The 288358-nt window shown below is 40.8% G+C and overlaps 5 protein-coding genes across 13 annotated transcripts; 1 reads left to right on the forward strand and 4 right to left on the reverse strand.

The window, feature by feature from the left end:
- Positions 1–15939: 15939 nt before the first annotated feature.
- Positions 15940–31841, reverse strand: HACD2 (3-hydroxyacyl-CoA dehydratase 2). The gene is made up of 7 exons (XM_033162786.1): positions 31666–31841; positions 29664–29781; positions 27176–27194; positions 23877–23965; positions 20489–20610; positions 17694–17872; positions 15940–16162 (listed from the first exon to the last, which is right to left on the reverse strand). Exons 1-7 carry the CDS (start codon positions 31824–31826, stop codon positions 16080–16082), a joined length of 771 nt encoding a protein of 256 aa, XP_033018677.1. The 5' UTR covers positions 31827–31841; the 3' UTR covers positions 15940–16079.
- Positions 31842–35384: 3543 nt separating this feature from the next.
- On the reverse strand, positions 35385–212610 carry MYLK (myosin light chain kinase). 8 transcript variants are annotated; one of them, XM_033162817.1, is made up of 32 exons: positions 212317–212610; positions 164928–165100; positions 149873–150080; positions 148074–148122; positions 144997–145162; positions 143095–143260; positions 138811–138847; positions 136258–136841; positions 134694–134897; positions 133250–133384; positions 127992–128144; positions 113104–113244; positions 111407–111604; positions 107623–107869; positions 103209–103283; positions 101750–102798; positions 89909–90025; positions 86565–86636; positions 73179–73229; positions 71294–71421; positions 66550–66703; positions 58590–58892; positions 56137–56175; positions 55957–56050; positions 53676–53879; positions 49965–50182; positions 47868–47991; positions 45326–45478; positions 42994–43117; positions 42102–42231; positions 40114–40245; positions 35385–37675 (listed from the first exon to the last, which is right to left on the reverse strand). In XM_033162817.1, exons 2-32 carry the CDS (start codon positions 165090–165092, stop codon positions 37425–37427), a joined length of 5871 nt encoding a protein of 1956 aa, XP_033018708.1. In that variant the 5' UTR covers positions 165093–165100; positions 212317–212610; the 3' UTR covers positions 35385–37424. The 8 variants fall into 8 exon arrangements, with proteins under 8 accessions (XP_033018708.1, XP_033018719.1, XP_033018729.1 ...); XM_033162828.1 differs by lacking the exon at positions 212317–212610 and adding an exon at positions 211477–211628; XM_033162838.1 differs by lacking the exon at positions 212317–212610 and adding an exon at positions 172266–172360.
- A 7999-nt stretch (positions 212611–220609) lies between these two features.
- LOC117061229 (tetraspanin-6-like) lies at positions 220610–229124 on the forward strand. Its single transcript, XM_033173935.1, has 7 exons — positions 220610–220746; positions 222206–222394; positions 223800–223874; positions 226063–226158; positions 226707–226856; positions 228486–228569; positions 228941–229124. The coding sequence occupies exons 1-7, from the start codon at positions 220672–220674 to the stop codon at positions 229007–229009; spliced, it is 738 nt and encodes a 245-aa protein (XP_033029826.1). The 5' UTR covers positions 220610–220671; the 3' UTR covers positions 229010–229124.
- A 3536-nt stretch (positions 229125–232660) lies between these two features.
- On the reverse strand, positions 232661–247000 carry CCDC14 (coiled-coil domain containing 14). Of its 2 annotated transcripts, none has more exons than XM_033162888.1 (13): positions 246859–247000; positions 245757–245812; positions 245324–245399; positions 243782–243854; positions 243552–243692; positions 242761–243003; positions 242565–242662; positions 240433–241006; positions 239245–239386; positions 238289–238368; positions 236766–236981; positions 236553–236682; positions 232661–233749 (listed from the first exon to the last, which is right to left on the reverse strand). In XM_033162888.1, the coding sequence occupies exons 1-13, from the start codon at positions 246886–246888 to the stop codon at positions 232774–232776; spliced, it is 2835 nt and encodes a 944-aa protein (XP_033018779.1). In that variant the 5' UTR covers positions 246889–247000; the 3' UTR covers positions 232661–232773. The 2 variants fall into 2 exon arrangements, with proteins under 2 accessions (XP_033018779.1, XP_033018768.1); XM_033162877.1 differs by having other exon boundaries at positions 236553–236685.
- A 4873-nt stretch (positions 247001–251873) lies between these two features.
- Positions 251874–272842, reverse strand: LOC117054362 (ropporin-1). Its single transcript, XM_033163107.1, has 6 exons — positions 272695–272842; positions 270943–271069; positions 269326–269443; positions 264194–264355; positions 253209–253384; positions 251874–252234 (listed from the first exon to the last, which is right to left on the reverse strand). Exons 2-6 carry the CDS (start codon positions 271056–271058, stop codon positions 252168–252170), a joined length of 639 nt encoding a protein of 212 aa, XP_033018998.1. The 5' UTR covers positions 271059–271069; positions 272695–272842; the 3' UTR covers positions 251874–252167.
- Positions 272843–288358: the final 15516 nt, after the last annotated feature.

A 288358-nucleotide genomic window follows, 5' to 3' on the forward strand; every position in this document is an offset into this window, starting at 1 on the left:
GGGTTCCATGATCACTGCAGATGGTGACAGCAGTCACGAAATTAGAAGACGCCTGCTTCTTGGGAGAAAAGCAATGACAAACCTAGACAGCATCTTAAAAAGCAGAGACATTACCTTGCCGACAAAGGTCCGTATAGTTAAAGCTATGGTTTTACCAGTAGTAATGTATGGAAGTGAGAGCTTGACCATAAAGAAGGCTGATCGCCGTAGAATTGATGCTTTTGAATTATGGTGCTGGAGGAGACTCTTGAGAGTCCCATGGACTGCAAGAAGATCAAACCTATCCATTCTTAAAGAAATCAGCCCTGAGTGCTCACTGGAAGGACAGATCCTGAAGTTGAGGCTCCAGTACTTTGGCCACCTCATGAGAAGAGAAGACTCCCTAGAAAAGACCCTGATGTTGGGAAAGATGGAGGGCACAAGGAGAAGGGGACGACAGAGGATGAGATGGTTGGACAGTGTTCTCAAAGCGACTAGCATGAGTTTGGCCAAACTGCAGGAGGCAGTGAAAGATAGGCGTGCCTGGCGTGCTCTGGTCCATGGGGTCACGAAGAGTTGTTCACAACTGAACAACAACAACGCACAATTCATAATAATAATAATAATAAGAGTTACAACATTTAGGGCATTTGGATAAATTATTTGGATAGGATTGTCTGCTTATGTTTTGTGCTTTGAAAAATATTTCAGTGAGCTCTGTTGATGTCAGAGTATAATGATCCAAGTTTGAGGCCTTGGGCTTATGCTCCATTTAAGGTCTGTTTAGCAGAACCTGCTTGGTGAAAGAAAAATACAACAATTGCTTTTAATATTTTTAGACAAGGCTTGGATAAGATAAATTAATTTTGATTTGTCTGGGAGACAACAGACTCTGAATGGTTGGAGGTTCTGGAAAGTTAACTGTCAATCTGATGATTTTCAGTGAGGAATGCCAATTGGGAAAGGCAGTGTGGGAAGACAGCTGAAGAGGGAAGTGAGAGGCAGAGAAAACTGAGGTGAACATGGATAATGGAGGCCTGAGTTTTAAGCTATTTATCACAAGTGTTTAGGCTAAAATGCTCCTTGTATAAAGGTCATATGTGAAGATGACTACACAAGTGCTGCTGTTTGTTAAAGTCAGCTTAACTGTCCAAGCTCCCAGAAGTAAAAATGGATGAGATTTTGGGTCAGTCAGAAGTGGATTATCCCGAGTAGCTGGACCAGAGTGTGGGGGAATTTAGCTTAGATAGATAGATACTTTATTGTCATTGTACATAGTACAATGAAATTGAATGCCATCCTGCATTTACAGCCACACATACATACACACACATACCATCCATCACGACTCCCCAAGATCATATCATTTGGTTACAGCATTTAAAATAGTTATAGTTCTTGGATAAAAACTGTTTTTTAGTCTATTTGTTCTTGATTTTATTGTTCTGTATCTCTTGCCTGAAGGCAACCGTGCAAACAGACTATGTCCAGGATGAGATGAATCCTGTAAAAGCCACTTAGATGGTGTAGTCAGCTACATTTAAAAACATTAAAGACTCCAATGTAAATATCAGTATTCTCTTATGTACATAATTTCCCTTAAATAACTATCCTTAATCTTTCATCCTTTCTCCAATGTTTGTGCCCATCACACATCTGGACCTATTATACCAAACTACAAGGCTTTAAAGGTATTCTAAGAGAATGGACGCGGGTGGCGCTGTGGGTTAAACCACAGAGCCTAGGGTTTGCTGATCAAAAGGTTGGCGGTTCAAATCCCTGTGACAGGGTGAGCTCCCATTGCTCGGTCCCAGCTCCTGCCCACCTAGCAGTTCAAAAGCATGTCAAAGTGCAAGTAGATAAATAGGTACCGCTCCAGTGCGAAGGTAAACAGCGTTTCCGTGCACTGCTCTGGTTCGCCAGAAGCGGCTTTGTCATGCTGGCCACATGACCCGGAAGCTGTATGCTGGCTTCCTCAGCCAGTAACACAAGATGAGCGCTGCAACCCCAGAGTCAGACACGACTGGACCTAATGGTCAGGGGTCCCTTTACCTTTAGAGAATGGTGGCAATGGAAATGGGTCACATTGTCACCGAGGAAGGCAGGGAGTTTCATAGCAATAAAACTGATACAGTAAACTGAGAAGTGTCAGCTAATAAGGAATGCCATCATCCTAATTAGTAGTATTGTCAGCATTCTGATAAATAGCATTTTCTTTTCTTGCCCCTTCCACAAAAGTTAACCAAACACCTGGAAGAGATAGAGTAGTGGTGTTAAGAGTGTCAGACCAGGAATGAGGAAATCCATGTTAAAATCCGGGCCAGTGTATGAATCTACCTGCCCACCCCTTTCCCACCCACCCAGCATGCTCTGCATGGCTGCAGATGTAGCAGAGGCTCCATCACTCCATTCCACATAGTGACCGTGGTTAGGATTACATCCTAAGACATTGCTGCAGCACCTAGAGGATATACCGGTACATTTTGCAAAGTAAAACCAAGTAAATGTGGCTTTAGCTATTTGTTTCTTTTATTTATACTAATTAAGTTCTTGCATCAGCTGTTTAAGCATACATGGAATGTTCTCATGTTTATATTAGTATCTTTAACATGCTGACCAATTAAAATATGACCAATTAATCAGGCAGCAATTTTATAATGTATTAGATTTTACTACTTTTAAAAATTACATTTCACAGAGGAAAATGACTTTTCCAAGACAATGCCTCCTACAACACATGCATGAATCACCTAAAAAGCAAAGAAAATGTACTTTCTGCTTCAGAACGGTTGTCTTATCTGCAAATTTAATTGACTAACAGAGTAGTGGGGGAACAGGACGGGCATGGGAAGAAACAAAAGTATAGGATCTGAAGATGTGCAGTGAGTCATGGGACAGAAAAAAGAGCAGTGATATTTTTCCTTTCTTCTTCCACCCCCTTCTTCAGGTCTTTCTTTTTACAATTTCCTATCATTGGAAATGAGTTGTTAGGTTTTTTTTTCATTTTTATATATAAAACAGATTATAAACTGCCCCTCACATAAATATCAGGGTGGTATATAACAAAATTTCCAGAAGCATAAAATCCCATAAAAAATACAGAATAATTGCAAGAATCACTGGCTTATCTTAAAAAGTTTAAACCACTGAATATGCCTGTTAACACAAACAAAAAGTCTTATAGAGATGTCTGAAAGTTGGCAGAGAGGATACCGGTACTTGCCAAATCTGTCAAGAAAGAGCATTTCACATCATGGGAAAATGGGCACACTTGGCCCGATCTGCCCCTGGCATGCCCCCTTTTTGTCTCTAGCCATGTTGCAGCAGTTGAGGGGAAGGAATAACTACAACATTTGGGAGTGAACAGTTAGTCAGGTGTAACTGAGTCTGCCTCGTCTGCATGAAAAATCGAAAATTCTTTCTAGTAGCACCTTAGAGACCAACTGAGTTTGTTCCTGGTATGAGCTTTCGTGTGCATGCACACTTCTTCAGATACACTGAAACAGAAGTCACCAGATCCTTAAATATAGTGGGGGAGTGGGGAGGGGTATTACTCAGAAGGGTGGTGGGAATGGGTGATAGGCTGATAAGTGTGGAAAACCTGTTGATGACTCTAAACGGCTGCAATTAGTCTTGCAGGGAAAGGCAAGGGGTGAGATGGTTAAAGATGGCTTTGTTATGTATAATGAGATAAGAATCCAATGTCTTTGTTCAAACCAGGTTTCTCCATGGTTTTAAGTTTGGTGATTAGTTGCAATTCAGCCACTTCTCTTTCCAGTCTATTTCTGAAATTTCTTTGTATTAAGACAGCTACTTTGAGATCTTTTATAGAATGTCCTGGGAGATTGAAGTGTTCTCCTACTGGTTTCTCTGTCTTGTGATTCCTGATATCAGATTTATGTCCATTTATCCTTTGGCGTAGGGTTTGGCCTGTTTGTCCAATATAGAGAGCTGAAGGGCACTGTTGGCATTTGATTGCATACATAATGTTGGAAGATGAGCAATTAAATAGTCCTGAGATGGTGTGTTTGATGTTGTTGGGACCAGTAATGGTGTTATCCGGGTTTATGTGGCAGCAAAGTTGGCATCTGGGTTTATTGCAGGCTCTGGTACCAGTGTCCATGTTGAGTCCTGTTTTTGTATTATTGTGGGTGAGGAGCTGTTTGAGATTGGGTGGCTGTTTGTATGCGATGAAGGGTCTTCCTCCCAGAGCTTGAGAAAGAGAACTGTCATTGTCTAGGAGAGGTTGTAGATCTCTGATGATGCGTTGTACTGTTTTAACTTGGGAGCTGTATGTGATGACTAGTGGTGTTCTGTTATTTTCTTTTTTGGGTCTGTCTTGCAGCAAGTTCTCTCTGGGTATCAGTCTGGCTCTGTCGATCTGTTGTTTAACTTCATCAGGTGGATATTTTAGTTCTAAAAAGGTTTGCTGTAGATCTCTTAGGTGAGAGTCTCTGTCTGTAGAGTTGGAACAGATGCGGCTGTAACGTAGGGCCTGGCTATATACAATGGATTGTTTGGTATGTTTGGGATGGTAGCTAGAAGCATGTAGATATGTTTGTCGGTCAGTTGGTTTACGGTATAAGGTGGTGTCTATGTGTCCATCCTGTATTTTTATAGTAGTGTCCAAAAAGTGTATTTCTTGCATAGATTGGTTCATAGTTAGGTTGATGGTGGGGTGAAAGTCATTGAATGTCTTGTGGAAGGTGTCCAGGGTCTGTTGACCATGTGTCCAGATAATAAAAATATCATCAATGTAACGCAGGTACAAGAGAGGTTTGAGTGGGTAGGAGTTTAGGAAACGTTGTTCTAAATCTGCCATGAAGATGTTGGCATACTGTGGGGCCATGCGGGTGCCCATTGCTGTGCCGTTGATCTGAAGGAACAGGTCCTCACCAAATTTGAAGTTGTTGTGGGTAAGGACAAAATGACAGAGTTTCGTAGCAAAGTCTGCTGTGGTTTTATCTGAAATGGTGTTCCTTATAGCTTGTAAACCATCGTTGTGTGGGATGTTGGTATACAGAGATTCCACATCCATAGTGACTAGAATAGTATTGTTAGGAAGGTTATTCAAAGATTGTATTTTTCTCAGAAAATCTGTGGTGTCACGTACGTAGCTGGGAGCACTGATGGCATATGGTTTCAGAACAGAGTCCATATAACCGGAAACCCCCACTGTAATGGTGCCAATACCTGAGATGATGGGGCGTCCTGGATTTCCTGGTTTGTGTATTTTGGGTAGAAGATAGAAAGTTCCTGGTCGAGGTTCTGCTGGTGTGTTCATGAGGATCTGTTCTTGGATGTGTGGGGGTAGCTCCTTAACAATCTTGTTCAGTTCTTTTTTGTATTCTTCCTCCTGATGGACGCAATACCACACTAGATCTGTACATCGATTGCTTCCGCCGCAGAATCCAAACAGATGTGACCAGAAAACACCATCGCTTACAACAAAATCTAAACCATGCTGAAAGGAGAGCCATAGATAATCTCAGGAACAACCCAGACATTATAATTAAAGAGGCGGACAAGGGTGGAGCTGTTGTCATCATGAACAAAACTGATTACATCCAGGAGGCTCACAGACAACTTTCCAATACCACCTTTTACATAAAATTGGACTCAGACCCCACGGAAGAATACAAAAAAGAACTGAACAAGATTGTTAAGGAGCTACCCCCACACATCCAAGAACAGATCCTCATGAACACACCAGCAGAACCTCGACCAGGAACTTTCTATCTTCTACCCAAAATACACAAACCAGGAAATCCAGGACGCCCCATCATCTCAGGTATTGGCACCATTACAGTGGGGGTTTCCGGTTATATGGACTCTGTTCTGAAACCATATGCCATCAGTGCTCCCAGCTACGTACGTGACACCACAGATTTTCTGAGAAAAATACAATCTTTGAATAACCTTCCTAACAATACTATTCTAGTCACTATGGATGTGGAATCTCTGTATACCAACATCCCACACAACGATGGTTTACAAGCTATAAGGAACACCATTTCAGATAAAACCACAGCAGACTTTGCTACGAAACTCTGTCATTTTGTCCTTACCCACAACAACTTCAAATTTGGTGAGGACCTGTTCCTTCAGATCAACGGCACAGCAATGGGCACCCGCATGGCCCCACAGTATGCCAACATCTTCATGGCAGATTTAGAACAACGTTTCCTAAACTCCTACCCACTCAAACCTCTCTTGTACCTGCGTTACATTGATGATATTTTTATTATCTGGACACATGGTCAACAGACCCTGGACACCTTCCACAAGACATTCAATGACTTTCACCCCACCATCAACCTAACTATGAACCAATCTATGCAAGAAATACACTTTTTGGACACTACTATAAAAATACAGGATGGACACATAGACACCACCTTATACCGTAAACCAACTGACCGACAAACATATCTACATGCTTCTAGCTACCATCCCAAACATACCAAACAATCCATTGTATATAGCCAGGCCCTACGTTACAGCCGCATCTGTTCCAACTCTACAGACAGAGACTCTCACCTAAGAGATCTACAGCAAACCTTTTTAGAACTAAAATATCCACCTGATGAAGTTAAACAACAGATCGACAGAGCCAGACTGATACCCAGAGAGAACTTGCTGCAAGACAGACCCAAAAAAGAAAATAACAGAACACCACTAGTCATCACATACAGCTCCCAAGTTAAAACAGTACAACGCATCATCAGAGATCTACAACCTCTCCTAGACAATGACAGTTCTCTTTCTCAAGCTCTGGGAGGAAGACCCTTCATCGCATACAAACAGCCACCCAATCTCAAACAGCTCCTCACCCACAATAATACAAAAACAGGACTCAACATGGACACTGGTACCAGAGCCTGCAATAAACCCAGATGCCAACTTTGCTGCCACATAAACCCGGATAACACCATTACTGGTCCCAACAACATCAAACACACCATCTCAGGACTATTTAATTGCTCATCTTCCAACATTATGTATGCAATCAAATGCCAACAGTGCCCTTCAGCTCTCTATATTGGACAAACAGGCCAAACCCTACGCCAAAGGATAAATGGACATAAATCTGATATCAGGAATCACAAGACAGAGAAACCAGTAGGAGAACACTTCAATCTCCCAGGACATTCTATAAAAGATCTCAAAGTAGCTGTCTTAATACAAAGAAATTTCAGAAATAGACTGGAAAGAGAAGTGGCTGAATTGCAACTAATCACCAAACTTAAAACCATGGAGAAACCTGGTTTGAACAAAGACATTGGATTCTTATCTCATTATACATAACAAAGCCATCTTTAACCATCTCACCCCTTGCCTTTCCCTGCAAGACTAATTGCAGCCGTTTAGAGTCATCAACAGGTTTTCCACACTTATCAGCCTATCACCCATTCCCACCACCCTTCTGAGTAATACCCCTCCCCACTCCCCCACTATATTTAAGGATCTGGTGACTTCTGTTTCAGTGTATCTGAAGAAGTGTGCATGCACACGAAAGCTCATACCAGGAACAAACTCAGTTGGTCTCTAAGGTGCTACTAGAAAGAATTTTCGATTTTGCATGAAAAATGTAAGAGTATCTGGGTAATATTTATGATGATTTTAGAAGATTATATTCATGGAAAATGCATGCAGCTTGTTGGTTGTTTTTTCTTGGCATCACAAAACCCAGCCTAGTGTACTTGTGGTTCTCAAGTGGCCTCCCATTCAGGCATGGATGAAAACCAGACCAGCTAGGCTTTGGCAACGTGGTAGCCTCATGCATGTGCAAAACATGTGCAAACCATACCAAGATTTTGCAGCTATTTCTGATTCCTTTTTGCTGCGTAAGAATCGGCAACCCTTCTTATATCATGGGAATAATCATTGTCAGAAAAGAGGAAGTGGCAACAGTTAGGGGTTGTGGAGATAGAGAACACTTAATAAAACATCACATGCAAGAAAAACCACCTCCCAAAAACCAAACAGACCCTAAGGAGCTTCCACACCAGCAGAGACTGCAAATGAATAAGTTTTTTATACCAAAAGATGGTAACATGGTAGGGTGAAAACTGGGTTAAATGGCAAAAAAGTATAAGCTGCTCATTTGATAATAGTAATCATGTGGATGTTGTACAAAACCTCCATTCATGAGTAGCACCAAGTCCCCAATAAAATGCTGTGTAGAAGTGCCCTTATTTTTATCTAAGCATTTTGACACATATAGCTTTTCTTTTATTTGGAGGCTAAAAGCCACTTCTACAAATAAGCGGAATCATCATCATTGTACACCAAGAAGAGCACATGGTAAACATCCTAGCTTCAGTTTGCTTACTAAGATGAATAATTTCTATTACAAATTATAAGGCCTTTGAAGTACTGGTTTCAACATTTCACATGAGGACTCCACCATTGACAAAATGACATAAATACTCTGCCTTTAATGGATGTAGAAAATTATTACCATACCACATTTTTACTCTGAGTATTCAGAATATTTTAGACCACAGTGCTTAAATATCAACTGTCAGTACTCCATGTGTAAGAAGACACAACTAATTTATTTCATAATACAATAGTTTGGGGTGGGGGGAGGTTGCACAAATACAATATGCATAGCAAACAATTTCTCTTCATATAAGGTAGGGATATCTTTTAAACATGCATAGAAAGTTCTCTGAGCCCCAGGTAATATTAAATTTCAAAACACCTGAAAACATGTACATTGTAAATTACTTATAAAATAACAATAGTATTTTTCACAACATAGAAAAAGTACAAAATATTACGTTTTATCAAATTCCATAAGATGACAATGCATAAAAACCCAATAATGTATCAGTGAATTATCTGAAACTTAACAATAACCTTTGTAAACTAACCCACACAAATGTCAACCTCTTTTGTGAAATGAAATTATTTAATAGAAGTATGTGCCATATGTGCAATTTATTTTGCAACAAGATTTCTCAAGAAATTTTTATCTTGTGGTAAGGAATAGTCTCTTCAAACATAATTCCAGATTTCGAAGGAACTAAAATTTAACACATAAAAGCTACTAGATCCCTTGTTAAAGTAGGTATTATGTAGATCACACAGACCACCATGGTGTGAGCAAATATGTTGTGGTTTTGCCATACATACATAAGAGAAATTTATAACCATAGTGTGAGGAATTTTCTATGCTATATAAAAAAGGCTGACACCCCCTCCACACACCGCTCCATGAACAACTTGGTCAACTACCGGTACATCTCAAAAGATATACTTCAAAGTTCATTTCTAATCAAAGCGGGGCAGGGAATCTTGAACTTGCATTATGAACAAAGTAATAAGTTTATTAAAATGTCAATACTTCTGTCCTAATTCACATTCTAAAGATTTGTCTTTACAGGAATTAAGAATAAGGCAAGTAATCTTAATAGTTACTTTGTCAACTCAAATAAACATTATGCAGACTTTAAAACTAGAGACAAAACTCACTTTCGGGACTGTTCACGTTATGTTTCCTTTCTTTTTTAAAAGGGAGCTTATTTACAGAAGTGGATCTATTACCAGTAATTACCATGGGTTTTTTATCTTCAGAGAAACATACAGTACATGGAATACAGATAACCTAAATAAGCCATTTGTAAGGTAGTCTCAGAACCACACTAATCATGCCCTAGGCACTCTACAACGATTTGACATGCCTATAGAGACCTAAGTCCACCAGCTTGCCTTTTCAATCAATGAGCTGGGGAACAATCCATGTGCACAAGAAAATCAGCAATGCACACACATGGCATTCACTGACCCAGGAGTTATCATTGTTTGCTCAGCCTGATTGAGAGGCTGTAGTGCAACAGCAGCAATTTCAGTCTTCTATTTTGTTTACTACATTGCTCTATCTTCTGTGATAGTCTAAGGCACTGGAAAACTATTTTTGACTTAGCATGTAAATAATTCAAGTCCTGGTTACAAGTCTGAGTTGGAAACCTAAGTACGCCTTGTAGTCATTTAACAAATGTTTTCCTCCTTAACCCTTTCACAAAAAGTTCATTAATTTTCTCCCCTTGCTGCTTCCCCCTGCCTCCTCATCCAGTCTGTGAAAAAACTGGTAACTGCATATTTTCATCCTAAAGGGGAAAGGGAAATTACTGGGAGCAATTCTTAGTCGCAAAATAGTCTGCAAGGCATGGGTTAAATGCTGTCTTCCCACTTGCGTGTAGAGGTCCTCAAGTCCACCCCCAAGTAATTCACACCAGACACAAAAATTTTGTTAAGGTTAATGGCATAAAAATTTGGCCACAACCGTTTTATTAAATTACAACATGTGAGTGGTTGCTTAGGCATTGGTTTGACTATGTCCCATCTAGGGGACAGGCTGACTTCCAACCGCTTGGTGGAAGACAGCAAGAGGGAAAACACTTTGGGGAGAGTATTTGGGGGACGGGGCGACCAAGACCCTCCCTCTCCCTTAATGCTCCCAGGGGCCTTTGCGTGGCCCTAACCCATGACCAGGGACGGACAAGCATGGAGAGCCCCTGGATTCCTTTAACGGAATTCCCTGCGCAGCAGCAGCAATGGAGGGGCAGGCACGGCCAACCACTTCCCCTCCCGCAATCCAATTAAATAACCAATGCCTAACCGCCAACCTTACAGTTGTGACTAATTGCTATGTAGTAGGCGAAAGCCCAATGGCCAAAACCAATCTGCCAATTGGGAAAATTCCTACTAGGCCCCTGTCAAAGCAGACGACCCCATGACAGGCAATAGCAAGGTCAAAGCGCACGCCTATACCAGGGGGGGGGATGGGAGATCCGATGCACGCAGCAAAGAGGGGCAGTTACTAAGAACGCCCAGTATATATAACCCCTGACCTGTCCATCAACATTTTGCAACATGCTAATCTCCCCAACAACTGCATCGGCCCCTATCAGTACCCTAGCTAACAGATTAGATCCCTCCCCACAACTTCATCAGGGTGTCTTGCTAGGCCCCAACCGCAACACGTGCTCTCTAGGAAGGAGAACACGCTATACCATTCCTCCTGTTACAATTGCCTCCTGAGGATGCTTTTAATTAAAAATACTCATCAAAACGTTACATGCACTTTGAGAAGGCAGCTTTAGAATAAAGCAGGAGTAATTTGCTGATTTTTCAGTAACATTTTGTAAAAACTCAGCTACAAACTGTATCAGCTGGCAGCATCTATCCATGAATTACTGGAACACATGTGCAACAACCCAGGCAGGTGGACCTGGTGCACAGAAACTGCAAATGCCACCTCATAAACAGTAGCGGTCTAATAATTCCACTCTCCAATTTATTGGTCTTATCTTAGAGATACCACTTCCTTTTTAGTACTGCTTCTAGTTAATTTTCATATTTGACTGCTGGTACAAGTTTTCCATTGATTAGTCATTTGTTTTCCATTAGTGACTGGCCTCTTTTTTCTATTCATCTATTTGTGCCAGGATTAATTTGAAAAGTATGTGAGAATAGTCCAGTGAGAAGCCCGACCAATAGATGTCAGAAAATGAGTGTTGCAATTCCTTCCCCTTATGCAGAGCAGCTTTCCACAGCAGTACCTTGAGGAAGTGAGTTTAGCTAACGGTAAGAACTGGAGGACTGTATAATATGTACTCCACAAATAAACTTTTAATTTGAAATTGATTATCCACAATTTTAGAGTGAGCCAGACACGACCAATTCTACCTCAGAACTCTCTCTGCCACAGTGCCAGTTCTGAATGTACCAGTATGGAAAGAGTATGGCTTAAATATCCCATCCTGAGTCAGTGAAGCAGTCGGCAGCAGTAACTGGGCTTCACCCACAACATAGTTTCAAAAGGGACATTGTTTTAGCAGCAACTAGTTGTCCTAGATAGAAGCTTAGTTTCCCACTATCTTTTACAAATAATCTTGGGCCATAGTATGTTGTGTAAATTAGTAAAGCTTACAGAAAACCTTAAATCTAATTTAAACATTATTTAAATGTCAGGTTATTTATCTATTAGATTTCTTACCCTGTTGCCACTTTCACTCCAAAGGGCCAATTCTATCTCAAATTCTCAGGATAAAGCTTGTTGAATTCTCTAGCTTCTCTACTACACCTGCAAGCTACCAAAAAGCTATATTGCCTCAAGCATTTCTCTCTCCCTACACCCAAGAATCAGAATCTACATCCAGCAGCATCAACTTTTTTGGCCTTCACAAATTGTCTGGAGGTTATGCTCAAACCCTTCCCAATTCACCGTGTTGCTAATGGGTGGCTTAAAAAGGTATCAGATTAACTCTTCTACCAGTAAGGTGTATCACAGAGGTCACGCTAAGGTTAGAAAACTGAAAAGACTGAGTGAAGTAGCCTACCAGTAAATACCAAGTGAGCAATCCATTTTCGGAGGGGAAGTAACTTAAGATCTAATATATATTAAATTACAAAACTGTTACAAGTACACATCAAGCTGACTAGCAAGGCCTTGGGTATAGCAACTGGTAAACCTAACAGCAAGCAATGTTTCACCTTCCCGTTTTACAGAAATATGATGACCAAAAGGTTACAGCAGAGAAAAGTTCTTTTTCCACGGCTTCATCACACAGCATTGCTGTAATATTTAAAGGCTTGGCACCATATAAATTGGGCTGACTGCACAGTTTCTTACTTTCTGATCTTCAGCCACAGATTGTGTCTAGGTAAATGACTGCACAGAAAGGATTATTGGGAACTAGGCCTTTAAATGCTACAATAGTACTGTAGGTGCAGGATGAAGCTGTGGTGATGTGGCAATATAGAAAATGTCTCATTCACACATTTAATAATAGCCAACATTTTATGGAAAGAGATATACTGAGAATCAGATTTATATCCCATTACAAAAATAGTTTTCACTGTCAAATTGTCTAAGGGTAAAAAGATGTGTAATTTGGGACTGGTCATGTGAACTGGATGGCAATTCTTGTGCTTTACTAGACATAGGTTGTTGTGTGTGATAATAACAATAAGCCTCAAAAGCAGAGTTTTACCAGTAGAAGATCAAATGGCCTTTGTATCTTGGGAAAGCACAGAAAAACTGGGACACAGCAGACTATTGATAGAATGAAGTGGAATGGAAAAGTAACGGCTACGAAGCCAAAAGTTTTAAGTGGCTCTGGTCAAGTGAGTGCTTGAAAAGGAACACGTGCCCAGAACCCTCCAAGAATATGGAATTTGGACCAGCATAAATTAATAACAAAGAGCTATGCAACTTGGGGCAGAACTTCACATAAATGTCAAAAAAGCATGTCCTATCAAGCTCTAGAGCCAGATTTATTTTAAAAATTATAACCTACTTTATAGTCCCCGAGAGGCTTTCAAAGCAGCTTACAAAACATGCTCACAACTGATTCTACACAAGTATTCACAAATATTTAACTGGACAAAGGACTACTGCAGCGACCTGAGAAACTGTTTCACCTGAAAGTTAGGATACAGTTAAATTTGTGCATGTAATAACAGTATGTGCATTTAGCCACATAACTGTGATAGTGAGTATATGTGCTTGGGAGGCAGGACAGGCTTCAGCTGTGAAACACAAGTAAAACAAATTTGCTGCCACAGACAATGTAAAGCAGCCCTTAAGTGCTGCAGCAAAGGTTAGAAGCTGATTTTGGCAGAACTGATTTGTACTGACAGACATTACTTGACCAGAAGCAGCATCTGGCTAGTGGTAAAGAACTCTGTAGTTTGTTTCGATTCCCTCCCTGTCAGGAAGATGAATGCTGAGCACAAGCAAGAGACAACCACTCTGTGTGTACCTAAAGCCCTTATAATTACAGGAGTGTTGCTGCTTGGTCCTGATGGGCTCCTATAATGCAGTTATATATCATAGCTTTTACCTTTACCTAATATACCATATGCAAAGTCACTTACATGGGGAACATTAAGATTCTTTGCCCGATTATACTGAAAGGCTCATACTCAACCTGCAACCATCATAGCCAAGAATGGTAGTGTTCTGTGGGAAAGTTCATATAAGGACATGTACAATAAATGGGTTAATGTGAAACCCTTGTTCTCCTTCAAAACTGTGTCATGGAGGTGTCCTCACACTTTCTCTACAAGCTCTAACCATTGAATATAAGCTGCTGCTTAATGCTAAGCAGTTATAGATGTTACAATGAGAAACCTCTTTTAACAACACAATGGCAGTGTATATCAGAATGGAAGGAAATAACATGAGCTGACTGCAAGAGGAGTGCATCTTAACTCAAGATGATCAACAGGAATGCCAAAGTAGTGAAATGAGTCAATTCTCTTTTTTGTCTTTCTAAAAGCAGCAGAACAAAAGCATGTGAGTGATAGTGTGATGTGAAATGAATTGGGCTTATTGAATGAATGTGAAAAATCCTGGATACCACTCCTAGTTATAGGATAGGAATAAAGTTAAATAGTGAACATCCAAGTTAGACCGTAACAGTTTTCTATGATTCACTCTGCAGGAAGCATGAAAAACTTTGGTGCACTGATATTCTTCAAAGGATCCAAAAGACACAATAATAAAATGACAAATCATTTATTTTCTTTTGGTACCAGCGGTTGGCGCTGTGGGTTAAACCACAGAGCCTAGGGCTTGCTGATCAGAAGGTTGACGGTTCGAATCCCCGTGACGGGGTGAGCTCCCGTTGCTCGGTCCCTGCTCCTGCCAACCTAGCAGTTCAAAAGCACATCAAAGTGCAAGTAGATAAATAGGTACCGCTCCGGCAGGAAGGTAAATGGCATCTTCCGTGTGCTGCTCTGGTTCACCAGAAGCGGCTTAATCATGCTGGCCACATGACCTGGAAGCTGTACGCCGGCTCCCTCAGCCAGTAATGCGGGATGAGCACCACAACCCCAGAGTCGGACACGACTGGACCTAATGGTCAGGGGTCCCTTTACCTTTACCTTTTACCAGCTGAGCTAAAGGTTAAAGTTTAGCTATCTTCAAAGAGAAGGAATCCTTGGTCATTTTAAGAACTGGTAATTTTTAAAATGTTTTTCCAGTATAACTAGGAAACAAGAAGTGCATAAAGAACAACCTGGATTTTGTCCCAGAGTGTCCAAGTAATTTAATAAAAAAATGTTCACCTGGTTCCATTATAAAAAAAGCCATTCTCTAAATAAGCTTTGAAGTAAGCTGAATTTACTAGCATTAATATCACTTTTTGGACACAAAATTAATTATGCTTTTAAAAACATTTAAAACTTTAAAAATAAGCTCATTTTAAGAAAAGGATTTTTAGATAACTTGTCTAGATGCTGAGAATATATCTGATTATGCTTGCAAAATACTACTAGATGTTTTTGGACAGCTAATTCAAAGCCATAAAAAAATTCTCAAGTAGCATCCAGGTCAATTACAAATTAGTTATATTTTGAGTATTTCAATAAAAGTGGGCCTTATTTTCAGGAAAATAAGTAAAAAGAGCATTCAAGAACAGCAGGAAAACATCCCAGCTTGAGGTAATAAGATTAAGTTGCACCTATAGAACACATGTTCTTGGGCAACACTGCATTATTTTTAAGGCCCCACTCTGGAGAAAAAAAATCAGTTGTGCAATTACAATGAGTTACTGCTGCAATCATTGTAATGCAGCTCTCTAAGTTTGTACCCTAAATTGCAGGATTATCTCCTCATCCAGACCCAGAGTCAGAAAAGTCTTTTGTGGGACTTCATTAGTCTGCCCATGGCAGTTCTAGACAAACTGTCAAAATCATTCTAAATATTATCTTTACAACAATACATGTAAGTATCTAGCATGCAAAAAAGTTTTTAAAGGAAAAAAGGAATCCTAATTCATAAACCACAATTATTGTTACCACTTATACCACCAATATAAGCACATTATAATGCAAGTTTTTTCATAAATAAAGGTAAAATAAATGAATGTGTGTCACTGTAATGAGACATGCCAAAAATGCAGTTTCACAGAGCAATGGTTAAAAAAAAAAAAAAAACCAGTGTGGAAAGATATCCTTAGTAGGTTACCAAACTTTTTTGTTTTGGAAACTCATTTTAATACTCTGTATTATTTATAAACATTTAAAACGTATGTACGTGTGTGTGTATCTATATGCACAGCTGTGAACAAAAGCTGTGATTACTCGGATTTCTTGTGTTCTTCAGGAAGGGAAAGTACTTTTCTTCTTTGATGTATCATATGAAAATACAGCTGAGGGAAGACTGAAAAATAGAAAATTATGTAAATAAAAGTTAGTATTTTTTTAACCTACACACAATTTAATATCATGTATTCAAGGTCTTTCACATGTATATCAGTGCCCCCAAAGCCATACATATACTTTCTGCTCTCTTTTAATGAAGTGGAGGGAAACCCACCCCCAAAATACAAGATTGTTTACTTGTAAACCAAGGAACCATGAAGCCATTTCCCTTCTGTCCATCTTTAATTGCAAGATATAATGTATGAAACATTGTACATGACAATGCTCAACTTAATGGCAAGGTGATTTCTGCTAAGTGCTTTGAAAGAGAACACACACAACTTTCCCCCCCAAAGCCTAGCATAGAACTATGACACATTTTATTTTACTATAAATGATAAGTATAATTACTGATGCACCAGTAATAATTAATAAGTATGTAAGTGGTTATTCAAGTAACACTCATTGCTCCACCTTTAGATGCAGTCATAGTGTGTCTGTTGCTCACCACTTAGCCAGCCAGTCAATTCTATAATATCCTATTCATTTGTATACCTCTCTATTCTATACCAGAACTTGGTTAAAACAAAAATGAATATTTTTTTTACACAAACACAGAAGCTGAGATAGCTCTGTGAAACAAACAGATGCATTAATTTTCTGCTCGAATGACATTGGATCTTGCTGTGAGAAAATATTGATTTGGTAAGATACATGCACAAATACAGCAATGTGTCTTTCAATATAATCTTTCATTGAAAGCCCAATAACATTTGCAACTTTCATTGGCCATTCTATGTACCCAATTATTTTTGCAGTTCTATTTCACAATGTGAAGCTTGTGTGCTCCAGCTGACCTTAGGAACCCGCTAGAATGAAATGCACGAAAGAGAGACTCATCTAAGTGCTTTTGTATATTTTGCAATGTGTACATTTGTCATGTGGTCATGACACTTTTTGAGTTTTAATATGTGATAACTATGATAAAAATATCTGCACAGGCATATATGCCAGCATGGGATTAAATGGATTTTTCATTTCTATCACAAAAGTTCAACTTAAAAGCTAGGCTTCAAAAACTTATTATGCTCTATTACATGAAAAAGAAAACAAAGCTAAAACCCAAAGTCTTATTTCAAAACATGAAAAAAAGATCAGTTGCAACTAGCACTCTTGAAACAAATATATATTCTCTTTTGCTTTCATCCCCTAATTTGGCTATAAGAAGAGGGAGAGAATAAATAGAAGAAGATGGCTATAGGTAAAATAAAGAGAAACAAGAATTCCACAAGTGCCAGAGGGAAATCAGCTGTAGAATTAAAAGATAGTTCAAAAACTTGTTTTTGTTCTATACCTCAGAGATGCAGGATCTGTGCATTTAAATTTACTGCTATTTTTCACTGTTGAAAACCCACCTTTTATAGTGCTTGCTCATTCTAGAACACTGAAACATGTACAGCTAAAATACGTTTACAGGCATTTTAAACTGCTTTTAGACTAACAGCTACAGATCTCAAGGGTGGAAGGATTTAACTAAGTGCTATACTTACGTGGAATATAAGATAGCATAATCAAGATCAGGAATGTATAGTAGTCAAAGGAGAAATTGTATTTGTTAGGTAAACTAATTGAAAACAAGTCAGACTGTCTGACATAGGGCAGAGCAGCATATATTGTGAGCAATTCTCCTAAAACTCCCATTGGATACAGTACGAGGAACAACGTGTACCTAAAACAAACAAACACAGATATGCAAAGTTATAGGTAGGCAGCTGTGTTGGTCTGCTGTAGTAAAAAAATAATTAAAAAAATCCTTCCAGTAGCATCTTAGAGACCAAGTTTGTTATTGGTTTGAGCTTTCGTGTGCATGCTTCCCATGTTCACTCAGAAGTAAGTTCCACTACTGTCAGGGAGCTGCCCTCCGCTACCAGGCAAGGTCGGGGGGGGGGTGTACAGGCAGCCCCAGCCACCCCTAGCTAGTGAGTCTTCCAGCACCTCCCCTGGGGAGGAGGAGTTATCCTCAGGCAGCCAGGTGGAGCGAGGGCTCCTGGATGTTGCTCAAGGACCCAGCACTGCCTGGCAGACACGCTCTGAAGGGGACCTGCCACTTCCGTCGCCCGAACTGCGCAGAGGGGTCAAAAGACCGGGAAGGCGGTACTTCAGGATGCCGGAATTCTTATGCTGGGGTCGCAGAACGGCACTTCCGGATTCGCCTAGAGACTAGGCAGTCATGTTTTTCTGTAGCTCTGCACTGTAAATAGCCTTGCACAATAAAAGGTTTAAAGACAAGACAGACTTTGTCTTTACTTGTGAGCAACCCCTTCGCAGACCTGACAACTACCTTCAATGGAAATTCAGAGTACATGAGACTAGGAGTATGAAAAGGTGGCTAATACAATGCAACGTAATATTTTCTATATGACATTATATATATTAGTGCAAATAACAGATGCTGGGGGTCATTCATCAAGAATGGGGCCACTGTGAACAGGGAAGGAAATTTAACTATTTCCTCCTGAACTGGAGCCCTGCTATTTTGCACCTGAAGGAAGATCCCACTTGTGCCCATGGAAGCTTGTCTCTTATGCCAAATAGTACCTTCAGAGAGAGTGATTTAGAAAAAAACAACTCCACTTTCTATCCCACCCATAGTTTGAAGTTAGTTTGTTTAGACAGGATTCTTTAAAAATTAAACTAAACTCCTCTAACTTCACTCAAGCTTATGCTAGCTGCTGCACATAGCAGAGATGCAGCACCTGTTCCTCAATATATATATCACAACTCCGATCAGCCCAACCAGTATACCCAGTGGTCAGAGATTATGAGACCTATAGCCCAACAACATCTGGAGGTTAGTTAGGACTTTTATTCAATAAAGATATATTTTCATTAATTCAACTATATTTCAAGTGTATTCCAAAGTACAAAATATTCTCTTTTATACAAGAGAATGTTAACAATGTGTAGAACATATGCAAATATTTCTGGTCCTGAACGCAAGTCACACCATTCAAGTTGAAGCTGACTCTTTATTACCAATAATGCAGCTGCAGAGACTCGGCAGAGTGTCAAGCCTAATGAGCACAGTTCATCCCTGAAAGGTCTTGCCCCATAGATCAGTTGTTGAGACTGAAAGTCCCCACCTCCCCACAGCCGTCTCAAGTTACCTCTTCTCCACAGCTTTCCCTAAGCAATTAAGAGACTGCACCTACGTGCAGCCAACCTCTCTTCCACCCTTTTCAAGACTCTTCTGGTTCTGGGAGAAAAAGGTAGAGGGGAACTTGTTGCAGCAGCAGGAGGAGACACCTATGCCTCTTCATCAGCCAGACTCATCTTTGCCTCTTGGCATCCCTCCTCCCCTGCTTCAGATTCTGCCTCTGATTCTGGACTTCTCTCTGACACAGACTCTCCCAGCTCACTATGCCCTGCTACCATTTAGCTTCCGACACCTCCTCCCAGTATTCTCCCTCTGACCACTCACTGTTGTCCCACCACCAATCCCTGGGCTCTGAGCCTTCTTCCCTTGGGACTTCTCCAGCTGGTTCATCCCACCATTCTCTGCATCCAACCAGTTCATGACACCAAGTTTGTGAAGTTGTATTGAAATGGTAACCTCGACTTAATTATTGTAATGCACTTTATTTGGTGCTGCCTTTGGATCTGGTCCAGAAGCTGCTACTAGTGCAGAATACAGTGGCCAGACTGTTCACAGAAGCAGAATACTAGGAACTTGTTACTCTGATGTTAAGACAGCTGCATTGACTGCTGATTTGCTAGTGGGCCAGGTTCAATGTTCTTGTGTTAATTCACAAAGCCCTCAATTACTTGATCCCAAAGTACCTTGAAGACCGTCTAATCATTTATACTCCACCTCTATCACTGGGATCTTTTGATGGGCCACTTCTGATGGTTCTTTATGCCCCTGAGGTTCAGTTGGCCTTCATAAAGGACCAAACCTTTAGTGCAACAGGTCCTGTCCTGTAGAACTCCATACCTGTAGAGGTTCAGTAGGAGCCACCCCTACCTTCTTTCAGATGTCTTCTGAAAATTGTACTGTTTAGACAGGCCTTCACAATATTAAATTTTGCTTTATTCAACCAGTATTTACAGATGTTTTACACTGTGTTTCATATATACTGATAGATTGGTTTTATTGTATTTTATATGCTGTAAGACTCCTTGATATATTTTATGAAAATGAAGATTAATTTTTGAATAAAATAAATATGTCAACATTCTCTTTATTTTCTAGGACTGATATTTCTGTCTTGCAACTATTATGGAAATATGCCCACTGATGTATAGTTTCTCAGGCTCATAATCATGAAGTGCTTAATGTCCTTACCTGGCCCATTTGATGAAGTATGGAAGGTGGTTCAATAAGCTGAATGTATAAAAGGAATAACGTACAATCTCTGTGATTGTCCAGGCAACAACAAAGAGGAGGATGCAGTCTTCATTTTGTACCTATTAAAGAAAAATACAGTTCTGTAAATTGAAAATAAATTATAAACTTTCTAAAATGACAAGCTTTTAAATCTACCTTTTCAAACTTTGTAATTCAGGTCCCTAGGAAAGCAGAAATATTTATCGGGGGTGGGTAGGTGGGATTATACTCTTCTTTGTAATTTGCCTTCTCCTTTGTAATTTCAAGATTAGAATGCCTGAGCATACACATAAATTAAGTGTTGCTCAGAAATGACACAACATAAAAATCTGAGAAAGTTACCTTAAGTTGCTTCATAGTATGATTACGGAGTATATTTTTAAAAACCATTTACCATTGGCTTGCTTTTTAAATGAAAAATAAACAAAGGCATAACAGCTGACCTAAGGTCTAATTTCACCAGAGTTCATGATGTATACCAGGGGTGGCCAACTTCCAAGAGACTGCGATCTACTCACAGAGTTAAAAACTGGCAGTGATCTACCCCCTTTTGGGGTGTTCAGGTCAAAGTTCTTGAGCTTTTTTTTTTTAAGGAAAGAAAGCACTGTTTTGGGGGGTTCACGTAAAAGTTGTTGAGCTTCTTTAGGGAGGAAGAAAGTGACACTGAGCTTTTTTTTTTAGGAAGGAAAGCCCTGTTTTTGGTGGTTCAGGTCATTTTAGGGGTGCAAGATGTTGAGTTTTTTTTAGGGCAGCCAAAGTTCGTTAGTTTCGTTGGGGGGAGCCACTGATCTGCCAGTGATCTACCACAGACGTCCAGTGATCTACCGGTAGATCACGATCTACCTGTTGGACATGCCTGATGTATACAATGTTTCTGTATGGCAGTATAAATATGACATCATTTGGTAATCGAAAGTAACTAAGCTTGATGCATCATCCCATGCAAACATGACATTACTCGGCACACAAAATCATTTCCTAGAAAATCCTATAGCCAACTATTTCCAACTTCAGAATTACACAGTACCCTGTGCTTCGCAAGCTTCCTATATAAGACTCAAGAGAAACAAGGAGGGGCTGGCTTTGCACCATCCTGGTACTTGCCTGGTCTGCTCTCCCAGCCAGCAAATGTGTGTGCTTTATTATTTATTAAATGACTGTGTTGGCTGTATTAGCATTCCATGAACAGAATACTTTTCACAGTTTATTCTTCTTGCCAATACAGATTTAGGCAAGAATAAAATAAAGTGCACAGGATATGGTATTATTTTGACAGTTTTCCTCACTAACTTGTTTTTGATTTCTCAACCATGCTCTAGATTATTTTCCACTTTTCTCTTAATAAACATGAGCAGCATTCAGATTGATGCTTAGTGAACTTGCCTGAGATTTCAGATATCAAGTAGCAGAAAGGCTACAACATGCAAATAAATAGCTAACAATTTGACCATTCCAGGAATAAGAGCAAGCACATTCTTCAAACATTACTGAACTGTCCCATGCAATTACTATTCAATATTAGGAACAAAGAATCCAGAAGGAATAACACGTAAACAGCAAAATTCATGTTTCAGATTCCAGAACACCACTTGATTAGGCTTGATCAGAAATAATGTACAACTTCTTCTTCAAGAAAGAGTTAGATATGTGAGAAAGCAAGCAAAACATTAAGAGTTTCTCATTCAAGAACCTAAGAAGCATATGGCAGATTTAACCAAAAAACAACACACATTATTCATGCATCCACATATCATCTTACAAAATCCGTAATAGCTGAACTTGTTCAGGGAGCTCAGGTATGTAGGTATTCCTTCAGGGGGAGGGGGGAAGCAAAAGATTTTTTTGTTTTTTGTTTAATAAGAATGTAGGTAACACTCATCTCACAAGGAAAGGAATGCTAATGTGAACCTGTCAACTAACTTTTCATCTGAGATACTCGGGTACCTGATAGGGTACAATACAGTTTTGACTATTTTTATTGCCAAATTACTCTAATTGTTTTCTAACACGTTAGAAATAATCTGGATTCTATTTGCACATATAAAATGCTGCATATTGGATGTTTGGAAAGTATGTTCACTTCCTCTGTCCTACAGTTACACTTCCTTTGAATCAAGTGGGGCTACAACATGCTGCTTGTACAACAGCAAAAAGCAAACGCCAATCAGGAAAGAGTGGCGTTCAAGTGAGCTGCTGCCACTTTAACAGTCAGATAGGGATTTGACTCTCAGTGGGAGAGGGAATGTCAGATGGTTCAAAACCTAAACTGTCCACACTGGGGTTAGCTACACAGGGCAACTCAGTTTTGATTTCCTGACGGGAAGTTAAATCCTAGAAGGGGCTGAGCGGGTGCTGCTGCTTAGAACCATTTTAGGTGAAAGTCTACCTGAGACTTGATTTGTAGGCGATTGCTGCTTAAAAAAATTCTCTGAAAGGAGTGTGTGTTTTAAACCAAGCTGTGTGGCTTATGAAACCACCAAGCATTAAACTTCCCTAAATTATAATTAAATAAACATGCAGTTTTGTTCCAGAAGTGCTGCCTCACTCTGAATCCTTGGTTGGGGAGAGTGGACACTGGGCAGCTGCCACAAAAATAAAACACCTCGCAGCTGTGAAATTTTAGAAAGCTACCATAAGCAGTGAATCATAGACCTCTACTGTGAAAAAGGGGGGAGTTTTATCTATTAATGCACCCATAATATTGGTCATGTTACCCAGCGCCCATATTCAGTGAAGGTGTCTCTCACAAATGGATACTTTTAATTTTTAATAGTGTTTCTATATTAGCCATGTAAATAAAATTACAGGAAGCAACAGCCCAGTTAACAAAAGTGTAGAGATTGACATGAAAGTGGGAACTTTTGATGCATTGTCCCTTTCCAAACAATGAATAGTTACCGTAAACCAGACCTACATATATGATTTCCAACTCTTAGAAAACTGTGAATCTTGTTTCACATATACTAAATAGCTATCTGAAAATGGCAAAGACAAGCAACTTAAACCAAGTTTTAACTCCAAAGTTTTGAAAAGAAGTTCACTAGTTAATTTGTTTTACATGATTTCCATTTCCATTCCCCACCCACCTGCATGCTTCTTCGCACACTACCTTATCTGCACGGTAGGTGGGAAGATATGACTACATCAGTGGGCAAGGAGCCAGCACAGATGTTACAGATTAAGAAGTTCTGGATACACATCTCAAAAAAAAAAACAGCTGATCCTGAGGTGTCCATCAAAAACACACACAGTGGACCCAGTAAAAGGAACAGGAAATATACCAAAGAGTACAAATATTTAGTTCTAGGGAAGAAATTGATCTTCTTCTTGCTCTCTTTTAACATACCTCTTTTACACTATGGATTATGGCCCATGTCATAAAAACTCTTGACATCACCTGGAAAGTAGTCAGCACAACAGAAGAGGGAACTATTCCTGAAAAGAAAGTTTATATAGGTCTATATCCTCAGTTTATTCAATTTATATAAATATTTATATACCATTATTTCATGAAATATATCAAAATGGTTTACAATGAAAGGACACAAAAACACACAGTAAAAACAATATAAAAGATTAAAATCAGGCGTCAAAGGACCATTGTGAAAAAAAGTATTCTCAACTGCCTACATAGAACTGGTAGAATATAATAGATTCAGCAGGTGTTTAAAAGTTGCAACAGAAGGCACCTGCTGAATCTATCTCTGGTATCCAAAATACCATACTGATGATGCTAAAGGCTCTTTTTCAAGTTGTTTTAAAATGAGCCTTACAAACACAGGGAATAACCAACAACACTCCTGCTGGTGATATCAGTGACTGAGCTGGGATATTAAGGTTCAGGTGATCCCCAGTGCTCTAGAAAATTTCATCTTAATCACATGATCCAAAAATGATTTTTACAATATTGCATTGTTAACATGCATTCCATAACTTTAGTGTGAAGAGGCACAGTTCACATATTTTCTTTAGACGTTTCAAGTGCCAGATCTTGTAAAACAATAATTGGGCCATTCCATTGTCACGGGTGGGACACTTTGACCATGTGTTTTGGTATTCACACATGTGTAACAATGTAAATATACATAAAAATTAACAACCAAAATTTAAACTATGTTCTTAATAAGATACTGAACATTTTACTAATTTTTTTTTATTTTTATGGATATTTTTTGACAATTTTATTAAATGTTAAAAGTGTTGTCATGGGTGGGACAAAAAAAGGACATGGAGCTTGAGATAAGTTTGATTTATGGAAAAACTCTGTGAGTTGTGAGGTGAATCAATGATAAACTCAGCATATCTGTTTAAATCAATGTTTATTGGTTACAACTATGCAATCAGGAATTAAGTTTAAGAAATTTAACGATACAAAATTAAGGAAAAAATGCTGTCACGGGTGGGACAATCATCAGAAAACTTTTAACTTGAACACTTCTGTGAAGACTATGTGGGTGGACTTTTGAAAAGAAGGTCCATAAAATAAACTTCTTTTGTCTTTAGCTTTTAAAAAAATGGTTAGACTGCACGTTTGGAATCTTCCTCACCAAAGTCCAGCACTCATCTAGCATCCTTATCAGGCTCATTTTTCATGGAATGGCCCAATTGGGGTATTATTATATGGTAGGTTCTGTAAGGTTCTCACTTTTAGCATTAGCTCATTATTTATTTTTTAGTACCTGACAAATGTCTCTTGGGAAAGATGTCAGATGTCAAAGAGATAAGCAATTACAGTCGTACCTCAGAAGTTGAACAGAATCTGTTCTGGAAGTCCGTTCTACTTTCAAAACGTTTGGAAACCAAGGAAGCTCCTGCAGCCAATCAGAAGCTGTGGAAGTCGCTTCGGACGTTCGGGTTCCAAAAAACATTCACAAACCGGAACACTCATTTCCAGGTTTGTGGCGTTCGGGAGCCAAAACGTTCAAGTCGCAAGGCATTCGTCAACCAAGGTATGATTGTATATGACTTTTTGCAGACATCTGAAGGCAGTCCTGTTTCAGGTAGCTCTTATAGTCAGATGGGTGGGGTACAAGAAACGTTGTTGTTGTTGCTACTACTACTACTACTACTACTATTATTATTATTATTATTATTATTATTATTATCAAGAGTCCTTGGGTCTCGGTCTGACAGCTCTGTGAGCTCGTTCCAGACACTTTCAAGTCAAGGGACATTATGTTAAACAAGTTAATAATGGAGGTTCTAATGTCCACCTATTTCCTCTATAATTCCATGTACATCCACATGTCTTGAATATTTCATCTTCTCCAGATGTTTCTTTAAACTCTGCAATGTCTTTTTAAAAATAGCTTTCTAATCATTTTGTTGTTGACTGACAAGTCTAAAAGCTTCAGAGGCTGTTGTTTATTCCAGTCAGTAGGTTTCTGTTCTGGCAGTTCTTCCCAGTCATTCATTAACTCATATTTCAGCCTTTTTCACTGTGTAGCAAGGTCTTTGTTTTTATTTTTTATCTCCTATGTTGGTGCCTAGTCTCAAAGGCTAGAAGGGAAACACAATTATAGAGGGGCCTGTTTGCTGTAAGGGGAGGAAAGCTATTGCTTTTTCTTTGGGCCTGAAATAATTCATAAGGCTTTCTGCATTACCTCATTGTGCTGATGCCAGCATACCCCCTCAGGGGACTTGGCTTGAAATCCTCATGGTGCTATTGGGGTCAGTGGTGAGCCAAATTTTGGAGCTGGGGTCTGAGAGACCCCAAACATTACGTTCATCTTGTGGGCACCCCTTTTTTCTTTTTTAAAAGAGTTAGAAAACCTGAAGGAGAGAGTCTGTTTCTTTTTAAACATCCAATATTGGGGACAAACAACAGGGATCAGGGATCTCCATCATGGCTTATTTGCGAGATTCCCAGATGTATCTGTCTGCCTACTGTTGGTGCCAAGAACAGAAAAAATAACCTATGGCTTGATCCTGCAATCCTTGTGTCCTTTCAAGAACAGCATTGTTACACATCATTTATTGCTCAACAACCAAGCCTTGTTTCACTAAGCAAAAATTTCAAAAGATAGTACAGGAATGACAAATATAGATGGGTGATATATAATAACAGCCTGTATTACATCCTGAATTTGCATGTTACTTCAGAGTCATATATTGACACACTCAATATGCAATTCAAACCTCCCTCACCCTACCCTGATGCTCTACAGAGTGGTCAGGCCATTGTCACATCATTCATCAGGGAGGAGATAGACTGTTGTGGCAGCATGGAACTGGTACCGTGATTGAGCCCAATGCTTTCATGTGATGGCATTGAAATAGCTCAGGCTCCAATGGCTCCTGGACTGGCTCATCCCTGCCACATATTCAGAACACCCCATTTAGGGTGCTTCTACTGGGTACTGCCAATGGGTATCCTGCCTTTTGCTCTCCCTCCTTCCGCATATTTTACAGGCAGAACAGGGAGGCTGGCAATGACAAGAGGCTGCCTTGACCAGAAAAGCTAAGCAGAGGTACAGCTCCACTCCCACCTGTACAGTAAAATGTGGGGTTTGGAATCCTCCTTAGAATAGGCATTAGGAAGAAGAAAAAGTGTGAAATTAGAAATGTATACCATGCTTTATATTTTTGCTATTCTTTTTTTAAAAAAAATTAAAGTGAATAAGCTACATGAATCCAGTAACTTACCTATTGCACAATGCAGAATCTAGAACAAAAAGAACATATAAAGTCAACAAAATCCAAGACTTTTAATCAGCCAAATATAAGGACTCAAGCATTACACAACTTAAATAGTTTTGAGCAACTAACTACTCAACTCAACCAACTGGGAAAGGGAATAATCTCCCAACTATATTAGATCCTCAAACAATTGGCTGCCCTTCCTCTCACTTCATTAAGACTAAAATGAGATTTTTTTTGGAGAACAATTAGAGGAACAACTCTAGGAACAAATTTGGAATAAACCACCATTTAGCTCCATCTCAGTTAGAACTCAAGAAAATGTTTTAATGGTAGCATATGCCCAGCCAGATTGTACAGAATTAATCATAACACATCCAACCTTTGCTGGTGGGAATACAATTTACCTGGTTCTCTAGTGGTCTGCTTTTCTTTTGGGACGTTTTTCAAACAATTAATCAAATTCCAATCTACACCCCCATCCCGAGGGACGAGGGTAGGGTGAGCAGTGATTACCCACCTCCGTCACTGGTGTTGTGCAATGCCAGGTCTATAGGCAATAAAACTGCCACCATGCAAGACTTTTTTTTTATCTCGCTGGGGGTTGACCTGGCTTGTGTGATGGAGACGTGGGTGCGTGAAGGCGAAGTAGTCACCCTGCAGGAGATAACACTCCCGGGTTTCTCTGTCCTCCACCAGTCGTGGACTATGGGTACTCTTAGAAGCCTCGTAGCCACGTACTCTTAGAAGCCTCATAGCCAGACACTAGAGAGACCTGTCAGGAGTAAACATGGACCAATGCAGGCTTCCTCAACCTCATCCCTCCAGATGTTTTTGGCCTACAACTCCCATGATTCCTAGCTAGCAGGACCAGTGGTCAGGGATGATGGGAATTGTAGTCTCAAAACATCTGGAGGGCCGAGGCTGAGGAAGCCTGGACCAATGGTATCAAATTGTATAGGAAATGGCCTTAACCAATAAACTGAAACTGATATGGGGACAAAGAGAAGAGGACGCCTTCATCCCAGTACGGCTGGCTCCCCTTTATCACATACACAGCCCAACAAGACAACAAGAATCCACCGACAGCAGAATACGAATCAATCTTACTTAACCCAACAAGCCTTCCCCCCTCACAAATGCAAGCAAATCCCACCGCAGCCAACCACAGATAACTAACCACACCCTGCCCCACACAATACCTCTCACTACTGAGCAAATGTAATAAACAAATAGAAAGAGAACCTACCCAGTTGACGCTGACACAGAACCCCACATGTACACTATACAAAAGAATATAAGCCTCACCACCCCTCCTCTCCCCCCTCTTCGTCCCCAACCTTATACTGTACTCAACACTAATATTTCACAACAAATGTAACTGATTTGTAAGAAAGACTGTACAACCTGAAAAAAAGAGACAAGGCATGTAATTTTGTAAATCAAGAAAATATTTAATAAAAATAAATTTAAAAAAGAAAAAAGAACATAAACCCATTTATTAACTGCAACTAGATTAGTGATTGCAGAAAGTGAAAAAAAAATTCAGAAATATGGGACATTGTGCTATAGACAAATTAACAATTTCACAAAAGGAATATTGATCTGGGGGCGGGGAGACTCACACATTCTGTACCATAAGGCAGGGGTAGGCAACCTAAGGCCCAATCATCTTCTCAATCCAGCCCACGGACGGTCCAGGAATCAGCGTGTTTTTACATGAGTAGAATGTGTCCTTTTATCTAAAATGCATCTCTGGATTATTTGTGGGGGCTGCTTGGTGTTTTTACATGAGCAGAATGTGTGCTTTTATTTAAAATGCATCTCTGGGTTATTTGTGTGGCATAGGAATTTGTTCATCCCCCCCCCCCCAAAAAAAAACATAATCCGGCCCACCACATGGTCTGAGGGACGGTGGACTGGCCCACAGCTGAAAAAGGTTGCTGACCCCTGCCATATAGCATCCTTTTATTGATTTTGGTTCTATCGACTCTTGGAACCTTATGGGGAAACATTTGTTTGCCTTTCTTGGAATGTCTAAAAAAACAACCATCAGACACTATTTTTCTTTCTTTTCTGTAAAACTAAAAAGCTCTCTTGGTTTTATAGTAAGAGGAACAAAGGCACTAGGCAATGGTGTCTAGTGTTGAAAATTTCACCATTTTACGTAAAGTAATTAAACCTATTTTTCAATTAAAATTATGCTATTTAAGAATGGTTTCAGAGGGGCAATCACCAGAGAGCAGAACTTCAGAAAATAAATTAACTTGAAAATAATAGTTTCACTGCATAATGTCAAATTCTCTTTGATGCTATTATTTTCATTTTTCAGATTTCACTTCTGATGTAATGAAGGAAACCAATACTTACCAGTGGTCTATCTATCAAATGGGACAGAATTCAATGCAGGAGCAAGTTAATGAATGAAATGTATAGGAAATACAAAACTTTTAATTCACCGCAATTAGAAGGACATGTTCCCTGGTATACATACCTCAACAAAAGCTCCAGTTTGGAAGAACTTCAAAGGTTTTTCTACTGAATAATATAGATTGTGGTAGCTACCCTTGGTGAAATATGCTCTGACTAAACCAACTGCTATAACAAGCCACCTAGAAGGAAAAAAAGGAGATTTCAAAATGCTTTGTTAATGCCTATTACACCTTCACTGGACGCCAATTCCACAGGGAGTCTATACCCCCTCACCATCACTGCTGAGGTTGCTCCTCTTCCTTAGCTTTGCTACATCTTGCAAAGAGACAGTGAACAATCAGGCAATGGCACTACCGGTAATTCATGTTCCACCTCTGCTGTTTTGTTTACTCATCCCCTCTTTTTAAATTATGGTATGCCCAGTGGCCTATAAAGCAAATGTTAACAGACTCTGGTTTTAAGAGCAAAAAGGCATTCAGTCAGGTTAGTGCTAAACCTTTGCTATGGCTGTACTTTGCCTCCCTGAAACCTAACCTGCATTGTCACTTTTTTCTCAGCTGGGCTGCTGTGGGCTGCAGGTAGTGGTGGGTGCCCACTTTATGTATGGTTGGGTAGACCCACATTTAATGAGTTGGCTGTGCTTTTCACATCTAGTTACATTCCAAGAACAGGAGATGAAATTCATACAATGTAGTAACATTGCATTATCAGAAAAATAAAGGCTCATAAAGCAATGGTTTTAAAGTTTTTACTCTCCTCTTTATCAGTACCAAGCAATGATTAAAAAGTAGTAGTTTATATCTGGTGTAATTAAGATGTAAGTGTAATGATTAAAAATGATACTGTTAGTTGCAAAATCAAATTAAGCAACCTTTTATGGTGGATGGATATTAGAGGATGCTATCTTCAGCATTACTACATGCTGTAAAACAACTGTAAAACATTTCTTTTCCAAACTGCATATGTAGTTTTATTATTTGATGTACACAGTAAATTTGAAGGTATGTTTTTCACTGCAGCTTTTAAACATACATTTGCACTAAACAAGGGCAAGATATAACCTTGTCTTTCCAGGAGATGGCTATAAATACATTTTGTTTGTACATGTACTCTGTTACTAAAGTACACAATCCCAAATAATTATTCTGAAAAGATGCCCAACACAGAAAAACAATGCATTTATGAGCAATATAAGTTTAACATTTTTTTTTACTATACATGTTACTATGAAGGTAATTGGTGAGTTTATTAGGAATTAGCAAAACTTTCATTCTCCTAGCATTACTGAAATGCTCAAATATCACTACCAATTTAAAATCACATATAGGCATAATGAAGACTAAGTTATGGGATGTGAACAAGGTTTCAGAAACTGACACAACCCAGGCCTACTTCATACATTACATTAAAATAAATGGGTACAAGGCGTAATTGTAACAAGCAAAACAGAACAGTGGCCAATTTTTTACTCCCTAGCCTAGAGCAAGTACTTTTTGTACCATGTGTTGCACTATGACTATCTGGATACGCCTTGCATTCCAGTGACCATTTCTAGTAATTTAGTATGGCAAACATTATTATTACTGTACTTTTTTTACCCTGCCCATCTGGCCGGGTTGCCTCAGCCACTTTATGACTGTATACATTTTTATTACAGTATTATTATACACCAACCCATTATTATGATAATCGTCTATTTTTGTTAAAAGTGTGTGGGGTGTGTGAACAGTACCGTTAACGAAATGTTCCTCCACTAAAACAGGGGATCAAAAGGGAAGAAGCTACTATTATTTCCAATACCAGCCAAGAACACTACAGAAGACCTGCCTTGCTATGTCAGAGGCCAAGGTCAGCATTAGGCCAGCCCCATCTTTCCAACTGTTTGCTGCAGACGAGGAAATGCTCCTGCTTCTCCTTGAAAGGGAACCCCATTATCTCCCACCCTCGTCACCGTAGGAGAGAGGAGGGCGGTGGGAAAGAAGGAAGCCTTCTCGGTTCCGTTCAGACGAAGGGGAAATATCCTCTCTCTCTCTCCCACAACCACCGCACCGGCGCTCGCTCACCCGGCTGTCATGACCACGTTGTAAATGACCAGGTAGGCCGTGGCCAAGGCTCCAGGGCCTTTCCGCCGCCGGGAGCCCGCCTGCTGCTGCTGTCCACTGACCCCGTGGCCATTATCCACTCTACGGCTGCCACCGCCGCTGCCGCTATCGGAGGCCGCCATTGCACTTTTTTCTCTCTTCGGCGGCGCTCTTCCTCCTCGAGCGACGCGGAGCGACTGCGGCTTTGCCTCCGCCCCCGCGTCTACTTAACCTGGCAGCCAAAAGAGGCGGCGCTGAGAAGAAAGCGCCGAAGAGAGCAGCGAGAAGCGGGGCTGGCCGGGCCTCTTCCTGCGGCTGACGCACCCCGCCTATTCCGGGACCGGTGTGCGGCTGCTGCCCCGCCTTCCACCTGCGCAGGGCGAAGCGACGCCATGGCCTGCCGGTCAGAGTCCAGAGCCGCGAGTGCCTGGGGACGGCATGTTTTTGTTTTGTCCCTGTGGCGGAGAGCGGGGCTGGGGGCGTGTAGGAAACCAGCAAGTGCAGCATAAACCGACCGTGGCATAAATGTACCGGTATACCTGCCACTACCAGGTAATTGTAATTGTATTGCAAAGGCGTGTACTGGTCAGGTTTGTATACCACTTGCGTTTGCTGTTGGGCCAGCTGTCTAAATCCCCAACGCAGTTCACAAAGTTAAGCCTATAAGCACCTATTTATCAGGATTTATGTGCTATTCTCCTCCTAAGGACGTTTACCGGTAAGTGGTCTGGATGGTGACCATCACCATCCAGTTTTAGATTCACAACCACCCTGTGAAGGTTGCTTCGTGGAGAAATGGAGCCTTCCACCACACCAGGGGCACCCAGCCAGCTTTGAGGCTGGCCAGGATATTCAGTGGCCAGGTTTCCTTACTCCTCAGTCTGCCACAATACCAGTGGCTTCAATTTACTGTGCCCCACAATTGGATTGTGGCCCAACCTGAGGTACAGCATAGTTGCCCTGTAACCTTGTCTCCCCGAGACAGACGGATGCCAATCAAATAAACATTGAGTTTGCATGTATGTGCTGGGTCTGAAGAGGTAAAGCCTTCTGAACTACAAAATCACCTTTCATAAGGGGACTTGGGTGTTGCTGTGGTCTGAGCTTCTTGGGCTTACTGAATGGTGTTCTGCTGCACCAGAAGCAGTTTAGTCACACGACCTGGAAAAGCTGTCTGTGGACAAATGCTTGGCATGAAAGCAGAGATGAACACCACATGCACCCCATAGTCAAATTCAACTGGACATAACCGTTCAGGGGTCCTTTACCTTTTTACCTTTCACACTCTTGTCCATTTACATGGATCTAACAGTGGTGCAGCTACAAACAACACATAAGTGGCTCTTACAATTACAGTGTATGGACTTGCATGGAGTATTCACTATGTGTACTCTAAAGACAACAGCATATTAAACAGCATTGTCACCTAGTTGAATGTTGCTTGATATTTTTTGTAAAATTGTAAAAATAAAATCAATAATAGTAGTTAGAGTCTGCAAGTGTTAACTGGTAAATCGATTAATTAAAACCTTTCGTTGTTTAATCATTCTAGTTATAATGGGTTACAAATTAAGGGCACAGGATTGTATTCAGCTAAACTGTCCAGGAACCATTTACCTTTACTCAGAGAAGACTAAACCAATGCTGTTAATGTCAATTACTTCAATGGGTCTACTCTGAGTAGCTCTGCTTTCTTTTTAAAACCATGTTTGGTTCTGGGTATTACAGTAAATAGGAAATAAAATACTAAATATGTCCTTTTTCTTACTATTAGTGGTAGTTTCTGCCCAGGGGAGCAGGAAGGGGTGTGTGGTAGGTGCAGTCCGCCCCGGGTGTCACCACTGCGGGGGGAAACAAAATGCCTGGTGGCACTCACTGTGGTGCCTGCAGTGTGCCCAAGCCACATGTCTCTCCTGGGAGATGCGGTGGCCTGCTGCCTCGCCCCAGCTGTAGGGCGGCTGAGTAGAAGGAGGCAAGCAGACTCTGGAGGCCCTGTGGTGTGCCCCGCCCCTTTGGGCAGAGCACGTCCTGCCCCTGGGTGCGCTGCCCCAGGCACCTGAGCGGCTTCCTTCGCCGCTGGTTCTGCCCCCACAAGGGTCAGTTATTAATCGTATATTAGTATTAAAGGTAAAGGGACCCCTGACCATTAGGTCCAGTCATGTCAGACTCTGGGGTTGCGGCGCTCATCTCGCGTTACTGGCCGAGGGAGCTGGCGTACAGCTTCCAGGTCATGTGGCCAGCATGACTAAGCCACTTCTGGTGAACCAGAGCAGCACATGGAAACCTTCCCGCTGGAGCGGTACCTATTTATCTACTTTTACTTTGACATGCTTTCAAACTGCTAGATGGGCAGGAGCTGGGACCGAGCAACGGGAGCTCACCCCGTTGCGGGGATTTGAACCGCCGACCTTCTGATCAGCAAGCCCTAGGCTCTGTGGTTTAACCCACAGAGCCACATGCGTCTCATTGTATTAGTATTAGGTAGTAGGAATAACAGCACTGCCCCTTGAAGAAAAGGTGGTGCCTCCCCCCCCTTTTTATACCTCAAGAGTCTTGGAAAATGTAGGCACAGCAATACTCTAGTTTCTATTGGCTCTCCCTCCCAGAGCAGAAAAATACCTTCCATTGGCTTTGCCCCCAGAGTGGGAAGAAACCTCCCTTCCTCCTAGAACTCCTTCCTTGTTACAATAACTCCATGAACTCCTTTTTGTTGTTGTTGTTCAGTCATGTCTGACTCTTTGTGACCCCATGGACCAGAGCACGCCAGGCACGCCTATCTTTCACTGCTTCCCGCAGTTTGGCCAAACTCATGCTAGTCACTTCGAGTACTTAAAGAACCCTATAAAGAACAGCCTATTGGAATGTAGTATTTCTACATGTGCCTGGATTCTCTTCAATAAATCTATGTATGAGAGGTTTGTGGAGTTTTGTTTGAGAGAGGTCTCAGGACAGAATAGGTAACATTAATTAAATTGCATGCTGTTTCACATTCTTTTTAGTATCTCAATAACCCTTTTGTGTTAAAGTTTTGGCCTTTGAGTAATATACAGAGTTTTGTATGTGTTTCTATTTAACTAAAACATAAATATTGTTTATTTGGTTAGCAGCCTTACTTGCAGTACATGTACTGCAAGTGAAAATTTTTGATATACAAATATAATACTGATATACAAATATAATATCTAAACCTTCCTACAACTTCCACACAAATTTCCAATACAAAAATAAATTTTGTAAAGTGTGAATAAGTCCTATGGGGAAATGGCATCATGTGCAACTTTATAGAAGCATGGAATTGTTGAGTTAGAAGGTACTCTTGAGGGTCATCTAGTCCAACCCCCTGCAATTAGGAATGTCAACTAAAGCATCCATGACTTCTGTTCATTAAAATTATTGTGACTATAAAAGTTGCTTCTATGGGAATTTCTTCTAGCATAGATAGATATTTTTAGTGCCCCTTATGGAGTTTCATATGAACTACCTCACCTACTGATGAAGGAGATGTGTTTGGACAGAAGAGGGTAGAGTGAGGGAAAAAAAAAACTTATTACACTTGCTTGACAAATGGGAAATATTGTTAGTAGGATTTATGAAAATTTGGCGATGTGTAATCAAGAGCAACGATCATAGAAGGTTGAGAACCATGTTGCAATGAAAGATCTAGGTATAGATAATTAAACAAAAGAGCTTATTACCATAGCATGCTTTGTGGTATTTCTTTATTGAGAAATTGTGAGTAACTACAGCTGTAGTGTTCTCATATCTTGCAACTCTTTTGGTTTAAGAAATCATTGGCATATTTTTAATTATGGTATACAAAAAAATACACCCCATTGTTTTCTTAACACATTGAAAATGTGACAAAATGCTCTGTATGCACTAAATAATACTAAAAACCTTATAAGAATGTGTGGCAAACTGGCAATTATTGTGTTTACTATAACAAAAGTTCTTTATCCATTCAAAAAGAAGACACTCTGGTAACCTCCTCCTAGCAAGAAACAGCAAAAGCAGTTATAAAAACCCACAGCAATAGTGAGTGAGCCTCATATATAGAATGTTGCATTCCAACAGGCAGATGAGCAAATAATATAGAACACATAACATTAGGCAATATCAAACAATCAAAAGATGATACCGAATACATCTGTATTAAAGTACACTTAATTTCTCCCCTCTGCCTTAATAAACTAAAGTAATCTTCAGTGTATACTTTTTTTTTATAGAAAAAAAGAAGTCACTGTTACACTTAAAATGTTTGCATCTTACAAATACAGTGAGGGAGGGAAAAGCAACACAACTGGAATGATGTGCTTACAGTGGCCATATTGATTAAATGTAACTTTTCATGGCCTCTGGATTGCAACTAACTGTGAAAGAAAAGCAATGTCAGTAAATCTAAATGTGTTAATCAGTTTGAGGAAGAATCACATTTTATTATTGATTGTGCTGATTTTCAATTTTAAGTCATTAGCCTCCCAGATACTGCTAAAACATGGCTTTAGAAGTTGGTTTCAAACCAGAGTTGCACCACACAGGTACACAATCACTGACTTTACACAATATATTGCTTTGCAGCAGCACATACTATATGCCTTTTCAATTCAATAAGCAAAGTTCTGTATTTATCTTGGTTGCCCACACAGTAATCTGTCATCAGGTAAGGTAACATAGGACTGCTTTTGGTTACCATTTCTGTTTGGCAGCTGTGGGGAGAAAGCCAGTCAATTACTATATAACCTACAGGTAAGGCAGTCAAGAGAAGCTGTCACACCAATGTTTACACAACATTTTGGATAGTTTGTGGTTGAGTACCAAATCTTGAGTGTACCAGCTGTTATGGTTGGAGATCACCATAAGCCAGCCTTTCCTTGCTCTTACTAATATGATGGTAACAACTGGCACGTCTGGAGAAAGAGTAACTGAGGAGAAGATCTACTGCTCAACTGGCAACAGCAAATTAATGGAAAAATGTGCATTTACTGTTCAGAGGAGGAAAACTACACTACATTTAAGCTGAAATGCTTAGATTTAAGCTTAATTCATTCTCTTTATTCCAATGATAATTATTTTGCATAATTTTAGTTATTCTGAATTACAGTTACAAATGATAACGTTCAGAGGAAGAACTAATGAAGATACAGAAACTGAAATGCTGCTGCGGGGGAGTCTTATAAATATGCTTCAAACATGCTATGGGATGATGGCAAATAACTGTGTTGCGTATATGCTTGACAAGTTCTTCTGTGCAGCTCTCATTCTTTTTGTGGCCCTTTGCAGATAAGCCTTCTGCTAGATTGTGCTCAGTGTTCTCAAAATACATTCATATAAGACCCACTGATGCTAGGAGACTTACGTGCAGACATGATTGGGAGGATTGGCTCTGAAGTATTCCAAGTTCTCCATAGCTGTTGTATTGGTTGTTGGAACAATTAGTGCAATTGTTCAGTCCCCCTCTCCTGATCAGCATGTTCAACAAATAAATTGCGGACTCTGGATAAAATTGCAGATTAGCTTTTCATATGGTGTGTTTTTCACATTGATTGTTTGGGCAATGCAACTGATGCCTTATAAACTAAATTGAAGCTTGCGAATTCAAGTTAATGCCCATAAATAAAACAAACAGGTTATCCGCTGACTGTGCTGAAGAAACAGGAAAAAACAACCTAATGTTACACTGTGTAAGCCTTAAAAACAGTCTTTTACTGGGTAATTTTCCATATCTCTACCCCATTCTGATTTTATTCTTCTTCTTCCTCCTCCTCCTCTTCTTCCCCTTCTTTTCCCATTGTTTCCACAATGAGTTCTGCAGTACAAGTTATTTCTCCAAGACTGTTAACTGCCTTGCAGGTGTATTTGGCATCATCGTCCCCACAGACTTCAGAAATAGTCAAAGAGCAATTGCCATCCTCATCATAGTCTATCTGGAAGTGCCTGGACTCCTTGATAGATTGGTCATCTTTGTACCAAATCACCTCTGGATCAGGGTAACCTGTAAAAACAGCAGGTGCCACGTCAAGCAACTTAAAACTTATTTTTGCATGCTTATCCTTAAAAGACTGATTCATGTTAAGGGGCTGATACACTGTAATATTGGGAAGGGATATATGTGCACATGTGTATCCGTTAACATAATTTTGGTTGACACTAGGAACTGCTGCTTCTAATCATGTTGCTCCCCTACCCCCCCTTGTCAACGGCCCATCCTGCCTCAGCTGTTCACCTACCTGGCTCTCTGCTTGCTCTCTGCGCTTTCTCAGCCAGTCTACCTGCTCAGACCGTGGGCTTCCCTTGCCATGTTGGTGCACATGTGAGCAAGCAAGAGGGTAGGCAGGTCATGGCGGTGGCAGCAACAATTATGGCTGGGGGAACTTGGAAAGGCCTGCCTTGGCTACCTGCCTGCCCATTCACTCCACCTGCTGTTGGCACCCTGCAGCTTGCACCTACTGGCAGTCACTCAAACTGCAGCACAACACACACATTACAATAAGACATGCCAAAGTGGTAGCTAGTTCTCTTTGCCTAGTCCATGTCTATGTTTATACTCACATTTTGCAAATCACTTGGAGATAACAGTGAATTTGCAGCATACACGTCTGTCATGTGAAGTGAGACTCAAACTTTACACATTCAGCTAATCTCTTAAAACTTAATCAGCATGGAGCAACATAGGGTTGTGTATTATGCCTCTGCACTTTGAAGCCATTTTTAGACACTCAAAAACTTGAGCATGATCAATCACAGCACATTCTGTGAGGGAGCTTGCCTTCTTTTCCACAATAGCTTTTCATTGCTGCTGCTGAGAGTGCTAGAAGGAAGACCACTCCCTACTGCAAGGCCCATTTTCACCTGGCTTAGGGGGTAGGGCCCAAACTCTTTTTTTTTTTAAATGATATTTATTAAAATTTTCCAAAAACCACAACAAATACATACAAAAAAGAAAAAAGAACAAAACTACAAAACAAAACATTCTACAAAAAATAAAACCAAAAATAAACTATTATTAAAGATCTCAACTTTCTTCACATCTTTGAGTGGACTTCCTCCTGTTTCCCCTTATTGCGTCCCTTACAAAATATTTTACGTAACTTCCCAATTTAAATCAATCACATATTTTAAAAATAATCATAAACAAAAAACATTTTCTAAATCTATTTCTAGATTCTATACTCTCCTAAAATTCACATTATTTAATTCAAATTATATAAATGACAGCCTATCCTTTTTCTTCAAATAAAAACCTAATTTTAAATCTTACAATACTTTTTAAAATACAATTTAAATTTTCCCCATTCTTTCTCCACCGCTTCGTCTCTCTGGTCACGGATTCTCCCGGTCATTTCTGCAGGCTCTATATACTCCAACATCTTCATCTGCCATTGTTCAATAGTAGGTAGTTCTTCCAACTTCCAGCTCTTGGCTATTAAAACTCTTGCTGCTGTTGTGGCATACAATACTAGATTTCTATCGCATTTCAAAATGTCTTTACCTAAAATGCCTAATAAAAAGGCCTCAGGTTTTTTCTTAAAGGTATATTTGAGAATTTTTTTCAATTCATTGTATACCTTTTCCCAAAAGTCTCTCACCTTGGGGCACAACCACCACATATGAAAAAAGTTCCTTCTGATTGCTTACATCTCCAACACTTATTACTTAAACCATGATAAATTTTTGCCAATTTAACAGGGGTTAAATACCACCTGTAAATCATCTTCAGAAAGTTCTCTCTTAGTAGGCTACACGCTGTGAATTTAATATTTTGATTCCACAGCCGCTCCCAATCCTCCATCATGATGTTGTGCCCTAGGTCTTTTGAGGGGGTAGGGCCCAAACTCACCCTGAACAGCTAAAAGAGGCTCCTGGGAGGCCAGAGGGATATTGCTAGAACAACTCTTGGGTTGGGGCAACTGGCAAAAATGGTTTAGAACGGTTTTAATTTTGGTTCCACTGTTTTGTTTTTGTTGGGTTGGGGTTAAATGTTTAGTTGGGGTTGGTGGTTATTTTAATTTGGGTATAAATTAAACTGATTGTTTTTATATTTATGTTTCTATTGATTTATTGGTTATTTATAGTCTGTATAAGATATTCTGTTTTTTAATGTTGGATGTTTTATTATGTTTTTATATATGCTGTAAGCCACTCAGAGTGGCTGGGGAAAGCCAGCCAGATGGGCAGGTTAGAAATAATAATAATGGGTCCAATTGAAACTCTCTCAAATACACACCCTGTGTCCTCTGTCTCTGGTAAGCTGGGCATAACTGTTTATTAATATGTGCTTCCATCTAGTGGAGTATCAGGATGTACTTGAAGAGTAAAATAAAGTGGCTTACGGGTAGATAAAATACTAGTGTGAAAAATACTGATGAAGCAACAAAGAAAAAGATGGTATGTGGATAGCAGAAAATAGTCATCCAAATTTATGATGAGTACCTTCAATTTTGCAGTCAAACCTAGCAGCACTGCCTTCCACAACTTCTATATCTTGAATTGTTTTAGAGAAATATGGCTTCACATGGGACCTTTCTTCATCAACTGCTTCCAGGAGAACACTAGCAGCTTCATCTAGACAAAGTAAACAAAGATCCATTAAACTTATATGGAAGTTTCTCTGGCAAAGGGTCTTTGTCTTAGTGGCCTAATCATCAGCATCAAAGTCTTCCTTCACTTTCAGCAACACTGCAGAAATTCATGGAAGTCTGCTTTGTGTGGATATCTTGGTAGTCTTTAATGGTGGAGCTATTTTTCAGTAGCATAAGGACATAATTTCATTTGAGCAGCATTCTCAGATCTTACAGCCTGGTCATAAACAAATTTACTTGTAAAAAAGTGTGAGCTCCTTGGGACACTTCCCAGTAAATATTACTCAGTGCTTGCGCAAACAAAAATATTTTATTAGCATTAATTATGATCCATCATAGCAACTATTCTGTTAACTGTGTACTGTAGTGATATCATGGTGTCATGTGGGGGATATCTTGAAAGACTCACTCTTAGCTTATGGCCTTTCAATGGCAATCACAGAATGCCTCACTACACACTCATCCTTCTCCAACCTGATGACCTTCATATCAACTCTAATCATCCTTGACCATTGGCTATGCTGGCTGTGGCTTAAGGTACCGGTAATTGCAATTTAAAACATGTACATCATATTACATTGTAAGTTGTTGAAACTATTTCAGTAAGTGTTTTCAGAACACTGATATTAATAATAAGACTGCTGTTTAAGATTGTATATTGTTGTTTATATGCCACATTTTTGTTGTTGTTTTTTTAAAGAAAGGAAGCATATGAGAGTTATTTTTAAAGGGCTCGCTATCCATCTATATGTTCATTAATGAATTGCTTACAATAAAACTACTTGAAACAATTTATCAATAAAAACAAAAACAATCAATTTCATATATAAATTCCAATTTAAAAGCTCATTGAAAAAGGAAGGTCTTCAATAGGCACAGAAAAGACAATAGAGCCAGTGTGTTTGATACGTATATGTGTCCCATCTGTACAGCACCTTGTCATGGCCTTAACAGTCTACTGATGATCTTCCCTGTTGATCTTCCCAGTTACATTGAGATCTTAAATACCAATAAAGCATACCTCCAGGAACATGTCCTAGTAATTTTTCATGTATTCAGGAGGATCTGCATGGCAAATTGTGCTGAACATACAGTACTGTATATGGTTACAAAAGTTGGGCTCCATGCCAACTCTCTGCCAAGCGGTAGCAAAATTCCAGGGGGTTCCAGGCACTCACCCAGGGTCTGTGCTCCTTTGAGAATCAAGATGCACCAGAGACTGTCGTAGCTTTATGATTTATTCACATATTTACACCTGAGTTTAGATGGAGTCCAGATCTTACAGCCTGGTCATTTCAAGGGGGGCTGTTTCCCATAGCAGTGCAGCACTTGAGTCCAAGGCACCTGTCCTAATTCTATTGTTCCTAAAACCTAAGCCTCCTTTATTCATTTGCCTTCTAATGCTCTTTTTTTGCTTAGAAGTACTAATGCTTATTCCCTCCCCTCACCTAATGAGTTCACCTGGCTTCATCAACACTTGTTGACTGATTAGGATTAAAGTACCGGTAAGTCTTCATGTACTATTTGCTGTTGCTCATTTCATTTCACACAGATCGTGATTATTTTCTCAGTGTCCCGCACACAGTCTTTACACAAACACTAATTTAAATATTTCAAATTTACAAACATTGTTCTTACATGCATTAATAATTAGTGTTGTAATATATTCCAGTTACTACTTACAAGTTCTAATTAAATCCTAAACAAAATATCAAACAATATCACATGCAATATCGGGCCGAAGTGCTGTACATATCGTTTACTAAAATGTCTGCTTGAATGTTGGAAGTCATATAGAACACATAAGTATGTGTTCAGACCATATCAACTTTTTTGTACCTTCAGCTTCTGTCTTTTCTGCATTAACAGGACTGGTTGGTGAGCTTGAAGATGACTTCCTCCCACTCAGGCCAGATATCATTGCCATTGAGGATAGTCTTCCTATTGCACGAACTGCATTCCCTGTTTTCTGAAATTTAACCCAGAAATGCTTAGCGAATCCATTCTTGTGATTACTGATCCCCAATATGTTTATAAACTACGTAGTGAAGAAACCACACAATTGTGTCAGGCCATTTGATATTGCAAAAACCGGTCCAGGAGATGGGGAACTATAAGTAGCAGGAACACAGATACCCAGCAAAGATTTCTACAGCCAATATTGGGCAGCTTGCAGAGTCAGGAAGCCAGAACATTTTTGAAGCAGCTGGAGTATTTAAAGTTTCCATTTCAGGAACGAGAACAGAAGGAGAAATAGAAATGAACAGGTATAGAGTCAACAGAAAAACCTCACAGAAAAACTTTTCACCCACATTTCTGAAGGGCATGAACATTGATCCCCACCTTCCCTGTCTTCTTTGCTGCTATTTCCAATAAAAGTATTGAGCAGTTTTCAGTCTTCTTCAATTGCCCCAAAATGATGACTCAGAGAGAATTTTCCCACTATTATCTCGGGAGAAGTTTCCCACAAGCTGCGCAGGATATGCATTTGAAACCAAAACAGAAAGAGTAATCATCTCCTTTACTTAACTCAGTGATTATGTGCTTTGCAGAACATGGGTTAGGAAAAGGGTAACTGAAAATCTACCTCTCCCATCTTCCAACATGTTTCCTTCAAAATATGTTCTTCATAACAAAAGGCCCTTTACTCCCACATCGCTCCCCACAGCATGAACTTTAGAAATGGAAGGTACGGGGGACCTGCAGCCCACTTTCCTGTCCACTATATTACCTGCCATTTCCTTCTAGCCATGTACTTTTTCATTCTATCTTTCGATAGTTTTTTGGCTTCCATGGTTTTGGTGTCTTTTTGCAGCCAAGGATGCTGAAGACATTGGGAGCAATCTAACCGGTCCCTGTGAGTTTAGAGAAAACAAAGTCAGGGTTGCAATGAACTTGCTATTGTATTAACATACAATTGAGCTCTCTATATTTTTTCCATGCACAGTGTGGATCATTCGATTATCTCCTATAAGTAGTTGCCTCTGAGTCCAAGCCCCTCCCTGCGGAAAAGGGTGTCTCACTGGCTGTGGAGAGGAGGAGGAAGAGGAGTGGCCACCACCACAATGCAGATGTGCGACATCACTTGTGCATGCCTGGATGTGGTGGATGTGACATCACATGCACCATGTGCAACGTCGCATCCATTTTGTGGAGGAGCCCACATTACGACGGCAGGCACCCACAATCCTGAGGGCGAGATGGTGCCCCTGCTAGGCATACCTCCATTGAAGAAAAAACACAATGCCTTGAACTAGCTTGGGTTGTTTGTTACTCATGTGAGTGCCTGATTGATTGCTCACTCTTTCCTACCCTAGCCTGGTAAGTCCTTAACCCAGGAGTTAAATCCCTGGATGAAGGAATTATTCTTGCTCAACTTTGTGACTCTATACATTTAGAACAAACGAACTCATCATTGAAGGACACTACCAGGTATTTCAGCCTTTCAGCACCCTTTTTTGTTGAGACTGACACATACTGTCAAGAGGATGAAGGCACACTTATCCAGAAGTACCAATTGCAGAAACATTTGGCATAAAAATCACATTTAACCTATGGATACCTATAGGCTAGATTGTTTTTTTTGGGGGGGGGGGGGACTACCAGCAGCATATAGCACTGCAAAATTCACACTGGCTGCCAATCTGCCACTGGGTACTTGCATATAAGGCCCTATACAGCTCAGAGCCAGGTTACTTGAAAGACCTTATACACACAGCAGATAGCTGCACTCTGCAGGTGAGTTTCTCCTGAAAGTTCCAAAGATCACAGAAGCCCACACTGCAGTCACTCAGAGCAGGGCTTTCAGTGTGGATGCCAGTTCTGTGGCACAGCATACCTGGCGAGATAAGACAGGCGCTCACTATCTGCACTTTCCAGAAACAGCTGAAAACGTTTATGTTCCACAGACTTTCCCAACTGGATAAACTGGCATTTACCATGAGTGTCTACTTTGTATGGTTTTAGTCTTTAAATGTATTTGGTAGTCTATTGTGTTTGCAACTGTTTTTAATCACCTTTAGTGTAAATTGCTGTGAGATGGTTGTTTAGAAGGCAATTAATAAATCAATAATAAAAGAAAGAAGATACTCCCACCACACACTGGGACCAGCATTTTCTCGACAGAGTGGGCACATCCATCTAACAGTGTAAGGAGTAAGTTGCACTAAAACCATCAAGAATAACTTAGGTATCATTCACACATGACCTAATGGTTGCCTTAAAATAGTATGCACATAAACAGTACGCTTATTGAAATAGAAATTCAGATGAATTAGCAACATGAACAGATGTACTGAATTACACACACCTACATGATGTTCTTTATTGACAGAGCGGCAGTGCTCATTATATTGTATATAACACATTCCTTCAGATAAACTTGATTATCTCTGTAAACTTTATATGCTAGTAAATTGGCAACATGGATTATTACTATTTATAGTCAAAACAAAATCGAAAATTCTTTCTAGTAGCACCTTAGAGACCAACTGAGTTTGTTCCTGGTATGAGCTTTCGTGTGCATGCACAAAATTTTCGATTTTGTTTTGACTATGGCAGACCAACACGGCTACCCACCTGTATTTTCGATTTTGTTTTGACTATGGCAGACCAACACGGCTACCCACCTGTAACTGGTACTATTTATAGATCATTTAAAGCCACTGTAACTATATTTTAAAATGTGGTTTCACAGTAGCCATTCATAGAGGATGAGTCATCTTCACCTATACTTTTGCAGGATTTGGGGCTTGAATTTGTTTAAATATGAAAATGGAATACAGTACCTTTCCCAAAAGTATATATAGTACATATTTTGCCTATTGGATTACTAGTATATCAACTCTGGCAGGGATAAAGAGAAAAGACTAGACAAGCACTCAAGGGTAGTTCTTCCACAAATTTTGTCAACATTGATTCAATGATGGTTCTCCAGCATAGGAACATACAGATAGCAGAACTGTTATAATATTGAGGCTTCTATGCAATTATCCCCACAAGATCATGAGAGGCAATCATGTCAACAAGCAACATGCAAGGCATTGCACATAAGGCATATTTACTTCATATCTTTCTTTAGAAGGCTGCTGATAAAGTCCTTGGCATCATCTGAGATCTCATCAAAAGCTTCGTCATCAAAATCCCAGGTGGCTGAGGTAACATTGGCTAAAGTTTCATTGTCATTGTCTCCCATGAAAGGGGAAAGTCCACTGACCCTGAGGTTTAAAAGAACAAGGGCAATTCAAAATTATCAAAGTTTTGAGTTTAAAACCTTATAAGGAACACACACACATTTATTATTTGCAAATTTATACAACCAACAATTGTATGTACACAGAGGTAAAGACAACACTGTAGCCAAACTGCAAGAAAATAATAATAATGTGATGTGTCCCGTTAGTCAGTGTTGGGTTTGAAATCTGTCAACTGCTGAACAAAAATAATTCTATTTTTCACCCACTAGAGGGAACCAAAAAACTATGATGTTCTCTTTTTTTTAGTTGTGGATGCTTTCCCTCAACAGAAAGTACTTACTAAGAGCATACACAAAAGCAATGTATGTCATTACTAGCGATGAAGGAGGAATTTATTTGCTCCAAACGAACCCAATTCAACATTCCCAAATTCGCTTAAAACTATCAGTTGGATTATGTGCTTCTTCATATTTAGTACTATGGTTTTGGTCCCCAAAGATTTGCAACAAAAACATGCATTTTATGTCAGAATTTTAGGTGGAAATTCATTGAAATGCATTGAGCAATGTGTATTTTACAGTAAATGCATACAACTTACATGTGGATTTTTCATGCTTTTTTATATAAAGTCTGCAAAGAATGGAACAATATGGGCCTATGATTGAGCACCAACAAAACTGACACAGAATAAAGGTAAAGGTAAAGGAGCCCTGGACGGTTAAGTCCAGTCAAAGGTGACTATGGGGGGTGGTGCTCATCTCACTTTTCAGGCCGAGGGAGCCAGCATTTGTCCACAGACCGCTTTCCAGGTCATGTGGCCAGCATGACTAAACTGCTTCTGGCACACGGAGGACTAGGACCATGATGCGTGCCAGAGTGCATGGATTAGATTTAAAGTGGCCCATCCATCCCTAGACATTCCTGTGGCAAGTCAATGCATAATTTGAGGATTGCTATCAATGCTGATTCTGTCTTGTGATGATACAAACCTAACTGTCAACATTTAAGGTGGTTTCATATGCAGTGGTGTATTATGTGGGTCTCAGGAAATATGAATCCAAAACTGGTTTAAAAATACTTCCAGGAAAAGCAATGTTCTGATAGTATTTATTTCTCTAATTGGGAAGTGGAAGAACAGGAAGTGCATGAGGGGAGTTTGCTGGAACTTTTAATGAAGTTTATCCCTAAAACATTTCCATCTTTATCACAGATCTTCATGCCTCAGTGCTCTGATCTATCTCAGTTTTAAATAATAGCCATGTAAAGCAATAATGGAACAAAATTTTGACAAATTATGGAAACAATTTCCTTTCTGCAGTACTGAAGTCAAAGTGACAAAGATGAGCTGTATCTGCTTTGGAGAAAGTATTTGGGGTTAAAGCTATACAGTTACTATTACAACTAACATTGAAATGTTTACTGGAAAGATTTTTTCCAGCTACTTAGATCAGACATCTTCTTGGCAAGGTAACCTTCGGCATAGTTAAGTTTCTAGCAGTATCCAGGGCCAGAACAAAGCTGTATTTCTCTTTCAAAAATACTACGGTAAATCTGAATAAGCTATTCTAGCATTAGGATTGCAGTGTGGTGTTCAGCAACCCCAAAAAGATGTTTTTCACTGCAGCTGGCTGTTAACCAGAAGGTGGGAGGTTCAAGCCAACCCAGGGACAGCTGTGGACAGGATTCCTGCATTGCAGGGGGTTGGACTAGATGACTCTTGGGGTCCCTTCTAATTCTATGATTCACTGTCCTAAGTTTGGCTCTGTAGGTAAGCAGGAAACCAAGAGAGTGTGCATGGCAAGTCCAAGACACAATGGTCTCTTGACATTTGTTTTTAATTTATTTTTGCTTTTAACTGGTTTTTAACCTTTTATGACTTTCTTCTTTGGTTTTATGTTTTTATATTGTTGTAAAAACTACTGTGATATATTTTTACGATGCGGTGGTAAGATGAATCAGGAAAGTACTTGTCTAAATGAGAATGGACAAAGTAATTTGGCTATTGGATTGCTAGGGATTTTTATTACTTTATTCTTTTATTATTACTATGCAATATTTTTACACAAATCTCACAGTGGTCAACTGCAGCTACTGGTAGCTGAATTCCAGGAAGCAATTATGGAATTTTTTAATGAATATATCTGTGGAATAAGTTGAAATACCATTAGCATAATTAAGGGAATATATAACATTCCCATAACATAGCTAGAGGCTAGAACACACCAATAAGTGACTCTGAAGAAAGAGCAAGGGTGGGTTGGGGAAAATACTCTAGAATCAAATAACCCTACTGGAAATGTCTGGCTCTGTTGCAGCATATAGGCATGGGAATGCAGGTAACAAACATAGGAGATAAGTATCAGTGGGATTTGAGAAATGGTCAAGATTTGGCCCAGCAGCAAGTACTCACAAGATGTAGCAGATGACTCCTATGCTCCACATGTCTGTAGCATACCCAATAGGCTCATAGTTTATCACTTCTGGAGCCACAAACTCTGGTGTCCCAAAGAGGACTTTAAGAGAACCTGCACTTTCTGTGAAATAGGAAAAAAAAATGTTATATACATAGCATGGAAAAACTGTACCTCCTACCTTTCAAAACTAGATATACTTCCAGACTTGAACATGCCCTATATCAGTCCAAGTTTGTGATCAAAACAATGTTTACCCTCCTTCCAATAATGTTTGGAGGTAAATTAGGTGGAGACACTGCAACTTGTCCAAGGCAACCCAGTGAGCTAGAAGGCTATGTTGGGATATGAATTTGATTGTCCATGTACAAACTCAATACACTGGGCTCTAACACCATTTTGCTCATCAATACTTTTAGGTGGGGAATGGGAGAGAACTGTTGTTCTAAAGAGGCAGTAGGGTTAAAACCCACGATTCCTACTATACAAATAATTTCCAATCCACTGAGGTCGAAAGTGAATGGACATAGCTGCTAATACAGGACCATGTGGTAGTGGTGCATGTAGGGTCACATGTGTTTTTCTTGAGTAAAGTCAAAACAAGACAGTCTCAAATGGGTCCTGCGGCCCTCACACCAAAAAGTATTCCAGTTTCTAATAATGCTAAGGAGAACGTTACTGGATTAGGCCAAATATTCATCTGAACCATCATCTTGCTTCTCACAATAACTAATCTGTGAATCGCCCTGAGACCTGCAGGTATAGGACAGTATATAAATTTAACAAATAATAAATAATAACAAGGAGGTACTGTGCTTCAGAATTCTGTGGACAGCGAAACAAAAATTGACACTTATTTATGCTGAACTGTTTTATTATGAGGGCCAGTGTCCCATATTTTCTGCCCAGGCCTTGATAGGCAAAGTAAATTGGCTGGTGACCAAGAAAGAGTCATGTATTTCATTACCATTTGCATATGGCAGAATTTATAAATGGCCCTGGCCCTTTCAGTGCCCTGTGCAGAACAAATCAATTTCTGGAAATGGTTTTTTAAAAAAATGCTTGAAAAAGACACCCCACATGAGGCGGAAGCATCACTATTCCCACATACAAGTTCTAAACATACCAAAAAAGGTCAGGAAAAATATCCTGCTATATCTTTGGCGTGCCGTGGCAAAACAGGACAACTAATTCTCTGCAGAAATTGACCACAAAAGGATCATTGGTCTTAACTAATTTAAATGACATCAAAGCATAGAAGCTTAGCTATACTGGTTTCCCACCTCCTTTTTTTAATTGGTGAAAATACAATGAAAAGGCACATAAAGCTTTAAAACCAGAGAGCAAAGGCACACAGGCTTCTCTCAGTTATTGTCCCTATGGGATGTAAGAGGAGGGTAGGCTGGGAAATGTATAAAAGGGATTGGCCCAACAATTTCCATATATAATAAACTATACTTATAATTCATGACCTCCAGCAAAACAATAGAACTAGTGTGGAGTGGAGTCTTAAACCAGGAATATGGAAATCCAGGTTCAAGTTCCTAAAAGCACAATGTATTACCTTAAACCAGCCACCATCTCTCAGCTTAACCTACTTCAGGCTGTTCTGAGGCTGAAATACAGTGGTTGCAGAGCAGAAATACCACATAAGTTAGATTTCTAGTAATGGTGAATTGTTATCATCGGACAAAACTTCAGTTGCCATTTTGCAGCAATTCCAGATAACACACCTTTATTTCTTTTGTTCTGGGTATTTGTCATACGAACCCACTTCCCTACTCAAGACTAGTTAGTAGGCTCTGTTGAATGCTATAAGCAAGAACACCCACAGTGTGGACTAAGGCTTTCACATGGGCTCTTCCAACTTTCTGGAACATCTGGGATATGATCACTGTGTGCCTGGTGAAAGAAAGTGTACATACGAAGTGCCCATCACTGCAGACTTGGCTCCAAGGCTGACTCAAACCATACGGAATGCAGGGAGATAACAAGTTCTGAATTAAATACAACGCTTGGGTCTTGTGACATCTACGCACAATCAAATACCTATCAAATAGGTAATATTTTAGTAAAACAGTTCCAAGAGTTCTTACCTAGCCTTCGCGCAAGCCCAAAGTCAATCAGCTTGATTCTTGTACCAGTCTTGTTGACACACATAATATTTTCGGGCTTCAAATCCAAATGAACAATGCCCTGCTTATGAATATACTGTACTCCTTCTGAGATCTGTTTCATGTATTTAATGCACTCTCTCTCTGTTAGTTCAAAGTCCTCATCAATGATTCTCTCAAAGAGCTCGCCTCCAGAAACACTAAAATACAATTCAAAAGATTTTTAACTATTGTTTGGTAAAATTCCATATGAAGACAGTTTGCACATGGGTTATTCTGGAGGATGAAAATAGAGTTGGTGGGGTATGAACCAGTAGAGTGGTTTAATGCAGAACCATTAACCTGTCCCCCAACATTCACCCAGTCTTTCCCCCTACTCTCAAGCATCACATTATCTGATCCTTATTCCAGGAGCCCAGTAAAGCGTGAGGCAATCCACCTTTTCTTGCAATTTCTCTTGCATCCCTCTGTGCACTAGACTAGAGCAAATAAAAAAAGGTGGCACAGGTACCACAGGGCCCTGAAATTTGCCCAGCTCAGCTGATTTCAGGAAACAGCAATGATCTCTCACCTCTTTCCTATTTCTCTCCCTCAACGACCCCCCATTGTTAATCTTTCTCCAGTTTCCTGAGCCATTGTTCAGTTATTCCTTATCAAAACATTTATCAAAACTTCCAACTCTTTGAAGCAAAATATATCAAGCTGGGATAGCTCATTCGGTAGAGCATGAGACTCTTAAGAGTTGTGGCTTTAAGCCCCATGCACTGCAGTGGGTTGGAGTAGATGATCCTTGTAGTCTATTCCAACTCTACAATTCAATTATTCTATGAAATCATTTTATATAAACATACACAAGTTCTGTTTCCTTGAGACAGAAATTGGATTCTGACTGGAACTGGGTTTGCTGAACAAAAAATGCTCTCTGTACATGACCATCCACATCAGATGGCATTTGAAACTGGATATAACTTAAAATAAATTCTAAACTCATCTTAATAGATTGATTGAACAGTAAGTTAAGTAAATGAGCATGAACTTGTATATGGGAAAACACAGTATTTCTCATTTAGGAATCATATTGCCTTTGCTATTAGATGACGCACACATGTGTCACAACAGGCATCTTAAGTGTGGGATTGCCTCTTAAAATGATGCTTACCACCTCCAGTTTTTATAATCGCATATTAAAAACAGATATTTTTAGAAAAATAATAGGATGCCTGATTAATCACTACACCTCTTCAGTTGATTAAATGTTTCTAAATGGATTAATACAATCAATTAGTTACACCCCTACTTTAGATTTCCTACTGTAGCTGAAGAAAAGGCAGCCCGTGCTTTTCCTGCTCCTTCCTTCCCCAGCCCTGGGAAAGGAAAGGCAGGAGAAGCTGCGGCTGCCTCATCTCCCCACCACTGCCAACCTAGCAGTTCTAAAGCATGCCAGTGCAAGTAGATAAATAGGAAGGTAAACGGCGTTTCCATGTGCTCTGGCACTTGTCAAGGTCCTCCGTGCACCAGAAGCGGTTTAGTCATGCTGGCCACGTGACCCGGAAAGCTGTCTGCGGACAAACGCCGACTCCCTCAGCCTGAAAGCAAGATGAGCGCCACAACCCCATAGTTGCCTTTGACTGGACTCAGCTGTCCAGGGATCCTCTACGTTTACCTTTTACATATGGAGATTTAAATGTATAGGAATATTCTACTGCTTTGAAGCTGCAGTGCGTGAGAAGCTAATGCAGCTAAACTGCTTATTATTATTTATAATCATGTACTTTATTCTAATTTCTTTTTGAAAGGGAAAGATTTAGGAGGCAAAATAAATTAATGTTGTGCAAAGCTGTACGCAGTCCAGCAAACTTCATACATTCTCCCTATTTTCCATTAGCACTGCCAGTTCCCAGTTCCATGCTAAGTAGGATTGTTTCTTTTATTTTCTTACCCTATACTGTATAATTTATTTTACCCACTATCACCAACTTGGTCAAGGTTTAAATCTAAAAATAAACAACCGCCTTCTGTTCAAGCAATGAAGTTGCGTAATAAGGATTCCAACTCTGATTCATGTCTTTTGGGGCTGTATTTTTATGCACCCTGTACATGTGGCAGCAAAGTGAAGGGAATTGTGTGCACTCTTTTGCTTAAAATTATTTAAACAGTTTGCGCCATTGATTTTTTAAAATGTATTTTTTTATTAAAGATTTCTTGGTTTAAAAAGTATGTGCAATGTCTCTTTTTTCAAGTTACATTTTCTACAGATCAGTTTCATTTATTGAGACATTAGTGTTACATTAGGAAGAAAAGGGGGAAAGAAGTGGAAGGGGCCATGGTGGGTGGGGTTGGGGTTGGGTGGCGATGTTTCTACTTTACTTAATGTATGTGTGGGGTTTTGTGTCAGCGTCCCTTGTGCAGGTTCTCTTTGCCATTTGCTTGTGTTCATTTGGTGGTGAGAGTGGTTGGGGTTGGCCTAGGGTGTGGTTGTTTGTTTGTGATTGGCTGTGGTGAACTTTGTTTTCATGTGTGAGCAGGGTGGGTGTTTTTGGATCAGGTTATCCATATTGATTTGTAAGCTGTTGGTGGATTCTTGTCGTTGTCTTGTTGGGCTGTGTATGTGATAAAGGGGAGCCATACCAGGATGAAGGCATCTTCTTCTATTTGTGGTTTGCTCCATTGATCAAGGCAGCAACAGTGCCCGTTCCTCCCCTTGTTAACAGAGTAAAACAAACAACAGCAGTGGATCCTTCTGGTCCAACATTTTGGAAAACTAACAAGCTGAGTCACTTCCTCCCAAATACTACTGTCACAACAAAGTTGATCTAATGAGAAACATGTGGATATCAAGTTTTGCAGCTTAAAAAGGCTGTGACATAAAGTGTCTGATCCAAAGAGGCCCATAATGTAGAGGATTAGCAGAAAATGAAAAATGCTGGGGTGTCATTTAGCAGCAATAATTCTGTGCCGCAGAGGATGCTGGACTTCTGCTCCCATCAGCCCCAGCCAGCATGGCCAATGGTAAGGGATAATGGGAGTTGTAGTCTAGCAACATCCGGAAGGCCACATGTTAGCCATCCCTAATCTACTGGCATCTTGCGAGCCAGATCTTTACTGTAGACATGCAACATCTCAAATGATCATTTTTGATTATCCTTGTTACTTCCGCTGCTCCAGGCTGGGACAAATGGATCAATGCTAGCTGAAGGCAGTAAGGAGAGTATGGGAAGTAGCTGAAAAAGAAGCCTGAAAAGCATTGCCAAGGCAAAAACCTCCTTAACTTTCAGATTTGGGAGAGAAAGGATTTGTAGACTGCCTACGGAAAGGAGATTGCAAGGATAAGGAGAGCTTCCAGTATAATACCATCTCCCTCTAGTGTGAATTCTTCCTGGTTGTTGAGGGGGATGGTTCCAGCGGGAATTAACTCATGCCATCTTCTTACCACAGTGATCACCACTGATATACAGCCATACTTTGGCAAATTACAAGACATAAGTATTCCTAGTGGTAGTTCTTAGCAAATTCAAGTTTATCTGATTTTTAAAGGGTATATCAGTGAAGAATGCAATATCTGACTAATGAGAAAACTGTGAAGAACAAAGGAAGAAGAACTTGCAGATATGTTAAGAGAACTAGAAGGCATTTGTTAGATTTTAAAAAATAACATTGTTATGGGAAAGTAACAATAGTCTAATTTATACTCACAGTTCCAAGACCATGACAATGTTTGCTTTCTCTTCGAAGGCATCTACACATTGAACGAGTTTTGGATGGTGCAAACAGTTCATAATGCTGATTTCTTGCCTTATGTTTTCTTTATCCTTAGCTGAATATGCTTTAAAAAACTTTCCTGCCCAAACTTTTCCAGTTTTCTTCTCAACAAGTCTGAAGACTTGTCCAAATTTTCCCCTGCAAAATACAGAGGAATCCACATTAAGCTATTTCAGTGTCTGGGGGTCAGCACACAACACAGGCTGAAAACATTAGAACATGCTTTTTTGATGTCCTGGAATGATTAATGTGATCTTGAACTCAGAAGATAGGACTTGCTGTGTTTTAGACCAAATGCCCCGAGTCACAAACACATATTTTAGGGTGTATGGTGCAATACAGAGGAAGAAGAAGAAGAGTTTGGATTTGATATCCCGCTTTTCACTACCCGAAGGAGTCTCAAAGCGGCTAACATTCTCCTTTCCCCCCCACAACAAACACTCTGTGAGGTGAGTGGGGCTGAGAGACTTCAAAGAAGTGTGACTAGCCCAAGGTCACCCAGCAGCTGCATGTGGAGGAGTGGAGACACGAACCCGGTTCCCCAGATTACGAGTCTACTGCTCTTAACCACTACACCACACTGGAACATAGGAAGCTGCCTTATACAAAGCAGTGGTGGCTAGTCCATTGGGACAAATGGTGCACTGCCCCACTAAACTCAGTCTGCCCTCAGCCAGCCTCCACCTGCCTGCCTGCCTGCTTTTTATTTTTTTATTTTTTACAACCAGTCCAGGGAGTGGCACTGCTTGTTAGTGCTACCCTTGTAAAACTTAGTGGGGAGAATGTTGCAGACAAAAGTAGAAATAGTTGGCTCCACCTTTCTTTGGCTCTGACTCCATGTTTGGGCTCCCTGCCTTCTGTCCCACTAGCCCCAATGGACATGAGTCACCACTGAGACTCTGTACCAGTAACTCTGCAGCTCTGTCTTATCTACTCTTGCAGCAGCTCACTAGGTCTCAGGCAAAGATCTTTCCAATCACCTGCTCCCTGCTCATTCTAACTGAAACACTAGGGACTGAATCTGGGACATTCAGCAAGCAAAGCATGTGGTCTCCCACTGAGCAATGGTCCCTCCCCACATTAGCAAAACTAATTCTAATTCATATGTTGGTTTGATTCTGTGAGAAATCTATTTTATTTATTTACTTGCCTTGGGGTAGGTCTGGAGAAAGCATTATAACAGATGTGGGGAACATTTCCCCCTCCATAAAACCTCCCCCCCATATGTTGCTGGACTATAACTCCCCCCCCCCTGGGCTGTTGGTAATGTTTGCTGCAGCTGAAGGGAACTGTACTTCAGCAACATAGGGCGGGCCAAAGGTTTCCTGCACCTAGTTTATAAGGTGCTAAATGAGATACACCTGGGATCTCATTACTTTTAGAGACCACCTTCTCTTGTATGGACCTACCTATGCTCTTAGAAAGTCAACTGAGGTTCTGCTCTGTATCAGGTTAAGAGGACTGATATACTGGACAAAACCTTCACAAGTATTGTATCCCAGCTCTGAAGCTCCTTCATTTGGCGCACTAACTATGGCTGTTCCATTTCACATGTGTATAGGGAAGTAGGCTAGTTTTGTCTTACAGTGTGTTTTATTTTAATGGGTTAGATCCAAAACTGCACTTCTGCAAATGGAATGGTCTTGGAAGGAGGCAATTTTCAGTGATTTACAACTGTCCTTCACTGAGCAGTATCATCATAGCTCATATATTTTGGGGATTATAACCACTAGCAGCAAGGATTCTCTCCTAAAGGCAAGGCAAAAGGCTGAATCTCATAATCTCTAGTAGTTACAACGAAACCATAAAAACTGCACAGTGCTGTTCAGTCAGACACAAATTAAATTGGTTTTATATATTTGTAAGCCTTGAGTCTTCTCTTCACCACAGGCATTTTTGAAACCATTTAGGAACCATGAAGGAAAGGAAGAAACTCATTCACAAGGTTAGACTATAGAAGGAACCACCAGTGGTGGAACCAGAAAAAAAAACTGGGGTGGGGTGGGGTTTAGAATAGCCAAATGGTATTTCTGGGGTGGGGGCATGGACAAGCTATGCCCTACGTGATACATTTCTCAGAAAGAAATCATGGTATGTTTCACATTAACACTCCCATCCTAAACAAATTTTCTCTGAAGCACAGCCAAACTGATTTTGATGGAAGTTAACTATCAAGAAAACATGCTTAGAAGAAAATGCATATTGCTACACTTACGATCCCAGTCTTTCTTCAACATTGTAGGAGTCTGAAACTTTTTGTTCTGTATTGATAGTCACTGTCCGATAGTCAAATTCTGTTTCCTTCTCTTCTAGAAGTTGGCAGGGGAAAAAGACATCTGATTAAAAAGAGGCCCATGCACTGCAAACGCAGTATGGTGAAAGAGCAATTTCTTACCATCATCAGATCCTTCAGCTTCTTCTTCTTCTTTGGGACCTATAACCAAATACAAATGTATATGTCTATAAAGGATGCCTTCTCATACCATCTTTAAAAGTTGAATTCTGTATGTGAGTTCCTTGTCTCTTGACAAGGCTACAGTGATGACATCAGCAACTGGAATGCATGGGCAACTTCCAAGGCCCATTGTTGAATCATGTTCTGCTCCTTTAGTTTATTTAAATTTATTATAACTGTGTTTCCTTTCATATATATGTGCCACTGCAAAATACAGAATTAGGGAGGCTTAAATGGACATTCTTCCTCCAGTGAAAGAGAGGTGCCATCACAGCACAGGGAAATGGGTACTGCCACTTTCCGAATCTTCTGCTTCATTTTCTCTTTGAGGGAAAATATCTACTTATATTGAGTGCATGTAAGAGAGGAGAATTCTGATGATCAGTGTGATGTCCCTCCATTGAAATCCTCAACGAACAGAAGCTGGATAAATCCTATGTGCTTAGGAGCTGACGTTAATAATATCATACAGCTCTCAATGATTGCATTGTTATTTTATTCTATTATTTTACTCTATAATAATATTATGAACTCTTTGTGGTTAGGCCAAAGTAAATTAAACCTACAAAGTACTATATATAGAACATACTTAAAAACAGGAAGAGGGAATTGGAACACATAATCCATTCTTCATGGACTGAATGCAAGAAAAAGGGGGAAGGGCCGTCACCTAACTCTCAACTATATCTCTTTTTAAAACTGAAGCTGAACCTTCCAATGCCATACATGGCTCTTAGGAAAAACCCTATACATCAGTAGCAAGAAATTCACAAGACCCCCTTTAATTCCACTCTTGGAACATGTGGACCTCTGGGATATGACTTGTGCTATATTTGGCCTCTCTTTTAGAGAGGTTGTCTTTAGGAATGGAAAACATAAGGGCAAAATAATACATATAGTAATTTTGTCGCCTTCAGGGTCTTTCTGTATGAGGAAAGGACTTCCCCTCCCCACAATCTGGCATCCATAGCAGCACCATGCTTTCTTCCTCACATAATGGAGGCGTGTGAAGGAGGGGTGAAGTGGAAGAGAGACTTGTGGTTCATTTCCCCTCCTTTTTTAACTAGTCCAGCAATCTGTGCTCAGGAAGGCAAGAGCAAGAACCTCCAGAAAAGCAGGAGTGAATAGGAAGACCTGTTAAAATGGATTGTAGGACATAGTTGAAGGAAGAGGTAGCCCTACTAGTGTTAATCTACATTTGTTATTATAAAGGGAAGCATGAGGTCTGTATAAAACAACTCATAGCACGCACACGATACCCTTTCTTTCCCTCAAATAATTCTGGTCACTGCAGTTAACCCCTCATAGAGTTACATTTCCCAGAAACTCTTAACAAACCAAAGCGCCCATAATTCTTTGAGGGAAAGAATGTGCTTCAAATTTATTTTGAGGGTACAGTGTCACATTGCCTCTAGATGGGCAGCCATGTTAGCCTGTTGTAGTTGATTCTTTGCTGTGGTTTCTGGCACCTTAAATGCTATCATTTTATTGTACCACAAGCTTCTGGGCACCAGAGACAATGTTTTTTAATGTGTGGACAGTCAGTCTTAGAGCCCCATCTGCAACAGGAGATAATAATTCTGACCTACCTTTACATGATTGTTGGAAGGATAAAAGGGCACCAGAATTACAAAACAGCCTCACAAGAGAAACATGCCTGGCTTAGTCACTATGCCCCCCCGCCCCGCCCCAAGCTACATGGGGAGCTTGTGGCTGAGCTAGGATCTGAACCAGGAATTTCCAGGTCATAGTTCATGGTTCACCAACTCTTCTTTACTACACTACTACAGCAACAGTAGGTTGTCAGAAACTGGGATTCAATTAGAATACATAACTCCAAGACAAAGGGTGGAATTCAATGTTGTGCTAAGCATTTCTGCTTGCCAGATGGAACTATCTCCCTTTTCCTCCCCCTTTCCACCCTGTGTGCTGTTCTGAGGGTTTCCCTGACCCTACCAAGCAGATTTGGAGAGGGGATGTGGAGGAGGAGGGAGGGGAAGTCCTATTATACTAAAAGGACTCGTTGCACTGGCTTCCACTAGCACAAGAACTGGCAAATCTGGCTTGCAAACTTTTTTCCTCTTTTTGGTAAACAGTCTTTCCAAGACACCGAAGCTGATTATGAAATATTCTCATACATATACATGCACACTCACTTTTTCAATTCTCTGAATCCTACGTTTTATAAAGCCACCCAGATCTTCTAACCAACTGGACCATGGAGAGATGCAAGAGCATAAACACTCAGTTTTATTGTGTGTACTATCCAGTCTGGCATCCAGTCCCCAGATTAAGAAAAAAAAGGTGATCTACACATAAAAGCTGCCAAAGTAAAAACCAAATGGCATATACAATCATAATTAAACATAAACTTCAAGTGACAACAAACTTACCTTCTTGCTTGTCTCCCACTTTTACTAGCTCAGATTCATGACTTGGCTCACTTATCCCATACACGTTAGCAGCTCGCACCCTGAATTTGTACTCCCTGTCAGCCAGCAGGTCCTGGACGTTGTAAGAAGTGCTGCGGCATGTAGTGAGATCTGTCCATTTCTTCTCCACTGTATTCCAGATTTCCACAGTGTAGGACTGCACTGCGCTTCCACCATCGTATGAAGAACCATACCATGAGAGGGTGAGGGAAGAACTCCTTATGTCTGAAGCACAAGGTGTTCCTGCTGGAGGATCAGGTTTATCTACAGATAAGGGGATGAAAACACATAAAAATGTGTTATACACCAACAAAGACATTCTCCTATTTCTCTCTCTTACAGACAGGCACTGACTCCACTCTGAGAATTCCTGATTACCCTCAAGAGAGCAGTCTGTGCTTCACGGGCTCTATGTGAGAGATGGGAAAGCTGTGGCCCTCCAAATGTTGTTGAACTCTGATTCCCACAAGCCTCAGTCAACATGGGAGGCATGCTCCCCTACCAACAATCTGGAGGACCGCCGCTTCCCCACCCCTGCTTTGTACACATCTTGCAGCCATCATATAGTGCAACAAACACCAGGGTATGGGTTAAGAATTTATAGCTGGACCTGAAAATTATAGCCTTGTTAGCCTAATCCTTCACCTATCACTAATGTGAACCATGGATCCAACAGCACTATTTGCTACCTGGCATTTCTTGTTGGTCACCCCTGGTTTAGAAGGCAGCAAGAGCAGGAAGTGTTTGTCTTCCTGGTTACAGAACTCTTACTGCTATAGGGCTAGCATGCTACATTAATATATACACCGCATAAAGAGATTGTGCCGCACTATGTTGCTTTAAGTCTGGCTTTTCTAGTCTAGCCAGTGCCAACTTCTAGGTGCAGAGATTTAAGATTGCTAGGCAAAGGCTTTTCCCCACAGCAGACCATACAGTCAACAATGAATACGTTAGCTAAACAGAGTTGTTGCTGCTATACAAAGGTCTCGCCCCAAGATCAGGAGCCAACATTGTACAATGGAGCTGAAAAAATGCCAGTATTAAGTTTTTAGGAGTCCAGGTACTCAGACACCTAAGGTCTTGGAACAATAGTCTTTGATGATTATTGTAATTCACAACTCACCTACACTGGAACGCATTTAGTAAGTTTAATGGGAATACTCTAGAACAATTCACTTATAGATTGTCTTGTTCAACTTCATACATCTCCCATCAGCCCCAATTAGCACATCTTGAGGGCACTGAGTTGGTGGATTCTAAACTAATTCTAACATTACATATGGATGTTATCTGCCTCAGAAAAATCTTTTCTCAGAACTGATCTTAAAAAAATAAGGATCAGAATCTACTGCTTGCCACACAGTCCATTGAGTTCAATGAAATAAACCATTTATGACTGAACCAAAGGGACAACAATAATTATAAAGTTGAAATACAAGGTAAAAACAGTGAGGAAAGGTAAAAGGAGAGAATATAGACAGTAACTCTGAAGGGGGATAAAAACTGAACACTGAAGTAGTAGACAGATGCGCACTGGAAAGTAATGAGGCAAACACAGGAAAAATAATTTAAGATTAGGACATATCCATTAGTCAAGTATGTGAGCAGTAATGATCACCCAGAGACAGAAGGGCAACCTATCATGATGCCAAACTTCCTTTTTGGAAAAACAACAACTAATCAAGTTTTTTCCAAAAACAGAAAAAGATGTTTGCATATTTGTGGGAAAGCCTCTATTTCACTAGTGCTGAACACGACAATCCTAAACATATTTACTAAGTAATGGCTCCGTTGCACAGTCTCTTGAGCCAATAGCTACAGTTATTCTTTTTAATTGGACTTGTAACTGCATTGTTATGGGTTGAAATGGCTGTGTAGAAGCTAGCTGCTGCTGGCTGCATGCTATAAACACATCAGTTTTTTGAACATCACCAGAGCATTACAGCTTTACTAGCAAAGGTAATTATGCTTAAAAGAAAAGAAAGAAAATGCAGCAGCTACTCAGCTCAGCGGATAGCAACAAGCAGGCCAAGCCAATATAGGATGATTAAAACATGTGTTAGAGGTTTATCAATGTCTACTAGTGATGGCAATGCCCAAGTTCAGAAGCAGTATACAGTCATACCTCGTGTTGTGTTTGTTGCGGGTTACGAATGTGCCAAACCCGGAAGTACCGGAATGGGTTACTTCCGGGTTCAGCGGTTCATGCATGTGCAGACGCGTCAAATGACATCACGCACATGCGCAGACGCACCAAATTGCAACCCACATGTGCGCAGAAGCGGTGCTGCAGGTTGTGGACTGCTCATGATGCGAACGGGGCTCCGGAACGGATCCCATTCGCATCTAGAGGTACCACTGTATCACAAAACAGAACTGAATAGAGGTGGACTCTCCTTCCTTGTGAGATTTTTTTTTAAAAAAAACTTATTAAAATATTTTATTAACATATATTACACATACATTTACATTTACACAGTACATATACACAACACAATACCTTATTTTCGTAACATAAAACATAGCTACATTACTCTATATTATACCTACCTATATTATACATACCAACACACCTACACACCTACCCCACACGAACACCCACCAAGTGACTTGACTTACAGCCATTCTTGTTATGCTACTTTATTTTTCCAATTGGCTTAAACGCATTTCGTTATTTCTTTAATCTCTTCTTCTATCTTAACTTTACTGTCCTTTAATTCTAATCCTTTTCTGGATTCACTCAATATCTGTCAAAGGTTCTACTTTTTCCACATAGCTTTTGATGTATTCCTTAAAGATAGCCCACTCCTTATCACTTTTTGTACCGTATCTCCTCTTATCCTCCCTGTTAATTCGGCAATATGAAATTTCCCTATTTTGCACGTGCGCACTTCCCATTGGCTCATCATAATATTTCCCCCTAAATCCTGGGCCCACTTTAGCATCACTGTCTTCACTTGCTCCTCCTTTACCTCCCATTCTAGGAGCAAATCATATAGTTTGGAAATGTGTTTACTTTTAGATTGGATTAAGTACTCATCCAATCTTGAAATTTCTTTCTCAAATCCTTTTTGTTTATCTTTTGCCAATCTCTGATTAATTTGAAAGTACTGCAGCCAATCATTCAAATATTTTTTAACTTCCTTATATTTTTTCAATTTAAGTTTATTATTTTCCTCTTCAGGTAATACCTTATATGCTGCCAAGTTGTTGTTCATATTCTTTCTCTTTATGGTCATGATTTCTAAGGGTGAGGTCCACCAAGGTGTTTTGGGTTCTAGGATCCCTTTATATTTCATCCATATTTTATACAATGATTTCCTTATACTGTAATATGATTTCCTTATAATCCTTGTAAGATTTTAAGCAGAGGTTGGATGGCCATCTGTCTGTCATGGATGTTTTAACTAAATGCATAGCAGGGGGTTGGACTAGTTGACCCTTGGGATCCGTTCCAACTCTATAATTCTATATTCTTATGTAACACCAGCTGTTGGGAGCAACAACAATGCAGGGCTATTGACTTTATAACCTGCTTGTGGGTTTTATAACCTGCTTGTGCCACTGTGGGAAGCAGAATGTTAGACTTGATGGCCCATTTGTTTGATCCAGCACTCTGGCTATTGTGCTCTTATGACATCAGTGGAACTGGCTCCAAATACAGCTGGTGCAGACTGATGTCAAAACAGCCAAATTATGTTATTGTTAAGTAAAAGGTAGACAGAGGCTGGACCTAGACACGTTAAAAAAAGCATTATAGGAAAACATATTCTTAAGCTCATAATGGAAAATCAAATTGATGAAGGCTTAAACTCTACGGCACTATCTGGTGTTGCATGTTTGTAACACAGTTATAACAATATAATTGCCTGAATGTAGCTGAGTCCAGAGACTGAACATGTGCAATCAAAAGTGGTATTTGTTTATTTGATTTTGTAACAAGAAACTCTAAATATTTTACAAAAACCTATTTTGGGGTAGGTTTTTGATTTAAGTAAATGTTGTTTATGTAGATATAATTTAATTTTAATAGTAACAACAATAAAAATTTTGTTTTGGATAAAACCTGATACATATTTGATCTCATGGATAATTTCGTGTTTGCTTAGAACCTTATGGTCCAACTTTTAATTTTCAACATGCAGTCTTTTAAAGTCTCTTTCTCAGCATCTGAGCAGGGAGGGCAACATCAGTCTTACTGACTGTAGGCCAAAGTGTAGGCATTCAGCAGAGACTTGTGTGTGGGAACCTGGCTCCCTCTTGACAATCTAAAAAGCAGCTGAGAGAGGGCATTGTACTTTTGACCAAAAATAATGTATGTCCCACTAACTATTCCTGCAATCACATTTCATAACAACTTCAAGTACAGAGACAAATCATTACATCTGGAAACACTGCAAGCAAATGGATGTATTATGGCCACTATTATTGTGACTAATTTGTATTGCAGTTGAGTACTAACAGACTTGAAACAACCAGTGGATCTCTGCCTTCTGCTGAAAGAGAACGGATGTTTACTTATTCTTCGGTATGAACTGATTAGATATGTAGGACTAAGATCCAAAATCAACTTTTGAATTAAAAGCTATATTTAAGTAGTCTTGTACTGTCAATATGCACATTGTTACCTCTCTTTAATATAGAGCACAAAGCCTCAGCACCAAGTAAAATTATCCAGATGCAGATGATAAAAATTTAGTGCTTTTCTTTATAGAACTGTGAGGCAGATGTGAGGTGGAGTGTATACATACACAGGTCTTTCACTGTAGTCTTGTATATCACATGGAACTTGGTGTTTAAAGCCCAAAACGGCCTTGGTCCTGTATACATGAAGGAGCGTCTCCACCCCATTGAGGTCCAGCGCCGAGGGCTTTCTGGTGGTTCCCTCGCTGTGAGAAGTGAGGTTACAGGGAATCAGGCAGAGGGCCTTCTTGGTAGTGGCGCCTGCCCTGTGGAACACCCTCCAAGCAGATGTCAAGGCAATAAGCAACTATCTTACTTTTAAAAGACATCTGAAGGCGGCCCTGTTTAGAGAAGTTTTTTATGTTTGATGCTGTATTGTGTTTTTAATATTTGGTTGGAAGCCGCCCAGAGTGGCTGGGGAAACCCAGCCAGATGGGTGGGGTATAAATAATAAATTATTATTATTATTATTATTATTATTATTATTATTATTGAAAAGACTAGGTGTGAACTCTCTCTCTCTCTCTCTGATGTACCAGTTTCACATGAGCAGGGAACATTGGATCAGAGGGCACTTTCAAAGCATATATGTGCAAGTCTCATGAGTGCTGTACTGAATGCTTCCTTGCATGCTTACACTGGCTCAGATAAAATAAAATGCTTATTACAGGTATCCTCTGGTACGGTTTGGGAGATAAGAGACATACAAGTTATTTAATAATACAGCTAGTGGGACTTCTTTCCTATATCTTCACTTTCTAACTTAGAAGCTATTGCTTCTTTGGCTTACAGCTTCCCAAGTCCCAACTGCCATGGTTGCTGACTGGGTGTCTTCCACTTGGGGACTCTGTATCAGGAGGTAAGTTTTGCTTCAGAAAGGAAGCACCACGCTCAAGGTAGTCCTTGGCTACTTTAATTTGAGTTATCCTATTACCATTCCACACTATTATTAGCTATTGTGATATTTGCCTGCCAGATGAAGAACAGACATAAAGCAACAATTAATTCCTTTCCATGGGCTAGGCTGTTTAGCCAGAGAAGGTATTTAATATACTGCTAAAGCCTGCTGGATGATGTCCATGCCGACATTGCTGGCAAAGACTGCACTTGAGATTCATCTGTGGGAGAAAAATGAAACCATAAAAGGCCATAACTGAACTCTATGTTACCGCTCTCAGGGCATGTGTGTGTGTGTCTGTAAACTGCTCTGCTTTCATTAGAAAAAAAGTAACATGCAGCTTATATTTCCAAGGGGGGAAATGGGCTGTAATTTAAAGGCATTATTCTGTATAGATGTTGATGAATTCTATCTTTAGCATAAACATGGGAAGGGGGAAAGGGCAACTCTCTCTCTCTTTTTAAAGCACTTAGGATCCATCTTTACATAGCTATCAAGTTCTTCAGTGAAAAGAACTTTCCCCTCATAAAACAACAGTTTCTCCCAATATACTGACTTCAATGAACTTCCACTTTTAATTCTCCATGAGAGCTTCTGTGTGTCATTTCAATACACCACAGTGATCGTGCTGCTTGTGCTGTTGCTTCTAAAATTTAGAGGGTCTGCTTTTTCCCACAACCAGGAGCAGATTGTGCCCATAAGCTCTTCTGCACAACAATGAGTGCTATAGACTTCATCTTTTTATATAGAAGCTTATATTTTTGGGACTGTATATGCTAATTGCCTTCTGGGTTCTGTGTAAGGCTGTGGTGTGTATGGGGGAGGAGGGAAGTAGCACTTATGAGTAAAATACATTAAGACCCTAAATATGATTTGGCCATACATGTATCAGTTAAGGCCTTCAAAACCACCAGTAACACTTTAAAAACTATAGATAATTAGATAACAATTAATAGCGTGGTGGCCAGCCTTTATCACTGGTATCTTTCTTTTTCTGGTTCCAGTATCTATCATCAGGTCAAATCTATTAGGCAGAACTGGTTTTTTTTAGCTATGCAATTATATCTATTGGTCTGTTCAAAGGGGCAAATTAGGTTTTTTAATGTCAGTTGAAAGACATACATATGTTAGCTGTAGCACTGGTGAGGATTTGGTTAACATATCTTAATCTATGCAGGCACAGAGATAAAAGTTAATTCGAGGCTATTTAACCCACCTGTGTTTGTTACCACAGAAGTGGTACCTCAGGTTACATACGCTTCCGGTTAAGAACTCCGCTAACCCAGAAATAATGCTTCAGGTTAAGAACTTTGCTTCAGGATAAGAACAGAAATTGTGCTGTGGCGGTGCAGCGGCAGCGGGAGGCTCCATTGGCTAAAGTGGTGCTTCAGGATAAGAACATTTTCAAGTTAAGAACGGATCTCCGGAACGAATTAAGTTCTTAACCAGAGGTACCACTGTAATAAGATTAAGAACTGGTAATATCCCGAGTCCTCCCATAAGACATATGATTAGAACTTCAAAAGCTTTGGTGTGCATTGGAAAGCGAAGCACCTAATATTATGAGATTATGTTAACTGGTCTTCTCTCAAGATGACTGCTTAGGTGACTTACTCATATGGGCTTACAGTGTATTATTACTTCTTATATAACAGTTAGTTGGTCTACTGATTCTAAATGAAGGCTTGAACTTTCCCTGGCATGCTAAATGAATCTCTTTCCCCAACAGAAGGACTTTCCAATATACCTATATGTAGCTCTCATACTGCTAATTTTTAGGTAAAAAAAAACCAGGTGATGTGCATTTAGATCCTAGTGGGTATGGAAAATATATCCTTAAAACAGCTCACATTTATTACCATTTCTGGAGCAGGTTTTCGACTGTTAAGAATTAGGTAAAAATCAGAGCCTTTAACTATACAAATGTCTTTAAAATATCAGACCTTGTGCTATCAATCATTAATTATCAAGATTACAATTTATATTACTCAATTATAAGTGACCTTTAGAAAGTATTGAAGGAAGAATATTTCATTTTCACCATTGAGAATAGAGGATAAATTTTGTTCAGTTCACATTTTAATACAAACCTGCCCAATTCACATTTCTTGAAATGCGCAAACTGAAACACAGCTATCTCATAATATTTACACTTCTCTGAATTCTGTGATGCAGTTCTCCAACCAAAAAAGGACACAAACTAGGGCATAAACTGATTCCAAAAATATGGAAAATAATCATTCATTGTTTGCCTCCATAATTAATTGCATTGATTCAAGTTTGAGGGGCCCAGGTCACTTATCAACATTAACTACAAAAATAATAATCCAGTTTACTTACCTACAATGGTGAGGTTAACTTGGGCTTGTCTGCTGCCCAGTTTGTTTTCTACTACTAAAGTATAACATCCACAATGTTCCTGCTTAGTGGAGGAGATAGTTAGCTTACTGCTGTTCTCAGCATTCTCAATTTTGATGTGTTCACTCTCTTGGATCTGCCAAATTAAAGAGATAGGTTAAGGCAGGTATTTTGAAAATATAATTTAAAGTCAATTTAAGGAATTGCCAAACACTAAAGAAGTGGGACACATATGTTTGGCAGGACTCACCAATCTGTCTTATCCCTTGATATCACCCTTCTGTTTGCTCTCTTAGACCCCTTTCTAGTTGCTTAGATCACCAGTCAAGCAGTGCCTATAATACTGTATGTTTTAAGTAATAAAACTGTGCAAAATCTTTTATTGTGTAAAATAGTTATTTCAGTCATCAAACTAGATACATTCAAAACATTGTACCCATTTTACAGAAATGAATTACCATATTTTTCGCTTCATAAGACACACTTTTTTCCTCCTAAAAAGTAAGGGGAAATGTCTGTGCGTCTTATGGCGCGAATGTGTAGTGATCTGGTGATCATGCTTTTTTTTTTTTACAAAGAGAGAAGGGGGTGTTGAAAGGAAGCCGCTGAACAGCTGATCAGCAAGCGATCGGGAGATAAGGCTCCCTTTCTACCCCGCCCCCTTGCCCAGGCCTCCAATGTTGAATGTTCTGCAGAAGGAGGCTGTTTCCCCAGCAACATGTGACTGGCTGATTAGATTATCTGTCTGAAAACTGTAGAAACGGCTCCCTTTCCTTTCCTAAAGAAGCTGCAGAACTGTGAGTTGAACCCCTAAAAACGGGGCGTTTCCTCTTTGCAAAAGAAGCTGCACAACTTTGAGCTCATCCTCAAAAAAACAGGGCTTTCCCCTTTGCAAAAGAAGCTGCACAACTGTGAGCTGATCCCCCCCCCCAAAAAAACAAGGCTTTTACCCCTTTGCAAAAGAAGCTGTACAACTTTGAGCTGATCCTCAAAAAATGGGGCTTTCCCCCTTTCCTCCTCTAAAAACTAGGTGTCTTATGTTCAGGTGCGTCTTATGGAGCAAACGGTATAACTAACAAACAGCAAGACTGGCCATGAATTTCTTCAAATCTCTAAAGGGCTATCACATGGAAGACAGAGCAAGTTTGGTTTCTTCTGCTCTGGAGGCTAACACCTGAACCAATGGATTCAAGTTAAAAAGAACAGAGTCCAACTAAACACCAGGAAGAACTTTCTGACAGTAAGAGCTGTTCTACAATGGAATTATCTCCCTTGGAAGGTGGTTAACTCTCTTTCATTGGAGGTGTTTAAATAGAGATTGTATAGCTGTCTGTCATGGATGTTTTAGTTGAGATCCCTGCATAGCAGGGGGTTGGACTAGATGACCCTCAGGATCCCTTCCAACTCTACAATTTTATGAAGCTAAGATGAGAATCATGGTAAAAAATGTCAAGAATACTTAGAACTTGATTTTCATGAAGTTTAGTCAATAAGGGCAAGCAAGAGGTTAGATACTTTTTTTAAAAAAAAGCAGCACAGTCTGTTCTAAATATGAGAATATATAGTAGCATCAGTGTCCTCCCCTTCACTTCCTGTTAGATAAGAGTTGCTCCAGCTCATCCAGAGTTTCATTAAAAATCAAGGCTATTTAGTTTGGCATGTCCTGCTGTACATTTTGAGACAACAAAAAAATCATGAAGGTCTTAGTAACAAAGTCTATTCTGGCAAAAGACTGCAAAAGCTACTTCCTGTAGCTGATCCTGTAGGAGTAGTAATAAATTCACAAGATCTCGGGAGGATTTCAGTTCTCAACAGGCTTTGTTTTGTCTTTATCACATTTTTTAAAACTAGTGTTCAGCAAACCTTAACGTGAAGCACAGACTCCTTTAGTTCTGTGTAACAGAAGAAATGTAAACATGTGAATCACACACCATTCTTGGACTTGTTATCAAGAAATTTTACAATCTATATAATAATTTTTGTGTGTGATGAACTTGTCACCAATGGATTCCCTCGGTCCATGAGATTGTAATATGGACACAGTCATCTATGGAATTTAGCTACATCTGGTAAGATCAGCAAAACTTAGAAAATCTTGAAAAGGTATTGAGTGAGCCAGGAATTCAACATGGTGATCATTCCACTTAACAGAACAGATTGTTGGGGTATCAAGCCTAACAGAAGCAATATGGTTACATAGTCTATACCAGAAATGATAGATTGGTACAACTGTATGCCACTGGAGTCCTAGCTCTCAACATGAAATATCCCCAAGCAGCAGGCATCTTGGTTTATTGCTGCCCAGGAATTGGCACTAGGCTGGCCACTTATGCATTACCAAAAAGAGAGGCAATGCTTCAACAAAAATTAAAACAAAAGATGGCAGAGATGTTCATATTTGCATATGCATATGTATGCAAATTCAGAAATACCTTTGCCAGGAGCTGCTGGCAAAGCAGCTTCCTGATCATACTGTCAGCTCGGTGGTCAGCTGTGGACATGAGCCAGCTATGGACATGAGCCAAAATGGCCAAAAGAGGCTCAGCAAAAACCTCTGTTCCTGCATAATCTGTTGTCCACATGCTGTTATGCGCAATTTCAAGGTTCCTTCTTATCACTGTTGGGGTTTTTAAAAAACCTTTAAATTGGCATTGGACCAGACAGCTATTCAAATAGAGGACTGCTCTCCGTAAAGTAGGACAAATGGCCATCCTCTTTTATAGAAGGGACTTAGAGCTATTTCTCGATTGTGAATATTTATACCCTGCCTTTCTAGTTGATAACCGAACTACTCAAGGTGGCTAAGAAACAAAATTTTAAAACTGCATTCATAAAACAGATTTTAAAAGCTAATAAATGAGAAGCAAGTAAATCATCATCATAAAATGTCCCTGCCAGAAAGAACACTCAGCTCCAGCTGTCTGTTGCCCTGGGACTGCAGAAACAAGCGAAAAGGACACTTTGGCTCCATCCGTCAGCCAAAGGGAACAAAAGCCACCAACCACTGTCCAAGCAGAAACACCAGCCTGGCTCAAACTTGATACAGCATGCCACATCATTCTGGCCTTGATGAACTGATCTCTCTCTTCTACCTTTTCTTCCATTCCCCTTCCCTTGTGTGCTTTGTTTAGTTTGTTAAGCCTGAAGGCAGAGTCTCTCTCTCTCTCTCTTTTTACTTTTGAGCTTCTTAGGGAGACAATACATGACTGTAAAATGGGGTAAAAATAAAGGAAACAGACCCACAAAAGCTGTCCAGAAACCATTTGTATTATTCCTACCTCTAACTGAACTCAGTTTGGGTGTGATCTCCACAAAGTCAAAAAATAAAAGTATATGACCATTTCCCATAGAACACAAGTTATGCAGTGGCACGAAAGTGTAGCTAATATCCAAGCACTTGCCCTTCCACTCAAATGGCACAAGCATGTGGGGGAACTGGATTAACACTGATCTAAAAATAATAATGTATAACCCCTCCAAGGCAATTTTACAAGGGATTTTTTTTCTAGATTCCAAAATGGTACTAAGGAATGGGGCAGAAGAAGGAAATGAAGATGTATTTGTTGAAAATAATAGAATTCATAAGAAAAACAGAGACCAATGAAACTACAAAAATGTAAGAGTGAGAGAGGTTAATGACAAGAAAACCTCAGAGTGCAGCAGCCATCTCTTTCTGATCCTAAAAGTGAAATAATAACGAGTCTAATCATATCCCTGGCTTTTCAGTCAGCACCCTGAGGCAAAGCAACAGTTATCAGTAAGCCAAGATCTGAATACTATATTTGGCTGCCTCCACACAAGCCGAGATGGGACAAAAAAGCATATCTGGGGGAGCTCTCAAGAGCAGTGTAGGGAGGGGAAGATCTGTAGTATTTGTTTATTTATTTATTTATTTACTTACTTACTTATTTATTTGCATATGATAACATACTATTACTACTATGTTTGCCTCATGGAGGCAAACGCCACCCATGACCAATTACTTTGCTAAATGCATCACTTGTAATTTCATGAATGCTTATGAAATATTAAATAGCACGCATAGTGTGTGATCAGGACTGTATTGTGCTGGGAGAGGGGATTTAACCAACCCACTCTCCTTGGTAGCTGTAGTCCCAACAAAATCAGACACACAAAACCTGCTTGCTGTTCCAGGAAAGAAGTTCCCATTGTAGTAACTTTCTTCCTGAACTAATAGCAGCATGGGAGGAGAATGTTTTTGCTGGGACTGCAACTACAGGGCAGGGGAGGTTCAATCTCCCCTCTTAGCAAACGATGGCCCTAATCTTTCTGTGGAGGGGGGCAGGGAGGGGGAGCACCTACCATTGACCATTTAAAAAAGAATCACTACCTTAACTGATGCATTTAGCACTGTGTGTAGCTTAGCCCTTACTTTCAAGGAAACAGCAAGTCATTATTGAACCTACACATTTGCCATGGTGTCTGTTTTACCACCACATATAGTTAGCACTTTTCAGTAATATTCAGCATGGACAAATGTGCCACAGAGTTATCATTACTAGGATATTTCATAGGATAAAAAGCTTCTTGCTCCAGCTGATGTAGATGCAAGTTGCTTTGTAGGAAAATATCTGACATTTGGCTGCGTGTGCAACATATGATTCTGGGTTAACATGAATACTCCTTATATGCAAACATTATTTTCAGATACCACCTTCTATCATGCAACCTATGAACAAAAGAACAGCAACAAAGATAGTGTTACCTGCTTCCGAAATTTCATCCAGGTACAGGTTAAGGGCAGAGTTCCTGCAACTTTGCACAACAGCTCCACCGATTCACCAGCCCGAACTTTTTGGTCTTCTGGGAACTGAACAATCTGGGGGGGAAGAGCTGGCGAAAAGGGAGGATTTATTTAGAGGTAGGGTTCTCACTGGAGCAAGTTTTCGGCTCTGAGTTTAGGAAGCTATTCCATATTCCCTTGCTAATTAAAATAACAACTAAGGCATTAAAAGTGTGCCTAGCACCTATGTAGCTCTGCTTTCCTGCATTTTTCACTGATGCAGGGCTGCTTCTTGGGCTGACGGAGAGACTTTTTAAAATTATCATGTCAATGCATCCAGGTGGGTAATTTATCTAACCAATTTTTCAAAGCTTCACCTGTGAAAAGAACCCAGCAAAAAGGAGCCCAGTCTCCTGGCTGAGGTAAAGCACACCAACAGCTCTACCAGGATTACAGGGTAACAAGGCAGCAAGTTCAGCTCAGTCTTGAAGATGCCCTATAGGGGTCTCTAGAGATAAGACTGGCTGACAAATGAGGAAGAGCTGCAGCTCAGTGGTAGAGCAACTGTTCCAGGATCAATGCTTGCCATCTCCAGGTTAGGGCTGGGAGAGAACCTTTCCTGAAACCCTGGAGAGCCTGTCAGTGTAGGTAGCACTGAGCTAGACAGACTAATGGTATTACTGGGCTTATCCACACTTACCTATTACCCTGCTCTTTCCAGGCACAGGTCCACACTTTAAAGCTCTGTGTCCAAGTGCTCTTCTTTTTTTCCCCCTTTCCCCATGAAAACATGCTCTTTAAAGCTAAAGTGCATCAACCAGAAATTAGAGTTTCCCATGGATTCAGCTTTAAAAGAGCTGATTTGAATGGGAAAAGCTTGGAAGCAAAAAAGAAAGAAGAAAAAAGAGAGCACTTGAACACAGAGCTTTAAAGCATTAGACTCTGCCTGGAAAGCATGGAAGAAAGGGAAGTGTACATAAGTCCTGCATATAAAGATAGCTTCCTATGGTAAAAAAAACAAAATAAAAATACAAGGGTGCCATAGAGGGCACTTTTGCTTAAAGTGTCCTTCATGAAGGGGGTTGGACTTCCTCTCTTTGTTTCAGTTTATGTAGCCACTCAAATCTCCCTCTACAGATGATGCAGGCTAAAAAGGATGTGCATGATTTTTTCCCAGACCTATGGGGAGGAAGATCTCAGATAATTTCTGAGTTAAACTGAGGGAGCTATGGGACAGCTCACCCATCTCTAGTCCCAAATTCAATGCAGCTAACCAGGCATTTTTTGTAGGCCACCAGAAGTCCATTAAACCTCTTGCTTTTTTTAGCTGCCTGACACTGCAAAAACACTCATTAAGCACGAATCATTAGCCCTAATTTATAGTTGATGAACAGCATTTGACTTGATGGGTTATGAATTCTCCAGGTCTGGTTTAGTGTGAGTAAGGGCATGTATGGGGCAGAAATCTATCCATCAGCATTGGGGGGGGGGAATCTGATTTGGGATAAGATTTTGGTTAGTCTTTGAACTAAAGTCACTTTATTCAGTTATACTTGGTTTTTACTTTTAACTTGGGGAGGTTTAATGAGAGGGAGTTTAAGACTTCCTGTTTGACAAAACTGCAGTCTCTTGAAAATGCTGTGTGTCTAAGCCTTAAAACAACATATTGTATTACACTGATACAAACACACACCTGATAGACCTACAAAAGAAGACAGGTAACTGAGAAATGTTGTCCTGAACTGTCAAGCCATCAAACTCAAATGGGTACAACTAACAAGTTTGTTTAAAGTGTGTTGCATGGTAATTTTTCTGCATCTGTTTACTGTTCTCTTGTCTGTATTAATAGTAATGTTCCAATCAATACCTGCTTTGGGTGAAGTCTTGGGAGCTGGTTTTTTCTTCACTGTTGCCTCACCTAATTAAACAAAGAGAGGGGTTTGTAGATGAACTATGTGATGAGCACAACAAAATATGTGAATTCACTATACAAGTAGAAGCTGCCTGTTTGCAAAAGGGAACTGTGTAAACATGGCACTATAACAAGTGTCGGGATCTCCCAACATCATTTTACTTTTGTAAAAAACATTCACTGGGAATTATGCGATTCTAACCAGATCAACTCCCTGCTATTCCTATCAGACAGAGGTAGAAACTTGTGCACTTAAAAAAAAAAAGTACAAACATAGCTAATAGCAAATGGTGGGGGGGAAACTCTGGTGTCAGGTCCCGTGGGGCATGAGGAGAAAGCATCCAATCCCCCTCCCCCATGTCATGGCTCCAATCCAAAGCAGGGCCCCCCACTGTTGCTATTACAAAAAATAAAATTATATTGGCATCTCTATACACACAAAGTACCAATGTAATGAGTGCAGTTTTGCCCTGGGAGGAAATGGGTTACATAGAGTAGGGTGCAGCCTCCCCAGAATGCATTTTTTCCTGTCAAGAGTAGGACTGAGAGCAAAGGAGGACAAATACTCATATAATGTGGCTATGTAACGAATCACCTGAACATCTGTTTTTAAGGGGTGAGATTTTCTAAGCATTACAAGGCTGATATTGAAGCAGAATAATTTTAGGCATGAGAAAATCACACCTACTGTGGGGAAAGGCTCCTTTTAAATGGGCTTGCAGCTATGGAACATTTTGCCATGCCATTTCAATGGTGTAAATGCTAGTCCCATAAGTAGAGATGCTCAAAAGCGTCTATGTTTGTGTCTGTCCCGATCTCCCTCTCGTTTCCCTTTTCAGGCATTTTACTAAAAATAGTAACACGAAACTCCCAACTGCTCCTTCCTTCCCAGTAAATCACTCACTGCACTGTCTGAGCCACACAAAAATGATCAAGTGGAAAAATCTCATATAACTGCACTAAAGGCTGGAGACTATCTGGGCAAAACCTGTATCCACAAGTCTTCTCTTCCTGTCATTATGAGTTGTACTCAATGCAGTGCTAAGGCTAAGGTTCCATCAACGCAAGGATTTCTTGCACAACAGAACACTGTTGTCTCCCACACTCTGCTGAAGTTTCTCCAGAGTAGATTTGGGGATTTTCAGATGATGATGATTAGTCTATTAAACTTGTTAGCTACTTCTTCTTGTCCAAGACAATTCAAAACAACTTCCAACCAACCAACCAACCACTTCACATTTAAAGAGCTTGTCTATCCTTTGATGCTGCCAAGTTGCATTCTAAGCACCCACAAGATGTTCTGGGAGGTTTGGTGCAAAGGGGGGGGGGGAGTTTATTTTGTAGATTGGTTGCCTATATGGTCTCTGTCAAACTACTTCATGGAGAGTCCTCTCACCTAGAGAAACCATGGCCTTCTGCTTTGTCACACTGCCAAGCTGAAGGAGAACTCTACCATAAATCAGGTACAGATGTTTGATAAAAATAATCAAATTGACAGATTTGTCCATCCTTACTTATAGCTAAGTACACTGCAAAGTGCACTGCTGGTGAGACCTCAGATACCCACTACCATCTTAATTATCCAGGGCCATCTCTCTCTCTCTCTCTCTCTGTTTACATATATTAGCATATGTAAATATTATGCACAGTTGTGTCATGGGCTTCTGCCCCATTGTCATTTCAGTACCTAGCAATGCCTGTTTCCACTAAAAATTTTACCAATGTGGTCAAGCACAAGAGAGAGATTATTGTCCTATACTTTCCCTAGCTTTGCTTCTATAAACCTGAGAGGTTAATTCCAAACAACCACAATTTTTTAATGACTTCAGCAGTGGTCCATCCTCCTTCCCACTGCACAATAATGCCACTGCAAAGCTTTTCAAAACAAAAGCTTATAGCTAAGCTTCTAAATCTCCACACTTAGGCTCTTTAATAAGCAGCTTGATATTTTAAAATGCTAGTCATTTAGCAGCTCAAACTTCAGCTGCACTCACAGGACAGCCCATACTTTCTGAGACAAGCCCTTCTTTAGGAAGCAGAAATTCAAGGAAATTCACTTGAAACTATAGCTTTAATTTCCAGAGGGAAAAGAGTACTGTTCGTATTATAGATGCCTTTGCACACCATGGGCCATTCAACACCAGTGCCCACTCTGTATTAATCACTGCTGTGACATCTTTAGAGTCAGGTCAAGGTCTCTCAAAATCCTCAACTATCATTAGCCAAGATTTCTCATGTCCCATGTGGCTTCCCCTCCACTTTGACATACATTCCAACAACAGCCTCTGCTCCCAGAATACTCCAGTCTATTTGTATGGTGGGAAGCTGAAGAAACAATAGCTCAGTGGTAGAGCATCTAGTTTGCATACAGAAAGTCCCTGGTCCAAAACCCAGCATGTTGGGAATGTCTGTCTGAAATACTGGAGAGCAACTGCCAATCAGGGTAGACAATATTGAGTTACATTGGTATAAGCAGGAATAGCAGTCAGGGAGGGGCAGGGCAAGGGTCTGGGTACCAGAGTGGGGCAGGGGTTTGCAGGGCAGGGCAACAGTGAGAGCTGGGCAGTATGAGTCAACTGGTAAACCCCTATTGGCCTTTCCTTGGTATAAGGGACCCTTTTACATTATTATCTTTTAGCAAAGCCTTCAAACCAAGTTCACTGAAGGCATTTCTAGGATCCATATTGCTTTTCCTCTCCTCCCCAGTTCTCCCAATATGACAACGTAAAATTCACCTACCATTCAGATGGTAGTCTCTTTCTCTAGACTTGGTATGGACTCCATATAAGGCAGTTCCCTGTGTTCTTAAGCAACTGTGTCTAAGAATCACACACCATTTTTAATTCTCCACTGCAACCAAGAACAATGCCTTTTTAGGAGCTCTGAGGCACTGTGTGAAATTCAAAATGGTGGGGATCCATAGATGTAGGGTCTAGCTGAGATCCTCTGAAGCCCAGAGACTACCACTGAGTCAAGTGACAGTAGAGAATACTGGACTAATAGGAGAAAACTCTGCCATAAACAATCTGTTGCCACTCTTAGTAATCCTCAGTTTTTGGCCATGTGGATCTAAAGTTGCTTTGCTCATTGACCTTCGATTCCTCTACTATCTTCTTGGGAAATGGTGTGAATCCTATTGTTATCATATGCTTCATAAGCACGAACTATATAAAAAAGGGAGGGAGTATTGGTTGGGGAGAAGATACCAAGTGCATCCACTGATAAATCTAAGTGGAACTTTAGGCCCATATTAAGAGTGCAACAATAGAATGGAAAGAAAAGGGAAATAAGATGATATGAAGCAATTCCTGCCTATATAAAGAACTAGATGCAAAGCAAAACATCTAATCTGATTTAAATGGGTTAACCATGTTCGAGGAATGCCTGCTGCTGAAAGAAAACCACAACACATTTTAGAAGGATCTCTAGGCTGACCTTCAGTGAGATGACATGGGCAATTCAGCATAGTTTGTACATTTACAGACAAGAAAAGAACATTTCAGGAGTGGGGGAAATAAAAGGCAATTTTCACTGTAGCAGTAAAGAACCTGTGCCATGTGGGTTGTGTAACACACAGATAAGATGTCATGATCAACTTCTATATGTGGCAATCAATAACAACCACCCTTCCCTTCTGCCTGTCCCCAGATAACTATGCAGAACACAATGTAAATAAAGCCCTCATGGAAAATCCTGCTCTTCGCCAGTATTAACTCAGCCACAGCTTGTCAGGATGGCATAAACTATAAAGCATAATAACCTGGCGGAGATTCAAGTAACATACCTGGCATAAACTTAAATACTTGCCAAGGAGGAATGGCTTGCTCAACCAGAACATTTTCCTTACAGGTTTAGAGCAAGGACGGAGAACCCCTGGTGCTCCAGATGTTGTTGGCATCCCCATTATCTCATCAGTGTTTGACTCTTTTTCTTTGTTTCAAGTAACCAAATACAGTAAGCCAGGCATGTTCAAAATGCATTAGAATATGGTGTTTGCCACACTGATGTTCATCTCACAATGAAAATAGCCTCAAGGAATTCTATCAAGGATAGAAAAATCAAAAGGGGATAAGGCTGCTGCTTCAAGACCAGGTGCTCTTCAAAGAAAGAAAGAAAGAAAGAAAGAAAGAAAGAAAGAAAGAAAGAAAGAAAGAAAGAAAGAAGCCCATTACAGAAACTTTCCTATACACTCCCCCTGAATCCAATCAGAATAATTTTTATTTGAGGAAAAGCAACCTGGTTCAGTTATGATGCAAAACACGGTGGGTAAGAGGAAGTATTTTCTGTTTTATCAACTTCCAAGCGTCACTGAGATCTTCAGGTTTAACCCAGGAGTTTAATCTAACTGGCAAGGCAGATCCAAAACTCCCCCACCCTCTATACGCTGCTTTGACAGGTGGATGGAGTGGCCCACCTGTCAATCATATGACATCAAATGGTTCTACTTCAAAGCAAGAAGCTGGAACACATTCTAAGTGCGCTCTCAAGCTTTCCTTTCCTCCGTTGAAGCCCCAGCTTGAGTTCAAAAGAGATCCTGCCATTCTAGCTGTAATTCAAAGAGCACACCATTTCCCCAGCAGCTGGAAATGAATGACCATGAATAGACTTGGTGTGCACTTTTCTGCCTGACATACGTGTTATTTGGGTCAAACTAGGAAGCCAGTGGGCCTTATCTGGCCCACACGCCAGAAGTCTCCCACCAATGATCTAACCTATAAGAAAATAAAATGGACAAACAACTGTATAACTAATTCAGACAGAGGGACCAACACTTGAGAAGTGGTTTGTCTAGGTCCCCCCCCCCCCACTAAGAAGAAGAGGAGGAGGAGGAGTTTGGAATTTATATCCCACTTTATCACTACCCTAAGGAGTCTCAAAGCGACTAACATTCTCCTTGCCCCCCCCCAACAAACACTGTGAGGTGAGTGAGGCTGAGAGACTTCAGAGAAGTGTGACTAGCCCAAGGTCACCCAGCAGCTGCATGTGCAGGAGCGGGGACACGAACCCGGTTCACCAGATTACGAGACTACTGCTCTTAACCACTACACCACCCTGGATTTTATTTGTAAAATCAGTTCTCACACTATTGATTTTCCCGAGTTCTGTACACCATTGGTTTAGAAGACTGTTCCATTTTCTTCTAGCAATTCCAACATAACAGAATCTGGAGTAGTTCCAACTCAGGTTCATTCCCCGCCCCTCACAAACACAAACAAAAGACTTGGTCATGATAGGCCTCACTCTAAGTACCTGCTGATACCAAAGTTGTTTATTAAAAACACATTCTGCTTAAATCGCTTCTCTGAATTTTCCTGGGTCTGTGAGAAATCTTATTCAAAGTTGAAATTTCACAAGCTCTCTGAATAGTGGAACATACTCTTCGGTATATTTTGTTCTCTGGGACAAATGTGATAGCAAACTCCAGTTCTGCATTACACTTCTCTGCAGTGTAATTTGCCTGTCACTATCTACATAATTATCAAGAAGCACAAATTGTCACAATAAGTGCAGGGCCTAGAAAGCAAGATCTCAACCTTAAATCTGTTCATTTCCTCACGTTGCACATGTTCATTCTTTGAAGTTACAACGACAATACTACCATTCCACTCCAATGACTTTTCAAACATGGAAAACTTATTTAAATGTCTAGGAGCTTGAACACGGTAGCATTTTGTTTTTATGTGAGGGGTGGTGGTGGTGGTGATCCTACTTGAAGCTGTTACTTTATTTCTACATTTTTATAGCAACTATAAATAGGAAGTGGTCAGAGGCAGCATGTTGGCTAGCAACTATGGCGGCAGACATGTTTAATGCTTTTATAATTGGAGCTTGGAAGAACAGCTGGTTCTATCCCTAAGAACTAGGAAATGGAAATTAAATCAAAGCATTTTTGTGATTGGTTGCATGCGAGCCATCCAAAGATATTTGCCTAAAATGGCACCTGTAAACTCCACTCCTCCACCTGGGCAAGTTTTTGTTTTGTTTCTGAAGGGCAAGCAACAGAAGGGCTTTGATCATTCTGGCTACTGAGAGCTAATCCCGCCCAGTTAAAGTAAGTGCAAACATCTGTCTAATAATTCAAGAACAATGGAACATTGCTGGGACTCAAACTCTACCCCACTACCAGTTTCACCATTTCTCCTCTTGAAAGTGGGGAGGGGATGGAATTCTGGTTGGGGCACCACGGATGATGGCTGAAAATTCCATCGCTCCAATTCTCACGGGGTAATTAAGGGCTGAGATGGGAGTAATCAGCCTCCCAAATCTTCCCAGGGCTATGGGGAAGACACTGCCTCACCTGCGGTTGCCTATTAACTCAGCTTTGACTTCGGGGCCGGGGGGCACTGGATGCAAAGCCCCCGAGAGAATTTTGGCTCTCCTGGACGTTATCTCTCGCGAGCACCACAATCTCCATTTCTTAAGATGAAAAATTTGGACTTAAGATTTGGACATGCTTCAAACAAGAAGGGATGAAATATTTTGCTAAACAACCCAGCCTCTGAGGTGCTAAAGAAGATTGAGAGGAAGAAGATTTAATATTTAATTGGTATGTGGGAACGGGACGGAGGGGGGGGGGGTGAGCCTTCTTTGCCATCGTTCTTTGTTTTATTATATCATATTACCGGGCAAAAGCCCCTCCAAGAAGGACCGTTTTCATCATGTATAACAAGCGAGATTTGAAAGTTTGATATTCATGGACATAATATGGCTTCAAAATTCTAAACTGTGTGGAAATGGAAATAATACATAATAAGGTGTTTTGATGTTTGATTTGCTTGGAACAGGATAAAAGGTTCTCCAAGATGTGGATACTTTCAAGAGGCTGTTAGAGGTCTTATCAATGAAATTTGGACAGCTTTGTGGGGAGTGACGCAGCTCTAATGAGGAAATCCACCATGTTGAAGAGCGAGACTGGGTGGCGAAATCACAATGCCATAAGGGGAGGTGAGCCTTTAATATCTAATATCTTATTACACTTGCTTGCCCAGCAATCCTCCTCTGAAAAGGCTAAAGTTTGAAGCAGCCGGTCTGGAAAAGTTATTGAGCTGTCACTTAGTTTGGATTTTATCAGAACTGTTTGAGATGGTGGCTGCCAGTTGCAGGACCTTTGGATTTAACAAGCACCAACATGCGAGGACGCACTGCAATTTATGGGAGAATCATAGACATTAAATCCACACAGAAACATATCTTCGTTTGTTTAATCTTGCTTGTCTGAAAAACTCAAAGGCTGTGAAAGAAAGATGAAGGATAATAGCAGAAAGAACTAGGGGAATCATCGGAAATGACTATGGAATGCAAAAGAAATCTGATGTTGATCAGAGCCCTTCAAGTTTGAAGCATGGGAAGTGCAAAAATTTATAATTTGGCAGAATATTTGGATTATTTTTTATGTTTATGTATAATTTGGAACATTTAATGTGATTTGATTGGTTTGTAAAAGTGGAAAATTTAATAAAAATTATTTTTTTTTAAAAGGAAGTGGGGAGGGGATATTAGCAAGTTTGTGGGGCAGGCAACACAAAAGAATATTAGAATTGGGCAGGCTTACCTTTAAGGATTAATTGGCTGTTTTTTGTTTTTAAATAAAAGCTTTGCCGCTGCTTCAAGCAGCTGGTTGGATACGCCTTAGCAACCTGGTGGTCTCTCCTTTGACAGTGTTTGGGATGCAGAGTCAGTCCTATAGTGGATTCACTCACTGAGCTGCAGAGCGAAGCTAACGCACCTGTCCCCCAAAGTCCCCCCCTCATTAAAAACACATACCAAAAAAGCTCTTCTTTTGATTGATTTATTGATTGCATTTATATCCCTCCTTTTTCTTCATGGAGCTCAAGGTGACTTAGATGGTTCTCCTCCTCATTTAATCCCCACAACAATCCTGTGAGGTAGGTTGAGCTAAGAGACAGTGACTGGCCGGAGGTCACTATTTCAAGCCCACCCAAAGATTAATCCTGTATTTGCCCTACCCACTGAAAGTACAGAGTCTTGCTAGCTTGAATTATTCAGTCCAGCACTAGCCAGGATATCAGGTCTAAGAAATAACAATGGAGATTTCCCTAGGTTTTGTTCTGGACAGTGTCAGTGGTGATGTATATTAACAACTCTCTGCAGGAGCACAGAATAAGCTAGCTAATACTTTTGTTTGAAATAAAATTGGACAGATTTTATGCAGTAGTCAGCACGAAGATTTATTAACTTAAGGATATGAGATACCCCCAAGCACCGTTCTTTTGATTGCTGGAAGACAGACAGAAAAAAGAAATAACATTACACAGTGAACTGTTTCAAACAGTTGGGATAATTCCATTCCCCCCCCCCCATGAACACAAAAAGGGGAGTGCATCCTCTGGGACTTAACATTTTAAGGGCTTTTTTAAAAATATATGCCCTAAAATGAATTGGGATACACAACTGAGGAGTTAGACAGCTGCTGGGAGGCCATGATGAACCAATAAATTGAGGATAAATGCTGAAAAGACATAGCTGTTATGTGTTCCAAGTCCTCATGTCTGGAAGGTGGTCTGTCCTGGTTGGAGTTGTGCTCCCTTGGACGGAGTAAGTCCGTACCTTGGGGTGTTCCTGGACTCATCTATACTACTAGAGGCTGAGGTGGGCTTGGTGGCTAGAAGTACCTTTTCCCATCTATGGTTGGTTTGCCAGCTACTCCTCCTTTTGGACAGAAATGGCTTGGCCATTGTACTCTATGCTCTGGTAGCTTCTAGACTGAGTCACGGCAATGTGCACTTGAAGGCAACTCAGAAACTTCAGTTGGTGCAAAAGGCAATGGTCAAATTACTGGCTAAAGTTCCATTTAGATCTCATGTAACTCACATTTGAAAACAGCTGCACTGGTTGCCAGTTCATTTCTGAGTCCAGTTCAAGGTGCTCACATTAGTATTTAAGGCCCTAAATGACTCAGGCCCCAAATATCTGAAATATCTCTCTGCCCTCCAGACTCTCTTGGGTGTTACGATCGGCAGAGGGGGCCCTCTTGGTGGTTCTTTCACCTTATGAAGTTTGGGCGTGTATCCTCCACAACACCATGTACCCTGCCTCTGTAAGGAAGCATGGAAAGGAAAATGACAGCTACCCCAAAAGTGGTGCAAAATATTTGGAGAAAATTCTGCATAGTAGCCTAATCATTACTCACTCAGAGATGGACAAAAATACCAAAAGACTGTTTTTTAAAATAAGACTTCAGGGAACTATGCAGTCTTTGGACTATAGATGGCGTATTGCTCAGGGATCATTTGCTTACTCCCTGATCAGGAGCAAGTCTAGATCAGCAAAGTCGAGAAAGTCACATTTACGAAACTGAGATAAATCTGAGGCACAGTTTGTTTAGTTGCTGTAAGCTCTCTCCCACAGTAAGCTTATGTCACTGATAGCTTTTCCATGTTATCCCTGTGTCTGCTTAAAAGTCTTATGGACTGGGCTGGAGATAAGAGGGCTTACAGAAAGTATATAAAAGGGAACTACCTAAACATTTGTACAACCCTTCTTCCTGAGGACTGGTTATACAGGTTTAGGGACTGTGTAGCAGTCTTGCTCACTTCCAGGCTTGAAAGCTCCCCTGAGTGGCATCCTGCAGGCTAGTTCACACAACATCAGCGTTTTCCAACCTGGCATTCCAACCAGGTTAGCTGTCCCTGTTGAGATATGGCAGCAGGCACCCACTGCCTGTACTTCCCGGAAATTGAAGACATGTTTGTTTTGACAGCTAAATGAAAAGGTCTTTGCCAAGGCGTTCATTTTGTATTTTTTAAAAAAACCTCAATCAATCACTTTATTTCAGCTTTAAGCTCATATATCTTCAATTGTTTTCTTAATTTAAAAAAAAAACAGTTGCAGCTTTTTAAAGTGTTACAGAAGTGTTTATAAATCACCTAAAACATATGTAAAAGGCAATTCCAAATTTTATTATTACTGTTAATAATAATAATGTTTTGTACCACAACTCCCATCAGTTGGGGCTGATAGAAGTTGTAGTCTAAAACATCAAGAGGCTGGGGTAGGATGGACTACACAGTTACTTGGAGCCTTAAGGGTTATTTCCTCTGAAACTTGCTGTAGTGCAGCGATTTAGAAGCAGAGTGTGGCTGAGGGACTTATAAAAACTTTTGCTCTCCCAGTGCCTTATACCTGCTCAGCTCTATTCTGAATCATAATGTTTGAATAAACCTTCACTGCCTTTATCTGGTTTTTGCTGAGAGAATCGTAAAGAACCTCTCATACAAGAACATGGACTGTATGAAAAAATATGGAGAAAGCAGGCTGCAAAATGAGGTTTTATGTTTATACCAATCAAAGAAAGACATAACTTCTGAGTTTTTAGTAGTGAAATGGCATAAACATTATTGAATCCATCTCAGTGTGAAATTCTTCATCACATATAAACCTAAAGAGTAACAATTTAATATTGTTTATTTCAGTTCAAATATGAACACCCATAAAATTGGTTACCCTGGCCATTTTTACTTAGAACAGTTCTTCCCATTAGTCGTCACAAAGCCAACACAAACACCATAAGAGTAGAACAAAATGACAGTAAGTAGGCTTGAGTAGCAATAATTTACATCAAGATTAATTTAATTACAAGATAAATAGCTACATTGTGGGGGGTTGGACTAGATGACCCTTGGCTCCCTTCAAGATCTAAGATTCTATGAGTCTATGATCTAACATAGTCCCTATATTTTAATTTCCATGGATGGTAACTAGAACTTCTGAAGGACTTAACCCCTTAGTGATGCAAGATTGACTTAGATAGCTATACTTGTGGCATTAGTGAGAAAGCGGCCCAAATACGCATATAAGCAGTGGAGACTGATCCATTAGGGCACTGCCCCACCAACCTCGGTCTGTCCTCAGCCAGCCCCCACATGTCTGCTTTCTTACTTACAACCATTCCATGGGGTGGCCCAACAGGAAGGATGGGGACAAAACTAGAATTAGTTGGCTCTGCTTAGCATTGGCTCTGGCTCCACCTACCACTAACATCTCAGAATTCTGCCCTACCAGTCCCAAGGGGCACCAGCCATCACTGCATATAGCATATAACCTGTACATATATAAGGTGCACCATCCATTTGGGAACCCTGACTAGCCAGAGTTCATGAACAGGTGATGGAGCTGTATATATGTAAGGCCTTTTTCTCACCAACGCCAAACGCTTGGCTGCCAGGGGTCGTGACCAGTAGGTGCCTCAGAAATGGAGGGGCTGTCCAGCAGGCATCACTCCATTGTTCCTTTCCTGCATTCGCTGAACATGTGAGGGGATTTTGTAAAGACCTCTCCTGACAAACACCATTCCTACACTAAGCTGCTCTGTTGTCTGTGTGCAAAAGGATTCCAGATTCTTTGGATGTTCGGAAAAATACCACCTTAGAGAATAAATTGGGGTGGGGTAGAGGAGGCAGCAATGGGGAAAAGGTGGGATTTACTTCTGAATGGTGAAATCTAACTATTTCAGTATCAAATATGCACCAAGAACCACTGATTATCCTGACTAGATTACTGGCCACCCACGGAGCACTCAAATCTACAAATGTCAAGACTACTTTTCTCTACATTGTGCATTCTTTATTATAATAATCCAGCCACATCTGGGCTTTGTACTGCACTTTCTAGCAAAAGGTAACCGTTATATAACATGCAGCAAGTGGCTATGGCTTACATGAATGAATTTGTGATTCATTCATTCACCCATATTATATTTCTTCATTTTGTGACATCAGAATAGATGGACATTGTTAATTTAATAATCATTTTAGGAGATTCGCCTCTTCCTTCTGAGGAGCCTAAGGATGACAGCTTCATTGTACCCCCTGCTCATTCTCAGCAGTTTGATGATTACACAGTGAAATAGTGACCAAGAGGACAGCCATTCTCAACAAAATGCAAGATGTCTAAGAGAACTTTAACTGTCTTTCTGTTATAATCTCAAATAAAATATTGGGTGGCAGGAGAGACGAGACCTTCAACAGCAGCAGTTGTAGTCATAGCACCAAGAATTAAGAATATATGCAGTAGCTAACAGTGATTTCTCTCTTTCCGTTATTCAGACACAGGTATAATGTTACTATTTTGCCTTTGATGTTAAATTGAATAAAAACTCTTCCCTTGATCTTAACTGGATTTGGTAAAAGAATGTTGCTATAGAGGTCTTGTTTACACAGCCATGGAATCTGGAGTTGTTTCAAGAGTTTGATTTAGTCTTGTTTTTCCAACTAAAATACATCACCTTTGACTGATTCATACCAACTTAAGTTTTTAACTCTGATTCCTGGCAACAATTCTAGGGCTGCAGCCACCATTAACAGGAAGGAGGAAATGTTCTGTTCACCACCGAAAGTAGTGAATGATCCGCCTCCTATTCCTTTAAGATGAAACCTACAAATAACTACCCTAAAAGAGAGCAAAGTAGACTTATTCACATGCTGAAAGAGCCAGTGTGGTATAGTAGTTAGAGTGCTGGACTAGGTCCTGGGAGATCAGGGTTAAAAACTTTACTCAGCAATGAAAGTTATTGGATGACCTTGAGCCAGTCATTATCTCTCAGCCTAGCCAGCCTCAAAGGGTTGTTGTGAGGATAAAAATAGAGCAGCTTGTAGGTCACCTTGAGTCCTTTGGAGGAAAGGTGAGATATAAATATAATACTCAGTTGTTCCAAAAAGCAAGGGTATACAAGACAGTTTGTGGATCTCTGACAAAATGGAGAGGAAAAGGGGGAAACACTGCCAAAATTTAGGGATAGGTTTTATACATCTTCAAAACAAAACACCTGAACCAGTTTTGGAGACAACATATGTGGTAGGAACAACGAACTGTTTTGCATTCACCAACTACAAAGCAATTCCATTAAAAAACAAACAGTTCTAAATACACAAGGATTTGGCTTGGTACACCCTTATTAAAACCATTTTTCCACCTCTTGGCTTTTATTACTTAAGATACTTTTGCATGCACTATATGAAGAATACCACCCTCATGATGACCCAAGTACGCCTAAAATTTCTGCTCATGTGGCTCCATAACAATGAGTTTAGATAATGCAGAAATTCAGAAATTTGCTGCTTGTGTATCATAATAACATGATATCAAGAAGATTCACCTAGGCAGAAGGTTTATCAAGCATTTAGAATGATCATTGCAGGAGGTGACATCAACCACCCACACAATTATGTAAATGGAGGACCAGATTTTCATTATAGATGCTGCTGCCCTCTTTCTGTATGCCCTTAGCTTCAGTCACAATAAGGACAATCATATTTGGAACCAGCTACTTTCTAAAGTACCTGTCCAAATTCAGCCGAAAGGAAACAAAGCAGAACAACTTACTCTCTGTTGCAAGCATAGGAGAGAGTGAACTCTTTGGCTTTTTGCTCTTCTTTTCAGTTAGCTTTGAAGATTCTATAAGCAGAGGGAAAGAAAAAGGCCAGTTAACAATTAAAACAACAACAAGCATTTAGAACTAAGGAGCAAAGATTGCAAGAGAAACAGACCTCTCATTCTTTTAATTTGATTTTGATTGAGCTGGAAAGCAGATGGAAATTGTTAGCTTTTGTGATGTTTAAACAAGATCTATTGCACACAGTGGTTTGGAAAGGCTACATTCTGAATAAAAATAGCTGTATCTGCTGTCCAATAGATGTTCTGCTCGAAACTCCATAAAACATCAATGGCTAATCTTAACAATTTAGTAGGATGCAACTTTCTACTGAAGTTAGTCTGATTAAGCCCCAACTAGAGGGTTCCCTGTTTTAAAAACACAGGGATCAACCAAAGAGGGTTTAGAGTGAAGGGATAAAATAAGATCACTATGCTGAAGTTGAAAGATTAATCAAATCTCAGTTCAAAAATATAGCAAGGCTAGGTAGCAGGCTGTTACAATAAAGATAGAAACCAAGCCTGGGAACAGACAGTAGTGTTTCCAGAAAGTTAAATATAGTCTGAAAGAGATATTACTGCACATGGAATGTACTGTACACTCAATTGGTAAACAAAATCTGTAAGCTTTTGTATCATTTAAAAAACTTCTTAACCAGGAACAGCAATGGGGCAAACAAAATGTGCACCACGTTAAGACAACATATTCTAGAAACACATGTGTGTTTGACTGGTAAACCTCCTATAGGAATCACACACATTTGTAAGCTTGTAAATGGTCACCTCCCTGGTTGCCTCTAGTGCATAAACATTAACTCCAAGTAACCAGGCAAACAAGTCTTACAAAAAATATGTTTCTCTGAATGAGCCACTGCCATTCAATGCAAACAATACTGAACTAGATGGACTAATGGTACGAGACAGTTTGCTACATATAATATGATTTTAAAATATATGCAATCTTTTTATTTATTCTGTTTACAAGATAATATGTATCTAGCAAAAATAATTCATATCCATTCCATCCTTCCTGTCCAACCTGTGAAGTCTTCAGTCATACAGCAAATATTCTCTTCCTTATATTGATCATGGTACCAGCATTTGTGGAACAGAACTGATGGGGCATCATTTTCAATATATAGTGCTGCCGTTTCTTCTTTTTAAAAATATACCCTCCCCTCAAAAGCAGCAGGGTATTAGTTATACCAGATGAGCAAATCAAAAGCAAAAATGCTGTTATAACAAGTATTAACTTTTGCTAATCTCTGAACTCAGTGAATTGAATATTATAGAAAAGTTGGACCCAGGGAGAATATCACAACAAGGAAGCAACTGTAATGAGTAGTGTAGAATTTCTGCTACCTGCAAAATTTCATAATATTGGATAGATACAGAAATGCAGAGATTCTTGCCTTTGTGAAGATGAATGATGTCCTAGATACTTCCAGTAAGTCTTCACAACAACCAAATGGCCTTTTAATAAACTGAACAAAATGAGAAAATAAAAGTGTCCCAGGCACTATCCTGGTATCACTGTGAGCAGAGCTTATTTCCTCTCTCAAGTTTCTTTAGATAGCTGATGTAAAATACACATTCAAAGAAGGGTGTTTAAATAGCTGAAGGAGCTGATTTGTTCCAATGATGTGTCTGCCTTATTTGGACTTTAAGGATTTTGTAGCCCATTTTGCAACAGCCAGGATTTTGTCTAATGCCCTTTGCAAGGATTTCACCTCCTTGGCAATTTTCTGTAAATGGCTGAACGGCTACATAACAGGGAGACAAGTCTCGGCAAGAGAACACAGTAGAGCAAACCCAGAAGTACTTAATTCCCCTGATGTTTAACTGGACACCAACAAGTATCTGAAGAAGTGTGCATGCACACGAAAGCTCATACCAAGAACAAACTTAGATGGTCTCTAAGGTGCTACTGGAAGGATTTTTTGATTTTATATTTTGTTTGGACACCAACCACCAATGTCTTGGAATTCAGCACATAACTGCTCACTATCCCATTACAATAAAAGAAGGGACTGCCAGAATTTATGATAAGACAACAGATGAAATTTTGAGTGAAGCAACTCCAATCCTATTAATCAGAGAATCGATTCTGTCTTAATAACATAAGGAGAGACTGCTGGATCAGGTCAATGGCAGTCATAGCACTTAAAAGTGTAAGATAATGATTGTGGAGGCAAAGGCCCAAATCCTCATTCAGCCATGAAGCTCACTGGGCCAGTCATACACTCTCTCTAAACCTAACCACAAGGTTGTTATGAGAATAAAACGGGAGGCAGGGGAAATGACCAAATATACTGCCCTGAGCAACATGAACAAAGGGTGGGACCTAAATGTAATAAGAGTAATGAAGTGAATAAATAAAAGGGCTTAGAGAATCTGGGTTTGCCCACATGTCATTTTACAGTGGTACCTCAGGTTACAAACACTTCAGGTTACAGACTCCGCTAACCCGGAAGTAGTACCTCAGGTTAAGAACTTTACCTCAGGATGACAACAGAAATCATGCAGTGGCAGCGCCATGGCAGCAGCAGGAGGCCCCATTAGCTAAAGTGGTACCTCAGGTTAAGAGTGATTTCAGGTTAAGAACGGACCTACGGAACGAATTAAGTTCGTAACCAGAGGTAACACTGTATGAGGAACGTATGTTCTGTTTTAAGCTCAAGTGACCCCCAGAAGACATGTTTGCTTCAAGACAAGTCTTTGCTGTTTGCTTTTCTCCATGTTTGCATAGTGAAAGTGAGCATTAGCACAGGCTGTTGACTGCAACGTGGTAGGTACAACACCAGCATGGAGCTCTTCCTGCTACCATCCTTGGTAAAAATTTCACCATGGTTTCCATTTGCCAATAGAGTACAAGAACAAGAGCAAGATAATTATTAGTTTTATTTATTTATTTAATTAATTAATTAAATTTTGCCTCAAAAGCACATGCCATTGCTTACAAGGCAGCTGTTTAGATATGATTTCAGAATGACACAGAAACTATCATAGGTGAATTTAAATGTATGCAGAGAGGATTGTAAGGCCAATTCAGAAACACAGTTTTGGCAGCCTGAATGTGGAGCTGACACACAATGGTGTGGACACAGTGTTTAGCTCCATGTGGCTCATTCACTGTTTGTTTTAGATATTAAAAATTGTAACATTTTCATGGAAGGAGTGTAGAAGAGAATGAAGCAGAAAAAGCCACCTTTTGTGGTTTTACAAATCAGAATCAGATTAAACAGGGTGAGGATAGCAGAAATTGAGGTGGTATAAGGAGGGGAAAGTCTACTTACCTTCCACCGAAACGTTGCAAGCACACTCTGATTTTCCTGCTGTATTCTCAGCTATACATTTGTACTGGCCCTCATCTTCAGGGAAGGCCTTGTCAATGGTTAGTGAGCACAGTGATCCTAATGGGCAGGAAACAGAGGTTAGTAGGGGCCACCGAGCATTGTTTATGACAGAAGTACAGCACTGTTTGTTTCTGGTAAACTTTTATTTATTATTCAGATAATAAAACAATAAAACCCCACAATCAGTGTACCAAATACCAGATACATTTGTAGTAAAAAAATGACAGTTAATAAATTTGCAATATGTAAAGACAAAAGTGAATAAAGTATTTTTTTTACAGCTCTGTAGGTCCTTTGAAATATGCCTATGGAAATACAGCACTGTTAACATTGCAACTTTATTTAGTGTTACACTAACAGAAATAATACAGAGGAATATCTCTTAAGACTTATCTTGGTACATTACAGGTATCTTAATATATTCATAGGCAAAGCAGTCTTAAGATAAATATTTTCTTCCTTCCTCAGCCTACATCCAGATGTATTGTTATGCAGGGCGGGAAAGGGCCATGGCAATTTTACACTTGTGCAATACAACTCTCCCACCTCCTCCCACTTCTGTGCATGCCCTCCTCAAATCTGCTCGGTGGGGTTGGGGGACAGATTTAAAGGTCACACAGATTTAAGGGTCTCACAGGGAGGGGGAGGGGAGGGGGAGGAGTAAGTAGGGGTTTTCTGTTGTGCAAGTGGAAATCCTTGTGCCAGTTGGATGCATTAGTGGGATACCTTTGACAGTGCCAACAATACTCCAGAAATTGCAAACATCACTGGATCAGTGACAATTGCATCAAATTGAAGACCAGCCACATGGTGAGGCTGCTTGTTAATAGCACAATGCTAGTTCCTATATATTGAACGTTTCAAGCCTAAGATACATACTGTACAGGCATATGATGTTTAATATGAGTTTTTAGGAGGTTAATCAAGGCTATACTATCTGTCACCTTGCCAAGCTACATTCTCTGCCATCTTGCTAAGCGATTTTACAATCCACAGTAAAATGAACTGTACTCAAAGAAGTGCTGATGAGACCAAAACAATCATCTAAGTCTAATTTACATAAACCAAAGTGTTGGCAGAAAAACTACAGAACTTCAGACTTTTTCTGCAAACAGAAAGACCAGTCTCACTTGTGACATGTATCTTAAGTTCTGTGAACACATATTTTACAGAAATCGAAAGTGACTTCATTCAGCCACTTTCACCGAGTTTGGGTGTGTGTGTGTCCCTATTTATATTTTCTGTACTAGCCTACTATTGTCTTAAGTTGAACAGCAATGGCAAAAAATGTTCAACCAGAAACCACAGTGGTACCAAAACAATTAAGACATGTGCTGGTGGGCCATCATCTACCTTCTCTGAACGAATATTGTCTGTAATCAGTCATAGAACAGAATGTACTTTTTAAAAGCTTAGACATTTTGGGCATGGTGTCAAATGCCAGGGTATAGAGGTGCATCTTCAGCATACAACAAAAACTACACAATGAAGATGCCACACACACCTCTGTAGGGAGTGAATTTCAGAACTGCATGGCTATACTGTTCATATTTTAAGAATGCAGCCATTTTTCAGATTGTTTTTATTTAAGAACGTTAGAGGTCCAGAAGAACAATAAACTGTGGTAGAGACTGGTATACTGCTCCTTTCTGCTTTACACATAATGGTTCAGTCCTATTCCCAATCCCATTTTTTCTACGCACTGAAGCTTTATGCTCCTTCTTCTCAAGTTATGACCTTCAAAGCAGGGATAGAAAACCTTTTATTGAACTACAACTTCCTTCATCAAACCCAACAGTCCCATGCTGGCTGGGGCTGATGGGAGATGGAGTCCAACAACCTCTGTAGGGCCCTAGCTTCCTCACTCCCTGCTCTAGAACAATTGCATTTTGTCACAACAAACCTACTGCCAATTTATGCACTTTAAAGGCTAATGAAGCCAAGTGCGTGTTGATTGTATGCCACAGTGCACATGTAATAAAAGTATGATGAGGCAGAATGTTACCTTTGGACATGTGTTTGAAATCTGTTTTGAATCATGCACAAGTATTCCTCTTAACAATCTTAACTAGATATACAAACAAAAAGCAAGTCGGATATATTTACTAGAGACATGAAACTTTCCAAAGAGGGTTTTGCTTTCTGTGACTTAGGCAATTTCTTCATTCCCTGAGTTGGGAGGCCTGAGTTGGGAGGCCAAATGTCTCTCAATGAAGCATTTGGTATTTCCTCTACAAAAGCCTCCACTGACCTCCAGAGATGAGATTCTTTTCTCATAGTTCTGAGGAAGGCTCTGTCTGGTGACTTCAGTTGGGAATTTTGAATTTTTGGCACCTTACAAAATGAAATCACAGGAGGGAAAATAACAAGATCGCTGTAAATGTTGACCTCTCCCCACCCCCAAACTGTTTATATAGCTGTTAGCCAACTGTGTGTCATAAAGTTTACATGTCTATGTGAAGAAAGTACAGCATTGCATTGAGTTAGCTACACTTGCGTATTAGACACAAAAACGTGTTCAATATGCCTATAATCGGAAACTTGTTGGAATATCCATGGCAATACTGTGGGAAGGATCCAACTGTCTGGAGAGTTCAGAGGCTTAAACACTTTAAGACACTCTCCCTGGAGTTTGGAGCTTATGTGGAGCTGTTTGGTTTAACCAAAATAGCATAAACTTGGCAAAAGATTTATGGTTCTTGCCGGCGTGATAGCCAGTGAACTTCAAAACAAATATGCATAGCCTCAAAACAAGGATAGCTCTTATATTTTACTTTCCTATCTTGGTCAGCAAAACATATTTCCCTCTGTTCCAGCTGCAATAACTCAGTTTGTGTACCTTGAGTAGTTTTTAAAAGGCAGTGGATGCCAAAAAGTATGCTGAAATCTGGAAGCCAATTAAGTCTGGGGCGAAGAAGTAAACAACTTTGTGGATTTCAGCTTAGCCATCTTTACTATTTTAGGGCCAGTTTACACTTTATTGCTGAAGCATGCCCAAGTTAAAATTTAGCATGCATTAATTTCTACCATGTAACATAGGGTTCAGCTTCATACCTTTGTGTTAACTTATGTACACTTTGAGACCAGAACTAAGGTGAATCCCACTGTTATGGGGATAAATTTCCATAATGGACACATGATGAAAAATGTATATTACAGTACTAGTAGGGGTTGCCAGATCCAGATTGCAACAACACAAAAAAACATGTTGAGTTTGAAATGCAACAGTTAGGTGGAAGCTGAAGTAACCATAGATGCTTCCTCTTTTTCCTCTACTGATGTTTTCATCCATCCTTCTTTCTTGCCTGCAGCAGGGTAAACGTGGAGTCTTGCTCGGTGCCAGAGATAGCCAGGTGGAGGATAGATGAAAGGTCAGGAGATGAACAAGTAGCAGCAACTATGGCTACCCCAGTTCCCACCTTAATGGTACATCTGGAAAAGGTTAAATGCATATTCTCCAGATTGAACCCTAGCAATCATTATAGGGGACACAGCTTATATTTATTCTATGAACTCATTTCTGCTATATCATAGGAAGCATTCCTAAGGGCAGCTTCTCAACAGGAAGTATTCCTAAACCTATCCACCCACTTAAGGTTTTTGGGCAGGTGTATTATCCTTCTGCTGATTTCCAAAGTACTTAAGATCAAGGAGAAGAACATCTGCTCAAGAAAAATGAGAATATCAAAGAAATGGAAAAAACAAGGCCACACAGAAACCTCCTCTCCTTACTAAGAAAGCATCTGGAAATGTAAGCAAAATTACTGGAATGAATTGTATACAATCACAACAGCCAGCCAATGTTTCAAAGTAATCACTTGCATATCAAAATGTGTAGTAGTGCTATCCATTAATATAATAACAATAACAATATCATTATCTTCAATTAGACAGCTATGACACTTTCCACTAAGTCAATCCAACAAGTGTAGCAATTATAGTCCACCTATGCTGTATACACAGATCCAACAAGGCACCCTTCATATATTGGACTTCACCTCCCATCAGCCACAGCCAGCACTGCCAGCAAAAAGAGATAATGGGATTTGTATTCCAACAACACCTGGCAGGCACTAGGTTGGCCACCTCAGGTTATATCCTTCTCAGTTGCCCTCTACAAAGCAATTTTTTAATGTGTAATTGTTGCCTGTTAAAATTTGTGCTGTCATCTGCTCAACCAAATATGACTTCTTTAACCATATACTGTATATTCTAGCGTATAAGACTACTTTTTAATCCAGGAAAATCTTCTCAAAAGTCGGGGGTCGTCTTATACGCCGGGTGGAGAATCTGCGGTTGAGTATATCTCAAACTCTGTATTTTAACTGGAAAAGTTGGGGGTCGTCTTATATGCCCTGTCGTCTTATACGCCGGAAAAGACGGTATGTTAGTGGAGTAATCAATTAATTGGCTAACTAACCCCTGTTACAAAGCAGTCTTAATTAGAATCAATAAAAGATAAAAAATTAAAGGTTGGGATGAGCACATCAATGACAAGCCTAAAGCCTGATTCTGAAGAGTATTTTTCTACGAGGACATTGGGCACCAAGAATACACTGACAGCTCCAAAATAGCTCTGTAGGAATTAAATCCATTAAGGTGAGTTAACCCCAAGCAGCATTAACTAGTCTTCTCCCTACTGCACCAATCTTTTTTTTAGCAGAGGACGAACAGGCAGATTATCTTCAAAGATTATTAAAAGTTGCTCTTAGATTGGCTAAAACAATAGCTGTACAAGGCACGAAGACTAGGTAGGCTTCCCTTTCACCTCACCAAATTCCAGGATAAGCAAGTGGGTGTGTATACAGTGATGCAAGATAGTGAACCTACAGTTGTGTTTGGATCATGATGTATTATGTACTTTCTGTTATGATTAATCACAGTAGTTCATTATAAAAAGGGTGTGTGAGTGTGTGTGTGTGTGTGTGTGTGTGATGCCACGTGCAAGGATTCCCTGGTCAACAGAGGTAGGATGTGTGAATCTGCCCATTTTGGTTTCCTTCAGTTTCTATTTTTTCCAATCCTGCATTCCAATCTCCACATTTCTGAATTAGTTTGTGAATTATTTTAAAGAAGTCCTCATCAGCAAAATTCACCAGCATTTTAGTATAGATTTCTCCTATTATACATGTTTGTATGCAATTCTGCCTAATTTCCTCCCTTTTGGCAAAGCAATAGAATGAATTTCTGTATGTTATTGTCATGAGTGTGTGTGTGTGTGTGTGTGTGTGTGTGAACTCTTTACCCTATTATATGCATTGCAGTGCATTTTTGTTGGCTGGACAACTGCACTGCAAAATTCAGAGAAGTGCAAATGTTGAAGGATGACTGTGTTTTGATTATCATATTGTTACAGGAAGTGTGAGTTAGATAGGTGCATTTTTAAACGTAAACAATCAAAACTCACCACCTTCCCTAATTAGAGGTAAACTTAAAGCTTCTAAGATCAGGGTAGCTCAGCTAGAATACAACAGGAAAGGCTACATAAGCCTAGCCTTTCAGTGATGCAGTTGAACACTCCTACCTGTAGATTGACATCTCATGTACTATTACAGCAAAGTTTAAGGGTTTAAGCTGGCTGAAGAATTACAGAGTTGCTTTTCCTTTTCCTGGGCCAGCTTTTTCTTCTCTCCTGTACCACAAGACCAAACTGTTCAATAGACAGACAGATCCAGAGGTGTACCAAGCCACTTGGCTGCCGGGGGCAGCAAGCCAAGTGGCACCCCCAGGGGGCGGGGCATCGCTCCATAGTGTATGCATCATGATACATGTGCTACAGAGTGCAGACTACGCATGTCCACAGAAGCCTGAGTAAACTGTGCATGTCCGCACATGCACAGTCCTGCGGGCTATTGCAGACATGCGCAGTCTGCCCGGACTCCCAAGCCGCCACCTGGCACCCCCTTTAATGCGGCAGCGGCAGCTCGTGCAGAAGGGCTGCCGGGCAGCGGCTTAGGAGTCACACTCACAGGGGGTTGGGTGGCGCAGTGTGTCACCCTCCCCAGGCTGGAACCCAGGGCACACCGCCCCAACGCCCAAACTTTTGCAACTCAGATTCAACTTTCCTGCTTATTGGGTAAGCAGCTTTCTAGGAGAATTTGCCTGCTAGTCTCCAGGGGGGAGAGTTTCACAGTTTAGCTGTGAAACTCAGAGACAAATAGAGTAGTGAGGAAAAGGCCAGTTCCCATTGCATGGAAATAGGATATGAAGGAGTTGGATGCAAAAATAAGAATAATAATAATAAAATAAAAATGAATTACATTCCAATGGGGAAAAATCAAAGTGAAAATAAATTATCCTAATGTATACATATGTAAGGCTGGTGAAAAGGGGAGCCAAAGTATAATAAAGCCATACCAAAAAAGACTACTGGAATGAAAGAAAGCATGCCAGTGAGCTCCACTGAGTCAGCAAGATGCCAGAAGACTCAAGAATGAAAATTATATTGTTTCTGACTGCACTAAGGATAGACCTCTGCCTGAGACCCTGCATGGCCAGTCAAATGAGATAATACTGGGCCAGATGTAGTCTGACTAGGAAAAAGGTAGCTTCTATAAGAGATATTGGCAGCACTAATATTCTATAAGAGATATTGGCAGCACTAATTTCTAAGCAAGGCACTAAAGAATGAGCACAAATCAAAGTGACCACAAAAAAGATTTCACAAAGTAATTAATATGCTGAACATTTTTTCCTTTGGTGCGTCCAGAAAGATTCAAATTTCTGTCATTGACCACAAAGAACTTGGAATGTGAAGCAAAATAGCCATAACTTTTGTTTTGAATAAACAGAGAGATTGAAGAAAGGTTGACACATTTCTTTTCTTTTTAAATTTTTTTAAAGTATTTTTTAAAATAAAGATTGTATTGATTTACAGAGGTATGTGCAGTGTCTCTCTCGTATTTTTTTCCATGTAACATTTTTACAAATCAGTTTCGTCTGAGACATTAGGGGGGGAAGAGGTGGGTGGGATGGGGAGATGGGTGGGGTGACAATGTTTCTATTTTACTTAATATATGTAGGGTTTGGTGTCAGCGTTGTTTGTGCAGTTTCTCTGTTGTTCACTTGTGTTCCTTTGGTGGTGAGAGAGGTCGGGGTTGGCGTAGGGTGTAATTGTTCATTTGTGGTTGGCTGTGGTGGTCTTTGGTTTCCTGTGTGAGTGGGGAGGGGTGAGTGTTTTTGATCAGGTTAGCCATATTGATTTGTATGCTGTCGGTAGATTTTTGTCATTGTCTTGTTGGGCTGTGTGTGTGATGATGGGGAACCATACCGAGGTGAAGGCGTCTTCTTCTATTTGTCCCCGTGTCAGTTTCAGCTTACTGGTTAGTTTTTCTAGTAGGGCTGTTTCACATACTACTTGGTACCATTGGTCCATGCTTACTCCTGACAGGTCTCTCCAGTGAGGTTGACACATTTCTGAAATAAAATTATATTGATGTCCCGCTTTTCAATGCATGCTTATTTGTTCTCTCTTTCTAGAATCAATAAAACTTTGGTTTAAAGGAAGAGTTAAAGTGCTGACAACTTCACTCCTCAAATGTTCAAGTTAAGGAGCTCACTTTAGTGGATGCAGATGCCTTTATTTGTGCTAGGTTACAAATTAGCTTTCATTCAACCATACTTTTGGGATGTTTCTTCTGGATAATGAAACTGAGGACACTATAAGGTGGGTGGCCACATAGCTGCAAAACTCTAAATAAAACGACCATCTTCTTTCCCTATAAGCTGTCATTTGAGAGAATGACATTCATTAGAAGTGATTGGTTCTATATAAATTGGTCAAAATTAAGAACTGTGACAACTTTGCCATTTTTCAACAGAATTTTTAAAAATGTGGACAGATTATATCCTTCACCACGTAGATCGGGCAAAGGCAAACTCGGCCCTCCAGATGTTTTGGGATTACAATTTCCATCATCCCCAACCACTGGTCCTATTAGCTAGGGATCATGGAGGGCTGAGTTTGCCTATGCCTGGTGTAGATGTTCCATGACAAACTTACAGTGAAAGGAACACACCATCTTGATTTTATGATGAATACAATTATCAGGCTAAGGATTAACTGATGTATATTATCCATCTCATTAGATGTGAATGTTAAACCTTGGACCATAAGTCAGATAAAATAGCTAATGGAATTTTTACCATTAGGACAGTAACCTATGAACTACACATTGGAAAATTCAGGATACAATTATAAACAAAAAAATTGCTATTTATAACCATTATTTCCTTGTCATTCTGTTGCCAGGAACTGAGGCTGTATCTCAAACCCACAGCTGGGCTCATATGTAACATGCAGTTAACCCACTCTGAGCATTAGCCTGTCCTGAGCACAGGGGTGGTTTTAAAGTGGAAGCACTGCAAAGCAACTGCAAATGGAAGCAATTTCACAAGTGCCTGGCAACTTGGTGCACATACTGGCCTGAACAGTTATCAGCACTGAGTTGTCTAATGATACATTGTTCTCAAACGACTGCACCCTCAGGTACAAGGACACCCAGCTTAACACCTAGTTCTTACTAAGGTGATAAGCCTATGCCTGGGCTGTACCACCATAGATTGCCTGAAGGGGCTCACTTGATGGAAAGCTCTTCCACACACATTTTCTTCCTTCAACATAAAATACAGTAAGGATTCTAGCTTAGCCTCCCAGACATCTAGTTTTCTATATGCATGTGTGTATGACCGAATCTGCACCTGAAGTGGCACAGCCCAGGTACAGATTTACCACCTCATTGAAATATAGGGACATTGTGATTTTAAAAAGGAGACTTAAAATAAAACATTATTGTTAGGATTGTTATTGATTATATATATATATATATATATATATATATATATGTGTGTGTGTGTGTGTGTGTGTGTGTGTGTGTGTGTGTGTTCCAACTACAGTGGTACCTCGGTTTAAGAACAGCCCTGTTTATGAATTATTCGGTATAAGAACTCTGCAAAACCGGAAGTAGTGTTCCGGTTAGAGAACTTTACCTCAGTCTATGAATGGAATCTGAACGGTAGAAGGGCACCAGCGGTGGGAGGCCTCATTAGGAAAAGCGCGCCTCGGTTTAAGAACAGTTTCGGTTTAAGAACGGACTTCCGGAACGGATTAAGTTCATAAACCAAGGTACCACTGTAGTGGTACCTTTATTATTTATACATACATACATACATACATACATACATACCCCAGCCACTCTGGGCAGCTTCCAACAAAATATTAAAATACAATAGTGCCTCAAACATTAAAAGCTTCCCTAAACAGGGCTGCCTTCTAAAAATCTGGTAGTTGTTTTTCTCTTTGACATCTGGTGGGAGGGCATTCCACAGGGCGGGTGCCACTACAGAGAAGGCCCTCTGCCTGGTTCCCTGTAACTTGGCTTCTCACAGTGAGGGAACTGCCAGAAGGCCCTCGGCACTGGACCTCAGTGGGAGGTTTAATTCAGTGGGAGGTTTCTACTAACAGAAGAGGGAAGAGGATTTTTGGCATGTCCCTCAGCATCCCCTGAGCATCTTTTCTGGAGAATCCCCCAACCCTCTAGAACAGAACTGGGGGGTGGTGCAGCAGCAGGGGAAGAGAAGGATTCAAATTAAGTCCCCCCTGCTTCTTCTGTGAGCAGAAACTTACACTGGAGCAACTGCACTGGGAGGACCAACTGGATTCTGCTCACTATGGTTATGTCAGAGTAACTACCACCACTTCCACCATGACCTGGTTGTTGTATTTCTCTGACAAATTACTGTAGTTTTCAGAGAACTAAACTTTAAGGTAATTTGTGGCTATCAAAATATAATAATGTGGTAAAGTGAAGGAAGAGTTTGCGTTTTCGTCAACTAAGTCCTACTCAGAGTAGGACTTAATGGAACTAAGTTAATCATGAATATTAGCTTCAATAAGTCTATTTTGCACAGGACTAGCATTGAATACTACCATTTATTATTGCAAATTCACTTAGGCAATGTCTCTGGCTTCTTTTGCCTAAGTGTAGCACAACAGCAGTTCAGCAACGAGGGAAAACACATCACTTCCTGCCAGAACATCAAAATTGGGTATCAACAAATTCAGCAATACATAGCATTCCTCTTGTTATTCTGTCACACAACATGCCAAGACAGTTGTTTTGCCAAGGCCCGAGTAGAGCAGCCAATATATAATTCTCTTGGTTAATTCCAGGGCAAAGCCTACATTCTTTCACTCTGCATCCCAACTGATGTGGAGCTACCATCCAGGGACAGTTTGGTTGGGCACCTTCCCAGCCATACAGCCCACTAGAGGGCCCACCTCTAGAACACTCCAGCTATGTTGCTCCTGTTTGTTCCTGTTACCACCTGTTTCCTTGCACCCCAACTCTTTGGTATGAGCAGCTCAGTAGCAATAACAATGCCAAACACAGACACAGGAATATGGAGGTAGACCACTGGTCCACCTTGCTTGTGGATTTCCAGGGTTTCAGACCAGGAAATTCCCAGTCTTTCTTAGAGATGCCGGAGACAGAACCTGGGATCTTCTGAATGCAAAGCGCCAAGTTCAAGTTAACACGAAGAGTAGCTGCTACCTGTTTGTTCAATCACCAGCCCTCTACCTGACAAACAAGTAGCAGCAGTTATGGTAATGGGGAGGATGAGGCCCCAATGAAAGAGGGCCCACATTTAAAGCCTGTCTGACCTTAGCTATTGTGAGGAAAAGGCACTATGCATCTCCTCAGAAACTCATGTTTATTACTGCTGTTGTTTTAAATGTGTACCAATTTTCCCACTCCCCACAACCCAACTTGTTCCAGTGATGAACAATTGTATTAAAAATGGTGGTTGCAGGGCGAAGCCCTAATGAGGTTCGGGTGAAATGAGGGCTCAAGATAGTTCCAATTTAAAACATTAACCTGTAATGGTGCTTTGTGACTTGGGCACCTGAACAACTTAGATTGGTTAAATCCACTCTACATGCTCCAGATATCTGTGGCAATTGCCATATCTATCTATCTATCTCCCTCCCTCTGTGAAACATCAGCATATACACAGTGTGGACTAAATTGTTAAAATCCTTTGCACTAAGCATTCCTAACTCTTATGCAGAGAATTGGGACTAGAGAACTTTTGTGTCACCACTGACCCTAAAAACAGTACGAAAACAGGATGTTCTGTTCAATAAAGCATTTCCTGAATTCTGGTATGCTACTACTGTATTTGAAGTCATTTGTCAACTAGTATCAAAATTATTTAAAACATCTATGTTGAACATACTAAGAGTCAAGTCACTTACACTCTTATTTCAGAGGATTCCTTTCCAAGCTTCATTTCCAGAACATGTTTTAAAGTATAATTCTACCCTAAACTCATTTCTTTTCCTTCCAAAGTTCCCACGACTCAGCAAGAGTCCTGCAAACATTTTCACATAATAGGAGAATCATACCTGAATTTAGATACTGAAATTGATATGACCCCCTTGCTATAGACCAGTTTCCAATTAAATACTCATTAAGTAGATACTGGATTTCAGAATCAAAATACCACATTTAAATATAACTTATAAACAAGAACGGAAGGCGATTCAGCTTGCATCTGCAAGTTGTTAGATGCTGATCTGCAGGAAGCATGTTTAATAAGACTATTCCTTGTCCCCAGCACGCCAGCAACAAACACATCTGGAATCAATTACAGGGTTAGCACTAAAATAGTGATATATATAACAAGTTAAAAAGAGCAAAATTTACTTAACAAAAATGAAAGAAGTAGGCTATAGCAGCAGTGAGCCACACAGCTGCCTTGCTGTTTGCATCATTTTACCTTCTTGAGAGAGGACAATGAACTTCGACGATTTGATGACTTTCCCATCCAGAGTCCAAGTGACAGCAGCAGGTGGATCTGAGGAAACCTGACACTGCAAGACTAATTTGTCACCTTCTACAACTTGAGTCTCCTGTAGCTTTTCGGTAAATGATGGTGCTGTTCCCTTCGGCTGCTCTTTTTTGTTATCCTCTACTTTCTCTTCAATTATTCCTCTATCGACTACCGGTGGGCAACCACCTTTGCAGTTGTTGTCATTCTTATCCTCTTTCTCCTTCAGTTTGGTATGTGGCAAATCAGAGTTGGTTCTGGCAAGCTGGGCTTCAGAGTTAATGCTAGCATTCTGCATTTTAGATGCGGGGCTAGCATCCTTGGCTTCAGAAACAGTGCTAGTATATGGTATTTTAGAGCTGGCATTCTGGGTATCCAGTGCCTTGGATACTGGTGGGTTTTTGGAGTTGGCACCTGCATCGGCCACTTTGGGGTGGGTGTTGGGTTTCTGCACCTCCGGGATAGCGTCAGCATTTTGGGCTTGAGCACCTGGGTCACCATTCTCAGTTGGTGCTTTTTTCTTAGCGCCAAGCACAGATCTAAAATCTGGGGTAGCTGGCTTTGGGGCAGGTGTCTTCTCTGGAAATGAAGGTTTGGGGGCGCCCTTTTTAGCCAACACCGCACGGAAGTCTACCTGTTGAGGAGCATGGACTTTCCTTTCCTCCTCCGACAAGGTCTTGGGCTTGACCTGCCGCTGCAGGTTAGCACGGAAGTCCATCTGTTCGGCTGGAATTTCTTTCAGCTCCTCCTCAGAAAAACTTTTGGTGTTGACTTTCTTTGCCAAAATGTCGCGGAAGTCAATCTGTTCAGCCTCCTGCTGCCTAAGCTTCTCCTCTGTACTCTCCCGGGTTTCTACTCGCCTCTTGAGCACCCCCCGAACGTCCTCCTGCTCTTCCTCAACTTGCTGGACTTCACCAGTACTCTTTCTGAAGTCTCCAATGCTTCCAAATGTCAGTGCATCATGATTATCAGCATCTCTCTGTTCCGTCTGCCTCCCACTGCAAGCAGAGAAGGGTTGCAGGGAAGGGGGAGGGAGAAGGGGAGGGAGAAGAGAAAAAGAGCAAGCAAAGAGTTGGTTTAAAATATCAAGGAGCCACCTTAGAGCCAGGACAAAATATGTTTATAGAAGAGAAGGCTGATTAGAAGAACTTGCTCCATTAGTTAACTGCATCACTGATGACTTCAGGAACCATATAAGGCTACACACATGCAAAAAAATAAAATAAAATAATAAAAAGTGCTCCACACTGGCTTGGTACAGTTTGCTTCAGCTGTGTGATGAAAACAATTTGTTGGGTCACATTTGGGGATTAGGCTGAACCGCAGCCAACTTGAGTCTAGAAGGTAAGAGAATTAGCAAAGCAAAAAATAGAACCCACCCATGTAAGTCCCTGGGAATTGTACTTACTCTCTGTGTATTTCTCCTGTGGAAGTTTCTCTCAGCATCAAAGACACCTGACAGCTGCATTCTCCAACTTGGTTCCTGAAAAAGTTAAAACCAGAAAGTAAACTGAGCAAACCACATACCCAAACCACCCAAACTCAACCCTCACTATGCTTGGTTTTCCCTGCACGCAGCCCACTATCCCAGTAAACATCCAAGTTGCTATCACTGTCTAAAAACAAACAATATTCCCCACCCAAGGAACTTTTCTCCCTGCTTGAAAGGCACATTGAGTCACTGCTAATGAGCTTCAAAATAAAGGCTGGGGTGGGTGTGTTTTACCTCCAAAACAAGCAACCTGAAGGAAAATAAATATCAAAAGTTGTGAACTCCAAAGCAAGGGAAAAGCACTGTTTTGCAATGCTTAAAAAGTTCTCCAAGCCTTGTCCCTGTGTTTGTTTATATAAGACCAAGCTTTTAACTTTCTTAACACTAAGATATTAAAAGCAGGGACCCCTCTTCCCTTCCCCACCCCCACCCCCTCGTCTCCTTCCCTTGCAGATTGTTTCAGTCTGTGCATGTTTATATTAAAAAAATAAAAAAAATAAAAGTGTCACCATATATGGTGCTGAGCACTTATTCTTCCTTTTGCAGAGGAATGCCAGAGATGCCTGTTGGAAATGACTCCCATTAAAGAAGTCATTAAAATACTTTCCCCTTTTCCCAACCACCCCCCAACCATGTTATGCTTCACAGAAGATACATCTTCAAAATGGCTCATCTCCCCCAAGAGATGCCAAGTGGGGGAGGGGGGAAGCAACACAGATTTTATGGCTTCAGGCAACTCTATAAACAATGCTACTGCATTCATTTAAAAGAAAAGAAAGATGGATTGGCCCTTTGCCAACAGTTAAAAGAAGGAGGAGATATTTTATCAGAGGGTGGATTTTTAAGGGTTTCCCAGTATAAGCCCAACCCCATGACTAGCCTGGAAGGTTTTTCTTTTAATTAATATTATCTGAAAGATTTATCTCTCTGGAAACATTCTCAAGACACTGGATGCAGAAATAGGAACATGAGAAACTCCTGGAGTATTCTTTTTTAACCGAATCCCATTATGTTTTCAAAATGAAAGGGATTTAGCAGAACCTTCAGAACAGAGACATATGACTAAACTCAACCTGCTGAACATTTTATTTTAGATGTGAATCAAACCACTATCTTCTACACCCAAATAATCGGCTTAGACCATACGATCGAAACCAGGGATTTTAAGTCCAGCTCCCATCATGTCTGACTATTGGCCACACTGCTTGGGGCTGAGGGCAGATGGGAATTGGAAGCAATGTCATCTGGAGGTTCACAGGCTGCAAATAGGTCTATTCAGAACTAGATTCAAGTAATTTTAAATCACAATCACACTGATGGCATGTTTACATATAGGCAATTTGGCATCCAAACTCAAGCTCAACACAGAACACACAAACATGTGTTTATACAAAATACTTTGGTCACTTGCAACCCATTTGGTGCCTGATCATCTGCTCTACAGATAAAGATCACTATTATGGGAGAGCAGGAACCTTGAAGCTGCCAATTTATAAATAGTACCTGGTCTCAGCTTTCCTCACTGTGGTGAGATGTATAGTATTTTTAGTTAAAATGCACCATTTTTTTCTAAATTTGCATGTCCATGTACACAATTTTAATGCAAATTTATCCCCTTTTTTGTGACGCAGATGACATCAATCTGGGAGGGGTAGCTAATGCCCCGGAAGACAGATTCAGGATTCAAGATGACCTTAATGGTTTGGAGAAATGGGCCCAAAGTAACAAAATGAATTTTAATAGGAACAAACATAGTTGCACAAATATAAGATGGGGGACACTTGGCTTGTTAGTAGAGCATGAGAAAGGGATCTAGGGGTCTTAGTAGACCACAAGCTTCGCATGAGTCAACAGTGCGATGCAGCAGCAAATAAAGCTAATGCTGTTCTAGGCTGCATCAACAGAACTATAGCGCCCAATCAAGGGAAGTTATAGTACCACTCTATTCTGCCTTGGTTAGACCACACCAGGAGTACTGTGTCCAGTTCTGGGCACCACAATTTAAGAAGGGTATTGACAAGCTGGAATGTGTGCAGAGGTCTGGAAACCAAGCCTTATGAGAAACAGCTGAGGGAATTGGGTATGTTTAGCCTGCTGAAGAAGAGAATGAGAAGATAGCCATCTTCAAATATCTAAAGTGTTGTCACATGGAAGATGGAGCAAGCCTGCTTTCTCCTGCTCTAGAGGGTAGGACTCAAACCAATGGCTTCAAGTTACATCAGGAAGAACTTTCTAATGGTAGGAGCTGTTCAACAGTGGGACAGACTCCTTCGGGAGGTGGTGGACTCTCCTTCCTTGGAGGTTTTAAAGCATCCATCTGTCATGGATGCTTTAGTTGAGATTCCTGCATTGTAGGGGGTTGGACTAGATGACCTTCAAGGTTCCTTCCAGTTCTAAAATTCTATGCTTCTATGAACCATCAAAGCTTAATTAGATTCAGTTTTAAATCTCTACAACAGAGCTTCACTTTCCACTCTAAATCCAGCAAACACAACAGAATCCCATCAGCCTACTAACTGCAGTCCCACCTCTTCTTCCTACGCATTCCATACTGAATATGTAAGGTGGAAAGTTCAAAAAACAAGCAAACGAAAACCAAAAACTTGTACCCACAAATTGAATTGGGGCAGTAAAATTTAAGACATAACCCTAAGACTGCAATACTTCCCTGGAAGTAAAGCCCCCACAGTAGAACTTACTTCCTAGTGAGTTCCATGCATAGGACTGGGCTGCACAGGAAACTTTTGTATTTAACTAAAACTAAATAGGTAGCACAAGACAGTTTGTTTAAAAGTTATCCCAGGCCAAAAAAGTCACGTAGGTTAAACAAAATCAAAAATATTAACCGAATAAGGCAATACATCTAAGCACAGTAAATAGCGTGTAATGATATTATCAGTATGAAGCTGTACCACTGCTTTTCTTAAGACCATACCAGGGAATATACTTTAGCATTTGGTCAGCCTTGCCTGGAGGAAAAAGAATCTGAACATGAGTTGTTTTCCCCCCAGTCAAAAACATTTAAGTTGACACAATGTTTAAAGACCATACCTAAATTCAAATCCTACAAAAGCGGTGAATGGATCCATATGTGGGCAAATAAATGCTGTGCAATACTATTAACTGCTTTGATAGGCTTTTGCAAACAGCACAGAGTTCTTTCCACGCTATACCAATGAATATGGGGTGGTCAGAAAGCAGACTGGGATCTATTAGATTTCTGGATGATTTTCAGTAGCTTTTCAAAGTTTTCTGACTCTCAAACTTTAACAAAAGCAACAACAAAACTGCTTTCCCCCTCCCCAGGACAGGCTGTTACTACAGTTCAAGGATTCTAACTCAGATGTAGATTTGCAGTTATATATTCAAGTCACCGCAGGGAATGGCTCACAGAGTATGGTAAATAACTGGCTCTGCTCCTTGATCCACTACTCTGCCCATAGCACTGATTGGTGAACCTCAGGGTCCCAGTTTAAAAAAACAACAACCAACGAAGCCAGGTCTGCAAGCCTGAAGTCTGTCCATGCCAAAAGAAGTATCTAAAAACAATTTTTTGACCAGCAGTCCATACACATTTCAAACAATTTTGTGAAGCAGTGAATCCCCGTTTGTATTGTTGGAAATTATCATGGGCAGAATGCCCAGTTTGAGCCACCTACTATCACACACAACTATGCCTTTCCCCCAACTCTGAGTTTAAAAAATAAAATAAAATCAGCCTGGACAGTCTGCAACCCAGAGCAGAATAGGGGAGGGAGGGAGGGAGACCAGCCATTTAACCCTTTCCTCGCTTATTTTCAAGACAAAATCTCCTACCCAAAGGTTTTTCACCTGCAAGGGGGAAGGCAAGATATCTTTACCTTATCTCTGTCACTGAGGGTTAAAATGCAGCTTAGGAAAGTTACTCTCACCAGAAAAAAATGATTGCCTGATTTTCATTTGTAATAAAGGAATGGGAAGCAGAAGAATAAAAACACAGAACCCCACGTGCTGTGTAGTTTGAGCCTTAAAGATCCACTGAAAGCAGGCCAATGTGAAAAGCAGGCTATGAAAAGGCATCAACAGCGAAATGCTTGCAACATAGCAAGCCTGGGCTAAACATCAATGGCTGCTACAAATATAAACATAATGCCCACAATGTCAATTTCCATGACTACTTATGCATGCTCTGGGAAGGTGAAAATAACCATTCATTTATAAATTATTAAAATGTCTTATAGTTCACATTTAGGACTACATTTCATGTACACCACTTATAAATGTGAATAACTAAGTGGCATAGAAATGGCATGCATAAATAAATAAATCTGTTTGGCACCGTATAACGTACCTGAGTTGTATTTCATACTGCCCAATATGAGAAGGCTGTACATTTCTTATAATCAATGTGAAGATGTCTTCATTTTGTAGGAATTCACATCCTGCTCCTGGCATCACTTCCTGCCCATCTTTGAACCAATGAACCATGGGGAAAGGATCTCCAGCAATGGCACAGGAAATAAGGACATTCTGCCCAGCTTCTGCTATCACTGATCTTGGCTTGCTAATGAACCATGGCTGAATGCCATCCTGAGGCTCTGGAAGCAAAATAAAGAAAAAAGAAAAAGTTGAAAGAAGTAATGGAGGTGGGTGTGATTCAAAGCATAAACAGCTAAGTGGATTAATTCAACCTGAAGGATTCACATTAATTTACTGCATTTACATCACATTAATTTACATCATTTCTTCTTTTGTACACAGCACAGGTGCTTCATCATCCAGAGAGAGAGAGCTATCCTATGTGCATAAAGTCATAGTCTAGCATAGGGGTCGGCAAGGTTTACCTCGCCTGGGCTGGTTCACTCCAGCGGAGATCCTTCCATGGGCCAGATCGCGTGTGTGTGTGTGTGAGAGAGAGAGAGAGAGCTTGCGTGCCCACGATTTCCAGTGTCTGCGTCCGCAGAGACATGATTTCCGGTGTCTGTGTCTGTACAGATGTGGTTTTCGTCATCTGCGCATATGCAGATGCAATTTCCAGCACAGCAGAAGCGAGTCCCCATGCCACACTGCACCGGTTTAGCACAGCATGCAGGGACTCATCGAGAGGGTGGCTCAGTTCAGGGGCAGCTTGTGGGCCGGTTAAACGACCCCCATGGGCTGCATGTGGCCCATGAGCCTTAGGTTGCCTACCCCTGGTCTAGCACATCCAACATAGCATGTGCTGGTAGGGCAAGCCCAGAATCAAAGTTCTTCTCCTCCCAAACCAACACTGGAAACCCTGGTAGCCATTCTAACCCAAACAACATTAAGTCTTGATGGATCTGAGACGAGGATCCATCTGGTTCAGCAAAGTCTCACCAGCATTTAAACACCAATTTCAGTTTGAGTCTCTCACACTATTGCAGAACATCATATTGGGCCATGACTGAAACTAGTTGTTCAGGAGTGCACCTGTTAGAATTACTAAGGTAGAAACACAATGAGCTCAGTAAAAAAATTAAAAAAATAAAAGTTCTTATGTACATGAAAATTTCCTTTTTCTTTTAATTGGTACTTCTCAATTTTTTTTCTTCCTATCAGGCAAAGGAGATGAATCCACCTGCTGGCCATGACCACAGTGGTTGTATAAAATTAATCTGACTCTGAATGGAGAGAAAAGTGTCACCATAAGAAATAGTGAAAGTAGGTGAACATGTCTTAGATCTGATAGCCACCATGGATTTGAGAAGATTGATTTTAATTGTAGTAAATAATTCATTCAGAAATTCTGCCTTCTTGTCTGTCCTTTCAAAGGTTGACCACAGGTAGAGAACACCTATGCCAAAAGACCAGAATTGCTTTCCTTATTTGAATTACTTTCCACTACCACCTTGGGAATATCCAAAGGGTTAAACCCTCCATTTCAGAATCTTAATGCTGTTAATCCTCAGGTTGCTGGTTCCTTTCTTATATTCAGAGGAACTAAGGAATGGGAAAAGTCAACATCTGAAATGTTATGAAAATCAAACATAGTCACCTGAAGTTATGAACTGCAACTCACAACACTGAAGCAAAAACTATTTGGGGTTACACATAATTAAGTCAATGGAGGGAAATAAAGCTTGGGGCCTTAGCTAAGAGTATCTCTCTTTCTTCTAGTAGTGAGTACAGCCATAACAGGGAGATTTATCTAGGGAGAATCAGCCTTCTTTTAAGGGCTTGTTTGTATTTGCAGATATCCACTATTTTTATGATCCTAGCAATAAAAGCCAGAAGAATGTCTGGCTTCTGAACAAGTTTTCCAAGGGTCCAAAGTTTCAGTTAGGAAGAAAAACATGATGAATTTAAGTGCCATTTAACAGAATTATTGCATTGCCTCTAGTATAGGGACAGTAAAGAACAATATATTTGCTTGTAGACGAATTTTTATTTTCATTGTGTCTAAGAAAATTTATATACTACTTGATTGTAAAAAAAAAATCCTCTAAGTGATTTACAAAAATATGAAATAAAACAGTAAAAACATATTTAACAATATTCAGAAAATTTAAAGATGTTCAGAAAATGTTAAAAAAATGGCAGTAGCTTTAAAAAAGTTAAAACACAGGTAACCTGTTTGCATAAACAAAATTGCCTAAATAAAAATGTTTCAAGCAGGTGACAAAATGAATACAACAAAGGCATTGCTAATCCCCATCCTCCCATCGTTTACCCCAAGCTCCCCTCTCTTCTCACAGCTTGCCCCAAGACCCCCTTTCACTGCTGTCATGAGCAAGGGGGTCGGGAAAGAAGAGGAGAAAAGCATACTTCTTTCTGTTGGTGGTGGCAGACAAAGGGGAGATGGAGTGGGGCATGGGAAGGCCTACCCCACTCACTCTGCTCACCTGCTCATTCACACACTATCTCCCAAACCAACCAGTGGCAGCAACTGGAGTAGAGCAGGAAATCTTGTTAAGTGTGAGCCACACTCATCTGCCTGCCTCCAGTTACCTTCTGCTTGTCCCTATCTGCCTCCACCTCCCGCCTGCTGCTCTGTCCTCATGGTGCAGTCACCGTGGCCATGTATCAGCAGCCACATGATCTGCAGTGTGACAACATTTCCCCTTACAAAAATATAGTATGGTGATATAGTGGTCTATAAATATTTTTATAAATAAAATATTTTCAACAAGCATCATCCATGCAGTTACCTTACTGAGAACTCCTTTTAACTCCTCTTTCCCCTCTGATACTGATGTAGAGTTTGCTTTGGTTTCCCTATCTGCATTTTTCTGTCCACAAAAATTTCGCGGCAATCACTCATTGTGCTCCTTAGTGGTGTGGCTATACTTCCCTTTTGGATTAGTTCCTCATGCTCACTTACGATAATATCAAGGCTGTTTCTGTATAAGCTGGGCCAAGCAGGTTTCCAGAAATTTTTAACTTTAAAACCTAAACAAATACTTGATCCTGTCAACCATGGTGAAATTGAACACCTCCAATAATAATGTGTTACTCCCCACCCTATCATCTATCCATCCATCCATCTATATTGTTACTTTATCCACAAAGGAGGGGATCCACAAGGAAGAGACATAACAGTGATACAGATGATTGCAGACTGTAACTTGATCTTAAAATGCCATATTAATTATTGACAGTCTGCTAAGTTTCTTGAAGTGTAGGAAAAGTGTGGCTGGATCAGACCAAAGGCCCATCTAGTCCATCATCCTGTTCTCACAGAGGGAGGCCTACCACAGGCAGGACACAAGCATAATAACAATTTCCTCCTCGTGCTCCCCAGCAAATGAAATTCAGAGGTATGCTGTCTCTGGTACTGAAGATAATATAGTCATTTATTGTCTTATCCCTGGCTTATTATTGACACTCATGTCAATAAGTTTGAGCCAAAAATTTTGCAGAAGCAATCTACAACCTTTACAAACATCCTTATATTCTGATTTAATACTCTGCTATACTTTTCCTGGTTTGGAGATTAGATTCTTAAATACGCAGCATTCTTGAGAAAGTTATACAGAAAATGAAACTACAAGGGGAAAGTCTGAATTCTCCCCTCTCTCTTTGAAACTGTCATTCATCGGGTACAGCAGAATGCTTTCCTGTGTCGCTGTCACAAATGCTAAATAATGCTGAGAATGACGGAAAAGAATGATTACCTTGTACAGTTAGTGTTGCTTCAGTCTGAATTTCTCCTAAGTCATTCCAAGCCTCACAGGTGTACTTTCCAGTATCCTCAGGGAATACCTCCTGGATATACAGGCTATATTCATTCCCCTTCTTCTCAAAGTGAAAATCCTCCGTTTCCTGGATTTCTTTCCCATTGTGCAGCCAAATTATTTCAGGAGGCGGGTTAGCTGAGCCACAACAAAACACAAGGCTTTGAGATAAACCATAAGCAACAACGGAAGCGTGTGAGCTATTCTACTAGGCCAACTGCAGTCACGAGATAAGGAGGAACAAACAACTCACTTTGACTTCCTTTTGCATAGGTTTTTAAAATAGACCTATTCTCAGCTACATTCAGGTAGCTCAAAATTACACTGAGGGCATATATTGCATATAATGGCACTCTTAGGTTTAGCTATTTAACAACCCTCCTGCTGTACTATGCTTTCCTGTGAATCCAGGAGCCACAAGGCTCTGCACCATATTTCATTCTTATCCTCGGCCCTACTTCCCCCGTGCTAGGATGGCCATGCGTACTTCTTTACAGGAGGCAGTCCTCTATTGAAAGATCAGTGAGAGTACAGTCCACTATTTGATGGTGTCTTATATTTGAAGGGTTGTCCAGTCCAGCTGCTGAATATCGATAAAGAATCCCATGAAGGGAGAGCAGCAGGAGCCCTGAAGTTGTCCATTCACAGCCGCATCCAGACAGCAAGCTGAGCAGGCACACAGTTCACCTGACAACAGATTCTCTGTCCCTCTGTATTGTTATTTTGATTTACATTATAATATTTATTTCTAAATTTGTATCTATCCACGTACATTAATTTATGCAAATCTTGTGGAAATCTGTCCTTGAGAAGGGGTGACGCACATACTGCAGTCCTGCCCTTCTTATGGAAATGTCTGCAGCAAAATCTATATAACAGCATATTCAGAAGTAGCATGTGGTCTCTTTTTGTGCTTTTCTCACTATGGAATTGTCAGATTCCAGCCTACTTTACAGTCCCATGGTACACAATGATTATTATTATTATTTCAAAATAACAAAACAACAAAACCTTCCACTTCCTCTGCAGTTGCACATGCACCCACATAAAGACATCCACAATTCTGGTTTTCCTAAGCACACCAGATGTAATAAATTCCAGATGAAGATTTCTGTATAGCCTCCTTTTTACAGATTTTAAATGGCTCTTCCCCACTCCACTGACAGTGGCTGGAAATACCATCCAATGCACTTTCTTTAAACTCTATCTGTTCCATGCAGATGGAAGAAGGGTTTATATGGATTTTTTTTGTACTTTCCACTGGGCTGTGGGTGGGTTACAGCACTGGCCTTAAAACATACCATATGTGGCAGATAATGCCCCAGTGCAAAGCAAAATTTAAACCCCAGCCACACAAAACATATTGTCTGAAAGGGCCCTATTGTCTGCCTAATCTTTGAAGTCTTAGGATGGGTTAAGAGCAAAATATGTTTAAAATAAGCAAATTTATTGAAGATATGTATGAAATTTCCTGGCCAAGACAAGCCTCTCTAAATGTTGACTTTCCAAATGTTAGAAGGAAAAACTGGGATATAGAAAAGTGCCTAGAAACCAGGAGGAGAAATGGCTGGGTTAAAGTAGCCTTGTCAAACCTCAAAACAGGTGACCATGATCCATTAATAAGCACTGGTTCTTACCCGAAACTTCTACTGTCATAATCACTTGGCTTCCATCCATCACCTTGAGGTCACTTAGGCCTTTTAGGAAGATTGGAGGGAAGGTTTTGTTGACTGGGGCAGGATGTGCTCTTTGTGGTTTATTTCTGCTCTTCTTTTCTGCTTGAACAAGCAAGACAACAGTTCAAATTAGGAAAGAATTGTACAAAGTAATCAACTGCTTTTCAATCTGAACAAAAATGCAATGGGACAGGGACCATTTCCAATGAAAAAAAAGCCCATTGCTATTGTTGATCCAGCAGCAAGAGACAGTTGTATGGAACAGAGGGTTTTCTTTTTTTCTTGCCACCTTCAGCTAGGAGAGACCTGAAATATCCTGTTTCTCCCTGGGACAATTACTCAGGAATCATAGCATTGTGCCTTGTGAGTATATACTTGTAACAATATGAACAGCCACAACAAAGAAAGTTGCTCTCAGAGAACTACAATAGTCATGACTGCTGTGGCATGGAGGGTGGGGGTGGGATGGGATGGGACACCCACCCACACCAACATGATCATGCAAATCCCCTTCAGGAAGCAAGGTTGCCTGTGGTCTCTGGCTGAAATTGAATGCTTTTGCCAGCTCCTTTTTATTTTGTAGTAACAGGAAAGAGGGAAGTGGAGGGCTAACCCAAATCTACAGCCTTTAGAACACAATCCTACATAGAACAATAACAAGCCCCGCAAATACTTAAGAAAAGGTTTCCTTGATTGCATAATACTCTTCCTTAACGCTAACTATATTCACATTATGAGGGGGAGGGAGGTTTAAAATTCCCAATCAGAAGAGCTAAATTGCATTATTAGGTCAATTTGGTTCTAATCTTTAACCGATGTTCAGGTTGAAAAAATATGAATTCCAGACATGGTCTACTTCAAAAGAAAGTAAAGAAACACGAAAAAGGAGGCTTTTAAAAGCTTCTGATAAGAGCATATTAACAGATATGTCCTCACATACTCAATGAGTGCTATCATAAATATACATGCAATAATGAAACTTACTTAAGACAATTTTATAACAAACAGCTTTAAGCTGGTTGACAGATAAAACACCTATATCACAGGTTATTCACTCTTATTGTACTCAACAAAAGGGAAAACACAACATCTGCATTGCGTAACCTTTTGACATCACTTAATGCAATAACACATTTTACTTCTTCCTTCTTTATTCAGAATCTATATACCTACCCCATTCAGGCAACTATTTCATACACCTAATGCCACAATATATAGTCATCTCTTCTGCTACCAAAACAAAGATCCTCTGTGATTTATGAAAAAAAGTGTGTTTCCACTAACCATTTGTCATTCCTTAGTCTGTCCCGGATGTATTAACATGGGAATATTCCTACTAGCAGTTTCCCAACTTTGCCCTGTATAAAACACTTCTCATTAATGGATATGTCCATAACTTTCTCTTTTTAATTTAGTGGGATACATGGCATCAAAAATGCTTTGAGGATTAAACTATCCTCTTATCCATATCTAGACATCATTATACGGAGGGCCAGCAAGAAGATTTGATCCAAATCTCTAGATCAGTAACAGAATCTTAATCTCACTCCGACACAATCAGGTTTCCAAGAACAGAAAACTGAAGGACTAGTTCATAGATCTACTTAACATCAGCTACTCTGAGTTGAGGGACAGCAAACCTAAACTCAGTTTCCTGGATGTAAGCACCACTGACTTCAGTGGGACTTGCTTTTGAAGTAGACATGTATAAAACACTTCCAAAGCTCTAAACATACACAGAACTTGGCAAAATTATGTAACCAATGCCAAAAGACTAGCAGAAAAAGCTCCCATTGGCTTTTACTAAATTCCACATCATGCAGTTGGTATATTCTTATTGGCACAAAAAACTCAATGATTTGTACATGCATGTCTTCCTTCTGGTTTTAATACTATCCATTCACATCTTTCAAAAGCTACAATGACACAAGATTCAGATTTCAAATGGGGGAAATGAGAACCAGCACTTCCAATTACTGGTCTAAAAAGAGCCATGCTTAGTTTAAGAGATTAGACAAGAGAAAAAAGGAAATTCTAAAATCCCATATTCTTTTTTTTATTTAATTAAAGGCACACATTCACAATTAATTTCCACACAACATTTCACTTTATATACAGTAATGTAGTAACTTGGATCTGAATGATGAGGTCCAGCACTTCATTTGTGGGCATCATCACTGCAAATCACACAAACTGTGCTCCACGGATGAGCTCCACAGAGATTAAAGTTTTCAAGTGCTTCCTCCTAAAAACAGTTTTCCACGTTTGGAAGTGAGGCTCATCATGCAGAGAAAAAGCAGCCTGCATTCAATCTTAATTGACCTAACAGCATGACTTACACTAAAGTTTCCCAGGACCTTCAGTTTGATGTTTGCTACAAAACCAGAAGTGTAAGTAGTATCACCAAGAAAATGCCCAGCTGAAAGGAAACTGACTCATGTGCTAACTCCAAGATTCCCGTGGTCTCTCTCTGGGAATCAATGCAAAAAGGAATGCATGAACATGACCACACAGCCTTCCTCCCCATTCAGATATCCAGTGTAAATACACCTTTTTTTACTTAGCCTAACACTTACACTGTGCATTTTTCGCAGTAGAAGAGTAAAAATAAAACAATAAACTTATGTGGGGGGAGGGAAACTATTCAATTTTCTGGTACTTATTTTACTTTTGAAGGACATTTCATGGTGTAATTAGCACTCTGAGTCAAAGTGCAAATCACCTACATATCACACATTTAACTAGTAGCCAATCCACAAAAGAGTGCTGTTGTCATGATTAACTAAATTGTTAATCTATCCACAGAACCTACTGATGATGGATTTCCTGTTTACGGGGTGGGTAGCAGAGGAAACGGGCTCTGTCCAACTATGTTGTATTCAAAGTAGAACTTCTGAAATCAATGAACCAAGCTCATTCATGTCCTTTATTTTCAATTGGTCTACTCTGAATAGGACCAACAGTAGATGCAACCCAATCTTTCCACTACCATAGTCCAAGAAGCGACACCAAGAAGCAGCCTAGGTGTTTTGAACTCACCAGTAGGGAGAGTTGCTGTTGCACTCTGGTCCTGCTTGAAGGCTTCCCATGGCCACCTGGCTGACCACTGTGAGAACAAGAAACCTGGGCTAGATGAGCCATTGGCCCAATACAGACATATTCTTCTTATGTTCTTAGGAATTCTTATAAATCCTAATTATCATCATTGTACAAAGTTCATCTCACATATTTTCCACAAAAGACCTTCAAAGGGCGCTTGCATGCTTAGCCTACCAGATGACTGCATAGCCCCTTCTGTTCCATCTTCCAGTCTGTGCTGATGATGGTTAACTTAGTAGGTAAGCATTCAATTACACGAGACCATCCCTTAGCCAATATCTAGAGAAGTGCTGTTCTCTGACTTCCAACTTCTATGGTTTCACAAAATCTGTTCCTGTGACTTTGGGGTGCATATTGGCAACACATGGTTTATTGGCATATCTCCATTGCCAGTAGTCACTCGTCATTCTCTTATAGTCATTATTAAGTACACTAAAATGGTATCCAAACCGTATGGGGAAGACTGTTTGTTGTTGTTCTTTTATACAGCTACCCTTCCCCATGCCCTCTTATTTTATCCACGGAACAAAAGATAACATAATCACTGTACTGATTTATCTCAACAGCCTCAGTAGTTTTTCTTAGTTCTGAGAACTGCCATGGGCCACTGTTGTGGCCAAGAATGGCAACATTTATATTCTTAGCTCTTAAATCTCCTGTGAATATCACTACCACCTAGCAAACACAGAAACTCTGAGAAACTGGTCAAGCTTCAAGCTTTTTCTTGAAAGTTGAGGGGGACTGAACTCTTGCTGACACCACTGTAGCTCATTACTGAAACAAGGAAAAGCAAGGGAGAGGGAAATGCATGCTGCTCATAATACTTTAACACTTGATTCAAACTGTAATTCACATTTATTTCTAGGTTGGACTCTTTTAAGCTGGGAGTGCCTATTTGCATGTTTACATTCAAATGAACTGATACCACCCAATAGCCTGAGACTAACGACCAGCCCTGCAAACAACAAGAGCAGACTGGTTCAAAAGTAGCCAAATAGCAATCTTATTTATTTTTCAGTAAATTCCCATCCTATTTAACTGAGTCTAAAGTGAGTAAAATGTGAATAATCTTCTGTAGTGTTTAGTTTCTGGAAAAGATCTAATTATACCAGAGGAATCTGTTTGCCAGAGCCATACAATAATGCAGCCAAATAATGCCTAGCTTGAATCCTTTGCAGACACACATGCTCAGCAACATTGACCATTTATGGTGATTAAAATATTGTGTTGGCTCCGAGTCCAATAAATCAACTGAAGAGCAGAAAAAGACTTAACTCACAAAGTGCTGGTTTGCTAAGCTCACAGAGGAGAAATCACACACAATTATACACAGCCAAGTAGTCACAGAACAGCTTCCAAATAAGATTATATACTTCACAGGGTTCATCTCCATTCTGGTTTACATCCAATCTCCACTTTTTAACAGTGCTTTAATACTTTAATACTGTCAGCTCCATAAAAAGAAAAACCAGATTCATGGAACAAGAATATAAAATCTATCAGATTTTTTTTCAAGTTGCAAAATGCAGAAGCCTTGCTAAAATCAAAATGCACTGATATATTTCTTTCTTTCATGAATACCCTCCTTTCAGCTTTCAATTTTACAGATACAAACAATAAATCTGGAGGCAATTTCTGAAATAAAGTATAGTAGGGTACACGTGCAAACCCATCCAGAGTTCTGTTAATAAGCTACTTCTTCTTGTTGCATTAAGTGATATACCTTTTAGACAGAGAATCTTCTCTCCAATTCATAAATATATTCAAGACAACCTACAACTGAGCAGGAGCTGTATAGTTGTGTGATTCAACCTGCCATCCACAGGCTTAAAGCAAGAGAAATGCAAGCAGCCCAGAAATTGTCATGTTAGTTGCACCAGCCACTTCCAACTTACGGTAAAACATTCCCCCCACCCCCCCCCCACCCCCAGTGGCTGTAGTCCTATAAAAAATACGCTCCAGCACTGAGTTGAGCTTATTCTAGAAGGATCTGTCTCTTTAAAGGCAGTCCAATATTCAGCAAGTTCAATTTGACTGAAACACTGATGGGGAAATTTGGACATTCCTCCTTCATCTGTGTTTCTTCTTTCTTGAGTGGGAGGGGAGAAAGAAATGCTTTGCCAGGCCCATTTTCAGGACTTCCCAAAGCGCCAAGCAGAGGGCTGGGAACAGCCCTTGAGCTGTGATTCTAAAGTACATGACAGCTAGCTGGCAGTTAGAAATTTGGGAATCCTGAGCAAGGGATTTAGAGGGGAAGGGGCAAAACAACCTACCTGTCAATCATGTGACTTCATAATGATGTCATTGTTTAACAGGAGGTTAGCCTGTGGGGTGGTGCCAGATAAAGATCTGGCTCCTAAAGTCAAAAAGGATCCCCTAAACCAGGCATAGGGAACCTTCGGCTCTCCAGATGTTTTGGCCTACAACTCCCATGATCCCTAGCTAACAGGACCAGTGGTCAGGGATGATGGGAATTGTAGTCCGAAACATCTGGAGAGCCGAAGGTTCCCTATGCCTGCCCTAAACTAAGAGTAAAAAAACCTATTGCTGTATCTAGAATATTGTTTTTGTCAATGCATGAACAGGCAGTAGCAATAACAAAGACTGCCTTTACCCAAAGTAGGCTGGTGCACTAGACAGGATTTTAGTTGCTATATAGAACCATGCTATATTTATTGCAATGCCTCCTGTTAAAGGAAGGTACCTCTAGACAACATAGCCTTAACAAACTTGAAGATGCTTTGAGTTGTTCCATGTGAAAGGCAGCAAAAACGTTTTTGTTTCACCAAACATTTTTAGAGAATTAATTTGATTCACTGTTGGTCATTTTTCTGTATTTTATGATTTTATAATCTTATGAAGTTTTAATTATTTTATTTTGCGCCACAATGACATTTTTACGTGACGTTGATTTATAAGTATCTTACAAATAAATAAGCATGGACGTAAACACAGGAAATACTCATGGGACTGTCAGAACTGCAAATTGTCTCTTAGTGAATCAAAATAAGCTGGATGGGGAAGGACAGGAGTGTTCAGTTGTGGCCAGAAGAAATACATTATTATGCTTCCTAAACCAAATGAGACATATACAAAACTGAGTTTGAAGGAAGGAAACAGCAGGAGCCAATACTTCAACTCTGAATCTGCAGTATGGGGCAGATCCCTATACTCCACCCCATCATAATAATTCATTTCCTAGATCACAAATGGCCAACTGGTACCCCACCACCATTAATTCTTCAAAACAATTTTGTCCAACCCCCTCAACCTTTAATTGTGTTCAACTAGAAAAAAAATCAAAAGGAAGGCAATAAGACAGAAGTACTCTGACTTCCTCTTATGAATCAGTTTCACTGATGGCACAAGCACCCCTGAAACTTCATCCTCTCTTGCTTTCTCTGTTCTTTGCACAGGTTTGGAGTGGATGCACAAAGGGGAAGCATGTCTGCCCACAATGAACCGGGTCAGGAAAGGATGCCAATAATATTTCTATCCTCACATCCTCCTCCCTGTGAGTTTGAAAATGATTGTACAGTCAAAGTGATCCAGTTGTCAATTAGGTTGTGGACAGGGGCGTAGCAAGGTAAATTGGTACCCGGGGGCAAAAAAATTTTTGTCAACCCCCCCCCCCCGGCATGAAATTTCACATATGGCTATATAATCCCTAGTATACTAAGATAAGACCTTCGGAGCAGGCATTTTCAAAAATTTCAAAAAAAAAAAATCAGAATTCCCCCCCCCCCCAAAAAAAATTGTTCCTTGATAATTTGTCACCCCCTCCATTATGGAACACGGGGCGGACCGCCCCCCTCGCCATGCCCCTGGTTGTGGATTACTACCATGTAATAGGTAAAGTGTTCAGTTTACAATGTGTTAAAAAGGAATACGCCCCACCCTGCCATGCCACACATCACAGAATGATCATAAATCAAACTAACATAGGAAGTCTCAGGCAGAAAGTCAATGTAAAACAAAAACCACTGTAGGTTTGGTTCAATTTGGGTACAGAAGATAAAACTTCATCATGATTTCTGTTCAGTTCAAGTTAAAAAACATAAACAATTTCAGTTCTCTACTCTTGATGCTAAAGCTGACATGTCAAACCATGCAATAAGGTAAATAAGACATGTGAATGTGTGGCTCTAGTGGACATGATGCCAACATCATACTGTCCAGTCACATTAGAGCAAGACAGTTTCTCTTCTCAAAATTTAGTTAAAAGGACCTGCTTTTACATAAGACCACTTCTCAGCTTCACGCCGCAAGTTCTCATGTTCACTTTCCTTTTCAGACAACCTGATGTTTCAATAAAAACAAGCAACAAATCCCACAAAACAAACCCCCACAGAATCATGACAATAGCTTTAGCAGACTTCTCTCAAGCATGTTTTATATAACAAAACTTATTTTAGGCCCTCTTGCATGTTGTGTTCTTGATCTACGCAAAGGAACCTAGTGTACCATCTCTAAGGCCTGAGACTTTCAACTAGGACCTCAACCATTTTGTAACTATTTATTTCTAAGTTTGTACTGTACTCTGTCTTTCAGCTAATAAAATAACACACAACTGCCAGTAAAACATATGAATGCTGGAATATGATAATGGAAAGAGATTTACTAAGATTTACAAAGAAGCATAGTACTGCTAGTTTGATTCTACTTCCAAGCTTCCACAGTATTTATAGGGTCCTCCATAGGCTACTTTGCTCACTTTATGAAAGTTACACACGCTAAAGGTAAATACAAGTGAAACAAAATTTGAGCAGTGGAGCAATTCTGGAAGTGCATTCATCAAAAGATGCAACTTCTCGTCCCAGGTTAAGTTTTGCAACTTCTTTTTTAAGGAAAGAAATGTTCAAGTGAATCAATGCTTCAAAAAATAAACAATGCGAAGCAGCTCCTCCAAAGATTGAAGGACAGGCAAGACTGATAAAATAATCTGTGATATTTTAATGTATTTTAATATTTGTTGGAAGTCGCCCAGAGTGGCTGGGAAGACCCAGCCTAGAATGGCTGGTATGTACATTTCTCTTTATCACAGTGAGCATCTGGACCCACTTCAATTGAGGGGAAAAGCAAACAGCAGCAACAATAGTGCAACTACTATTTCAATGTATATTTGTACAGTGGTACCTCTGGTTAAAAACTTAATTTGTTCTGCAGGTCTGTTCTTAACCTAAAACTGTTCTTAATCTGAGGTACCACTTTAGCTAATGGGGCCTCCCGCTGCCGCCGCGCCGCCACAACGCGATTTCTGTTCTCATCCTGAAGCAAAGTTCTTAACCTGAAGCGTTATTTCTGGGTTAGCGGAGTATGTAAGCTGAAGCGTCTGTAACCTGAAGCGCCTGTAACCCGAGGTACCACTGTAAACATGCACATACCTTCCCCACATAGAATATTTTCTGAAATATTCATTCATTGTCTGAAACTAAGGGTGTATTATTATATACAACTCCCACACCTATATGCCATAGTGCTTCACTACACAACTTATTCTCACATCATGCTTAGACATGCACATTAAATAAATGTAAGAAGCTGCTTTCCAATAGTGCATTGTCAATATACAACAAAGCCTTTTGATGCATGAGTGTGTCAACATATGGCTGTTACTCACCCACACACAGAGAAAACAAAATGCAGCCTCAAACATGTTTGCACATTTTATATAACAGCAAATTGCCATTTTCCATGTGATAATTACACAGGTCACTCGAGTTCTTGTATGGATGAAGGCTACAACTACAGGGTCTGCTATCATGCTTTAGTGTTGAGTACGATCAAATCCACCTCCTTACATTGTTTGGTTGTAAGCTGAAGCAATAGGAGCGGCTGGTGGAACCCAGCCATAAGGGTGGGGTACAAATTATTATTATTATTATTATTATTATTATTATTATTATTATTGTAAGGCAGACTGTCAAGTGCCCCCATGAATGGACAGATTAAGCTCAGCGTTCTCCATAAATTGCATTACTTCACAAAGTAACATGCAACACAATGTTTTGCATTCTGGATGGTCCTAGAACATTGTCAGATGACAGAAACTGATGATGATGATGATGATGATGATGATGATGATAATAATAATAATAATAAGTGTATTATTTGTAAACTGCCCTTCACCTGAAGCTCACAAGGTGGTTCACAACATAAAAAGACAATATGACAACACAAAATACATAATAAAACAAAAACAAACCAATAATCCCCCTCCTACATAATATGTGTGACACTCACACACACACATGCAATCCCTTAATCTCTAAACATATTCAAAAGAGTTGCTTTAAAATCATTGCACATTAATTTACAACATATATACACAGTATTTTGATTTAGGGTGCCACTCAAGAAAGCAACATGCTTTTACAGTGCTATAAACAAACACAAGAATAAACCCACTTCTCCAAGACATCCAGAAGGGAATCCTACCTGAAAACACCAGGTTGTATTTTGCTTCTGAAACAGGTTTTGCAAGCAATGTCTCTCTCCTCTCTTGCTGTGATAAACTGGTCACAGCAGCCTCTCAGGGGAAAAGCTTTCAGGTGACTCTAATCTGCTTGCCTGCTGGTCAATGAATGGTTGCTATAATCAGATTATGAGGACTATGGCTACCCAACACAAACATTTAATGCGGGTAGACTATATAAATATCTGTGGCTACTCCCTGGCTTCTAGCCTTGAAGGTAAAGAAGGTAAGAAGAAGAAAGTGTCGTGCAAACAACATCCCTCATGGTGTAGATCTTTCCCTCACCAGAAAGTGTTGGAGAATACAATGACATCCTTGCAAGCCTGGGGGGATGTGATCTGTGCTATTTGGCTCCTCGCCCAGGGGCAACTGCTACCAGATGAAAATCAGTAACAAAAATAAATAAATCTATAACTATGACAAAAATGCAAACTGCTCAATGTAGCATGTGAATCCTATCCTATCAATAAGAGCAAGTCTCATTTGATGAGAATAAAATCATTGTATCAGTTCATATTTTGTTGCGTTTGAACCATGCACACATTGCACCCTTTAATGCATGAATGAGTAAAAATAACAACAGGTAATATGTGCAACATGCATTATGTCAAGGAGACAGACCATATAAATGGAGACAGAGCCCCCCATTGTGGAGCAGTATCCTTCCAGAGACCCATGAGATCTTTCAACAGAAACCCAGTGTGGTACAGGAGATAAGAATTAGAATCTTGGATAAGGGATACAATAATTCAATTCTTTGCTGAATTCTTTCACTGAGAAAGAAACCACCTCCCAGCCTTATTTCCTAAAAGAATGGTTGTGAGAATTAATGGGGCGAACCCTAGGTCACAACACCAAGCCTTCTTGTATAAATGCAATATTTGAGCACAAAGGTGCACAAACAAATCCACATATACAATGAAATTATCTTGTTTTCCAGCCATCATCTACTCCAGCATTGAGGAAACTCTGACCCTCTGGCAGGGCCGGGCTTTGGTCTTTCAAATTTCAGCGGTGCCCTGTGCAACACCAAAATTTGGTACCCCCACCACCTCTCACCTTCCATTCTGCTCAATTCACTACGTGGTGCCCTGTGGTACCCCCAGGCTTGGTGCTGGGTGCAGCAGAACTGGTTGTGCTGCCCCAACCTCAGGCCTAATGAGGCTCCCCATTTGGCCCATAAGACCATTTTGGTGAAGTCAGCCAAGCTGCAGTAGACCTAACATCATATATGACATCTGATGTGGGGCAAGTAAAAATTATACTCTAGGCCAAGCTTCTGCTCTCATGCAGGTCACAACTATAAACAAAGCCCTACTAGCTTTTCGTATGTAGAGATATAATACACCATGTTGTGAGCTGCAGGAAACTGAAAAGGAACACAGTATATGCAGCTGTCATTCACGCACTACTTCAGAAAAAAGGGCTTCCCATTGGATGAGACCCTACTATAGCATACATGATTTCTCTAACTCAAATAAAATGACCCAGATCTGGGAAACATAACTGCTAACCAGGGTGTATGCAACACCTCCAAAAAACATAATGTAACATCGACATGCAATGTAGGGATGGTCATACTCCTGGTAGCAGGAAGATGGGTGAAGATAGCACTTTACACACAAGCTATTTTTACATGCATTTGACAGAACATCTCCTTTTGTGCTGATAATATGCTTTCAGTTTTAGAACTTGATCCCATAATCCCATGGAATTTATAAAGGCATGCTTTCTTTTCTTTATGTTATTTTCCATTTCGTTTACAAGCTGCTTATATGGGCCTTTTACAAGACAGTTAATGTCAAAACCCTTGGTTTATTTCAGTAGTTCTTGTTCTCTTTTATAATAAAAAAAGAACAAGGAAAGCTCTGAAAGATTTCTGCAGAAAAAAAAAAATGTGTGGGCCACTTTAAAGACACTTAGCAGCAGGTAAACTTCCCCCAATCCTGTCAGCAGATGCTGCTGCTACAACTTCTTCATCACCAAGATGTCTGAAAGCAAAATGATTTATACATTAAAGTCCCAGGGCATAGTCTGAAGCAGAAACCTTGCTGAAGTTAAGCAGGTCTGGGGCTGGTCAATGACTGGCTGGGAGATTGCCTGGGAACCCTATGCACACTGCTTTGAATTAAATGACAAAAAGGGAATGTAACAGAAATAAAGCAGCAGCTGTGAAAAAGCAACAGGTACTCTAAGGCCATTGTAATTGTAAAATTAAAAAGAAAAAGCAGTCATTGTATAATCTCCTTCAGGGCAGAGCTATGCATTGCACTAGCAAACATGGATTCTCCATTCTGTGCTTGCTTAAAAAATGTGACCAGGAAGGAAGATTTGGGTAGAGTGGTGGTGGTCAGGAGAGTTGATGAGCAAAAATATTAATCTCTTGGATGGTGATAAAATATTAATCTCTTCGGTGGCTGAGATCACAAGCTCTGTGGGATAATATCAAACACAGACATACTTAATTTAAGCAATGCCACATCCAAACGGATCAAAGAAGACATCTGGCAGACACAAATGCTGTTCACACTGATATAATACAGGAGAAAGGGCACAATGAATTCAGATAAAAGGATTCTGATACCAAATTTCAAATGATAAAGGTTCTGCTGTATCATAAGATAATTTGATAGTACTTCACATATGATATAACTACAAACCTCAGACAGTCTTAGCCAGATCCCAACTGTCTTGTGACTTTTGAAATTAGGTGAATACATCTAAAAGTGTAATGGGTGAATATATGGTAATGCTCTTTGATAGGAATTGTGGGACAGAAATGTGTCATATAGCAGAGAAACACTTCAAGTACCGGTATATTATCCTTAACTCTCTTTGTATCTGTGTTCTTTCTGATTTGTGGGTGATTTGTGGGTGCTTATTCTCCAACCATTGGCAGGCAAAGCCCTGAGCAGTAGCACCTTGTATATTATACAGTGTTACACCACAAGTACTCTTTAGGGAGCTTTGAAGATATGGGAGGAATATGTACACAGATTTTTGAAGCTTCAATTCCAGTTTCAAGCCTATTTTCAGCACAAAACCCCATGTTTATCTCAATGAGAGACAGCAAAAATAAAATCCAAATGCAAACTAATGAGGTTTTAAAAGGATGCCCTAAATCTGTTAAAATATTAAACATATGGCTCTCAATACATTTAAAATACTTAAGTCTATTACTGTAAAAAATATTCCCCATTTAGTCTATGCATCCCTATAACTAGGCTGACATAAAAAACACACCAAAAATACAGGAAACAAACTCTACTCAAAACAGCACCAGGTAAATTTGGGTAGGGTCAACTGAAACATACAGATGACTTATACCAGGGGTGTAGGACTGGATCCAGCTAACTTTCCATGGAACACTGACTGGTGAGCAAGGCTGTCAATCACACATCACATGACTCAATGATTCACAGCTTGTAAAGGGAGAATGAGGAGCACAATCTAAGTATGCTCCTGATTCTTTGTAGCCATAGGCTGAATGCAACTGGGCAATGGCAGCAAAGGAAACACTGGGAACATACCCTTAAGTGAACTATTTCTCCTTTTCCAGCTATAGTTCAGTGCTTTTTTAATTTGGTGCTTTTTTTGGTCACCGCAAAATGACAGGAAAAGGTGCCAAATTTCAAGTGCTAAATTCTACTAGTGTTTGAAAAGGAAGAATAGGGAGCTCATTTCAGTTTGGCCCTGATCTTGGTTGTGAGCCCTAGAAAACCTGTTCCTTGCCTTTCAGGACTTTTTTCACCAGGCCTGGGAGGGTAGGGCCTTACTAACTACAGCTGCAAGAGCTGAACAGACTCTTGGGTTGGGGGTATTGTTGGGGGGGTTGTTGGTGTGTGTGTTACTGTTATTGATATTAATTTTTTGTTTCTTTATTTTAAATCTTATTAGGATTTATTTGGCAAGTGTTCAATTTGCCTGTGTATTTTTTATGTTTTATTTATTATGACTACTTTTCAATGTTGTAATTATGTATTTTTTCATGTTTTAAGTTGCCTTGAGCATGTTTGGAAAGGCAGCATACAAATAAAATTACAGTGGTATCTCAGGTTACATTACCTTCGGGTAACGTAATTTCAGATTGCGAATGCGGCAAACCCGAAAGTGTATACTTCCAGGTTTTGCTGCGTGTGCAGAAGCAGCGCCTCTGGATACGGACTTTTCGGGGTAAGTATGGACCCCTGGGACAAATTAAGTTCGTATCCAGAGGGCCCACTGTACATATGTATGTATGTGCATTGTTAAAACTAAGAAGGTTTCTATGTGGTCTGTCTGGATGGGAGAGTTCACAAGAGCTCTGAAATAGGACTAAGATATAAAACTTAAACATTCTAATTGCAACCAACAAAATGTAAAATATGTATTTTTTTAAATGGAGTGCAAGAGAAACTATTCTAGCCTCTACCATCAGGGCTGAGTCATTCTTGTTCAAATTATCACTGCTGATCACACTCTTCCCTGCATTATAATTTCAACTTTTAAGTAGCACTGAGGAAAAAACCTGCAAAGAAATGAAATCAAAGATGCCCAAGGTTCCCTGTTCCAGCAATGAAAATTTATCAAGCTGACTGAGAGCTGTTAATAAGGTCAATATGTAGATAAGGGCTTTTCAATCAGTAAGCATACAGAAATCATTTTTTATCGGTTCAAAATATGCTGTCAATTTCATAAGTTGCCCAAGAAGTATGAAGATTTATCAGCCAGACTCCCAAGATACAACAGGATTCTATCTGATCACTACACCGCATCATCAGTTACACCATGCAATCTCTTATAAGCCAATAAAAAAGGCCAAAGCTCAAGAAAGACTGATGAGTTATGCGGAGTTGGCAAAGTTAATATATAAACTACACAAGAAGGACAACTGTGACTTCAAGTAAGAATGGGAACTTTTTACAAACTATTTAAAAAGACAATAAAAGGATTTGGACTCCTTGGCAGGTTTTGAATCAACATCCACAAATTTATTAGTAGAACATATGATAGATAAGGCAATGATATGTACAACTTTACAACATGCAGAGAATAATATGTATAAACAAACCAGAGAGGGGAGCTGAGGGAAGTCTTTGGTGGGTGGGTGGGGAAGGAGGGAAGGAGGAGTGGGGAAAGGGGGGGGGAAATGCAATTGGTTATATGATTGATAATTTGTATTGTTTAAAAAAAAATTCTTTTAATTAAAAAAAAATATTTAAAAAGGCCAAAGCTACTGCTTTCAATTTAATCTATATTTTGCTTCTTCTAAGCTGTAAGTGAGATGGGCACTCACCTTTGACAGTAACTTGAGCACTGCAGGATGCCCTTCCAGCACTATTTTCTGCCAAACAAGTATACACCCCATCATCTTCTGGTAAGGCATCTTGAACAGTCAGTTTTGCAAGTCCATCTTCAAAGGCAGAATGTGCATACTGAATAGGCCGATCTACAGAAGTGGGGCGGGGGGGGGGGGAGAGAGAACGAAGAAATCATTGAACATCCCAGTTACCAACCCATATTTCGTAAATCACCAGTTGATAGCTTTACAGCTCATCTCATTGCCTTACCATTTCATTAGAGTCAAGGATTAAATGCTTCTCAGTCACATAGAGATCCATTTATAACAGATTTGAAATGCAAAAGAAGTTTCCAATAGGATCAGTCCTTTAGCTAACTTCAACTCTTTGTACCATTTTGTTAAATAACTTATAGAAATGCCCACTGTGAATGATTATGCATTACCGTAGTTAATTATTATTAGTCCACACAAAGCGGAGAGATTTTACATACATATGTAAACATGCAGAGATCCGTACAGTCTCCTTGACATGAAATCTTGTTTCACTAGTAACACTTGTTTTCTGGCCTTCCTCCAAATAACTCAGAGTGGCATGTTAGCCTCATGGCAACCTTTTGATGTAGATATATGTTTGTAGCACATTTACATCCCCCTTCTAGCATAACTACACATTATAACATGCAATAATTGTGTGTGTAACATTTACAAAGAGAGACAAAGTTAGCAGTTTAAAATAGTATAAGCTTATCTGCCATTTCAAAAAAGCCTGCTGAAATACAGAAGTCTTCAGCAGCCAGTGACAAACAGTGAGGGAGGCAGCCAAGCATACTTCATGGGGCAGTATGTTCCATAATCTGGGTGCAGCCACCGAGAAGGCCCTCTATCTTGTCCCATACAGCTGTGCTTCTACTCTGGAAGGTTACAAAGATGGGCCTCACCTTCTAATTCTAGCGAGTGGGCAGGATGATATGGGAGGGGGTAATTCTTTAATGTATGTTGGGCCTAAGCCAGGGATTGCTTTGGAAGTGCTCACCAACACTTTCAATTGTGCCTGAAAGCAGACTGGAACACAACAGCTGTTGTAGGATAGGTGTAACATGATCCTATGGACAAACATCCATCAGCATCTTTGCAACTACATTTTGGACAAAGTCAAGCTTCCAAAGACATTCCAAAGGTACCACCATTTAGAGGAAGCTGCAGTAAGCCAACCTAGATGTAAATAAGATGCAGAAGGACCTTTTCTGTTGTGGCTCCGAAGTATTTGAATGTCCTTCCCTCCAAGGCATGTCTTGTACCACAGTTGTTGTTTTCAGCATCAGATCAAGATAGACTTCTTTGCCCAGGCTTTGCCCAGCGGTGGGGAACCTCTTTGGCCCAGCAGGCAAGTGCCTTCTGTGCATTATGGACCCTTCTTTAAAATAAACTGACGTTTATCCAATCTAAATGACCACTGGATCAGAGTCTAATGTAATATGGAAATTCCAAACACCAAGCTTACTACTGCAACTGTACTGCTCACCATTTCGCCATGAGCACCATTAAGCACGCCCGGAACTAACAGTCAAGGACAAGAAATGAAACTTTCTCCTTTATTTGGTTATGGACAGCTATCCTTTCCTGCAATGTATCCTTCCATGACAAAGAGAAGTGGATTGTTTGCATTTATGAGGATATTACAATTAGCAAGCTTAATCCTTAAGCAAAATTATTTTCTAGAAGGTATATGCTGAAAAGCTGCAAGAAATCCCAGAGTTTAACTACAGTTTATAAGCTAGCCCATGTCTGTTTCCAAGTGATGTATAAACAGTTATGTATCAAGATCAGAAGTGAGAGAGATGAGAATTACTGGCAAGTTCTGGGAGTTAGGAATGGAAGTAACATGTTTATGTCTTTCAGATAATACATAATGTCCCTGTTTTCACTTCACATTTCCATGTTTCTTAAACTTCTGTTGCTGAAAGCCATCACCGCCTGCCAGCTTACAATTGGGGTTAAGGTTTTAATCTGGAGCTTCCAAAGCCCTAAATGGTTCGAAAGCTAGTTACTCAAATAACTCTCTTTCTCCCTATTAGACCTTCTCAACAAGCATAGTACAGAATATGGGGAAGAATAAAGACACAAATTATTGTAGAAAATAACTTTGGAGGGCAGCTGATGGGTGCATCCATTGTAGGGTAGGTCTACGTTTGGTCTACATCAAAAACGTAAGAACAAGAAAAGCCAAGGTGAATCAGACCACACATCCATCTAGTTCTGCATTCTGTCCTCTCAGTGGTCAACCAGATGCCTACAGAAAGCCTACAAGCAGGACAAGAGCAAAATGCTGTCTGCGATATGGGACATAATATATAGTTATTATAACTATTATAAATAAAGGTCATTGATCAGAGAAGAAGCTTTGCCTTCCAAGATGCCAACCCCACAAGGCCATAATGGCCAAGTGATAGGATTTTCATGAACTCTAACAGTTTGCAATGCACCACTCTCAGAACAAACTACCTCTGCTTCAATTCAGACATCACGCAAAACTATGCTTTGTGCGAATCATAGTCAAGAACTGACCCTATCATTTGAACATCCGAACATGCACAGCAAAGAAACCGCAGTGCAGAATTTCTTGTCTGGTTTGTTTTCCTTCTGCTCAGTATTCAGAGGTTCTGCTCAGTATTTATTCAGTTCATTCTCACCTCTGTGGTGCACCAGCCTTAATTATGACATGTGAACAATTTATGAGTTCAGACATATCTACAGTTAAAACAAACTGTGCAAACCAGCTTCAAATCATGGTTTTACATCCTGTTTTGGCAGTCACTCACAAACCATGATTTGCAAAGCTGGGGATTTGTGTTATGTCTGAATACAGCTTCTGTGTAGGGATGCAAGGCAGCAAGTGGCAGTTCTAGGCAGCTAGTGGTATTCCTTAAGAATAGGACTACTTGAGAAAGACAGTGACTGGACTCAGTAGGCTTTATTTTCAGGGAGCCACTTCCTCAATGTTTACAAAGAAATTGTCTGGAATTCTGTGACCAGAAAACCCACATATTTGAATAAATGCATATAAACTAAACACAGCGCACAATCACTGAGTCAGACACTTGGCTCCATCTAGCTCAGCACTGTCTACATTGACTGGCAGTGGCTCTTCGGGATTTCAGATAGGGAATTTTACCAGACCTACCTGGAGAGGCTGGGAATTGAACCTGGGATTTCCTGCATTCTATAAACTGAGCTGCTCCCTTCTCACAAAAGGGATGGGTATCAAAATGTTCAGTAAAACACCTCTACCATCAGATGTGTAGAGGCAGCAGGGCACTCACTGAAGATAAGATGCATTCCGTCCATTAAAGCAAAGCAAAATAAGATCATAGCTAAGAAGATTTGCTGACCCTATGATAACAACTTTAGATCAATATGTGTACCTGAGAAACCAGCCAGATTACTGCAGTCAGCAATAGGAGGCCCTGTTAACTGCATCACAGCCTGCAGATGCCCTGCAGAGAAGGGGCTTTCTTCACAGTGCTGCATACAGTGAGGGGGATGATCTTCCCCTGGATAGTAGTCAGCACTGACTGCAGGGTGCTTCTTCTGGTAATTAAGAACATACCTCTTAACCAAAGATTTATATAGGAAATAGAGGAAATGAGAAGTTACATCACTATATTCACTTTTCTTGATAATCAACAAGAACTTTGGAAATCCCTACCTACTGAGATCAAGATAGTGCCTTTACTGTATTCTTTTCGGCACCTGCCAAAATCATTCCTGTTTAGACAACCTTAACCCAATGCTCAGAAAACTGAGGTAATCTTAATTTGTTTTTATTATTTTAACTTTTGCATGTTTTTATTGGTTTTATTGCTTTAACTTTTTGTAAATCTTATGAAATAAACCATATATACTAATGAACCATTCAATCTCATTTCCTAAAATCTGCGTTCTGTTGCAATAAAGCTCACGGCCATACAAGCAAACAACAAAAATGCAGCCTTGTCACAAAACACCCTCTACTGGACAATCTTCAAAACAGCAAATATGTTTTCTTTCCCCACTCCAGAACGCCTTGCCAGCTCTTATCCCGTCATGCCACATATTGTAGGCAACTGTGATGGAATAGCAGCCTTTTTAGAAAAATATGCCCTGTGGCCAGTATGAACTGCTCTGCTAATCTCATATAGTTTGTGGTAGGCAAGGCAAGTCAAGTTTATTAAATTTGTGAGGTCCATGCCTTTACACAAAATGCCATATAACATTATTAAAAAGATAAACAATAAAATTATTAAAATAAGTTAAAATTCCTGCCGCGCTGTCCCAGCAAAGGAGACAAAATCCAAATCCCACCACCATACAGGAAAGAGGATACAACAACAGGTTAGGAGAGCGATGGGAGGGCCCTCACTACATCATCTGTGAACCCTACCCTAGTTTTCATAGCCCTCGCCACAAAGACCGCTACCACGTGGGAAATCCGTGGGTCAGCGTCCACCAGCAGAAACTTTACTTGGTCCTCAGAGTTGACTATTGATTTGGGAATAGTTTGTAAGATCACATCCCTGAAGGCCAAGTAGATGGGACAGTACAACAAGTAATGTGTGAGATCCTCTTTGGTTCTCATGTGACAAGGGCATATACGGTGCTCTACCGGGATTTTTGCAAATCTGCCTGACAGATAGGCCGTAGGGATAGTTTGAAAACGGGCCATGGTGAAAGCTCTCCGAAGGGTGGGATCGGTGATGTTCGCCAAGTAATTGGTGCAGGTTTTGACTGTTTTCAGTCGGGGAAACCAGTGGGAGGACCCTGGGTTCTGTATTTTTGTGATGTCTGACAGGGCGTCTCTCTCCAGGATCCATTCCCGAACTTTGTCTGGGCTCCACAGTTTGAGTGTATTAAACTCCGGTAGGGTGTATCTGACCAGGATATCAGATAGGTCTTCCATTGATAGGAATGCAGAAAGATGCCTTAAAGCAAGTCAAACCATTGGTCCATCCAGCTCTGTACACCAACCGGTGGCAGCACTTCGTGATCTCAGATGCCAGAAAGCTGCTGCCAGTCAGTGCATACAATACTATAAATAAATGGGGAAATGGTCTAAGACAATTTAAGGTTGCTTCCTATGTTCCAATCATTGTCCCCCGGCCACCCCCTCACTGACTGACTGACCCAGTTCATATGTAGATGCTGGTAACCAAAGTGTTAGCAATGTTGCAAGAAACAGACAGTGGGGTTGCCATTTCTTTCTGACCAAGACTTACCATTGAGGAGCCAAGTGATCTCAGGCACAGGGGTACCCTCAACTAAGCACTGAAGCACAAAATCTTGTCCTTCACTCACACTGCATGACTTCAAAATGGTGGAAAAATGAGGAGCAACATCCTTCACTTTGGGCCCTACAAATCAAAGCAAAGGAAGATACACTATAAACAGGAGGCTTGCAAAAATTCCCACAACAGACAGCAAAACAGTAAGTGTTTTACTAGCTATACATAGTTTCGCTGTCAAAATGACAGGCCACATTGGTTAAGGAATTCATAAAGTGTTGCAGTCTATTACATATAAATGCCAAACAATGCAACCATCATAGGTACCATTAGCCCAACAGCTCCTTCTCTGCGTTCATCCATACTTTGGCTTTTCCCTGCCTAGAAAGCATAGGTCTGAGCAGTTTTCTGTTTGCCCTGCCACTTTCCCTGGGGAAAAACCCACTTGTTAGTGCTGAATCGAAGCAAATGTCAATCTGAAGAAAACACGATGGACGTTTGCTTCAATTCAGCAGCAAAGATTGGGTTTTCCCAGGGGAAAGTGGCAGTACAAGTGGAAGTCTGCATGGGCCCTCTGTTGCAAAGTGTGCTCAGGAGGGTTGCTTTGCAACAAAGAAAAGCTGGGGTCAGCAAGAGGGAGATGATGCTTAAAGCTTCCCTTTTTAACCTCTTTTTCCCCTGACACTCTGCTCCCTATCTCAGTGTTTTTCAACCTTTTTTGGGCAAAGGCACACTTGTTTCATGAAAAAAATCACGAGGCACACCACCATTAGAAAATGTTAAAAAAATTAACTCTGTGCCTATATTGACTATATATAAAGTAATTCTCTTGAATTTTTCAATTTTTCCCACGGCACACCAGGCAACATCTCGCGGCACACTAGTGTGCCACGGAACAGTGGTTGAAAAACACTGCCCTATCTATTCCCATTATCCATATTCTTTTCCCTGGACATAGTGATTTTTCATTGCTTACAGAAAGCCTAGCCTTGAACTAACTGCTTTGAGAGCCAAAATTGTATTATAGAGTTTTCACTACAAACTTTAAAATAAGTGCCATCTCCTACCAGGTACTTTTTAAATGTGGAGCAGCTATGACTGCTTGGCATTGTTATAAAGAAGCACTTTTTATTTCTTAAATATGCAGGGCCCAAATGCTTGAGTGCTCTGGTCAAGTCAGTATATTCCCACAGCCCAAACTCCCAGATCAAGAAACAATCACTCATGTTTTGTATTAGTCAAGGTCTCCAAGAAATCTCATCCAACCCATAATTATTGGGTAATAATCTGTATCATGTGGGCCCTTATGGCTGACTTGCTTCATAGGTTTTTGTAATTATTATATTTAAACAAAACTGCTTTAATCTTTCCCCACCCACCCTGACACACAGTCCTGAAACAATCATCTGTGCCAATCATGCACCAAAAATGGACTTACTTTTTATTGTTAATATCCACCTAGTTGAAGCCTGGCCTTGAGCATTGGAGGCTGTACAGCGGTAAGACCCACTGTTTTCCAACTGAGTTTTTTTCAGACACAAACAATGGATTCCATCCTCTTCGTATATTTGGACTTCATCTCCTGCTTCCATTTGGCATCCTTCTTTGAACCATTCAACATTTGCCTTGGGCTTCCCTGAAACTAGTTCATCACAGGTGCTTTATTAATAAAATATATTAATGTTAAAGGTAAAGGTACCCCTGACCGTTAGGTCCAGTCGCGGACGACTCTGGGGTTGCGGCGCTCATCTCACTCTATAGGCCGAGGGAGCCGGCGTTTCTCTGCAGACAGCTTCCAGGTCATGTTGCCAGCATGACTAAGCTGCTTCTGGCGAAACCAGAGCAGCGCACGGAAACGCTGTTTACCTTCCCGGCGGAGCGGTACCTATTTATCTACTTGCACTTTGACATGCTTTTGGACTGCTAGGTGGGCAGGAGCTGAGATCGAACAATGGGAGCTCACCCCGTCACGGGGATTTGAACCACCGACCTTCTAATCAGCAAGCCCTAGGCTCTGTGGTTTAGACGACAGCGCCACCCGCATCCCTCCATATTAATGTTACATATATATATTATGAGTGCACAAAAGAGTTTCTATGGGTATGAAAGTGTGGGGTAGCCTCACCCACTTTTGGTCATACCCACCACTGGTCCAAAGGTTGGGTCAAGGGTGAATATGGCCCTCAAGTCAGAAAGTACAGCTACTCTTGCTTTAAAGAGAAGTCAGCCACCTTCTAGTCACTGAAAAAGCACAGAGGTCACCCTTCATTAAGCAAACTAAAAAGTTCATCAGGCTGGAATATAGTGGGCAGAATGAAATGGGTTGTTGTGTTCTTATCAGGAAGACACACGACATGACACTTTGTTTGGAGAAAAGCTAGTTTTGAAAATTCTTAAGGCAACAATAGAAAATTATGGTGGAAACTATCCAATGGGACATCCAGTTCACGGGTCCCCAACATTTGGGGGGCCTGTGGGTACATTTCCAATTTAAAGAAGATGTAATTAGCACAGGCATAGGCAAACTCGGCCCTCCAGATGTTTAGGTCATCCCTGACCACTAGTCCAGTTAGCTAGGGATGATTGGAGTTGCAGTCCCAAAACATCTGGAGAACCAAGTTTGCCTATGCCTGAATTAGCACCACACACATACCACAACCACATGCACACATGCAGTGAAACCACTCACAGAGAGAGAAACCACATGCATGCACTCCCTTCTCCCTCCTCTGCCAGCAGGTTGGAGATAGAAATTCTGAATCCGCCCCCCCCCCCAATCGAGCAGGGTCAGGGGGACTAGTCCAGCTTTCTCCCTAAATTGCAAGTTTTCCTCTTGGAGGGAGGTGTTTTATGCATTTTCATTTTTATCATCATGGAGAAGCAATCACAAATCTGATGCCCCTCCTGCATTGCAAAGTTGTACAGATCCTTCTACTAGCCTCAGTATTTTACTACCTAATGCTGCTTGTTGCAACTGTAGGCAAAGCCTTTCTCCTATTTACCTTTGCATCTGAACGTAACCACTTCTCCTTCAAGTGCTTCTTGGCTTTGTGGGCGACACTCAAACTGGGGTGCGATCCCTTGAGTCTCCCTCTTTACATCAGTTATGCTTTTTTTTAATCCAACACGGCCATCTAATTCCTTAGTCCTCAAACCACTTGGCCTGATAGACGGGGCAGCCTGCCAGCCTGTTGTGAGTGGTTGCTTTGGCTTTCCCCCATCATCTTCCTGTCCAGAGGAAGCTGCCTTCAATTGTGCCTTTGGTCCAGTTTGTACTTTAACAGACTGTAGAGTTATGGTGCTTGATGTTTTTTGCAGGACTCTGCAACCTTTCCCTTCCTCTTTACGTGGCTCTATATGGGGTTCCTTCACCTCTTCCAATTGATTCTGTTTGGCTTCTTTGGATGAAGTGAGAGGGATCTCTTTCTTTACAGCTGGCCTTTCTTTGGATTCAAGCAAAAGTTCTGTGGTAGTGGATTTGAGTTCTTTAGCAATTCCATTGCTAGTGGCCTTTCTGAACTCTGACGTTTCAATAGCTTTGGTTGTGATGGTGGGTTTTGTAAAGGTGCTGCATTTTGTTGCCGTGCTAAAGAGAGAGGGGGGAAGTTATTGTGTGCACACAAAAAAGGAAGGAAGGAGCTGCAGTCTATATAAAGTGTGCAGACCTTCTTCCTGACATGCTACTTGTATGTGCAGGTACAACATTCAAGCACTCAATCCTGCACCTAGCACATGAATGATATAGGCCATCTATTACAAGACCAACTAATCTATTACAAGGAATAAGGAGAAGCCATAGCTTAAAGTGCAGAAGGTTCCAAGGTTCAATCCTCAGCACCTACACTTTAATGATTTCAAAATGGAGACCTATGTCTTAAACCAGAATAGGCAGTGCGATACTCTCCAGATTTATTGGACTCCAACTCCAATCAATCCCAGGCAGCATGGCCAATGGTCAGGTATGATGCGTTTTGTAGTCTGAAGGGCACCATGCTGTCTACCCCTGCCCTAGACTTTGGAGAGCAGCTGCCAGTCAGAGTATAGACAGCTCTGAACTAGGGTGGACCGAAGGACTGACTCAGTATAAGGCAATTTTATAATCCTCTTGTGCCTTGTGGTCATTGGTTTTAGCTCTGGGATTTTTGCTGAAGGTGGCATAGAAATCCATTAATTAAATAAAACCTTGAACACGCAATTGATTTGCTGCACCATTTAACTGGTGTTCTTCTGTAACTAAAAAGCTTTAAAATGTACACCTTCTGTTGTAATTTTTTCACAGCACCATGCAATTTTAGGAACTTTATCAGTAATCAATAGTAACTATAATAATTATAAGCTTCAGAGCACGTGGCCAAATGGATGATTCATGGAGTTTTAAAATATTCTAAGCTGTGGGTTTTTAATTCTTTTTATTTATTTATTAAGAGCCTACTATGAAATATTCAGTTCTTTCATGAGCCCATGGAGTGAGTTTGTGGGAATGGGAAGCAAATAAAAGCCTATTATTAAACCGTACATTTTGACCACTCAGCTAGTAATAACTCACACCCGCACTGTTAAAGTCTCAGGGCCTCATATATAGAACAGAAGGGAGGAACAGCACCCTAAATCTCCTCTATCCTATTATCTGCTGCCACTAAAGGCACAGCCACAGTCCTCATCAGCCCTGCTACCCCGACTTTTAAAGTATATGCCATATACTGACAGTGAGCTATCAGCCTCTTGCAGGCCCCAAGAGGTGTCGACTCATGGTGCTGCTTGTTGGAAGACTGACAATCCAAGCCTTCATGGCTACTAACAGATCCTTGGCCCCCAACATCATACTGCAGCTGTGGCTGGTAAGTCTTCCAACAAACAGTCCAGCCCTCTCGCTGCGGTCAGGAACAAAGGGAGCTTCTCTGCTTTTCTCTCTGCTCTCCTTACCTTGGGAGTATCATCCGTGGGATTGAACCCTGGGCACCCAACATAGTATCTTTGCATTTCAGATCAAAACACATTCAGGCAGATGCAGGGAGGCCAGGCAGAGCAAATTTCACCCAAAGAGCCCTACCCCTTGTGGTTCCACTAAACAACTTATATAACCTGCATCCACAAGGAGTCAGGAAGCCCACCATAGAAAACCCTAGCCATATTCAGACATTCTTCTAATATAGGATAGTCCACCTGAGAGGTGAGGACTGTGGGGAGGAGCATGCTAGTTCCACCCCTCCTTCCATCACCCTCCATGAAGGGTGATTGTCTGAAGAAGGGAGCCTCCTGTACTTATGTTGGATCCCCACATGAGACTTAGAACCTTGGAAAATCAGGATTCTACATTGCATGAGGAACCTACACAAACAGAAGCAGGAGCCCCATTAAGCATTTATCTCCAAATTTTCCTCCTCACATGTGGAATATCCAGATTAGAAGAGGGATCCTATGGAATTTGTAAACCATTATTAGGCTATATGGACTCAACAATACAAAAGACTTGTTGACATACAAGGATAGGTTATTGTTTATTTTCTTAAAAGGATGAAAATCAAAATGTGGGTAGAGGGAGTTGAAAAACATACCAAGGAGGATGAGTGTGCACATCTTTCTTAACAGAACCTGAAATGATGAAGCATTAAAAGATATTATAAAAATATGATATTGGAATGTTAAGCAGAGCATATATGTTGCAGTTTGTTTTCAAGACACAATATCTGATATTACTGAGAATTCATGGTGGCCCTAAATTATATTCATTTGTCCCTGAGTTAGCAGAACACAATTCACTTCTAGCTACACAAATATTTGCCTGCCTATCTTAAATGATAAGGTGACCACAACCAAATTATTTCTGGGACTGGGAAGAAAAAAGCCCCTGGAGATTAAACCCTTGTTAGACTGGGATGTTCAGAAAGGCCATATACAAATAATTTATTTCAGGGCTAAGGACATTGACAGGATTGTTGTAATAACCTGCAGTTTCATAAGAGTATATAATTTAAAGTAGATGAATAAAATAATAAGTTGATTTAGAATATGCAGGAAATGATGAAAATAAATTTAAGGAACTGCAGAAAGAGAAGGAAGGAAGTAGAGTTTTGAAATGTTAAAATGATTGTAAAACTATTAAAATGTATATAACTGAAAATCATAAATTATTATTAATAGAAAAAAAACTTGAGTGCTCAAATCAGTACCGTACAAAGGCAAGAGAAGCATTAAAGGCACTGCAGGTATAAGACATAGCTAAGCAAGCTATAACATTGATCCAACAGTTGACAAACCCTTCTGGGTTCCCATTATAAAGAGTGGGAAAGCATATTTGAGCATGGCAAGCAAATGAGAAGTCCTTCTTGTGGGCTGGGCCTGAGCTGTCTGTTCATATCCTAGGCAATGGAGGTGGAGACAGTCCTGGCTGGGATTCAGAATTGCCACCCAATGTCACCTCTGAAGGCTTGGCAGTAGAGAGGAGAGCTCAGCAATGTAGGAGGCAGAGCAGGGGCTTCAGGTTGAGCTGTTGCGGGCCAGCTTGGTGACAGGTCAATCCTCAGACACACCATCTTCCATGACCTCCCTTGACTATTCTGATACCTTGCAGGTCCTGACACAGCCCATCCAGGCTCACTGGGTCTCCCCCACCCCACCCCTCCTGGGATCATCAGCCTCTAACTGCTTGAGCTCCTCCCACCCCTCATCCTGGTTTGACCAGCCTCTCCAAGGGCTCATAACAGACTGGGGATATCCTCAGCACCTCTCCTGTTCTATTTCCAGAATGAGTGCACAGTGATGTATAAAAAAGAAAACATCTCTTCCTCATCTGGAAGCCAATTTAAATACTGGTGGGATTTATCACTATCCCAAACTAAGTCTTTTTTCATTCTTCAGTTTTTAAATAGTTGCAGAAAATGGTTTCTGGGCATATTTAAAATGAGGTTTTGAATGACAGCCATATCCAAATTGCATACAATATCACAAACACAATTATCCTCAATTCAGCAAGAGATCACCAACTGAAACTAAGAAAAATTGCTGAGAAACATCCCACCCCCATTGCAGTGGACCTTTGCAGAAATGTACCTGTAGCTATGTGCCACAAAACTATTGAGAGGAGGAATGTCATTTCATATGCGCTGGTGTAGGTTTATGCCTGTACTGTGCTTTGGAGCTGTATAATGCCCTTTGCTTGAGTGCTGACTTACATCTTCAAGTTTTATCCCCTGTGGCCATGGATTGCCTTCTTGGCTTTGATTAGATTTGAAAAGCACAAACTCACTGCCTCTAACATGATCGCGATTCAAGGCCTTTTATGGTCACAATATGAATATTTTGGTGTTTTCATCCCTAACTCAAACAAGGATAAAGCTGTACCTCTGTACTGGCTTCTTGCTGCTTTCTGTTTCACATTTTAATTAATTGTCACTTACTTTACTGGTATCCTGCCTTCAGACCACAAGGCCTAAGCATGTATTCATCTTTTCCTGCTGCTCTGGTTAGGATCAGCGTCTGGCTTCCTCAGGGCACCGCTTGAGCCCTGGAAGGGGCCCACAGCATATGCCTGCACTCCTCCCTCTTAATTTCATTTTCTGTTCTGTACCACCAGGTGACAGGATCTAGCCACATTTGTCATTTCCCCCAGTGCCCATGAAGCAGCATAGCTCTGGGGCACTGTGGGACAGTTAAATGATGAAACTAGGCCCAACTGCTTGCAGGGCTGCCACTGTAGCCAGCTAAGCCCAGCAGGACCTACGGACAGAGAAGGGGGCCCTCCACTCAAACCTGGGGCTGGCCTTGGATGCAACAGTATTTTCCAGAAAATTCAGAGACAAGATTATATAGGTGATGTTGAATAAGCACGAACCATTTTGAAACCAGGTCACATTTTAAATCCTGTGCTCCAGAAAGCAAAAGCCCACTGCTGGGTGTGCCCTGAGGAAAACCTGACCAACCACTTACCTAAGCCTTTCTGTCTCATGCTTACACTACATGTTTTGGGTATACAAGAAGGACAACCCCCCCCCCCAAATTAAATTACAGCGCTCAGTTGGGTCAGGGACAGTGTGGTGTAGTGCTTAGACCTGGGAGACCAGGGTTCAAATCCCTACTCAGTAATGAAACTCCCTGGGTGACCTTGGCCAGTCACTGCCTCTCAGTCTAACTGTGATCTCACAGGGTTGATGTGCAGATTAAATGAGAAGGGGGGAGAACCATGTACACAACCTTGAGCTCCTTGGAGAAAAGGTAGGTTTATCAATGCAATAAATATATAAAATATCCACAGGAAGTGTGTGTACCTTAGGCAGCTGTATAATTCTAAAGCATCTAAGCTAAGGGATAATGGAGCAGAATCTGACATTCCCAGAATACAAGTGGTAGTGAGTTTAATGGGTGTTCTGATCCTCCATGATTTAATTCAATATTCGCCAAGGAATAAGCAAAAACTCAGAAAGAGAGCGAAGGAAGGCAACATGAAAAGAGGCCTTTCCAGTGGTGGCTCCCCAGCTATGGAATGCTCTCCCAGATCCAAAAAGATGCCCCATCTACAGCATCTTTGGGTGCATCCCAGCCTAGAAAACAATATTACTGTGGAATTATTTTTTTTAGAGAGAGAGGAAGAAAGAACAAAAGAACTGCGCTATAGCTGAAAGATGATCAGATAATGCAGAGAAGCTTTGAAAACACTCAGCTGTTGCTACAGATGAAGCAGCACTTTATGATCCAATCAACTTAAGAGGCCATTTACCGGTACTCCCCTTCCCAGTGGAAAAATAAGGTGGGGGGGGGGAGGAAGCTTGGAAAGAGCTTATCTATACAAGAGGTCTACATGGTTTTGCTTAAAATAACAATAATTCCAATTGTGTAACAGTTTATGTTATTATCTGATTCTGTGGGGTAATGAGGGCTTGAAGTTGTAAAATGAGTTGATACAGACAAGTATGCTAAATATATAATGCTCTCTTTGTAATCAAATCTTGGGGGTCTGAATGACTCTAACAACAACCCTCTAAAAGTGGGAAGCCGACCAGTATTTAGAAATAGAAGAGAAAGATTGCCAGGGTAGCTGAACACACAGACACCAGTTTCAGAGTTGTGTAGTGAATGGAAGTATTGGACATGGGCTGGTAATACCTGGACCCAAATTCTCATACAGCCAGAAGGCGTTCTGCACCAGGCAGAATCACAACATGCAGAACACCATTCTCCAGTTGTACTTTTCCCCCCAGCCACCTATGAAACATGTGGGGTTAGTGGCAGTGTAATGGTTAAGAATGTTAGAAAGGACTTGGGTTCCTACCCCCAATCATTATTGAAACTAATTACTGTGAGGATAAAAATGGTGAGAAGCATGCATGCTGCCTGGGAAGTCCTTTGAGAACTGGCAGAATAGAAACATCCCCCTCCCCCCTCTATACCTTCACCAAAGCAATCAATCCTCAGGTCTGAGATGCTAGTAGAGCTTCTAGAAAATAACATGCTTGTTTAGCTTTCCAGTTTATTTAGAGGTGGGGGAAAGAAGGAAACACACACATGGGGCCAAAATTTCAATTAAAATAAATATAATTTTCACTTGCTGTAATTAAGTGCATTCAGGATTTCCAAGATGACTAAAAATGAAGAGTAAACAGACTGGATCTTTCTGTGGCTCATTTCCGCTAGATTAAAATACAAGGCTTTTCTAAAAAAAAAATCTAAATGCTGAACTGCATGTGTGGACCTCATTTCAATGTCATTCAAGAAAGCAGGAGGAGGAGGAGGAGGAGGGGGAGGAGGGGGAGAAGAGGACTGATGGGGAGGAATTGGCTCAACTCTCGGAAAACTTTTAGCTGGCATGCCTGCATTCTTTCCCTTTTAGTCTATTTTAACCATACCTTGAACCATGAGCTCTGCAGACACAGAAGCCTTCCCAGCACTATTCATCACAGTGCAAGTGTAAATTCCAGCATCGACCAGCTGAGCATTCTGGATCTCCAAAAACTGGATGCCTGCTTTCTCAAACATGTTGAAACGATCACTTTTCTGCACCTGAATTTCACCCTGCATGCATCACGAAAAATACCAAAGGTGTACAGATATATTCATTAATGTTGGAGGGGGAGGGTAATCAATGCCTGGCAGATTAACACCTCACCCTTTGCTATTTTTCTGCTTTTACAATTCAGCCCACTGCTCTCTGTGGCATGTTTACATGCTACTAGAATACTCCCAAGCGACTAGACCTCAGGCATTCCAGGTAATCTGATTTACACCATAGATAAGACACACTCAGAATATGGACATTTTAAGGCTCAGTTGCCATAACCCAAAGCCAGAACTTTGTGAATTCTTCAGTCAAAAGACATATTTGCCAGATTAGAGAGAATGACTCGAATCCCTGCACATAGTTCAGCATCTTGTTCTAGATGCCACAATCTAGAGTATTAATTCCTCCATTGTATGCTCTGGCCACCCATTCATCCACAGCCTGAAAACCTAGCCCTTGCAAAATACTTTGCAAACTAAATTCAGTCTCAATTACAATGGTCTGAATTCAACTAACCAGGTATGCTAGCAGAAGCCAGCACAAGGACTCCCACTAGCACAATGGGGCTCCCCCCCCCCATTCTCCCCCAAATCTCCTCTGGAAGGTCAGAAGAACTCGCAGAACAGCACACAAGGGGAGGAGATGTGAGATTGTTCCGTGTGGCAAGCAAAAATGCTTGCACTGACTGAAAGATTGCAATGTTGAATTCCATCGTATCTGTGAGGTTATTGGCGAATAATCTTGGTTATCGAAAGATAGCAAGGGGAAGCAGGGTCCCATGCTAGCCATGGTTCTAAATACATTGTGTGATATCCAGTTGTAGCAGCCCATTCACACAACAGTCATTCCACATGCCAGAGCCCTGTTTTTAGCATAGCACAGCAGCCAAGTCACACAGCTGTTTGGATCGTTGCATTTATGAAGTCTGTTGCACAATCGTTAGCACAACTGCTATTATTATATTCAATGCCAGTTAGGGCTTTCTGCATTACCTGTTGGGCTCCTGCTTGCACACTGCCAGCTCTCTAACTTTTCTCACTAACGTTACATCAGAGTTCACCCAATGTTTAGAGATGACAGGGTGCTCCAGCTCATTTGGCTTCAGCTCAAACATTTCAATCTGGATGTAGATTCACCACCCATCCATCACCAAACGCTAACCTGCCAGTCAAATTGCCAAATGTTCACCCTGCTATTTCAGGCATATCTGGGTTTACAAGTTTTCTGAGCCCTCTCTCCATTTTAGGTATTTGTTTAGGGATGGCACTCAGACACCATCTGTGACTCTAATCAACAATTTCTGCTTGCCACTGAACAGAATAAGATTTATCATATGTCTGTGCACATGTGCATGTGTATTTTGCAGTATAGTTGCCATTTCTGAGTTCTCAGTATATAAAGGTTTATAAATTTATGATTAAAATGTTCTTGCAATACTTTCCCCAAGATATCTCAACTAAATTCTGTGTACAGAACATACTTCCACTGCAAGTTTTCCATGTCTTTCTGTGTGCTTACTTGAATAATTCATCATGGGAGTGCTCTGACATGTATCCCCATAATGTATTCTCACAGGGGAATAAGATTGAGGAAACTAGGTTTTCATGGTCAGGTTGAAAACTTTATAAAATCTGGCCAAGCAAAACTGTGGCTAAAGATACTTCAAAGTACACAAGTTCAAATAAACAAGGCTTTGGGTTTCATTCGCTTTAGGAGAGGTGAACTTGGAAATCCTCTCAGGTAATTGTACCTTAAACCAAGTGACTTGAGGCTGAGGTCGTCCTGTTATCTTACAGGAGAATTTACCAGTCTGTCCCTCTCGCACTATGACCCGATTGGGTTTTGTAGCAAACTTGGGTGGGCATTCGCCCCAGATGCTTGGTCGTTGCTCTACCGATGGAACAGTAACTCTACCACTGGAAAAGAAACAATATTATCAGAGCTCAGTAATTAATATAGCTATATTTAAAGAGAATGTTACTTCTTAAATTGTGATACTTAAATGTGTTTTAGGAACAGTGTTCAGGTGATTAAAACAATGAAGGCAGTAGACTGGGATAGGGAACCTGTGGCCCCCAATGTTGTTAAACTACAATTTCCATCATTTCTAAGCATTGGCCATGATGGCTGAGGATGGTGGAAGTTGAGTCCAGCAATAGCTGCAGGGGCACTTGTTCCCCACCCCTGCTATAGACAATATGGTGTCCTTTTTGAGAACCTATTTGCACTTTAAAAAATTCTAAGGTACAGTTACATAATGCATGTACCTCTCATCAAGTTTGAAGAGGGCATGTGTCATATGAAAATACTAGGAAGCAGAGGTTTGACCTTTGCCAGCCACCCCTTTTGAGCACTTGAAAGGAACATGTACCACATTTTGTATATTAATTCCCTTCAGACCAGACACAATAAGAAATTGCATTTTGGACTTTATCCATACCTATGTTCAAAACATAAAGTAAACAACTGGATATATGGAAAAGTACGGAACAATGCTGATTGATAGGTCACGAGTGCCCTTAAAAAAAGAATGCAGGGTAGCTGCTTATATAATGATCACTGCCATAGGTTCCTCCCAAAATGGAACACCATTTTGCCAGATGCCTTCATCTAATATGCACACAACACATACAAGCATGCTCCTTGACAGCTCTGGTTGTTCATAAGTAACAATGAACAGTCTAATTGCCGCATGCAATAGAAGTTCTCTTACTGGACAGATGTCCATGAATTATTCCACTACGTAGCAGAATCACCACCATCCAAAATCTGATAAAACTGTCTTTCTGTAACAATCATCCAGCAGAACTGGGTGATCTCAACATTCTCCTTCAGTTATCTAAGAAACTGCCCAACTTTGTTTAGAATAAAATAGGAACTAAAGGAACTAATACAAACCCCCTAACTCTCTAATAAATAGCACCCTAACTTAACTGGACTTCTGTAATAATTTAGATGCCTCTGGTCAATTCACCCAAAAGCGGGAAGTCATACTCTTTACAAAGGGGCCCAAGTCAGACATAGTTTTGCAGAAAATCCAATCATTGTTTTGCAGAGCATATAAACAAGTGCTTTTAGAACAGAGATGGGCCAGTCCTTCAACATCAAGAACCACAATGGAAGTTCTATACGGCAGCAAAGCTTGCATGCATACTTTCAGTAAAAAAATTAACACAGGCACCTACAAAGGAGTTAAATGGCAAGTTATGGTGCAGGCATACTTGGAATTTCTTCTGTAGCAATGGCAGGTGCCATGCCTCTGTCACTCTTTGGCTTGGCTGGATTTTGGAATCAATTTGAAATCCTGGCACATAAGAAACGTGGGATATGTCCTTTTGCCTACAGAGTGACCTGACCCAGTCAACTGGTGCAGCCAACTAATCTACTGTAATCCCTCCAAATCTTAAAAGCCAAGAGATACCCTCTTTTTAAAAAAATTACAAGGTGAAGAATTGTGTGATTTGAGGATACCTAGTTGATGGCTGAGGTTTGTTCTACACCATAATCTTTTAAATTCCGCCCCAGCCCCCCCCCCCCAAGATTTAAGAATGAAAATTCATAGAACCTGCAACTCTGAAAATTCAGCCATAAACATGTTTACAAAAGCAACTCTAAATCAAAAGCTGGAAGTAGCCTTCCAGCCGCCTGCTGCTACATTTAAGGTGCAGAGTTAAATGACCAGCATTAAAACATCTTTATAGTGTTGGCCCATCTCTGCTCATACTCAAGGAACAAGCTACTTCAGTGACGAAATCATCAATACCAAGTCAACTGAGCTGGTCGCTATCATTCATAAACAGCCTTGAAATACGAGCCAATACTATAGCATGACCCAAACCCATGCAAATTACTATGGACAAGGCCTATTTCAACAGCAAATACACAACCGCGCATTAGCAGGAGATAATCAAGGGTGATGAAGTTGAAGCTGTGGTTTTCAGGCAAGCAAACGAAACAAACGTTCTTGGGCCATGTGCATTTCACACAACAGCTTACCCATAAGCCAACAAGTTGTGCCCATCTCTTTCTGCTTCCACAACGTATCAGAACACTAAGAAAAACCACATATGGCCTCAGCCCAAGGAGCAGTCACATCAATGTAAAGACGACAATATGGGGGCAACTTGATAATTCTGAATAAAATAAGGTCATGGTGAAGATTTTTGTAGGCAACTAGAAATACAGATGGTCTCAGAAATCGCATGAGTTGAAAAACAATTGCTTTGAGCCTCACTTGCCTTGCCTTCACTTTTAACTTGAAAAGAATAGTGGGCTACTTAGACTCAGCACTCCCCAGTGATATAGGAATGAATTCATGGACCAAACTAGACAATACACTTACTGGTAATAATGTGGGAAAGGTGGGAAAAATCACCACTGAAACTGCTATTAGCCACAGGTGCGCGCGCGCACACACACACACACACATTCCTCTCGTGCCCAAAGCAGTTTGCGGAGAGACATGATGTTATTGCCTGGGCCCCACCCGCCCTGCAACCACACAGTAGGTTTTTAAAAGGTACATGAAATGCATTCATACATTTCAGCTGGTATCTAGTTGGCCTTAAAGGTAGACAGGTGGAAAGAGAGAACAAAAGGGACAATCAGTTAGCTGAGAAGCCTCAAGGGGCTGGTAAATGCACTGCAATTTTCTGTAAGTCTGTCCTAGTTGCAAGGAATGTTTTGAGCAAAATTGATATTGCTAATAGCAAGAGTCAATGTTGCCTCAAAAAGCATGGAGGGGGAAGTATTTCAAAATGTGTGCATATTCCAAAAGCTATCAGTATTCTTCCGCTCTAGAAATGTGAAAACCACTGGAATTCTTACCCAGAACTTTTGGCACCAGAAGGCAGGTTGTACTTCTTCAAAACAGTTCCTGTAAGCAGAAAATAGAAAGAAAGAAATACAATAAAAATACTAATCAGGGCAGCCAGTTCTTTCAGATTTAGGGACACTGGCTATAGATTTTAAAAATTAAAAATTAAAAAGCCACCCTTCCATCAATTTCTAGTAAAATATATGATACAAGGTGGCAAAAAATATATGTTTTCCCTCTGCAGCAAGTGGGGAGGCATTTAAGTTCCATGTCTTGCGTGTGTATGTGTGTTTTACTGTTTTTATCACTCTAGAGGTAGAGAAGCCACGCCTTGGATCCCAGTAGTAACGGATGAGCCATTTGGTGTGGTGTACTTTTCAACCAACGAAACAGGAGTCCAAAACTGAGTCCCATATACAAAACAAAAAGCTGTCTTACTCTTCGCTAACATTTCTCCACATATACGAAGAGATAACTTTACCAAGCTGTGAAATGTCCTTTGCCATTTCTAAAAATTACTAATTACTTTTCAACAGTGCATTTATATTTACTTCCAAAAGCAGTCCAGTTTGACTTAAGCTCACCTATCTAAATTTGTCTCCATATAGACAAAAAAACTGTTTTATACATACTGGTACAAGCTGAAGAGTCAAGATATGAGGAATGTATTATTAACTGTATGTTTAGCACCATCTACTGGACATGGGAAGGATTACCCCAAGCCAACTTAACTAGATGGTGAATACCAAACTCCCCCCCCCCTGGTTTTTTTGGCAGAAGAGTACTGTAGTATATGAACTGACCTAGGAAGCCTGAGCAAAAGAAGCTTCCATAAAAAATAATATCTTCTTATTCAAGCACAAAATAATAAAAAGCACAGTGGTGAAGAATGAGCTCCAGCTCAAATCTCACCTGCACTAGGTGATCTTACCAGGAAGCCATAGGCAAACCACTACAGGTTTACCCAGGCCTCCTTCTCACCTGATGTGGGACAGAGCAGAGAGGTACCAGTTAGTTCCGCATTCTCTATAGTTATCTTCGGGGTTCTAAATTATGTGGAGAGCCTCCATGAGTAAAGCATTCACCCTCCAATGTGCAAAGGCTTGCAATCTTATCACAGGCATGCAGTGGAGGAGTCAATGATAGCTAGCACATGCCCATGCTCACCCTCACTGCCCCCTCAAGAAGACGTGAAAATATCATGATAATATCATGATAGTAGCACTGGCCTACCATATAGGGTTATTGTTAAGAATTACTGAGATAATCAGCATGAAGCACTTTGGATACTCTAAGGTGCTGATCTGGAGGATTTATTATTATACAAATAAGCCACGCACAAAACACGTACAGAAACCTCAGTATTAGTATTATAAATATTTGCAAAGAAAAGCAAAACAGATACTGCTGAAACAGGCCAGACTGGAGGAGGAAGAGGATCAGGCCAATCATCCAGTCCTGCTACTCAACAGAAGGCCACACCATCAGGAACTGGGGTCATCTGCACTCACAGCAGCTAAACATAGCCTTAAAGTGGATCCCCAGCATTCCACAAGCACTGTCCTTAGTGGCAGCCATTGCAGAGAGCTGATGCTATCAATGTGGAAATGACTTTAGCTTTGGTGCCTATGCTCTCCTTCTCCTTGGAGGGGAAGGCATAGGAATAGCCAACGTTTCATTTTCTGCCTTACTAAAAGCCTTATCATTTTTATAAGCTTTTCCTGCTTATTTTCAATCTACTTCTCCCTTCATTTGCTACCAGGGTAAAGCATGCTATACGTAACGTGCAACAGAATGGAAAGACCCTTACCTTCCACTGTTAACTCTACTGTCACCTGACGAACGCCACCAGCATTCCGGGCCTCACACGTGTATGGCCCACCATCTTCCTCCTGCACCCCTTTTATAATTAAGCTGAAAAGCCCTCGAATGCTACGGTCCACTACACAGCGCTCTCCCTCTGTGAGAAGTTGACCATTCTTGTACCATGTGACTTGGGGTTCTGGGATGCCTCTGACCTAGAAAGAATGGGTGCAGAAAGATTGGGGGTGGTGTGGGGAGAGTGAGAAATGGGGGGGGGGAGAGAAACAAACACAGAAGGTGACTTTATCTGGAAGAAATGCAGAACACTTCATAAGCCAGTGGAAAGTATTTTCTAAAGTAGTATCTGTTAAACACATACAAACTGTTTTGAGCCAAATGGCAAAAACCTGAAGAAAAAGAAAAGGAACTATTGGGTGCATCAAGCTGTTAAAACTAGCAATGTTGTTCCAGCAGGCAGCTACCCAGACAAAGCTTTTTTCTGTCTTTTGAAATTTTAAAGCCAGAAAATGAGAAATTCTGAGAAGCAGAATCATGAGCCAAAATTATTAGAGCATATTCTACTGTCAAACGGCTGTCTAGACTAACAAATTTATTGTAGCATGACATTTGCAGGCCTCATTATCAGATGCATCCACTATGAGAGGCATTTAGAAGAAGCAATGTTCATCAGCCTCTTTAGAAAGGGTCAAATACCATCCATGGCAAAATAGACCTGGTTGTGTTTTCTGAGTGTTAAGTGTGCATGCGTAACACCGTGTGTGCAAAATTTAGTTAACATTCTCAATCACACATAAAAGCTGAACATTCCCCAAAACGAATTTCATGAATATCCAAAAGTAGCTATTTTCCCCAATTTTGGGAGGCAAACACCCAAAGAAGCACCTATTTCCATACCAACCTGTCCATGAATTAAGATCTTCTGCTGAGGGTCTTCTCCAGGTGTCGCCTTTATCTAAGCAACATTACTCAGTCACAAAGGAGAAGACTTTTTCAGAGGTTGCACTCTAGTTACAGAATGCCCTCCTTAAAGAGAGTGCCTGATTTACATTTTGTTTTGCACCAAGCAAAAACATGTTGATTCATTCAGACATTTAAAAATTGTTGTTATTTCTATTTCTGCTTTGAATGAGTTTTATTTTCTGTTTTATTTCAGTCCATATTATGATATACATTTTGAGTGCCAAATATAAGATACAAGACAGTACCGTATTTTATACAAAATAATAAATCCAACATTTACATTCCGAATGTTGACATTCAGAATTTCAAATATTCACAGGACCATATATTTGTTCCAACAGAATAAACAGAGTGCCTAACATTCTTAACTAGAGCTGAAATCTGTAAATTTAGTTAAGCAATCAGTAAGGTTGGAAGTTAATGGAACATCTGATTTTTTAAATGCACTTTTTCTCCTGCATGTTGCTATTCAATTTCTAAACTGCAGATACCCCTTAATAATGTGAAGATGTGGAACTGTCACCATCAAGACCATGCAAAGTTACCTACTGACCAGTGCCAATGGATCGCCATGGCATTTTATCAAGCAATTCTTCAACCAGCAGATTTAGCCTGGGAAATGATATAAGCTTATCACATGTAGTCCAGGAAATGATATAAAGTTTTCACATATAGTCCATCGCACTGAACTCAGTTATTTTGAGCTATGACATAAACAGGATAAAAAAAAATTATCCACCAGGTGGTGTCTTGGGCAGTTACAAAGTTCTCACAAAGCAACAAAGACCAACACCAATTACCCGGTAACAATATGTTGCTCCCCACAATAAACACATATGGTGTGCTGTGTGTGTTTTAATTTCATTTATTGTAAATAAAACTGAAACACACACAAAATCAACTGGAAGGAGGAGTAAAAAAAAAGGGGGGGGGGTTCTAGGGCTGTCCATGGTAGAAAACAGCTAACATGAGAATGCATCAGTAAATGGGGATGCAATGCATTTGTAGCATGAGCAGTGATCCTCATTGAGAAGTTTCCACAGAATGTTAAACTCCAAGGACAAGCATAACAATACAATGTCCAGCTGCAGTCTTAGTTATTTCCTTCTGCAACTAGGGGGAAATACTATACTGTAACAATAATCTTTGTGAAGGCTGGCAAACATTCCTCACACCATAGGAAGTGTGGAGCTGACCTACAAAGATCTGGTAATCCACTAGAAGGTAACAACCCAGAATTTAGGAATCACTGTCCTCTCCTTTGCTAATTTAGTAATGAGAAACTTGGCTTCCTGATGTTCACACAAGCAATCATGAAGTTTATCATCATCTGGTGTAAACTAAAAGACACTATAGATTTTCTTAAGTGGCAGTTAACAACAGACTGAATGAACTAAGGCATAACTCAGGTTTCTCTGGCACTGCCATTGGTATTAATCTAATAATGTCACAATAAAGCAGATCCAAGCATATTTTCTAGATTACAGTGTGTCAAAAGCAGTAAGGGGTTTGGATAAAAGCGGGCACCTATGTCAGAAGTGCTTGCAGGAGAAGGAATTGATTTAACGAAACAAATAGATGGTAGATTCCTCCCTGGAAAATATTATAATCTCTTCCTATCATCCAGTTCAATTTCAAATAACACAGGACACAAAGTAATGTGCCTTTCTCCTTCTGGATGCTATTCCAAATTATTAGTTTTCCCTCATGATAGAACGTATCACTCTAATTTCCCTTAGCTCCAATTGGCCCATACTATGTCATTCCTATCCAATTCTTCACTTACAGTTAGTTTCATAGGCTCCTTTGACCATCTTTTGGCTCTCCCTCATACATAAGCTACATTTCAATTTTTTCCATGTGTTTTTATTTTGCAAACATCAAGCCTCCAATTTGAGGAAGAACAGCAGGAGGGGCACATGCAACCAAAAGGATGAGAGACTTCTTCCTAAGAAAATCAGAGAGAGAGAGGCTGATTGATGCACAAAGGGCTTCATTTTTGTGAGCTTCGTTAGCCCACACTGCCTTGCAGCTTCATCAGTTGATACAGTACTGGGGGGGGGGGGGAGGAGAATAAGGAGAAGCAGCAAGTGGTGAATTATTCTGCTTGTGAGGATTTACATTTCAAGCTAGAGTTTGAAACACATTTCATATGGAAATAACCCCTGCACTGAAAAGATGTATTCCTGCCATAAAAATGTCTGGCGATTCAAAAACAAGCTGCCAGTTACCTCAGTTTGATGCCGATGGTGGACCAATTCCAGAACTGCAGCAGGTTTTTCTATAAATAAAAAATTAATTTTTATGGTAACTCTTTCAGGCTCTGCAGAAACATCTGCATTTAATGACACATCCACAATGGGTGAGGACTTATAGCCCTTATTTATAGCCCCATCTACTTTTTACATGGGCCCTACAGATTCCTAAGAGTAAAGGGTGGAGGAATGCTTTCACGCAAAAGGAAGGAACAAAGATTTAAATGCAGCTTACTTCCAAGTAAGGACCAATTCACATTGCATGCTGGTTGTCTAACCTGTCTCCACTAGTAAGTAGGGTAAGGCCCTATGTGTGTAAACACATAATGTGTATGTGACAGGGACTGAGTTATAGCCAACTGCAGCGTCCCAATTGTATGGATTCTTGGGTTTTAATTGTTCTAGCCTGCTCTGGGACCTTAATAAACTGTAGTAATCTTAATAGGTTTACAGATACTCATATCCTTTTTGGTATTAAAGTGTTCAGCAGGAAACACGTAGTAGATATGTGGAACATCTATCCAGCCAAATAATGTCTGAATTGGGCCTGAATTCAGTGAGGATTGTAAACTTAAGTGAAAGTTCCACAGAACATTAAAAAGTTCCCCCCAAAACTACTAGGGCTTTCTCTGAATATTTTGCAACTGTTCTTTCTTCTCCAATAAATGACAGCATCAATGCCTTGGTTTGTACGGACTTCAGTTAACGGAAGAATCTTGATATATTTTCAACCCACATCCACAACAAACTGTTTCTGTTCTAACCTGAAACCAGAAGTAGGCTAAACACCTATAAGCTAGTTACGCTATTTCAAGACCTATTTAAATGACATAGAACTTGAACTCCTGCAGTAAATTTGTGCTCAGAAGCCCAATGAAGAGTAACAAGACATGCTGTACCATTAGGCACCAAGTACAACATGCAATGTCATAAGAAGGTGAGTTTATTCCATTCTGAACACCATGATCCTTTTTATTACCCTTCTCAAGCTCTAATCAAGAATGTGTTTGCAAAGGTTTACAAAATAGTATCCCCAAGTGCATGATAGTTTTTGTGTTGCTTGCAATGCTGACTATATAATCACATGGTTACACTAAAAAAATCAGTTGTCAACCCTTTTAAGGTCTGCTTTTATTGGCATTTTAATGAATATCTTGTATCATTTTATGTAAGCTGCTTAGATTTTTTATTAAGCTATATATTAATAATGATAAATAAATAAATCTACCATGGATATAATCTTTCAGAGGCAGTGTCCCAGATGACACATGCACTGCCTCTAACCTACTGTGGTTTTCAGTTTTTGGGATTTCCTACCTTAACCCATGAATTTGAAAACTTGCCCAAGTGGGACTAGTAACACCTAGGACTCTTCTTACATAATAATAAATGTCTTCATTCAATAGTTATGTTCATTGCTCAATCTTTGGAAACCACACAAATTATTGGAAACACACACTGTCATCAACGAGTCTTAAGTATCCATTAAAGCTTTCAATCAAATTCCAGATTCAATATGACACCAGAAATGGCACACAATAGAATCACAGCATGCTTGATAGCAACAAAATATGGTAAAGGGCTATGTTCTAACATGGCTCCCAGTGCTTAACAATGCCTGGTCTAGAATCCTTGATGGCTTAGATTATCATCATTCAACTCAAAAGGGGAATTAACTCTATCTCATTCAAAATCATCCATGCATTGAAAGAGAGAGGACCAAATGCATGCTTCAACTTGCAGCATAAGCTGTCATATTTTGACTCAACATCTGGCATTGCTTACGGTAAGTTTTTTATTCCATATGTAAGCAGTGCTAATAAATCACTGCTTTGGGAGTTCACATTTGAAGAATGCCACTACTGAGATCTTCCCCCAAGCAATCCAAAGTAGCAGAGGAAAAATGTCAGCAATGTCTTTAACAAAATCCCTCAAAATCAGAACATTATTGAATTATTAGTCAACACTGATACTGTATCTAAGTAGCCTGATTCTGCCTCATCTACCTGAAGACAAAACTATAACTGTGTGCTTTAGGACTTTATCCCATGGAACTCTTAGCTCTGTTTCTCTTTCACTGCAAATGGAAGTAAATTTTGCTGCATTGATTTAGTCATCTGTTTTAGGTAATAAGCTAGTAACATTCATGGAAAACAGATCTACAGTATTAGCCACAATGGCTATTTGGAACATCCATGTTTAGGGGTTGGTTGTCTGAAACCTGAAAGAAAATGCTCAGGAGGCATACCTTTGCCACCACAACTCTTCCTGGCAGCCACTATCTCACCCCACCCACCCAGCCCCTGAATGATGACATGGGTACATAGAAATATTTCTAACAGAAACACCACATCATCATGTAGTGTTACCCTAATGAACCTTTAGAAGAACAAATGACAGCTGTTTGTAGAGGGATGTCTCCCATTTCACCACCCACAGGTGGAGCATCAAAGTAGGAGGGCATTTCATCTCAATCATAACGCATAAACAATATTTTTAACAATTTAGATTTTAAAACCATGGACCTTAAGTATTTTTTTAAAACCCACAGATCATATATTTTAAAAAGTTTTCAACCACCATCTAAAAACAAAGAGGAAATGCAACTGATTTCCAAAGGAAGGAAAATCAGCCATAAAGAAGGCTCTGTCTCTTGTTCTTCCTGGCCTGATCATACAACAATAGGAGAAAAACCATAGCCTTCAATGGCAATCAGGAAGGCTAGTCAGGCCAGGTCACAATTTGTGTACTTATCAAAACATAATTGCTCTGAAATATGCTTAGGGACAATGCATCACCCAGAAAAGCCCTCTACTAAAAACCTTAGTCTACCCACAGGGAGTCTGGCTACTTCCACTGCAGGAAACAGAGTAAAGACAAACTCTCTGGGATGACTTTTATAATCTTAATTACTGGTCCCCCTGTGCTCTATTTTACCTGGCTCATCTATTGCAGTACCTTATTCAAGTAACTTAATGTGAAGGAACATCCTATGCTCTCACCTCATGGCTTTTCACTCTCATGTCATATAAAGTAACAGAAACTCCACATCATTAACCAAGGTAACAGATGAATGAACTGACAAAATGCAGGAGAATGGCAACAGTAGAGGAAAAATAGGTCCATTTAGAAAGCCCCTGAAGCCAAAACAATGAACCACCACTGTGGAAGCTGTGGCTTTTCCAATAAATACAAAAATTACTCCAAGGATGAGTGGAGAAGCTCCAACTAAGCCAACATTTATAGTACTCCCAACAGTGAAGTATTTATGAGCTATCTACAAAAGACATGGTCTGTTAGCAGAAAAGCAGACAGAAGCTGCAAATTATATTGTCGACAATCATTTTATTGTTTTCCAGGTTTCCTTACCAGAAACTGGTAGGGCTCTTGCACAGAAGTTGATTCTACCATTACTCACCATGGCACAGTAATCTGAACACAGCAAAAACATCTATTTCAGTATTCTATTAAAAGTGGCTGCACATGCTTTGAATTGTTTCTCCTAAGCCAAAATCACATTTTAGAACTATAGTACTTTTCTGTCTTCGCAAATAAAGGAGATAGCAAAAATGTTCCGGAAATTTTCTACTTCCTACTTCCTCCACCTTTCCTTCCCTGGCTGCTTTACAGTCAGCTATCTTCATAATTACAACAGATGGCAACTAGTTGCATACAAATACAATAAAAAATACAATACATTGGCCACAATGCTTGTTTGGGCTTTGCCCCAGAGGAGGATGCACCCAATGGTTTCAGGGCCCAAAGTCATGTGTCATCACCACATACAAGTAGGAGTCAGATGTGATATACTGACTCAACTGAATATATTGCAAGTGCTTTTTAGCAAAACTGGAATGAATATGCATGAATAAATGTGTGGGTTTCCACTAAAGAGTCCCATCAGAAGCCCTGCCCCAGGACGTCTGCTTGCACAACTGTCTTCCCCTTTCCTTCTGTGAAAAATTATCTTGGGTGGTTCCAGAGAACCCCCAGAGCAGCACACAGAGAGAGGAGAGAAGGGATTACTCCATTTGGCAAACCCAAATGCTTGCCCTAATGGAAAGATCACCATATTGCAATGCTGAATTACTCTCAAATAAGGATAGCAACATCAAGAAGTTGAGATGTAGCTAACTAAGCTTGAAGAGGCACGTAGTGAGACCATTGATCCCTTGCTGGTGAGGCATGTTGACCTCCCGGAAAAGCAAAAATACGAACTGCTCCTGTTAGGTAAAAATCAGAAGACGACCCGGTTGGTCGCCAGATTCTGTGTTCAGATCTGCAGACACAGACCATCCCCAGATCCAATCTAGTTTGGTTAAGAAAATCCCCAAACCCAGTTGCGCTGGCAATCCAGAGTTAGTTCTCTGCGGTAGCTTATCTCAAAGTTTTAAGTCGCTTTATGCTTATCGTGTTTATAAATTTCAATTTTACCATTGTACAATGTATTACATGTCTGTTTTTTGCCTTTAACCAAAATTAACCTGTGAATTATTGGAGAATATATACCAGGCGTTAGAAATTTATAATGCTTAAATGTGGATGACAAAAATTGCATGCCTGCACTATCTCATTACATATTTAGATTTGTGAGATAAAATAACATTAGTTCCAAGTGAAACTTGAGGAGCTGCCCAGGGCACCTGCAATTTTCCACAATATATTCTATGAAATTTCTAAAAGAATGTTCACAGGTTAGGTCCTTCGGTACAAGCTAGTTCCAAGCATCAGCACAGCAAATAATCCAGGAACTACTTTCAGTACCTATCAAATCAGTTCAGGAATCTGTCCGGAAAATTATGATATGCTCAAGTATTCATTTCAGGAAAAGCCTCTGGCACAGGTAAAGAGATTATTGAAGAACAACAGCAGGTTTGTGTTGCAAAACCCACTAGGACAAAAAAATAATAATTACCAGAAGCAACTCAAGAAAGAAACTATTAAGCTGTTGTGTTGTGCTGTAAAATTGGGATTCTTCTGTCCCTTTTCGGAATGGATAGCTTAATCACAATGTCCCTGCTGAAATGTTGGAAGATTTAAGTTAAAAAAAATATCTTTACTAAAGATCCAATAAATCTTGCAATATTTCAAGCTTTTATATTGAGCTCCTAGTGTAACATGGTGGCTAAGACTGTTGTATGAACCAAAGATTTCCCCAGTTAAATCTCATCTTGCCATGGACTCTGCTGGTGGCTTTTGATAAGCTGCCATCTCTTAGTCTGTGACGTGAGGTTGACAATTTAGTTAAAGTATTTACAGGCAACCCAGGGTATTTACAGGCAACTCTCAGGATGGCTCAAAACAAGAAAGGTAATGTTTTACAACAATAAAAGCATGTATACAGCATTTGCAGTGCATAAAAAAGACCTAGGGAAATAAATAGGCCTTTGCCTGGAACCAAATAACAGCAAGATTCGCACCAATGAGCCTCTCTAGGGTGAGTATTCCACAGCCAGGGTACCATCACTGAATAAAAAGTTATGCGCCTCATAGCCACCTGCTGCATCACAACCAATGAGGGTGCGTATTGAAGAGTCGTCCAAAGAGGTGCTGTTATTGTACAATCAGGGTTCTCTGCCTATGTAGCTACTAAAACAAACTACGGATCACGCCTCAATGCAGAGCCAGATATTTGGTTGCAGCTGTCCCAAATTTAACCAGTGATAGCCACATTGTGCAAATCAAAACAGTCCCATACCTCACATTAGAATCTAAGTTCCCAAGCTATGCTTTATTGTTCATTTTCAATGCCAAGTGGCATTTTTGGTTTTGCAACTGTAAAAAAAAAAGTTTTAACTAGCATATGTATGTATGTAACACATTGTTGATTTACAATACCTGCTTTGAATTCGTTCTCAAATGTTTTGCCTTACTCTGTTTTTTGGTATTGTTTTTTGTTTATGTGGTTAAGTAAGTTCCTTATTTCTCTGAAATTAGTGTGGAAAGTAACATTTTGAATGAAGTGAAACTTGATGTTTAACATGTCCAAATGCTTAAAAGTATCCTCTATATCATCAATATTGCTGCCACTTGGTTCAGTGCCTATGTAGGTGCTAGGTGAAAATATTGTCCTTATGCCAAAGACATGTATGTGCAACACTGGTGTTTTGAGAAAACAATATTTAACTTCCATTTTTAATGACTTTCAATTGGGGAAAAATAAGTTTGGATCAAAATTTAAGCTATTTAAAATCTGAAAAATAATTTGTGCTTTTGCTATACGATAAAACACCAACTAACAACTCCGTGACTTTAAAAGTTTGGGAACCGCTGTTGTACACAGGTTGCATTTAAAGCACAGCTGAAGCATGTCTTCTCTCAAAGAATTCTGAGTGCCTAGTGGGTCCCTATAGTGGGCCTGCTATAAGCCTGTGCCATAATACTGGTTCTCTTCCAACATCTGTTGATGCCCTGGACTATAAGAACAATAAGGTGAGGATTGCAGTATGTTTTATGTGCACTGAGAAATCGTTTACTAGTGGCTTCTGGTAACCCAGCTTTTTGCATTTGTGCAGCCCAGACAGGGACACTAATTATTTGACAGAAAGGGCTGTACACCAGATTTCGTACTCATTAGAATTTTTCTGTTTTTCCTATGCAGGAATCAAAAACATCTCACAGTTGCATAAATGAGACAATGGTTCCTTAAAGTACCCCCTCTGCAGAAAATTAAAATTAAACTAAGCACACTAATAAATAAATGAATGCCAAATGAATTTTAGACTGGAAAAAAGAACCATGTTCATCACCTTCATTCCTCCTCATACAGCCAGGCTACTGTCTTTCTCCCGAGACATGGCAGAGACAACATGCAGTCCTAATATCAGGCACAGGTTCAGAGCAGTGTAAGGTTTCCCATTTCCTGATACACTTCAAAAGAATGCCTGTATTGCAAAGATAGCTTTGTTCTGGTTAGCATCAAGTTCTCAACAGCCTACTGATTTAGAGGGAGTTAAAGCTATCACCCATGCCAGAAAGCACAAACATAGATCAGCATGCCTCTATTTCCAATGTTCAGCTGTGTGTGCCATTGTTTGTGTAGCCAACAAAACACAACCCACAAGCAAGAAGAAGGTACCGTCAAGCTTCAGGGCACATCAAGGATTTCAAAAGTACAAAAACCTTTGGGAAAAATAGCTAATAGTGATCTCAGTTCTAATAGTGATCTCACTTCGCCAAGTGGTGATGACTGGGAACAGAACACCGATTGATCATTAAGGGAGAAAATTGAAAACTTTGTAGCAGGATGCACTTGTAAATAACTTGTAAATTGTAAAGAATGGTGCCTTTTCTCAGGCCCATTCTAAAGTGATATTACACACACACACACACACACACACACACACACACACATTTTTCTTCTGATGATTTAAAGACTCTTCCAAAATGCTTTACCTGGAATATAGTCAGAGTATCAGACCCAGCTCTCGCTTCTAGACACTATGGACTAATGGTCATTTTCCTTGGACAGAATGCACACTGTCTATACAGTAATCTTTTAAAAATCCACTAGAGTTGTAATTTCTATGGGCATTGGTCTGCTGCCCACTCAAAGCTGGAAGCAAGCAGTCAGATTTTTTTAAAAAAAATTTTTTTTTAAGATGTCTGCAACCAGTCCTTTTAAAAAGTACTGTACCTGTGATTGTGAGGTAGCAGGACCAGGAAAACAGTGGCTAGCTGGCATCCTTACATGTACACCTTCACATTTATTTAATGCTCCTTCCTTATTTCTGCTTCTACAAAGCCAAACATATTACTGGCAACAGTAGTTTAAAGAAGATGATACAGTGGTACCTTGGTTTAAGAACAGCTTAGTTTATGAACAAGGATTAAGAATGCTGCAAACCCGGAAGTACCGGGTAGGTGTTTTGGTTTGTGAACTTTGCCTTGGAAGCAGAACATGTTCCGTTTCCTGTTAAGTGTGTTTCATTTGTAAATTGAGTCCCCTACTGCTATGGGAAAGCACACCTTGGTTTAAGAACGCTTTGGTTTAAGAACAGACTTCTGGAACGGAGGTCATTTTGCACTTTCATATGCACTTTCATATGTAATGTGGTTTAGCATTACATGCACGACCCTCAGGGTCATGAGCTCCCCCCTTCCTTATTCTGCATAGTTACAAAGAGCACAGAAGCATATTATTATTATTTATTAAATTTCTATACCGCCCTTCATCCTAGGATCACAAGACGGTTTGCAATATAGAAACACAAAAATAACATAGTAACAAATGAAAACAATAACTCCCTGCCCCCAGGGGCCAGGATTTAGGGAGAGACAACATCATGTTCTACATTGAACTACACAAAACATTTCCTTTTATTGTTAGTAAATTCATAGAGAAATTTCTTAATAAAGAAAAATATACACTACACATCTTGCTTTAAAAAGAAACTACCCACGTTATTCAGAAAGATTGTAGGTTTTTGCTTTTTTAAAAGATACACAGTATTTTGTTCTTCACCTCTACTTCAGTTGCCCTGGATTTATGAGGTCACTTTCTTTAACTTCTGCATTTTTCTTCTCTTTCAAGTTCTGCTTCCATGCAAATTATTTTGTCATATACACTGGGAAAAATAACAGAGATCTGATTCTGTGGGATTTTTATCAGGTTCTTTTTAAAATGAGAATATAAGATCTTTACAATATCAACTTTATATCCTGCCTTGGAGTCTCAAAATGTTTGTTCTTTCTGATAACATAAATTCCAGTATGGAAGAGTTCTTTGAAGAAAATCTCCTGTCTAGCCATTTTTTGTTTTAGCCCAAGTAGAGTTTAATATTTATATTGTGTGATTAAGCCAAGTATCAGTAACCATCCATCAAAGCATCTGCTCCTTATTTTTCTGATAGAAAACTTTATATAGCTATAGGTACCGTAACAGCTGCACTTCAGTACAGTGGTACCTCTGGTTAAGTACTTAATTTGTTCCGGAGGTCTGTTCTTAACCTGAAACTGTTCTTAACCTGAAGCACCACTTTAGCTAATGGGACCTCCCACTGCCATTGCGCCGCCAGAGCACGATTTCTATTCTTACCCTGAAGCAAAGTTCTTAACCTGAAGCGTTATTTCTGGGTTAGCGGAGTCTGTAACCTGAAGCATATGTAACCTGAAGCATATGTAACCCGAGGTACCACTGTAAATGGTATCAATCAAATTAAAAACAAACTTGGTCAAATGTGGGAATCCCAAGTCAAAATCCCACCTTAGACATAGCCACACCTGGTCTTTCCATACAAGCAGAGTAAGCAAATAGCATACAGAGATCAGGTTATGTTTTTTAAAAATTTCTCCACATAAACAGAAATCCAATAGAGCAAGCAAAGATCTGGGCTTGAACCCTTCGTGCTGATCTGTTACTGCATGACACAGTGTTTGGTAGGTCCTTCCCCACACAACCATATGAAGAGGTGTTTGTGGGGAATTCAGGAAGCGGCAGAAGGGAGAAGGCGAAAATCCACTGCATGAGCTTGCCTTCTATTTGCACAGCTCTGGATACAACCCAGTGTTCAATGAAATGGAAACAAAATATTTGGAAGAAATTCCATTAATGTCAAATGGGACTAATTTCCACATACTGATCAGAGGAGTGAATCCAATAGGCCATTGTGCAAGCGAAACAACTTCCGCTCACAAAGCAGAACAGGTTGGGGAACTCCTACAGCTGATGGAGCGGGGGTGTATTTATGCATATAGAGAGTAGGAAGGAACTTAGGTTGTGCTGGCGAAAGTCATTGGGCTCCTGCAATGATTTGGTTGGATACAACACAGTTTGAGCTAGTATATTAGCAGGAAATAACAGCTATAGTTTGCTTGAAAAGCAAAGTGTTGGTGGAAATTGTCGTCATCTCCTCCACAATTAGAATATATTTTATTCCAGACTTTCTGAAACAATTCTGAACCAGACATACTATTCTTAAAGACTTGCTCTTCGTCTTCAAGAGTAGAAGCATCTGTGGCAAACTGAAATAGGGCACATTTATTAACATTAGAACCTGCCAAAGTATAGCCCAGATGAAATGCATGCAACTAGAGCTCCTAGTTGAAATATACCAGTATACCCCATTCAAGTGGTCCGCAGCCAGTTATTAAAAGGGATTTCTCTGTTGTTGTTATTGTTGCTGCTGCAATATTGGAAGAGATGTTGTTTTGAACAGCTCATACACAGTGTTATGTCTTGGACAATTTAGGATACAAAGGTGTGATTGCAAAACCTACTGAAACAAAAAAAATCCGAAATTTAAAATAATGACTCCATCCCTACATATTATGGACAGGTTGTGTAACTTTTATAGAGAATATCATCAGTGGGAAAAGCTGCACTGCTAGTAGTTTCAGACAAGTATTTTAAAACAAATTTAAGTTGGTCTCTGATTAGCCATGAAGTTCACTGGATGACACTGGATCAGTCACTGTCTGAACCTACGTGTTTTCAGTCTACAAAAGCAGAGAATGAAACTTGTATAGTAGTAAATTACCCATTATGACAAACCCTCACAGGCACACAAGCAAGCAGAATGGCAAAATATGCTGATACAGTGGTGCCTCGCAAGACGAAATTAATTCGTTCCACAAGACTTTTCGTCTTGCGGAAATTTCGTCTTGCGAGGCACCGTTTCCCATAGGAACACATTAAAATTTAATTAATGCGTTCATGTGGGGAAAAAAGTCTGGGGGCCCCTTCCAACCGGCACCGGAGCCTCGTCGCGCCGCGTTTTAAAGCTGCAGCGAGCGAACAGCAGCACTGCTATTCGCTCGTTGCAGCCTTAAAACGCGGCACGGCTCCGGTGGGGAGAGGCGGCGTGGGGTCGCGCCCGGCCATCCAAAATGGCGGGCGCGATCCGACTCCGCCCCCCACCGGCACAAGAATTCGTCTTGTGAAAAAGAGCCATAGACAAATTCGTCTCGCGAGTCAACTAAAAACTCGCAAAACCCTTTCGTTTTGCAAGTTTTTCGTTGTGCAAGGCATTCGTCTTGCGGGGTACCACTGTACATATATTTCCAAGGAACAGGAATGCAAAGTATAATACTCAGTGTTAGGATCAGCTGACAGTCACACGTGGGCAAACAGTAGTGTAGAAGTTATCACTCTGGACCATGGGTAGGCAACCTAAGGCCCGTGGGCCGGATGCAGCCCAATTGCCTACTCAATCCGGCCAGCGGACAGTCCAGGAATCAGCATGTTTTTACATGAGTAGAATGTGTCCTTTTATTTAAAATGCATCTCTGGGTTATTTGTGAGGCATAGGAATTCGTTCTTTTTTTTTTTTCAAAAATAGTTCGGCCCACCACATGGTCTGAGGGATGTTGGACTGGCCCACAGCTGAAAAAGGTTGCTGACCCCTGCTCTGGACTCTAGCTAGGAAGACCCTGTCTGAGCCTAGCCTACCTCAAATGCTTATTATAGTGTAGGGTGCCACCTTGAGCTCAATGGAAGAAGGATGGGATACAAATGTAAACATTGAAGTACCATATAGTGAGTGAACTGTCTACTATTTCACATACTGGTGGGGCTCATTTTGAGCTGCTCATAACAGATTGTAGACAATCATATTATTTTTACACATATATTTAATTCAAGGAAGAGACACCTTTAGGTCATTTGAGATTGTGCACCAAAGGCTCTTGCCAGGTAAATGATTAATTCAGAATGGCTGTTTTCCAATTTCTCAAGTGCACATCACTGGTGAATAGTACTCCTGCTGAGTACTCTTTTCCTGCTGTGAAAATGTACCAGGGATATGTTCCTCCATGTTCCTGAGTTCAACATGGGATACCTTCTTGTCCCCCTTTGCCCCAAGCACCCACTCAGAAAGCTTGCCTTACCTTTCCTTCAAACCTGGCTGTGCTTCCAAGTGGCACCCGGATATTCCTTGGGGGTAAAGTAAACGCCGGTGCTTCTGTTGGAGCAGGAGACTTTAGAGAGGAGTGGTCCAGGGTCAAGGTGGCTTTGGAGATCCTAGTAGTCGTTACCAGTTTCACATCCCCCATGTTAAGAGCTTTAAAAGCAGATGAAAAACAAGGAAGTACAAATGCCAGTTATTACTTCTATAGGGACACTGTCAAACCACAGAGAAAATTGCAGGCATCATCCTTCCAATTAAATACTCAAGTCTTACTTATTTCAGAGGGAGAAGCAAGTAGGATGAAAGCTGAAAACAGGCAATTAGGTCTCTTTCATCCAAATCAGTGCAAATTAAAAGTGCTAAACTTTTGCAGGATTATGCCCAATAATAAGACATTAAACCTATAGGAAAAGGACACCGTTGCTCTGGAATCCCCTTGGCTGCAAGAAAAATGAGAATTTTTTTCCCCAAAGAAACCACACACATAAAATAATTGATTCCTCCTTGTGTGTGAAAAACTGGAGGACTAACCAAGCTAAAGCAACTATGAAATAATAACCACAAGAGCTTAATGGGAAAGGGGTGGGATGGGGAATCCAGCAACCTGAAAACTACTTGCATCAGTAATAAATAAATAAATACAATCGTCTAGACAAAAAGTGTGGTTTTTAAAGTGGACTGTCTCCATTTATATGGCATTTCCAGGACAGGACAGACAAGAATTAACTGTACTATAAACAATTTTGCAACAGCAAGCCTCACAATGGGGAAGGGAAATGAACCAAAAGCCTAGAGTTGTGCCTACAGTAGTTGTGCCTTTTCTTTTCACTCTGTATAAACTGATTTCACAAAATGTGACGGCAACCATCAGGAAAGGAGTTTTAGAAACAACTATGCAGTTGCATTTGGAAAGCTGGAGATTATTTTCTCTCTGTGATTTTTAATGTCCGCTAGGTCAAAGTCATAGTGATCCCATACCAATGAATCCCCTTATAAATCTCCACACAATCAAATACACCTTTTGCCTTGCTGTGGCACTACTCATCACCAATACGAATTCTAGACCCTACTGAACCTCAGGGGCGTCGCAGGGGGGGCGGGGGGGCCGGGCAGCGCCCCTGCTGCGGGTGACACATCGGGGGTGGCCCTGCCCACTGAGCTTTTTTTTTTTTTACCTTTTTTAAAAATTCTTTTTAGGCTATTTTCGGCACTGCTGGGGTGGAGCCGCAGGGACCGCCAGCGAGTCGAGGTGTCACCCCCCTCGCTGGCCGCCCCTGCGGCTCTACCCCGGCAGCGCCAAAAATATCCCCCGCCCTCCAGCGGCTTTTCGCGCCGCTGGCTGGCTTGCGGAGCCGGGGCAAGGAGAGGGGCGGGCCAGCGAAGAGGGGTGACACCCCTCTTCGCTGACCCGCCCCTCTTCCTGCCCCACTTGCGCTCCGCCGAGGGGGCCCAGGCGGCGGCTTTGGGACCCTCTGCAGCCCGCAGAGACTCCCAAAGCCCCCGCCCGGCATCCCCCGGTGGCGGGGCGTCACCGCGTGTGCGAGCGTCATGACGCACACGCCGCGATACCCCGCCCCCCGGGGATGCCGGGCCACCGCTTCGGGAGCCTCTGCGAGCTGCAGATAGTCCCGAAGCCCCCGCCCGGCATCCCCCGGGGGCGGGGCGTCGCAGCGTGTTCATGCGTCATGACGTGATGACGCACGCATGCGCTGCGATGCCCCGCCCCCAGGGGTGACTCTTGGCTTCCCACCCCGGGCAGCCAAGGGGCTAGGAACACCCCTGCTGAACCTTGCTCTGACTTGCTTATTATTCTTGTTGCTCACAGTCTCATTCAGTCCCTGCATCTACTTGTTGGTCCCTCAAGTGTCTTGCAGCAGCTATTTCCAAATTTTAGTAATGCAATTCTTAAATCCTGCACTGACTTCAAGGCTCTCTTGCCTTTTGCAAGCAGGGGAATCTAGGCCTACTAGAAGAACGGCTGCTAAAATATTTTTTAAAGAAGATTTTCTCCACAATAAGAGCAGGAGGAATCTCTTTTAAAAACGGAAAACAGAGGTTAAAATGTTTAAAACATGCAATACCACAAAATTAAGCTTTTTGGCCACCTAAGTAACCAAGCAGCTGGATATCTACATGCCAGCAAAGCAGACACACCAATGGAACTTTTATATTCAGGTATGTAATGGTCACTTCCCCAAGTGCCTCTAGCAACTTCTTTCATGATTCTCAGAGTGGATTAACGATCACTCCCTCTTCACAAGGAATCTGGGAACCGTAGCTCTGTGAGGGGGATAGGGGCCGCAGCATCATTAACAAACTTCAGTTCCCAGAATTCTTTGGTGGAAACCATAACTTTTTTAAAATACTGTCAATGTTTTAAATGTATGATGTGTGAATGTGGCCTTATCCAGGTGACACCGGGTGTACTGAACTTGAACATCAAGGATGGGGGCCAAATCTAGCCCCCTGAGGCCTCTCTATCTAGCCCTCAGAGCTCTCCCCAGGCTACACACACCCTCAAGCCCTGCCTTGTTCCAGTGTGTTTTTGCCTAACTCAAATGTGTCCTTGAACTTTGATAACTCTGCTTGCTTGCTAGAAGTTAGAAGATGTGTGGGAGTATACAGATTAGCTTACTGTACAAATTTAACATTTATGTTCATTGCTTCACCCAATTTTGCCACAACTGACATATGGCTCTTTGAAAATTTCCCACAAGGGAATGGGAACCTCGAGCTGTAAACTGTTTTCTATTTCAGTACTGTACAACATCATTAAAAAGGGTAAGTGATGAATTTTTAATGGACAAGACTTATGTAATGATTAAAAGAAAATGTGGGGGTCTCTGGCATACTACATGTCCAACAGTTTCAGAAATGTATGTGAAACAGCAAACGACACCTCTGTCCTCATCAGCTGACATTTATAAGGCAATAGCCACAAATACAAAAAATCATCATCAACAACTTTGTGCAGTTCTAGGCAATTATCAATTTATTAGGGAAAGCACAAAAGCACTAGTTCACAGGGAGGAAAAATGTGGACCTTCACTCAAGAAATTAATTTCCCTTCTTGTTTTTCTAGTAAAATAAAAGTCTGAGATCACAGTTGGATCCCATTCATGAGACTGTCCCAAGAAAAGTAGACAATCCACTTTGATTTTTTCACACATATAATTGTTTTCAAAAGTCACAGTACAATTACTAAACATTACCTAGTCTATTCTGTCCTGTGCAATCACAAAACCTACAGAACCTTGCAGTTGAGCAATCAGAGCCTCTGTTTCCCCCTATCTGAATGTGTGTGTGCGCACACACACACACAACTATAGCTCCAATGCTTTTCTCCAAGCTATCGCATGCCTTGTCATGAGAAATGCCAGGAGCTCCACAACCATAGGTTGTTAATGCTAAGTTATTACAGAGGTGACACTAGGGTGAGGACAAGCATGCTAAAGGCTGGAATGCCGGAATGGGATAGAATCTGGCTTACAGGAAGGAATGCATAAAGGCACCTGGATTCCATTTTCAAGTTCTCCATGAGTGCTCTGAAATCTAGGTAAAAGATTGCTACCCTCCACCCACCAGCTGCTAACTGAAAAATTCAGTGTGTTACCCACACCTGAGAAAGATAAATATTTTCATCCATAAGCCTACCTGCACAGTGATATAAGCATAGCACCCTAGGACATTCAATGGATGAAATATCAGTAATACAGCATATAGGTGTCTTTTAGTGGGTAGAAACTCTGGAGTCTTCTGTAATGCATACTCATGTCCATAATTTTAAAGTAAGAGGGTGAGTGGAACTTCACATGAGAAAGCTTATATTCCAGTCTTCCACTCTGCCAAGTCTGTTTTTCTTAAGAAATCATATTCCAAGGTTTAGCCATCCCCAAATATGCAATGCAGTCACTTTCATGACAGCAAATCCATCAAGGCGGATGTAAAGTGAGATGGAGAATTGCCAAAGGCCTCATGTCTCGTATTCCAGTTCCTCTTTTCTTTTTAAGGAATGCTACTCTGTTTTCTTTATTAATTGAAGAGACTCCACAGTTCTATACTATGCTATTATTCCTACTATTCCTATTTTGTAGTCTTAAATCAGGAACAATTACTCCTCACTGGCCAAATTAGATGTTATTTTAATGGTATAAACAGCAGCTGGGGGAGGGGTTGATTTTCAGAAAGAAAATGGTATGGGGAGGAAGAGTTAGATCTCCTCTGCTATGGCTGCTTTTGGTAAGGGAAAAGGTGTCGGAAATCCCAAATAAGGGATTCAAACGTGCTACTGAAGTAATTCCTCCAGTTCTATAGCAGGCAATTCTCAAGGGAAACTTTAAATGTACATCACCAGTCCAGAACATTCATATTTGCAGTAGTTACAGCAGAGTTACTAAAATCAGGGCACAGTCTCTTAATGCATGTCCAAGGCACATGAAGCTGCAGTCATAGTGAAGCTAAGCAGTCTGAACAGCTTAGCTGGGAACCTGGAGTTCCATCGTGGAAGAAAGGGAGGAATACAAGGGTCATAAAATGGGAAATGTAACATGGGTACTAGCCTTTAAAATAAAGAAAATCCTTACAAACAATACCAAGAGTAAACTGCATCAGAAAATCTAGTTTAAAAGCATCTGACCCCTGTCTACTCAGTATTTGATATAAATGGAGATGGTATGTTTAACCTCCAACAGGTATGGAAAACTGATTTGAATACAGAGTTTGAAGATGAAGTTTGGAAAGCTTACTGGAACAAACCTACCAGTATAATCACTACAGCATTCTAAACAAATTCAAGAAGGTATGATAAAGGTTGTCTACAGATGGTACACAACGTTCAAAACTCCCATTGTTTTAGGCACATTTCACAACAGGGAATTTCATTAATGCAAGCAGTTTCTGAGCTTTGGGCACAGTACTACGCCTCAGATCTCAGATTAAAACTGGCACTGCTGGAAGGAAAGGAGTACATTTTTCTGCCTCCCCACTTCAGGCCACTCTCTGAAGAATGGAGAAGGGACCCTCATAAGAATATTAGGGGGGTGGGCAGAAGTATGGCTTTGTTTTTTGCAGTCTTCAGATGAGGACTAGACCATGTGAAAAATTAACATAACGTTTTAGCTGCAGTTCATTCATTTTCAGCTTTGTATTCTTGTTATAAAAAAGTGTGTTTAGATAGGCTACCCAGTTGTGGTGCCCATAACCTAGATTTAAGATGCCATTTATCTCCTAGCTTTCATATTTCAGTTTCTAACACTGATTGTACATTATGCCTGTACGCATTTGCACACATCTACTCAACTACTCCACCATTATGCTAGAGAGGTTGCTTAATCCCTGGCACAGATTTACATATGTGGTGGACTTGCTCAAAATTTAATTATGAATCCCACAACTGGCACTCTTAAACCATTTTTGTTGAAAATAAGTCTCCAGGCCTGAAGAAAGAAAGTTACAGTGCAATATACCCAGTAAGCAATTTCTGTGAAACGAGAGTGAGTGTGGTGTGACCACCTTGTATATTTTTCCTGGTATAGCCATTAGAAGCAACAACATCATGGGCGCATATGTGTAAAATCAATACTGTATGATATCAACAACCAGGACCAGAAAGAAAAATGTAGTTGGCCTCCCATAGCTCAGTGAAGATGGGAGCAGGGCAACATGACTTGGTTGATTTAATCTTGGCCATTCCCTGTCTAAAACAACAAAGAATTCAAGGATTCTCTACATGTGTCAAGGTAAAATATAAACCCACAAGGACTCTTGACAGTGAAGCTCCCTGTGACGACTTATTCCCTCACCAAGGTGTAAATTAAAGCTGAGGCATGATGGAAATGAAAACTACTGTACTTTTATTAAGTAACACTCAAAGAGGGATAAAAAGCATGGAAGTGTCACAATTAAAGGCACAGTACTTATTTTCTGTCAAAAATGCTGTTTCAGGTTGAAATAAGAACTTTACTTTTACCGGTAATTATCCACAACAGAAGTGTTTCTATCAAAATTATCTCCTCCTAGAATCGGGCTTTCCACTTTTACTCTTTCGTAAAAGCACTTCTATCCCCTTTTGGGGACCTTTCCCCCAGGAAATTAAACAGGTTTATCCTGCCTGTCAAATCTCTAAGCATAGGCCTACCTAGCTACTTCTTTAGCCAGGCCCTATCTGCCAGGTAAACTTCAAATTTTCTACTTACCATCCTCATTCTTCCCTGGTTGGCCGTTTCTCCTGCCTGTCATGATTGGTTAATGGTCTCCAGGATGAGAGACCATCACAAGCATAAGGTTGTTGTGGGTGTTGTTTGTTTGTTGTGGCCACAACTCCCACCCCAAAGTAGCTATTTTGGGACAAGCGCTCCCACTCTCACAAAATTCATAATTTGCCCACTGTTCCAAACAGACTGACAACCCCTGAACTAGACATTCTTTAAATAGCAGATTATTCCCTCACAGCAGCTCTTTAGATACCGGTAACTCTGTCTTTAAGCAAAAACTACATTAACTATAATTAGAATGCTGAATATGGCATAACATCCACACAAAAAGATAAAAAAAAATACAGATGCACAACATAATCCTTCCTAAAAAGAACACAGATCCTTACAAATTCTCACACTATGAACCATAATCTTTCTAATACTGAGACAAGCTGAACACATTTCAAGCATTTTCTGTCAGGAAACTGCAGCCCAGCCCCACTGCCTTCACACCCTCCCCTTGCTTTCTGCCTCTCTACATGCAGAAATAAAGGCAGGAAACGAAAAGATTAAGTCATAACTAGCTGCTCTCACCATAAATTTGTGGCAGGAGGTAAATATGTACCACCGGCTTCCTACATAGCTGTTTGATTACATTAGGTTTCCTTTGCCCCAGTCAGAAAAAGAAGTGAAGGAGGGAATTTAGATGCAGCCAGTGTTCACAGCTTAATTTATTATTTTTTATTATTATTATTATTATTATTATTATTATTATTATTATTATTATTATTATTATTTGGCTTCATTCCACAGCACCGCAATGTGGATTTTTGCTGTTGTTTTGTATTGTTCCTTAATAATGGGAAAGAAAAGTACACTGGTTGTTGCTTGTATATATGTAACTACTGTATTTCACATTTTAAAATGTTGATAACAAAATTCAGTAAGTCCCTGCTTGGCCCAAACATATATTAGAAAACTCAGCAAAAATGTTGCTACAAATTTTATTATCCTGGTTACTTTACACCTACAAGGTAGGACGACTAGTTGCAAAAGCGACAAGAATCCTCTACCTTTAACAATGGGAAAGACAAAAGCATTTCAACTGATTTAGCTTCACTCACCTCTGTATGACAAGCTGCATGCAGCTTTCAAAAATTTCCCATTTCCACACAACTGTAAGGGTACAGGAGGAGCCTTAGTTTGCCTTGGCTTATTGAGAGAGCCAGCGTAATCTGCTCAGCTGCAGAGCACAAAGGAATCAAGGGCTCTGAGATTAGAAGATATCTGGAGGGGTGGCCCATCCCATTTAGCTACCAAAGGCAAAACGGGAAATGCCGCCTTAAGTTCTGCTCCCCCACTGCATCCCCCCACTTCTGACACAGTCACAGCCCAGCTCTTGCTGAACTTGATGGGAGTCAGGGTGCTCCTCAGAGCATTGCTGCCCACTAGGCTTCTCTGCCCATGGGTGGGGAAGACGAACGGCAACACTGCACATCTCCCCCTTGGTGGCGGAGCGCTGCCTTGTGCACTTCCGCCATCTGAGGTGGGCACTTCATCCTGCCTCTTGGGGGTGCCATCTCTACTAATCTGACACTCCACCCTCTGACTCTTAAAGCAGCATCCATTCCCCAATTAGGATTGCCAGTAAATATATCATTTTTTAAAGGTGCACTTTTAAACATTTATCTCATAAAAAGTACCCTGATACTACACATTGTAAATGATTCCAGACTCTCTTTTGAGGCATACCAAATGCCCATCTTCTCTCTGCCGCAATCCCTTCTTAGCACACTTCTTTATGCTAATAAGCCGAACAATTAAGTGTTGCACTACTTTAGGTAAGGTCAAATGACTGCCACCTGGTGCATTGTCCGCCTAAGCTCTATTTTGTACAGCTCTACCAGGATTAGTAACAAGGAAAGGCTCCTCTTGCAAAACTTGTGTGGTTTATTATAGTGCAACCTCAAGTAAGCCACCTTCTTTTCCTCCCTCTGGACTGCAATATAAAATGTCATTAACAACATTTACTACTAGAGTTGCTAAGCTAAAACCTGGAGATTTGTCTTTTATCTATAAATCTGCTGCTGAACCAAGGGACACAACAATCTCTCTCAATTATTTTTCCTCAGTTCTTCAACATGCCAGATGCATACATGGATTTAGAGGGATAGGAAGAATCTCCAAGTTGCAACACTATTAACCACTTCAGAGGTTTTTATGGAGTTATAGCAGAAGAATTTACAACTTGCTTTCGAGTAACATCTCTGTAAGGAAGGTGCAACACCGTAACACATCCTGCCAGTGTTAAGATGACAGGCTTGTGGAAATATACATTTATTTATTTTTCAAAAAATTAAAGGAAGTATATAGCTGACAAGTAATAATAAAAGTTGTAGAAGGGCCTTGAAAGCATGTTTTCACCCATGTTTGTAAAAACTCAGAATGCAGCAAGTAAGTGTGGTAGTCTTTGGTGCAATTTCAGGGCCCTTGTTAGGAATCAACCATAATACATACAGATGTATGCACTGTATTATAATCTTTCTAAGAATCTAGTGGTCTCGTGCATAGACCCCATCACTCTTCAGAGAGCAGAATTGTAGTCTAGGAATGCAGCTATACATACCTGTCAATTCCGTGCTTTGGCAGAGACACAGCTGATTTTAAAAGTAGCCTTGTGCCAAGTCTATCAGGCGCCACCATTCTTTTCATCTCCAATTTTCAATTTTAGATACCATTTCTTAACATTGCTGCGCATGCACAGACTTTTTTTTAAAAAGGAAATAAATGTAGGTAAACAAAGGTGGTTATACCCAATGTGGCTGAAGAGCTACAGAACTCATTCTCTGTTTTTCTAATTGGAAACCATGGCAGGTATGGCTACACTGCCCATGGCTTCCTAAAGAATTTATTTTCTTGCTCAATCTTATGTTGCAATTGTATTCCTTGGGAGTAAATTTTATTGAACTCAAGGACTTACTTCTGAGTAGACAATGACATGCACAAGAACTCCACTATTAATATCTCTCTGCCAAGCCTGAAGTGGTTAAGATACTGCTGGATTTTTAAGTGCAAATTACATGTATGTATTAATGTTGATTAAACCACTGAGTTCTACATATAAGGCAAATTAGATCCACTGAAATTAATGGGCCTACTTGGTCATGTTCATTCATTTCAATGGGTCTATTCCAAATAACACTTAGGGCTCATCCACACTTAACTTTGCTCCATGTTTCCAGGCACAGGTCTGGGCTTTCCATGTCTGTGTCCAAGCGCTTTTCTTTTCCCCACCACTTCCCCCATAAAAGAAAACAGCAAGTCACAGAAAACCTGAATGGCTGTTTGCTCCATTTCAGTGGTGCAGATTGGGTTTCCTGGAGAAAGTGGCAGGGCAAAAAGAAAAAGAAAAAGCTCTTGGACAAGGACTGGGAAAGGGTGGACCTGTGCCTGGGAAGCACAGGGCAAAAAGTAAGTGGGGGGTGAGCCTTTAGCTGTATACTACCCAGCTGAATAGTACTGTAAATGAATTTTAAACCAGGACATCCTTGCATGCCTAATCTGAAACAGCAGATTAGGAAGTAGCAAATCAAGTATTGACCAAAGAGGAGGAAAAAAGTACATCTGTTAGCTTTAAAATAATTTTTAAAAGAGCAGATAAAATGTGAAGCACACTGCACATTTTTAAGACAACGTTCTATACTCAAGAGCTATTTTATAAAAGCAGAATGGAAATTGAAACAAGTGGGAGATCCATATGGTAAGCAGAACATGAGAATCCAGAGGGAAGCGAGGAGGGAGTTGTAGGCATTTGTGGTGGCAAATGCTCCAGCTGCATCAGAAACATATGTTATGATTCTACACTATAACAGAAGGAGGAAACAATCTGAAGATGTTACAGGGCAATTTATGTCTTAGTGATTATGCCGGATGTCCCATCTTATAATACAAAGAATTTATTCTTAACTAAGGAAAGGCCCAGGAATACACACTGCTGGTGGTGGTTCTGTGTAGCTTCAGTCCTCCTTCTCCCAATGCCATCTACCAGTTCTAGACTGCCTCCCTTCATGCAGTCTTTCCCAAGCAAACACCTTAGTTTCAGGCAGGAACATGGGAAACTTTGCATTGGTTCCCTTTGTCTCACCACAAAGTTAGATGTCATTTGAGATGGGATGGAAAATAGGCGATATTCCTTCAGTGCATAATTTTTTGCTTGTTGGTTACAGCAGCTATCTTGCCACCATTATGGTAGATTATTGTCATTCTCATTTTTACAGACCAGAAACTGAGGCTTAAGGTGCTTCTGGACTAAGCAAGGTGCGTGATTTCTCAAAAGTAAGGCCACAGAGATCAGTGTGATTACCGGTAACTATAAAGTGAGACTGGGAGAATCTCGGTTTCAGGTTATCTCATTTTCCAGTCTTAAGTTCAGTTCTTTGCATTAAAGAGCTAGTGTGGTGTAGTGGTTAAGAGCGGTAGACACGTAATCTGGTGAACCGGGTTCGTGTCTCCGCTCCTCCACATGCAGCTGCTGGGTGACCTTGGGCTAGTCACACTTCTCTGAAGTTTCTCTGCCCCACTCACCTCACAGAGTGTTTGTTGTGGGGGAGGAAGGGAAAGGAGAATGTTAGCCGCTTTGAGACTCCTTAGGGTAGTGATAAAGTGGGATATTAAATCCAAACTCTTCTTCTCTTCTTAAAAAAAAATCCTCGTGAAAATTTATCAGCATTTTAGTGTGTTTCCCCTAATACACATTTTTCTATGCAATTTGCCCTGATATCACATTTTTGCAAAACAATTTCCCTTAATTTAGTGCAATTTTGTATATTATTTCCACTAATATATGCACACTTTACGGCAATTATAAGCATTTCTGTACATATTGCTTAGCTGGAGAACTGCATTGCAAAATTCAGAGAAGTGTGAATTTCAAAAGATTGCTGTGTTTCAGGGTATGAATTAGGTAGCCTTATGTGATGGCCTGGGAGTCAGACTCTGATGCTGAACCTGAGGGATCCCAGCCTGCACAGGATTCCCCGCCTCCAGAACCAGCTGAGCCGGGGCCAGGGCTTGAGCCTGAAGGATCCCCACCTGTGCTGGATCCCCAGGTGCAGGCATCAGCAGAGTCTGCTCTGGCTCCTGATGGGAGGGAGGACCCATTGCCTGCAGGTGCTCCACTCCCAGCCTCTTCAGAGGAAGCTGAGGCATCCCCTGGGTCCAGTAACCCACCAGCCTCTCCTGAGCTACAGAGGCTCAGGGCAGAGAGGCGAAGGGAGTTAAGTGTCTGCAGGAGGAGTGCTCGCCTCCAGGCCCGGAGGAGAGGCGAGTCTCCAGAGGATCGGGGCGGCCCTAAGCATAGGGCCAGATAAAAGCCAGCCAGACCCAGCCCAAGTTGCGTGAGCAACTTAGTTGCAAGCATGTGCTCAACCTGCAACCTCGTGCCTTGGACTTTGACCTGCTCCCTGCCTTGCTCCCCGCCGGACTGACCTCCTTTGGATCCCTTGACCCCGGACTGGACTTGGACCTTGCTACACGGGCACTCCCCTGGGGCCAGCACACCTTACCTTTGAGTGGAAACAAATTGAATTTCTCCCCTATCAGGTACGTGTTTTCTAAGTGGCAATTCCACACACATTTATTTTGAAGTAAGCCGTAGAGAACCTATTCCACGTAAATGTGCAGAGAATTGGCCCATAGGTTCCTCAGCATAGTAGCTGAAAACCTGGTAGTAAAATAGGCAATATCTTAAAGAAATAGTATCTGTCATGACAGCAGTTTGGGAGCTATTGCTAGAATGGTAGTAATGAACTAAAAGCAAGCAGCACAGTTGACCTGACTTGTGCAGGCATATAAAACCATCAAACACCAGTTTCATATCTCTTTAACTATCAGAGTCTCTCCCAAAGTTTACTGGAAATTGTTAGTTGAGTGAAATGCAAAGTTTCCTAGGAAGAGGAAATGACTATGACACTAGCTTTAGTCTCTTGTGCAGATATGCCTTGGATGCCTAGCATGTGTCTCAATCAACATATTGGTTACATGCAAAAAGCACTGAGATTACTAAGGAAATCACACCTCTGGAAGTCCCTTTGAAGAAAGCAACTGAACAAAAAAGAGAAGCCTAGCTAAACAAAATATCTGAACTTAAGGCTATTTGCCTCAAAAAAAATGCTATGTGTTGTTGTAGACACTTAGGGTGGCCAGGTGAAAAAGAGGTCAGGACTCCTGCACCTTTAACTAATACGCTGCCATTTCAGCAGGTGTAGCTTGCACAACCACTATTAAAGGTGCAGGGATCCTGTCTCTTCAACAGATGCCTTCCCTAGACAGACTGGACATTTGGAGGGCTGCATGATTCCCAAAGTATGTGGCAAACCAAATTCTCCATTGGACAGCCCAGCTGGTTTCACAGTGAGTACACATGCAGGTGTGATAAAGGATAGGAGTGAAAAGGGTAACACTAACCAACAGACTCTTTACCTCTCCACAGGCACTCTCTCTTTTCTCCCAACCAAAAACACTTCCTGTACTAAAGCTGTGCATGAAATATTGCAGGGAGGGTTCTACTCTCCTCACCCACGTTGCTTTAAAAAATGCATCTCCTGCTTCTTTTTCCTCTATGGATTGGGATATATTAATGTCTAAATGCTCAGATTTGTTGCCTTCCCATATAGTTCTGTCCTGACAGCTGGGGGGGGGGGAATGCAAACTGAGAAATTTGAATTCCAACTGCACTATGTTAAGCCCAGTTGTTGTGTACAGACATGTAATGTGTGCAACTGCAAGCATCTCACTGCCATTTTTCATTATTGTAGAGAAAACTCACAAAGCAGGAACAACCTAAGTTTTGCTAAATCTCCTTATTATAAAGGCATCCACCTAAAAAATATAATCCAACTCCTTAAAAAATCAACAATGATTTTACCATAAATGTCAGTTGCATGTTGTCGGAATATCTGATTTTAGAGAACTAACCCCCAACACAGGATCTTTTGCTTGGAGTTTGGAGTCTTACAGCAATTCTGTAATTCACCCAATATGTCTACTTGCACTTACCTCCATGTGCCATTACCCAGTTCATCTTGGAAAAAGATTCTTTCTCAGGATATTGTGTGATCTCAGCTATATTTAAGAAAAGAAGAATCTTCCAGAAGAAACTTGAAGTTCCCTATGTTTAAAGAGCTAATTTCATTTCCAACAGTTCTTGTAAGGTACATATATTCAAAACAAGTCAATGCAAGGCAGATAACAGCACAGCAGGAGGACCAGTCTTTCTTGGACAAGCTGAAATTTGCCACTGAGCAAAGCCTTGTTTTCAGCCTTGTAGTCAATGACTGTAAGCTCCATAAACTGCTTTAATAATAGCACCACTAAGCTCTTAAATAGCACTTTCTACCCAACCCAGGGCCTTAAAGCCCTTTACACACAATAATGGATTAAACCTCTCAATGCCAATTGAAAGCATGCAGGAGGAAGGCATTGCAACCTGCATTTGAAAGATATGGAAACCATGGGCTAGCTGAGCTCTAGCATCACACTAGGGTACCCAAGTAAAAATGAAGGCATCTTTAACTATGTTTATAGTCTTTAGGTACATATATTTATTCCTTTGTGCATACAGATGTTTCCGTTTGCTCTATAGGACTTAAGAAATCTCTACCTATATCTGATATATAGAAATTTCTACCTATATCTGATCTCACTGTAACCAAGCCTAAGGTGGAGGTATGTCACGCTCATCTGATAGCTATATGCAGGTAACCAGGTCAGGAGACTGGGTCACAGCACTGAAATAGTATCTAAGACCAATTGCTCAAGGTCATCATCACCTTTTTTATCAAGGCATGGTTCCCACCATCTCTGTATAGAACTGTTGCCTCACCGCCTTTCAAATAAGTCATCCTAACCAGTTTCCATATTAGAAAGCATACTAGGTTGTGACTACTGGCTACCCACCTACCAAGTGTCATTTTCCACCAGAATAGTTGCACTTATGATGCTACCATGTTTGACAGACAATTCACAAGGACAAGATTCTCCACATAAACGTGTATACAGTACAGGCAACTCACATCATAACATGAGGGCTTGGTTCCAAGCGTTGTGCTTATAGGTGTAAATTGTGTATAGCCAGAATTACCCTTGCAGCTGTCCCGCAGTGAGCCAACTTGCCTTCTATAAGACAATCTCCCCACCCTAAAACCAGGAAGGGCTTGAAGCAGGAAGAGTAGTGACGACTTCCACGCAGGAGAAGTCTCAGGTTGTAGGCACACAACCATCAGAGGAGGGTATATAAGCTGGCAGATGGGGTGGGATCTCACTGTTGCTACAACTGCTCCACAGGGCGCAGATCTGTGGTGGACTGTTGCTTAGTGGCATGTGTGCATCCCGAGCACCGCAAGAGTTGCTGCAAGTGCTTCTTTTGTCAGTAAAGACTTAACTATCAGACATTTGCCTTCCGTAGCTGGGGTGGGCCAGGGCAATAAATCTCTCCAGGCAAGCAAAGAGGGCATGGAGCAAGCCAGTGAGGGAGGTGGCTCATGTAGTTCCAAGAACCTGCCTTGGATTAACAGAGTGTTTCCATAGGCTCTGCCCCTAGATGTACATACTGTACTACATCCTTTTATCACTGGACTCCCCATCCCCATCCTGCTGGGTTTAAGGGACTTCTCAACCCAAGTTCACCACCAGCAGCACACAATTTCTGGCTGTGGAGAGAGATTGAAAGCTCCTATATCAGAGGAACCAGAGACCAAATTGCAAACATGCGCTGGATTATGGAGAAAGCCAGAGAGTTCCAGAAAAACATCTACTTCTGCTTCATTGATTATGCAAAAGCATTTGACTGTGTCGACCACAGCAAACTATGGCAAGTTCTTAAAGAAATGGGAGTGCCGGATCACCTCATTTGCCTCCTGAGAAATCTCTATGTGGGACAAGAAGCTACAGTTAGAACTGGATATGGAACAACTGATTGGTTCAAAATTGGGAAAGGAGTACGACAAGGCTGTATATTGTCCCCCTGCTTATTTAACTTATATGCAGAATACATCATGCGAAAGGCTGGACTGGATGAATCCCCAACTGGAATTAAGATTGCCGGAAAAAATATCAACAACCTCAGATATGCTGATGATACTACCTTGATGGCAGAAAGTGAGGAAGAATTGAAGAACCTTTTAATGAGGGTGAAAGAAGAGAGCGCAAAATATGGTCTGAAGCTCAACATCAAAAAAACTAAGATCATGGCCACTGGTCCCATCACCTCCTGGCAAATAGAAGGGGAAGAAATGGAGGCAGTGAGAGATTTCACTTTCTTGGGTTCCATGATCACTGCAGATGGTGACAGCAGTCACGAAATCAGAAGACGCCTGCTTCTTGGGAGAAAAGCAATGACAAACCTAGACAGCATCTTAAAAAGCAAAGACATCACCTTGCCGACAAAAGTCCGTATAGTTAAAGCTATGGTTTTCCCAGTAGTAATGTACGGAAGTGAGAGCTGGACCATAAAGAAGGCTGATCGCCGTAGAATTGATGCTTTTGAATTATGGTGCTGGAGGAGACTCTTGAGAGTCCCGTGGACTGCAAGAAGATCAAACCTATCCATTCTCAAAGAAATCAGCCCTGAGTACTCACTAGAAGGACAGATCCTGAAGTTGAGGCTCCAGTACTTTGGCCACCTCATGAGAAGAGAAGAATCCCTAGAAAAGACCCTGATGTTGGGAAAGATGGAGGGCACAAGGAGAAGGGGACGACAGAGGATGAGATGGTTGGACAGTGTTCTTGAAGCTACTAACATGAGTTTGGCCAAACTGCGAGAGGCAGTGAAGGATAGGCGTGCCTGGCGTACTCTGGTCCATGGGGTCACGAAGAGTCGGACACGACTGAACGACTGAACAACAACAACATATCAACCCACCCTAATTCATCTCTACAGTACTTCAATTAATTTGTTATCTGTTTTGCCAAGAATACATCTGTCTTATTAAGAACTCCATATATGTAGTACAAGTTGTAAGTAACTAGCAAGGTTGGCCCCCAAAGAGTTCTGAATCTGTTTTATAGTCTTCCTTCATTCTGTGGGCCCAATGCATTCTTTTCACCAAAGGGTCACCATTCAAGTAAGGCAGGGCTTCTCAAAGGCTTTAAACAACAAAAGCGATGTCCAGATTTTTCCAGTAAAGCCATAGGTTAGATGTAGCAGGGCAGATTGTTCAGAAGCAACATTAACAGGGCCTCTTCTGTTCTTTTGAATTTTGGATTCTGGATGTGACAGACAACACATAAGATGAGCTTTGTTCTGATAAAGTGGGGGATACAGATACATAAGGATGATAAAAGAGTGCAAGCAATAGATTTGGAATGCTTGGGTTTTGCAATCTGAAGCTTTTCTAGACAGCTGCTGAACAGAGTTAAGTCCCTGATACTGATGAAATTTAACATTTTACAAAATAATTGTGACTGTGGTTTTCCTCACTCCACTGCAAAAAGATGGGTTATAAGTGCCAGTCTGAGTTTTTGGGATTGTGAAACCAATTTAAATGGGATTGTTTCACTTTATTCGATTAATTTTTTTACTACATTTCACTCCCAAATCAAATTCTGTATCCCAGAAACCCAGTTTCCACAATCAGAACAAAGTTATGCTCATCAGGCATTGTTGGAAGATTTCATTTTTGCTTATTTATTTGGCAACAGCAGTAATTTTGACTTTCATATATATTCCAAAATTATTTGCCAGGCAGGGTAGGTAGCAAGAAGGCAGAGATAATTGGAGACACATGCAGGGAATCCTAACAGACGAGGGGCAAGTTTGCAATGCTCTATTGCCCTACTGGCCAATAATGCCATAAGCTACCAGTAATGCCAGAGGTAGGATTCAAGATGACTTTAACAGATTGGAGAACTGGGCCAAAACTAACAAAATGAATTTCAGTTGGGATAAATGTAAGGTTCTACACTTAGGCAGAAAGAAACAGCTGCACAAATATAAAATGGGGGCATCTGGCTTGCCAGCAGTACATGTGAAAAGGCTCTAGGGCTCTTTGTAGACCACATGCCTAAACAGTGTGATGCAGAGGCAAAAAAAGTTCACATGTGCTTCAACCCTTTTTGGCTTATTGCCGATTTTAATTTTCTTTTGAATTTTTTTTAATTTTTGTTTTTAATTGTTTTTATTGCTAATTTTAATGTTACATTCTTTTTGTAAACTACTTAGATGTTTTTTTAACAGTCAAGTGGTATATAAATCTTGCTAAATAAATAAACTGGACTCTGGACATACAGACATGGTGAGCACAGTCTGGACACACACTAAGTCGCTTCCTGCTCTTCCTTGAAGTTTTGAAGGTGAAAGATTCTACAACTGCTCTTATGACGAGTAAATGTTTAATATCCACTGTGAGGCCAATTTGCTTGTTGCCTTTTCCATAGCAGAAAGAGTAAACAAAAGCTTTCCCCTCTTCTTCCTAACACCCATTTTCATGTTAGATAACTGTCAACATTTCCATTCAATCTTTTTGGTCGTAGGAAAAGCTCCATGCTTCCTGCAACTCCTCCCCACTTGCCCTCTAGACACGTCTTCTGCAACCTGGTGCCCACTCCAGATGTTGTTGGACTCCAGCTCCCATCAGCCCCTGCCAACATGGCCAATGGTCAGGGATGATGAGAGCTGTAGTTCAAAACACCATGAGGGCATCAGGCTGGAGAAGACTGCTTGTCATTCCTCTGGGTCTCCACTGAATTCTTTCCCATTTGTCAACCGTCCTTCTTGAATTGTGATGCCCAGTTTTAATTTGTCTAGTTATCAAATAAAATCCTGCTTGATAGGATACTGAAATATATAGTGAAAGTAAAACTACAGAATATAACTTGCATTGAAATTATGTTACCTTTTAATAGAAAAAATATTTTTAAATAAATATCAAGATGCATATTTACTAGAGAACCACCTTGTCATGTCATATGACAATTCTAACTTTTAAATCAATGAACAGCATAATCCTTTGCATGTTTTACACAGCCAAGTCAATGAGTTTTACTCCCTACTAAGTGTGTTTAGGGTCGCAGCCAAATATTTATTCCCCCCTCAAAGCCATTACCTAATCTATTGATTGTGCAAATTAATCATTAACTGCTCATACTTCATGGAGGTAACCAACTCCTGGGAAAGTATGAAAAAAATCAATGAAAGTTACTATGAATCCCAGTGAAAAAGGCCTACCCACCTACCAACTGCACTATAGTTGAGAGAAAAGTATTTGCCTAAGAAATTTTTGTATCGTGACAGTAGAAAGAGAAGAAAGTAGAAAGAGAAGATACACAAAATAGCAAGACCCTTAGACTCTTAATACCTTGCAGTATAAGTGCCAGACAAACCTGTTTAAATAAGCTATAGAAGGTCATGCATTCCTAATTTTGATCACTTAGGTCAACAGGTTAGAATAAGAACTGAGACAGGTATGCATGCTGACATCATTATGGTAGGGATGTTCATGCAATTCATTTAGCAAAGGGCTACCATAGTTCTGAGTGGCTTTGAAGAGGCTATATGTATCACTGTGTCACAGTGAAATATTGATTTCATGATTACCGCAAGTTTTCCCCCCCCCTTCTTACACTGCATGGCTGTTTTCCTTTACTAATGTTTCCTGCTTAAACCTATGTAGTACAAATTGCTATAAAGTTACCCTGAGAGGCCAATTTGCAGTAAAAATCATCTTATTGTTTACCAATATTATGTAAGAACACCAGTAAGAGGTGCAAATACGTATTTATATAAAGGCATTTCTGTAGATATATTTATATAAATATAGGTGCTTTCAATAAGCATAGATGTGCATGATAAACCATGCAGAGTGAGAAATTCTAGGCAAGGTGGTGATCACACTCACCTCTTGGGGTTTGAACTTTCTATAACGCCTTCTACAGGCACCGTAACCATGCTTGACAGACCTTTTCTAAAAGCATATGACAGCCAAGGAGGTGTTGCTCAGTACTGATTCTATTAGCCACAGTTACTTCAATACTTTGCCAAACAGTACCCGGCTGCCTTGCCAAAATTACAGCTAAATGGCGACAAAGCCAATGGGAACAATCCCCATTGGCCTTAGATTGCCTTTAGATCAGAGCCTTGGCAAGGATTGCTAAGTATGTGTGTTGTGAGATTCTACTGTTAGGCACTAGCCATAATAATACTTTCCACATCTGTGGAAATTAGACACTTTTTGGAAAGTGTTTCCCTTCCACTGAATATGTTTTGACCAAAAGCTTTGCAAACTCTCATCATTTCGATTTCAAAATACGAAGCTATTTTACCCAAGAGCTCTGTTAGGGAGAGGGGGATAATACTCAAATAGGACTTAGTCATTCTTGATACAGAAATGAAGCAGATAATCCTTAAAGGTGGCTTCCTGTTGCAACCAGGGGAGGGGGGGTGTTCTCTGAAGGCAGGTAATCCTTACTGTTAAAAGTTCAAATTAAACATTTTTGCAGTATAAGCGTACAATTAAAGGGATTGTTTTCCTTGACTTTACTTATGATACACTACACCAGCCCCCAACAAATTGAGCAACACATTCAAAAGAGGTCAAGAACCAGAGAGGATGCCAGCAGAACTCTGCACGATATACTTAAGATAGAACATGTCATTCACCAGACAAAACGGCGTTTATTTCAACAGATCAAATGAGACAAGCCAAGAAACCCTTCAAATATCTCCAGGAGAAACACATCTGTTATCCCACATGCATAAAGAATCTACTTGCATATTGTTCACGTTACATCTTCCTCTGAACTTGACGCAGGTCATTTTGAAACTATGCACTAAATAAAATACAAGTTTCCGAGATACAGACAAGGGCGTAATTTTGACCACATGTTTGCCAGGAATGCCAAGTCCTCAAAAAGGTGTTGCTGTTTTTTGTTTTTTTTTATGTTAACTAAACAGAAATTGTTTTTTAAAAGTATTTTTAAAGTATTTCATAAGTTAAAGTGCTATTCACCTATAATAAAAATAGACAGCTTCAAATACAAACTGTAGCTGTATATCTCAATTTTATAAAGCCATTATGTCAATAAATACTGAGTAGAAAATTTAACACGTGAGGCATATTTGCCACTCCTAACTCCTAGTGAGGCAGGATGCGTTCCTATTAATATGCCTCTTTACGGTAACCCCTCTCCCCCTTAATGCTGTTTTTCACCAGCAATTGATGTTTAGTGGCATATACTGTCTCAGAACATGGAGCAATGGCAGGAATCACAGAACGATGGTAGAGCACATATTTTGCATCCACAAGGTCCTGGTTCAGTTTCCAGTTGAAATGAGATCAGACAGCAAGGCTGGAAAAGGCCCTTGTCTGACGGCCCTGGAGTTACTGCCCTACAAAGCATCTAATACTAGGGTAGATGTAGCAGGGACCCAATCAATAAAAAGCAACATTTTATGCTCAGGTTTCAGGTATTGCCGGTATGTTTTCTAGTACTGTATTGTTTCTTCTAGAGATGATATGAGTCTTTAATCCAGACTCACATCAGGGCCTATGGAAGTAAAATTTTCCTTAATACCTGGTGGTTGTAAGACCTGGTCCAAACAGGCAGCTTGCCCATGTGGGTTGCTGATTGGTACATGACCACATTACAGACAACTTCATTTGGCAAGCTGTTAGTGTCTGCAACAATCTTAACCACACTAACCAAACCCTTGGTTACGCTGGCATACCTGAAATCACCAGAGCAGTGTCAGAAGCTGCTTCGCATAAACAGCTTAGCCCGCAAAGCTGACCTGATACAGGTGTAATAGAAGCAGCTACTCACCTGCCTGGCTGGCTGCAGGTATAATTAGGCTTCAGGAAGTTAATAAAGAAGGAACCATCAGTCTTGGTTGAAGAGTGGATTTTATGTTTCCTCAAATGAAATGAAAATGCTGCATTTCTCCATTAGGAACCATAGAGGCCTGTCTCCGAAGCCTTTTGAAACCAGGGCTCAAAATGTAACAATATACCGGTAGCTAAAGGAACCCTGTAAAAAAAAGGTATACATCCCACTAAATCTTGCTGTTATTTGGTACTATGGCTGACATCCCATGATCTCCAAAGCTATCAATTTACAAGGAAACTCAGAAAAGCGCTAATGATTTTGAATACTGGAAAAAAATACATCAAGTTCTTGGAACTATGCAATGCATTCACAGATCTTTCTACTTCTTGGAACCCTAACCTCTCCAGCACTATTAGTACCCTACAGTGTGCCTAAAATGACATCATCCTATGAGATGGAAAATGAATATTAATATTCAAGTTTTAAACTATACCAGTTCCTTTTACACGTCCACATGCTAGAGGTTAAAGTGGTCAACAAACATACAATTGCTGAGCAACTAGAGTTGCACACAAGGCCTTCATTTTGAAAACAGACAGGTCAGATTACAAAAAAAAAGGTTGCACACGTACTGCCAGGATCGTAATAAAATGCATTCAGGAAGCTTATACCATGATGTTGTAAAGTCATAAAATAATCAGATATGCCTGGAGTCTTGGAAAGAGCCCATGAATTGCTTTAGGATTGGCAGCATTCATGTGTTGGTGACTTATTTCTCTCCCTGTACCTGGAGCGGGGCTTCTTCAATGAAGGGCAAATAAAACAAAATAAAAGTAAGAGAGGAAGAGTAGAATTCTTGAGTTACAGTACTTTACTCACTGGCTCTTGTTTCTCTCTTTTCATCAGAGTACCATTCTGAAGTTCTGCCTGGTTTGTAGCATTCTACTTTCCCACTTCCACTGCCTTTCTGCTACGGGGACAGGAGACACTGTAACTCAAATTGCTACCTCCTTCAATACTTCAGAGGGAAACCTTTCTCCCTGCCCAATCAGAGAAAGCATAGGTGTGTCATTTGAAGCAGGAAGCATACATACATACATACATACATACCCGGTACATACATACATACATACATACATACATACATACAGTGGTACCTCGTGTTAAGAACTTAATTCGTTCCGGAGGTCCATTCTTAACCTGAAACCATTCTTAACCTGAGGTACCACTTTAGCTAATGGGGCCTCCTGCTGCCGCCATGCCGCTGGAGCACGATTTCTGTTCTCATCCTGAGGTAAAGTTCTTAACCCGATGTACTATTTCTGGGTTAGCGGAGTCTGTAACCTGAAGCATTTGTAACCCGAGGTACCACTGTACACTTTTCCTTCTGGGGCTGGCTAACCAAGCTTCCTTTGAGGGTGGACATGCAATGGGTCCTCTATTTGAATGGCTGGCCAATCCGAGATAGGCAGGGATACTGAAGTTGCCGAGTGACAGGTGGCCCTGGATAGCAGACTGAGCAAGGAGACTGGTCACCTGTTCACAGAATTCCCCACTATGGTGAGATGTATTGTATTTCTATTTTAGTTATAGTTGTCATTGCTAAATTTGCATCTATGCATGTAAATTAACATAAGCAAATTTTATGCCAACCTGTATTTGCATTAATTTTTTAAAAACAATTGTAGAACACAAGTGGCTACACTCCTGCCCTCTTCACATCTTCCTAGAGTTGTTTTTTACTAGCTCCCTATTCTCCTACCCAGCAATTCTCAAGAGCAGAAGAGACTGGCCAAGCCAGTGCTTGTTATTGTTGTTCAGTCGTGTCCGACTCTTCATGACCCCATGGACCAGAGCACGCCAGGCACCCCTATCCTCCACTGCCTCTCACAGTTTGGCCAAACTCATGCCAGTCGCTTCGAGAACACTGTCCAACCATCTCATCCTCTGTCGTCCCCTTCTCCTTGTGTCCTCCATCTTTCCCAACATCAGGGTCTTTTCTAGGGAGTCTTCTCTTCTCATGAGGTGGCCAAAGTATTGGAGCTTGAACTTCAGGATCTGCCCTTCCAGTGAGCACTCAGGGCTGATTTCTTTAAGGATGGATATGTTTGATCTTTTTGCAGTCCATGGGACTCTCAAGAGTCTCCTCCAGCACCATAATTCAAAAGCACCAATTCTTCGGCGATCAGCCTTCTTTATGGTCCAGCTCTCACTTCCATACATTACTACTGGGAAAACCATAGCTTTAACTATACGGACCTTTGTCGGCAAGGTGATGTCTTTGCTTTTTAAGATGCTGTCTAGGTTTGTCATTGCTTTCCTCCCAAGAAGCAGGTGTCTTTTAATTTCGTGGCTGCTGTCACCATCTGCAGTGATCGTGGAGCCCAAGAAAATGAAATCTCTCACTGCCTCCATTTCTTCCCCTTCTATTTGCCAGGAGGTGATGGGACCAGTGGCCATGATCTTAGTTTTTTTGATGTTGAGCTTCAGACCATATTTTGTGCTCTCCTCTTTCACCCTCATTAAAAGGTTCTTTAATTCCTCCTCACTTTCTGCCATCAAGCTTGTGTCGTCAGCATATCTGAGGTTGTTGATATTTCTTCCGGCAATCTTAATTCCGGCTTGCATTATTCTGTTGGTGGCAGATGGGTATAACTGATAGAGCAGTTTCTTCTCCCTGCCTTAGCTAGCTCAGAGCTGGCGACTTGCCAACAGCATGGGACCAAGTGGAAAATTATTTGCTTAAAATCTTCAAAACTGATTTTTCTCCTCTAATATTTTAAGGACTGCATGGTACTATAATCCCAGCCACAAGAAAGCCAACAGGAGCACCTGTAATTGCTTGAGAAATACAGCTGGTTGCCAACATTGTAGATTACTTTTCCAGCAAAGGGTGTCTGGCAAATCACTCCCTCCTTCAAATCATACTGAAGGCTGCAGCAGGAGGAGGAGGAGGAGGAGGAGGAGGAGGTAGATCGTAACCACTATAATCTGAGATGGGCACCTACAGTAGTCTATGTTGCTGAGAAATTGACGTGCATGCACCTTCCTTAGATCTGATTTGTACTTTATGTGTGCTTTAACAGACAGAATGTAACTCTATTCTGGAAAAGCTGTGGTTGTATTTCTATTACCTTAAAGCCTTACTTTAAAAAATAAAATAAAAAACCCCACAACTACAGAGAGTCCTGATCTGGACTTGAGAGGGTAGGAGAGTTAATCCTTACGTACAAACACACAGAGAAAGCTATGCCATTTCCTCCATAAAATTCGTTCCCCTGAAACAGCAATTTGCCCCAAAATGGAAACTACTATTTTCACCCAAACACTTTTCCTGTGGCTTAAGGTGGAATTTTCCATGGGGAAATTGGCAAATCCATATCTTAACTGCTTTATGTAAACAAGGAATGTCTTCAGCAAAGTGGTAGATAATCAGAGAAATTTCAGAATACAGTACTCATAAGCTTTAATGAATCTGATCTACTTTCTGAGGCAAAGCAAGGCGTTTGAGTTTCTTTTGCATATTCATTTAGGTACTTTCCTTATAGTAGGTTTGTTTTTTGCATTATTATTAAATGAGCCTTCAGATTTTCATAGAATAATATAATTGTAGCGTTGGAAGGGACCCTGAAAGCGGTCCCCCTGGAAGGGACCCCAAACTGTCCCTGGGTGGCCTTGAACCACCTACCTTCTGGTTAACAACTAGACGCATTGACACACTGTTTTCATAGCACTTGTCTCTTTAATACTATGTAAACTCTGGTTTCCTTAAATAAATAAATTAGTTAGGACTCGTCAACAAACTAGGCCTGTTATTCCTGCATAACACCACAATCCTAGCCATGTCAATTCAGTTCCACTGAATTCAGTGGGTTTACTCCCTGGTAAGTGTGCTAAGACTGCAGTCCAAACCTTTATTTGCATTACCTTTCTTCATGTGAAAATCACTTTAGAGGCCATTTTGATAAATTACAAAAATGGGCCACGGGTTGGCACAGAAAAGGGACACTTGCTTTCATAATGTGTGTATGTCTATTAAATACAAAAAGACAGCTGAAATGGAGACAGAAAATAACACTGATAACACCAAATGTGTGAGATTCTTAGGGGTTGAAACTAGCTTTTGTATGAGTGTCACTATACTAAATTTGAGATCTGTGTGTGGTCCCTAAGTTTTTTTCACTTCTGACTGAGATGCCAATCTTATACTCACTTACCTGGGAATAATTCTTAATTTTGTAACAAGAACAAGAGAAAATCAGCTGTGTTTCACTGAATGTTGATTTCTGTATTAAGATGGCCTCATGAAGTACCACTTGCCTGGAAATTCTGGACTAGACTGGTTCTTTAACAGATGCCTGAATCATATTCTTTAACTCCCTTGACAGGTAGTAATCTTACTTGACCCTTAATGTGCACTCAGAATCCTCTTTAATTTTAATTATCATCTACCTTGACCCCATGACTATAGTATTTCTTAGACGTAAGTATAATAGTGATTGTTACCATATCACAACAGGATGGGTAAAATTGACATAAACTGGATTTTCCCAAGGCAAAAACCACTGAGTTCTACATTCTTTATGTACTGTTGTTGTTGTTGTTGTTGTTGTTTTGTTGTTGTTGTTTTTAAAAAGGGATAGTAAAATTAATCCAAATTTCATATGGGATTTGTGGGTGTAGCTGCAAGCACACACAAATAACACCATTTGGGTCTCATATCAGCCAAGCTCACATATGAAATAAATAACAAGGATTATGTGTTTATATGTACAATTATTACAAAGTTTTTACAAAAAAGCATTGGTATATCAACAACGATTTTACTTCCTGTCAAGAAGTTGATGGAACCAAAAAAACTTAGTTGGGAAGGGGCCATAGCTCATACTTTGCAGATTAAATTCTAGGCATTTGGTAACTGTAGGAAAGATATCTGCCCAAAACCTACTGAGTCATCAAGGAAACAACACTTTATTTGAAACCTATGCCTAATTTTTGTTTTCCAATGATTTCTGTTTTGTTATAATATTTTTTTCTCTGTCTTGTTACCTTTAAAACTCAACAAAGATTATTCCAACAGAAAAAAAGAAACCGAAGCTTGTAAGAATCGATCCACAGGTTCCGTTTCTTACTAGGACACACACAAAAACAGATTGCAGGGGAGTTCAGAATCAGCCCACATCTCACCTAACTAATGTCCTAGGGGTCATTCACATTCTGAGAAGAAAAATTCTAATAGCCCAGCCAAACATGTATGAATATATTTTAAGAACTCAGCAAATGATGTGCATCTTCGTGATTCCTGGTGTTTAACAATCGTAACTTTAAGAGAAACATCAGATCAAGCCCACAATGGGGGTATTCTAGGAAGTGGAGAATGAAATGTCCTGTTTTAAGAGCCGTAAGTGTTGGCTGCTTGCACTAGTGCAAAAGTTCTCAAACATTCCAGGGAGGCCTTTCCACACTAACTTGTGATGTGAGAAGCAGAAGCCCCTGGGTGTCAGTTATACAACTAACCTCAATGAAGGCTGCCTGTCTGAAGCCATTCAGAGCAGGTGTATTTCTGCTTTGTAGAGAAGCTTCTGACATGTACACCACACCCACCAAGGGTGGCCAGTACTGCTTATGGTGCTAAGAAACCTCTTTGAGGGAAGTTTAGAGATCCAAAACAATTCCACTTCTTGAGGCAATATTTTCTCTTGAACTCCACAGCTATAAAACTTGCAGAACACCAAGATACACAAAGCATCTGCAGACCCCACACAAGCCACACCACAGTCTTGTTGTCTCAGACCTAGATCTTCAGTTCACATCCACTGGAGATGTCAGAGGTCACAACATGAAAAAGACCAACCAACCTCCTTTGAAAGCCACAATCCAGACAAAAGGAAGCTTATATTTTGGAATGGAACAATATGAACACAGTCAAAATTATCTTTATTCTGATCTGGATCTTTAGACACAGTAACATCAAACAGTATGTAAAACCCTTTGATGGAAATTTAATTCTTTTAAAATATGCACAAGGTAATTGAGAACACATTTTAGAATACTTGGGTTGTAAAAGCAGTAGACCTGCAGCTGCACAGCACAAATAACACTGAAACCTTTTCCTTCTGCCTGAAAATGATCTCGTGGACATTCACCACCACGATGCATAAATCTTAATTAAAACAAATTCTTCAAAATGCCCCTACCCCCAGCCCCAACCATTGAAGTGTATAGGGAAAGACCTGCCCCTAGTCAGGGGCGGAGCAAGGGGACGGGGGGGGCAGCCCGCCCTGTGTTCCAGGGGAGGGGGGTGACACTTCAGCTGGCCCCAGCCCACCCCGCTGGCGGGCCCCAGGCAGGCCATGGGGCGTAGCGGGCTCGCCCCGCAGCCTGCTCGCAAAACTGCTTGGCGGCATACGAGCAGGCTGCGGGGCGAGGCCGCTCCGCCCCGCGGCCCGTTCGGGGCCCGCCTGGCATCGCTGCTATGGCACGGCACGCATGCGCACTGTACACACTGCGCATGCGCCGCTGCGTATGACGCACGGCACATGCGTCAGACGCAGCGGTGCTGCACACACACGCTGCCGCTGGGTCCCCAGGTTTGCCACCCTGGGTGACTGAGCGGCTCGGTACGTGCCTGCCCCTAGTGCTTAAGCTTTGAAATTAGACCTTTTATCATGAAACCACAACTGTGAAATTCCCTTCTCAAGGAAGCCTGCCAGGACTTTGGAAGAAGACAGGTGAGGTTTTTCCTTCTTAGGCAGATATTCAAACATATTTAATTTTCTGGATAAATTGTTGGATATGACTACTACTACTACATGCTTTTCCTGGTTTTGCTGTATATTTAAATAAAGGCTAGAATGCAAAGCCCACACACAACTTTCCACATGCACTGTTGTGCATGTGTGTTGAAGGGAGGGGGGAATCAGCATCCCTTTTCCCAATGGCAGCTTCCCATGCTCTGTTGCCAAAGACTGGAGAATTCTACATAATAATACAGCCGTACCTTGGAAATCGAACGGAATCCATTCCAGAAGTCCGTTCGACTTCCAAAACGTTCGAAAACCAAATTGCGGCTTCTGATTGGCTGCAACCAATCAGAAGCCACAAAAGCCCCGTCGGATGCTAGGGTTCCAAAAGAACGTTCGCAAACAATCACTTCCAGGTTTGCTGCGATTGTGAGCCAAAACATCCGAGTTCCAGGGTCCAAGCTACGACCGTATATTTATTAATATCCTGCCTTTTCCCCTGACAGGACTCAAGGCAGCTTACAGACCCCACTAGGATCCCAGCCAGGACCGGTGCTAGGGCTTCTGACGCCCTAGGCGACACCAATCTTCTGGCGCCCCTTCCCCGCCCCCTGCCAAAGCCCGCTTTAGCGGGAGGTGGGGGGGTGGAGAGGCAAGCAGCAGTTTCTCCGCTATAGCGGAGAAGCCGCTGCTCGCCCGTCCAGCCCCCCACCCCCTGCTAAAGCAGGCTAAAGCAGGAGGTGGGGGGTGGAGAGGCAAGCAGCGGTTTCTCCACTGTAGCGGAGAAGCCGCTGCTCGCCCGTCCAGCCCCCCCCACTAAAGCCTGCTTTAGCGGGAGGTGCGGGTGCAGGCGGGCCAGCGGCGCGGCGCCCCCTCCATTTCGGCGCCCTAGGCGGCCGCCTAGTCCTCCTAAATGGACGCGACGGCCCTGATCCCAGCCCAGCTCCAACTCTTCAAGTTTCTCCCATTCTTCCTCAGGATCCAACCACCCCATTTATGACACTTCTACAGGACTCATGACAATGCTGGAGCTAAGCAGTTCAATTATAGCTAGTTCTTAAAAACACAGAGAGAGACAGAGAGAAATTGGTTGTCTGCTCAGAATCCCTAATGATGATAAAACTGTTATCTTGGAAGAGGCCTAGAAAGAAATGTAGAGTCAGACTTTGTGTATGCCCTCTTTAGCATTAGGAAAGAGGTGTATCCGTCCATTTGTTCCTCACTTCCTGAGCTTTGAGTAGAGAAAAACAATGTTGGAACTGGCCCAGACCATTCAAACTATTACAGTGCACAGTCACTTAACTGAATTCGAGCCTAACACACAATTACCAACCAGTTGTCCTGCAAAATATACATATATCATAAAATAGTGGAGTCTTCTAAAGAAATGCAGAGCGATTTTGGGTTATTACAAATAATCTCAAGCCATTACTTGTCTGTAATTAGAATGATTGAGGTCTGAAGCTAGCTGCTTGGTTTGAAGGAAAGAAAACTCCTAGGCTGCAGCAATCCTTCAAGATAGTAATTTAGAGGGCTGTAATAGCATGAAACAGGACCCCTGACAAGTGATTCCTTCAATTACTGTAATTCCAGACACATGAAAAGGGTAGCTCACTTAAGATTTTTACACAGAGGATTAAAACAAATAAATAAGCATGACCAGTCCCATCAATTTAATCGAAAAGCATTTTACTACTGGCACTAGATTAGTGTATTTAACTAGCAAAAAAATAAACAAATGCTCTCTCAATCAAAATACAGTGCCACCTCAAAAATATCATCACAAATAATCAGATGTCAGGCACATTTAAGTCCACAAAAATCAATGTTTGTGTCCCCATTAGTTATAGAATGTGACACAAGATAGCCTATAGGCGCCACCTGCATATTATTAATATTCTGCTTCTATTATCTAATTAGGAGCAGGGAATCTGTGGTCCTCCAGATGCTGTTGGAATCCAACTCCCAACAGCTCCACCTAGTATGAGCGATTGTCAGGGGTGATGGAAATGGTTGTCCAACAACATCTGGATGTCCACAGATCCCCTGATCTGGATAATCCAAGATTAAGAGGTAGCACATAGATAAAAACGGAATAAATTTTTGTTCTAATCCACATACACTGCTACTTATGTGAGTGCTGAAATGCCAAAGAAGCTCTTCCTCTGTGAACAGGGAATGTGCAAGATGCAACATGTCAGCATCAGATGACCTGCTCGGTTTTCCTCTGCCAAATGAAGTAAGGTGTGTGGTTACATGATGCAGGTCCTTTGTAGCAGTGGCACCCAGGCTTTCCTTACTGCTTAGGTTCAGAAGGGTAGTGAAGAAAGTTTTTTTCGGAGAGCTTTTGGGATAAGTGATAATTGAGTATTGTTCTAGATGTTTTCTGACTATTTGGATCATGTTGCTTTGGTTTTATTTTGCAACTGCACCAATTTTTTTGTTGTGCTTTCAGTATTATTTTGTTTACACTTCATTTTCCTGTTGTCTAACAGGCAACAAGGCAGAACATAAATGTATGCATACTTTATATCGGTGATTTCCAATCTGTAGATCGTGATCAGGAAGTGAGTCACTAAGACTGTTCAAGTGGGTTGTGGGTTTTATTAGTAAACTCAAAATAATTATTGCTTAACTAGTATGATGAATACGTCTTACACGACCTGACGTGCTCTTTTTATCTCAGGAGAATATTCTAATATTCTCATCCCCCCCCCCCCACTTCAAGCTGTCCTGCCATTTACCTACATTCTAGTATTCCACCACAAAACTTTTGGGCGGTCTAGACTTTTCATTAGCTTCCCATCACCCTGAAGAACCAGGCTGAATAGCTGAAAAGAATTATCCTTTTTAGCTTCACTCATTGAAGAACTAATCTGGCAGCAGCTACCCTCTGAGTGAATGAAGAAAGCTGGGATGAGAACATTTGCTTGACCTCTCAGCCTTTCCACTGTGGTTCATATCTCTAGTGTTTTGCTAACAGAAGAAAACTTCTGCAGTGCACCGATGAGGCTCAGAGACTAAACATAACATCTTCTGGTGTGGCTTCACTTCAAATGAAAAAATATATTCATTCTCTGTTCCTGCCGTCTGCCTGTGGTGCCAGTGCCAAATCTGGGCAAGAAGACAAAACTTAAGTATACAAAAGAATGCATTAGACACAGCGTCCAGGAGTTTGAAAGTATAAAGTGGACCAGTGGGAGATGTATGACTGACTCAAGTAGAAACATTTAATCAAAGTTCTATGCAACTAGCCCCACTCCCCATCCCTCCCCACCCCACCCCCGGGCCAGTGATTGCCCTCCCTGAACTAATACCATGGGCTATGCTCTATACAGGATGCATGCGAATTATTCATTCGTGAACATTTAGGGTCAAACTCATCTTAAGCAACATTCATTCCCTAGACATTCACTTTTGCTGTGTGCATTAATCTGCTCCAAATCTATTTTCTTCTTAACTGTTTATGTTTAAACAGTTTTATTGGGGAGTTGTTTTGCCACAAAGCAACCTAACTCTGTATTTCCTGATACTGACAGATCTTATCCTCTGAGCATCCACCCATAGGCAGAGCGTGCAGGCAGAGATGTGAAGAGAATGCAGCCACTAGCCTATAATCTTCTGACAGGAAGCAGCTAACACCTCCTCACATCCCAAAATCTTTATGGTACCACCCATGTGTTTTTCCTCTGCATGGTGAATCCCTACAACTTCATAATAGAAGCACTTAGGACTCATGAACGCAGCATGAGAAGGGCAGTGCAGGGGAACAGATGTGGGCACTCACTGTTTCTACTCCCAGAATTGCAACTCTCCCGCCCCCCGCCCCCCATTGTCTTTTAGATGTTTGTGGGGGGAAACCACATTCCCAGACTTAGGTCTCTGCCAAATGTCTAGTTTGCCCCCATATGATTTTGTAAAACAGCTAGGGCATGAAATAAAGTGCCCTAATAAACTTACAAGAGTGCTTATGCTCCTTCCAGTCTAAACATCTCAACTAGAGAATATACCCACATGGATCCTCCACTCCTTCAGCCATTTCTTCCTTTATACACAGCCAGTTCCTACACTGACCAATGTGGTGTGGAGAAAGTAAATAGACAGAACTCCTTGGTTATTTTGGATTGAAAGACACAGCATTTAAACAAACAAACAAACAAACAAACAAACATGTTCTCCCTCTCCCATAATACTTGAATTTAGGGGCACCCAAGGAAATAGACAGACAACAGATTCAAGAAAGATCCCCCCCCCCATATATATTTTTCAATCAATGCATAATTAAAGTACGGATGCCGCTGCCACAAAATGTGGTGGTGACCACAGCCTTAGAATGATTTCGGCAATTCCATGGAAAATCAAATTATTAGCAGTTATTGGCTGTAATAGCTAAATGCCACCTCCACGTTTGGAAGCAGAAAATACCAGCTACTGGCAAGCAACAAGGGCAAAGGCCTTCATACCATGATTATGGGCTTCCCGGAAACGTCTTGCTGGCTATTTTGTAGAACAGGAAACAATATACTAGATCAGGGTTGGGGTGCTAGATGTTGTTGAGTTCTACTCGTATGAAGGCAGGAGTTGATGGGAGCTGGAGTCCAACAGCGTCTGGAGGGCCACCATTTACCCGTCCCTGAACTAGATAGATCTTTGTTCTGATCCAGTTGGCCCTTCCAATCCCCCATTCCTGTTTTGGCTGCTACACTGAATGGCTTACAACTCTATGCCTCCCTCTTCCTGCACCACAACAGCAGCCTGAGTAACTGATCAGCAGCAATCTGCTTCAGTACCCAGCTCCCCTGTTTCAGTGATGATGTGACCCACATTGCAAAATCCTGAGATTTCCTTTTGTTTAGGCCAGGGGTCAGCAACCTTCGGCTCTCCAGATGTTTTGGACTACAATTCCCATCATCCCTGACCACTGGTCCTGTTAGCTAGGGATCATGGGAGTTGTAGGCCAAAACATCTGGAGAGCCGAAGGTTGCCTATGCCTGGTTTAGGCTATAAGCAAGGTTGTTGATGGTTTACAGAATGTTTAGGCAATGAATCACCTAACTTATATATATATATATATATATTTGTGCACATTACCAAAGCATCAGTGTAGCTGCCTTCTGAAGTAACTATAAGGTAATTTAAGAAACAAAATTGAGGAGTTATTGCCTTTGGCGCTGAAGCTAAATTTAGTCCAGAACCCCATAAATCAAATTCAACATTTAGGGCAGTGGATATTGTGGAAGAGGGGATTTTGGGAGGTACAACAGCCTTATTTGGTATTGGATGTTATTCCCTCACACAATTAACGTAACGTAAGAGGAAAAGCATAGTCTTGCTTGTATGAGGGCAAGCCACACATTGGGGAATGTTGGCAATGGGGAAGCCTGATCAAGGCATTATTGGAAGCGCCCAAATAGTGTATCATGGAGAAGTGAGTAAAGCTGAAACCTCTGTGATTAGCACAAGACCATAAGCAAGCCAGTTTCCTATTGACTACAACAACAGAAATGGGAGTCTAAGTTGCTTTGCCAGTGAGGAAGGGGCTGCTGCTGCAACATGGCACACAGTTCCACAGCTCTCCAGAAGAGTGGATGTTAACAAATTATTGCACTTCTACTGCTTGTAACTGATTATTTTATTTTATTAATAATTTATTTTACATTCAGTAGTGTTGGGTTTTGTTAACAACCACTTTGTAATACTAGGAATAGCACCTCAGACAAGTTTAAGCAACCAAATATTTTAAAGGTTTCCTAAACTGATGTTGATTTTTTTAACAAAATAAGTTTCCTAGTTTGAGCATTTTGCAAGGCAGGGAGAGAAGGAGAAGATAAATCACCTGTGCTCTGCAGGTTGAGGGCCTCCTGCAGATACCATCTTAATCAGGAGTCTGTTCTACACAATGTATGAATCTGGTCTTTAGTTGCACCTGCCCTTTGGAATTCCTTCTTCTTGAATATCAGAAAAGCACCATCTCTGTTGTGTTTTTGGCACCTACTGAAGACCTTCCTCTTTCAACAAACCTTTTAAGCAAGTATCTTTCCCAGTCTGGAATTGCTTAAGGCAGTGGTTTTCAACCAGTGTGCCATGACACCCTGGGGCGCCTTGAATGATGGTCAGGGGTGCTGCGGGCAACACTAGTCTCTGTCCCTCTTTTCTTCCCTCCCTTCTCTGATGCCTTCCTGCATCTCTGCCTCCCAAAGGCTTGCACAGCTGTTTGTTGCAGCAGCCCTGGCTACAAGCTCCCCAGGTGAATGGTGCCTCTGGGGTTGGCCAGAGGGTGGTTCCCAGAACCCTGTGGGCAGTAGGAGGAGGCATCTTTCTTTGGGATGGGTGGGCAGCTCAGAGACCAGGAGTGGCAGTGCTGCTGCCCATAGTACTCCCAAAGAGAGGAGAGGAGAGAGGAGGCTGAGGGAACACTCCACAAGGACCCATCTACACTTTTTTTTTCATTCTGTGATTTCAGGTCAAGGGTTCTAAATGGGGCTTTTTGACCCACCAGTTTCCCTGGAAAACTTGCTGTTTACTGATGAATCAGAACAAATGTAAATTGGGATTTTTGTGGATTGATGTTTGTTCCAATTGAGCAGTAAACAGCAGCTTTTCCCAGGACTAAAAACCCCCAACCCTATCAGACCCGTGACTTGAAATCACGGGACAAACGAAAGTGTAGATGGTCCCTTAGAATCCATCCAGTCACGGAGACCTAACAAATAATGTCAGTGCCTCCCCAAGATTGCCATTTTCTATAGAAGATATATTCAATGCACTTCTAAGCTTCTGTTTGAACAACATCACTATGGAAACAGATCTGTGATGCCCTGCACCTTCATCAGCACTTCTGTATTTAAATGCTCTTCTTGAATTTTCAACAAAGCCATTCAGTGAACCTTAACTAATCTAAGATTCTGTTTGGATTCTCTCTTCCCGCTCTCTGCCTTCAAAAGAGACTTTCCCACCATCAGTCCTAGAGTTCTGACACAACCCGATTCCTTGTGTCCTAGCTCAATATCTTTAGTGCTCCATTCACTACTACACAACCAAAAGTAGAATTATTTTGATTTAAACTGCACCTTTTCAAAAGCTAACATTTGAATTTTTATTTTCCAAAAGGCTAGAAACAATTTTGCACCAATGACCTGTGTACAACTATACTTCTCTAAGATTTCTGGCTGATAAGCAAGCTGCTTTTATTGTTCAATCACAGGTTTCCTTACTCAATATAAAATCACATTGTATTGTGCTTGGGATGTTGAAATTTCTGACAATGATTAGCTCAGCTGATATGATGGAATGGAATGTTGACTTGCTCAGGGAGCTAAACAGTTGACAGTCCAGATTCTGTGAGGGATGGAAAATATGTCCATTTGTTTGGCAATAAAACCTCAAAGAACCAGGCTGATGACTGGGATGAATTCTTGACACACTGAGCCTGTATACACATTATAATTTTCTCTTGTCCTAGTGTGTTCCCGCAGCTGGCTTTTGAATCAGTGTACACACAACTGTTGCCTACAATGTAGAACTGCCCTGTGGGCTTTCGAGAAATAATGCTATTTGATGTGCTTTCTCTTCGACTAGCTTCAACCTGAAAGGAAAACATAAGCCACATTTACTCTGCAATTAACCGGAGGTGTGCACATTTGAGACAGTCCTTGTGCATGCATGGGTGATAGTCTCAACAATTGGGGGGGGGATGTTTACAGGAGAAGGAAACCTAGCAGGTAATGCACATCAGGTAAAGACATCCCTGCCCACAGTCAGGTGTATACAACAATGTGCAAGTGTGACTTGAAATGCAGCAGGAGTGGGGAAACTACCTTGACATGTTTTAAGCCACTGATGTGTACACAGCCAGAGAACCCAGGGGCAAGAGACAGAAGGAAATGTACATAGTAATAAATGGGCTGCAAAAAAGAAACCAGATGTGAGGGTAGGTGGCTTGAGGAAACAGAGAAGGGAGTTAGGTAACTGAGGCAAGGAGGAACTAATCAGAGATAGAACAATGAAAAAAACTCCTAATGGTCAAGAGGGTCTGCATGCTATGGAGGGAACAGGTAGGCAATAGGTATACTGTATGCACTTAGAAGCCAAATCAGTGCTCAAGGCAAGAGGCAGAGGGCTTAAGGAATATACTGCTAGGTATACCCCACAGATAATTTTGCCATTTGTGACTTCTTTTGTCATTGCAGCATTGCAAGTGGGCGATACAGGTGGGCTTCATGACAAAATATTGATTTGAACTAACCAGCCAATCAGATGCAAGCTTTTAGTACAAATGGAAATAACAGTTCCACTGATCGCTTTGGGAGCTGCTTACACTTTGGGCTCCTTTGAGAGGAAGGGAGGGGAAGAAATGCAATATTGAAAGAATGAATAGAATTCCCACCCCCGATTAAACTACTGTATCCATTAATACCAGCTGGAATTCTGCACCATGTAATCCTAGGTGGCGGGCTTTGTATATCATGTCAATTTATTACTCTAACAGCTATTCCACAAATATGGTTTTTAAAAAAATATCTTTTATCTTTGCAGAGCTTATATACATCTGAAATTATATATTTAACTCTTTTATTCATTCTTTTCCAGTTACAGAGACTGAAATTTACCTTGACTGAAAAATTAACCATAGTTAGAATGGATTATCTCTAGCAAGTCATAGTTTGCTGAAGCAGCTGTTAGCAGACATGACCATTTTAAATAAGGACACGTGAATAATTATATCAGCTTTCTGGAATGTAGCAGGAATGTACTAGGTTTGCTAGCAAGAAGGTTCAAACAATTGATGGTTGTCTTCCTAAAGGCAAAATACACAATTTTGCTTGTACATGTGCTCTGAATTGTTGATTGTGTAATTTTTATGTTTGACATTATGAATGGACATTATATAACTGCTGTGTAGAGTAAGCAAACTGAATACATTGGGTAGCCTTGTCTCATCCAATTCTCACTGAATTGCCAAAATTTCCAATTTGCTTTAAAAAAATAAATTTTGGTTAGTCTTTTAACCTCCCCACCCACCACAGCAGGGCTCCTCTGTTTTTAACAGCTATATAACATGGGAATTTTAATAGGGAAAGCTTTTCTTGTCACTGCACCTTTGTCCTAAAAAAAGAGCACCTGTTGAATTTCTGTCTGTCATGTAGCTGTTAAAGGCATGGCAGCATTGCCTTGGTGGGGAGCTGGCAACTCTAGTTTCAGATCCTCTTATTTGCAGAAGCAAGGACACTGAAATCGTAATAGCAATAAGCAAAGCAAAACAAAACAGGCTAAAGGCTTAGAAACCATAGGACAAGCAAATGGAAAAGATAGCAATCTTACTTTTGTTAAGACCAAGGATACAATCAGATGTACTGTACACTTTTCTATGTATGCCCAGCTGAATTTAGTGGGGCTTAAAAAGGTAAAGGTACCCCTGACCATTAGGTCCAGTCGCAGACGACTCTGGGGTTGCGGCGCTCATTTCGCTCTATAGGCCGAGGGGGCCGCCGTTTGTCCGCAGACAGCTTCTGGGTCGTGTGGCCAGCATGACTAAGCCGCTTCTGGCAAACCAGAGCAGCGCATGGAAACCCTGTTTACCTTCCCGCCGGAGCGGTACCTATTTATGTACTTGCACTTTCACGTGCTTTCGTGCTAGGTGGGCAGGAGCTGGGACCGAACAACGGGAGCTAACCCCGTTGAAGGGATTTGAACCGCCGACCTTCTGATCGGCAAGCCCTAGGCTCAGTGGTTTAGACCACAGTGCCACCCGCGTCCCTTTAGTGGGGCTTACTCCTAGTCAAAAAATGCTTGCAAAGCTCACCATATATCTTCTTTTTTTAGGAGTGGACTAAAGGTGTTTCACATCCAGAGATTATAATTTCAAAATAGTTGGTTAATTTGACTAAGAGCAAGTGCTCACTGTAAAGCCTGGCTTAGCAGCTGCCATCACATTCATGTGGATGCTAGATAATTCTGCGTAACAGGCAAGTTCACTACATCCCTGTATCATGTGCTAAATGTTCTTCCCCACTCCAAAGCTGCCTGTCCTTCTACTTCAGCCCATAAGTGCTCAAGCTGCTTACATTTTTCTCCAAAAGAAAAAAGAAAACCAGAAATCTTTCCTATACATTTAAGTGAAAGCTGAGGTTTTTTTCCCCATTTTCATCATAAATCTGGCAACTTGAGACTTAAAACAACAACCCCATAATCATTTCTGATCTGTGGTTAAAGAAAAAAACACAACTTTAAAAATTGGCATATTTCCATTCCGCAAGCACATAGTCTACAGAAGCCAGTGAGAAGGTAAATATCCACTAGGCTTGCTGAAAGATGATGAGGTATTACATCTTGGTTTTCTAAGGATTAAGAGAGCTTTCATTTGTGATATAAAGTCATGCCACTGCACAGTCTTCCAATACATACTGGCCTTCCACAGAAGTTAAAGTTACCGCAAAGCTACTGGTTTTTAGCATGGCAACTGCAACGAGTTGTATTGATTTGCTGTGACTAGCTTAAAAGAAAGCCACTTTATTAACCCTTCACCCTCCCACCAAAGCTACATCCCACACAGCCAATCCGCCTGCCAAAAAGACCTGGATATTATATCACCGCTACACTGTACAGGCAGTAGCACACACACTCCTGCACATTAATCAAGTTGTCATCAGTATTTTAAGGCTGTAGGCATCCTCAACGAGAAGAGAGGAATAAAGGCCTGGGTAAAATTATGAGTAATCAGGATCAGTCCCAAGAGTCTGCTTTTATTTAAAATGAGACATATGACTCCCAACTTGGCTTATAGCATGTAGGTTTAATTCACCACTTCAAATAGAAGCAATTAATGTGCATGGCAATATGAATTCCTTTAGGGGGAGGAAAGAATAAAATGGCACATCCTTTGTTATATTATTTTCTCCATGGTAAGGTTCCAGTACAAATCTCTGTTATCCCGTATTACACAGTGGCACATACATTTGTGTGCTATATAAATATGGACAGTACCAGAAAAAAAGAAGCTTCTCAAAGTCTGAGAGGCTTCCACAGCTGTGAGGGAAAGATAGAAACTTCTTCCTAAGTATTTATGTGCATGACATTACAAAGCCAAGAGCTCAGAGTTAAGCCATTCCCGCACCTCCTCCAAAACAAATGTATCTCTACCCCCACACTCTCTTACTGACGATGCTGGGCAATCACTTTGTTTGTTCATGTCTTCACACATTCCTATAGGAGATCCAACACACCATAGTTTTGAAATCACAGATAAAAACACAAGATAAGAGCTTGCAGGAGACCTTGAACCTTAACTGGTCAACAAATCCCATGTCTTGAAGGATGTTCTGATCTGCGTGACCTCAGAATGAATAATCTCCTGTGGAAATGGCAGAACATCCAGAAACTTTGGTAAAGTACATAGCGTTGGCATGATTTGAAGGCTGTGAAAGAGTTTGATTCCTCCCTCTCTACTAAGTATGGATATCATGGAGCTGTAATCAAGAATTAATGACTGTATCTATGGCTGTCAGTAATTGGCAAGAACCAGCAAACAGCAAATGAGTTGAGGGACATTTTGAAGTTCTGCCTAGTAGTGCACAGCATGGTGGGGTGGTGCCACTCCCCTGACCTCCAGTCAGTTGCTCTGCTGCAAATGCACCAGCGGAACCAATCTAGCACTTCCAGTGGTACATTTGTAGAGAACCCACTGATATTTCCTACCTCCCAGTGAGCATCAACAATGCAACTGACCAGACGTCAGATGAGCTGCATACCTCATCAAGCTGTCCACTACTGCTCTAAGCAGGATGTGTTTGGTAATGTACACAAATTTCCCTTTGCCTGTCCTCTCCCACATTTCTTTTGAGAAACACAGCAGCTTTCAGCTTCTAGTAGAACTCAATGGAATCAATGGGCTTACGCCCAAGTCTGCATAGGACTGGACTGCAAGAAAAGCCCTATTTGGGCATTCAGTTCGCCCATTTAATAATTGCATGGACTGGGAGAACAGGACCACATTCACTGGCCCAACCCGTGCTCTGCCCATGCATTGGGGGCAAAGGTCTGAAGGACAGGACACAGCCTCCTGTTGGCACATAGGTTTCTTGCACAATTTGGAACTCTTCAACCCAATCTTCACTCCATGGGGAGGCAAGACTGTCCCACAGCTCTCAGCTTTCAATGTTAGCAACTCCCAGAGAGGAGGTGGTGAGGAAGAAAATGAATACCTTTATTCTGAAGAAAAAGTAATCATGAGATCCTGATCCAGATATGAGCCCCTCTCACCATGTTTTGCAATTAAAATTGGTCCCTCCCTACTCGTAAACAGCACCATTGGGATCAAATTGCATACAGGAAGGGGCAATTCTCAGATGGGAACCAAAGAGGAGATCCGTTCTGGACCAGGGTCCCATGTTTGCTTCTTTGACAAAATTAAAATGGCCACTTCAAGCTTTTAAAAAGTGTGAATAACATACCAGTACTTTGTAGTTTGGCCCTTGTTGTAGGGTAGGAGAGCTGAAAATAATGCCAATATATTTCATATCTGGCAACCAATATGCTCCTTTTGTTTCTGATAGTACATGGGTAGAAAAATCTAAAAAGCCCAGGACAGAAATTTTCACAGCCCTCTAGCAGCTATGGTGGCTCATTTACCAGAAGTAATGTATTTAGCATTAACTCTGGAAGGGTATACTTGATTCTGAGCAAAGTAAACCCTTCGAATGAGCTGAGAAAATGTGTGTTCCGGGCTTTTTAGACTCGTCTACCCATGTACTATCTGAAACCAAAGGGGCACATTAGTTGCCAGAAGTGATTTTTCCCCCAGCTCTCCTACCCCACTATTGGTTAACAATTTACTATTCATCTACGGTTAAAACATGTGGCTTTATGGGTGACGAATCAGTGCAACATCTGGTCCAATGAACACAAGAAACAAGAATCTATGACCTCAAGGACACCTGTTTTCACATCATGCCTCACAGCCACAATTAGTTTTGCAGTGAGCCCTACAGTTTTTTGTTTTGCTTTTTTATTTAAAAAAAAACAACCCAATGATAACAGCAGTTGTAATTTCTTACCAGTAAAGGAGCTAGAACAGCAAATTGGTAACATTTATCAGGCAGATAGCAGTGTTTGTATCCCTTTGGGATTCATGGAATTTTCCTAAATCATAAATCAAAAAAAGATTCCTCCTCAGGTGACGAACATTTGTCAAGTGGGGAGAGAAGAGAATGGCTGCACAGCTTTGTGCAAGATATAATACTAAACATATTTAGTTGGAACTAAGTAGATTAATCTGAAACCATGGGGCTAACACTGAAATCAATATGTGTTTGACAAAGCAAGATAAAGCTGGCTAAATTGGATTTGCATGACATGTTCTGACTAAATTCTTTTGCATGACTGAATTCTTTTTCTAATGACAATTACTTTGAATAAATAAAATGCAAAAGTAATTTTAAATTATGACTTTAAGAAAGCTGATGGGTGACAATAGCATTTCAAAAAGATAAAACAATAATTAAAACATATTGCAAAGGGCCTGTGTGCTTCTGTCAGCTAAATCAGTTCACAAGGCTGAACATCTGGATTGGAAAAAAATCAGATCTTAATTCCTATGCACCGCATGATAGAATGGATTTTTTATTTTTTACTAAGCAGCCAAAATCTGCATGAATTCATGAGCAGACAAGAATATTTTCCTTACTAAAGTTTTTTTGGAAGGGATTTGCATCCACTGGAATTCATCAAAATCAAAACTTCCAAGTTTTCTTTAGCTCTGCTAAAACAATGAACAGGAAAAACGTCTATGGATTTTTACATGTAAATTTTGATATGGCATAAATCACTTCAAAATAATTATTTACAATGTTTTAAGTTTTCGAAACTCAATGTATACTTGCTCTGAATCCATTTCCCCCCACTCCTACTTGTTATATGAGGGAGAACTATTGAACTGAAAAAGTTGTATCTGGAAAGAAACGAAAGGGGCTTGCAAAGCAGTTATAGAATAATAGGACTGGAATGTCAGCAAATCAACACTGGGCAGTGACCATGGCTTGCTAGCTACAGCGTATTGTACAATAGTGGTAAAAAAACAAAAAAGTTACTTATTAGTTTTATTCACAATTTTTAAAGGAACTATACTCTACTCTAGGTAAAACAAAATCGAAAATTCTTTCTAGTAGCACCTTAGAGACCAACTGAGTTTGTTCCTGGTATGAGCTTTCGTGTGCATGCACACTTCTTCAGATACACTGAAACAGAAGTCACCAGATCCTTAAATATAGTGGGGGAGTGGGGAGGGGTATTACTCAGAAGGGTGGTGGGAATGGGTGATAGGCTGATAAGTGTGGAAAACCTGTTGACGACTCTAAACGGCTGCAATTAGTCTTGCAGGGAAAGGCAAGGGGTGAGATGGCTAAAGATGGCTTTGTTATGTAAGGGCAGCTCGCAGCGTGCTCCGCCTCTCTGATTGCGAGCTTCGGATCACCCACCCTTTCCCTCCCTAATTTTAGGCCTCTGCATTGACCTTGCTGTGCCTGTCATGGGGTCGTCTGCTTTTGAGGCAGGGGCCTGGTAGGAATTTTTCCATTTGGCTGATTGGCTGGTGCCATCTGGTTTTCGCCTACTGCATAGCAAATGGTCACAACTTGTAAGGTTGGCGGTTAGGCATTGGTTCTTATTTGATTGGTTGGTGGAGGGGACTGTTGACATATTCGTTTGCCCCTCCAAAGTCATCATGGTGTGTGGGGATTTCCGTTAAAGGAACCCAGGGGCTCAACATGCTTTGTACGTATGCCCCAGTCGGGGGCCAGGGCCATGCAAGAGCCCCTGGGAGCCTATGGGAAGAGGGGAGAGTGTGTTTCCCCCTCACTTTCTCTACCCGAAAGGCTTTCCCCCTACTGACAAATGTCAGTTCTGTCCTTAGGGGACAGATAGTCTGAACTAATGCCTAAGCAACCACTCACGTACCTTGTAAGTCAATAAAGTTGTGGCCAAAATCATGCCAAAAACCAAAACCAAAAATCATGTCTGTGGTGTGAATTATTTCAGGGGTGGTTTGGGGGGACCTCGACACACAACATTATTTTCACTTTCTGTTAGGCGTTTTTATTTTCATGCACACTGCCCTAGAAGATGAAGGGCAGTGTATGTTTTCTCTTAAATAAATAAATAAATATTGTGGATTATAGAACCCTAAATTTCTCACCTTCACTCCCAAAACACTGTCATGGTACCCCCAATTGTCCAGGAACTGGCAGCAATTCAACTGAGAGAAACAACCATCCAGGGGTGGTGAATTCGTAAGAGCAACCCCAGAAATATAGAAAAGGCACTGTTTTGGTGATTAATACACAGAAACCCTGATCAGTTATTCGGTGCAGAATATAGCCATTGTGCCACCTAGCCAGTGATAGCCACCAACTTGTTCCTGGCCCTTTAACAGGAGCTTGATCTGGTGACATTAGCAGTGCTAATACTTATCTCGTGCAATGAGGTGCCTTATATGCAGAACTGGATTCCTGTCTCCAAATGCTTGTGTTGCATTAAGGCTGCATTCCGACTCTTATTTTCTGTGGTTGTTCAATCACACACCAACAAATCCAGATCCCACAATTAAAGCACTCTTGCCTTCTTCTCTCTCCCCACCCCACCCACCTCAATGAACTTTTGCAGTAAGGAAAGTGATGGGAAAGTGTCAGATAACAACTGATGATAAGATGAAAAAGCCACACACAAAAATCAGAATGAATGCTCAATAAACAGGTCATATAACAACCCTGCAAATTGATCTGAATGAATGTTCAAAAAGCAGGTCATCAAAGAGCAACCTAAATCTGTTAAGACTCTGTTGTTTTATCTACTGATTTTGGTAGATCAAACTGCTGTAAATTGCACAGAAGCAACCTTGTTTAAAATATACAGGTATATGTTTAATATCCCTGGAACTATACAATGAAACCATCAATCAGGAAGATTAACCAAAGAAGAGCCATCCTGTGGTAAAAGGAATAAAGAGAACCTGAGTGAAATTATTAAAGGCTCTACCCAAAGAGTCAATATCAGGTATTCCGCAGCATAGCTTCTTGTGCATCATGCTAGCGAGTGAGGAATCGAGGAGCAGCGCTTGTTCCAGTCAGTTTCAGTGAACTGCTACACATCTGGGTGTTCACATGTTTCTCAACAGCCATATGCAGGGTACAATGAGAAAGAAAGAAGACAACCAGCACTGACCCAAGCCGTTTTGCTGCCTGAGCCAAAGGGCAAAGTAGAGTGCCTTTCCTTCCATGTGCAGAAGCTGACTGGACTTCAACACTGGCAACAGGGCAGTGACCTCCAGTGCACCTGAGAGCAGAAGGCTATTTTAAGGGGTACATGGAAGCCTGTGTGACAAACATGGGTCTGATCTTAAACAGCTGGGAATGGTCTGGGAGCTCAGGGTGTTACTGCTGCCCCACAGCATCTGCTACCTAGGGCGATTGCTTCACTCTGCCTAATGGTAGGGCCAACTTTGGTGAGGAGGTAAGAGATATTGGGTGGGATTCAACTAATGAGTCCCATCAGTGGAAGCCCTGCACAGTAAGTTTCACTTGTGTAGCGGGGCTTTCCCCTCTCTCCTCCCCTCCTCCCCACCCCCAAAATTGGCTCAGGGAGTTGGGAGAACCCTTAGAACAGCACACTAGGGGAGGAAAGGGGAATCATTCCATCTTGCAAGCCAGAAAGCTTGCGCTGGAAATCCTCCAACAGGCAGTGGCAGCGTTTAGTGTCATGTTGTTCAGTCGTGTCCGACTCTTCGTGACCCCATGGACCAGAACACGCCAGGCACGCCTATCTTTCACTGCCTCCCGCAGTTTAGTGTCATATAGATAGTGAAAATCACTTTTTAAAAGACCGAAGGGACAATTCTATTTTGCACCTGCAGCATATGGGCTCATCATGGATGCATACACATGACGAAATACTGTTACACTGTATTATCTATTATATTCCTTCCCCTTCCCTCCAGCCAGGATGATTATAGGATCCCTTTAAAATCCATCTCATGGCATCATCCATGAACAAGCAGCATGAATGTATTGCAACATAAAATTTTCACTTTTGCACCACAGAAATAATTCCATGCGCGATAACGGTTGAACAGGCAGAAAACTATTCCTGTGCACAGAGGATTCTGATAGGGTTCAACAGACCTCCCCTAGCACCATCCAGCCTGCCCCTCTATGCCTTGCAATAGACAGAAGACATAATCATGCCTGAAGCAAAAGACAAGATAGCACCTAAGCCATTCCACATACAGAATCCAACCAGACTGGCAGCTGAGTCTTACACCAGCAGAAGGACAGAGACATCCCACACACAACAGCGAAACTTAGAGGGTGCTTTGTAAATTATCTCAGGGGGAACTGGTGGCAGGGGGTGCTGCATGCACTGCTGGAGGAGGCTGCCTTACTCTACCTAATGGTAGGACTACAGTAGTCCTACTGCAAATTATTCACTAGTAACCTGCAAGAAATGAAAATTAAGGGTGAGACAAAAGTGGGGAGATACACACGAACCCTGCACAGAGACCCTGCAGTCCCCTTAAAATGCATGTAAGTGAACCATTACCCAAGAACTTTTTCTCCTTACCTACCACCAACTTCAGACACGTGCTCATTTGAAGAAACATAACATATACTGCAGTTAATGGCAAGTACAGCTAGCAGCCAAGAGTGATTACTATGTACTTCTGGCTCACACATTATGTTTTGCTTCAGGAGCCCTTGCTTAGTAGGCACCACTTGCATGTCTAAAAAGTATACTATTTCAACTGGCCGTAGCATTCCACTATCATTACATGCACAAGTACACATAGCTCCTGCCCTCTGGAAACATGTTGTATCTCAACAGACTTCAGCTGAAGGTGGTATTTTTGCTCCCCATCTCTTCCATATCACTCAGTCAAGGTTACTGGACTGAGAGGGCATTGGTTCTTAGTTCCTTTTATTCCTTGCTATGTAAAGCAGGTTTGTGCAGTGTTTAGTTTTTAAAAAATAAATAAATATATGAGTACTTGCACCTTGTTTTTTATATTCCATACAATGCAATATTACAAAGGCACAAACAGCAGGCTAGTGCACTTGAAAGTACTGTACAATTCTATGCATGTCTGTTCCTAAGTAAATCCCATAAAACCATCAATTCAGGGCTCAATGGGACTTATCCCCAAGTAAATATGCCCAGAATTGCACATAATAATTCCTTATGTGTTCAAGTCAAGCATGCACCAAAGTCAGTCTTCTTTGCTTTGTGAATCTGTGGCTGAAATATATCAGACATTAGTCCCAGATAGTGAATCCTCTTTAAAATCTATTATAGTGGGATATCCATGAAGTAAAACAGCTGCTGTTGATCACAGACATCAGGAAAAAGAAGTTGGGGGAACTGGTGTTCATCAAAAAGATTCAGAACAATTGATGAGATTTGTACAGAGGGGGGAGGAAGGATGGTGCCTGGTTCTGGGCATGTGTTGGGTGAGAGAATGTGGCCCTTCAGGTCATGTGAGGAGCTGTTGTTTTCAAACAGACTTCTGCCTTACTATTTCACTTGAGACAGAAGTAACAATTGAATGCGTCAGTTCAGATAGTTCCCACACATCGAGGCTCCTACAGGGCAGGCATACTTTCAGAAAGTTGAAAACGGGAACAGCAGCATAAGTTGTACATTTCAGGCAGAGGGCGAGGAGAAACGGTGACCTTCGCTGCACAGATTACGGAAATAAATAAATAAAAGCCAGAGGCTTCAAGTAACAAACCGGAGAAGTTTCTTCCCGAGCTGCGCGCCAACCAAGATCCCTCCTCGTCACCTCAGCGATTCCCTTCAAACGCTCCCTCCACAGAGACGCTCTAGCAATCCCCCTCGCGCCATTATTAATTAAGAGGAAGTCGCTGCTCCAAGGCAACCTGCACGTTTCACACACACATCGCTTCCAACACCAAGCCAGCGACAAACCAAAGCAAACGCCAAGAGGCTTTGTGCCTTGCACACCGGCCAGAGCTATCGCTGCACCAGCCGCCGCCGTCTCTCCCCCCCCCCCCCCGCGCCCCCTTTGCATTCACTCCACCACCAGAAGCCTGCTGGCATTTTTCAATTAGGTGCGAGAGAAAACATCTTTGTGAATGGGGAGCTGCTGCTGCTGCTGCTGTTGCTACAGCCGAAGGACACCCTCTGCCCGCCCCCGCCCCCTCTTCGCGAGTAAAAAGCACGTCTCCTCGGAAGTAAATCCCAGCAGGGCTAACGCTTTAGCAGGACTGCAGCACTGTTTCACACAGATTTACTGGGGGTGGGGCTGGAGGAAACTCCCCCTGTGGTAAACAGGATTTTCTCCCACGGCAGATCTGCAGCTTTAGGATTACAAAGGATTGGTTAAGAAGGACTGCAGCCTCAATTACTAAGCAAACGCACTGAGGGAGGATGGCAAAAAAGCAAAGCCCACGCTTCAAGTTGGAAAGAGGCGCACCATACTCGCTACCGCTCTCTAGCCATTATTATTGTTAAATCTCTCTTCGCCTGCATTTAGCATAAGGTGACCAGAATCGGGGGAAAGAGACCCGAATCTTCGGAGGCAATGGAGAAGAGGGAGGGAGAGACTCACCGCGATCGCTTTGGTTGCTGCCGCCGCCAGTCAAGTTAGAAACTCCCGCCGGATCTCAATCCCCCGCGCTCTCGCTCTGTCCCCGCTTGCTCAATTTCTTAGCGACAAGGTCCGGACGGCTCCCTTTTAACTCCCCAAAGCTGCCCCTTTGAAAACGTGGGCTGTTTAATTCCTGGGGAGCCTTATTAGGAAATGTTTGCAGGAGTTGGAAGCAGGCGGGACATCGGTTTTTGTGCGTGTGCATGTGGCTGAAAGCGGGGTGGGGGGGGCGGAGGAGGTAATCAGAGGCGGCGGCAGCAGCCAGCAGCCCTTCTGCACGGACTGTTCGCAGTTTTGACAACAAGCGTTGGTGACCTGCAGCCAGTGGGAGGGGGAGGGGGGGGACGAGGCGGGGATGGGATGCGATAGGAAGGGCTGGAGGTGCAGAGCGGAAAGCAGACCGGCGTGGCGTGAAAGAGACACAGAAGATCACACCGCTAACAACTAGTGATCCATAGCGCAGGCAGCGTCGCCTCAGACCTGAAAGAAACCCGAGGGGCGTGCCCACCTTTTGAAAGCGTGGAGCACCTCATTCGCGCGCTGTTGTGAATAGCAGACTCAGTTGTCGTTGTCACAGGTGGAATCCCCTCAAAAAATAAAAAGACCGAAGAAGTGTCCTTCGCATTATTTGGGTGGGTGACCCAAATAATAAAGAACAATAAAGGAGTCATTACAAAATAATAATAATGAGTGCATCTTTTCTAACTACAGCTGAGCCAAGATTTCTCCTTTATCAGAAAAAAAGTTTCCTGGATTTTTCTTTTTCATTCTCACTACCTTAGAAAAAGGCCCCTTTGATGAATTTTCTCTGAATTTTCTCCACTCCAGTCCATTTTGGTTTATTTGTTTGTATTTATAAGTGGTAACCACCATTTTCTAAATAAAAAAAGCCAGAGAACAACAGTGGTAATGCAATTTGGAAACTGCAAAATGGTGGCTAGGCTACCAATACAGTTGCCACTTCCGCCACTTGCAGCAGCAGAAACAAAAAGATAAATCACCCTTAGGTTATGTAAGAACCTAATGCAGTGTGTTATTGCCTTTGCCAATGGTGAGCCCCACCCCAAACAAAAAGGTAGGCTAACCCATCCACCCCCAGTAATTTGGCAAAATGCTCCTCTCTTACTAAAAATGATCAGATCTGGCAAAGCATCAACCAGATCACAGAACTGTAGAGTTGGAAGGGATCACGGGGGTCACTTAGTCCAACCCCCTCCTATGTAGGACTCACAACTAGATCATGCATGGCAGATGGCCATCCAAATTCTGCTTTCAAACTTCCAAGAAATGGGAGTCAGTGGAACACCATTATCACAGAATTGATATGAACAATAAAGTTCCCTGTCTCTCCATCTCCCATCCCCATCATACCTACAATCCCTATTATAAAAGGTGGGCAGAAAACCAAGGGAAATCAAAGGTGATTAAGCTGGTTCCAACACTTCTGCTTTTGCCTTCCAAAAGTTAAACATAGTTGGAGTAAATCTATTATCCACCTTTAGACTGGTTCTAAATCCTTGTTTCAAAAAAGGGAACACTGATTCTGGGAGACCATCTGCTACTTCCCTTTCTATTTGAACTCAGTGTTTGGTATCTTCTTCTAAAATAAAAGGAACAATATGCCTTATTTGATAGGGAAGATAATAAAGTTCTACATTGCCCCCTCACTCAAGGGGAGATATAGCTGCTTTCCTCTTATCCTAGGACATTTACTCACAAAAATAACATAATTTAATTGTCTGCAAGGATTGCAATTGCTTGGACTTAATCCAAATCCTAAGAGAATAATAGAAGAAAAAAGTAAGCTTAAGTAAAATTCTCATTTTCACTGTAGGCTGGTTTCTACATACACTCACATATTCCTCTCTACCGACCCTCCAGGCAGGCAAGAAGTTCAAGGATACATTAGCACTCAAGGAGAGTGCAAAGCAGAGCCCCTGAGGGGTGTAGCTGGGGAGAGTCCCAAGGGCCAGAGAGAGCGGTTTGGAGGGCCACATTTGGTCCCTGGACCTGAGGTTCCACATTCCTGTCCCAAGGGCTCAGTCAATACAAGATTCTTCACCACACCAGTGTTTTCCTCCCCATATCAGTCCTCTGGTATAGGTTAGGTTGAGATACATGACTGGTCAGTTTCATAGATGAATGGGTTTGTAAACATGAGTCTCCCTAGTCCAAGTCCAGCACTGACCACTACACCATGATGATTACCAGATACAGTGGTACCTCCGGTTAAGACCTTAATTCATTCCAGAGGTCTGTTCTTAACCTGAAACGGTTCTTAACCTGAGGCATGCTTTTGCTAAAAGGGCCTCCTGCTGCCATTGCGCCGCTGGCATGCGATTTACATTCTTATCCTGGGGAAAGTTCTTAACCTGGAGCAACCACTTCCTGGTTAGCAGAGTTTGTAACCCAAAGCATCTGTAACCTGAGGTACCACTGTACTGAGAGATTACCTTGCCTACAGCTCCTACATGCCTCATCATTTATCATTTGTATTGAGCATTTGGCTGATCACTATAGGTGAAAGGAGAAAAGAATCCCCACTTATTTAAATTAGTGCAAAGTTTGCTTGAGCACGTTGTAAAATCAGTTAGATGTGTAAACACCTCAAACAGGAGAAAAACCTCTAGAAATATTCCACTCATGCTATAACTTTTGTTTGTGTACATAAGGCCAGGCGTTGAATATTTGTCCTTCGCTCTTTTAACTCATTCACATGTGAGCCAAGGGCAACTTTGGAAGAGAGGCTCTAGACTCAGCCATATTTGTTCCATATGGTTTTGTGGGTAAATGGGTTTTGATGGAAGAACATGCTACTTTTATCACTAGGTATCATACGGTACTGAAAATGAACTGAATCTGAATTGTCATGTCCCTCAGATGCATTAAACCAAGCTTTCTGCTAAAAGTACCAGCCCTGAGTGCTTACTGAAATCCTGAAGCTGAGGCTCCAATACTCTGGCCACCTCATGAGAAGAAAAGACTCCTTGGAAAAGACCCTGATGTTGGGAAAGATTGAGGGCCCAAGGAGAAGGGGACGACAGAGGATGAGATGGTTGGACAGTGTTCTCAAAGCTACTAACATGAGTTTGACCAAACTGCAGGAGGCAGTGGAAGACAGGAGTGCCTGGCATGCCACCAAACTACCTAGACACATACCTGGGATAGAGGTAGAAGAGTATATAGTTGGAACCACCCTAGTTGGTCAGTTAATTACGTTTGGAGTTGTTTTTAAAAAAATGTTTTTATTGTAATGATTCATCTCCCCTCACCATCCAATTTCAGAGTTGTTGTGTTTGCAGAAGCAAACACACACACAAAAAAGTGTTTAATGGAATCTTGCTTAAAAACTAACCACATGTACCGGTATTTGAGAAAGTCGTTTCCACACAAAAACTTTATGCTGTAATAAATCTGTTAGTCCTGAAACTGCCACAAGACTCTGTTGTTTACTCATTATGGAAGTACAGTATTGAAGACACAGGATGTGGGTCCTGGCTGTGGACCCTTAATATATTATGTTGCTCCTAACTGGTCACTTATTGTTTTGAAAGCTATAAACATTTTTCAGACAGCTGCTACAGAGGCATGTTTAGGAAGCAGAGTCCAGATGGGCTTATGCCTTGTTAAGGCACATTCTTTGGTGATACTTGCAATTTTCCAAGCTTATAGACTGCAAACCCCAAGGAGAGTTTTCAAGCGGCTTCTGTATGAAACAAAAAGCAGGATAAAGTTACTGAGTGGATGCATTTAGAGAAGCAGATGATTGAAGCTGAACTGCAGATACTGCAGTTCAGAGATGATTATCAGAAGATTAGGAACAGAGATGCCTAAAATGAGTTACAGTAAAATCTAGCAATGGATATGCGAGAATGTTAAGGAAGGTAGGAGAGGATATATTGTTTTGATATTATCCCTCCTTATTAATACTCACGTTAGTGAGTAAACAACAGAGCACCTTCCCTTTGCAACTTATTAGAATCAAGCTGATGATTCGTTAGAATCCTTTAATTAAGCAATCCAGCCTGGCTTGTCCTTGGTAAGTTTCCCCTTTATTTCCCTCTTAAAATAATAGTAACACAACAGTCTTCTTTAAAAGTAAGAACAAAGTTTTACTCACACTCAGTTCACAGCAGTAATCTGAAGGCAGGCTTTATCTTGTGGTTACAGTGAAAATAAGTGTGAGCTTCATCTCAGACTTTCTGCTTGTGGGCTCCATCGCATGTGAAGGTTGAGTCATGTGCTGGCTAAGAGCCAGGAGAGCAAGAGTCCAAGTGTAAGGGGGAGGTGGTTGCATGGCCAGCCCTTTTATCTGGTCAGCTAGGGTCATCCCCATCGCCCTGGTCACACACAGGACGTCCTCCCTGTATGGAGCCACATTTCCCTATGGGTCCATTCTAGGCAACAGGAAAATGACTGCTCTAGTAATAATAACATCCCACAGGATATGGAGTGGTGTGGATGTGAGTTAAAGATGTTTATGCAGGGTCCTTTAACTACTGTTGCAACATCAACCTAGCAAGAGCAAAGTAGATTTAAGACTTCTTTGACACAGCCATCCTGTGGTAACTCTCACTCTCAGCTCTCCTCCTCATGGACCCACTCTCTGCCCACACAAACCCCCACTTAGGTTCTCGCTCTCCTCCTCCCACTGAACCAACCCTCTGCCTGCATAGTTTGGGGAAGGAGGAAGAAGAGATTGAATACATGAAAAAAACCATCCAAACTCTTTTATCAGACAAATGATCACGTATTTCTAGGGATGGGTGGCAACCCTGGTTACACCTGACAATACCACCCAGTGTTGTTAACTTCTGTGCATATATACCCAACTAAGCACCAAGGCCGTTGCTAACTGTTCTGGTACATGTGTGAGCATCTCCATTACTAAAGGTGTTTATACCTTCACCAATGAGCAAACCAGTAGGATATGATGCCATACAGTGTATGGCACGTGGGACAATCTTGCACATACTTTGTGTGTGCTGCATTGCATTGCATTCTGTTATGTCCTATGTGGTGCTTGTGTTGTGTGGAGTACATTATCTATTGTGTTCTGTCCTATTATATTTTGTTATGTTTGGCATATGTATTGTCTTGTGTGTAATTGAAGAATAGCTCAGCTGGTAGAGCATGAGACTCTTAATCTCAGGGTTGTGGGTTTAGGGAAAAGATTCCTGCATTGCAGGGGGTTGGACTAGATGACCCTTGTGGCCCTTTCCAACTCTACAATTCTGTCTCTTATACCTGCTTAATTCTCACATTGGCATAAATAGGATTTAGACTATGCATATTTAGTTGCGAGAAAGCCATAGCCATGGGAGTTGGGAGAAAGCCATAGCCATGGGAGTGGCAGGGAGGCAGCTGCCCCCCTAATCATGTAAATTAATAAAAATACTTAACTAACTGACCAACTGCATTGCAAATAACTTGGTTCTGCCCCCCTTTCTACGCCCATGGAGAAAGCCCAATCAAATTAAATGGGAGCTACTTCTGAATAGATCTCCATAGGACTGTGCTGGTAAGGGGTTTACTTTCACTGGCTCATGCCCTAAATTTGTATATCTCTTCTCTTCTTTTTTAGACCCAAAATGTTTCTTTTTGTTATGTGTCCTGCTGGAACACACCTGCAATTTGGCCTCACCAAATCTGAAGACATTTCAGAACTACAGAGGAGAGCTTCTTCCACTAGCTTACTAGCAGTAAAAAGGTTCTGAAATGGCACCGCATGTACAACCTTTTGTTTATTATGGAAACACTTTAATCGCAAATGAAGTCAATTATCTAAGCAGCTGGAGTTGAAAATGTGAACAATGGAATGGTGACATTCCTGGATTTGCAAGTAAAATGCTTGACTGGTAATGAAGAGATCAAATACAATCAGGGTCAAAGAATATTATTCTAGGCATTCTACATTTAATCCACTAAAAGCAAAGAAACCTGGAATACTCAGATCTCTCAGGAACAATTCATACATTGCTTACATTTAAAGTGCTTAGGACCCCTTTATGTTAAGATTCACTTATATTAAATGCATTGAATTAATTTTTTTTAGAATCCATCTTATATAATTATCCTTCAGAATCTATTGAGCTGCTTTGCTCAACCTTATAAAAACAAAGCTATTTCAAACAAAACAAAACAGCAGCAGTAAAAGAGCACAGCATAAGGAATAAGGACCGCTAGTTGTTTTCTGACCCTAAGGCCCTCTGAATTTGCAGAGCCTTAACCTGTCAACCCAAGCAGGAATCAGGTGAATATTTCCTGGAAAGGTGGATTAGGTGCCACCACTGAAAAGGCTCTGTTTCACATTGCCACACAAGGCATATCAGCATCACGCCTGAGACTCCATCTACTCAGTTGCTCTTTTTGCTTAGCCAGCACGAGTGCAATGAAAGAAAGATAGACCTAGAGAGGGGAGAGATTCATTCTGTTAAAGCTCCAGCAATATTTTCAGAAACCTAGCAAGGGAGCCAGAGGTTACAAGCAGGGGTAGTCAATGTTGTGAACTACAACTCCCATCATCCCTGATTATTAGCCATACTGGGTAAGGCTGATGGGAGTTTTAGTTCAATGATATCTGGACTACGGTACAATCCCCCAAAAATATTATTTAGACTCTCATGGCTAGAGTGCTGGACAGTGTGTGTTTGTGGGGGGGGGGGGGTGCTAGCAGCTTTCTGGGACTGCCTAACTTTCTAATGCCTGCAAGCCACAAAAATGCTGAACTTCAGCACTTGCACTGGCTGGAGCTCTGTAGGCTTAAATAATAATAATAACATCCCCATAGATTTTCTGCTGCCAAGAGCAGGACTGCCAGGTTCTGCGTATGGCCATTATTATTGCTTTGTTCATATACATAAAAGCCGAGACATGGTCTGGGACACAGTGGTAAAATGCTGGGAGCTAGTTCATACTTGGGAGGGTGGGGGTGGGAGTGAAAAACAGACTGTTAATATTAATGTACACTGGCAAGAAAGTTCTAGTAATTTTTCCATGCAGGTGCATGCATGGCTGTTCTTGCACCCAGATTTGATTCCACGCCAATACAAGCTGTTGTTCGCTGGCAAAGGAGGGTTGCTAAATGGAGATACTTTTGAGTCCTGAGATTTTAATTTTTTTAAAAAAGCAAAGCACAGACTCAAGAATCTCCGCTCTGGTCAAGCTGGAACATGGCCTGATTTCTTTCTTTAATTTATTATTTAAAAAATAGTCAATATCTGCAATTGCAGTTGCAGATAGTAACACTAATTAGCATCATCTTTCACCAACAATATCCAATAAGTTAGTTACATTTATTTAAGACAAGTAAATGATGAGAAAAAATGTTAGAGTTCTAGCTTTAATGTCACAATTAGGTGTTCGTGTCTCTGAAAAGCTTCGAGAATACTACTAATGACTGGTTGGACCTGGACTGCATGGTATCCTTGCAATGGCATATGGAAGCAGTATTTTACATCAGCAGGCAAAGCTTGTTTTCTAATCATTTTACCACAACCATGAGAACTATATCCTTTATTCTATTTAAAAACATTCCTGAACTTTTCAGTATTTCAGATTCTGCAACAGCTTCCATGATAAAGCGCAGACGCTTTCAGAATAACAGCCATTAAAATATCAGGGTTTGATGATAGCTTCCTTCCTATATTTATTCCGCAGTGTACCACCATTCAGATTGAAAAATCCACAATAGGTACTTTCTTAGGACGAGAGAAAGTAGTGAACAAACTTTCTGGCATAGCTGTCAACTTTTCCCTCTTTTTTAAGGGAAATTCCCTTATTCCGAATAGGATTCCTCACAAGAAAAGGGGAAAGTTGACAGCTATGCTTTCTGGTACTTCAGAACTTTTTAAAGCTTTTCAGTTGAATTTCTCTGATGAACCAACACAACTCCCTTTACTTTTTGTCATCCAGATTGCCTTTTTTGTACACAGCTAATGACTATGCACAACTGTCTTACTTCATTTGTTTATGGATGTTGGTATTGATAATTAGAAGGCATGAGGAGTGATCTCTATCCCTACGTAGTGACTGGTAATTCAACATATAGAAGTCTGTTCTGAAACAAGTTGTTTCAGGAGCAATGCATTATGTGACCACAGCTGATTCAGTTTGCTTTACCACACTACTCCAGAATAAGTGATTTAGGACTTTAACAAACCTGTTCCTCTCTACAAAGCACTTGACATTTTCCATTAAAAGGATAATTAACTTGAAATTGCTGACAAGTGCAACAATTGGACACACATTAGCATTAGTATATCTATCATCGCCACTGGTTATTCAGGAGGTGTAAGACAGAAGTTAGTAAGCAAGATGAATGAAAAAGGGATTAGTAATTTTGAAAGATTTGTTAAAATTTGTTTATGGCTGTCTGTCTTACTTTATTGGGTAAGTTACTTTTAGTGGTCTATTTAGGTTTTGTGTTTAAATGTAGTGATTTGAGTAGAAGCTGTATAATCTATTACATAGCTTTTTTGTTGTTGAGTAATGTTACCTTTTTTTAACAGTGAAACATTATTTGTGCTTACAAATTGAATTGTGTTTGTGTGCAATCAGCTTCTGGTTTTGTTTTAGTTGTTCTACTGCTGTGCTTTCCAATTTTTGTATAGATTTGCAACTACTATAGGTTAGAAGTCTTAAGATATCTCTGTAAAGTTTCTGTGTAAAAGTACTCTAGATAATTCTCTAGCAAACCTTTCAAGTTGTACAGTGTTAATAACATAGCCTCTTTTAAGAAGTTCCATTAAAATCTGCTTGGTCATCCAATGTTGTTTAACAAAAGAAGAGTTTGGTTTTGATATCCTGCTTTATCACTACCCAAAGGAGTCTCAAAGCGACTAACATTCTCCTCCCCCCCCCCAACAAACACCCTGTGAGCTGAGTGGGGCTGAGAGACTTCAAAGAAGTGTGACTAGCCCAAGGTCACCCAGCAGCTGCATGTGGAGAAGCGGAGACACGAACCCGGTTCACCAGATTACGAGTCTACCGCTCTTAACTACTACACCACACTGGCTCTCCCAGTAATAATATGCTCCCAGTTTTTGAGAAAAGAATGCTGTAATCTTAACCCCAATGAATAAAACCCATTGTGTTCAATAGGACTGGGTTCTTAGTAATTATTATTATTGTTGTTGTTGTTGTTGCATTTTTTGCATTTATATCCCACCCTTTTTCAAGGAGTTCAAAGTGGTATACGTGGCTCTTCCCCCAACTCTTTTAATCCTCATAACAACCCTGTGAGGTAGGTTAGTCTGAGAGGCAGTGACTAGAGATCACCCAGTGAGCTTCATGGCAAATTGGAGATTTGAACCCTGGTCTCCAAGGTCCTAGTCTAACACTTTAACCACACTGGCTCCCCTGTATTGAGACATAATGAGAAACTCATACTTTCCTATTGGCCTTCTTCCTAAAAAGAAGTGCTTATGCAACACAAAACTTCAGAAAAAGGATGAATACAAGACTGGTTTTATTTATATTGAGATAAAGAGATGGTATGGGTAAAAGGGAAAGGCAACACAAGGCCACAACCACCATGATGCAACTTAGAACTGGTAAAAAAAACAAAGCCGCAAGGAGTACTGATCTAAATGAGATTTTATATTCTACATAGGAACAGCCAGCCCATGCAGGATGTTATACCAAGGCTTGATCATTTGCAATCAGATCTACAATGGGAAAATTAAAGCAGTCCTTAATGCAGAGACTAGGGGGCAATTTAACAAGTTACACAATGCTTGGTTGTCATTTTTTAAATTAACGGTATTGTTATAAACTGTTTGACTAATATGCATGCTTCCTCAAGAGTAAGCTTTCACAGCTTATTTTATTGACTCTATAAACATTCTAGATCTCTGGAGTTGTGTTAATGTGCATTGGAGTATCTGTTCAGGTGAAGCTCCGTGATACTTATGCGGTGATAAATGATGCTGCTTCAGAAGTCCCTGTGATCATAATGGTTATTGGCACACTTGTCGTCCTTGTGTCAGCTTTTGGGGCAGTTGCTCTACTAAGACACAGTCCTAACATGATCAAATTGGTAAGTAATGATATCCAGATTTCTAAGTCGGATCCAAAGCATGAGTAGGCCTTTAAATTTAGCTGAATCTTAACCTCTGCCCTTCTGAAGGCACAGGGGAGGGCTGGGTCAAGAGATGCCATACAGTAATTGAATTTTTTTTTTTTAAGTTGCAGTGCTTTCTTATCTGGGTTGTGTAATTCAGTGGGGAGGTGCGCTTAGGTCTCTCACCCATTCTTTTAATCTTGTAATACCCACAGGAAGAACTATGCTGGGCAACCTTCCTGACAACCACAAATAATAAATGTAGGCTATTGTTGCCTAAGCATAACATATAGGCAAGAAATAAACTAGTAATCTTGCACAATTGATTTCCCTACCCTCACTCAGAACAGATTAGGTTCAGAGCAAATGGTATAATGACCTGTCTTTAGAGCAAGTAAAAACCTTCTGAAGACCATAGGCCATGTACACTGTTACCCGGCTGACAGAATATCTTATTTAATACACAACATACACATTAGCCCTTACTCTGTCTCCAATGTGTTCCCATTTCTGGCTTTTGAATCTGTATACACACCATATTACCCACAATGCAGAGCTATCCTATGTTTTATTGAGGAAAAACTGCTCTTTGATGTGATTTTCCTCAAACCAGCTTCAATCCAAAAGGCAAATTAAACCACATTCCATTTGCAGACAAGCTGAGGTGTGTAACTTTGAGACATCTAAATTAAACCACATTCCATTTGCAGACAAGCTGAGGTGTGTAACTTTGAGACATCTATTGCAAATGCACAGGTATCCCTGCCAACTCTCTGGTGTACTTAGCAATGTGCAAATGCATTGTGTTTTAAGCCGCTAATGTGTACATATCTTTATATGAAGGAGTTTCTGAGTATACTTTGTGATAAGTTACAAATCCTTCCTACGTAGGCTAACTGTCCTCAATCTCAAACCCTGTTCTCTTGTTCAGCTGGGAAAACTACTCCATCCGAGTGTGTGCCTGTTGGTTTTTAATACTGAACTCATGCCCCAAAATAAGTTGTTTTAGAAGCGAACATATAAACAAGGGTATACAGGTTAAATTTACCATGTATGGACTGAAGGCTGAACTTGGATATGATCAGCCATTTGATTTTGACTATTCCTAAGTGTGACTTCATCTCGTAATCTATATTGGTGCCAGTGATAATGGACAAAGTGTTGAATTTGGCTCTGTAGGCACCATACAATCAACTTGCCATCTCAGATAAATTAAAATTAGACTAGGAGATGTGGGAGACCTGGGTAGATAATTAAAAAATGAGGGCACCAATGCAATTTTCTGCAATGATTTTTTTTTAAAACTCTTAGCACAATCCTGATGTTTGTTGCTGTTGTTAAGAAAATGACCTTTAAGCTGAAAGCAACTCTTCATTTCTAGTTCATAGGCATATTGTTGGCACTTTTGGTACTTGAAATCACAGCTGGTGCTGCCGCCTACACTTACAGACATAAGGTAAGTTGTGTGTCTGGTGCTAAAACAAGGCACCACCTTAAATAATTTTTTGGTGATGTTGGAAAGATGTAGAACTAGAGTATTACCTAAAGTAAATATTCTCGAAGAGAAGTGGGCAATTGCAGTAAGTGGGATTGGCACATATTTTATTATTCCGAACCTATGCATAACACTCCTGTGCTTACCACCTTCCACAGCAAGGAGGTATTTCTCTTTCCTTCTCTGTCCCCCTCCAATAAAACAAAAGCCATTTTATAAATGTTCCCAATCCAATAGCTTGGGCTTGCAGCCTCGGCCCTGTATACCTGAAGGAGCGTCTCCACCCCCAGCTTTCAATCTAGACACTGAGGTCCACCTCCAAGGGCCTTCTGGCAGTTCCCTCACTGTGAGAAGTGAGGTTACAGGGAACCAGGCAGAGGTCCTTCTCGGTAGTGGCGCCCTCCCTGTGGAATGCCCTCCCATCAGATGTCAAGGAGATAAGTAACTATACAACCTTTAGAAGACATCTGGAGGCAGCCCTGTATAGGGAAGTTTTTGAAGTTTAATGTTTTATTAAGTTTTTGTATATGCTGGAAGCCGCCGACAGGACCAACCCAGTCAGATGGGTGGGGTGCAAATAATAAAATTATTATTACTGCTGAATTGTCTCCTCAGCCACATAGTCTACCTGCCCATGTGTCTTACTTTTTGGGACCAGGTTTAGAAGACCGTTCCAACCTGAATTTGCCAGTATGTGATTGAATCCCACCTACAAGTTTTGTTTTATTATCACATTTTTGTATTGTATTAGATTGTTATAAGGTGTACGTTTTTTGTTTCTTCTGCTTGTAAACTGCCTTGAGTATCGTAAGATAGAAAGGCGGTATACAAATAAAAATTATTATTATTATTATTATTACAAAACAGCCTGAAAACCAGCCATGGTCTACTAATTCATGTAACTGGAACAGGCCTGTTGGTCAAAACTGGTGTGGAATGAAGAGATATTCCCAGTCCTGGAGCTCATGTTCTCAGTCTGAAGCACATACTATTTGCTTCAGTGGATAAAAGTAGGATTGAATCTGGTAGGGGAAGTCTTCCCTGGTTATCCTCTATACTTGTCAGTCTCTACCTACAGGAGGCCTTAAGGTTACTCCTCTAATTTGAGAGGGTGGTCCTGATGTGGTTCTTTTATATTTGCTTTATAAATGCTTCTTAACACATCATTCAATTTCTAATTAAATCTTCAGCATTGAATTGAGTTTTTCTTGGGATATTTAACTGTGTGTAAGCTTTCAACTGCCTACGATGTGCTCAATAAATATAGAATAGAAAGGCTACGGGAGAAAGTATGAAAATAATTTGTCTTGGCTACGTTTCCCAGTTGGTAAGGTGGACAGACCTCAGAAAGCAAATGAGTTAAACCAGAAGCCTTGCAAGAAACATTAGTGCCAGTCCTGTCTTCATAGGGTTTGCCACTAAACTGAAACACCAGAGAAAATACGGAAACACTTCTGCACAATGTTAGACTATATCACAGATAAAGTGGTAACTCTATTTACGAACTTAATTCGTTCTGGAGGTCCATTCTTAACCTGAAACTGTTCTTAACTAGAGGCGTGCTTTTGCTAATAAAGCCTCTTGCTGCAGCTGCGCCACCGGCACACAATTTCCGTTCTTATCCTGGGGCAAAGTTCTCAACTCGAGGTAACTCTTCCAGGTTAGCGGAGTTTGTAACCTAAAGTGTTTGTAACCTGAGGCATTTGTAACTCGAGGTACCACTGTATATCACAATGTTAGACTATACCACAGATGGTCCCAATTTTTTCTCCAGAGCTAGTGTAAGAACTGCTTCCTTAACCAAATTATATAAATGTTTTTCCATTCCTGCTTCTGCCTTGAGTGAGACCCTATGTGTTGCAAGTTGATGTACATAAGGGGTGTTAGCTTGGAAGTGATTATTTTTGTTGGATCCTTCTAGCATACAAAATGCTGTTATTACCTAAACTTTCATGGCCAGGATTGTGGGGGCAAAGCTAAGTGGAGGGAAAGGACCCACTCAGTAAGAGTCCAATTGAGTAATTAGGACACAACTTCCACTTGTGTGCTTAAAGTTCTTTCGTAAAAAGAAATGGTTCTCCTTAGCTCTACCCCCTCCATGCAAATTTTTTTCTCCTGCCTTTGGAAAACCCTGTGTGTGTTAATGCAGTTGCATCAGACTTTGTTGAGCAATACCTTGAAGACATTGGACAAATATAGTGAAGAAGTGCAGATCACCAAAGGGGTGGACTCCTTACAGACAGAGGTAAGCAAGCTTTCTTTTCAACTATAAAGAGCAGAGAACTAATGGTGAAGCCCAGTATTCTGGTTACATTTAAGAAGCTCTAACATGAATAAAAATGTTTTTTCTAGTCTTTCTATGCTGCCACCTAAAGGCTATTGGAATAGACCAGAAAACTCACTGGTCCTGGAAAGAAAAGGGGAGAATCCCTCTAAGTCAAGGAGGCACAACTTTGAAGATGGCATGATACATGATAGAATAATTGGTTTTTGAGATTTTCTGTCCCACCATTTTCTCTGGTTGAAAAAGACTTTGTAGGGCTTAAAATAAAACCCTTGCAAAACCTGTCTGGCTAGAGTTGACAATGGGAATAAAATAGTGTTCACCCTATGGCTGTGACAAATTTTCATAGCTCCTTCAGATTACCTGTTTAGCAGAATAGCATATTAGTATAAGTAGAATCTTTCTTCATACTTTTTGTTGTTGTTAAGAAGGGTTGTGAGATTTTCATCAACAACCACACTATCTGTTCCACTGCTTACCAACCTAAATTCCTTTCCCTTCCACTCTAGTTCCAATGCTGTGGTGCAGAGAACTATACCGATTGGATGAACACAACATTTGGATCTCTCTCTTCATCTGTCCCAATAAGCTGTTGCAGAGTACCTGTGGAAAACTGCATCACAGATCTAAGCAAACACACAGCAGGCATTAACCAGCAGGTAAACATCATATTGTCAAAAAACACATCTTGCATGTCTTGTCTCTTAAGGGAAACGTGTGTTTGAAACTAAATATTCTTCAAAGTGGGCAACCAGTTAGGGATGTGCTAGCAAATAAAATGGGCTAGAGCCAGGCAAAAACTAGAGTGCAAGTCTCCCTCTAAAGTCAACCAAACACAGATTAGTGCACATAATCATGTCTACCAAGTGGCAGTGTGGTCTGTGATGTGGGCACATTTTGCAGCCAGGATTGCAGCCTCCAGTAGCCAACCAGCAGAGTTATTTAAGGTGGTCCAGAGATTTAGATTTAGATCTGTCCTGAGTTCTAAGTTGATGGGGAACGTTTGGAATTCCAACACTTTGGTTTGGTGTTCAGATACGACGAAGCAAAAATCCATGTACTGTTATGAAAGGGAAAAGAAACCGATCCTATTTACATAAATAGCAGGATGTTCAGTGGTGTACCCCTGCACAAGGTTAGTCTCCTAGTGATGAGAGAGTACACACTAGGGGCTTCCACTGTATTCCTGTAGCATTAATGCAAGCATAGTGCACTGAAGCTAGCAGCACAATCAGTAATCAAGTAGGAGTTTCCTGAAACTCCCACTGAACTTCCAGTGATCTTACTCTGCCCAGATTCTAAATGCTGATGCTGAAGAATTATACTCCCATCTTCCAGACAGGAAGGAGGTTGCCCATTCAGGGAAGCATGGCTCACATAGAGGAAATATCTGCTGATAATATCTCACCATTAGCCATTTGTTGGCTGGTTCATTATTAAGTGACTTCTTTGCTAATTCTTTCTTTGCATGCCAGGTCTCAGTTTCTGTTGCAGTAACTTTTGGATTTCATTGGGTGATTCGGGTCTTTGGTCTCAGCACTTTTGGTAGCAGCCTCCAGAAGTGCTCTTAAATGAAGGACCAGGTTAGGAATGTGGCATGGCTGGGCTCTCCAGATAAAAACTTATAAAAGACAATGATCTACTTTGTTTTAAACTACACATATAGTAGTGTCTAAGCCCTGTTCTGGTGCTTGATAAATGAGTCTTAATGTTGCAAAACCTCCAGACCTTCCTGGCTTGGACATCGCATTCCACCTTGATTCTTCCTCGTGAAGAGTGGGAGGCATTAATTCATTTGTAACTAGAGGTTCTCATTCTTGTTGTTCAACACTTGGAGGCTTCCCCATCTGTTTCCCATGCAAAGAAAAGCAATGACTGCTGACTTTCCCATCTATTAACCATTTTGGGGAGGAGGGTAGAGGAGATCAGCTTTTTTGCCTCTTGTGATGGTCCCCTTACCTCCTGCCTTTAGAAAGATATGGGGATATGATTTAGCTAACACTGGCGGGAGTTGGGAGTCGAGGAATGGGGCCTGTGGATTTAATGATGGGTGTTACTACTTTCTCTCATAATTTGACAGTAGTAATAAAAAGAACTGGAGCCTCTGTTTGAAGACTCTCTCTCTCTCTCTCTCTGTGTGTGTGTGTGTGTGTGTGTGTGTGTGTGGGAATCTTAATCACAATGTGAAACTTAGATTTTTATTTATTTATTTAAAAAGTTCTGCCTTTGATTTTGAAGGTGCCCCTTGCATCAATTAAAATATCAGGTTTTTCTCTTTCTTTCACCAGGGGTGTGTTCTAAAACTGAATAATTGGGTTGAAGAGCACATTGCTATACTTGGAGGGGTTGGGATTTTTGTTGGAGTTGCACAGGTAAGCATGAAGTGTTAAACTGAAGTGTGTTAGACTGGTCTATCAAGTAGATCTAGATTTAAACACTATAGATGGGTGCTATTTGATGTTGATGTTGACAAATGTGAGAGCCAGGCTTTTGAAATTTAGAAATGAGGACCAGCCAGATGCATTTGGGTATTCTAAAAATGCTTTTTCTAATGTAAGGTGACAATCCCTATATTTCACATTGGAAGCAATGAGCCAAGTAGTTCCCCCAGTTTATGTATAAAAACAGATCTAGAGCAAAATAGTTCTGATTACTGTATAGCTATTGTATCTTCCTTCTTTGTGTTTCAAGTACCCAAGTACCCAATCCTAAAATTTCTGTATGTTCTGTGCTTTCTTTCTAGTTAATTGGGATTCCATTTTGCTATCTGCTGCTGAGAACACTAAAAGAAACTTATGAACATATTGAATAAGTTTCAAGAAGCTGATGTGAATTCTGCAGCTGGGATTGGAAGAAAACATTTAACAGTGCTGCACTGTTTGGGGGGTCCTGCTTGTTGTGTAATGCATAAATAAAATACTTACATCACTCCAGTGCGGTAGTTCTCAAACTTTCTACCACCTCATGGCCCATTTCAAATGGCTATACAAATTGTTTATTATTATTATTATTAAAATTTTATAAGATTTTCGCATTGAAAGCACAAATCATTACATGGTTGAACTTTTCATACTCCCCCCTCTCCCACCGAGGGGAGCAAAATATCCAAACCCCCCTCTCACAGGAGTACATAAAATCATTCCACTTTTAACCTCATACTATACTAAAATCATTTCTTACGCTCAACCCCTTTCCTGGGCCAGGTATTCATACTTCCCACAAATTCATATTTTAAACTGACTTTCCCGAATCTCCCCCCCCCCCGTTGACTTCAAAGTAACACATAATTCCCGGTTTTCCTCTCATCTTCCAAATCTAATTTAAACCACATTTATTTCCTCCTTAACACTTTTATAAACATTTATATTCCACAATTAATTACTAACATTTTCCTTTCTACCTCAGCTTCATTGTACTTCTGCACTTTTCTAATTCCTCAACCAATTTTTCCCCCCTTCCCTCCTTTCAGCCTCAAAGAATTTGGCTAATTTTTCCTTAACATTTTCTATTGTCACGGTGTCCAGGTCCATTTGTCAAAACCATATATAACTGAAATACCATATAATAAATCCAAACTTTTTAACCTACCCCAACCCTTTCAAAAAACCCAACCCAGAAGTCAGAAATTGCAGCTTCAAATGGCTATACAAATTGAGACCTACTGCTCAAAAAATGGCTGTGGATGGAAGCACCATTTACGTTGCATCACTTCCTCTCGATATCCGATTCCTCTTTGCAAATTGCTAAAAAAAGTTACTACAGTGATTTCCTTCTGTGGAACTCCCTGCCACAGTTCAACTTTTCTCAAGACAGAGTTGGTGGCTCTGGAGATATTATGAACCCACCTCCCTATTTCAAGCAGAATTTCATGCAGAGGTGCTGCTGTTGTATAGGTCCTCACCCCCACCCATTGCCTCTCAGTATCTTTATGCAGCACCTATGCTTTCTTCCCCACTCTTCCTTCCATTCTTAGCATGCACCCTCTGGACCTACCCCAAGCTACCAGTTTCTTTCCTTCTTCCTTCGTGCTCCTTTTTTTACATCTATTTCTTTCTCGTAATAAGTTTTCCTCTCTTCTCTGCTTCTTTCCTATTCTGGTGTGTGTTTGTGTGTGTGGGTGCACACCGCCCCCTCATACTTACCTTTCAAGGCACCCTCTTGCCCTTTTCCTTGAGAAGAGACTTCCCTTTTCTGCCTGCCAAAGTTCCCCATCTCCCAACCATCTTTACTTGGTATGTATACACTCTGTTGACTTCTCAGCAAAACTGCCCAATGCTTGCTTGTCCCTATGAGGTATGGACTCATTGTTAAAATCGTGTTTATGGAAGACAATCTTACTCAACTATGAGTGATCACTAAAGAAGGTTGCTGCTACCTTGGAGCTGGGCAGGAGAAGCTTTCTGGCTCAGCTGGAGACCAGGTGGGACGGAAGATTTAGGGGGCTGTGTGTGTGTGTGGTCAGAAAGATCATCAGCATCATTATCACTGGTTTTCCTGTTCTCTCCCTGCCCAATCATCCCGTCCTCCTTCCTCAACATTGGCCAGCCATTCCATTCATCCCATTGTCCATTTCCCTTCTTTTCTCTGCTTGCTTTTCTGTCCTACCACCTTGCCTTCTAACCTACTTCCACATGTGGCGATGCAGTGTGCTGGAGGGGTTCTGCTGGCAGTCAGGCAAGGGAGGAGGCAGCAGGCAGGCTGTGGCCCTGAGGCCGGCTGCTAATTCCCCAGTCCAGTTTGAGGAGCACTGATCAAATCTTTTCCAGGAAAGGATATAGGCCCTGCTTAGAGGAAGTGGTGTGTGAGTGAACAGGAGCAGCTCTACCATGAAGTAAAATGAGGTAGCTGCCTCTGGCTTGAACCTAGTCTGTTGCTTTTGGGGGCAATGGAAGACCCTGTCCCAACTGCCAGTCCATCTGGCTCCTGCACATGGAAAGATGACTGGTGGAAGGGCAGAGTCTTATCTTGACCTTTTTACCTCAAGCAACCAAGTATCTTGAGCCAGCCCTCTGTGACGTGCTGGCAATACAGCTGTTCTCCGCAGACAAGGATAACTATGTTTATAATTAAAAAACTTAACCATGTAAAAGTTTTCTAGCTTCCAACAACAAAGCTATTTATAAGCTCATTCTAGTATAATGAATAACTTACAAGTTGTTATGAGAAATGAAGGCAGTGGCTCTGGAAGTTTCCTTTCCACCTTCTCTCTCTCTTGCCCCCTTTCAGAAATAACTACACCTGAAAAACCTTGCAGTTTTTGAATTACAGCAGTCTTGGTAATGGGAACTGACAAGACCATCGCCTCAGTTAGTTTGATGTCTGGGACAATGGTAATCAAATCCGAGATAATGAAAAATTGTGTGGAAATGGGAATCGTAAAGAATGGGGCTAAAATGCAAGCTGTCATCTTTTGCACAGGAATAGTACAATACTGCTTTGATTTCGATCGGATTCTTAAATGTGATGCAAGCTTTTGATTTCATCAAGCTGAATGTTCCCAAAAGGGGAAGGCTGTTTAATCTTTTCTCACTTACAACCTATTATGAACTTCTGTATGATTAAAACCTTACAATGCTGCACTGAAAGATTTAGTCCTGATAAGCTAATATTCTACTGTTTATGTAAACTGGGATCTCAGTAAACCAGGCTACCTCTCTGATATTAGAGTACCTCACACTGTGGCGTCACTATTTCAAATGTAATTAACTTCAAAATCCTTTAATGCATTTCAATATAGGCTAAAGGCCATATTTTAACCCAGCAGTGGTTTAAAGCTCTTCGAGTGGTAGTTTCAATTGCTTTTCAGATGTCCTTTGAATGTGTCAAGAACCTCCATGTTCATTACAAGACCTGAGCAAATATTCCCCCCCCCCACCACCAAGGGAGGCTGCTTTCTATATTCTGAGGGATCCTGCTCATTTTTTGCCCGAAGGTTGCTGCTTACACAGAGAATGCTCAGGCCTTTGTGGTGAATATATGGAGGTCAAGTATACAAACAAAGCTGCTCACTCATTCCTCCCTCTCCATATTAAGATGCGTGAAAAGGGTGTCTGTTGATGGTGGGAACCAAGAAAGGAAAGGAAAGGCTGGTGGGAACAAGGAAAAACGAAGGCAATTGCCTCCAATGTTGAATTGTGTGTGGAAATCCAAAGGTCATCTAGTCCAACCCCCTGCAATGCGGGAACCACAGCTTAAAGAATCCCTGATGGATGGCCATCCAATTTGTTTAAAAACCTACAAGGAAGGAGAGTCCTCCACTTTTTGAGGTACAAAATCAAGCTTCAGGTGGTATTTAGATGAAAAATTATTGGTAAATAAAGCCCACAGAAAAACAGTAGGTTCAATCAATTTATTAATAAATAATAATTTATTAGAAAACTTACATTTATTTACATTCTAAAATTAAAATTTACAGGAATATTTCAGATTTAATCTTCATTCATGTAATGAATTTTTTTTGCCAGTAAAAAAAAAAAGTGTTACAGCAACAATTCAAAAGTTATACAAGTACAAGCATGCTATAAAATAACCAGATTTCAAGGAAAGCATTTCTCCAGCTTCTTCTGAAATAGCGCATTAAGGACTTGCTGTTTTTTTTAAACTATTCTGCAAAGTCTTTTGCAGTCTAGCTATGTTTGCATCCAAGGCTGCTAGACCATTTTTGAAGTCTTCTTCATCTCTAGAAGTGAATGTTGAAAAGGAAGATATAGTCCATTCAGATTTTCCAGACATCCAGTCAAAAGTTGAGAAACTGGAGTCAGGAACAGAAATACTCGGGGCTTTTTTCTGTGTGTTCCCTTTCTGATGTGGAATAGAAGCATAAAAGAATTTATCAGGCTGAAGTCCATCTGGATCGTCCGAAATCATTTTAGCAGCTTCATTTGTTATTTCTTTTGGCTGCATTTGGCGTCTCCCTCCCTCCAGCTTTGCTGTCTTCCCCTTACTTTCAGACTTATTTTCCGCAGTCTTTTTTGGACTAAGGCTACCATACAATTTATCAACGGCCTTTGCATTGTTGCCCAGCATCCCAAACCTAATTGGCTGCTTGGAATTGGCCAACCCAAAGTTACAGTCCCGTTTTGGGGGAACTTGACACTGTGTATCTGTCCTTCTTTCAGCTGCTGCAGCTGGTTTCTGAGATGGACTGCTACTCAATGGAATGTAAATAGTCTCATCCGGCCCATGCCCTTCTACCAAAGTACTTGAATTGCTGGCTGCTTCAACTTCAGGCTTTAGAAAGGCAAAGCTTTTTGGAGCCACTATTTCCCCTGCAACAGGGCTGTTTTGAGGAGGGTCTTCAGTTGCCCTCATGTCATATCCTTGATCTGGTATCGTCATCTCACTTTTTGGTAAGACAGGCTCTGCCAGAATAGGACTGGTTTCTAACTTTTTAAGGTAGCTCATTACAGAATCACTTAGAGGGTATGTGTCAGCCTGCAGCTGTTTTTCATGAATTTCCAAGAGTGCTTTTGACAGACTTCTTTCCTGTTTTGGTTTCGCAGTGTCCACAGTGAGGTCCGAGAGAAGTTTGGACATACTGCCCTGCAGAGCCCTGTTGAAAACAATTCAGTAGTTTAATTTTAATGAGGACAAGGAATATGACAAAATCCAAGATCCTGTCTTTGTCTCAAGCAATTAGGCTCTGGTTGTAGTTTTATACCCACTTACCTGTGAGTGAGTCTCATTAGACTCAATAGACATGATATACTGTACCTCTTTCAGCATACAGCCCACCTTGAGACAATACAGCGGTTAGTAATACTGTTTAGTCATACCTATACTGAGCTTCAGGAGAACAAAGTAAAACTTAAAATTTATGACTGCAGGTTGGGCTTTTTGGGTGGTCTGTCTTAAGTTTATTTTCCAAATGACCATTGTATTGAAGTAGAACATTATATATTAGTTTTGTAAAGAGGCAAACACATTTAAACTGTTTCTTTGAAAATAAAAAAAAGAAAACTGAACATTTTGTCTGTGTGTGTTTAAGTAAATGTCATAACCGTGTGGGAGGGAGGATGCCAAGTAAGAGAGGCTATAAGTGAAGGGGGGTCTCTAGAAATGGGGCGTTAAATGGGTCTATGTAAATACAACCATACACCCAGTCGTCAGCACCTTCCAACAAGTTGCATGGGCCAAAACCAAGTTGGCCACAGTTACAAACACTGCGAGGAGGAAAAGAACTGCCCTTTCCCCCAAAACTAGTGATCAATGGTTGGCTTGTCTCCCTAACATGCCATAGTATATGTATTACTGTTGTTGCTATTTATTTATTTATTTATTTATTCATTCAATTGTGTTGTGTTCTAATGCTGTGCAATGCCCTGATATTTCATGTTATATTGATATAGAAATACTTTTATAAATAAAAGGCAAACAGCTACCATTCAGCCTTAAAGGAAGAACTAATGCTGTAATTGGAAGTCTTTACTAAGAGACACGCCTCCCATAATCCATTGCAATGGGTGTCTGGGGAAGAGCGGGAGACCCCTCCCTTTGCCCATTGTTATGAATTGAATGCTTGCAACTTGAAAATATAAACTGATCAAATGCTGCATTCACTCTCTCCCGGAACACTCAAGGAAGATTCCAAAAACATTAAAAACTGAACTCAATGAAACTGTTGTGGCTGCACTCATGGTTCTTTAAAAAAAATAAAACGGTCTGAGGATTAGCTGTTTGTGGGGTGGAGGAGTCCTGGCATGTGTTCTGCTCCCCACTGTCCTGAATAGCTGAAAGGGTAAAAATTTAAGCTTTTTGAATAGTCTCAATTGTTCAGTTCCAACCTTTTAAACAGGAGACAAAAGTATGCACACAGGTTGCACGAACAACCCTCCATCTAGTTTGAGCTACAGTCTGAAAAATCTACCTGTAATGTGTGGTAATGATACCCAACTGGATTAGGTGAAGCAACAAGAGAAAACAAGAGCTAAAAACCAGAATGTGACAACTTTTATTCACAGTGGCAATTTTAAAGGGTCATTTTTCCCTTTCTAGCAAGACAGGTTTCAACTTAGTCCATGAATCTCTGACACCATCTGGTGGCTAAGTACTACACTCACAGTGCAAGACGTAACAAAATAAAAAATAAAAAAATTCCTTCAGGTATCTGAAGAAGTGTGCATGCACACGAAAGCTCATACCAAGAACAAACTTAGTTGGTCTCTAAGGTGCTATTGGAAGGATTTTGTTGTTGTTGTTGTTGATATAACACTAAATATATATGACAGAACTATTAGTTAAACTTCAACAAAGGTCTTGTGCAAGACTACCTGCTCCAGAAGCAGTTGTTGTTCTTATTAAAATTTGTATACTGCCCTATACCCACAGGTCTCAGGGCAGTTCACAGGATAAATTATGCCCTCTTCAAACAATATTCTATTAAATAACAAGTAGCTCAAGTGAAATAAGGAGAGACGGAACAGCTGGAGGTAAGTAAATAGACTAGGCTAAGCAGATTTGTTTCTCTTTGTCTGTTTCTACACAATTTCTTTTCATACTTAATGTGCCACCTCAAAAGAAGTCTTAAGTAAATTGGATTCTTGACAGAAAGAGAGATTATTCAAACCCATTAACTGTAGAAAAACAAAGGATAAGTTATCTTTATTTTCTGAACTTCTGTACATCCTTTGAACTCTCCCTCTGGGTGGCATTCTATAGTGAATGAATCAAGTCCCAAGAAGACTAAGCATGACCACCTCAATGTCAGCCATAAGCCAATCAAGTTTCAGGAACTAGTGTAGCACACTCAAGTTCAGCTGTCAGGATTACTTGCATTATACAGTTTTCAAAGAGCAACTAATTTTGAAACAAAGCCACAAGAGCAATACATTCTTCCCTAATAAAGTGACAGAAATGGGTTTCTATTATTTTGCCAATTTATATAGTTAATGAATATTAGTTGTAATATTAGTTTCCAGTGAAACTAGTGCTTGACCCAAACATTTAAAATAAAAAGCTGAATATTGTTCCTTTGCCATGCTAAACATATGGCATGTTCCCCCTCCCAAATCTGAAGTTTGAAAATCCTACCTGAAATTATTCTGCAAAATCTTTGGAGAATGTTCAGTTTGGCTATTATTTTCAGAGATATTGGTGCTTTTAAATTGAAAAGAATCCACCATTTTCCAATATGGTGACTTCTCCCTGTCTTCCGTAAGCTTATCATAGCTTTCAGATCAACATACATGCAATTTTCAGCTTTTCATTCTAAATGTGTTGGGCCTAAAAGTTTGTTAACTGCACAGGACTAAAGTTAAAAGAAGGAAGTTAAAGGGCAACATTACTGAACATTAGTTATTTGCACCATTTGATTAAAAGATTGGATACATATTTAACAAACAAATTAAGATAGTTACCGAGTCAATTCATGCAATCTATTCACTTCTGCATCTTTCTGACGCAATGTTATGCCTAAGATCTGGTTTTCTTTCTCAGCAACTTCCAACTTGTACTGCAAGCTCTTCGTACTGTTTAATATATCGTCTGCTTCTGAAACACATTGAAGAAGTGTAACTTTTCATTTTTACATTAAACAAATATGAACCCAGAAAGTGCCTCAATGTACACACCAATTTTGAGCTTTGTTGAGAAAATATCATACTGCTGTTGCTTTTCATGAAGCTCTTGGTCTCTCTCGTGAATTATTCTGGTCAGCCTTCTATTTTCCTCTTTTTGGCTTTCTAACATTTTTATGATCTCTTCATTTTTATTCCGCAGTAACTCATTGCTTTTCATATATTCATTCAACTGACTCTGCAATGTGATATTCAAAGACTGGAGCGAGACTACGGGAAGAAGCATATAGTTGTTTTAAAAGACAAGTTCAACTCCAACAAATATTTATAACTACTAAAATAACTGTAAATAGGTGGCATGCCCTTGTAATCTCTAGGATTTTTAACTACAATACATTTTGCCTGAGGCTTTCTTTGGAGACTGTATAGAAATTTTAATCAGTAGAGAATGTTGCAACACGTCCTTACGTGAATATGTATGAACTGTTCTGCTGTAGCTGTACTGAGTTTTTCTATTTCCTTCTAGGCCAAAGTGAAGAAGCCTTACTTACTGGGTTAGAGCTGACTTAGGAAGTAGCAGCAGCAATCATGAAGATACAGCCAACTCGCTGCATGCACTAACTGGTTCACCTACTTTTCTCCACACAATAATGTAAATGAGTGCAGGTAGAAATTCATTAGTGTGACCCAACTATACAGACTTTAACATTCGAACTGTAAGAGAAACTATACATGTAACTACTTCTACAATCAAGTCAATAAGCCATTCCTGAATAAAGTTGTACGATACAATGGCATTGTTTCATGTGAAACAGTATTAGAGGGAATAAGACAATGGTCATGTTTTGATTAGCATCTCACATCTTAATAAGCCAAAATATGAACCAGTCTTCTGCTCACACATGCAGCTAATTTGCAAGAGCACGTGAACATGCTAGGAAATCTTCAGCTATCTAGTTTCTGCTTTCATATGTACTGCAAATCTATTATTAACATATTTAGAAAATGTATTTAACATTGGATACAACATATTATAAAAAAATCATCGGCATAAAACTAACCATGGAATAACAGAGTGTCATAGGTCCGAATAGTGGCTAGGAGAAGCAGCAGCACAACAACAACTGAAAATTAGAGCCAGAAATCTGCTGCAGTTTAGTAGACATGAATGAAAAAACAAAGCTAATAGTTTATTGTGAATGAATAAACTTTGTGATTTGTGACTGGCACAATCACACACACTTTGCTCTTACTAGTGGGCAGGAGAAAGAAACCATGATCCTTCATTAGTTATTGGAGCAAAACAAACCTTTATTTCCAGTTTGGTCACACTTAAGCCAGGGAAAGCAGGTATAATTTGTGCATTTGTGGTAAACCATTAACTATGGCTTACTATTACATGAAGGCCTTTATATAAAGTAAATATAGTACACTATTCAAGTACTTCATTAGACAAAAACAGCATTGCTTCCAGAACTGTTAGAAGTGTGAGTAACCAGCAGAGACTATGAATACGCTTCAAATTCTGTTTTAAGTGCTTTTAAAATACATTCAAATCTTTACACTTTGTTACTTACATTCATAGTTGCTATCCAGATTGCATTCTTTTTCTGCTCTCTCTTGGTTCTTCAGCTGTTGATTCAATATTCTTAGTCGTCTTCATTTGAATTGGGGGGGGGGAAGTTTGCATTTAACAACTATTTTCTATGGCAAAGGTTTTGATAAAAAGTGAGGGGACAAAACTATCTTCCTCAGCTTTTAAGTTAACTTTATCCATTCTGACAACCCTTCATTCTCTGCTAGATCCTCTTCTGCTTGGGACAAATGCACCACAGCTTTTAAAACAATGCCAATACACAAAAAGCACAACCCAAGAATGTTCCCACAGCAGTTTGTGTATTATACAGTTGAAACCCAACTGCAACTGAGATGAGCTTCCAGTCAGCTGAGGTTACCAGTGCTGATCTGATAAAGTCAGCAGAGAGGTTTGCTGTTGCTGAACCACAGTCCTATCAACCTGTATACACAAAATGGTCACAGTTGTTATCACTAGCATTACCAACTGTTAATAATCACAATAATGAAACTATTCCATTATGTGGATAACCATTATGTGGCAGTGAACTGCCTTTTGCAGTTCCCCCGGCAGACCCCTCTTCTTCCACAATGAACTCTACAAGAAAGTGAAAATTGGGTGGAGGACAAGGATTATGCCAACTTTTATATCAAGATAGTCTGCTGATGTTTCAACTCCCAAATGCATCTTACTCATTTTAGTTGAACATCGATAAACAAGTTTTAGATTGCTTTGCAAAAATGTTGACATGTTAATTCATTATATTTCTGTTTTATAGATAACAGACTTAATTTATATGTATATATAATTTGTGCATCTACTCCTTTAAAAAAGGACAGGATTGTAATCCTGCTGTAAAATGCTTTTGTTTTAAGTGCACGTTCACCTTTCATTAACTGTTCTAAACTGAGATCTGGTAAATTACCATTGCTGATCTTCCATACATGTATTACTGACCTGCGCAACTGGGCATTTTCACTTCTGAGAGGTTGAACAGCAAGTGCTATTTCAGCTTGTACATTTGCATTTCCAACAACTGCAGGCAAGAGTGATGCTGTGTCTTCCACTTCACCTAGCAGCCTCAAAATTTCTGAATCATCTATAATGGGGAAAGGAAGAATCTGTTGAGTAATCAAATGTACTCCTCAAAACATGTTGTGGAAGAATAAAAACTCACAATCCTACAAAGATACCAAGCATCAGCTATATGCTACAACAGATTTAAGACAGAGCTCCGTCTTCAATAGGCCCCTTTCCAAATGAAGGGAACAAATTTCATTAATGTTTTTGCAGTACATGTTGCTAAAAGAAAAACCAGCACTTTACCCTGAGAACAGTAAGAACCCTTGTGTATGTATATTAACCTTATAGTTCCAGGTGTAACGTTGGCAACATGACCCTAAACACATCTGCTTACAGCTAATTATTCCAGAAGCTTCATTTACTTCCATATAAGCTTGCTTGCCTACTTACCTGCTGCCCAGGATGAACAGTACTTGCCTCCCCACAAAGGGGAAATAATAAGAATTCCATCATGGGTGGTTCCCCATCTGATAAGACTTACATTAATATGGAAATCCACAAGAATTTTTTTTTATAACCCATTCATATTAGGTAGGGCAAGGCAGATAGTTCTGTTTGCTTATCACCTGCTTTCTATACTCATAGGATTTATTTTTTTAAAAAAAGGTGTCTCACATTCAGCTGCACTACATATCAAACTCCATTGGAAGCTTTCATGCTGTACTGATCTGGAACATGATTCCTTAATCAAGAAAGTATCCAATTTTTAAAAATACGAATAGCAATGAGTTGTAAATCACTGGTTTTCAATACATGAAGCAGATATGATTAGGAAAATGAAGGGTTTTTTTTTACATTTGACTTCAGATTTTTTACATAACAAAAAGCACCACTCAGCCACATTGAGAATGTGAACACTCTCCCTTGTGCAGAAAGGAGTCTCTGTGCATTATTGCCTACTACTAACAGATAAAAGGAACAAAATACTAAAACATGAAACGTTAGTAGAAAGACTGAGACAAAATTAGTAGAAACAAATGTGGTTTTGTCATGTTGGTATTCAATTAAGTAAACCTTACAGAAGTATAAATCAATTATAGTGTAAGCAGAAATCTCTATTACCCTGATCTGTGAGCAAGGCCTTAAGCTCTCCCAAAAGATACTTCATGGTTTTCACTTTCTGAGCTGTTTTTTGAAGGCTTGTCTTTTGAGGTTTTAAAATGTTCTTGTCAAAGCTCGTCTGACAGCTTGTATCTCTCACTGGTGCCATATCAACTCCATCCAAGTGTTCCTCTTCACTCAGAGTACCCTCACTATATTCTTCAGCAATTTCTTCTCTAGAAATCAAGGGCTTGGACTGAATTGGGTCAACATCTTGGTACTTTCCATCAACCTTCCCATTCTCCTTTTCATGTGCTTGCAACAGAGCCAGGTGTGCTTGAATACACCTTATTAGGTCTGCCTCTTTAATCTGCTGTTCGTGGTTTCCTTGGTCTGGCACAGTTTCTCTGGTACTAGGTGGAGCAAGTACTGTGGGTGGCATAGGATTGTTTGGAGCAGATTGAACCATGTGGGGCAGAGCAGAACATGAAGCAACAGTCTGCACTTGGGCACCAGAAGTGGAGCCATTGGGGCCTTCTGGCAAGGGAAGTCCTATTTGTGATGCACACTGACTGCAGCTCTCAATGACAGCACCCTATAAAAAGAGCATACAAATAATTTATTCTACACTGAAATGTTAATACCGCACACTTACTTATGAGTAGGTTGCAATAAAAAAATAGTGTTTAGATGTACTACTATAAAGGTAAATATTACGTTTGCATATCTTAACTATGACTCCATACAAGATCTCCTTTCCCCACTTCTTAAACATACTTTCAAAGGCACAGCAGATGATATACCCTGTCTTAAAGGCTTATTTAAGAATAAGTTAGTATGCCATTTGATTGTTATCCAACACACAAAGAGAGATTGCCTATATTGTATTAGTAATTAGTTGAACTTGATGGGGTAATCTATGGCAGGTGTTTCAAAATATATGCAAAACTAAAGGTTGCTTCAGTACTGGAGTTCTTTGAAACAGCTTCACTTTGAAGCAGGTGAAGTTGGATTTGTTTTAACAATTTTTTCTTTCTTTTCCCCTTCTGGCTCGCAGAATTAATTTGTTGCAATTGTGCTGTATTGTGCTCGCCCAATGTAGTGAGGAAGGATTTAGAAGAATGGGTGACAAGCAAATTCTACTTATACAGCTGACACCTTCCAGCATTTAGACATATTGGAAAACATGAAACTGATTCAGGACTAAGCATAAAGGCGTTCATAACAGTTTATTATTATTCATTTGTAACAGTATTTATATAATGCCTACTACGGTCAGCCTCAAGACGGTGTAGAAGGTGATAAAATATAGCAATAAATCACAGTAAAATATAAAAAAATGCAGCTGATAATCCAAAGGGCACCATTAATTCTCAACATTAAACGCCAGAAAAGGCTTAAGTAAACAGGTATGTTTTTAAGCACGGGGACGCGGGTGGCGCTGTGGGTTAAACAACCGAGCCTAGGGCTTGCTGATCAGAAGGTTAGCGGTTCGAATCCCCATGATGGGGTGAGCTCCCGTTGCTTGGTCCCAGCTCCTGCCCACCTAGCAGTTCGAAAGCACGTCAAAGTGCATGTAGATAAATAGGTACCGCTCCGACGGGAAGGTAAACAGCGTTTCCGTGTGCTGCTCTGGTTTGCCAGAAGCAGCTTTGTCATGCTGGCCACATGACGTGGAAGCTGTACGCTGGCTCCCTCGGCCAGTAATGCGAGATGAGTGCCGCAACCCCAGAGTCGGACATGACTGGACCTAATGGTCAGGGGTTCCTTTACCTTTATGTTTTTAAGAAGTGTCATGTGATGGGAAAAACAGTTTTCCTGAATCTGATCTGCTGGACTTTGTCACAAGCTGCTGACCTTAAAATAACAGTCTTACACTCCTGTTGTCACCTCCATCCTCATATGTCGTCAAATACCCAAGGGGAAATTGAAATTATTTCATGGTTCCTCCACTTTGACAACCACAAATAAATAAAATGAAAATAATGACTAGTAATCTACATCTACACCAACACTTGTTAAATTGCATTAGACTTTAGAAGCCTCCATTTTAACATGTATTAAGGGAACTTTTAAGGAAGGCAAAACAGTAGAAATCTATCAATAGTATGCACAGAACAAAATGTGGCAATTCAAAATTAAAGAGTACTTACAGGCTGAACAACCAAAGGATTAGCTGCATATTGTGGGGACAGAGCTGGTGTAGAGGTAGGCAAACGGGAGTTGAATGCTGTTACAGGCTGATATGTTGCTGTTGATTGAGGTATAAAGAACAAAATTGTCAATGCTAAGATTAAATATAACCACCCCACAACGTCTGTCAGATCAAATCATGCCATTCCCACTCACTGTGTTCAGGAATGATGGAACATGGAACTTCAGGAATGCCGCTGGATTTTTGCAGCGGTTGGGTGTTTAGCAGAGACATCTGGGTTTGCACATGCTCACACAGTTTCTGATGCATCACAGGAGAGTGCTGAGTGCAAGGTATATGAATTGGTTGAAGAGGAGCAGGTTGCCCTGTGCTTACAGGGGTTGTGTCTTTTTCAACAACTGCAGCATTCACTGACACTGGCTTATTTGGCACAGGCACTACGAAAAGGAAAAAGGATAACCTTTAACTCAAAAGACCTTTAAGTTGTATTCTAAAACAACAAACCTTTTGGGTTTTGGAATTCTGCTCTTGAAGCATTGCCATGTGCTTGTAAGTCTTTATTATGTTTTAGGTTATATTATAAAATATAAAAGTAAAAAGATGTAAGTTATATTCTTGAGCAGTCCTCAAAGTCTAAACTATTTTCTAATAATTCAAGAATATTCTTTGTACAGTCACATGAGCTCATGGTGTCCTGTACTTGACCAAAGACTATACAGTGAAACATGTAATTTAGTCCTATTGATGAATACAACAAAAAACTTAGACCTCCATGAAGCAAATTTGATCTACTAGTGCAGGTGAAATCTACTGAACATTTATGGTACAGTAAGGCTATTTTTAAAAAATCAGATATTTTAAAGAGTAATGTATAAATTGTGTTTTATCATTTTCTTACAGATATTCTGTAACTAAACACTGAATGGATATGATATAATAAAATAAATAATTAACTTAAAAATAAAGTTGAAGAAAAACATCTTACCCATTCCTTTACGCACATTTGCAGAAATAATTTTTTTCTTTTGAACCCTCTTCTTTGAACCATTGACTTTACTGAGTAAAGGTCTTGAAGCTGTTTTGACAAAAGCTGCTTTTCCTGCCTTTTGACAGATGTTCTTCATCCCTAGCATCATTTGAAATAATATCATTTAGCAACAAAGTAAATTACTCGCAGAATGAAAACTGAATTCAAGTAATTAAAAAGAATACTACCTTCAGATTCATTTTGCAAAATGTCCTTTAGTAAAGATGCACAGCGATCCAGGCCATGATGAATGGTTGCAACCTGTAGAAAGGATATGAAAGAGAATGCAAACAGTTTTCATTCACAGAAAATGGCTCATTATTAAACCTTCTTTATTCTGTGAGCTAGTAAATGTTCCAAAGTATATGTTGGAAACTGCAACCAGTACTGAATGCTGTTGCTAGGATGCCCATGAGTGCTAGGCATCGTATGATTTGCCCTGGCTGCTGGTTTGTTTCCAGGCTCAATTCAAGATATTCATTACAACCCTTGCTGGCTTGGGACCTGCATATCTTAACAGCAGGGGTGGGCAACCTTGGGCCTGCAGGCTAATCCTGACCTATGAGGCCCTTTCCCTCCAACCATATCTACCTGTCTGTCAGCTGACATAACTGGGTTAAATCCTGCAGTGGCTGCATGTGATTGTTCCCAGCAAAGCACAGGCATATGCAGCAAATGAGTTAAATACTGCTCAAGTGATCAAGCATTTCTGTTTAAGCTAGGGCTGGGCAATATTAGCTTTTCAACATTGTGATGTATCGCCAGCGAAACACTGCAGTTTGGCGATCTACCGCAATGTTGAAAAAGCAAGATGGGTTCGCCTCTGCCTGCGAGACACTGGGTGAAACTGCTCCAGCTCTCACCTCGAGAACTGAGGCTATTTCACCCAGGCTTACAGGCTGGGACAACACAGCTTGTTCGCACAGCTCAGCTGGGGCGAGGGACATTTCCCCTCCCCAGCTGAGACATCCCTGGTGCTTTTGCTGCTCACACGTGAGCGGCAGGAGTATTGGGGCTCCTTTAATTGTTAGACTGAGGCAAGGGCAGGTGCACGCTCCTTAGGTGAGCACTTTAAAGATTCAGAGGGAGGAACAGGCTGCTACAGCACCTCACCGATACAGCTTGTTTCTCCCTCTGCGTCGTATGAAAGCAGTGGGATGGTGCTTTCACTCAGCCATGTATCGCTGGTGAAACAGCCGCCGTTCCCAAGTCCCTCTGCTAGCAGCGCCCGCTGGAAGATGAAACACACACTGCTAGCACAGGGATTCAGGAGCGGTGGCGGTTTCACCAGTGATATACCGCTTAATGAAACCACCATCACGGTCTGCTCCTCATACTGGTTCTGGGCAATATATTGATATATTGCCCAAGCCTAGTTTGAGTCTACAAAACCAGACTCAAACAGGAGCTGTCTGAAAGTCCTTTGCAAACAGGAAAAGGGATTTTTATTGTACTGCACTTTGAAATCCCAACAAAGCACAACATGAGCTACATCACAATGGCATTAAGTGATTAACAGATGGGCAGCCATCCATCCAGAAAAGTTTCCTTACTCCTGCTTAAAAGATTACCATCTTCCATATAACTGTCTGACAAGGTCGTGTTCTCCAGATTAACTGAAAATGTGAAACATGGTGACAGTGACAAGGGCTAGTGGCTTTTCGTAGCAGTATTTAATATGCACAAATAAAAAGCTTCGCTCAGATTTTTGCATTATAGTCTGTCATTACCTGATCTTCAGAATCTGTGGAATACAGGGAGTAGCCAAAATCAGCATCAGGACGTGCCACTTTTCTTAAGGCATTCCTGAAACACAGAAATGCTGTGTTAACTCTCTCTCTATAGCATACATACAATAGAACACTTGGAAACATTTTGGACTTTGATATCTAGGAAAGGAGAAACGCTAAAACACAGTATCAGAAACTCTGAAACCAACTACATCAAAAAAGCACCTTAAGTTTGAAGGCATTATATGTAATATTTGATAAGGAATTTAAGACGATTCTATAATCTTCATTTCTAAAGACAAGCATTGGTCCCAACTAGCCAGTCTGCAGGACCTGGCCTTTTTGCAGCAAAAAGCACATCATTTAGAGCAGTTTTAACAATAAGCTACTGCTCAAACCTGCACAAACGTAAAAGATATGAGGATATTCTTACTGTTTCCCTCCGCTTGTTAATTTAGCTGATCCTGCCAACCTTCCTGATGACAGTACCTGTTGGTTGCACAAACAAACATTCAATATTTGGTATTAGTTTTCCAGAATAAGTGTAACAGAACACACAGCCCAGGCTTACAAAAGAAGGAGAGAGAGAGACACTACATCTTCTACAGGAAACCCAGCATGCAAGTGATGTTTTAATTTTAAAATGCTTAAAAGAGCATAGAACTGATAACAGAAAAACTTCATTCTACTTCTGACCTATACTTTGTATGTAAACCAATTAAGTGTCTTTTTAAAGAATAAATAACAATTAGGGGCACATAGGCCTTTGTGAATTGATTTCAATCAATCAGCTAAACCATATTTGCAAATATCAAGAACAGAATACTTCACATTTTGAAATTCACATTCCCTGCATCACTATTAACTGGCCGTTTCAACAAGGAAAACACTGGTTTCCAACTAAGAGCCTTTATAACCTCAACAATTTGGTAATGTGTTCTATAACTATTAATAATAAATAAAACCACTGCAGACCAGGAGAGGTTATGCTTAAGTAGTTAAACTCATACTATTTTTGTACAACCAGTGGTATTTCAGAAACAATCACAGTTCGCACCATCACATTTTGCATGTGTGCTCCAGGAGCAAGAGCGATAATTTGTTGTTGTTTAGTCGTTTAGAAGTGTCCTACTCTTCGTGACCCCATGGACAAGAGCACACCAGGGATCATCTTAAAGATTCTCTGCTTTTACAAATTCTAGAAGGGTGGGCTTGTTACCTACTTTGTTGGTAAAAGCAACAGAGTCGGTAACAAGCCCACCCTTCTAGAATACTCTGTTGATAAAAGCAACAGAGTCCCGCGGCACCTTAAGAACTAAATAAAATGCATCAATAACAGAGGCGTTTGCGGATCCCACTCCACTTCCATCATCAGGTGCATGAACTGCAATCTTGAGTCGGTAAGCATACAGGCATCATGCATGGTTGTGGGGAATGCAGAGCCCTGAGGTTACGAGGGGGAACTCAGGGCAAAGAGACCGAACTTAATGGCAAGGGAGGGAGCGCTTGCTCTCCGTTCTCCCACCCGCATTTACCTTGTGCCTTACGGAGCCCGGCCTCGCCATCTCCTTCCAGCCAAGAGGCTGCCTCTTCCTCCAAACTGACTGACGGGCCCAACGGTTACTCACGGGGCAGAGCCTGTCTCAAGCCCCGCCCCCTATTTGCTCTCATTGAGGCGGCGGCGGCGGCAGACCGAGCGGGAAAGGAATAGGTAGGAGGGAAATAAATAAGAGCCCGGCGGTCTTCTATTGGTTACAGCAGTTCCTAAGTCGGACCAATAGAGGCAGCGGAGCGTGAGAGAGGCGTGGCTTAGCCAGTTTGTCCCTTAGTAATCAACCCTCGGAAGGTGGGACCGGTGTTTACTAGGCGCCCTGCACGCGTTCTTCTGGGAGTAAGAGTTATTGAACTAGGTGGGAAATCCCCACTGAAACAGGCCAGATTTTGTTGTTGCTGGGAGAAGGGAAGGGGCCCTTGCTTTTGGCTCCGGAAGCTCATCCTGCGGTCAGTGTGTTAGCCTAAGACAGAGGTTCTCAACCTTTTTGAGTCCACGGCTCCCTTGACCAACTACATTCTTTTTGGGGCACTCCTGTGGGGTTCAGGAGCCCAGTTATGGGTCACCCTTTGCCTGCAGAGCTGGCAGCCTCTCACCCTTTTTCGAACACCCTCCCTTGTGGAGTCTTCCCTCAGCCTCCTCTCTTCTCCCCTCTTCTTGGGAGTCCTGTGGGCAGCAGCAGTTTCTGCTGCTGCTGCCGCCCCTGGTCCCCGAGCTGCGTCCCCTGCCCACAGGGGCCTGGGAAGCACCCACTGGCCAGCCCCAGAGGCACCCTTCGCCTGGGGAACTTGTAGCCAAGGCTGCTGCAACAAACAGCTGTGCAAGCCTTTGGGAAGCAGAGATGCAAGAAGGCATCAGAGAAGGGAGGGAAAGAAAAAAGGGGCAGAGGCCAGTGTTGCCTGCAGCACCCCAACCATCATTCAAGGCACCCCAGGGTGCCACGGCACACTGGTTGAAATCCACTGGCCTAAGAAGATACCCAATCAGCCTTCTTGTGGTTCTTTTATAAAATAAATCCTCTTCTGTGGCACCACAGCATTTGTTTCAACATACAATGCTCCTTCCTGTGACATCCTTCAGGTACTGGTCATTTTTCCAACAATTCAACACAGCTTTGTTATTGGGCAGCATATACATATTGTTAATTTAAAAAATCCATTTAACATCAAGCTACTTTTGCAGTTCTTGATTTGTTCTTGTTTTGATTATGTATTTTGTCTTATCGTTTTGTTGTGAACTGCCCTGTGATCTTTGGATGAAGGGTGGTATACAAATTACTATATTATTAATAATAATAATAATAATAATAATAGTGCCAACATATGAAAGTAGACTTAAATGTGTCAGACAAATTATTAAGGTATTATTATCTATCCCTTTGGTGTGCCACCTTGCACTCTTCAGAGCAGAGGGGAAAGAGGCAAAAACAAACAAGCTTCCAGGCACCCAAGTCCCAGTTTAGGATCAGCCCGGGTCTGGAATGACATTTCAATAAGTGGCTGTTGCTTGGTGTCAGTGGGAGCAGACTGGCAACCCACTCCCTGGCTCCCTACTGAGCCTCAAAGAGGTACAGAGAGATACTGATCTTATTGCTCGTCTCAGGCTGAGAAACACACTCTGTGTCCAGTGCCTCAGCATCCTTCTCCACCATCTCAGGGCTCTGCACCCTGAACTTTCAGGCCCCCCCAAAAATAGTAAACCTCATTCTCATGCTTCCTACCCACTCATACTCTCCACCCACCACACACAATTCAGAGGTAGATTCTTACCACCACCCATCTGAAACCTTTGTGGTGCTTGGTCTCCAATTTCTGTTACCATATTCAAACAGCTGGTGCCAACACAAAGCGAAGCCATATCATGCCTACAATTTTCCCGAAATGCCTGGGTGAAAATGATGCATTTTCAGTTGTTGACTAAAGGTAGTGAGGGAGGGAGGCAGTGATATCTCCCAAAGAGAATTCCAGAATTGAGGTGCTGCTTGCTGCATTTCAGTGGGGTTAGCACTCTAGCGGTTAAGTATTAGAGACAGGCAAACTAGCTTTATTGCTTTTTGTCTTGTACTCTGATTTCCAAATGTATTCTCACACATTTCCTTTCTTATTTTAACCGGTATTGGGTTCATATTTGTATGCTGCTATTTTTATAATTATTAATTACTCAACCTCTATGAACCTTGTGTGTTTTCTTCGGGTTAAAGCTCTGAATCCTGCTTGGTCAAACTGCTACTGAGTAATGTGGGCTTGTTGCTCAAGAGGCAGGGTTCTGGTTGTTTATCTCTTGCTTTCCTATCTAGCTCTTGCACACTGTTCAGTGTACAGCCCAGGATTCTCCTGGCTCAGGTTGAGTGGACTAACAGGAGTGGCGGCGGCATCTGCTGTGCAGGGCTAGTTTTAGCCTAGTCATTTGGCACCTTCTATACCAAAGGGCAGCTAGTGCTCAGGTCTTGAGCGCTGAGAGTCTCTTACAGCTCCTATGTACTGGTATGTCCATTTTGCCTGTTTGTAGTTGTCAAGTGAGCCAGGGCTAACAGATAAGTATAGTGGTGCTTAAAGGCCTATACCGTGGATCCACACTTCACTGAAGTGAAAATGGAAGTGTCCTGTCCCCTGTGCCAAATGCTTCTGAGTAGGAGTTTTTGGCCCAAGAGACATAAAAAAAGTTGGTTAACCCTCCAGTGGCTGATGCAGTAGTGGGCATGGCCAAAGTAGGTATGACCAGCAGACATTTACACAAACATTCAACACACATACAACACCAACACACATTCAGATAAGTAGTTAGGCAGGCAGATGTACACACATACATATATTCATACAGTTTCCCCAATACAAATTCACTCTTCTGTCGATTTCTCATCACTACATTGGGCTGGGAGACGTTCCATTCCTCCTAGGCCAGCATGGTAACGGGGAGGAAGAATAGTCCTTCCTTTTCAGTTATCGGAACCTACCCCCGCCCCATGCCCATCGTGGCAATGGGGAAGAAAGCTTTCCAGTTACCTTCCTCTAAGGTGGCATTAGTTCTTAGCAAAGAGGAAGGACTATTACCTTAGAGTTAACACCTAGGAACAGCACTGACCAAGAGGGAGAAGAAGTGCCTTTGTAGGATTAGTGGAAGTCAAGAGGAAAATAAACAGCACCCTTTGGCAGAGGGCTGGCTGGCCAATCACAGGAAGCAGCTTTGTGGGCTTGATGAGCCCACAGGGTTGCCATCCCTACTCCAGAGTAATGGGATCCCAACCTTTCTGGCACCCAAATGCAGTCAGGGCTAAAACTCTACCACACATTGAGAGACTGTTCACTGTTGTGATCATCTGCTCTAGTACCTGCTCTGATATCGAGCATCTTCGACCCATTGTCTAAAACTATCCTTGGCAGCTCCCTTCCATCTCCCACAACTTATTTTACAGTAGGTGTAGTTGTCTTTTGTTTCCTTAAAAGTAAAACTGCTTCCAGTTGTTTACATTTAATGGACTTTAAAAGAGTAATCTTGCTACCAGAAATTCAACCTACCGGTAAGCCCTTCTTGCAGCTCCCAGTTAGGTGCCTTATCAATCTGTGTGCCCAGGTTCCTGGGCAAATATGGATTTAGGGCCCTTCTGCAGCACTGGATGCCAAGCCCAGGGGGTGCCACAGGGTGTCACAACTACTGTATGATGTAGTGCCCATGCAGAACGGAAGGCAAGAGGTAGAGGGGTGCCAAATTTTGGCCTTGCACCACTGAAATTTGAAAGACTAAAGTCCATTCCTGTCCTGGGTGGAATGAACTTCTGCCATGTGCTTTTTTGTAAGAGTCTTTTAAGCATTCTTTAAAATTTAGTATCCTTATTGTGTAAGCTATGAGTACTTTCTAGGGAAATTTCTAGTTTGAAAGAGGATTCCAATTAGTGTTGACCACCTACTGATTTTATGGGCTACAGTGATGTAGCTTGTTGAACTCACAGTAACATTGGGTTGAAGGCTTGGGAGTTGGAGTTCATCAGTCCCCCCCCCCCCCCCAGCATGTAAAGTTCAGGTATGATACTCTCATTATAAAAGTGTTTAAAAGGTGTAAATATGTATAAAATGCTTAAGGAAACATTTACTAAGTCTACATTTTACCTAGGTAGGAACTGTCTGGCCCTCCATATGTTGCTGGACTGCAACATTCACAGTCTCTGACCTCTAGCTGCACTGGCTGCTGGGGATGATGAAACTGGAATCCAACAACATCTGGAGGACCACAAGTTCTCCATTTCCTGGTTTTTTAAAAAAAAGAAATGGAAGAAAATAAAGTGCCTGGATCTTCCATATCCCACACCAGCAGTAATTAGAAAGGCAAACAGAGTTCCACTGCAGTTACTAGAGGGTGTAGCAAACAATGGATTGTGCATCTTTTTTGTATGATATATGTTTTAAAGTAACAGATGCCAAATAAATAAACAAACAAACAAACAAACAAACAAACAAACAAACGTATATGCACTTTTAAACTGCCCCACATGGTGCATATTTGTTTTGTATTCAAGGAAGCAGCTCTAAATTTCCAGGTTTTCACTGTTCCAAAAAGTTGTTATTTATCACTCCTAACATTCATAAAACCAGTGTTAAACATATTTTATAAATCTGCTTATAGAGCCAGAGAGTCAAATACTACAGTGTGTTTCTAGATTCACTCTATTAGCTGTATTGAGACCGGGGTACCTTATTTCACTTGTGCGACACTCACACTTTTGTCTGCTTGTATCATTTATCAATTATAATTTATCAATCATGCCACAGAAAGTGAACCGCGGACTAGTTCATTTGAAATATGAGGAGTGCACTATACCTGAATAAATGCACAACTGAACAATCACTAACGGAAAGCAAACTTGAACAACCTCCTTTTTGTACCCAGGGAAATAATGGAAACAATTCTGAAGTTTTCCCCTGCAGATGAAGGCATCTGAAATTCCCTCCAGTTTCACATGGCAGTGCCGGATATTTTGAAATGCAAAAAGAGGGGAGAAGGGTGGACCTCAATATATATTTAATATAATAGGTTTATACTATTTGGTAGTCTATGATATTTATTTGGGTGGACGTGTGTATATCATAGCACCAGAAAGTTTAACAGTAGACTGTACTCTACTCCAGTGGCACCTTCTCAATCTATGTTTCCATCTTTCTTATTTGTTGCTTTGCCAAACTGTTTATTAACGGACACAAAGGGAAAAAAGAGACTGAGAGGTTGGCCTATTTGTAATTCTTATTCTGTCCTCTGTTTCGTCTTCTTCTATCAACATAGCAGTGTATGATGTACTGAGAACTACTCCAACCTGACCCGCGGATTCTGGGTAAAATCATTCACCTTGATCAAGCCGTCTGGCCCAATGCTGTGTAGGGAACATAAAAATAAAATAAAATAGAGGTTTGCTCAGTCAGCAATACTTGATCTTTATGAAACATTCTAAACTTTTATCTCACAAACATAACCGTAGCACCATCTTCTGTCTTTTCATACGCCATTCTTCCTTTTACCTCAGTAAAGCACAGATTTTTAAAGAACTGCACTGAGTGCAGGCAGTGCAGTCCAAATTAGTCTGTTAGTTGAGGAATGCCACAAGGTGGCAGCAGGCATATATAGTTTGAAATACAGGATGCTTTGACACAAAACACTTTCCCCAAGACCGAGCCAAAGGGGAAAGTTGGAATTTAAAACGTATGCGTAAATAAGCTGTTATTGCTATCAGTGGCTACAACAGTAGTGTTAACTATAATAAATCAGGGATCATGATCAAAAGATTTCTAAAGAACCTCAATGGGCATGGGAAATATTTTAAATTTTTAAGTATCAGAGTCAACAGGTATACTGATTATTGTGGTGGACTGGGGCATGGTGGACCAGGGATCAAATCCCCACTCAAGTTATGAAGCTCACTGGGTGACCTGTGACCTGACTGCCTCACAGAATTGTGAGGATAAAATGGGGAGGGGGAGAAACATGTATACTATCTTGAATTCCTTGATGGGGATTCCAACTCTCTAAAGCAGATTTTTAAGTTGAGTGACAGAGAAGAGGAAAGTTCCATTGCTATGCTAGCAGAACAGAAGTGCTGGACACAATCCCAAATTTTTAGAGGCATGGTATATCAAACTGGGATTTTTTCTAGTCCTGATTATTCTGTTTAATGTGAGGATGTCCTGTCCTGTGAACAAACTGGCCCTAGACTTAGCAATATCTGTCCCTATAGCTGTAAAAACTACTACACTTCAATACCATACAAGAGGGTAAAACCTACAATGCAAATAGTCACACACCTTGACATTTACGTTAGCTGTATGCATTAGATATGCTGGGGTTACTTACATCTCCTGCTCAATATAATTCAGCATTCGACTAACATGAGATGCTGAAATCTCCCCATCTACTTCAGCGATGTAAGTGTAAAGAAACTGGAAAGTGCTGAAGGGTATACGGGCTGGTCCACTGTCATTCTCATTGGATAAAACCTCACATATTATCTTCAGAGTTTTTGCAATAGTCTATTAAAAAGATAAGAAGAATTAGTATCTAAGTTTGCATTCATAATGAAGCAACTAGTTATTATGCATTTCTAGAAATAACAAAACAAAAAAAGCGCTCAGTGTCTGGCTATAAAGCCATAAAGCAGGAATAGCCATCGTGGTGCCCTCCAGATGTTGTGGTCCAACTCCCTTCAGCCTTGCCCAACTGGGAAATTGTCAGGGATGGTGAGAGTTGCTGCCCAAAATGTCTGGAGGGCCCCATATTGGCTACCCCTACCGTAAACAGAAGAGTGAGCAACTGTTTTATTTATGTGACTCAACTAAAACAGTCATAGCTTCTTTGCCAGAATTTCTGAGAATTATAGTTAGGTGGTAAGTATAGTTCTGGATAAAACCACTATGCTGTGGTGGTTTATGGTGTAGTGACTAGAATAGGGGAATGCCAGGGTCAAATCTCCACACAATTATGAAGCTCTGAGGTAAATTTGGGCCATCATGATTTCCCGGCCTAGTCTTATCTCACAGGGTTATTGTGAGGAGGATAATAAGGGAGTGGACGGCCTTGTACAAATCATGTGAAGCTTAAATTTTTAAGGTAGATATTTCTTGATAAACATCTCTTTTATGATGGAAAGCCACACCAAGAATGCAGTTCAATTTTAATGTGTTAAGATGTATCAAAGAACAGTGGCCCCAGGGCAGAGTTACTGTGATACTGATGATTTCAGTGGGATTAAGCGCACTTTAATATCTGTTAGACTGCAGCCAATTACCGGTACTTTATAGGCTTTATGTACTCTCTCTCTCTATATATATAGGCACTTTATAGTAACAATAACAGTAATACATTAATGCACGAAATTGTACATAAGGAGATATTCTCTAGGAAAGTTGATGTTTGAATTGCTCTGTTTTGGTAAATGACTATTTCCTGAAAATTCCCCTTTACTCAGTACAGTAGATACAGTACTCTTAATTGATTTGTTATTGGCCTTACAGTATATACTCCTTCCTGCCTGGAAGAAGCCAATGGTGAGCGTGGGTGGGCTGAGATGAGCCTGGAGCTTTGTTCCCTAAGAGGCTACAGTTATGCTGCACACCACACAGGACTGTGATAAGTGAGTTTTTACTGTCAGCAACGGTATGCTTTTAAAATCTTCTAAAGGTCTGAAAATACCAACATTGTGATAAGAATTAGATATATGAGTAAAGTGAATAATTTATTCTGTCTGAAAGAATTCCCCTCCTCCCTGATAACATGGTTGAGTTTGGGGAAAAGAGAACAGGAAATAAAAAGCATAAAGAATTTTGTTGCGCCACCAAATCTGTAGGAACCAAGGAAGTGGAAAGCTAAGTGACACACTAACAAACATAGTCAGATGAACAACAACAACAACAAAAATCTATTAGCTCTGTCTGCTTTTTATCTTTTGCTCACCTGAAGTCAAAATCTTCTCTGAAATCAGAATTATCTCCACAGCTGCTAACTGTAATGTTATAAATATAAGATTATGACTTCAGGTGAGGAAGAAGACTGCAAGAACAGACAAATTCACAAACACAAAAAGCCAGATTCATAAATGGTGCCCCTAGTAAAACAGGCTAAAGGGCAGGAGAGAGAAACAGAAAATACAATGGATTATGATATAGTTTTGGATGCAACAGATTACAACAGTTCATTCCGAGAGATACATTAATTAGCCTATATTAATATAATCGGTGGTCATATGAAGAGTAATGTTAACCCACACTGTTGAGTGTCTTTATAGCATTAGATGCACTTCTGCAGATAATTAATAGCTGCCATCAGGACAGCTGCAACAGTGGGATTCTTAGGGCTTCTACCATGTAGTGAATGTGGCAAACTGATTAGCTGGACGTTACACCAATCCAGCTTTATTCCATGTAAATTTGCAACCTCCCTTTGTTACATGTAAAATTACAGTAGATTTATTTCATAAATCATTCTGACATAAATCTATTCATGTTATATAACTAATTCAGATACATGCAGTCCAGTTACCATATTGGCCTGAATATAAACTGCACCCAAATATAAGCTGCACCTTTAAAATTGGAGGGGGGGGACCCCTGAATATTAGTTGTTCCATTCCTTGCTGTTCCTGGTTACATACTGGGGGGGGGGCGCCCTGCGTTGCCAGGGGCCTTTCCCCTTCCTTGCTCTCTCCCTTCCCGGCCTTGGGGGAGAGGACAGGGGACTACGTGTGGGGCAGGCGCCGCTTTGCCACGGTCCTGGTACTGTTTGCCCCGCGCTCTTGGCTGCATACCGTAAGGTTGCGAATATAAACCGCACTTTAACTTTTCATGGTTGGAATTTGGGAAAAAAATTCAGGCCCCGTATGGTAAATTTATTTACTTATCTAGCATTTCAGTAGTAATTATTGAAATATTATAAAATCTGCTTTTTTTTTTTTTTATAAGGTTTTATTATTTTCCAATAAGACAAAGAGAAAACAAAATACAACATCAAAAGATAAGAAACAATAAAAAACAAAATCAACATTGAACATAATCAACAATAAACATAATCAACATTCGAAACAATAACAGCAATAAAAACATAAAAAAAGAAAAACATATACAAACCTTAACCAATATCTATCTTTGTATATTTCTTGTTTCTAACTTCTCTGTTTGGGGACTTCCCCCGTTCCCTCCACTGTCTTCAAAGAAACAAATACTTCTTCAAGGTAGCTTTATATATTGTTCGATTCACATTTACCCAAATTTTAATATACTTAGCTTTTACTTAGTCAAATATCTCAATAACTATGTATCTTATCTTGACGACCTATCTTAACATATTTTGACACATACATCTTTCACATAACAGCAATTCCTCTTACCATTTATATCTGACACATATCTACCAAAGCCGATGTTCTGTCTAGTTCTGCTCAAATATTCAGTTTAACTGATTTAACTAAATAGTCTTTAAATTTTTTCCACTCCTGCGACGCCTTCCCCTCCCTCTGGTCCCGGACTCTGACGGTCAGTTCTGCGAGTTCCATGTATTCCATCATCTTCATCTGCCATTCCTCCACCGTTGGTATCTCTTCACCTTTCCATGTTCTTGCCAATAGAATTCTGGCTGCTGTTGTGGCATACATAAAAAACACTCTATCCTGACTGGGTATCTCTTCATTGGTTATGCTCAGAAGAAATGCCTCTGGTTTCTTACAAAAGGTAACTTTCATTACCTTCTTAAGCTCATTGTAAATCTTATCCCAGAAAGCACTTACCGCTGGGCACAACCACCACATATGAAAAAAGGTACCTTTCGCATGTTTGCATTTCCAACATACATCTGACATTTTGGTATTCATCTTAGCAATCTTAACTGATGTCAAATACCATCTATAAACCATTTTCATTATGTTTTCTCTTAAACCATGACAAGCAGTAAATTTGATACCTTTTTGCCACAATCTCTCCCAGTCATCCATCATAATATTATGTCCTACATCTTTTGCCCAATCTATCATTGAGGATTTAACCAGTTCATCTTTTGTATGCCACTCTAGCAGAAGATTATACATTTTGGAAAGGTTTTTGAAGTTCGATTCTATCAGTTCTGTTTCCAGTTTTGATTTTTCTACTTGAAAACCAACTTTTTTGTCCATTTTAAATATTTCATAAACCTGATGATAGTGCAGCCAGTCGGGGACCTGACTTTTTACTTGATCATAGCTTTTTAGCTTAAAAGAGTCCCCTTCCTGCTGCAATATGTCCATATATCTTAACCAGTTTGCAGACATATTCGGTCTCTTATATGCCTTGGCCTCCACTGGAGAGATCCATCTAGGAGTCTTTCTCTCAAGCAAGTCTTTGTATCTAGTCCAAACCTGATATAGGGATTTTCTAACAATATGAGACTTAAAAGTTCTGTGGATTTTAACCTTGTCATACCAAAGGTATGCATGCCAGCCAAACATATTATCATGTCCCTCCAAGTCCAACACATCAACGTTCTCTAATTTAAACCAATCCTTTAACCAGCAAAAGGCCGCAGCTTCAAAATAAAGCCTTAAGTCCGGCAGGGCAAAGCCTCCTCTGTCTTTAGAGTCTGTTAAAATCTTAAATTTTATTCTTGGCTTTTTGCCCTGCCATATAAATTTCGATAGGTCCTTTTGCCATTTCTTAAAACAGTCTAGTTTGTCCAATATTGGTATGGCTTGGAATAAAAACAGCATCCTTGGTAGGACATTCATTTTAACCACTGCTATTCTTCCCATTAACGACAATTTAAGTCTTGTCCAGATCTCCATGTCTTTTTTTATCTCCATCCACAATTTTTCATAGTTATCCTTATACAGGTTCAAGTTCTTATTTGTGAGATTGATACCTAGATATTTTACAGATTTAACAAAATTGAGGCCTGTGGCTTCTTGAATTCTTTGGATCTGTTCTGCACTCAAATTTTTACCTAAAACTTTGGTTTTCTGCTTATTTAATTTGAAGCCAGCTACAAGTCCAAATTGTTCAATTAATTCCAAGGCTCTGGGGACACTGCCTTCTGGTTCTTGCAGGGATAGCATCAAATCGTCCGCGAAGGCACGTAGTTTGTATTCCTTCTCTCCCACTTTAATTCCTTTTGTCTGTTTATCTTTCCGAATCATATTTAGAAGGACTTCCAGGACCGTAATAAAAAGTAAAGGGGAGATAGGGCACCCTTGTCTTGTTCCTTTCTCTACTTCGATCTCCTCCGATATCACACTGTTTACAATGACTTTTGCTCTTTGTTCTGTGTAAATGGCCTTAATGCCATTTAAGAATTTTTCTCCAACTCCCATCTTTTCCAAATTCTTTTTCATAAATATCCAGGATACTTTGTCAAAAGCTTTCTCTGCATCAACAAACAATAGTGCTGCATCTGTGTTTATGTCTCTCTCCAGTTTTTCTAAAATGTCCACAATAATTCTCGTGTTATTACTTATTTGTCTTCCTGGCAAGAAACCTGCTTGGTCTCTATGTATATGGTCTTTCAACACTCTTTTCAACCTTGTAGCCAAAACATTTGCAAAAATTTTATAGTCCACATTCAAAAGGGATATTGGACGGTAATTTTTCATTAGAGTCTTATCAGTATCTGGTTTTAAAATCAGTGTGATAAAGGCTTCTTTCCACGTCTCTGGTGCCCTATCTCCTTCTAGTATTCTATTGCAAATTTCTCTTAACGGCTGTGATAGCCAATCTTTCAATGTCTTATAATATTTTGCTGTTAATCCATCCGGTCCTGGAGCCTTCCCCAATTGCATGTTGTTTATTGCATCTTCTATTTCTTGTGTCGTTATTGGGTGGTTGAGAGTTGTTAATTTTTCCTCTGGGACTTTTTGCAATCCGTTCTTTTCCAGAAATCGGTCTATCTCTACTTCATCTATCTTCTCCTCCTTGTACAGTTGCTTATAGAATCTCTGAAAACACCATCTGATTTCCTCCGGTTTCTCTACATTTTTTCCATTTACTACCAATTTACTGATAACATTTGCCTTTTGTCTTTTCTTTAATTGCCAAGCTAGTAGTTTTCCACATTTATTTGCAGATTCAAATGTTCTTTGTTTCATCATTTTCACTTTCCATTCAATATCTTGATTCATGATATTCGCATATTGGGATTGCAAGTATTTAATTTCTTTTTGGATTTTGACACATCTGGGATGTCCTCTTAGTTCTTTTTCCTTTCCTTTGATTAATTTCAACAGTCTCTCCATTTCTGCACTTTGTTGTTTCTTCTTTTTTGCCTTTTCACTAATGAGGAATCCTCTCATTACCGCTTTACTTGCATCCCAAGCAATCCTTTTCTCCACTTCTGAGTTCCAATTAATTTGAAAATATTCTTTCATCTTTTTCGCCGCTCTTTCTACTAGCTTGGTATCTCTCATCAATGCATCATCCATTCTCCACCTGAAAGAATCCTTGGAAATCATTTTTAGGTTTACCTGCACCGGATTGTGGTCTGAAAGCGTTTTAGGACCGATTTCTGCTTTTTGTAATTTTGGAGCCAATTCATTCGAGATCCAGATATAATCTATCCTCGACCATGACTGCTGAGATTCGCTGAAGTACGTTGCCTCTGTTTCTGTGGGGTTTTTTAATCTCCAAGAGTCCACCAAATTCAAATTGTCCACCATTTCAAAAAAAGTCTTTGGGAGTTTCCCATCATTTGTTAGTTTTGTTCTTTGAGATCTATCCATTAGTGTGGAAACTGCCCCATTAAAGTCTCCAAGGCAAACTACCTTATAGTCCAAATAATCCAGCAGCAAATCATGTATTTTTTTGTAAAAAATCGACTTTCCATCATTTGGTGCATAAAGTCCCAGAATCAAAAATTTTTCGCCTTGTACATTAATTTCAATTGCGATGTATCTCCCTTCTTCATCTTTAAATAGCTGTCTTGGGCTATATTTCTCCTTTGCATAAATCACTACTCCTCTCTTCTTGACCTTGTCCGATGATATGAACTCTTGGCCTAATTTTTTATTCTGTAGCAATCTTCTGTGACGCCGGACTATGTGGGTTTCCTGTAAACATATTATATCCAAATTCTTCTTTTCTATGCTGTAAAACACTCTGCGTCTCTTTGGTCTCTGATTTAATCCCCGAACGTTCCAAGTCATTAACTTGAGCGCCATTTCTTTGTTTATTCCTCTCCTCCAGTTGCCTGTCCTTTCTTGTCTTGTTCTGGATCTTGGCTTGGTCCTGGTAGTCCCGGCGGTGGTGGGAATACTTCTGGAAACTTATAGAGCTGTGCTGGGTCCAGTGGAGTTCCTTTGAAATGTTCCAGATGCTTGTCCAAAAACTTTTGCTTTTCCGCCAAGGACCTTATTCTTATCTTTTTCCCTTCAAACGTAAATGCCAGGCCTTCTGGGAATTCCCAACTGAAGGAGATTTTTCTTCTTCTTAACTCCGTCACCAGGTCGTTATAAGGAGCTCTTTTATCTAAAAAGAATCTGGGGATATCCTTGTAAAAAATTACTTTATTCTGCTGTACCACCAGGTTGTTTCTATAGTGTAAATCCAGAAAGTAGTCTCTGTCGTGTCTATCGTGCAGCACAATCAAACAGTCACTGACTGTTTTAGTGCTTTTCTTTCCTCTGGAGCCTCTTGGTCCAAATCTGAAGGCCTTCACTATGCGTGCTGAGACGTTTACCTCTTCTAACTCCCAAAAAGTTGAGAATAGTTCCACAATATAGGCTTTCAGGTCTTCCCCCTCCAATTCTGGAAGACCCCTCAAACGGATGTTTCCTTCTCTCTGATGTAGTTGCAGAAAAGCAAGAGACTCTTCCACAGTTCTCTGTCGTGTTCCAATATTTTCTATCTGCTCCAAATCTAAATTGTCCAATTTTTCCTCCACCTTTTTTATTTTTTCTCTGACCACTTTAATTTCCTCAGAGTCCTTTTTTAACGTAGTCACCTCCTGCCCAATTTTATTAATTTCGTCTCTGTTCTTTCTTACATTTTCCTCAATTTGACCAATCGATTTTTCTAATGTCTGGGTGGAGGTTTTAATGTCGGCCTTAATATCCACTTGGAGCTTTTCTATTGCAGAGTTAACTGTTGTATTCACTGATGCACCAATAGTATTCACCGATTCTTGTGTTTGCTTCAACCCTTCGGTGACACTTTTCAAACCTGCTGCAATTTCTGCCACACTTGCAACCAGTTTCTCCATTTGTTCCTGAAGAGTTAAGGAAACAGAGCCTTTCCTTTTTTCAGAGCCAGTTCCTTTAGATCTAGTTTCCATTCCCTGTGGGCTCTGCAACTGTAATCTCAAGGTCACTCCAGTTGCTGTAGTAACTATCTCAGACATTCACTGCAGAAGACCAACAGTCCCAAAAGTAAACACCAGGTGGCCTGCAGCTAGCTTCTGAGAACAAAGAGGCTGCTGAGCCAGGAGTCCACAACAGTCCATTAATCCAACTTTTAGGCAAAGAGTTCAGATTTTTCAAAATTATAAATTCCTTAAAGCCAAGAAGAGTCTATTTTAAATAGCCCAAGCCAGTAACTGTTTCTCACTTGCAATGTAACCACCAAGTCTTTAAAATAGCTTGTATCTGGCTGTAAAAGAGTCAAAGTATCTCCACTGGTAAACAGTCACTGTAACACTAGAGTCCCAACAAAGAAAAAATGGCAACAATATATTGCAGCCCGCTACTGACCCGGAATCCTAGTCCAGAGGGGGAGCGGTGTCTTCTTTTGCCATATCAACTATTTTTAAGTCTTTAAACAACCTTTAAACAACTTTTAAGTAGCTTTTAAAAAGTTTGGCAGAGTTCGCAAAACTTTCCCGTTAGCCGCGGCTTTGATCTTTTAGCGCTACCAAGCTCGCGCAAACAGTTCAAAGGGAACAGGCTTCCTTTTGAAGTTTCCTCTGCAAGCAGTGCTCTTTAAACTTGTAAAATAATCCAGTATTTTAACTTACAGAGTTTCTTTGGAAGTTTCTATGTAGGAAGTGCCGGGTGCTCAGGTCTGGCGGGATCGCTGCTTTGATCCTCCGCAGGCAGTCGCTTCTTCAGTCCCGTGCTGGGGCTCCGCTCGCCCGATTCTCCCCCTTACGAGGGTAAATCAGGAGCGGAGACAGCACGTCTGGGACCCACGAAGCCGTCGGTCCACGGGACGCTCTTCCCGTGGCTTTAAGGGACCCGTGGCGCAGGCACGGAGCTCCCTATCGCCTAACGGAGGACGGAGCCGTCGGACTCCCGTCCGCCATTGACTCGGCACCTAACCGGAATCTGCTTTTACTACACAACTCAAATGCTAGACTCAAAGTATCATTTACATACTACTTTTAAATCTGTAAAGACTTCTTTTACAATTTTTCTTTGCCTTCCTTAGCAATCCTATGATATACTATAGAATACAAATCTAAAACTCTTGAGTTGTGAAATCATATCTAAAAGTGGTGCCTTTAGTTAGAGATAGAGGAGCTGTGTTTCTTCAGATGTTGTTAGACTATAATTTTATATATCTCTCTCATGTCCCTCCACCCACCAATTACATGCCAAGGCCAAAATTTGGCGCCCCCAAATCAATCTTCTCTGTGATGAATCTTATCAATTTTGCACCCCCTCAGCTTGGCACCCTGTGTAGGGGAACCACCCACACCGCTGTAAATCCAGCCCTGCTGCGCCTCTGCTCCCCCCCCAATTTCTAGGCTCCCAGCTTCTTTGTCTTCCACTTATTTCCCCTCATTCTTGCCTCACTGGCCATGCTGTAAGGGAAGTTATTTAGTCTTGGCCAGCTATGAGCAAAGGACCACCAGGGACACATCAGAGAGCCAGCCCTGTGAGGGGGGGGGTCAGGAAAGGAGGCAAAACCAGCCCGGCTGTCAGGTAAATTCCGTAAGACAACAGGGCAAACTTAGTTCATGGTAAGGTGGAGGGAAACTGTGGAGTGTTCACTAAACATGGCATTGAATCCCCCCTTGTTCTTATTAGCCATTGACCTCATGCAAAAAAGCAGATATTATTAACAGTATCTCATAAAGTCTGCAGTCCCAGACACACATACATAGAAGTAAATTCCACCAAAATCAGTGGGTTTTATTTCAGAGTGAACACTACTAAGATTGGGATTGAAGTTTTAAAAATAGACAATGGATAAAGTTTCCAGTGCCCCTAAGGTTTGATTTTGAAATGTTTCATTAACTATTTATTGTATTACTACTAATATATTTTTCATGTCTGTCTGCTTGAACTGTCCCTATTACTCATTATAAAGCAATAATTTCTGTGGAATATGTTTATGTTCATGAATGAGGGAGAGGCCTAAATATCCATACAATATTATCTTACGTTGGTCAAATTTAATAATTCAAATTGCAAAAGTAAAGATTGGGTTGTTTTTTTTAAATCTAGGCTATTAAGGGAGATTGGTATTACTTGTGATTCATCAAAAAGAGAGCCCACTAGACAAATAAGGTGTAACAAAATCCAGTATTGAAACTCATCTGGGATCTTGTGCAGTTGCCATGGAAAAGAGGGGGAGAAAGGGTGGAGACTGTAGCTGTTAGCTGGTGAACTATCTTAAGGTAGAAAGGCTTTTACAAAGTGTGTATGATGTGTGGTTCCTCATGGTAGGAATCGTACGGAAAGCAGGTACAGTGTTGGGAGGTACAGGCCTCTAATGGCGAACCTCCCAACAGCACCAGATTTACTGCAGTGTGAAAATCTCCTTTGCCCTTTTAATTCTTCACACACAGCAGAATACAGTGGTAGAATCCAAGCTTGGGGGATTGTAGAGTGGATTGTACCAATTCAAATTGATGTTTAGAATTGCCATTCACAGTAAGAAGAAAATTAGGACTCTGAGGACCAAAGTACTTTACTGGCCTGCTCCTTGCTGTGCTACTTTTCAACTTGTGTTTTAAAAAACTCACAGCAGAATATTTTTAAAAAAGTTATTCCCCCTATACCTGAAATCGTACCCATCTACTACCACTTCTGAAATCTGTAGCCTCTTTCCCACCTCTTTCTGCTCTGTGTACAAGCAGACCTGAGTGAGGCCATATTACGAACAAATACGCAGCCAAGGTATTCTTTCTCCATTAACCCAGGTAATACTTTCATACAACAGTCCAATAAGTTGTGGTTGTTGTTCTTGCTTTCCTTCTGTTCTGGGACTGCAAAAATGCAGGAAGGGAGGCTGCTGCAGTAAGGCCTGTTAGGTGGCAGCTGGTTCTTCCATTCTCTGATTCCTAGGTGAAACTACATGCTCTTAATCCACATGACATAGACCCACTAAAAGTAAATACTAATTATTTAAGGAATCTAAACATATCGGAAATTCAAAAGAAAAGGAACTTACAACTCCAAGAGAGCTGCAGGCCAGAGCTAAAAACTTGAGCCATTCAATTTCTTCAGTAAAGTGTCCAACGTTCATAATACTGTCAAATAGGTCTGTAGGAAGATTTAGCACCTTCCACATCTGGGCTAGCTCATCTACGTGGATTATCAGCCTCCCGCCCACCTGGAAAGAAATATTGGCAATATCTATCACAAGTGAATAAATGACTGCAGGTTTTTTTTTTTATCTAGATCTCGTCACCTGTTTTAGTGCCAGGAATTCCTTCCTAATTGTACAAATTTCAGAGATGGTAAGTATTCTGTTTACTTTGTAGAATCAGTAAAAATAAATAAAAATGTACGAGATCACGGAACTAAGATACAACTAAGCAGATTGGGATGTTGGTTGAATCCTTGCTCTGTTCTTTGTAAGAAGGAGTATGTTGCTTCTTTGATTATTTTTTTACTGCAAATGTCCAGGCAAAGAATGAGACAGAAATGCCACAGACATGTACTGTTTTAGAAAATGTTGTGCTGAGTTTGTATTAACTGTGGTTCTCCTTTGCACCATGATATCTTGTTGTACTCCTCCCAAAAAGTAAGTAGTCAGGATGTAATAATGTCTGCATCTTCTCAGTTCTGTGATGGGACGGGGTATCCTTGCTTATTTGTATATGCTAGTTTATCAGTATATTAATACATAACTGTCTGGTACCGAGACTGAGCCTTAATTATGAGGTGACATACACAAACCTTATGTAGATCTTTTGAAAATGGACCAGGTGACATTCAAACTGCTTTTATACTGACTTGACATCTACTAGGCTGGAAAACGCTGAGGGTGCAGGTACTGGGGTGGTGCAGCTGCAGCAAGAACTAATTCACCTTCTGCTTCTAGTCTAGTACATGGCTACACCAGGATTGCTTGATTCTAAACTTGCAAAAACAAGTACAGGACTGCTTCTTTTACTGCAGATTCCTACTGTGGAAGAAGAATAAAATGGACTTACCCAGTCCACTTTTTTGGCAGGGGAAAACTATACAGTATCTTATATCTTAGGACCCCACTGCTGGATAATAGGCTAATGCTTCCATATCTTATTTTTTGATTGATTTAATAGAGTTATATCCCAGCCTTCCTCTCAAAAGCTGCAAGGGGTCTCACTCTCTGTGTTCATTCCAAAATTAGTAGATGGTGCTTGAACTCATAGTAGCAAATATTTAAGAAATAAGTTTGTGAGACTGCACTGATTGGCCATGTGCTTTGAGACTATTCCACCATTTTGCTGTTTTAATATTCAGTATGCAGCTGTTGAAAAAATAATGACATGGCACAGTTTTAAGAGGTGTCCACAGCAGGTCTACTGCCCTTCAGTGTGTTGTTTTAAACCCTTCACTGTGAGTTGTGTATCACTGTCTTGAACGTGTTTACTCAAACGTAAGCTCTACTTCTGAGTAAGCATATTTAGGATTACAGCCTTAGTATACAACCATAACCTTGGGAAGCAGTATTTCTGGAAAAGGTTTAATTATGATGTTGGGCTTTTGCATCTATAGCTCTCTGTTTCTTGTGCAGGCTGTGCAATCTGTACAAACTGTGCAGGCTGTGCAATCTGTACAAACAATGCTAGGTTTTCCTTTTGTATTAAGTGTCCCAAAGAAGAGGACCAGGCAGATGAGGGTCATGTGGATCTTGAATGGGCCTGAATTCAATGTAGAAAAGCATGCAGGGGCTTTTGAACAATATGTTGCTGCTGTCCACTTGGGAAGAAATGATGCCACTAACACTGGGGATGTCTCTGTTTTGGGGATATTACCACCCACCCAGTTAATGAAGTTGGTATGCTGTGTCTGCTTTTGAGTGCCATTGTGGGCACAAGAAGAATATAGGAATGAATTCATACACACAGGGGAGAATGCCCTAGATATGGAGTATATATTTTGAAAAAGACCTTTGTACCCCAGAACAAGAAAGGACACAGGGATGCACATGTGTGCTATCCACATGCTGTCTATTCATGTTGGAGCAGAAAGCAGGGCACTAGTGATAGCTTTCAGATCTCTAGAGTTAGCTGAAGGGAAGTAAGCAGTTGTCTTTCAACTGGAGGCCTGAAATATGTTTAAATGCGTACAAATCTCCCAGGTCATTTCCCCTTCTCTAGATCCTTTGAATTGTTAGGTGGCATTTGTCCTTTCAGGGTTTATCCACACTTCCTTTTGCTTTGTGCTTTCTGGGCTTTTCTGGTCTGGGCTTTTCCGGTCCATATCTGAGTGATTTTTGTCCCAGGGTTTTCCCCAAGAAAACCCATGTTTTACCACTGAATCAGAACAAACAACAATCTTCAGAAAACCTGCTTGCCATTTGTTCCAATTCAGTGGTAAAATATGGGTTTTGCACCAGGACCAAAAATAATAAATAAGTAACCACTTGGACACAGACTTGGAAAGCCCAGACTTGTACCTAGGAAGCACAAAGCAAAGGTAAGCAGGGTGCTTCCCAGATTGGTAACGGGGGGTAAGATAGGTGTGTGCTTGAATGGAGAAGCAATATTTCTGCATACCATAGTTTTCAGAGGAGTGCACATTTGGTTATACATTTGAGTGAGCACCTGCATTTTGGATGCACATCTGCTTTGGAGCCTGATTTCTCATGGGCACACAAGTACTAAAGTTTCTAGGAATTATTTGAGCTGCAGGTTGTCAATCACAGACACCTGTAGAATCTTCATGACTTCGAATATGCCACTTGAATTAATAAGCTGCTGTATATTTCTCAGCCACTCTAAAGTGTACTCCAGGGCTATAAAATATTATAGGTAGTGCTAAAATGATCTTTCCATCATCACAAGCATTTCTGCTGGCCAAACAAAATCATCCTCCATCTCCTCCCCCCCACCTTGCACACTGTTCTAGGGATCTGAGGAGCGTGCAGGGGGAAGAGGGGGAGGAAGTCCCATTGTGCTAGTAGGACTCATTGTGGTGTACCCTGCTAGCTCAACAACCTAGTTGAAAATGGCCCATAGTTTATTAGGACTGAACTCAAATTCCAGTGAATAGGAGCCAGCATCAAATGTGCAGGTGTCAGTGCTGTGCTGATATGAAGATACTAATATCCTAAAATTCAAGGAGGAGTTTCTGGAGTAAGGAACGTATCTCATTTAAATATATTTTGGGAGAAAATGGAGAAACAGTAGTAGCACAGAAGCACTGTGCATCAGTAACTGGATCCTGAATCCTGTGGTGGAGTGTACCTGCTGTCTTCCTAGAATCACAGAATCATAGAGTTGGAAGAGACCACAAGGGCCATCCAGTCCAACCCCCTGCCAAGCAGGAGACAGATATATCCTAAATAATACATCTTCTTCCACCTGTTCTCTGCTCTAAATGAAAGGCTTAAAAACACAAAAATGGGGTCAATTTAACTCATATTTCTACAATAACTGAGCAGTTATGGTTGGTTAGTATTTTTGTGAAGAACTTCAAAGCTTGCCATGCTGCTGGTGGCATTAAAATCTCACATGAAAAGCTACAAATATTGATTCTGAGTACATATGAAGAGATGTCCATGTTCTAATCATAAAGCCCAGTTGTGCATTTTCCCTGCTAATTTGTAAAAATAATACCTGGGCTACAGGGGCAGCATCTCGCCCTCAGGATTGTGGATATCCATCACTGTAATGTGGGCTCCTCCAAAAATGAACATGACATTGCACGTTGTGTGTGTGACATCACATGCACCACGTGCAAGCATGTGTATGTGATGTTGCACGTCCATGTAGCAGGAGTGGCTGCTCCTCTTCCTCCTTTTCTGTGGGGAGGGGCACGGACTCAGAGGCAGAGAGACTGCATCCGTGTTCAAGCCCCCGCCCTGGAAAAGGGTGCCTTGCTTGCTGGCTGCGGAGGGTGGAGCTGTACTGCTTCTCTCTCTGAGGCAGCGCCACAGAGGCTAGCTGGCTGCCTCTCTCCAGCTTTGCTCATTGACTTTGTGGGTGCTCAGCTCCCACAATTACCGTATATTATTGTGGGTGCCCAAGCACCCACGGTCCCCTGCAGTTGGCTTCTATGCTGGGCTATCTCTGAGTATAGATGAACTAAACATTGGAGTAATTGATTGCATTGCATTGTGCTTACAGTTACAGAAAGAAGCTGGTCATGCTGCTGAAGAGAACTTTATCATGCTGATTCTCCATTTTCTTCTGTGTAACAAGGGGATGAGAACACTTGAGAGGATGCTATAGATAATGGGTAGGGAACCCTTTTCACTTCCCTTTTAGGCAATCTTCTGAGGGCCACATGCTAGCAATGGGCAGGACCAAAGCAAAAGCGGGTAGAGCGGCTGTGGAGAAACCTGACGGTCAGATAGAAATCCCCAAATCCTAGTATAGATGGCTTGCTCCTTATGTGGTTGCATGCAGAGAGTGACAAGCAAGTTACTGCTTTGTAAGTTGTCATCTGTATTCATTGTTTGAGTTCTCACAGGGTGGTGAACTATAACTGATGACTTACTATAAACATGACCATCTGGGTTGCTTTGCTTCTCCCTGGCACCCAAGGGAAACAAACCACAATTCCTTGCTTAGCATTATGTCCAAACCAGGGTTGTGGTTTGTAGTGCTCCAGACAAACCACAATCAGTATGCTTAAGTACAAACTTTGGCTGCAGAGTGTGGTTTGCTTGGAGCAAAAGAAACCATGATCTCTGGTTTGCATGTAATGTTAAGCCATGGTTTATTTCTCTCCAGGGAGGAGCAAAGCAGCTCAGATTGTGGCACATTCAGAGTAATACATGAATTGTTGTTTACCTTGAGGTGCAAATGAAGTCAGTGTTTAAAATAAGAGCGTGCACAAAGTATTGCTTACCTATGTGTATCAGGAAGGTTGTGGAACTAGGCTTGAATGTAATAAAAGTAAAGGAATTATGAAGAGCAATAATCTTTTAAATAGTCTTCCTACTTTGGCAGAAGTCTTGTAACCTTGACATCTTGTAATAGTTGTATTCTGTCTGTATGCATCTTACAATGTGAACAAAAAGTAGCAGATATAAGACTGAAGGCAATTACTGGAACCGTGTCCAAAACCAATATGAAACAGTAGAGTACAAACACTCAAGCCTCTTATGTACTTGCCCCAAAACGGAAAGGAGATGTTTCTTACTCTCTGGTGTAAGACCTTCAAGAGCTCTGGTGTAAGCTCTGCACAGTTTGATAAAGGGACTCTATCTGGTCGTTCTCTTACAGGAGGATTCTCTCCACGGGCCATAGCATTAAAATAGCTAGACAGAAAGGGGGAAAAAAACAGGTGTTTGCATTTTAGCAAAATATGTTAACAAAAAGTGTGACTCAGAATTTGGCTATTTATTTTCAAGTTTATAAATGGCATATTAAAGCTCAACAGTACGTATATCAAAAGGACATAGCTTGAAGGCACATGACACAGCATCCTTATTGAAATTTAGCAGCTCAATTCTGGTTAGTGATGGATAGGGGACAGCCTGGAAACTATGTAAGCTGCCTTCCTACAACGAGGAAAGGTGAGTTATTGTAATACAGTGGTACCTTGGTTCTTAAACTTAATCCGTTCTGGGAGTCCATTTGACTCTAGAAACTGTTCAAAAATCAAGGCGGCGCTTCCAATTGGCTGCAGGAGCTTCCTGCACTTAATCGGAAGCCATGGAAGCCACATTGGACGTTCGACTTCCGAAATACGTTCGCAAACTGGAACACTCACTTCTGGGTTTGCAGCATTCAGGAGCTGATTTGTTCGGGAGCCAAGCCATTTGACTACCAAGGTACCACTGTATAAGGGTGGGAAGCCTGTGGCCTTCTGGATATTGTTGGTCTGGAACTTTCATTATCTCTGGCCATTGACTATGGTGGCTGGGACTGGCTGGAGTTCGACAACATCTGGAGGGTCAAAGGTTCCCCCCACTTGTCATGGTGGTAGCTGATATTGGGAGGGAGAATCACATGAGAGCAACAGGCCTGATTATAGCCTCTTTGCAGTAAAAGGGCATTTCCTCTCCCTCACCGCCTTCTGCCTTAGCTTGTATGACCACTGAGGCTGGTGATGTGCCAGTGGCTGTGCTTCTCCATCAAACTCTACCACTGCTGGCCAGGAGTTAGGATTGCAGCCTGAGCTATTATTTATGCTTAATTTGAAATGTAGTTGTCTGTTCACTGAGGTGGGTAGTGCTTATGTATGCTGGGTAGTAGAGTTTTCATTATTTGGCTATGACAGTGATAGCAGTTTTTGTTCACATACTACAGTTTTGCAAAACTCCCACCCACATTGAACTTTGTGTTTTGTTCACATACTACAGTTTTGCAAAACTCCCACCCACATTGAACTTTGTGTTTTTGGTTTTCATTTTGCAAAATCCGCTTGAAGATGTTGCATGTGGGAAAATGAAAGTAATGTGTGACTGTTGGTCTATATTCCTTTAGGTTTCAGGGGATATATTTTCTCTGGATTTGTTATTTATTGTAGCCTAGGGTTTCTTGAGGGATATTTTGCTTCCTGAACTTATTCCACCCAGGGTTCCTTGTGGCAAGCATAGGGCAGTTCTTCATAAAATGGTGCTGGTCATTATTTAATGAAAGCTGCATTAATTCCTGATACAAAATACGAAATCATTTGCCTGAAAAATGTGTGTTCTTAAAAAGTAGGGGGGAAATGCCATAAACATAGAATTCCACAAGTAAACCTATAAACCATTAAGTATAGTATCAGTTTTAAGGATACAGTTTTTTTAGAGTAAAATATTAAACTTACTCAGAAGACCATTGGATCAGATCTGGAGGCTGTGTCCGAATGGCAGCTTTTGTAAACTGCTTCAACAAATCTGGAAGCTCCGGAGGGATGCATACTTGTTTGTCTGTTTGTGGCATAATTACTGTGCCTGTTAGAAAAATAGCAACCTTCTCTGTTAAGTGTGGGAAAACACATTGCAATTACCCGTTGAAAGAACCCTTCTGTCAAAGTTCTTCTTTAACCTATAAACTTGTGTGGTGCTGTAAAAATGTTGAAAAACATAAGGCAAGCAGTACCACACAAGAAAAGCACATAACCTTTTACCGAAATCTATTACATTTGAGTTCTTACTCATTTCACTAAATCACTTTGTATTTTATAACCTTGTGTAATAGTAGCTGTATAATTGTGGGTTTTATATTTCAACTGTTGGGGAATCCTCCCCCTGCTGAATTTGTCTGGTAAGGAACTTCTATGTGCCTGTAATGAAGTCCCTGAACATTGTGCAGATTTCTAGAGTGCATTATCACACCTGTTGGGCCCATCCATTACGATCACTCACGCAAAGAATGCACCCTTGACCATGTGCAATATGCCACTGTAGTTGTGCTTTCTAGGTGAAGGCTGACAAGCTATCTTTTGCACAATCAGAAAATCTGCAAATGGCAGGCAGGATCCCTGACAGTCTGTACAGAGTCTGTGTCTATACAGCACGTACAAATTCAGACTCAGTGAATATGAGGAGGTTGACACCAGCAGGTGTAATTTGGATTCTCTTCCCTGCTAGCATTCACTGACCATCAGTACACACAGAGCTACTGATGAGCCTTATGGACACCCCAGTTTCTCCAGAATTGGAAAATTTAGGAATTTTTGAATACAGTAGATCCTATACAATGATAGTTTTCAACACGACAGGTCAGCCTCCAGAAGAAAGCATGGTCCGTTGCTAAGGACAATGAATGTTCCTCTATGAGTGCAAGAATAATGCATCTCTTATGAGAAAGCCTTGTTCCTCTGGGAAGGTCAAAAGTATTTCTTTCTCACTTGGCAGTCATAGACTATGATGCATGTGTCTACAGCTGCAGTGCTACTGCTGTTGCAGTGGCTGCAATCCTATGGTTCCAACTGAATCTAATAGGGCTTGCTTCTGGGCACCCACATATAGGATAACATTGTATGTCCTATATCAGTGATGATAAACCTGTGGCCTTCCAGATGTGCTTGACTCCAATTCCCATCAGTCCTAGCCAACATGGCCCAATGGTCAGGGATGGTGGGAGTTGCAGTCCAGCAGCTTTTAGAGGGCCACAGATTACCCACCCCTTTGCAATATGAAATATTCCCTTTGCTGGTGATAGGAATAATTGGTTCCAGTTGTAGAAACTTTGGATAAATGCATATAATGATCACCCAGCCATACCCCCACCAAAATATAAAAAAATAAAAGGGACCACAAGGAAGTGAAGAGGTCTTGATCTGTCCAACATACCTTGGACAGATCCACACCATACATTTAAAACACATCCAGCACACATTTGAAGCATATGACTTCTGCCAAAGAATCCTGGGAACTGTAGTTTGTCAAGGGTGCTAGGAACGGTAGCTTCGGGCCAGGATACTACAGCTCTCGGGACTGTTTGGGGGAAGTCACCGGGCTTTAAATGTGTGTTGGATGTGCTTTCGTGGTGTGGATCTGCCCCTTGTTGATGTCGGAGATTAGCAAAGTGGGTTAAGAATTCTGTCCCCCAGGGTGGTTCTGTCCTGTATTACCGGAGGCTGAGACGACTCAGCCTCTTCGTGAAGATCGCCCAGCTGCTGTTTTGGGACAGTCACACCAGGCTCTATCGGGGGCTTCACGCTGCTTCCACCCAAGATGGGCCCTTGCATTAACTCAGGACTGCGCCCTTTGTTTCCCTGCAGCTCTAGGTATCCTAGCAACCGGTGCTCTACCTCACAAAGGCACTGATTCTGTCAGCTGCCTTTGGTGGCAGTAAACAGTGAGACACTTGAAAAGGTCATGGGGTTCTTAGTGGGGAGTTAAGAGAACTTCATCAGGGTGGGGTTGGAGAGACTCAAATTCCATGGGTAGGACAGGTATTTTAGATAAATTTTAGGGCTTTCACTATCTCCTAGATATCCATAAAAGGTTTGCTTGATGTTATGGGCATGGCTGCATGGATTTGTCCTGTTGTTTCTACCCTGTCATGTAAATCTGTTGTACACTATCTAGGTTTCTTTCCAATAACACTTGCCATTTTCACTCTTTTGTCGGGCAGAGGAAGTTTGAGTTAGTAAGGTGTGGCAGTGATAAAACAAAGATGACCAGGAGGAAAAATTCTATTCACAGTTGTGGGGAGCAAGAAGTGTTGCTTTTATGGGGGAAAGGGCTGCCTATGATGAGGGCTGCAAAACGCTGCTGAGAATGCTTACTGCTGCCTGTCTTCTCTAACCCATTGGTAGGGTGACCATTTGCAAATAGACAAGAGAATGCCACACCAAAGCAGAGGTCAAAAGGCAACAGAGCTTTGCATAGAATATTAGTGTGCTAAATATATATGTAGAGATGGAAATGTGGAAATAATTGCTATAATTTAAATAGAAATATAATGTATCTCACTATAGTGGGGAAGCCTATAGTCAGGTGGCCTGTGTGCTTGCTCTGTCTGATGTCCAGGTGCTAACTGTTGATGGACAAGTTCAAGGTCGCTGCTCTGCCTTCTTATGGTTTTCTAATCTTCAAACCAGACTTGGATTGGACATTCCTTCTAGTAGAGGATGCCTTCAAATGGAGGGCTGTCCTCAGACAACGCTTTAAAACGAGGACTACCCTTGGTAAAGTAGGTCACATGGCTACCCTTAGTATTACCGGTAGATGGTGTTTCATTGGCATAAACCACTTCCAAACCATTTTGGATTCCCAAAGAAACTTCTAGTATGTTAATATTTCTGTAGTTCCATCCTGTGTCTGTAGCTGAAAAGAACCAAATAAAGGAATATATGTTCAATATGATGGTTACCCATACATTAAGGAAGCTGTAATGTTTTTAAACTGATCTTAATAATGTATTTTTACATTGCGGGCCCAGGCGCAGTGCCATCCACCCTCTATCAGTGTCTATAAATGATTAATAACTCAGACGGACAACGGTCTGGATTAATAATGGCCACAATTTTATTGATTACAGAATGTAGGTGGGATTTTGGCTCAGGCATTGGGTGTATCCATTCCAGCCTCCTGCTGGAGGACTGCAACTGCTGCAGATGTGTGCCAGGATTGTGGTCTCTCCAAGATGTCAATCTACTGAGTTGGCCATCTTAAGGCTGCCACTGGAAGCCTTATAGGCCCATCTACCGCACGTTTGGCTTCAGGACTGGGACATCTGCCAAGACCCCTGTAATGAGGTACTCTAAAAACACCGCTGGATCATATTGGGTGATACACCACTTCACCCCACGCTTGAAGACTAGGATTCCACCCAATGCTTTAACCGCCAAAGTTGAGACACGTAGGTAGCCGTGTTGGTCTGCCGTAGTCGAAACAAAATAAAAAAATAATCCTTCCAGTAACACCTTAGAGACCAACTAAGTTTGTTATTGGTGTGAGCTTTCGTGTGCATGCAGAACCTCTAAACTGGCTAATTTGTCTACGGGGAAAATTCCTTCCTGGCCCCAAATATGGCAAATGTCTGCAACCATAGCAAGGTCAGGAGATACACGGGAAACAAAATAATGTAAGGTTAAACTGTGAATGAAGGAATGGAGCATTGTTAAAGCAGCAACCTGAAAGGCAGAAAACATTTTAGAACAAAATGAAATTGACCTGGAAAATAAAGATGATTAACAATAAAATGGGGATGGGGGGGGGGGGTTGTTTGCTTCTCCGCTGACTGTGCTGAGGCTGGACAGCACTGCAGACTTTTATGCAGCCAATGCCCTCCCAGACTGCTAGGTGCACCCACTAGGGAGGCCACTGATTGGTCCATTTAAGATGCTGTAGTAGGCGGGAACTTGCCAGATGTCTAGGCAGCCAGGGGAATTTCCCTAATGGCTGCCCAGACATGTGCGCTCTGCTCTGACAGACCAGGGATGGCAGCCAGGCACGAGAGGCCGTGACAGATACCCACCCAGGAAGGGGTAAGCATCCATTTTTGTAAGTTGCCTTCGGATTTCATAATGAAGGGTGGGTAAAAATTCTGGTAGATAATAATAAATAGCAACAGGAGTTATGTGTGTGCCTGGCAATAAATTGCATGCATAATGCCAACACAACCATAGTGTGGTTCTAGATTGGTTTACTCAGAAAATAAGCCCACCAAGCTCATTGAGGCTTGCTTCCAAGTTCCAAGTAAGGTTGTACAGATCTGTATTATCATCTGCATGTTATAGGCTGCATTATTATCCTCCTATTGTGTGTACATGGGTGGAATGCGGTTCACAGGTAATTTGTAGCCAAAGAAAGATATGAACCAGGGCTCCTTGAACTCTATATGCATAGTCAATGTGTACTCAGAACTATGTGGGGTTATAATTTCAGCCTTAACCACTAGAGTGGCATCACTGTACTCCCTACTAGAAGAGGTAAAGTGGGATCAGGGGGTGACAAGTGGGATAAACTGAGGGACACATTCAGGAAATGCCAGCATAGTGATTTTTCTTCCTAGTTCTAAATTTATCACAAAGATAATGTCAATATCATGTTTCCCTGGCTCTCCTTTCAAGAAGAAGTGATAGATGCTTCAAAGTAATAACCTTCAAGTGAATGGTTTTCTTTTTAAAAAAGGATGAAGAATGAATATGAAATAGCATGAATATCATAGCAAATAACATAAGACCTAAACCTAAAACTCTGTTTGACAAGAGGGCATGAGCAAAAATGTCAACAGATTATGTTGCATTGTTATACGGAGAGAAATTTTTGGCGAAGCATATAGAAATTGTGCATTATGCTAAACAGGTGAAGTAAACATTTTTTACCCACTGTTGAGATGACAACTGAAAGTTATCTCTTGATTCACTCTTTAACTGGGGAAATGTATGATAAACGAAAAGAAAAAGGACATTTCTTTTCATGTAGTCGAATCCACCCCAAGAATTACTGCAATGAAAGCTGCAAAAGCTTCTTAACTATTGTGCCTTTAACACACCCCATTATAAATAGGAATTATTCTTTCATTGAAAAAAAAATCCTTCATTTTCCATATACTTCTGGTTTAAGCTCTGACAGGGTATACTTCAGGAGCAGAGGGTTAAAGTGCATGAAACATAGTTGGTAAGATGGAAGTAATTTAAAATACCACCTTAGGGTTGTTAGCTACTTTTTCCCCTGAGATTTTGTACAGTATTCTAGTGGAGAGAAATTAATTATAGTCAGTCTTTTTCCTGCTTCTCCAAGCCAGGGAAGGTTATGCCTTTTGTTTTGTTTTTACATTCTATGCAGCTGATTAAAGGGACAGGACCTGTATTAACAGACTAGGGTTATTAAAGAGGCAAGATATAAGAGGCAGGTAAAATAGCTAGTATCTGTTTTGTCATGTTTTTACTTATAATCCATGCTGTAGCACACCAAAAGTAAGCGCCTACAGAGTAAGATCTGAGTAGCTGTAAGAATGAACCAGAAAAATTGTATATTTTGTATATTTTGTCTCTCCGACAAAGCAGTGAGCCAAAAGTTGCTTCTTGTTAGTAGCTACTTGGAATTTGTGGAGATGAGTCTTGGAAATTCTGGAGTTACTAAGTGGCTCCTATTCATGTAGTGAAAACCATCATATAGTGAGCTTTTCAGGAGCTACTGTATTGTTGTTAGTATCCTGTTTCTGCTAAATAATAATAATAATAATAATATTTATACCCCACCCACCTGGCTGGGTTTCTCCAGCCACTCTGGCCGGCTTACAGTACATATAAAACATATTAAAACATCAAATATTTAAAAACTCCTGATATAGGGCTGTCTTCAGATGTCTTCTAAAAATGAGATAGTTGTTCATTTCCTTGACATTTGATGGGAGGGCGTTCCACAGGGAGGGCAACACTACCAAGCTGGCTCTCTGCCTGGTTCTCTGTAACCTCACTCCTGGGAGAAGATCCTTGGAGGAGAACCTCAGTGTCTGGGCTGAGCGATGGGTGTGGAGACGCTCCTCCAGGTATACAGGGCCAAGGCTGTTTAAGGCTTTAAAGGTCAGCACCAACACTTTGAATTGTCAAAACAAAATAAAAATAAAAAATAAAAAAAATCCTTCCAGTAGCACCTTAGAGACCAACTAAGTTTGTTCTTGGTATGAGCTTTCGTGTCCATGCACACTTCTTCGCATACTGATTCAGGTATCAGAAGAAGTGTGCATCCACATGAAATGTGTGCAGAGTAAGGCCAAGTCTAAGGCTGTAGTCCTATACTCAATTGCAGTCATTAACAGTTGTCAACAGGTTTTCCACACCTGTCAGCCAATCACCCATTCCCACCACCCTTCTGAGTAATACCACTCCCTACCCTCTCACTATATATGAGGGCCTGGTGACTTCTGTTTCAGTGTATCTGAAGAAGTGTGCATGCACATGAAAGCTCATACCAAGAACAAACTTAGTTGGTCTCTAAGGTGCTACTGGAAGTATTTTTTTATTTATTATTTTTATTTTGTTTTGACTATGGCAGACCAATACGGCTACCTACCTGTAACTTTGAATTGTGCTTGGAAATGTACCGGGAGTCAGTGAAGATCCTTTAGGACCAGTGTTGTATGGTCCTGGCAGCTGCTCCCAGTCACCACTCTAGCTGCCACAATTAAGTCAGCCCTGGTTAAGCTACATGTCAAAGCAATATAATTAAGCAGAGGGAAACAAGCAAGGGAGGTGCATCTGTCCTTTCTTGTGCATTAGACCAGCTGCCACTGCTCCTCTTTCTTATTATTGTAGGGTTGCTAATTTGTTTTTGTCAAATCTTCCTCCCATGCCTTTAACAGCAATTTGATATGCAGGCATGGCTGGGCAATTATGCTTATTTTTCAGTTGTTTGAAAACTTTACCTGCTGATTTCTGTAGAACAAAGCAGGGCATTTTTTTCCTTAGTCAAATGTGGAAACTAGGTTGTTAAGAGTTATGCAGAAGTAATTACAACAAATGTTATTATAACAAAAACTTAATTTAGAATATATCCAAGAGCTCTGGACCATTTCTACCCCTCCCTAAAAAATGGGCCTCTACTAAGCTTGAAATAATACTTCTGGAAAAAGAAGATAGGAACAGACTATATAGATGGAGGAACAAGGCAAGTTAAGTTCCACATTAGGACTCATAATGGCCTTAAATACAAGGATAACATTATAGACCTCAAATTCTTCTCTGGCCCATATTTGTATCTAAGCCAGAGAAGAATCTTACCCCTTTCCCTATTTCCTATCTACACAGTCCCCAAATAATTCTAATTTTGATTCAGATTCTGCTTGCCTCCCTGCCTCTTGTGCAGCAGTTTTTCCACAAGGCTCTGCATAGTTGTTTCCACTTCTGAACCACAGGCCTCTCAGTTCTTGGCCAATAGTGTCTGATGGCACCATAGTGTGATCTATGGTACTGAGCCACCTACTCATCCAAATACCATGGGTACTGTAGTCCCCAGAAAGCAATAGTGGAGAACACATTGTCACAGGCTTTGCTGAGACCTGCATGGATGCCCTTTTGTTGTATGGCAAGCAATCTAATGTGCCCCCCCCCTTTGAAAATGTGAATGATCCCTGCTGTGGCGAGATCATGAAAGCGCTAGTGAGAATGTACTGTTTTGAATGTTCTCTGTACCTACGTACTGAAAGATAGGCGGAGGAGAGAAAATTGTTAGGCAAGCTGTTTTAAGGGCACAGAGTCCTTTAGACGCAATCATTCATCATTATTTCATCTTCTGTGCTAAGCCATATCACAGAAGGTAGCACAATGTCTGTTCATCACATATTTATAGAAATGTGGAGTTGCACAAAGTACTGTGCTTCCACATCCACTTTTTGAAATGAAAGTAAGCAACCAAATTGATAATGGAGCTGTGTGTAATATAGAATTAATTTGTATGCAATGACGAATTCATGTTCACACGTTTAGCTAATATGATATAAAAAGTATGTGAAATGGTTACATCACATGCAGTCTTAGTATAGCTGCTTTTTTCTATTTAATGCTTTAAATTCTTATTTCTGGAGCCAAAAATACTGCTGTGTCAGTATGTCTTGGAGGAAAATGATTTCAATGTAGTACCTGCTGTAAATGGACAATAATTTTAAAGGTGACATTTTCTGGCTCCTGCGTTTTACTTAGTGGGGGGGGGGGAGGTGGAAGGACGCAATCTTGAGTGGAAGGAAGAACTGGGGAGCTTGTAAACAAAGAAGAGAAAAGATGAAAGCAAAACTGAAGGATGAGGAAGAAACGGGTGAGAGAGAAGGTGTGAAAGGATCAGGTGGCTTACTAGGAAAGGCAAAGAAAAAGATCAAAGGACTAGAAGCCAAGTACTGGGAGGAGGGCAAGTGAGGGGGTAATGATTTTCAGCAGCTGGAGTGAAGGCTGGAAAATGAGAAGTAATAGGTTGCCCTGTTGGCAAGGCAGATTGAAAGGACCCCAATAAGCGTTTGACAAAATTGTGTGCACAAGGTTGGGGTTATAGATGGTGGGTAGAAAACAGTGAAATCAGGTAACAGCATGGAAGATAGCACTCTGTCATTCAGATTAGAAGCTTGGGGGAAATGGGGAAAAAGAAAGGTTTTTAGCTGTTCTCGTTAGCTTTTGGGAGCCTACAGTCAAATGCCAGCCTTTCTTCCCAGTTATATGCATTGAAGGGTTCTTAAAACAACCAGTGTAATACCAACAAGGCTCCTCAAAATGTAGGCACCATAATTATAAACTTTCAAGCCTAAGCTGATGTTGGAAGAACTGCAAATTCCTGTGCAGTGAATTTATTAAAGTGTCCATAATGACTGCAGTGCAAACCCAACCACTTACCATGGCAAAACCTTTAATGCATGATTCTTCAACATTATATGGAACATTTACAGTATATACCCAAATATACACCAGTTAAATGCTTAATATTAGCATTATTTTTTTACTGCAAGGTGACTTCTCCCCCCACTTTATGGGCAATTCTTGAACAAAACCATAGCATTTGATGCAAATATCACTCTTAAACCAGGTAAAGCAAGCTTATGAACAGGTGTTCCCTTACATTTACCTGCTGTAAAAATACCAAAATAAGGACGTTGTTGTTGTTGTTGTTGTTGTTGTTGTTGTTGTTGTTGTTCAGTCGTTCAGTCGTGTCCGACTCTTCGTGACTCCATGGACCAGAGCACGCCAGGCACCTCTATCCTCCACTGCCTCCTGCTGTTTGGCCAAACCCATGCCAGTCGCTTCGAGAACACCGTCCAGCCATCTCATCCTCTGTTGTCCCCTTCTCCTTGTGCCCTCCATCTTTCCCAACATCAGGGTCTTTTCCAGGGAGTCTTCTCTTCTCATGAGGTGGCCAAAGTACTGGAGCCTCAACTTCAGAATCTGCCCTTCCAGTGAACACTCAGGGCTGATTTCTTTAAGGATGGATAAGTTTGATCTTTTTGCAGTCCATGGGACTCTCAAGAGTCTCCTCCAGCACCATATAATAAGGTCATAAGACTATAATCAGACATTTGTGGTGTTGCAGTGCATATTCCATATACTCAGGAAATATTTGTTAAGGTGACAATTGTACTAAGGGTAGGGGGTTTCCTTATCACCCAGCCATTGTTTATATTTTATAAACGAACATGGCATTATTTTACCCCAGTCTTGCCAGTTTAGAAATAATGGCTAAATAACTGTAGCTATTGCTGGAGAATTAAAGCACCTGCTGTGGCTTTAGAGAATGATACAGGAGAGACATGTTTAATTGCATGTGGGGCAGATGAAGGCATCCAATTTTGCTGCTACAAGTTCACTGTGTCATTTCTTCTTTCGGTGCTCCTCCCAGCGGTCATTCAAACTAGGCAAGTTACTGTGTCTCCTCTTCCAGATGGCAATGAACCACTTGGTGGCATAAAGAACTAGAAGTAGTTGGACTTCCGGTTGGGTGCCATAGTGATCAGTCGGGGGAATTTCGCTCCGAGATTTCCCAACGTGGCAAGGGGGAGGGGAACCCGCAACCACGCTGCGGACCCCTGAAGAACCCCAGGAAGAGCGTCCTGGGGGCATGGTGATCCGGCAGGTGCTCGTTATGTCTCCCCTGTTCCCCGATAAGCTCTAATAAGAGCTGCCGAGAGGGAGAGAGCTGGGAGACGGAGCACTGTGGATCCAGCGGCTACCCTTGCTGCGTGAAGCTGTGACTGCTGATTGCCAGGAACGCTCAATTTCTCCTTTAAATTTGGACTGGAATCATTCAAACTGTGAGTAAAAAAAAGCAATTGAAACCAATTTGGAAGAAGTAAGGGATTTAAAATAACGGAGGTCGGTCCCTTGCAGTTGAAACAGAAGAAACTGTGTAACAGCGTAACCAAGGCTGCTGCCAAAAGTTGTGGGAAAAAAGGAAAACTTCTGTGACTGGTTCCCCAAAAAGGGGGAAGAGATTTGTGATTTAATCGTTGCAAATTTGGATTTGGAAAAGAGTTACCTTCTTTTCCCAAGGTCTTGAAAGATTTAGCAAGAAATTTAGACATTATGGTGGTTGGTGTTACAGTATAATGGATTATTTTGACTACAAAGTTGTTTTTTGACCTTGAAAATGACAAAGGAAAAATGGTCTGATGCTTTAAAAAAAAAGACTTTGGAATTGCTACAAGAGATGGAACAGACTATGAGAGCCTCGAATCGGACTTTGGAGATGGCAGTGCCAGCCCCAGAGGAACTTAAGGAATTGGAGGGAAAAGTGAAAGAAATAAAACCAACCATAGATTTTTCGTTAAGCGGAGTACAACAAAAAATAGGAAGGAGTGGTGAGGCGTTTAACCCAGAAGGACTGTTTTGCAAAGAGGAAGACAAAGAGGAAGGAATCTTTAAAGATGAGGATGTAAATAACAGCATATTGCAAAAGAAGGGAAGTGAATTGCAAACAGTTTGGATTGTATCACGTAAAGATCATGATCTGAGAAACAGTACACTGCAAAAGAAGAGAAGAGAATGGTAAACAGCATTGACTGACTGTCGGGCTCGGGAACTTGTGAGGGTTGGAGTGGGATAAAAAGGATATACTTTGATTTGTTTTTCCCTCTATAAGTGGTTAATATGGTTGGAGCTGGATTTTGGCATTAATGAAGATATGTTAAAAAATTAGGAGGATAGAGGTGGGAAAAATAGCTAAAAATTTTGAGACCGGAGGAAGGGAAGGGTGCAAATAGAAGAAATTTAGGAATATAAAAATAGGTTGGAGTAAGGGAAAATGATAAGGACCTAGGAAAGTTTCAGAAGAAGTTAGGAGCCGAGGTATAGAAAATAAAAGGAGTTAGTTTAAGTAGAAATAGGATTGGTAAGAAGGAAAATGATTTTAGTGTTATATGATTTTGTAAAAAAGGGTAAGGAAATGGAAAGGAAAATGTAATATTGGGGTAAAAATAGATATGTCTATGAATTTGGAAAACTGATAAAGAGGATAGATAATGAATTCAACAGGGGGGACCTGAGGAAGTCAACTCGAAAATGAACTTGAGGAAAGGAAGAATATCTGGCCTACAGAAATGGGCCAGGCCTAAGCAATGATATTGAGTATATTAATTATTGTTAAATGCGAAATGCTTATTGTCTTTCCCGATGAGAGATGGGAGTGAAAATTTGCTTCCCCCAGTGAGGGGGGGGGGAGGATGAAAATGTAACGATATTGTAAAGTGCTTAAAATTGTTAAAATCAATTTTAAAAAATTGAAAGAAAAAGAACTAGAAGTAGTTATCCAAAACCCAATATGCCAAAAGCATATTTCTGTGAATGGCCTATAAGGAAAAAGATGGTCGCATCCACCACTTACTCCCACAAGAACATTGAATACAAACCACTCCCATTGTTCATGGAGTAGAAAGTATTGAACATGACTGACATGCTGAATTGAAGTTATTATATTTTCTTCTTTTGCTGTATGCTTGCTCTAACTTGGGTGTAAGCGTTTACCATCTACGCTGATTTTAAGGAAAATCCAGGTTCTTAACAATGAATCCCAAATTTCAGTGAAGAAATTGAGGTTTCTAGATTCAGCCCAAGCCAAGGGCATTAAAAGGACATACAAGGTTCTTTCCTCTATCTAATTTCTGTGATTGAATAAATCTGCAAAGCTCTAACAAGGACAAGGAGGATTTTCTGGGGGTGGAAAGAAAGGGGAGACTGCCAAACACAACAGCTTGTTGGATTAAGCTCAAGATTTAAATACACTTGCAAGTTTGTTTTTAGGGGATGGGCAACTTTTTCAACACCAGTAGCCATACAAGACATGTAACATGAGCAAGGCAGTCAGATATATCTTGCATGCAAAATTTATACAGTTTTGCATAATGAACATTTGTATAAGCACATCTAGTTTTGACCCTTCTCTTATGAAGACACAACTGCTATTATGACTTTGTAAAGAAACACACAGAACTGAAGAAGCATAATTAGGGGGGAACTCTATGCTTTGGCCCATTCTCTCTTAGAAGTAAGGACTTTTTAATTTTATCATGGCTTTGTATTCTCTCTTAGAATGTCCCCTAGCTTGCTTACCATTTCATCTCCCCACTAAAAGTAGTTGACATCTGTTCCTCTCTCACCAGGACCAATTCTTGCATGTTCATTTTCCTTGGAAAGATCAGGTGACAAAATGACATCACCTACCCTGGATTGGCTGCAGTAGGAAGGAAAGCAAAGATGAACCACAAAAAATCCTGAACACATTTTAGAGTACTAAACAAGGCTCTATACATAAGGGCACAATTCTGCTATGTTAGAACTTGTTTTTAGAAACACAGTAATTATCTATACAAGCAATTGGACACAATGAAGCACACAGATATGCTAAAATGCCTAGTTTAGGTATGGATGTTGGCAGCTATCAATTGCCTGCTTAGCAAAATTGCTCTGGCAAGCAACCAGTATCAGAATTTGAGAATTCAGTAAAATTTACAGCCCACATGATAGTACATTATTATTATTTTCCTTTGGTGCTTTGTGAATGTGGCTCTTGGACAACACCAAGGAAAACCATTTTAAGATAGGTAGTGAACAATTTCTTCATTTTTATGTATTAAAATTCATTTAAATCCCACCTCTCTTCCATCATGGAAATTTGCCTACATGTGTTAGTTGCCTTGGGCTCCATTGGGAGGAAGGGTGGGATATAAATTTAATAAACTAAGAAACAAACTCAAGGTAGCATACATGGGAGTGTCAGGTAGCCTGCCATTTAGGCACTGATTAGACTCAAACTGACTTCAGTTCAGCAGGTAGCTCCACTATGTGCTCTCAGGCCATGCCTTGGGACCTTCATATTCTATAATGAATCTCTCTGTGTTTATTTTTTGCATATACTAAATTTCTTTGCATATTGTACACCCTTGACTAACTAGTTTCCATTCGTGGTCTACATGGTTATGCCACTTAACCTCCCCAGTAGTAAGTAAATTTTTCATCATCATCATCACCATCAACAATTAATTGCCTTTGGAATCGAGAGCTGGCTGGTCACCTTAAACCTAGATTCATGTAAACATAATAAAAAATGGAAAAATAATTTGCAAACTGCAGTTGTGGTTCTTTCCTAAAGTCAACAGCCAAGAATAAATTTAAAGACCTACTCCTAAGAACATCTGATTAACCAAAAGCGAGTATTGCCAGAGCTGCCATCCAAGGTAGCAGTAATTTGTGTTCACCAAGCTATGCAGCTCTGTAGCAAGATGTACTTATCTCTTCTGCTTATTGCATTTCCTCCACCCTAGTGACTTATTTTTCTTTCTTCACTAAAAATGCAAAGCCTGAGTAGGAAAGCAAATGTGTAATTGTATGTGCTCATTAATCCCTCTTATACTAATTACACCCAGGGCAAGATAATTTTAGTTTCAGTTCAAGGCTGGTTTCTACAGAGCCTTGTTGAATTTTAAAAGATGCTTCTGACAAATAGCTTTAATTAGATTCTAGTGATGGTTCTGTTGTTTTGGGAACCTAATCTTCACAACCTTTTTGTCCATGAATATTTGACGGTGGGGGAAACCCAAACTGCGCTGTAATTCTCCAAAGAGCTCGTTGTACAGTGATAAGAAGGCTGCCAAAATTTCAGACAATGATACGTTTTGAATATGTATTCCTGGTGTTTTGAAATTTTCAGTCAGGGTAATGTTCAATTCAAAAAGGCGGAGAAAGGTCCTGAACTTGCATGTCCTTTGGCTTTATCAAAAAGCTCACGGTGCACCATTTATATTCAAATATTTTAAACTAATGCATATTAATGGAACTCAGCACAATGGGCCAGATGCTGCTGTGTGCAGCACAGTATGGAATTGAGAAGATGGTGTGGAACACAGGGAAAGTGCCTCTGTATTGAAGAACAGGCTGCAATACCCCAGGGGGGTGGATTTTCCAATATGCAGGGAGGATAAACTTACTGAACTCCACATATGATAAGGGCATGGAGATATGATGTACTGAGCATCTTTAAAGAAAAACACCTCAATTCTAAGGCCATGTATACTTAAACATGCAGACTGGAGCATCATACCTGCAACGGTCATTAGGGGGCTGCCAACCACCGTGGTTCTTTGACAACTGTATGTACATTTGAGAAGAAGTCGGGGATCCCTCTGCAGAATGTGTGAAAAATTATTCCATCTAATATCCCATATTCATTTGCAACCAAAGACTAGAGAAAGTGGGGGAAATTTTGTGGTGGGTGATTTTATTCTAAACATGTCTAAATCCTCTCCTAGTTGAGAGGAGGAAGAGGTATTGATTTCAAGCACTTTGCATATATTATCTCAGTGCTTGCAACAGTCCTGTGAGGTAGTCCATAGCAGATGTAGGACTGAGACAACAGTGGGTAACCAAAACATAGATGCTGGTCCTTATCGTTTTTTTCCTGATGCAGCAACACACAGACAGGCAGGTCATATTAGAGGTCTTGATTTTAGAAGTTAAAGTAGATACTTGTTTAATTTTATGAGTCCTTGGAATAGAAGACAAGCAAATATTACTGATTTAATAATGACGTATAATATAATAAAAATCACATGTATGCTTTCCCCAAGTTATAAAACCATTTGATCCGGCTGTAACAAAAATGTATAACAAATGAGGCAAACTTGCAAGAATTTATTGCAGACACAAGCCCCTTTCATCAATCCCTTCTACTTGTACAGCTAATATGTATAAGAGGACAAGACCATGCCCACTGCCCCCATTCCCTGACCTGTTCCACATGAAAAACGGAAAACACCTCCTATGTATGTTCACCTGTATGCGCAAAAGGGCCTTAACTGTCCTTGCAGAGATCTTGAAGTGGGGCCGGTGGCATATGGCGATGTTGGGATCTGTGTGGAACACAATTCCATTCTTTCCTGCATGTTATGTATGGAGGGGAAGGTCTGAAAAGGCCTAGTGTGACTTCAAATTCCTAGATGTTGCATTCCTAGCAAGCTGGTGTTATTGTAGTTAACTGCAGGTTATGCCAATATAAGGTAATGTCAGTAGTAGGTACACTGTAACTATATTGTTATGCCACCACACTTTCCCAAGCAGTGAGAAGTTCCAGGGGTACAACAACTATCTGGATTTTGTTTCCTTTGGAAGGAGGTCTCTGGAGGTTTGTGGCATAGTGATGCAGCTAGATAATTTTAGCTTTTTTGGACTAAAGGTCTTATGGGGAGCCAGCCACCTTCCTTAAAATGGTAATACCACACTCCAAAATGTGGTAAGCTAGCCCTGCTATGTTAAGTGCTCCTCCTGCTCATTCTGATGAGGAGGGCCCTAAAGTCCTACCCTGACAGCACCACTGTATGACGTTTTGTAATGTTTGATTTTATTTACAAATATACTCCCCAAAGAACTATAGTGAGTAACCCAGCTATCAATTAATTCAACAAACTCCCATGTAAGATTTTATCATAGCTTGCTTTAAATAGGTTTCCCCCAGCGTGGCCAACTCTAAGGAGAGTCTCTATAGCTGATTTGCATAAAGAGAAGTATATATATTTGGCTGTTGTCTCTAAAGAGGTTCCTCAAAGTACAAGCTACACAAATTTCAAAGTTTCCAACCTCCATAGAGTAATCCAACCAGGCAGGTAGTGATTTCAGTTTAAATCAGAAATACACATGGTTTCAATTCGGAAGACTAATATTGAAGAATGATATACAGGTATACCCTATGTTATCACAAAACAGCACACAACTTTTTCACCTATAGGTAACAAAAGGTGTAATATTTGTTCACCAGAGGCAAATTTTACAACATTTATTTACAGATCCAATGACTTCACAGTCCAAGTATCTGTTTGATTTGATTCTTATCAAGCTAATTTCATTGACCCATAGATGCATGTAGGTTATGCCACCTAAGTTTATATCTGTAGCAGTACAACTCTTACTGTAACATATAAATATGTCAGGCTGATATAAAATGTAGATCTCTGCAAAACACGCAGCCAGTTCAATCATTGCTAAGGTGAAACTGGCAAGTCCCTAATTCATAGCTTTAACACGAACGGTAAAAGACCCTTCTCTAGAGGAAGTGCACTAGGCTCTAACTTCTTGTCTGCTTGCTAGTTACCAAGATATGCCTTTCAGAAGTACATTGAAGGAAGAGCATCACATAGCATGGCCAGAGAAGCAGATGGTTCACAGGACTGGTTGTTAAATTGTGCACATGTGCAGCAAGAACTATTTTTGCACACTGTGTGATGAAACTGCCACCCACTACCTCTTCCTATAAAAGGTGAAGAAGTCCATGTACTCACTATGTTCCAAAGGAGGAAATTACTGAAATGGTGAAAGATGTTCCATTTACAGAATTCAGCAGATCTGTGCTATCTCAGAATCAAATCCCTTTTTACAAAGCACTTGGCCCATTATATGGGTGTCAGCACTACTTGTTTAAGTGTCAGTGAACTTAGAGAAACATTCTCAAAGGGGGGGCACCCCAAACACCAGGAAAAACACAGCAGGCAAACCTGTTAATCTGCAGCAATTATTTATAAGTAATTCTTCTTGTCTTTGGGGATTGCATAGTGGTTTCCTTCTGCTGGCTGGGATGGTAAATTATTGCTTCTTGACTTTTATGAATTTAATAAATAATAATGCATATTTACACTAGAGGGAGCAGTAGCATCGTCACTTACTTATTGCTGCTTAGCTACAAGTCAGTTGCATGGCAACCTCGCAAAGTGGGGGATATATAAAAGAACAATCCAGATTAAATGGTTTGGTCTTTTATGTTGTAAAGTTACCCTAATGATTTATGTTAACTATTAGTAGAGCATATTATTGAATACAAAGCTGAATG

The sequence above is a fragment of the Lacerta agilis genome, chromosome 1 (genome assembly GCF_009819535.1).
Source record: "Lacerta agilis isolate rLacAgi1 chromosome 1, rLacAgi1.pri, whole genome shotgun sequence".
NCBI classification, from domain to species: Eukaryota; Metazoa; Chordata; class Lepidosauria; order Squamata; family Lacertidae; genus Lacerta; species Lacerta agilis.

Coding starts and splice junctions, on each gene's coding strand:
- HACD2 (XM_033162786.1), bottom strand. CDS start 31,826: ATGGCGGCCTCCGATAGCGGCAGCGGCGGTGGCAGCCGTAGAGTGGAT. Junction 20,611..23,876: donor TAATCCATAGTGTAAAAGAG/GTATGTTAAAAG, acceptor TTTCTTTAATAG/GTACAAAATGAAGACTGCAT. Junction 17,873..20,488: donor TACTTCATCAAATGGGCCAG/GTAAGGACATTA, acceptor TGTTTGTTTTAG/GTACACGTTGTTCCTCGTAC.
- MYLK (XM_033162817.1), bottom strand. CDS start 165,092: ATGGGGGATGTGAAACTGGTAACGACTACTAGGATCTCCAAAGCCACC. Junction 150,081..164,927: donor CAGCCAGGTTTGAAGGAAAG/GTAAGGCAAGCT, acceptor CATTCTTTCTAG/GTCAGAGGCATCCCAGAACC. Junction 56,051..56,136: donor AGCTGAAGGATCTGATGATG/GTAAGAAATTGC, acceptor GCCAACTTCTAG/AAGAGAAGGAAACAGAATTT.
- LOC117061229 (XM_033173935.1), top strand. CDS start 220,672: ATGAATGAAAAAGGGATTAGTAATTTTGAAAGATTTGTTAAAATTTGT. Junction 223,875..226,062: donor CCTACACTTACAGACATAAG/GTAAGTTGTGTG, acceptor GTGTTAATGCAG/TTGCATCAGACTTTGTTGAG. Junction 226,159..226,706: donor TGGACTCCTTACAGACAGAG/GTAAGCAAGCTT, acceptor CTTCCACTCTAG/TTCCAATGCTGTGGTGCAGA.
- CCDC14 (XM_033162877.1), bottom strand. CDS start 246,888: ATGGCGAGGCCGGGCTCCGTAAGGCACAAG. Junction 245,400..245,756: donor TTAACAAGCGGAGGGAAACA/GTAAGAATATCC, acceptor TCTGTGTTTCAG/GAATGCCTTAAGAAAAGTGG. Junction 238,369..239,244: donor GAAAATGCCCAGTTGCGCAG/GTCAGTAATACA, acceptor ATTCAAATGAAG/ACGACTAAGAATATTGAATC.
- LOC117054362 (XM_033163107.1), bottom strand. CDS start 271,058: ATGCCACAAACAGACAAACAAGTATGCATCCCTCCGGAGCTTCCAGAT. Junction 269,444..270,942: donor CTGATCCAATGGTCTTCTGA/GTAAGTTTAATA, acceptor CTTTCTGTCTAG/CTATTTTAATGCTATGGCCC. Junction 252,235..253,208: donor AATTATATTGAGCAGGAGAT/GTAAGTAACCCC, acceptor TTCCCTACACAG/CATTGGGCCAGACGGCTTGA.